A 288,358-nucleotide genomic window follows, 5' to 3' on the forward strand; every position below is an offset into this window, starting at 1 on the left:
ACTTACAATTTTGTAACTATTATATTTTGATTATTCAATTCTGACACTCTACAAGTGTTAGTGTTCATTAGTCCGTTTTAGAGCTTCACTTTTATGGATGTTGTCATCCTTGTTTCAAAGTTACCTGGGTGTCCCAAAATATTTAATAATTCTTTGTATGGAATAAACCATTTGGTGAAAAAATGATATTAAATTTCAATCTTATTTTTGTAGCCATAATATCTTCGTTTGTCTGTCTGTAAACATATGATTTTCTCAGCTACTATTGGAGATATGTAGATGACTTACAACTCTTAATTTTTACATTTGCAAACCTATGTATATCTGTTTGTGTGTCTTTCTTTCTGTCTGTTTGTCCATCTTTCTGTCTGTATGTCAGTCTATATGTCTGTATGTCAGTGTGTATGTCTGTCTGTATGTCTGTCTGTATTTCTATCTGTATGTCTGTCTGTCTGCATATCTATCTGTATGTCTGTCTATCTGTATGTCTGTATGTCTGCATATCTATCTGTATGTCTGTATGTCTGCATATCTATCTGTATGTCTGTATGTCTGCATATCTATCTGTATGTCTGTATGTCTGCATATCTATCTGTATGCCTGTATGTCTGCATATCTATCTGTATGTCTGTATGTCTGCATATCTATCTGTCTGTCTGTATGTCTGTATATCTATCTGTATGTCTGTATGTCTGCATATCTATCTGTATGTCTGTATGTCTGCATATCTATCTGTCTGTCTGTATGTCTGTATATCTATCTGTATGTCTGTATGTCTGCATATCTATCTGTATGTCTGTATGTCTGCATATCTATCTGTATGTCTGCATGTCTGCATATCTATCTGTATGTCTGTATGTCTGCATATCTATCTGTATGTCTGTATGTCTGCATATCTATCTGTATGTCTGTATGTCTGCATATCTATCTGTATGTCTGCATGTCTGCATATCTATCTGTATGTCTGTATGTCTGCATATCTATCTGTATGTCTGTATGTCTGCATATCTATCTGTATGTCTGTATGTCTGCATATCTATCTGTATGCCTGTATGTCTGTATATCTATCTGTATGTCTGTATGTCTGCATATCTATCTGTATGTCTGTATGTCTGCATATCTATCTGTATGTCTGTATGTCTGCATATCTATCTGTATGCCTGTATGTCTGCATATCTATCTGTATGTCTGCATATCTATCTGTATGTCTGTATGTCTGCATATCTATCTGTATGTCTGTATGTCTGTATATCTATCTGTATGTCTGTCTGTCTGTCCTTCCCTCTGCTTGTGTAAGGGTGTAAGGAAGCAGTGCATCTTTCTTCTAGTTGGAAATTCTAAGTATGAAAAAGAACCACTTATAAGTTTTCAGAATTGTATTTGATAAAATATTTAACAAAAATCACGCAACCTTCATCAAACTAAAATCTTTAGATAAGACTAATAGGACGTTTGTCTGTCTGTCTTTTGAATGAGGAAGGTTAATGGTTCTCCCCCTTTCTTCAACCCTTTTATCTTGTATATTTATAAAGATCTTAAGGTATAAGACAATAGACGATAATAATAATAAGAACCACTCATAAGTTTTCAGAATTGTATTTGATAAAATATTTAACAAAAATCATGCAACCTTCATCAAACTAAAATCTTTATATAAGACTAATAGGACGTTTGTCTGTCTGTAGTTTGAATGAGGGAGGGTTAATGGTTCTCCCCCTTTCTTTAGCCCTTTTATCTTGTATATTTATAAAGATCTTATGGTATAAGACAATGGACAATAATAATAATGATAACAAAATTACCCCTTTTGTTATTGGTGGAATTATTTTGGTGAAAAGTTTGGACACTTCTAGTTAATAGAAATATCAATCTAGATTTACTTAAAGTACCCAAAGTTCTGACAGACAGACACATGCACAGACATCCTGTTACTTTTATATAAGGTTGCTTCACTCCTCCTAGTCTTTAGGGGAGGGTGAGGGAGGTTAGAAAAATATCCTTAAACCAATCACAAGATATTCTTAAAGCTTTCCTGAAAAGTACAACTTGTTCAGTCCAACAGTTTTAGATCTTAAGATTTCAAACAAATAGTGGCAACGCCCCTAGAGGCCAATAGAAGCACTTGAGGTGGGTAGATGGGGGAGAATTTTCAATTTTAGATTTAGAAAGAAAAGAAAAAAACGGTAATTTATCTTTGGTGGGTGGTGGTACCCTCACTTAAAATAGTTATAAACCTTCCCTTGACAATAATAGCAGTAGCAAGTTCTTTTAGTTCATAAAATATTCTAAACCAACCGCAGGACATTCAAAAAGCTTTCCTGAAAATCGCAACCTATTCCGACCAAGAGTTTCAAAGATCTTAAAGCTTAAAAAAATAGTGCCAACGCCCCTAGAGGCCTATAGAGGCACTTGAGGGGGGGGTGGAGGATTAATGTAATGGGTGGATGGTTGTACCCTCCCTTAAAATAGTTATAAACCTCCCCTGGACAATAATGGTTCAGCACTTAGCAAGCTCTTTTAATACACACAGACAGACATACACAATACACAGACATATACAAAGACTTAGAGACATCCTGTTACTTCTATATTAGTATACCTAGTATTGTTTTTTAACACATTTTTAAAAGCGAAGCTTTTCTATAATTAAGGTTGGTCTGTCTGTAATGCATAGCTTTTTCATTAATTTAGGCATGTTAGAATTGTCCCATTGATTTCAAACTTTGCTTGGTGATTTCTGTAGTAGTTAGGTATGATTTAGAAAGTGAAGCAACTCTATAATTGTGTCAAGAATGTCTGTACGTCCATTTTGAACATGATTTTTAACTTTTTTAATGTTAGTGCGATATAATGATCCGATTAATCTGAGATTTGGAATACTAATTCCTTAGACAACAAAATACAATGTTATTAGCGAAGCATCTCTATAATGAAGTTCTAAAAAAGTAATTATGTCCTTAAATACAGTGTGTTTTTTTTATGAGAACATTTTTGAAAGCAATTTTACCCCACTTATAGTTATCAGAATTTAATGATTAATGGCTTATTTTCTTCGTTTTTTAAAGCAATTAATAGAACAACAAAAAAATATTTCAGTTTTTATTTAAAAAGTACAGTAAAATCTAAAATTCAAAACTTAGGTGTCAACATCTAAAAATGGTTTTAGCGCATTTTTCTTATGCTCAAATAATCAACCTTTTGCAAGAATGGCTGCTAAACACTTCAAAGTTGAGATATAGAGCTAAAAATGTATACAGATACTATTAGGGACATGTACTAGAACATATCAAATTTTGAAGGTCATATCTCAACCAGGGAGGGAGTACTGCCCCCCCAAAGTCGATATGTTGACACCTAAGTCTTGAAATTTAGATTTTACTGTACTTTTTAAATAAAAACTGAAATATTTTTTTGTTGTTCTATTAATTGCCTTAAAAAACAAAGAAAATAAGCCATTAATCATTAAATTCTGATAACTATAAGTGGGGTAAAACTGCTTTCAAAAAAGTTCTCATAAAAAAAACACACTGTATTATACTGCATTTAAGTATTTTTTCAACAAATTTACTCACAATTTTGTTTCAAATTTTATATATATATTCAGTTCTGACACTCTACAAGTGTTAATGTTCGTTTGTCCTACTGTTTCAGAGCTTTGCTTTTATGGATGTTGTCATCCTTGTTAATTATAGAAAAATAACTCTATAATGCAAAGAACTGTATTTTAAAAACATATTTATACAGAGAACAATTAATAATTCCTAAATTACTAATTGTGGCCAAATCATTATTCTACAATCTTTATATTTATCAATTCCGGGTCGGTAAAGCATGCCTGTGGTAATATCCAAATTTTATAATTTAGGGGCTAAATTGACAAAAATCTTATAGGGAAAATTTTTTTTAACTAAAAAAACTAATTTTAAGATAACACTTGAAATTTTAAAGAAATTTTATCAAAATTTTGCTACAGGCTTGCTTTGTACAGAAATCAAATCAAAATATTTATAATAAATATTCAAATCTATTTTTAAATCTATGATTATCATGAAATTTGAAAAAAAATATTTAATTTTTTTAAAGGAATTAAAAGTAGATTTGAATACTTATCAAAAATATATATAACCTTATAATGCTAAATACTAGAGGGGGGGAAGTTTTGACACATTTGTGGAAACAGTGTGTATAGGCTTTATCTTTGAACTGAGAGGATAGGTTATTAGGGATAAAATCATTCTTATTTGATAGATTTACCCCAACTTTAAGATTTTTTTGATGGGCCTCCAGGTTCAGGAGCTGCAGGCCTCCAGGTGGTGTCTGGACAGGTAAATATAAAAATTAAATTTTTTTTGAAGAGTTAAAGGTCAACATATAAAACAAAATATGCATCTTTTTTCTTCAAGTATGTAAATAACATTGAAAAATATGCATATTTTAAGTTTTATAAGTTGACCTCTAACTCTTAATTTTTATTTTTTATTTTTGCCTGTCCAGAGACCACCTGGAGGCCTGCAGCTCATGAACCTGGAGAACTATCAAAAAAATCTCAAAATTGGGGGAAATTTATCATAAAAGAATGATTTTATCTTTAATAACCTATTCTCTCAGTCCAAAGATAAAGCCTATACACACTGTTTACCCAAATATGTCAAAACTTCCCCCCCCTCTTATATTTAAAAGTTATATGAATAAATAGCGCAGCATTAAATAGATTATCTTTTCATAAATAATGTTCTAAAATTTCAATATCTTTAATTCTTAAGTAGAGTAAATAATGTTTCCTTTTTTGAAATCCTTCAATAAGAAAGTAAGACACATTCAACGTTTTTTTTTTGGCTGTATGTTAGTTGGACAAACATGACAACATTATTGACACCCTAGCTATAGAGTTGCTGCACTTTATATCATATTAAATATCTAAAGTATGGTTTTATAGATTAGATAGTTGAAATTAAAGTTGAATTACTTTATCCAAAAAAATGTAATAAATTCTTTAAATTTGAATGTGGGTAATTTCTATAAAACAATACTATAGATATGTATTTCCATCATGGTTTAGAATTGTTTTAATCAGTGTTGTGGATCCGCATTGATTGTAGGCGGATCCGGATCCGAATCCTCCAAATTTGGTCAGTGCGGATCCAGATCCTTGCAATAAAAATAAAATCAACAAATTTTTAAAAAAAATTTTATTCTTTAATCTCGAATACAATGTGAGAGAGAAGAGTGTGGGAGTGAATCAGCTGATTTTAACAAGGTTACCAGATATTTCAAATTTATAAGTGACTATTTTATATAAATTTAGGTAGATTTTTCCATAAATTTATACCCCAGGATCCGGATCCAGATCCGCATCCTTGGACTAAAAAAAATGCGGATCTTCAACACTTGTTTGAATACAGCTCAGATCAATTAGATTCTAAGCCATGATGGAAAAAGTTTACAAACATACATATGAGACAGTATAGAACATAACTAAAGAAAATAAAAGTAATTAAATATCATGAATACCCACACCTTACCAAAATCCAATCAAGAAATTTAAACAAGAAAAAAATCTAATTTATAGTTAGTAAACTATTTCTTCCTCTAAAGTATATACATTAGATATTCAAAAAGCTACTTTTTATATAATCATAAAAAAAAATTTATTCTGAAGTTTTTCAATTTTCAGTGTGCTAGAAATATTTGATTATGGAATAAATAGGATAATATTCAGTGTTTAATCTTACTTAATCACTCTCATTGATTAGATTAAGGGAGAGTATGTTGAATATTCATGATAATTTATTCAAATTTTTGTGTATTAATCTTGGAAACGTATGCAGACACAGAGCAAAGGACTTTGGAAGATTGTGATCAGTCCTGAAATAGTATTTACTAGTTTAAACTATAAATATAGTGATATAATTCTATTTTATTAGGTAGTTAATTTTTTTGTCAGTAGCGAAGGTTCTCACTAACTTTTTTTAGCAAAGGATCTTGCTAACCGTTGAACCGATTTGGTTCTCCTTCAAAGTAAAGCTTCTTTTAGTTACTGAATTGATTTTAGGCAATTTCATTTTTATTTAAAAACTCTGGGTATGGTTTTAGGTTATATTTAAGCACTTCCCTTTGAATATATAGCCACTAGGTGCTAGGGGCACACTGCTAGTTACAGGTAATGAAACAGAATAGTAGCAAATAGAGACAAACAGAATATTTAGAAAGATACAGATGGTGCATTATTTGCCAAATGTACCACTTTTCTGCACTACCTCTCCGATTTTGTTAATACTCTATATTTTGGTCCGTTGGGTCATTCAAGGATGCTGGATGGCAAAAAAAAAGTTTCAGAGTCCCTGGATGTCTAGATATCTAGCTATCTATGAAGGTAGGTAACAAAAATGTAAAAAACACCCATTTTTTCACAATTTTAAAAATTAATTTTTTCATCAATCTTACATCCAATCTATACATTTTATACACCAAAATGATCGTTTATTCATGTAAAAAGCGCACATAATGCTATTTTGGCCAAAACTCTAATTTTACAGGGTGTCCAACAAAAAGTGTATTTTGGATATCTAGCGTAATACCCAAAATACCTGTCCGAAAAAAATCATTTTTTTTTGGCTTAAATCCTGTGTTTTATCTGTGTGCATATGTGGTATATAATGGTTCGGACCACCCGGGACTATAAGGTTGTCAAATTTCACTTTGGGACACCCTGTAAATGTGATTTTTGCGTCTGTAGAGCTAAAACTTGGTCCAAATTGGTTATTTTTTCAAATTACTCTAACATGTGTCTTAGTATGTTTGGCCATAGTGTTTTCTGACCAGATCAATAATTTCATATTTTTTGGACACCCTGTATTTTCAAAAAAAGAGAAAACAAACTTTTGTTTTTTTTTAAATTTTATTTCTATTTTTAAGTTACTTAAAACTGTCATATAGATACAGATTTTGACTAATAACAATAATATTTGCCTATTTTACAATTTTTTACACTTTTGGGACACCCTGTGCATGTTTTTGAAAAATGATGGTTTTTGCCCATTTTTGGGGGGAAGGAGTCGTTTTAGGGCCATAGACTATTTCATCATTTTTGTAGAACTTTTCAAGACACATCATTTGTTATTTATGCAAAAACCGCAAAAACCGAACCGTTTTGCCGTTATTCACTGCCAAAGGCAGAATTTTTTACGTTTTTTGCCGTTCCCGAGGTTCTAATGGGCATTTGTGGTAAGAAGACGTTGATTTATCAAGATAACTGTAAAATACTTTTATTTAGGCATTTTAATTTACTAAATTTCATGTGAAGTAAATTTTTTTGTATATCCAACCGATTTTTGTCAAAAGAAATTTCAAATGCACATGTTTTATATTTCTTTTATCACTTATGTTATAGCAATTATTTATGTTATATTCACTTAATTTTCTTGTTTTAACAATTGAAATCCATCTCGACGAAAAACGGTTAGCTGCACAAAAAATTTTACTTAATATGAAATTTAGTAAATTAAATTACCTAAATAAAAGTATTTAAGAGGGATCTTGATAAATCAACGTTTTCTTACCACAAATGCCCATTACAACCTCCGGAACGGCAAAAACGTAAAAAAATTCCGCCTTTGGCGGTGAATAACGGCAAAACGGTTCGGTTTTTGCGGTTTTTGCATAAATAACAAATGATGTGTCTTGAAAAGTTCTACAAAAATGATGAAATAGTCTATGGCCCTAAAACGACTCCTTCCCCCCAAAAATGGGCAAAAACCATCATTTTTCAAAAACATGCACAGGGTGTCCCAAAAATGTAAAAAATTGTAAAATAGGCAAATATTATTGTTATTAGTCAAAATCTGTATCTATATGACAGTTTTAAGTAACTTAAAAATAGAAATAAAATTTAAAAAAAAACAAAAATTTGTTTTCTCTTTTTTTGAAAATACAGGGTGTCCAAAAAATATGAAATTATTGATCTGGTCAGAAAACACTATGGCCAAACATACTAAGACACATATTAGAGTAATTTGAAAAAATAGCCAATTTGGACCAAGTTTTAGCTCTACAGACGCAAAAATCACATTTACAGGGTGTCCCAAAGTGAAATTCGACAACCTTATAGTCCCGGGTGGTCCGAACCGTTATATACCACATATGCACACAGATAAAACACAGGATTTAAGCCAAAAAAAATGATTTTTTTCGGACAGGTATTTTGGGTATTACGCTAGATATCCAAAATACACTTTTTGTTGGACACCCTGTAAAAATAGAGTTTTGGCCAAAATAGCATTATGTGCGCTTTTTACATGAATAAACGATCATTTTGGTGTATAAAATGTATAGATTGGATGTAAGATTGATGAAAAAATTAATTTTTAAAATTGTGAAAAAATGGGTGTTTTTTACATTTTTGCTACCTACCTTCATAGATAGCTAGATATCTAGACATCCAGGGACTCTGAAACTTTTTTTTGGCCATCCAGCATCCTTGAATGACCCAACGGACCAAAATATAGAGTATTAACAAAATCAGAGAGGTAGTGCAGAAAAGTGGTACATTTGGCAAATAATGCACCAGATACAAACTAAATATTACTAAAACTAAGTTAAAAAACTGCTGTAAAATTAAACAGTAATTTAATAGTAATCATATAAAAAAGATATGTTTAAAAAAATTATGAACTAATAACAAATAGATAAGTAGAAAGATTAGGATGTGAATAATTAGATAGCTAAGAGAGAAATATTTGATTATTGAATAAAAAAAGTATTTTTCACTATAAACCTGTCTACTATTATAGTATAAATAAGTCAAAAGAGATATATCTGACAGATAGATAGATATAAACTTTTTGATATATGCATAGATAAATATCCTACCTACCTTTATGTTGTAGATAATTATATCTCACTTCCTCTCTTGGCTCCTAAAAAATATTATATTTTTTGAAAATTCATTTGAACTAGAACATATATTGTTTATATGATACTAGAGTTTAAGAATAATGATACTAATTTTTAACCTTCAAAGAGTAATCTATAAACCTTCGTCTCCCTTACTAGATGGACAGACGTACAGCCGTTTGGACAGACAGACATCAAACTACTTTGTATTATTGATAAAAATGTTTATGCTTTTAATAGACTGTTAATTCATATAATACATATTTTGACTGTATATACTGAGCTACATAATAGAATAATATTATTGTATTTTGTTTCTTTTCTTTTTTTGTGATTGTGGTATCCGCCTTGGTTAAAGGGCAGACACCCGAGTTCAAATGACTACGGCAGTGCGAACAGACATGGACACATATATTATAGAGAAGCTATGCTTCTCTAGCAATCACTAAGTAACAAACAGAGTCTATTCAGTTGTTCCTTTATTCAGGGTCTAAGGTTTACTAAAGTTATATACAACAAACAATAAATACACAGATTGGAATAAGTAATCATAGACAGAATCAATATAATACATATACAATAATCAGTTTGGGCAATAATGATCCCCCATCCCTGGAAAGGGTGGGGGGAATTAACAATACAGCTTAACCATAATAAGGCTGTCAAAATCTATCATTAATTTTAGGCATAGGGAGGGGGTCGGCTGACCCCTTCCCCAGGACTCGGGGGAGGGCCCTCGGCCCTTCTCCGAACCCAGGTCAGGGTTGCCATAGACATGGCTCACGGTTGCTGAATACCACAACTCTCCCCTCGGAAGGCTGGGAGGGGGTTTCCCTGCCAGACTTCTGACAATAGTTGAGGCCTTCGGCCCGCTCCTTAGGGGCTAATTTATATATACAAGCGATAATGATTCAATGGAATCCTAGTGGTGATTTTCAGGGCTGATGGGCCCCCAACGTGGGATAGAAGGTAGAGGCTGGCTTTTGTTGGACACGTAGCTCGGCGCCAGCAGGTGTTAGGTTGGCATGGGGCGCAGCCGCTGCGGGACCGGTCAGTAACGGGGCATTCTGGTTGTTGTTGGCAGCGGCTGGGGCACTGGCTACCAGGTTGACCGTCTGGGCGACAGCATGGCCTCCCGAGGGGCCGCGGGGCTTTCCAGAGTGTGGCCCAGGCCTACCGGGGCGGTCATTTCCACTATCGGCTGATTGCATGGATACCATTTCCTCGGCTGCTTCCCGGCCGATAGGAATGGCATCCCAGTCTACTGAAAAGTCCCGGGACTTGGCATGGGTGAGCCTGGCTCTGGCCAAGGCCTTGCGATACAAGGTTGGGTGGTACAGAAATACTTGTGACATCGCGTTCATGGCGGCTCGTACACCTCCTTGTGCGGCTGCCAGGGAAATGATGGTTAAGTCTCCCAGCAGCTTGAGGATCAACAACAGCAGACACAGTATGGCTGCGCCATATTCCCACTCGTGAATAGCCTGTCTGAACCCAGCCCAGACATCCAGGGTTGCTTCTCCTTCCTCCGCCAGTCGGTCAATATCGTAGGACACGATCCCATGGTCTCCGGTGGCTGAACAGCTACCTTGCTGGACGCATGAGCCATACAACAGGCCGGTCAGCATGGCGGCCTTATACGCTGGGAACGCTAGTAGCTGCTGCCAGTCGTTCAGCTCGGCCTGCGAATACAATCCTCCCGAGCTGAAGTCATCCAAGGGCTCGGTCAGCAGCTGCTTGGGTGTATCCAGCAGGGGCGGCCTCTTCTTAGGTGCGGGGGTTAGCTCTATCCATCCTTCCTCAGCGTGTACAGTTAGGGGGTAGGTGGAGGAGCAGGGAATTTTGGTGGCGTGGCCGCTATACACCTTTGTCACGGCATCTACAAATCCTGTGGGCTCCACCGGCACCTTGTCCCAACATTCATTGCTCTCCCTGACCACGTACTTATTACGTTGGCAGGTAAGCTGGAGCAATACATCTCCCCTCAACACAGAGAACGTGCTCCCCTGGACGCGCACCGGATGGGCCGGGTCTAGCTGCTGGAGCTTCCAGCAATTGGCCGCTACTTCTTCTGCTGCGGCGCTTCTCATTCGAGTTTCCAGGGTAAATCCGATGTAACCTGCATGTATCTGGGCCTGCAGGGGGACATCCACGTCCCTGGCTGATACTCTGGGCAGCGCTGCCGCGGCCGGGTCGGCTGCCACGAACAATGCTGGGTGGTTGGTGGCATGGGCCTCAAAGTCGCAGTTCACTATTGAGGTGGGGGTAGTCATGTTGATGAAGAATTGGGCTTGATGGTCAACCAGGAACGCGTCCATCACCAGGCTGGGCTGGAGGCTGCGGATCAGCCTCAAGGGGCAATCTCTCCCCAGGTGGTCCCACACGTAGGTGGCCTCTCCAGTGATACAGGACAGCTCGGAATGGGGACACTCTAGGGTCAGGTGGTCAGACTGGGACTCCACCCGTCCATTCTCGACTACGTAGGTCTCCTCCTTGACCAGCAGCCATCGCTCCTGGAGCACTAATTCATTGCGGTACAGCTGGCCTTCGAAATGGACGTCCTCCCCTTCACAACCCACCCCCTCGGGGCTGTTGACCAAGGCGCCCACCATATCGAGGGTAAAGAACAGGGGGTGGTTCAGCTGAAATGTCAATGGCTGGGTCTTGCCTGGCAGAGTGTAGACTCGGTTCCTGGCCAGGTCTCGGCACGTTTCTGGGTCAATCTTGGTTGGCCGCATGAGGGTGGGGACCGAGGTCACCTTGAGGTGGCCCCAGACTCCACACCTAAATGTCCACTGGGACACTGCGAGTTGACAGCTATATCCCGTGGTCTCCCGAATCTTGACTTGCTGCAGGACATGTATCTCATGGCCAAAGGGCACTTCCTGGTGTAGCGGCTCCTTGCTACACATCTGCTCCTTGTTGTAGGCGGTGACATGGGTGGGGTTGGCGCAGTCCCACCCTACCAAGACATAGCTAGTTGTAGGCCACACAGCTGCGAGCAGTAGGCCCCACAGGACCATCCACCAGTGTGAGAATCTACCAGACAGCCATCGACCTCGCGCACACATCTGGGGATCCTCGGCTCGGGCCACAACTGCTTCTTGGGGCTGGAAACTGCTGAGCTGCTCCTGGCTAGATATAAATTTCCATTGAGCGTTATCTTTGGACGCCCGGGGCGTCCCGATACCCTCCCCAATGACAGACTGACAGGCGACTGGCGCCTGCCTGGGTGTCGGCTCCCCTAGCCCCAAGGGGTCCCTTCCCTTGTCCATGGCATGCCCAGTGGCATGGGGCTGGAGTGCGTGTGGCACAGGCTCGCCCTGTATTACATCCCTCCCCTGCCCTAGGAACTCAGGTGCATGTGGCACAGGCAAGTCCTGATAACCCCAAATCTCAATCTCCCCAGCCTCTGGTGCGGGAGGCACAGGCAAGGCTGGAGGGTTACAATACTTTGGATACAATACATTTGTCAATTTTAACTTATCCTGGCTCAGTTGAGGCGCCAATCTCCATTGGCTCCGACTCATCATATTGGGGCAACTGGGCGCTGGCCGATCCCGTGAGCCCGTCGGTGGCGTCCACTAGGCACACACCCTCCTTCAGCTGCTTGGTGATCATGGTCACGGTAAACATGGCTCGCCTCGTGTACTCAGGTACCGAGGCGATCTCATGACCCATCATAACGCGTTTCACATTAGCGTTACGAATGCTGCGATTTAATTCGTCTATCAATAACTCAAGGTCCTCGTGGCTATAGGCCTCCCTATACAGCGCACACTTTGTGGATATGTAGGCTTGTATAGGTTCTGTCGAGTGCTGCCTGTAGTCTCTGAAGGCTTGCTTCAGGGTCTGAGACTCATAGCTGGACGAAATAACATTTCACACTTGGCCTTGACTTGTTCGTACGTCAAGGCTTGGCCTGCCTCGCCAAACAGATGAGAGGCCATCTCCGCCGCTTGCCCCGCCAGGGATAGTAAGAGGGCGTTGCGGCGATTCAGTGTGTCATGGGGGGGCACACGGTAAGCCGCCCATGACATTTCTAATCTCCGGATGTGGGAATTCCAGGATTGCTTGGGCGGTCCTTGGTACTCCGGCAGGTTACTCAGCATCAGCTTGCGGTACTCGGCTGGAGCCGGCTGGGGATCGTCCTGGAGCCATCCTTGGAGCTGGTCGCCTCCTTGCGCTTGTGGCTGCTCCATCGGGTCAAAGGTTCAGCGGCGGGACACTAAGTTTTAAGTCAATACTATAAGTGGTTTACACTTATGGCTTTCTAGCCTAGCAGCCAACACTGTTTATCACTAGGTTGGTAGTTTAAACTACAAAGATCTAAAATAGGTGTACACTAGAGTACTTGTCACTAGCTTCTGAGTTGTAGAGTAGGCTGGTAGGTGTAGATAGTTGTTGAGGGTCTGAACTGCTGTCAGGAACTGATTTGGTTTTCCTTATCACACTATAGATAGGAGGGAGGAGCTTGCAAGTCCTTTTTTTCTAAAAATATCTCTGTTGTATGCTATGGAGTAGCTCCGCTCCTGTGTGTGTGTGTGTGTGTGCGTGGAATCTCCTTTCCTTGCAACGCGCCTACGCGCCGTCAGATTTGCGCACACAGGTAAAACGCGCACCTATCCCTCAATCTGCTCTCTCATTGGTCCACTTTATCTCATTCGTCCGTTGAATTTTTGTTGCGTCCCAAGCTCTGCTGCGTGACCCGTAAATGGCGCTCTGTTCTCCCAGTCGCTATCTCCGCACCGTGGACGGACTTATTCAAGCGTGGGTAGAAGGGGGAGCGCGTGAGGGGACGGGGTAAAACCGTCCGTTCCCCCCTATGGGGAGGGGGGTGCTGCAGGTTTGAAGTAACTGGGTGGTGAGGTAATTGTGCCTTTTCCTTAATCCTGAGCTTATTGTTATGTCACCTCAATTGTATTTGCTTCAATTTATGGTGGGCCCCTCCCCTTCCGTTGGGGTAAGGGGGTGTATTTGTCGTGCTGAAGGCTTGGGGTCAGATTGTTTATCAATGCATTGTTATATTACATCTAGGTTCTATTTTTGGCTTTATCACAATACACAACAAATTTGTTTACCAAGCCTTGCCCATAAATCTATTGTTCAGCTTTCACACTAGGGTGGTAATCCCTAAATCTGATATAATATCTGTTTTTCTAGATGGGTGGCTGCGCTGTAGCCTCTCAGTATACTTGGAGTTAACGTAGTTTTTCTTCTGCTTGGTACACTACACTCGTATTTTCAATCACAGCTTGTAGCTATTTGGCTTGTTTCAGCCCGTCGGCGGCAGGGAATGTCCCGTCCTGCAGCACCGTGTATCCGAATCTGGCTGGTGGCGGCAGGGAATGTCCCTTCCTACAGCGCCGCTGCTTTGGATCCTGCTATCTCTTGCAGTAAATGTTGGCCTATTTTCGGCCGTTTGCACTTATTTGGCCTGTTTCAGCCCGTCCGCAGGCCTGTTTCAGCCCTTGAGCGCTCAATCCTCCGTTAGATGTCGGCGCTTCTCGCGGTTCTCCGTCAAGTTTCGCTGCTCTCCGCAGTCTCTCGTCCGATTTCGCTACTCTCCGCAGCTCGGGTTCCGCCACACTTAGTGGTCTTTCGCTAGGTTTCGCTTCCACAACTGCCGGATACAGAGTTAGACCTTGCTATCCAGGGTGGGTAATTCAGGTTGCTTGTGTCAGTTTTGCCAGTTTCACTGCTGGGAGTACCTTAGCCTCAGCTGCGCGTCTGCTCTACACTTGTGGTTTGCCGTAATCTCACACAGCTGTCACCTAAAGTTGTGGTATCCGCCTTGGTTAAAGGGCAGACACCCGAGTTCAAATGACTACGGCAGTGCGAACAGACGTGGACACATATATTATAGAGAAGCTATGCTTCTCTAGCAATCACTAAGTAACAAACAGAGTCTATTCAGTTGTTCCTTTATTCAGGGTCTAAGGTTTACTAAAGTTATATACAACAAACAATAAATACACAGATTGGAATAAGTAATCATAGACAGAATCAATATAATACATATACAATAATCAGTTTGGGCAATAATGATCCCCCATCCCTGGAAAGGGTGGGGGGAATTAACAATACAGCTTAACCATCATAAGGCTGTCAAAATCTATCATTAATTTTAGGCATAGGGAGGGGGTCGGCTGACCCCTTCCCCAGGACTCGGGGGAGGGCCCTCGGCCCTTCTCCGAACCCAGGTCAGGGTTGCCATAGACATGGCTCACGGTTGCCGAATACCACATGATCATTTACTTACAGATCAAAATGTTTTTTTTTTTATTCTATGAAATTTTACGATTTAGATAGGCAGACACATAATACTATATAAGAATAATCAAATTATATTCATATATATTAATTAAGCTTACCAAGTCCCCTAAGTATTTCTGCTATTTTAGCTTTTCTGGTTTTCACTTCTTCAGACTGCCATGAAATTTGTTTAAGGGCAAAATCTAGAGCTGTTTTACCTAGAAATTTGATAATTTATTAGATATGTAAATGATATGACTGTAGATCAAATCTTGCATTACAAATGGGGCATTAAAGAATAAAAGTTAAGAAGATGAATATTGAATCTAAATAGTTTAAAGTCTATTTACGGCTCTCCTTTACAGGGAGCTTCTTTTCATAAAGTATAAAGAAAATACATCTCTCAGAGGTGTGCACTAGGGTTTGAAGGGGGATAATAATTAAGAATTTATTTTAGAGATTCCTAATATAAAAATTACATAAAATAAACATAAAAATGTTCTTCTAGTTCAAAAATAGGAAAATAAAGATTGTTAAATAAAAGGGTAGTGGAAAAAAATATTGACTTACTGACTTATATCATACAGGGGACATGCACATTTTTTAGGATCTGAGATATTAAGATGTCCCTACCCCCAAACCAATTAAAGGGCAGAATGCGGTCTAACCACTATTAGCCTTGGCGTTGATGTCAGCTCCATGTTCTAATAAGACCTGCACAACATCAGTACGTCCTTTTGTTGCTGCCTTCATAAGACTGGATTTTTCTAAATATAAATATATTAGATTTATTATATATTGTGTAGTTTAGAGTAGAATTATAGATACACAGAGAAATAAATATAGAAAAGTATAATTTTGTAATACATGTATAATAAGATAGATAGATAGATAGATAGATGTGATGTAAATATAGTATTATAATAATATTATGTAACTAACCCCTTTTATCCTTGGCATTGACAGAAACTCGATGTTGTACTAAGACCTGCACAACATCAGTATGTCCATTCCCTGCTGCCCACATAAGACTGGATTGTCCTAGATATAAATATATTAGATTTATCATATATTGTGTAGTTTAGAGTAGAAATATAGATACACAGATATATATATAGAATAGTATAATTTTGTAATATATGTATAGTAAGATAGATAGATATATATGATGGAAATATAGTATTATAATAATATTATGGAACTAACCAAAAATATTCTTGGCCTTGATATCAGCTCCATGTTGTATTAAGAGCTGCACAACTTCAGAGTGTCCATACAATGCTGCCAACATAAGACTTGACCATCCTAGATATAAATATATTAGATTTATTATACATTGTGTATTTTATAGTAGAGTTATAGATACATAGGGAGTTATATATAGAAGAGTATAATTTTGTAATATATGTATATTAAGATAGATAGATAGATATATGTGATGGAAATATAGTATTATAATAATATTATATACTAACCAGATACATCCTTGGCGTTGATATCAGCTCCATGTTCTAATAAGAGCCTCACAACTTCAGAGTGTCCATCCCTTGCTGCATATATAAGACTGTTCCTTCCTATATATAAATATATTAGATTTATTATATTTTGTAATTTAGAGTAGAATTATAGATACACAGAGAAATAGAAAAGTGATAAGTATATATTGGTAGATAAGTTGGGTAAATTAACTAACCATGATTATTTGTAGCTTTTATCTCAAAGTTTTCAGTTAATTTTGTTGTTACCTCAATGTACTTCAAACATTTACCCCCCCCCCCCTCTACCTACTAATATTTCAAAATTAAATTGAAAAAAAGAAGGTTAGCCATAACTCTTGTATTATATGTCTGCAGAGGATTCCTAAAACTGAAGGGCCTACAACTGTGGTGCCCTAACCATCAGGGAGTAAGGGAGGGGACAATGGGCAATTAATTCAATTTAAGAGCGTTCGCTGAAAAGCAATGAAAACCAGATTTATCAAGAAAATATTACCAAAATTGTAAAGGGATTATGGTAACCTAATTTAGAACAAAATTAGTTCTAAGAAAAAAATCATTTACTTGAAAATTAAATTATCAATACATCACAATGTAGTAAACATTCTGTAATTAATAACTTGAAAAATCTTGTTTAGAACTACCTAAACCCTTCTCATATATTTTTAACTGACACATAAAGTCAAGCGGTTCTTAGATTAATTTATACATAAATATCACAGTAGAGTTTCTATACATGAAATGACATTTTCTTGGGAAAAAATATTTGTTAAAACCAGCCATTAATAACAAATTTTTCTGTCTGCATATTCAAAACTAGCTCAGCTAGTTAGCGGGGCATTGTTGTGCAAGTACCCAAAGTCAGCCAAAATCTGCTGTATTTGTGCACATTCCCTTTAAGCCAGTTCCCAAAGTCTGAGACTCCTAAAAATTGAATATTCGATCCATTGTCCCCTCCCTTACTCCCTGCCTAACCATGCAGGGCTAACCAATACAAACTTACCAAACAGCAGACCAAAAATAAAAAAAAACTAACTCAAAACTAATTCCCTCTCTTATATTCAATTACATAAAAATGGTGGGATTAAGTGCTCAAGAGGCAGTTTAGGGAAACATCTGTAATTTAAGACAATTAAATTAATTAAAAAACAACTGCACTGAATGTTTTAATTTAAAATTAAAGAAAGAAAGTATTTACAAAGAAGTAATTCTATGTTACTTTTTAATCAATATATTTTAATATATCAATCAACTAGTTCTAGAGTATGTTCTGGCTTGTTACTTAAAGGGACTGTGAATGAGAAAGTTTCTCATCAAATTATCAAATCTTAACATCATCTCATTCATATAATCTCAAAGATAGGGCAAAACTGTCTCTTATTTCCTTAAAAACGGCTTTTTCCGCCGATTTTTATCATTTCTAAGATTGGGGAAAAAATTTCTGGACTATAAAAATGTGCAGTTAATTGTCTTTTTTTCCTTCTATAGCAACAACTAAGCTTTTTGACATAGTTCTCTATTTTTTCTAACAGTTATGCTGCCTTTTAACCTAATCCTTGCTTTAAACTAATGTATAGTTACTTAGAAATTGATAAAAGTGCAATATTTCTTAATAAACAGTCAGATGAAAATGTAAACTAATTCTCCTAAGTGGGTTATTTATTGTCCAACACAATAAAAAGGTATATCATTATTTCAAATAACCTCTGAGAATCAACCCTTTGTAGACAGTTAGGTGTTTTTTTGTCAATAATATGAATTTAAAATAGATCTTTATTACCTAATTACTATGTTATTAACCCTTACAGATCGGGGGGGGGGTCATATTGACCCCCCCCTCTAGTTTTTTCAATGTCATTTTTTTTGTAGGTGAGATAGAGAGTTGTGACTTCATGACTTTTTAGGTTTAGTAATTATACGTCGGCAAGAGTTGATTTTATTAGGATATCTGGTCTGTGTCGGTCGTGGTGTCCGGTCAAAGTCGGTTGGGTAGCACAAAAATTTAAAAAAAATTCTAAATAAATCTTAATTTCTACATTATGACTTTTGTGTATAAGGTAGAAGCCTAAATTTTTTTTGGTGAATACTGACCTTATGAGAAAAGTGGTGTTATGACCGTTTGACCGCACCCTGACCGACTTTATGACCGATTTTTGTCCGGCTTTTACTACAGACATATATCATGAATATCGTGGCTTCTATTACAGCTAGAGACCTATAATTTTTTTTGGTAAATCCTTGAGCAACAGTACACAGATAAAAATATTAATTGGTGCCGCCAACCGCCGTTTTACCGCCGTAACCGCCGAAAATGGCGGTTTCCGTTATTTGCCGTTTTTCGGCGATGATCAGAAAAAGTAATTTTTTTGTTATGAAAAATAAAAGTTCGTCCTAAAATTTTGTCATCCTAGCTGCAAAATTGGCCGCTCTACAGCTGTTTTAAAATTTAGCGGCTGGCCGCTAAAAAGCGGCTAAGGAGCGGCCTGACTGCTATGACTAGAAAAAGTAATTTTCTCTAAAAATACACATGAACCACCAGAAAAAAATTTTACGTCTTTATCTGTAACAGAAGCCGAGATAGAGGGGGGGGTCAATATGACCCCCCCCCCGATCTATTAAGGTGGGAATTGGGGCCCGATCTGTAAGGGTTAAAAAACTAATTCGCAATTTTATATCACAAAAGCCTTAACATGAAGTAAATTGTTTCAACTATACATGACAAGTTAAATATCCCTACAAACATTATGAGAAACAAAAACGTTCAGATTTTCCCTGTTTTTTCCTTTTTTCCTCCCAAAATACCATAAAGTCGAGTTATTATTCCTGCATGTTTTTGTTAATAGGACGTTTTTGGTTGATCAGTGTAGTGAAATGGGCTTAGACAATGCAATTTTAAGATTTGATAATCAGATGAAAAATTTTTATGTTCACACTCCCTTTAAATGTAAAGACTGGGTAAAACAATGATATTGATGAAGGATGATTGGACATGCAGATAAGGATTTAGAGATAAAAATTACTTACCTTCTTTATCCTTTAAATTCACATCTGCACCATTGGATATATAATACTTTACTTTCTCCAATAGTCCTGCCTTTGATGCATCAAGAAGAAGATTTCCTAGATAAATTAATCTTTTGTGAAATATAAATCTAACTATCTATAAATAAGAATGTATAAGAACATTAATAACAACATAAATTTTTTTAGAATTAAAATTAGTGAAGGGGAGTAGTAATTTTTTTATTGTTTGTTTACTCTTTAGACAAGTCAGGCAAGGATGTACTTGGTACCCTTAAATGGTCAGGATACCATATAAATTATGGATGGGATATAAAAACAAATCCTTAAACCTCCATTTATTCCTATTGTATTTCAAAAAGAATATAAATTGGATTATGATAAAAGTTCTTATCAAAAGATCTATTTTGCTAATTATCTTTCTTGCAATGTAAGCACAAATTTGTATTATATACATTATATTTATCATTTTTTCTGTTAACCTGCTTCATCTAGCTTTTTCTTGTATTCCTTATACTTCTCCTGAAATTTTATAATTAGTAGTAAATCATTCCTATCTTAATTTCAAAAGTAAATTTTATCATCAACATTAGGGCTTCATATAAATTTTTTTTCAGTAAAATAATTTCATTAAAAAATAAAGTAAATCTTACATTCATCTCATCAGTCACATTACACTCATAGGCTCTAAATTAAAAACATAAGATAAAATTATAAAAAAGAAATATGACTCAGAAAAAAATATAAATTTTTTCTTTTTTTCTTTTTCAAAAATTTCTTTTAAACTTTTTTTGCAAATACGGTGGATACAGCTAAAGATTTGACTTTTTTTATCATGGGTACAAAATTGACTATATGTCAGTAAACATGTGGGGGTCTAGAATCCCAAGCAAAACCAAGCCCCCTTTAGTCATAAGTCAGTCAAAGTTATATTTTGCTTCTTCAACCTTTTACTTAACAAACTTTGTTTCATTATAATTTTCTTATTCTTAATTGAACCTAGAACAACTTTTGCAGAATTCTTTAGGTAAATTTATAATATAAATTTCAGCAGCATCTTCTGTACTATGTAGCTGCCAGCCACTGCTGTTTCTCCAAAATTTTAAAATAAAAGTTCTTTTTGTGGCAATATTTGTTGATATTATTCCATTAGAAAAATATAATGAATATATTGACGGTTATCCCTAGATTCTATAAAGGCAGAAAAATTGTTTACATAAATCAATCAAATGATCAATTTGAAGCTACTCTAAAATTAGTAACTAAATTATCAAAATTTTAAGCTTAAAAAAAAGCTCACTGACCACTTAATAACACTTTAAAAAAATAGTCTTAAGATGTTTTATTAACAACACTTTTAAAAAATATACCTCGAAATCTCAACCACATCCACTGGAGATAATTGGCTCTGAAAATAGGCTTGTTTAAGTTTTAAACCAAATTAAGGGATATTTCACAAATAACTGTTCTTGGGTAAGATTTAACTATTATTAGACAAGTGAAAACTTCTACTTCCTGACTACAAAGGCCACGGATACTAGGGTAATTCTACAATATTTGACAAGAAAATATCTCTAGTAAAGAATCACGTACATCTTAATTTTGGAACATTTATTTTCTCTTAAAAGAATAGAATAGTTAATATTATAGGTTTTTTCTCACTTATTTTTTGTGTAGATTCGATATTTGAAGCCAGATTAAATAGAGGATTTGTAGTTTTTGAGATATTTGACCTATTAAGAAGCCCCTTAATAAAAAAAATATAAATACCAAGAAAGCCACTAAAAATAATACCAAGAATATAGGCTTGATGTAAAAATTATAAAGTTAATGTTATCAATTAAAGAAATAATAGTTATAATTTGGTTTACTTTACAATAAGCTTTTGCTACCTGATATTGGGTATAAACTTCCTCAATATCAGAATTACAGTAAAGTATAAGTCTAATAACAGTTCATCAGAACAAAACTTTTTTGAGAAACAGCATAAGTCACCCCTTTTTTCTTGAATCTCCAATATTCCTATTGATCTCCTCTCTTTCTCCTTCTACACCATATACGAAAAAATGGCACACCTTGACTATGTCTCAGTATGCAAAGGATGTTGAGGACTTTCAATGCATCATATATAGAAAAGTGGCACAACTCAAGTCTGTATTGCATCTATGAGGCATGCAAACTCACAAAATAGGAGCTTATTTTACAATTAGAGGCCGATTGTTAGGTCTAGTGTAGAAAAATAGTTGAATTTATATGAACAATACTGAGAACCCTTAAAGGATAGAAGCTTTGTCCTTTAAATACTTGGGATAACTTTAATCTTCAACATCCTTTCCATACTTAGACATAGGCAAGGTATGCCATTTTTTCGTATATGGTGTAGAAGGAGAAAGCGAGGAGATCAACAGGAATATTGGAGATTCAAGAAAAAAGGGGTGGCATATGCTGTTTCTCAAAAAGTTTTGTACTGATGAACTGTTATTAGACTTATACTTTACTGTAATTCTGATATTGAGGATGTTTAAACCCAATATCAGGTAGCAAAAGCTTATTGTAAAGTAAACCAAATTATAACTATTATTTCTTTAATTGATACCATTAACTTTATAATTTTTACATCAAGCCTATATTCTTGGTATTATTTTAAGTGGCTTTCTTGGTATTTATATTTCTTTATTAAGGGGCTTCTTAATAGGTCAAATATCTCAAAAACTACATATCCTCTATTTAATCTGGCTTCAAATATCAAATCTACACAAAAAATAAGTTAGAAAAAACCTATAATATTAACTATTCTATGCTTTTAAGAGAAAATAAATGTTCCAAAATTAAGATGTACGTGGTTCTTTATAATAAACAATAATGTTAAGATTTTCCATGTTTTTCCATTTTCCTTCTAAAAATGCCACAAATCCAGAAATAAATCATATTTTTGATAATTAGATATTTTTGGTTGATAAGTATTGCTAAAGGTTTTATAATCAGATGATAATGGCATATCAACAAAGAATATTCAGAACTAGCGGCTATTACCCACCTAGAGGCCTCTAGGGGCACTTGAAGAGGGGGGAGTTGAGTTTGATAACCCAATTTTTTTTAGATTTAAAAAGTTAAATTTAAAAAAAAGTGGGGGAGGTCGATTTTTTTTTTTTGGGGGGGGGTTGCTATCCTCTCTAAAATAGTTAAAAACCTTCCAAGGACCAATTAGAAGCTACACTGTAAAGGAGAGCCTGATCGGTTCAGCAGTTAGGAGATAATTTTGTAAAGACATACAAACGCACAGACAAACAAACATCCTGTTACTTTATTATAAGGATTAGACTCAAAATAATACTAACAGGATATTGTTTGAGCAAACCAGTGTCATTGAAGTATGTTCTAAATGGCTCCTTGACAATTATACATGCTGTCTCATTATCTTTGCAATTTCCTCCACTTTCTGGATAATGGGTGATGGAGAAGTAGTCGTATGGAGTCTAAATATATTCATACATTAATATTTCATATTTGGGTAAGGCATTATTCACTACAAAATATTAAAAAATGTATTTTAGTTATTGCTTAGACACACCCTGCCTTAACCATTTAAAGGATAGAAAAAATTTACCATCAAAACGGACAATGCAGCATTCAAATAGGACCTAGTGCCAAGTAGAATCCATTGAGCATAAAATCCTAGCTGCTCCTTCTTGGCAGAAATTTCATTTTTAAGATTGAAGGTGAAAAACACTTAATTCACCCAATATACAAGGTAATTTTACTTTTAATACAGGAAGAAAAAATGTGTTTCTGTAAATTGTGCTCAATAGGATACTTTTGTGACACAAATAAAATCTTATTAATGTGAAATCAATAAAGCAGTTGTGATTTGACTCAAATTTAGTTAACTTGTCTTTGTGTTTTAATTGTTTTTTTTTAATCTCAAACATTTGGGTATAGAGTTCTTTGCAAATTGTGTATGTGCTAAAATAGAGATAATCTAGAAACGCACTTTCTAAATCATCCAATAGGATACCTGGCGAAGAGAAATTTGGCTATTTTATTGGTTGTACAGATTTTTGCATGGAAGAGATGGAGAGTTTTCATTTTGTGTGCAAAATGTGTAAAAGAAAATATTTGCATTTCTTAGAATAAAGCTTTGAAAAGGTAAAACCCATTCTGTAAGAATTACTTTCTTTTCTTGTTTAAAGTAGAGCATATAGGTATTAAAGCGTATATAATAAGTCAACTATGAATAGTTGCATTTCAAATTGTTGAAATTTCTTTCCTGTATTACTCAAATGGATCATCCATAACCAAACTAATCACAGGTTTTTGTCTTTTAGAATTTCAACAGATTACATGACCTGTTTGACAAACTAGTTATACTTTATGTATATGGCTAAGATATGATTTAAAGGTTTATTGAATACTGTATGATAATCCACTGAGCTAATTTTCTTTTACTTTTTAAAGTACTCTTTTAAAATGAAGATAGAAACTTAAGTCTGCCTTTCTCGAACAGGGAATCTTAGGCTTTAACACAAATCACTCTAGAAGTGACTAAGAATCCAGTTTGCCTAAATGCATGTTAAAATCATCAACCAGGCTCTCATATCTTCAGATGTCAGCTGGTTTTGAGCTTAAACTAGTATTAACTACTTTCTAAAGCTTTGTTTACAATCAATGTACAGTTCAAATTTGAGTTAAACTTTGGCTTTGTCAAGTTCAGATTGTATTGAATTTCTCCCAGAAATTCATGTTTATTAATGAAATTTTTAGCTTTAAAAGGTGTACCATGATAACCTTTTGAAACAAAACGCTTAATTAAAGGGTTCTTTAACTATAAGTCTTGCCTTTGCTGTGCTGTGGCAATGTTTATCATGATTGAGATCTTCAGTATATTTGATGTAAAAGATCAACATCTCTAAATGGTACTTAACATTGAGGATAGGGAAAGAACTTCTGGATGTCTGAGGAACTAAAGCAATCAAATTTCTTTGTAATCAGACACTATCCAATAAAATTTAACTTACTTAGATCAAATATAAATCAAAAGTTGCTGTTTGATTCAACCATATCAGAAACAAGAACTTGTAGATTTTGTAGGTTGGGGCTTATTGCCATTAAACATACCAGTTTCAGGATCATTTTCCCAGCTAAAGTCTTGTGAAAATATAATATCACACACTTAGAAGAATCTATAACTCCATCTATTGGGATTTATATTAGCACTCAGCACAGACCTTAGGTTTCACCAAAGCATTAAGTTTTTATTATTAAGTGGAAAGCTTTACAGCAGTTTAATATAGAAGAGAACTTGAAAAAAGAATTAGTTACATTTCACAAAGATACCTACCTTATTAATTGGTCTTCAATTTCATTAACAAATTCATATCAGAAATTTTAATAGAAACTGATTTATTACAAATTATTACTTGGCAGTTTATTAGAATTATATAGAATATTATAGAAATATTAACCATACATGTAAGTAATCCGATAACCTGTAGAGTCATATCTTAGCACTATAATCATCTAAAATATCTCTGGTCCTATACTTTTTCAGCTTAAAAGAGAAATTCTAGCAGACAAACACCTTTGTTTATTTTTTTTTATGTATGATCCATTCCAGTAATACAGCAAAGAAATTTTTCAACAATATGATTTCTAAAAAGCTAACTTTGTCTTAAGAAATGCAAAAAAAATATCTATTTTCTGTCAAAATCTTTACACATTTCTACCAATAACTTAGCCAGATTGTTCTTCCATGGTTATTCTATTGGCTGATTAAGAGAGTATGTCTCTAAATTTTCTCTATTCTTAATAAGTAAAGAATTCTATACCTTAATGTTTGATATTAAAAAGAAAACAATTAAAACACAAAGACAAGTTAACCAAATTTGAGTCAAATCACTACTGTTTCTTTGATTTTACATTAATAAGATTTTATTTGTGTCACAAAAGTATCCTATTGAGCAAAATTTACAAAAACACCTTTGTGCTTCCTGTATTAAAAGTAGAATTACCTTGTATATTGGGTGAATTAAGTGTTTTTCACCTTCAATCTTAAAAATGAAATTTCTGCCAAGAAGGAGCAGCTAGGATTTTATGCTCAATGGATTCTACTTGGCACTAAGTCCTATTTGAACGCTGCATTATCCGTTTTGATGGTAAATTTTTTCTATCCTTTAAATGGTTAAGGCAGGGTGTGTAGAGAAGCATAAATTAAGAATTATATATTACCTCATGTGTTTCTCCATGAGTGTCATTTCTAATTTTCGTTCTGTTTTTGTATTTTTTATCCATCAATTCATGTTTTATTTCAACAAATTGATCACGGTCAGGTCTAAAATTTTATTTGGATTTTTGAGTTTTAAGAATCTATTTGAAAAGTTAAAATAAAGGTGTCTTTTTTGTTGACCAGGATCAAAAACTATTATTCATTATCATATTTATCTAATAAATTCATTTAATTGCAGAGAAGAAAAAAAATTGTCCTTCCTTAAGTCTTATACATAATATATATGATGTCCATCAGTTCATAATGCTATGTGAGAAATAAGATTTACTAAGCTGCTATTAAAGCCAAACCTATGTTTTTCTTGTAAATTTTCCCATCATCATAGGGCATATTTGAGAATATAATATCCAAGGCAGTCCAACTGCTTTTTATTTTTTTTTATTTTCACTTATCTTTGGTTGTTCTAAGGGATTTTTTTGTTCATAGACAAAAGGACGATTAGCTTAATTTATGATTTTTGATATATTTTTTATTTTTTCTGCTGCTAATGATTATAATAAATTGTAGATTTTTTTCCAAAGAGCATATGCTTGATTTACTTTATCCATTTTCCAATATATATATTTGTGCTTAGTTATGCATGGATATTGTCACCATTTTATTACCTGTGAATACTTTTCTAGTGAAAATTTTATCACATCAATTGAATCCCAAGGTTTAGAAGTAAACTGCAAAAACTTCAGCCTTTTTAATTTTAAGTTAACAAATGCATATATATGTGGAGCCTAGCCTTGTAGTGTATTATCAACTTTATTAACTACCAAACAAACCTGTTGTGTTCATGTATAAAACCAATTATATGGGCAAGCTCATGAAGTACTGTTGCTCCTGAAAATAACTTTAATTACTGAACTCAATTTGAAACATTTACTAAGAGTTTAATCAAATGTTGTTTAAAATTACAATCGACTGATTTTTTAATAACTTAGATATCAAAAAGCTAGGTGTTATATTAAAAAGCAGATAAAAACTTATGTTTCAATAGTATTTCATGAGTGTTAAAAGAATTAAAAATTGTAACTCAGGTATCAAAACCAACTTCAGGGGGGGGGGGGGAAGTGAACAAGTCACACCAGAGCTTCAGAAGCAAACATACCAATCTATTTTTTAACAATGTTGACAACATCCATGAGAAATGAAGCTCAAAAATTAAGAATGTAAAAAAAAATTACTTTAGAACAGTTTCATAAAATAAACATTAATCTTGGTAAAATAGGGAAATTACAAAACCATAAAATCACGCAACCTTTAAAAACACAAAACTTAAAAATCTAGGAATTGATCCAGCACCCCAATAAACAAGTCTTAATAAAACTTTGTGGAGTTATGTAGAATGTAAAATCAATTAACCCCTGAAAATTTCAGCCCTCTATCTTGAAATGGAGTTGAGGAATTGCAAAAATATTAAAATCTAGAAATCGATCTAGCACCCTAAATAACAGACAGCTACTTAAAATCTACAAGGATAAAATTTTTACATCACAATTTTTCTTTCAAATATAAACCAGCATAGTCCTCTGACACCAAAAATACCTCTGGAAGGGGTTTTGAACGCCTAGAACTGATTCTATGGGTAGAATACTGACACACATAAATTTATCAAGAATTGAATTTTTGAAATTTATTTGGTTCTCATCTTTAGGGGAGCCTTAGGTGCCCCTTGAGTGCCATGAGTGACAAGCAACTGTAGCCTATTTTAGAGATAACGTAAGAGGACTCATGTTTGAAAGTCAATGTTGCAGCACTCAGAACGAAGTGAGATCCAAGTGTTAAGGGTTCCTCGGGACAACTATTTTTTTAAGAACATGGCCTAGAAACAAGTTCTCTAACTTTTTGGAAATGGCAAAAGGAATTAAGGGCAGTTACCAACCCGCGACCATGGCTCAACAAGTAGCGCATCCGCTCGTCGTCGGGAAGGTAATAGGTTCGAATCTCAGGCCGACACCGTGTCATAACTAAAGACGTTAAAAATGGTTCCTACTGCTGCTATGTCAGATGCGCGACATAAATAGTTAGAGTAGGGGGAATGCCTTGACCCAAAACAGGCGCAACTCATTACCATGCACAGTTGGGACTTCTCAGACAAAGGTTGTGTATCACAGAGAGTTGGTTGTCTGTTGGATGTTACTTAACCTAATATCCTTGGGTGTTTGGACAGAGAAGGGTGTGTAACAGTCATCTCTTTATATCAAAATCAACAACTAACAATCTTTTTGTTGAAGTTTACTTTAAACCAACCAAATAATGTTGAAATTGCTTTCTACGGATAGATTTTAAATTTTCTTCTGATGGTTACAAAAATAAAGCCATATATGGAAAAGAATATCACTGATTATGGTACCTGGATTTCAATTTTTCATTTGTTTAAAACTTTATATAAATATCTACATACCTACATGGCTTTAGATATATGACATTAAAAATCATTTGAAATCAGTTATTTGCATTGTATATATATGATAAAATGTAATATAACCACTTAACAAGATACATGCAGGCAATTGATAATATTATAAATGATACATAAAACTGAGCTAATCTCAGGACCATCAATTATGTGTATTCTTTTTAAATCTCAAAAAATTCTTATCACAAAAAATACTTGTCTCTAAAAAGCAAAGCATGGTTTTATATCTAGCAATCAATAGATTGATAGGAATACATTTTGATATTATTAATATGACTCAATTATATTCACTTTGTATAAAGACATATTCATGATCTCCTTTATTGGAAACACGAATAAACAGTTGACAAATCAACCAGAAAAAAATTTTGTACAAAGATGGATGAACTTTTAAACTAAAGAGTAGCTCTTTTATTGAAACATTTTGAGATAAATTCCAAACTTATTAGCTGAGATAACAGGTTGGAGCATTCAATATCAGATTTGAGTTTCAGTTTGACTTAGGCAAGCTATAAGTGGACGTACAGTGAAACCTCAACAGTGTCCCACTTGGGCATCTATAAGTGCTGTTCTTAGCTTGCTGGCTTGATATCTGAGCTAACAAGGCGCTGAGACAACTTTTGGTGAGACCTTCTCAGTGGGTCCCCTGCAAGCTGACCAGATTATAAGGGTTAGATATCAAATGTTTTGCTGAAGTTGACCACTTTAAAGTTCTCCCTGGACATAGTTGGCTTGATAATACCATAATCCAAGACAAAACAAAATTTTATCCCCATCTGAAAAAGTTGAGAAGGAGGCAAACGAAGGATGATTTTTGAATGAAAAAAAAATTGTCTTAGAATGATGAATTAATGGTTCTAATCAAGTCTATTGATGATTGGGAGAACATTTATAATGTTTAAACTGATTGCTTACAACAAAATGTAACCATTTTACCCTTCCTAGCAGGCCTTGCTTGGTAGCCTAGTAGCTCAATTATCACGAGATCTCCTGGCACCCCTTATTTACTATCAAGGTACCCTCTATAAGATCTCATTTTGCAGATAAGTTTTATTCAGATTTTAAAATAGCAGAGATTGCAAAAAGATGTACTGATACTGCAAAATTGATTTGGCCAATGAAACAAGAAAAGATAGTTTAGATCTATTAGGGGGTATGCAAATTCCAATTATCCATAATGCACTAGAATAAATTGAAAATTTGATCTCATTTCAAATCATGCTTGCAATCTTTCCAGTTGTCTTTAACCCTAATAAATCTGAGGGGGGAGGGCATTTTCACCAACCTTTCTTATTATTATTCTATTCAACATACAGACTCAAACTTTAAACTTATAGATATATTACATATTTATGACTAATAGGTAACTTTAATCAGTCACTGTGACCACTCTAGTTGAAATTTTGATATGAAATCAATTTTCCTCAATCACAAATTAGAAAATTTAAAAGTCATTTAATCTTGAAACTGTATGGTGCCTAGAAATAAAATGAGACTGAGGGGGCCCTGATTGTTTAGGGTAGGGAGTATCAATAACATATATAACTCTAGTTAATCTAAATGTAAGTCTTTAAAAAATGCGTTTTGATGACTTTAAGCTTTAATCATATCCCAAAATATTAGGTACAGAATAATGAAAATTCTATCAAAATTATACCATTATCAGTATAGCACCACACAGGGCCAAGATTTAGTGTTGATGGAGAATATGATCCTGAAAAATTTGGATAAGTTAAATAAGTTATGTAAAATGATAAAATTTTTAATTTGTAAAAACTGAAAATTCTATTTTGAAAAATATTTTGTAGAAGGTTATTGTATTTTTTGTATGCTAATGATTTCTTTGATAAAGATTGGTTCAAGTTTCTCAAAGATAGGTCACTAACAATGCAATTCTTATAATAATTGATTTTATCAATAAATCTTTAAATCATGGAGATAATGTTGTTTGAGTGTTCCTTAATTAATGCAGTGAAAGCTTTTGATTATATTGCTCATGATATACTTTACATTAACAGTTGAAGAGGGGGGAGGGGCGTAGAATGCACCCCCTCTCATTTTCTGTGTGTGAAAGTTAGAGGTTCATAACTAAGTGACTTTACAAATGCGGGTATGGCACATAACTGAGAGTTGAAATTTTTTAATATCTTTATCATGGTGGACACAGGATGCCAGCAAACCTGGCAAGGCCATTCAGGTAAAGAGCAAAAATATTTTTTTGACTTAAACAAGGTTACCAAAATTCTAAAATATCCTAAGTAGAACTTAGGATATATGTATATTAGTATATGAAATTCAGGTGGTCAAGAGAATTTCAGAAATCCAGAAATCTCCAGACTTTTGTGATCGCAATATTTTCCTTAGAGACGTCAAATTTTAAATTTAAGCAAGCAGTGGCAGCTAGCAGCTGCCGCATCAAAATTCAGTGTTAAGATTTCTAATATAAAATTTACATAAAGATAAACATTTTATACAAAAATGCTTCTTGTAGCTTTAAAAATAAGGAAATTACAACTCTTTTAAATTTTAAGTGAAAAAGGAACTTAAAAATAAATTTTAGATAAAAGTGTTAAGGAAGTGAAATTTGACTTATGTCTCACTTTAGCTCTCTCACTCTATAAGAAGCTGAGATATAAGGGGGGGGGGGGATTAATTAAGGTGAAGCAAGGGTCCCAACCATAAAGGGTTCATAATGCTGGTATACAAGGTAAACGCAATCTGAGTGAAAGAAACCAGAAATAAGTTGAAGAATCTTGGTCTGAATTACATAACATTAATATTTCAATTTTTGGAGTAATATTGTTTACAATATTCATTGATGATTTACAGAGAGATTTTGATAAAGACAAACTGTACTGTTCTTGGTATTTTACAATAGATATAAGGAAGATGTAATTCCTCAAGATAAAAAAATTCTCAAAGTAATACCTATTGTTCCATGGCATCTATATAAATTCCATTTTGTAATGTGCAATTCTTGTCCATTAAAAAGTTCAGGATCTGGATTATCATCCAGATCAATAAATCTGATACAACCTTAATTGAATTAATAGATTAACATAGGCTACCATCCAGTTTTTGCTCATGAGAAGGGGGTGGGAAATGTGATTGATTTTTGGGATTGTTTTACAATTTAAATCAATCATGGACAAATTAGAAACATGAAACACTTCTGTTTAATAATAAAATGAAAAAAAATACCTGAAAGTTGCGCCTCCAGTAGTTGCATTTGCTTTTGGATTATTATTTTCTGAGTTTCTAAAAACCTAAATTTAACATGAATTTGAAACCAAAGAAATACTAATATCAAATAACTAAAGACACCTTGAATAATATAAAAAACTTTGACTATAGATAGCATGGAAATGTTAATCAAATTTGCCATTGCACCTGGACACCTATTAAGTTAGAAAAACCCCATGAGGAGCAAGTTTTCAAATAGTGTACTGGGACCTTAAAATGAGTTCAGAACTAGCCTCCCCTAATTTGAATTAATTCTATCAAATTTTTTAATTACTTTCGGTGAAAAATAAATATTTTTTTCTTTGTAATACCTTTAACCTAACCTCCTTCATTGTCTTATTTGTCTTTTCCAGTAGACAGATATTGGAGCTTTTCAAAATGGTCTCTAACATTTTTCTAGCTCTGATAATTTTTAGATATTTTATTTCAAACTATTTTTTTCAAATCATCTTAAAGGCAAAAAGGTGAACAATAAAATAAGATATTTTAGAGAAAAATAAAGGTATCTTCACATAAATATCTTTAATATTGCTTCAAATTGACCAAATTGGACTGCTAAAGTGCCTAAAACTATCTACATTCAATGGAAATCGAAATACAAAGCCAGTAGAATACTAAATCTAATCCAATTATAATTAAAAATTGCCTATTAATGCATTTTTAAAATTTAAAATGTTTTTAAGGTACAAAAACTCATATTTCAAAATAATTTTATATTTTTAATTTAAAACCTCAGTAATGGTTTATAATGTTGTGCTTTTAACAAAACAATGGTCTAAGATTAAATTGCTACTTTTATTACATGTGAGATCATACATTAAAATCTTTAAATTACTATTTTAATTACCAAGTCCTATTCAAATATTATTAGAAAAAAATAAACAAGAATAAGTTGTTTAAGTTTTAATCTACTTGGAAATACTTAAGATTCTTCTATTTTGTTTATAATTTTAGAATTTAAAAATGCAAATTAAACTGATTTTTTTTTAGAGATTTTGACTAGGAAATGTGGTGTTTTTATTGTAAAAATAAAATCTAATTTTCTGACAAAGATAAGGTTATAATTTTGTGTCTAGGCAACGGAATTTAATAATTTCTATTATGAGAAATGAAAATCTTTCACTGTATATACAATGTCTTTTTGAAATGCCTAGAACTTTTTTGTTATTAAAAGTTTGGGGTATTGGGTCTACTTGTGGCAGTCTTTTAGCATATAGGCTGCCTTTAACTGTATAATTTTCTTAATTGTGTGCAATATTAGTGAGATTTAATATATGAAAATACTTAAATTTTTTTCTAAAATATCTAATTTAAAGTTTCACCTTTTTGCTGTTAACAAAAATAATTTTACATCAATACTTTGAAAAAAGATATCAGAAAAAGTATTAGAGCTATAAATATATTTAGAAAGCTCCAATATCTGTCTATTCTAATTGAATAGGAGCAATTTTGCATGATAAACATGAATGACAAAATAAGACAGTAAAGAGGGTTAGGTTGAAGGTACTCCAAAGAAAAAAGTAAAATTTGATCACCAAAGGAACAAGAAAATTTTCGACTAATATGAGGAACTAATTTGATTTAGGAGAAGCTTGTCCTGACATCATCATTTCCACAGGTTTTTTTCTAACATAACACATTTTCAGGTGGGGTTCGCCATGAATTTGAAATGACATTGAATTACTGACAAAGAAAGGGAGGGACAAAATTATATAGAATGGATTGTCTAGCAATTTGCAACAGACAATAAAAAAATAGAGTGTTTATATAGGTCACCCAAATATTTACTAGGAAATTAGGCTATTTATCTGAAATAGAAGCTTGAATTTACTGTCTTAAAATTTAATTACCTTCTTTCACTATCATCATATCCTTCACCTCTTTGAATGTCAATGAATCGGTAATGGATAATGCCATCTTTCCAGCGATAACTAGCATTCCTAAAGCATTGAAAGATTAACTTTATTAATCTATATGTTGATAATATTTAGTAATGTATACATATATAAATATGAGTGATTCTAATGAGGTAAAGTAATATCCAACTGACAATTAACCCTTTAATTGCAAGTCATTAGTTTGGAACTCATAAAAGTACATGGCAATGTGCCTGTTTATTGGAAAAGGCATATCCCTTACTCTTACTATTGTAATGTGCATCAAGTTGTAGGTACTATTTTTAACATCATTTGTATACTGAAAATTGTTATATATCAGATATCAAGGTGACATGTTTTTACACTAATGCTGAGAGGTTATTACCTGATCATGCTATCTCCAGTATCATAATCAAAACTTTCATCATCTGTAACTAAATTAAATATTTTTTTTTTTCTTTAAAACAAACATTTTTTGTTTTTTTTTATATTGTTCTTGTGGCTGCTTGGTTGGATAAATCCAAAAAAAGGACCCTTACATTATTATCTATAAAATATAATTTCCCTAAAATAGTTTCTACTAAAAGTTTTGTTGTGCTTTTTTTAGCCTTATTCATTATTTGAAGCCAGATTCAATGCAGGTTTTGTTACTTGAGCATCCAAGAAATCCTAAATACTTTATCATTTAGTATATCATATTCATACCTTGTCCATTTGATGTACAATTGTAAAAAATATAAGGTTGTAATACCCAATTTTATGTCAATGTCCCTTAGTTCTTGCCCTCACAGAAAATGATATAGAAAAACTTAATTATGTTTGTGTCAGGAATTCAAAAAGCTTTTGATTAACATATTGTTATTAACCATCTCCATTAGAGACTTAACTAGAAGAAAACTATGAGAATCGATCTTGCATCCCAACCAATGTGTAAATCCTAATGAAACTTGATGGAAATATGTAGAATGTAGAATCCCTGAAAATTTCAGCCATCTATCTTCAATTTGAGTTTAAAAAATCACTAAAACTTTAAAATCTAGGAATTGATTTAGCATCCCAACCAATAAGCAAATCTTAATGAAACTTTTTGAAAATATGTAAAATGTGAACTTGTTAAATCAAAAAAATTGATAAAAATTCCTGCTGTCTATCTTCAAAAAGAAAATTACAAAAACTTGTGGGTCTTACTGTATATTGAGAAACAAAGAAAGAATTTTATGATCAGCTGTAATCCAAGTTTTTTTTTTATATTATTTTTATATTTTTTAACTGAATAGCAGCTGACAAGATATCTTAATAATGATTTAATACTTATTTTCATTTAAGGTTGCTAAGGCAAATGCAAATTGGAGTTAGAGGTATCTACCTAAAATTCCATAAAAGTGCTGGGTAAAGAATATTTCTCCAATATTTCTCAAGCAGGGTGTCAAGGGTTGGTAAATGAATTTGTTGTTCAATGTTTTTAATGTTTCATAATATTGCAATTACACAAGCATTAACTGGATGAACCACCACTGTAGGGTTTATATTGTAAAATTTTGATTGATTGTTTAATTACCTTGAGGTTTAGAACTTTTCTTACATGCAAGCACATTGGTACCTAAAATACAATATCTGTAAAATTGAGATGACACTAAATATTTGAATACATGAGATCTCAAGAGTTAGGACAACTAACAATAAATTGTGTAATTCTCCATATTATAAACAAAATTACCCCTTCTATATATTAGTATTATTAAATGAAAAGTCTATCAAATTTTTTCTGTAAGAAATTGTTGAAAAAGTTTTAAAGCCTCTGAATGAGAAACTTTGCTTTTAAAACTTTGTATACCAGAATAACTTAGAGTCTAGTGTCCCTTTCTTCCCTATTAAATCTAATTATCAATTTACACATTCTAAAAATAATAATTTAAAGCTGTTATAGAAAATAATTATTTAGTAGCAAGCTGATTTTAAAATATAAACTGTACCCCTTGCATAGAGGAACTCTGTATTTGAAGGTTGAAGAGACAGAAATATAGCATAAAAACCATATTAGGACCTCAATGAATTTTACCCAAATTAGTTCAGTGGTTACCAAGCTTAACAGACTGCTAAAAAAAAGCTACTTTATATGATAGGATTAAATCATCCTATTGTTTAAGTAATTGATTAAATTTGATTTCTTAGTAAACTAAAATAAACTATACTCAATGTTTTTTATTTGTTGTTAGAACCAAATTAAAATTTGTTAACTTTTGTTGTAATAGATGTTCCAGTCTTTGTTTCTAACATAAAACATTAAAACCTACCTTGACTTAAAATTACACAAATGATGCTTACCCACAAAGTGGATAAGTACATTTTGTTGGCTCTGAAATTAAATATATTTTTTTGATATTATAATTCATCATTATCTTTATTGTATAAATGTATAGTGCTCCAATAATCCTTAATAAACTCTCATTGACAAAAACTTTTTTTCTATTTTTTATGAAATGAATTAAATTTTTTATTTCATGTTGATATTTGAATTAGATTGGAGTATTTGATTTTTATTTTTTAAATAAACAAAATGACAACATCCATAAGTAGCAAAGCATGATAAAAATGTGGATAGATATACATACAGTATGCCCCTCCCTCTAGTTTTTTCAATGTTATTTTTTTGTAGGTAAGATAGAGAGCCGTGACCTCATGAAATTTTAAGTTTAGTAATTATATGATAGAGAGCTGCGACTTTATGACATTTTAAGTTTAGTAGTAGTAATTAGAAAAATCCTAAATAATTCTACATTTTCACTTTTATGAATAAGATAGAGACCCAAATTTTTTTGGTGAATACTTAGATATCAATGATCATCTGAGAAAAGTGGTGTTATGATCATTTGACCGCTGATTTTATGACCCATTTTTGTACAGCTTTTACTCTAGACATATATCATGAATATCATAGCTTCTATTACATCAAGAGACCTAATTTTTTTTGTGAATCCTTGAGCAATAAGGAACTTCCATGATTAGGATGGTCATGGTCAATTGACCGCTCCTTAAACAATTTTTGACCGATTTTCTAAAGAGCAATCTGACAAACATGACTAGTAATTGATATTTTTTTGTTATGAAAAATAAAAGCTTCACCTAAAATTGGTAATCATAGCTTCAAAATTGGCTGATTTTCAGCTGTTTTAATATTTATCAACTGGCTGCTAAAAAGCTGCTAGGAAGCGGTCTGACAGCCATGAAGAAAAATTTTTTTTCTATTATAATGCACAAGAACCACCAGATAAAAATTTCATGTCTCTATCCATGTCCCCCCTCTCAATCTATTAAGGTGCTAATTGGTAAACAAAATTAACTTTGATATAAACAAAATCCTAATACACACTACAAGTGCACACATACTAAGAAAGCTAGTTCTCAATAACTGAGACATAAAAACTAGAACATATAAGTAGAGAATCTTGTAATAGACATATTACTTTAGAGGGAAATATTATACTCTTGCTATCAACATAAAACTTAATGTAGGAAATATTTTTGAAACTGATAAATATCCGGTAATGTGCACTTTTTAAACTACGTTTTACCAATTAGCCTTAAAGCTCATAAAAATAAACAAATAATAGATAATTATCACCATTAACTTATTAGCAGCTATGCCCCCTAGAGGTGGGTTTGGAAGTTGGCCTCCTCTATTTCAATTTTAGCTTTAAAAAGAAAAAAAAAATTCAGGGGTAATTTTTATCTTCAGTACCCTACCTTTAAAACCTTCCTGGGATCTAGGAAATGCTACACACACCCCACCTGAAAGTGTGTTAGGTTAGAAAAAACCGCAGAAACGGTTTACACAGGATGTACTGGGACCTTATGGTGAGTTCAGAACATGCTTTCCCTAAATTGAATTAGTACCTTCCCATAGTAGAAAATTTTAAAATTACTTTTGGTGATCAAATTTTATTTTACCTTCACCTAACCTGCTTTATTGTCTTGTTTTGTCTTTTATATTTATCTTGCAAATTCGTTCACATTACAGTTGATATTGGAGCTTTCTAAAAAGGTCTCTAACATTTTTCTAGCTCTAACACTTTTTGAGATATCTTATTTCAAAGTATTGTTGTAAAATCATCTTTTACACAGCAAAAAGTTTAAATATAAAATTAGTTATTTTAGAGAAAATTCATTAAATCTCTCTAATATTGCTCCAAACACATATGTTGATAATAACTTGATTTGTAGATGTAGACTAAATTTTCTAACATAATTATGACTTATCAACAAAACTTTACTCTACAAAGATGTCCTTGAAATGAATATATTTCCTAAAAAAATAGTAAAATTTAAATTATAAAGAGAAACATAATTTTAGTCATTATTAGTAATTACCCCTGAAAGTAGTTAGATAAATTTGCAGACACAATATGGGGCCATATTTGTTGTGACCCCAATAGTTGACACTGTATACACATGATTGTTTCTTTCCTTGCTTTAAAACAAGATCCCATCCTAAATAATATATGTATAATTTGTGATACAAGAAATAATCCCAATTTTTATGCTAGATGTTTCTGCTTAATTACAATTTTCTCTCATTTATTTAAATTCCTATTTTGACCTTAAGGTAATCTTCATTCACATAGAAAATACTTTTAGTTGGTTTATCAAAGATTTCACAGTATCATAAGTATTCATATTCTTTCCAAACATTAATAATTTAACAATATACAAAGATTTTTTTTCTTTTGTTTTGTCCCTACTCCCACATATATTTCCTTCCAACAGAAATATCACAATTTCTTGTGACTGTAGATACTTGCCATGCTCTCTGTTCTCTTAACATTTACTTAACTAAAGCTTTACAAGAAAGACTATTTCAAAGTTATGAATAAGAGGGGGCATTGTTTGGCGCACTATCAATTATGAAGGATATTGCCACTGTGTGTAAGATTTCAAATCTAGCTTGAAAACATATGTGTAGCTTTTTTAGGACACATCACCCTTTGAAATAAAACAAGTTTAATGATACAGTAAACAGGAATGAAAACATTCATAATTAGCAAAGCACAAAGAAATCATAGATGGGAATACATACAAGAAGATTTAAAGAGTATTTGTTAAAATGAAGATTCAATTTATTAGAAAAAAATAATCACAAAACCTATTTTTTTTTGTATCATGACTGACAGACAGAAGGTCAAATTGAATTACATACTGGATGCTCAGAACAATTGGAAATTATTTTGATACTGTCAAAAGTTGCAATACCGGACCAAAAACACCAAAAGTAGAATGTGAAAAATATAAAATAGCCAAAACCTGCTAAAAGTCAGTCTGACCGCCATGGTTGTTTTCTATAAACGACCGGAAATTTACTCTGATATCCATAACTACAAAAAATTTAAAATTAGTTTATAAACACCAAACATATGGAAAAATTATAAAATAATTTATAATCTGCTAAAAAGCAGCCCAATCGCAATGGATGTTTTATAGTTAACTATGATCCTTAATGATGGGAATGTACAATGTTTATTTACACATATATATTGTCTGCTTGTGATAAAGTAATAAAGTACTTTCTTCCTTTCTTGCCATTTCCCCTTAACATGGCATGATGAGCATCATCACCCCCCCTTGTTTTGAAAAAAGGAAAAGGGGGCTGGGGTTAGCTTTTCATTTGTTTTTTTCTTTATGCCACGTTTGGGTAAGGTAATTTGGTACGAAGTAACCCCGCAGAGCTGTAGAGGTTAGGCATACAAAAAAACTTCCCCTTTATGACACATAACTGAGATTTTTTAAATATCTCTATCCTGGCAGGCACAGGATGCCAGCAAACCTTGCAGGGTCATCCAGGTAAAGAGTAAAAATATTTTTTTGACTTAAACAAAGTATTTTATCTTACCAAAATACTAAAATATCCTCTAATAGTACATCCCTATATAAAATACAGGTGTTCAAGTCAATTTCAGGTTTTAGGTATGATCCTGCAGGTCCTGATCCTCCAGGTCACCAGAGATCTTCCTGTGGCCGAAATTTTTGACTTAGAGACTTCAAATTTTAAACTTAAGCTTTTCTTACATGTGTACATAACGTATAAAAATTTCAAAAAGATCCGCCGCAGTTTCTCCCACTGACTGCCGACTGCGGCAACTGGCAGCTGCCAAGTACAGCTGCGGTTGCTGTAATTTATATTTTGATATTTCTAATATTAAATTGACATAAAGATAAACATTTTCTGCAACAAAAATTTGAAATTTGAAATTTTTAAGTAAAAAAGGTTTTTAAATAAAAGGGGGAAGGAAGCAAAAATTGACTTTGACTCACTTAAGGTCGGAAATTCATTACCAAACAGGACACATGCACAAAATTTTTTAGCCCTCTAGCTCTAATGGGGACTGAGATAATAGGGGGGGGCATTGAACGCTCCCCCCCCTCCCCCCGACTGATTAAGGTGCGGCAAGGGGCCTGACTGTTAAGGGTTAAAGGCAGCTGTATGGGCTAGGTATAGGTAACAAATTTTCCCCTTACCTTTAATATTGGATTTATTCTAAAATTAGGAGGGTGGGGGGTTCATTTCTCGACAGACACTTTGTGAGAAAGCATTAATTTCTCTTAGAATCTTATAAACACACTATTTTTATATTATAATTATAATTATATATTATATAATTAAAAATGTCTGTCCAGACCTCTAAAATATTTCAGAACAAAATGTGTATTTCTACACTAGTTTTTAGATAATTGATTTTTTTAATAAAGAATCTGAATAAACTAATTTAATTTGAATGAGCATAAATACTTTATGGGAAATGAATATCTGTAACGCTGAGAAATAATATGTAAATTTAATAACTTTGAATGCAGAATAGTGTGATTTCTTGTGAATATTTCTCTAACCAAAAGACTTCTACTCTATAACTAACTTTGTCTGTACATATATTAACAATTACAACTTATAATCAGTTTTAGAAAATATTTTTGGAAATAGTCCCTTTCATGGCAAGGGGCTTAAGGGGCGATTCGTCTTATTTTTGAATGGCTTTTAATAGATTTTTTTTAGGTTAGGTTAGGTTATATGGGTTAGGTGATTGCCATGCAGGGTTAGAGCCCCCTGCAGGGGCTAGAAATAGGAAAAAAGCTACTGTGAAAATATGAATAATTGCCCCTTAAGGAGTATTGACACGAAAGGGAGTATACCCGTATTCTTTTTTTTTAAATTAATGAATTAAAATGCAAGGAAGATCATTTTTCATAATTTTGAGCTCTGTTAATTATAAATATTGTCGTCCTTGTTTATTTCTGTCTCAAATTCTATTTTTTAAATTTCTCTCTTTTCAGCTTTCTCTGTGAGATAAATAGCAGAAAAAAACTACATTATGAAATTATATGTAGTTAAGAAAATCTAGAACTATTACCCCTCCTCACTTTCTTTCTCTCTCTCTTTTCAACTTTTTAAAGATAAATTACTCTAACAAAACTCTATTTAAACATATGCTTGGAAAAAAAACAAGCTTAATGATTTGTAGACACTATACACTCTTAAAATTATCTAAAGGAAAAAAGAATATACTTTTAAGAAAGTAACAGGATTTCTGTCTGTCTGTCTCGCTAATTGCTGAACATTTCCAAGGTAGCTTCTCATAGGTCATGGGAAGGTTAACAACACTTTTTGGGGGAGGGTGCCACCACCCTCCCAAGAGAAATTGCATCTAGAAAAAAAATACCCCCCTCCAAAAATTTTTTTAAAGACTAAATTGAAAATGAGGTGCAGGGTTTGTTTGCCCTACCCTCCCCCCTCCTCAAGTGCACCAAAAGGCCTCTTGGGGGGTAGCCGCTAGTGAATAATAATTAACTATTTAAAGTTTCCCCAAGCTTCTTGTCCTTTCATCTATGGAAACAAAAATACCTTGGGAGGAGGGGAAATTTAATATTGATATAGTATCTGCAAAATTTTGAAAATGATTTTGTTTGGCCCCATAGTAATATGAAGGGAAAGTGTTTAAATCTAGCTTGACAACATGTGTGGAGCTTTCTGACACATGGGATCTTAAGGGATAAGACAATAGCCGACTAATTGATGTACATTTCTAATGTTAATACACAAAATTACCCTTTCTGTAGATTTCAATTGGTGGTTCAAATGTATGGACACTCAGTTTAATAAACCAACCAATCAAAATTCATTAAAAGTCCCCAAAGTTGTTAAGCTAATGAATAAGAAAACATAATTATAAAACTTTGGGGACTTATGTAATTAACAGCCCATTATCCCCTCTTTCTCTGCATTTTAGCACTTCTTGAAAAAAAAACAAAATAAAAAAGAACAAGGATTACATTATCCATAAGTAGTGAAGCACAAAAAATATGGAGGTTTAAAGAGCATTTGATATAATTTATTGGAAAAAACATCAAACATTTCTTATGTATTTTTTATACTTTTAATATCTATATTTTGCATTATGACTGTCAATAAAACAACAGGAAATTTATTTTGATAATTCTATCCAAATATTTTAAAATTAAACCAAATGAGAAATAAATGATAAGAAAAAAACTGCTAAAAACCTATCTAAAAGCCATGGATGTTTATATATAATTATGCCCCATGTTGATGGAAATGTTGAATTTTATAGGAGCTGAAAAAATCACAGTTCCAACAAAAGTTTCAAACTGAACTATGAACAGACAGACTTACAGACATTTTGAATAATAGGGTAGCTTGCTTCGCTACTAAAATAAAACAACATCTACATATGTGTACATCAATTAACTTAATTATCACAATATGAGGCCATATTTGCTGTTAAAAGTTGACACTGAATAAAATCCTATGTAGCCTAAATAATACATCCTAACTATGCATAGTGATGGGTTGCGCCTGTTTTAGGCCAAAGCATTCCCCCCTACTCTAACTATTTATGTCACGCACCTGACATAGCAGCAGTATGAACAATTCTGATCGTCTTTAGTTATGAGGGGGTGTTAAGTCAAGATTCGAACCTATTACCACTATTTGACCAGCAGATGCATTACATGTTGAGCCATAGTCGCGAGTACATGTTAAATGTGAAAAAATGCTGCTATGCAATGTCTATACATATATTTAAATTGAAAATATTTGATCTTTGAATTCTTTAGCTATGGAAAATTACTAGATAAACATACAGGGCGTTTCAAAAAAAACTGCGTTTTCCGGTTTTGGGAAACAACCAGTAGGAGTATGAACAATTATTATAGGTCCATATTCTATGTATAAATGTACACCAGATTTGCTTATAGTGTTTTTTAATATCTCTAAAAATACGGCTTTTCTGATAGGTACATGTAGGAGAAAAATGCTTGATGTTAAATTTGATATATCAATTTGATTGAAATAACTTGTAAATTTTTGAGAAAAAAGTTTTAAAATCCCATTAATAATATGGTAAATGGTTAAATGAAAGTGCATGTTTAATTTTTTGTCATTATTTCCCTTTTTTTCTCTGAAAAACGCTTTTTAGATCCTTACAAATTGCAATATTTCTCGTTTCTCTTGGTTGAACAAACTTTAGGTGACTAACTCTTTATAGTATTTTAGATTATAACATAAAAATTAAAATACTTTTTATCTTTAAAAACAAAAAAGTTACAGCAGTTTGTTTTATTTACTTAAAAGTGCAACCTACAAATTAATAGCTTTAATGTTGATGTATGCACTTGAGATTTATGGTTTGACCGTAAATATTAAACATTTGATCCGTATTTGAAGGGGGGAGGGGTGGATTATAAATGTCCGTTAATGGAACGTTCAATTAGATGCCAAAAGTGGGCGGAGAGTTTAAAGTTTAAAGATTTTGTCTATGATAAAAAAATGCGTTTTATGTTTCAGTAAACCTGTAAATAAATTGAATAAAAATTGAAATGAAAATAAAATATGTTTGTTTATCATTTTAGACAGATAGGAATAGTATTTTTTTATAAAACAATATAAAAAGCCTTAAAAACTGACCGAAAAAATTATCATTCATGCTTTTTAGAATTAATCAACTCTAAAATGCGCCGTTGTTTTTAGAGTAATCAATAAACACCTTTTATAAAATTAAACCATATTTTTATAGAGAATAAGAATATATAATTATTTTTTTTCATACTCCTACTTGTTGTTTCCCAAAACCGGAAAACACAGTTTTTTTTGAAACGCCCTGTATGTGTAACAAATATAAGATATATTTTTCAATGGCGAAGCTTTTCTATAATCAGGGTCAGTATGTCCATAACACTTAGATCTTTTTGATAATTTAAACATATTAGAATAGTCATATTGCTTTAAAACTTTGTGTGATGATTCATATAACAGTAAGGTACAATTTTAAAAGCATTGCAACTCTATAATCATTACCAGAAAGTCTGTACGTTTATAACATGCTATATCTATAGAATGGAAAAGGTTTTAACCCCTCCATTAAGATTTTGAAGGGGCCTTTTTTTATCTATGGACTATTCCACTTTGGACATTAGTGATGTTACCTTTCTCCAAAATATTTATAAACATTCCTGAGACTTATAAGAAGCTCCAGTAAAGTAGTATCATATTGTTTCAGTGGTTGTTTCATGATCTTTCAATACACACAGACATACAGCTACACTTACACACACACATACACATGAATCTTGAATGTCATCTTCCTAGGAATTTGGAAAAAAAGAAATATTAAAATTTTAATTCTTTATATTTGGTGCATTATTTGTCAAGTGTAGCATTTTTCTGCACTACCAATTTTGTTTATACTCCATATTTTGGTTTGTTGGGTGATTCAAGGATGCTGGATAGCCAAAATAAAGTTTCAGAGTCCCTGGATGTCTAGATATCTAGCTATCTATGAAGGTAGGTAACAAAAATTTAAAAAACAACCATTTTTTCACAATTTTAAAAATTAATTTTTTCATCAATCTTATATCCAACCTAAACATTTTATACACCAAAATGATCGTTTTTTCATGGAAAAAGCGCACATAATGCTATTTTGGCCAAAACTCCAATTTAACAGGGTGTCCAACAAAAAGTGTATTTTGGATATCTAGCATAATACCCAAAATACCTGTCAAAAAAAAATCATTTTTTTGGCTTAAATCCTGTGTTTTATCTGTAGGCATATATGGTATATACTGGTTTGGAGAACCCAGGACTATAAGGTTGTCAAATTTCACTTTGGGACACCCTGTAAATGTGATTTTAGTGTCTGTAGAGCTAAAATTTGGTCCAAATTGACTATTTTTTTCAAATTACCCTAATATGTGTCTTAGTATGTTTGGCCACAGTGTTTTCTGACCAGATCAATATTTTCCTATTTTTTGGACACCCTGTATTTTCAAAAAAAGAGAAAAAAATATTGCTTTTTTAAAAAAAAATTTTCTATTGTTAAGTTACTTAAAACTGTCATATAGATACAGATTTTGACTAATAACAATAATATTTGCCTATTTTACAAATTTTTACACTTTTGGGACACCCTGTGCATGTTTTTGAAAAATGAGGGTTTTTGCCCATTTTTTGGGGGAAGGAGTCGTTTAAGGGCCATAGAATATTTCTTCATTTTTGTAGAACTTTTCAAGACACATCATTTGTTATTTATGCAAAAACCGCAAAAACCGAACCGTTTTGCCGTTATTCGCCGCCAAAGGTGGAATTTTTACGATCTTTGCTGTTCCTGAGGTTCTAATGGGCATTTTTGGTAAGAAGACGTTGATTTATCAAGATCACTCTGAAATACTTTTATTTAGGAAATTTAATGTTCTAAATTTCATATTAAGTCAATTTTTTTGTGCAGCTAACCGTTTTTCGTCGAGATGGATTTCAATTGATAAAACAAGAAAATGAAGTGAATATAATATAAATAATTGTATTAACATAAGTAATAAAAGAAACATAAATCATGTGCATTTGAAAATCCTTTTGACAAAAATCGGTTGGATATACAAAAAATTTTACTTCACATGAAATTTAGTAAATTAAAATGCCTAAATAAAAGTATTTCACAGTTATCATGATAAATCAACGTCTTCTTACCACAAATGCCCATTAGAACCTCGGGAACGGCAAAAAACGTCAAAAATTCCTCCTTTAACGGTGAATAACGGCAAAACGGTTCAGTTTTTACGGTTTTTGCATAAGTAACATAAATTATGTGTCTTGAAAAGTTCTACAAAAATGAAGAAATATTCTATGGCCCTTAAACGACTCCTTCCCCCCAAAAATGGGCAAAAACCATCATTTTTCAAAAACATGCACAGGGTGTCCCAAAAGTGTAAAAATTTGTAAAATAGGCAAATATTATTGTTATTAGTCAAAATCTCTATCTATATGACAGTTTTAAGTAACTTAAAAATAGAAAAAAAAATTTTTTAAAAGCAAAAATTTGAAAAAAATAGCCAATTTGGACCAAGTTTTAGCTCTACAGATACTAAAATCACATTTACAGGGTGTCCCAAAGTGACAACCTTATAGTCCCAAGTCCTCCAAACCATTATGTACCACATATGCCCACAGATAAAACACAGGATTTTAGCAAAAAAAAATGATTTTTTTTGGACAGGTATCTTGGGTATTTTGCTTGATATCCAAAATACACTTTTTGTTGAACACCCTGTTAAATTAAAGTTTTGGCCAAAATAGCATTATGTGCACTTTTTCCATGAATAAACGATCATTTTGGTGTATAAAATGTTTAGGTTGGATGTAAGATTGATGAAAAAATTAATTTTTAAAATTGTGAAAAAATGGTTGTTTTTTAAATTTTTGTTACCTACCTTCATAGATAGCTAGATATCTAGACATCCAGGGACTCTGAAACTTTATTTTGGCCATCCAGCATCCTTGAATCACCCAATGGACTAAAATATAGAGTATAAACAAAATCGGAGAGGTATTGCAGAAAAGTGGTACACTTGGCAAATAATGCACCATTTAGAAGTATTCTAGTACATGAATTAAAGACAGACAAAGTAAGATATTCCAAATAGAAACAACTCCTCACCTTTCCTCATTATTTTCGATTTATTATAAAATAAGGAAGTGGTTAGGGTTCAGTGCTTGACTGGAATTTTATGGGAAATCCTCAATATAAATGAGGGAGAATGGAAACTGAATTATATCTAAGTACCTGTACTGGTGCCCCAAAGTCAGGCAACCTTAACCGGTAAAAGGAGTCGTCTAATCTCAAACTACCTTTTATAAAAGATGCTCTAAATGCCCTCAAGATCATCCACACGAAGTTTGGTTTTATTATCTCTAACCGTTCTCCACTGGTAGGGCGCCAAAGTCGAGGTAGCGGAGCGAGTCTCACTTACAGTCACCTTGACTACTGTATAGCATTTGACACTTGCGCTCATAGTGGTACCTCGACTTTGGCGGCTCTACCAGGCAGCTTACAGTCAAGCTAGTTTAACCAAACTTCGTACAGGGCACCCTTAGGCATCAAAGAGCATATCATCTCGAAGTAAAGGGTCCGTTTAGTAGACTCTAGATAGCACTTAGGGCGCCCTGAAGCCTGGTCTCCCGACTTCAGGGTGCCTTAAGTGCCCTCTATACTGCCGCAAGACCCCTATAATGGTCAAGAAAGCTGTCCAGCATGGCAAGACGTCTCCGTAGACACCTTAAACTTGTTTCTAGCTTGACGGAGAGTGGAGTTATGAAGATTCTACCACACGTAACCCGTCTTAGCAGGACGAGAGCAGTAACCGCATATCTGCAAATCCAGTGCTCAAGATGGTTCCTCGTCTTTGGCAAGTCACGAAATGGGCTACAGTTGAGCTAGAAACGAGGTTAAGGTGTCTACAGAGACGTCTTGGCATGCTGAAGAGATAAAAAGTGTTCATCTCACTATGGGCGTTCAAAAATTACATTTTTCTTTTTTTTGTTGAAATAACCGGGTATTTAGAAAAAAACGGGTTTTAATGCCGGCAGAAACTGCCAAAACGGGTCTCAGTGACCGTTGGGCATTTATGGCCATGCCAAACCGGGTTTTTCGGCAACTTTCCTGTGCACACCACTAGAGCAAAACAAAAAAAATTGGAATTCCGTTTTGACCATTATAAAGCTTCCGTGAGATTTTAGCTCGATCAGCCCATAAAAGTGGCGCTCGGCACTAATGGGTTAAAGTAATCCTGCAAGAACTACACCATTCTAACTGCTGAAATTAAGATAGACCCAAGAAATCTTTTTTGCCTTTCATTCTAGTTGTGTGGAATGTAGATTTTTTTCTTTTTAAATAGCACAAATATGTTATATTGGAATATCAACCATTATCTTTTTCTAGAACTATTTTACAGATACAGCAGTTTTTGCCAACAATTGGCTGTGGCAATCTGTTGTTAATGATATTGAAATAAAAAATGTGTTCATAACTATTTTAAATATCTTTAATCTTGTTTATAGAGAAAATGAAATTTTTTACTGATTTTTACTTTTTACAGTGGGCGGTTGGTGGGAAAATAGTGTAGATGTAAATGTATTATGTAGACATGTAAATAAGCTTAAGCTTAAAATTTTAAGTAAAAAATTGCAGTTGCAGGAGGCTTTGAAGATTTCTGGAGACCTGAAATTGACCTAAACACCTATACTTTATATAAGGATTTACTATTAAAATATATTTTAGAATTTGGTAAGATAAAATGCTTTGTTTAAGGCAAAAAAATAAGTTTTGCACTTTTAATGTATGGATGGTTTGCTGGCATCCTCTGCCTGCCAGGATGGAGATATTCAAAAAATTCCAAATCTAGGTATGCCATACCCATATTTAAAAAGTCACAATATAAGCTTTTATATGATTTTTGGAAAAATGATTCCTATTACAACAATAAGAATAGTATAAGGAGAGTTTTTCTATAATAAAGTTCTAAAAATGTAAGTATGCCCTTTAGACATAATCCTGTATTTAACTGTTTTGCAACAAATTTACAAGCATAAAACATATCACCTTGTACAGTTTTCAGGTAAATCAGGAATCAGAGATTCTAAGATTTGAAAGAAATCAAATTATTATTTTTTATATTTTTGCTGAAAAATAAGACAAGTTCTTAACTTTTGTTTTCATAAATACTTTTTATATATCTAGTCAATAATGTGTTAAAAAAACTGTTTATTAGAAAATTTAATTCAAAGCAGAATAAGAAAGCTTTTAACTTAGGTTTAATTTGAACAAGTTAAAATTTCTAGTTATTAAACTAAAAACCTGTTCTGATTGGAGTTTTCTTGGAAGCAAGAACATTTCCTCCTAAATTTCATAAAGATGAGTGTATATTTAATCCTAAAGTAAAATCCTCTCCATTCCTTAACAATTCAAATTACAGCAAAAACATATGTTTTTAGATTTCTAATATAAAATTTACATAAAAGACATTTTCTGGAAATATTTTTTGAGCTTAAAAAAATAAAATAATCCTAGAGTAACTATATAGTAGGAATATTTATCAAACTTAACAACATATTTTAGCTTAGATTTGGGATAATAAAGGTGAGCATTTAAAACCCCCCCCCCCTTGACCAATTAAGGTGCAAAAGGGGTCAGACTTTCAATAGTTAAAACCTAAAAATGTTGTTATTTTTACCATTAAGATATTACACTTTCCTAATAACAGACAAAACATGACAAATGAAGTCATGAAGTAACTTTGCTACCCAAATTATACAAACCTTGGTACAAGAGTAAGCATATTATGTTAACCCAAAGTGGGTGAAACTGTTTCATATTTTTTTTTCTTCTGAAATAATAGAAAAGTTAAATATCCAAATTTCTACATTTTAATGTCAAACAGCAAGCCATCTTTAAAACGTAAAATTATTAATACCCTTTTAAAATGCAAATAATTGATTGAATATTAAAACATGATGTATATTACATACTTTTGGATAAAAGTAATATTTTGTCTATGTGTACCAAAACAGACATAATTCTCCTTTACAATGCAAAAGTACTCTCTCACCCACAAAAGAATAATCATCCCTAGAAAGCAATGCAACCCTCCCCCTCCCCCTCCAAAAAAGGCTTTTTACTGTATACTTTTGAAACTAAAATTAAAATTAGGCTCAAACCACACCTCTCTCCCCCTCCTACATTTACATCTTGGGAAAAAGATATAATTGCAAGGTTGTTCATTTATAAAATTCTGGATACAAGAAAAGTAAAATAGTACACTTTGATAATGCTTGCTTAAATTTTCTGAATAAACAAGCTTTAGATAAGTTTTTGATAGAAAAGTTGCATAATTTCACATTTAAAGGCATAAAATTTTGTAACTATCTTTCATTAAATTAAATTCAGAGGCACAAATTGTTAAGAAGGGGAGGTCATTTACCCCCCCCCCCTCTGAAATAGGGTTAAAAAAATACAGTTAACAATATCATTGTTCACACATGCTTAAAAAGCTAGTTCTCAATAACTGAGACATAAACACTAAATCATTTGAGCAGAAAATCTTGTAATAGACAAGTTACTTTAGAGATATTTTTGAAGAACTGTACAAATATATTTTTTATAGCAACTTAAAAAATTTATGTAAAAATAGTTTATCACATCATATTAAAGACAGCTTTCCACAGATATGAAAATTAAAACTTCTGAGATTAATAATTATAATAATAATAATTATATTGGTTTTAATAAATATATGATACAAAGTAGAATGATGTCTTTCTGTCTATTTGTTTGTTTGTAACAAAGGATCTTGCTAACTGCTGAACTGATTGGGTACTCCTTAACAGCGTAGCTTCTCATAAGTGCTCCTAGAGGCCTTTAGGGGCGTAGTCGCTAGTATGATATAATAAAGAACTACATGTTTAATCAAAAAAATCTTTTTGGCCTAAAATTTGTGCTTTTTTATAAGTTAAAGTTTTTAAAATTAATTACTCTAATAAATCTCTATTAAAACATATGCTTGAAAAACTAGCTTAAATATTAGTAGACACAAACACATGCACTCTTAAAATAATAACAGAAAATAATATGAACAGAAAAGAAAATCATGAATTATTTTTATAGTTTTTAATATTTACATTTTGAATGATGACTGACAGACTGACTGTCAAAGTAAATTACATATTGAATGTTACGAAAAACAGAAATTTTTATTGATATGATTATCAACAAAACTTTGAAAATTGGACCAAAATCACCCAAGAAATATGTGAAAAATCAAAAAAGTACTTGTCTTCTCATCTACAGATACAATTATCTCTTAGAATGACAGGATATATAATTTTGATACCCTTATCTATAAAAAGTTTGAAAATTATATCAAAACACCAAAGATATGGAGAAATATTTGATAGATATAAAATAGCCAAAAATAAACTGCTTTAAAGAAGTCTAACCACCATGGATGTTTTTAATTAATTTTAGTTAACTGACTGACAAAATGAATTATAGAGTAGCTTCACTACTAAAAAAACTTGATTTGTAGATGTAATTATCACAACTAAATTTCTTTATAATATCATTGCTTATCAACAAATCTTAACTCTACAAAGATGTCCTTGAAATTAATATATTTCATAAAATTTTAAAAAAATTAAATTGAGTGAAATATAAGAATTATTAAAATTTACATTATAAAAAAAAGTTTTTAGTCATTATTAGTAATTACCCCTGAAAGTAGATTAAAAGTGTAAAATTTGCTGAAACAATATGGGGCCATATATGTTATGACCCCAATAGATCACACTGTATACACATGATTGTTTTATTCCTTGCTTCAAAACAAGATCACATCCCATCCTAAATAAGACATGTTTAATTTGTGAAACAAGATAAAATTATGCTCGATTTTTCTGCATAATTCCAATTTTCCCTCATTCATATAAATTCTAATCATGAACTCTAGGTAATCTTCATGAATATAGGAAATATTTTTGGTTGGGTTTTATAAGATTTTTCAGTATTTACAATCATCCCCAATATTGATAAAATAATAATAAACAAAGACTTTTTTTTGGTAGTAGTCTCACTCTCATTGTTCAATTGACCACATATATTTCTTTCCAACAAAATTATCACAATTTCTTAACTGTAGATACTTGCCCTGTGGGGTTCTCTTAATATTTACTTAACTAAATCATCACAAGAGATAAGTTATAAATAAGAGGGTGACATTGTTTGTCCCACTATCAATTATATTGCCACTGTATGTAAAAGTATAAATCTAGCTTGGAAACATATGTGGAGCTTTATTAAAGACACATCACATAAAACAAGTTGAAAGAAATAGTAATAGATATGAATATACATTATTCTGCAAAATGTTTTCTTTTTATATAATTTTTAAGTTATATTAAACTAAAAACATACAAATGCTGAAAATTTTACTTATTACTATGCAGTTAAGTTTTTTTAAACATGTGTATATTATTGTTTTTAGAGTAACAATACAAATATACAGGGTGTTCCAAGAGAAATTAAAACTTAACCCTTAACAGTTGGGGGGGCGCCAAACCCTCTGTTTTTTTTATCTCATTTTCTGTGTGTAAAAAATAAAGAGCCCAAATAGCAAACCTGCCAGGGTAATCCAAGTAAAGAGCTAAAATATATTTTTTGACTTAAAAAAAAAACATTTTATCTTACCAAAATACTAAAATATACTATAGTAGTACTTCTTTATATGAAATACAGGTGTTCAACTCAATTTCAGGTTCCAGGTATGATCCTGCAGGTCCTGATCCTCCAGGTCTCCAGAAATCTTAAAAAGTCTCCTGTGGCCGCAATTTTTGACTTAGAGACTTCAAATTTTTAACTTAAGCCTTTCTTACATGTCTACATAACGTATTGAAATTTCATAAAGCTCGGTCACCATTTTCCTACTGACCGCTGACTGCTTCAAAAATAAAAAAATTACAGCCGGTTGAAATTTTAAGTAAAACAGTACCTAAAAACAAAGGTTGTTAAATAAAAGGGTGAAGAAGGAGAAAATTGACTTAGACTTACTTAAGGTTGGAAATTCATTATCATACAGGGGACATGTACAAAAAATCCAACTTCTTTTAAAGCCTGCTGAATGTAGGAAAATGATCTTTGATTTAATTGACCAACTCAAACACCATCATACATCTATAATACAAAGTAGCTTGATGTCTGTCCATCTGTCTGTCCGTCTGTCTGTCCGTCTGAAGCTCAAGATCTTAGTAACCACTGAACTGATTGGGCTCAATTTTTCAGGGAATATACTTAGTGATATTGTGATGGTTTTAAGCTATTTTCCTGGGGGTTGGGACACCCCCACCTCCCCAAAAAATTAAAAAAACCCAACCCCCCCAAAAAAATAATTTACATTTTTTTGTAAAATATCAGTAACTGTTGAACAAATTGGACTCTAACCTTCTGAGAATATACCTACTGGTCCTCTGGTGGTTTTAAGCTATTTTCTTGGGGTTGGAACACCCCCCCCCCCCGAAAAAAAATCCCCACTTACAAAATTTTTTATTTTTATTTTTGTAAACAAAAACCAGTAATTTGGATGGGGGAATCCCACTGCACCATGGGGCGAAGCCCCCATGAATCCCCCCCTAAAAATTTTAAATCTTTTTTTTCAAATTTTAATTTTTTGTATATGAACAACCTGGGTGTAATTTTTACTAATTAAAATGTTTTGTGTATACAGCAAACAACCTGGTTGAATTTTACGAATTGAAATTTTTGTGCAAACAGTGCACAACCTGGGTTTAACTTTACCACAGAGTAATTAAACAAAGAATAATTTATTTTTTTTATTTATATTTAGGAGGGTTGACTTACCATTATTTCATAGGGCGAAGCCCCTAGAGGCTAGAGGCGAAGCCCCTAGTATATATATATAGAGATGGAGAAATGATAAAGAGAGAAAGAGGAAAGATGGAGAGAGCGAGAATGAGGGAGAAAGAGAGGGAGAGCGAGAGATAGAGAGAGAGAAAATTGTATCGTATTATAGAAGGTTTATATATATATATATAGAAGAGAGAGAATGATATAGAGAGAGAAAGAGGAAAGATAGAGAGAGCGAGAATGAGGGAGAAAGAGAGAAAGAGAGGGAGATAGAGAGAAAAAGAGGGAGAGCGAGAGACAGAGAGAGAGAGAGAGAGAAAGAGAGAATGAGGGAAAAAGAGAGAAAGAGAGGGAGAGAGAGAGAGAGATAGATAGATAGAGAGAGAGAGAGAGAGAGAGAGAGAGAGAGAGAAAGAGAAAGAGAGAGAGAAAGAGAGAGAGAAAGAGAGAGAAAGAAAGAGAGAGAGAGAGAGAAAGAATGAGGGAGAAAGAGAGAGGGAGAGAGAGAGAAAGAAAAAAGATAGTATAGCTGATTGAACCAGTTCTAAACCAGTGGATATTAATCAGATTCCATATTTTCACACATCGTATTATAGACAGCTTTCCACTGGATATTATTCGGATAGTATGTATGAGAACTGGTTCTAATCCAGCGGATATCAATTGGATTCCACTGTTTCACACACGTGTTACTCACCCAGAATATATCATTGTATTATAGACAGCTTTCCGTGGATATCATAGTATAGATAAAAAGAGAGAGAGAGAGAGCAGAGGAGTACCAACCCTTGGTACTTTTAGTCATTTTCATTGATGTACATTACTAAGGATGGTACACAAAATAAACCCTTTTTTAAGATTACAATTAGCGGTAGAAACGTTTGGACACTCAACTTAATGAATCAAAAATCCCAAAAGTTGTTGAGCAAACCAATAAGAAAAAGTGAAAACAAAACTTCGGGGACTAGTGTAATAAACAGCCCATTGTCTCTCGAAGAATCTAGTGCATTACAGACATGCTGACAGTCTATTATAGATGCAGTGGTTATTTTCATTAATACAAATATTTCAGAAAGGTTTAGTGATTTTAAATATATAAATTACCACTACCTATCTATCTACCTACTTATCTATCTATCTATCTACTTATCTATCTATCTATCTATCTTTCCAACTATCTATTTATCTATCTAGCTATCTAATATTAATCCTAAAACTTGAGAAAGGTTTAGTGATTAAAATATTTTTTGTTAATGTATATATATATATATATGATATATTTATTTAACTAAAGTTTAAGAATTCATTTGTATCTATCTATATACATTAATTACAGACTAATGCCCCCCCCCCCCCTTATTCTCAATATAGAGATATGACAATGGATGAATGGTAAAATTATTATATATCTATCGATCTGTCTATCTATCTATCTTTCTATTTATCTATCTATCTATCTATCTATCCAACTATATATCTATCTATCTAGCTATCTAATATTAATCCTAAAACTTGAGAAAGGTTTAGTGATTAAATATTTTTTGTTAATGTTATATATATATATGATATATTTTCTAGCTAAAGTTTAATAACTCATTTGTATCTAACTATATACTTTAATTACAGTCTAATGCCCACCCCCCTCCTTCTCCCAATAGGGATATGAAAATCTACCCATCTATCAATCCATCTATCTATCTATCTATCTATCTATCCAACTATATATCTATCTATCTAGCTATCTAATATTAATCCTTAAATTTAAGAAAGATTTAGTGATTAAAATATTTTTTTTGTTAATATATATATATACAATATATTTATCTAACTAAAGATTAAGATTGTATCTATCCATCTATCCAACTATCTATCTACCCATCTATCAATCCATCTATCTATCTAACTAGCTAGCTATCTAATATCAATCCTAAAATTTGAGAAAGGTTTAGTGATTAAAATATTTTTTGTTAACCCATTAGTGCCGAGCGCCACTTTTATGGGCCGATCGAGCTGAAAGTTTCAGGGAAGCTTTATAATGGTCAAAACGGAATTCGTATTTTTTTGTTTTGCTCTAGTGGCGTGCACAGGAAAGTTGCAAAAAAACCCGGTTCGGCTCGGCTATAAATACCAACCAGGCATTATTACCCGTTTTGGGCAGTTTCCGCCGGCGTTAAAACCCGGTTTTGCTGTAAAAACCCGGTTATTTCGACCAAAAATCGAAAAATGTAATTTTTGAACACCAAAAGTGAGATGAACACTTTTTAGAACTTTGATACGATCCGAAATTGAAAACTACACAACCTCATGTAATTGTAAATAGAGCTACAAGTATAATACGAAGCGATTTATTTCAAATTTAGTGTTTCGGCTATAGGTGCCGCCGTTTTCGGGTAAAAAAACCCGTTGCTCGAAGTTTTAAAAGACACACACTACAAAAAAAGAACAAATAAAATTTGAGTGTTACATATCAGAAAACAAGCATTAAACTATTGGGTGAAACCTATAAAGATTACTAGGGTTATTAGGGTGGCTCAAACCCTTTCTAATGACGTAAACTGTTATTTTTATTGGTTGAAAAGTTAAAACCGGGTAATAAAAACCAAAACCAAGCCGGGTTTTAAAACTGTCGGGTATTTATGGCCAAGCCGAACCGGGTCATAATAGGGCGTAAAAAAACGATAAAAAAATCATATAAAAAATAATAATTTGAATAAAACGAATTCACAAATAGATGTACTTGTCAATAAACATTAGATTTCACGAAAAAAATCAGCGACTTTACTATAAAAACAAAAAAGTTAGAAGGGGTATTTTGAATTTTCATGATTTTCAAATTTTGTTGAGCTATACCAGCAAACGGAAGTAAGCTAAACTGCCTGCTCCAGGGGGAAATGAAAGCCAGGGTAGTAGAGGGGGGATTCATACTGAGAATGATGCAATTATGAAGCCGAAAACCGGTTTTTTTTCCATTTTTCGGAACCGGGTTTTAATGCCCGGTTCGGCACTAATGGGTTAATATATATATATATATGATACATTTATCTAAATAAAGTTTAAGAATTTATTTGTATCTATCTATATACATTAATTAAAGTCTAATGCCCCCTCCCCTTCTCCCTATAGGAATATGACAATGGATGAATGGTAGTATTATTATCTTTCTATCTATCTTTCTATCCATTTAATCCTTTCTATCTATGAAAAATCATATGAATTTGACAAAGGTTTGGTGATTAAAACATTTCAATCTAGTGCAGTTCACAGTAAGATGTTTCTAGATATTAGTTTTAGTAGTGGAGCTTTTCTATAATTCATGCTGTATGTCCAACATTGAACATCAGCCATTGAAAAGCAAATTTTATTTTATCTTTATTTGAATTATATATCCCTATTTTTAAATACCTATCTATTTTAATTAGATTTTATTTTACTGAACTTTACTATAGTGACTAGTGTAATAAATGGATGGATATGCCTTAAATCTATCATTAATTAAATTAAATGTGGCATAAAATATTTTATTAGAGGTTTAGTGATTTTTATTGTTAATTATTCTCAGATTTAATGTAATTACTATGTTAACTATTTTATGTAATAAAAAAGTTTGTGAATTTATAAAGGCTTTTTTGAAATATAATCCTATCATATAAAGTAGTAAGCTTTTATTGTCTGTAGCCAAGGATCTTGCTAATCACTGAACTGATATGGTTCTCCTTTCAACAAAGCTTCTTATATATCCAGAGAAGGTTTTTAGCTATTTATGGGGAGGGTGTCTACACTTTAAGTGTCCTTAGAGGCTTCTAGGTGCATTACCGCTAGTCTATAATACAAAGTAGAACAATGTTTTTCTGTCTGTTTCTTTGTACCAATGGATCTCACTAACCACTGAACCAATCGGGTTCTCCTTAATTTTTACTTATTTAAAATCTAAATAAATAGTGCTCCTAGAATCCTAGGGACAAATCCGCTTGTATAAAATAAATAGGAAGCAGAAAACTTTCTATAACATGAACAGAATAATAAAAAAGTAGACTCATTACAGACATATAAAGTTAATTTAAAAAAAAGATATTTAAAGCATTGAATGCTAATAATTTTATTGGTTATATATCAAGGTCAATTAATCCATTATAATAAATATTAATAATCAAAAAGTTTAAAGTATTCAAATCTATAATTATTTTTAAATATTGCTTTTGATTCACCTTGAATCAAAAAATCACTTTTTACAAATTTATAAGAAGAAAAATTTTTAAATATGAATTGATACAAATTAATAAAATATAAACTTACATAAACAATATGTTATAATGATTATTATATCTGTAAATAACTAGCTATTTAATGTTTGATAAAAATAATTGCAAATAAATAGGAATTTTTCAAAAGTAATACACAGGAGTCTAAAGATCTTTGGAAATAAAAGGAAAAAATATAAATATATATAAATATAAACATTTGGATAAGTTTTTTTTTACATAAAAATAGGATTATTATTAGAAAATATTTTAATGGTCAGGTTTTAATATAAAAAAATGCATTCATGTAAAAGAGAGTTGGATAGAAACTGCAATCTTAAAACTGAAGATGTTGGGCTGGTTTTGAATTTATTTGCAATACTTTTTTTAAATCAACATAAGTATATATATATAATAATATATATAAAATATAAATAAAATACAACATGATAGTGTTGAATCTATGGTATCATGGAAAGAAAATGAAGTAACAAGTTTCATCATATGTACACAGTAGCTTTAGATAGGTTATTTTAGGTTAGGTAAATGTTAATGATTGCTCTACAGGGTTAGGAAAAAGGCTCTGCAGGGTTAGAGCACCACCAGGGGCTAGAAATTGGAGAATAGTTAATGTAAAGTCACAACAACCCTAGCTACTTTGTTTTTCTTTCCATGATAAAAATTATATATTCAACAGATAATAAATCAAATGGCAGAATCTTGAAAGTATAAATTTTATTGATTTAATTCAAAGTATTTCTAATATCTTATGTTTAAATCCTGATACCTGATGTTTAAGTTTCAAATACCCAAAAATCTAGATTATTTTATTAGTAAACTGGACCAATTTATATCTTTAATATCAAATTCTTATTACTTAGTCAAAATTCATGCCAATTTGCTCCATATACCATGTTTATATAGTAGACACTCAGTCCCTTAATGTAATTAAGATATTCAACAACCATAAAAGACCAATTAGTCAGTAAACTAGATTATTATCTTCAATAAATCCTTATAATAAAGTAAAAGGATGTTTATATATTTGTTTGTTTGTCTGTGTGTCTGTCTATAAGAATATTGTAATGGTTTCTTTTAAGATATTTTGATCTTTTATTTTCTCTTAAATTGAAATAATTTGAGGACACAAAGAAAATTCCTTTTCAAAATTAAACTTGAAGTAGCAAAAATGGATCATATTCTACATTTTATAAATTGTTTATTTGATAACTCCTTTCAGATACAATTATTGTTTTTTCATCTAAAATATTAAAAATGATAACCAATGTTCAAATCATTTCTTGGATGGTGGTTTAGTTTTATCTCTATGAAAATTAATGTCAAGCAAAGTGTTATATCCCATTTGCTAAGATTATCTGCAATCATAAGATTAAAACCATTTTTTTTACGGCCCAAGATACTGAAAGCATAGAATAAGAAAACTGGTTTTAATCTTATGATTAAACATTTTATATCTGCAGAAAGCTTTTTATAATATGATGCAAGAAATAACTAGCATTACATTAAGGGAGAAGGTTTGTAACTGGATATGAATTGAGTAAATAGTAATATATATAGTTAATAAAAAAATATGGAGTCATGTGAAGGAAACAGAGGTGCGAGTTTTGTCATATTTTCACAGTAGGTTTTAAAAAGTTATTTCAAGTTAGGTTAGGTTAAATTAGATAATTATCCTTCAGGGTAAGAGCCCACCGCAGTGGCTAGATGAATCAGAAAAGCTTCTGTGAAAATATGACGAAACCTGCTACTTTGTTTACTTCACATGACCCAAAATATGTTCTGTGAAGGATCTTTATCTGCTGCCGTTTTCAATTCTGAAGTATTAACATTGAATATTATAAGAAAATAACAAATAAATCAACAACAACAAAAAAGATTTGCTGGGCTTAACTTATTCATATATAGATTTAAATATTCTACAACAGAAAATGAATAATAAAAGGATGTGGGGATTTTGTACATTAATCTTTGTTTAAACATAGTATGGAATTTCATCTCGAATGATTAAAGAGAAATTCCACCTTTTAGGTTTTACTTCTTGCATGATTGCATATGTTAAATTTATATAATTTTTCACCTACTTTTATTGTTGTTCATTTACTCAACATCACTTCCTCTCTTAGCTCCTGAAATATTGAAATATTAGCTCATATTTAAATTAGATAAAATGACGCAAAGTAGAAATTGATATCTGTATTTCTGTCAGTGGTAATTGTGACCAATTAAAGTTACCAAGGTGTCACAAAATTATTAATAGATCCTGGTACATAGGGAATATCAATTTAGTATCAAAAAAGTTTGTCAATGTCATTCTTAAATTTGTAGCCCCAATACTCTTTACTTGTTTATCTGTCTATCTGCTTGTCTGGCTCTCTAAAAATTAAGAAACCACATTATTCTTTATCTACCAGGAGCCAATTTATAGGTACAAAAGGGACCTACAGATAAGGGCTGCTTGATAATATGGGTAAGGAGACAAATCAGAACTATAAAACAGGGAACTCCACATACACATTCAGCACTCTAGCTCAACTGTAAGATGGTCAACCCTCCTTTTATCCACAGACCATTGAGAACTCATTTAGGGTTCAGTGTATTAGAGCGAAAACAGAAAATGAGAAAGAAAACATGTTTCCTTCAACAGCTGAGGCTTAAACAAGAAGGACTTACCATTTTCTCTGAGTACTTCTGCAGTTTGAGAATACCCCTCAGAAATTGCCCAGTCAAGTGCAGTTCTATCTAGACACATTAATTTCTATAATGCACATGATAGATTCACAACTAAATATTTGACCAAATATACAGAAAAGATGAAATGTAAACAGATATATACAGGGTGGATGGTAATAGTAGAAAATTATGATCACAATACAATCTGTAGCTCATTTGTTTTTGAAGATAAAAGAAATCATAGAACATCCTATTATGAAATATAGGAATTCAAGTCAATTTCAGGTTCCAGGTAAAATCCTACAGGTTCTAATTCTCCAGGTCATAGCTCCTGTGAACGCAATTTTATACTTAGTGACATTAAATTTTAAACTTTAGCATTAGTTCACATAACATTTTAAATTTCCCTGCTGACCACCAATTGCTGCAGCTGGACCTGCCAAGTACAGCTGTTGCTACCAAAATTTATGTTTAGAGAATTCTAATATGGTTCTTTTAGCTTTAAAAATAAAAAAATACAGCAATTTAAATTTTTCAAAGTTAAAAAGGACCTAAAACCCAAAAACTGCTATTCAGCCAATTAATTCCATTTGAAATTGCCAAAAGTTAGGAAAGTATTTTGTTGGCGTTAAGTTGGTGTAAAAATTGTTTTTTATCTAATGGAAGGGGAGGGGAAAAAAGGGGAGAAAAATGTGAAGGGGTTGTAGGAAAATTGTCGCTCAGAATTGTTTGTCAGAATCACATTAACTTTTCCTTGCCTAAAACCAATGGTTCTTAAATAAAAGGGCAAAGAAAGCATGCACAAAATGTTTAGCTCTGTAGCTCATAAGACTGGTACTTCCTAGATGTTCATACATTTGTCTAATATATAAGAATATTACAGAATAAAAGTATTGTGTAGCTAACAATTATTCTCCTATAAATAGTCATCAGCTCCATGTTCTAATAAATAATTAAAAGGTAGATGGATAGATATAATTACAATGAATTGTGTACTAACCATATTTATTCTGTAAATTGACATCAGCTCCATTTTCTAGGAGAGTCCTCACAATATTAGTGTATCCTCTCCATGCTGCCCATATAAGACTGGTATCTCCTAGATAAACATACATTTGTCTAATCTTTAAACATTATACACAATAAAAGTATTGTGTATCTAACAATTATTCTCCTATGAATAGTCATCAGTCCCATGTTCTAATAAATAATTAAAAGGTAGATGGATAGATATAACTAAAATAAATTGTGTAACTAACCAGTATTTTTCTTCGAATTGACATTAGCTCCATTTTCTAGAAGAATCTTCACTATATTAGTGTATCCATTTCTTGCTGCATACATAAGACTGGTACTTCCTAGATAGACATACATTTGTCTAATCTATAAACATTATATACAATTAAAGTATTGTGTAGCTAACAATAATTTTCCTATGAATATCAGCCCAATGTTCTAATAAATAATTAAAAGGTAGATGGATAGATATAACTAAAATATATTTTGTAACTAACCATATATATCCTGTTTATTGACATCAGCTTTATTTTCTAACAGAATCTTCACTATTTCAGTGTGTCCCTCCATTGCTGCAAGTATAAGACTTGTTTCTCCTAGATTAAATGCATTTGTCTAATATATAAAAATATTATACTATAAAAGTATTGTGTAGCTAACAATTATTCTCCTATGAATAGTCATCAGCCCCATGTTCTAAAAAATAATTAAAAAGTTGATGGATAGATACAACTAAAAGAAATTGTGTAACTAACCATATTTATTCTGTAAATTGACATCAGCTCCATTTTCTAGGAGAGTCTTCACAATATCAGTGTAACCATTTTCTGCTGCAGCCATAAGACTGGTTTCTCCTAGATGAACATACATTTGTCTTATATATAAAAAATATTACAGAATAAAAGTATTGTGTAGCTAACAATTATTCTCCTATGAATAGTCATTAGCCCCATGTTCTAATAAATAATTAAAAGGTAGATGGATAGATATAATTACAATGAATTGTGTAACTAACCATTATTAGCCTGTATATTGACATCAGCTCCATTTTCTAGAAGAATCTTCACGATATCAGTGTGGCCTTGAAAGCTTGCATGCATAAGACTGGTTTCTCCTGGAGGAAAATACATTTGTCATATATATAAAAATATTATTGCATAATAGTACTGTGTAGCTAAATCATCATTATCCTCTAAAGAGTCATCAGCCTTATGTTCTAATAAATAATTAAAAGGTATATGGATAGATATAACTAAAATAAATTGTGTAACTAACCATTATTATCCTGTATATTGACATCAGCTTCATTTTCTAGAAGAATCTTCATGATATCAGTGTGTCCTTGAAATGCTGCATGCATAAGACTGGTTTCTCCTAGATAAACATATATTTGTCTAATATATAAAAACTAGCAGTTTCGCCTCTAGGGGCTTTGCCCCAAGCAGTTCGATGAACCTATTTTTGTGTTATTTAAATTCAAAAATGAAAATAAAAAAAAAATAAAAATTTGGGGTGGATTTTTTTTTGGGGTGGGGGTGGGTGTTGGAGGTGTCCCACCCCCTAAAAAAATAGCTTAAAACCATCACTGGACAGACAGACGGACAGACGGACAGACAGACAAACAGACAAACAGACAGACAGATGGACAGACAGACGGATAGACAGACAGACATTGTGTTGTAAAAAGTACATTTCTCTCCCAGAGAATATATGTATATTATTAAATATAGCTCAGTCTAGTGTTGTTACTTCCTGAAGCAGGTTACTGCTCTGGGATTGACACAGACAAAAGTGTATTCAGTTTATATTGTGAACTATTAATATCTATATTATCATTTAACTTGTATTTTAATTAATATATAATCATTAGTAAAAGATCTGTTTCTCTTTGCCTTGGCTACGCTACAATTGTATTACTTTGGATTATAGATATTATTCAATAAAAGTATTGTTTAGCAAAACCATCATTATCCTAGCCCCATTTTCTAGTAAGAATAAAAGATAGTTACAATTAAAGTAAATTATTTTGTAAAATTTTGTTGACCCTTAACAGTCGGGGCCTTTGCAGCACATTAATCAGTCAGGTTCAATGCTCCCCCCCCCCCTATTACCTCAGTTCCTATTAAAGCTAGAGGGCTAAAATAATAATGTTTGATAATAAATTTCCGACCTTAAGTAAGTCAAAGTCAATTTTTGCTTCCTTCACCCTTTTATTTAACAACCTTTGTTTTTAGGTCCTTTTTTACTTAAAAATTTCAAACTGCTGTAATTTTCCTATTTTTGAAGCTAGAAGAAAATTGTTTTTGCAGAAAATGTTTATCTTTATGTAAATGGGCACAGGAGCCTTTTAAAGATTTCTGGAGACCTGGAGGATCAGAACCTACAGGATCATACCTGGAACCTGAAATTGACTTGAACATTTGTATTCAATATGAGGATGTACTCCTAGAGGATATTTTAGTATTTTGGTAAGATAAAATGCTTTGTTTAAGTCAAAAATACATCTTTGCTCTTTACCTGGATGACTCTGCCAGGTTTGCTAACATCCTGTGCCTGCCAGGATAGAGATATTCAAAAAATTCCAACTCTCAGTTATGTGTCATATCCAAACTTAAAAAGTCAAACAGTTTGGGAGCTTTATCTTTCACAGGAGTACCATATCAGTTCAGCAGTTAGTTATATCCCTCAGTACAGCAAGACAAATAGACATTACCTTATTATAAGAATTTACACAAAAAGTATTTTTTAGAATGTACAGTAGGATATATAAGTTGGAAGGAATTTTAATGTTAGGGGAAGATATGAAAACTGCATCAAAATTTAAGGATTTTTTATAAAATTCGTTTTTTGTGTAATTTTTTTTATCTAACAGCAGAAATACAATTTAAGTTAATTAATTTTGATATCTGTGATTGAAAACTCTCTGCGCTCTGATTGGAGAAACTTAAGTGTTGTACATCATTCACCCAATTAGAGTGCAGGTAGTTTCTAGTCCACCTATCCTATTAATCAAAATTAATTAACTTAAATTGTATTTCTGCTTTTAGATAAAGAACTTTACAAAAAACAAATTTTTACAATTTTTCGAGATTATATTTAAAATAACTTTTTCATTTAAATTAAGAAAACAAATGAAGTTTTCTAACAATATTTTTCTTAAATGTGAGTTATTTCATATCATTTAATAATGGATGAGAAAGTTGACATGTCCATTTATATGCAGTCACATTTTTTTTGTCAAAGTGGTCATAACAAAATAATCTTTTGATTTCCATGCAAACTATCTATAGTAAGTAGAGCGTAGAGTATGTCAAAAAAGGTTTTATTTTTAAGTAATTCTTGGAGTTGTTATTAAAGGGTTAATAAAATTTTTAAAAAGAAAATAAACTTTAAAAAAAGAAAAATATAAAATTTGCAATACTAATTATGCTATCTTAAACAAAATTTTAACATTTTTTTGCACATAAAGAAATTTAAATCTTTACCTTCATTATTATAAGCATCAACATTAACACCTCTTCTTATAAGTTCTCTGACTCTACTGATTTCACCATTTCTAGATGCTTCAACCAAATCTTAAAGTAAAAACAATAAACCAGGGTATATACCAAAATAAGAGGGCAACAAATCTTTTTATTTGAAACAAGCATGAAAAAGTGCTATAAAAATTATTCCTACTCTTAACAATTTCTTTTGTGTGACATACATATGTATGCAATTTTAGGAATAAAATATAAGTTTTATACATTAACAAATTAATTTCCTTTAATTTTATAATAAAATTTTATTTAGGTAAGAATAAACAATTACTCTTATTTAGACCATGTGCAAGTTTTTAATTGATATCTAGAATTGATTTTTGAAATAAATAAAAAAATATATATTACCTAACTCTAAATCTCTTGCTTCTAGTTCACTTATAGTTGTTTCTTCAGGAGTTGGTATACCATCAGGAGGAGGAGAAGTTGTGGAACAGGATATACTTTGATGTGCAAGGACCAACAGGAAAACCTTATAAAGAGAGAAAAAAATTTAGCATTGACTAAAAATATGATAATTTCTTTTTCATAAATTTATTTACATTCAATAACATAAATTCTAAAATACCTGAAACTAAAGTTTTAAAACATTTTAAAGAATTCTAAAGGGGCAAAAAAGTTTAAATGTAAAAATTCTGCTACAAAGGTAAACTCATCTTTAATCCTTATGCAAAGGTAAGAGTCTTTCTGCCTGTTTAAAGGGTTGCACTAACCACTGAACAAATATGGTTCTACTTCACAGTTCTTTTTTTATTTTATTGGAAACACAAACCTCTTTAAAAAAATTGCCAAAAAAAACCAGAAAAGTCCTGCTAGGCAGATCCACTGTATGACTTACTAGTTTTACCTTCCTAATAGGGTGCTGCAACTTTTTTTTTTCAAAACTAAAATTGAAAGTGAAAATCACCTTCCCCTATCCCTCCCCTCCCTCTATTGCAAGGGGCATTAATGGCCTCTAGGGGTGTAGCTGCTAGTACTACATATTTGGATACTTCATAATAAAGCAGATATTAGCCCTGCAGGTTTAGGGAACCACAAATATAGACCCAACAAGGTTACAGCCCCCAACAGGTGTTAGGTATATAACTTTTAAAAATCTACTTTTCCACCTAATAATTTAAAATTAAACCGCTTTCAAACTTTTTAAAGTTTCCAAAGGTTTATTAAAATATGATACTTATTTTCTCAGAACCATTTGTTGCAATATTACTTAATTAAAGGATACTGTTCAAGACATACTTACATTTTTAGGACTTAATTATAGAGATGCTTTGCTTATAGCATTGTACTTTGTTGTCCTAGGAATCAGTATTTCAAAAATCAATTACATCACATGAAAATTTTTTGTCAAAAAAAGTTAAAAATCAACATACTATAAATGGATGTATGGACATTCTGATAATGATTATAGAGTTGCTATGCTATTTAAATCATACCTAACTGTTGTAGGAATCATCATGCAAAGTTTGAATTGGATAGGACAATTCTAACCTGTCCAAAATAATCAAAAGAGCTAACCATTCCATGGGCTTATGGACAAACGGATGGACTGACTCTAATTATAGAAAACCTTCACTTTTGCTAAATAATTAACTTTAACATACAAAATTAAGTCTTCTCATGTTAAGAGTTGGCTGGTTCACAGATGATGTATTACTAAAACTTGTATCTAGCAATAATGCATGGTTATGCAGGGAGGAAGGGAACATTGAGCTGTTTATTACACTAGTCCCAAAAGTTTTGAAATAAAGATTTCTTATTTTAATCAAATTTTTAATGGTTGGTTCATTAAGTTGATTGTCCAAACTTTTCAACCACTAGTTGTAATCTAAAAAAACAGGTTATTTTGTTTATCATCATTGGGGATGCACATCAATTCATTGGCCATTGTCCCTTATCCCTGTAGATCCCTGATGATTATGTAACTAGAGCCTCAGCTCAATTAGAAAGAGAAAACTAGTATGGCAAGAAAATTATTTTCCAAAATGAAGACATGTATTTTATAACAAAAGATAAAGTTTATATAAAATGAACTAATTGATAAAAAATGGAAATTTTCTCTTTACTCAAGAGAGAGGGTTTCTAATATAAAACTATCAAAGTTTTACCATATCACTTCAAAACCGATTAATATCCAGTGGATTAGAACCTGTTTTCAGCCATATGTAAAATATTTAGTTTTCTATGAATATAAAAATATGAAAAATTAGAACCAATTTTTTAGCCTGTGGGTTCAGCATCTTTGGGCTAAAAAAACTTGTTTTAATCTTATAATTGTATATTTTATATCTGCGGAAAGCTGTTTATAATACAATGCAAGAAATAATTATTATAACTCAGTTATTCTTATTTTTGTCAATATCTTAAGAAACATAAAAATGAAGAAAAATTCTTTGAATATTACAATTCCATGTCCCCTGTAAATCTTGTTTTGTAAGATAAAAATTCCAACTAATGCAACGTTTTACTTGGCTCATAAAGGGCCCCAAGCAGGATTTTTTTTATTTTTGATCTGTGCAATAATGTAGGGCCCCAAATTATTCTGTATTACATTGTTTTATACTAGCAGCTTCGCCCCTAGCCTCTCATTTTTTAACACCTCCTCCCACCAAATAAATACAGAATTTTTTTTGTGAAAACAGATGATACAAAAAGACATGGATGGATTTTTTTGGAAGATTGTGGTAGTGTCCCAACCCTCAAGATAATAGCTTAAAACCACCACAGGACCATTAGGTATATTCCCTGAAGAGTAGATCTCAATCAGTTTAGTGGTTACTGAGATCTTAAGCTTCAGACAGACAGACAGACATCAAGCTACTTTGTATTATAGATATAAATCTGTGTATCCAATCTTAGTAAAAGCCGCACCCAGTTTCAGTAATGTAGCTAAATGGATGTAAAATATACATGGATATTATGACAGGAGAAAACTTGTTGTCAATTTAGCCTCCAATATTCCCTCACATTTATTGGTTGGGCCGTTTATCCAGTAAGAGGGAGGGAAGGGGTAAAAGAATTAGATGGGGGAGATTGTTATTTTGGCCCACTACAGAGTTAATTTTACTATAAAACATGAAATTCTGGTGTAATATCCAAGTTTTAATAAATCCATTTGTCCATTTATAGCTATGACATAATCATTTTTCTTTTAACTAAGCCTTTACTGTTTAATTGAGCATCACAAGCCCCCCCCCCCCCTCTCAATTAAAAATGTATCTTTCAGGGTTATATTCAACCACTAATTGGAATCTTCAGAGGGGGTAATTTTGTCTATCATTATTCGAGATGCACATCAATTTACGGCAATTGTCTTATCCCTTTAGATCCTTTTACATCATCTGATTGTATCACCAAGCCAGTTCCAATATTTGTCATGGAGGGAGAGGCCAAATGTTCTGTTTATTACAATAGTCCCCAAAGTTTTGAAATAAAGATTTCTTATTTGGTGGCTTAACAACTTTGGGGACTCAAAATATATTTCTAATTGATGGTTCATTAAGTTGAGTGTCTAAACTTTACAACCACTAATTGTAATGTAGAAAAATATTTTACCATTATAATAAAAACGAGGCTAAGCCAAATGAATTTTAATAAACAAAGCGGAGGAGAAGAAATGTTTGTTCCATGGATGAATAAATAGATTTTCCTAAATTAATGTGTTACATCATCCAATTGTATTACACAGGGCCTCAACTATATTTATTAGGGAGGGAGGGGATATTGGGCTGCTTATCACAATAGTCCCCAAAGTTTTTAAAAAAAGATTTCTTATTTGTTAGCTCAATAACTTTGGGAACTTTTTGGTAGGTTTATAAAGTTGAGTGTCCAAACGTTTCAACCACTAATTGTAATCCACAGAATGGGTTGTTTTGTGTATCATCATTGGAGATGTACATAAATTTATCGGCTATTGTCTTATCCCTTTAGATCCTTTTTATCATCTGATTGCATCACACAGGGCCCCTAGCCTGTAGAAATTTTCATGGAGGGAGGGGACATTGGGCTGTTTATTACACTAGTCCCCAAACTTAGTATTTTTTCAAAAACTTTGGGGACTTTTTGGTTTATTACTAAAAATACGTGTCCAAACGTTTCAACCACTAATTGTATTCTAAAGAATGGGTTATTTTGTCAATCATTATTTGGGATGCACATCAATTTATCAGTCATTGTCTTATCCCTTAAGATCCCTGTTCATGATCTCAATTGTCTCACTGCACTGAGCCCCAGCAAGCCAGTACAAATATCTGTCAGGGAACTAAAGGGATCAGACATTGACCAATAGATTACACCTTCAACAGATTACAATTAGTGGTTGAAACGTTTGGACACTAAACTTAATGAACTAACCAATTAATATTCAATGATAGTCCTCAAAGTTATTAAGTGAGAGAGAGAGAGAGAGAAAGAGAGAGATAGATAGAGAATAAGTGAAAGAGAGAGAGAGAGAGAAGGAGAAAAGGAGATAGAGAAAAAGAAAGAGAGAAATAGAGAGAGACTTATATGGATAGATAAAGAGAGAATGAGACCAAGAGAGAGAGAAAAAAGGAGAAAGAGAGAATGAGTACAAGAAAGAGTGAAAAAGAGATTAAGAGAAAAGAGAAGGAGAGATAGAAAGAGAGTTAAAAGAGCAAAAAGATACAAAAATTCTAAAAGCATAAAAATTGATTACAAAGAAAAAACTAGATACATATTTGGAAAATAAAAACTATTCAAGCAATGAAAATTACAAGGGATAAGACAATAGCTGATGAAATGATGTATATCCCAAATGATGATACAAAAAAATATCCCTTCTATAGATTACAATTATTTGTTGAAATGTTTTGACACTCTACTTAACCCTTAACAGTCGGGCCCCTTGCCACACCTAAATCGGTTGGGGGTGGGGGTGTTCAACGCCCCCCCCCCCTATTATCACAGTTCCTATTAGAGCTAAAGGGCTAGATTTTTGTGCAAGTCCCCTGTTTGATAATGAATTTCCGACCTTTAGTAAGTCAAAGTCAATTTTCGCTTCCTTCACCCTTTAATTTAACAACCTTTGTTTTTAGGTCCTTTTTTACTTAAAAATTTCAAACAGCTGTAATTTTCTTATTTTTCAATTTAGAAGGACAATTTTTTTGCAGAAAAAAATATTTATCTTTATGTAAATTTTATATTAAAAATATCAAAGTATTAATTTCAGCAGCCGCAGCTGTACTTGGCAGCTGTCAGCCCCCGCAGTTGGCGGTTGGCAGGAAAACAGCAGCGGATCTTTATGAAATTTTAATGCATTATTTAGACATGTATGAAAAGCTTAAGTTTTAAATTTGAAGTCTGTAAGTCAAAAATTGCGGCCACAGGAGCCTTTTAAAGATTTCTGGAGACCTGGAGGATCAGGACCTGCAGGATCATACCTGGAACCAGAAAGTGACTTGAACACCTGTATTTCATATAAGGATGTACTACTAGAGGATTTTTTAGTATTTTGGTATGATAAAATGCTTTGTTTTGGTCAAAAAAATATTTTTGCTCTTTACCTGGATGATCCTGCCAGGTTTGCTGGAATCCTGTGCCCGCCAGGATGGAGATATTCAAAAAATTCCAACTCTCAGTTATGTGTCATACCCATACTTAAAAAGTCAAGCAGTTTGGGCTCTTTATCTTTCACACACAGAAAATGAGATAGAAAAAAACGGATGGGGGGGCGTTCAACGCCCCCCCCCCCCCGACCGTTAAGGGTTAACCCACAATCAATCAAGAAAAAAGTTTATAAAAAATCTAAAAGAATCTTTGTTATCAAGCTTAACTTTAGTGTGTAACAACCCATTATGTCAAGAATGTAGATAAAATTATATTTCTTTTCAATATTGTTGGAAATCTGATAAATCAATCAAAATCTATTTGTTGAAATGTTTTTTTTAAATTTCTATTATTGCAATAATGGTGTGAGACTTGTATGCCCTAATCAATCCTTCCTATTATCATTCTTTCCTCTCTAATATGATTTTATCTATTGCTTATTATCTTTTTTCTTTTTTTTTTGTCTTATCTATATGGCCTGTATGAAAACAATGTGTGAATACACATTACTGCATACTTCCTAGTTTTTAGGAAACTGCCATTTGGGAAGAAAATTTTTTTTATAAATTAACCATATCAATAAAATTTGACTGTATATATAAATGTATATAATATTCATTTATTATTTTGTTGTTTTTTTTTCTATGTATGTACACCCAAGAATAATAAATCTAATCTAATTTATCTATCTATCTGTCTATCTATCTATCTATTTATCTATCTAATATTAATCCTAAAACTTGAGAAAGGTTTAGTGATTAAAATATTTTCTGTTAATATATGATACTATGATATATTTATCTAACTTAAGTTTAATAACTGTATATACATTAATAAAAGTCTAATGCCCCCCCCCCCCTCCCGCTTTTCTCCCTATAGGGAATTGACAATGGATGAATAGTAGAATTATTATCTATCTATCTATCTATCTGTTTATCTATCTATCTATCTATCCAACTATATCTATCTATTTAGCTATCTATTATTAATTCTAAAATTTGAGAGAGGTCTAGTGATTAAAATATTTTTTTAAAATAAATAGTATTATAATATATCTATCTAACTAAGTTTAAGAATTCATTTTTATCTATCTATCTACTTTAATTACAGTCTAATGCCCCCCCCCCCCTCTTCTCTCTATAAGGATATGACAATGGATGATTGGTAGAATTATTATCTATCTATATATCTGTCTATCTTTCTATATATCTATCTATCTATCTATCTCGTATCAATCTATCTATATATCTATCCCACTATCTCATATATGATAGGAATATGACAATGGATGAATGGTAGAATTATTATCTATCTATATATCTGTCTATCTTTCTATATATCTATCTATCTATCTATCTCATATCAATCTATCAATCTATCTATCTATCTCGTATTAATCTATCAATCTATCTATCGATCTGTCTATCTATCTATCTTTCTATTTATCTATCTATCTATCCATCTATCTATCTATTCAACTAAATATATATCTAGCTATCTATCTATCTAATATCAATCCTAAAATTTGAGAAAGGTTTAGTGATTAAATATTTTTTGTTAGTATATGATATATAATATATTTATCTAATTATCTATTTATCTAACTCTTTTGTATCTATCTATATACATTAATTACAGTCTAATGCCCACCCCCTCCCTTCTCCCTATAGGGATATGAAAATCTACCCATCTTTCTATCTATCTATCCAACTATATATCTATCTATCTAATATTAATCCAAAAACTTGATAAAGGTTTAGAGATTAAAATATTTTTTGTTAATATATATATGATATATTTATCTAACTAAAGCTTAAGAATTCATTTGTATCTATCTATCTACATTAATTAAAGTCTAATGCCCCCTCCCCTTCTCCCTATAGGGATATGACAATGGATGAATGGTAAAATTATTATCTTTCTATCTATCTATCTATCCATTTAATCCTTTCTATCTATGAAAAATCATATGAATTTGACAAAGGTTTGGTGATTAAAACATTTGGATCTAGTGCTGTTCACAGTTATATGTTTCTAGATATTAGTTTTAGTAGTGGAGCTTCTCTAGAATTCTTGCTGTATGTCCGACATTGAACATCAGCCATTGAAAAGCAAATTTATTTTCATTTTTATTTGAATTGTATATCCCTATTTTTAAATACCTATTTATTTTAATTAGATATTATATTACTGAACTTTACTATGGTGACTAGTGTAATAAATGAATGGATATGCCTTAAATCCATTAATTAAATTATGTGTGGCATAAAATATTTTTTTATTTTTAGAGGTTTAATGATTTTTATTGTCAATTTTACTCAGATTTAATTTAATGACTATGTTAGATTTTGTATGTAATAACAATATTCTTGAAATATAATCCTATTATCTCAAGTAGTAAGCTTTTTTTGTCTGAAGCCAAGGATATTGCTAACCACTGAACTGATATGGTTCTCCTTTACAATGAAGATTCTTATATATTCAGAAAAGGTTTTTAACTATTTATGGGGAGGGTGTCTCCACTTTAAGTGTCTCTAGAGGCTTCTAGGTGCATAACCGCTTGTCTGTAATACAAAGTAGAACAATGTTTGTCTGTTTGTTTCTTTGTACCAATGGATCTCACTAACCACTGAACCAATCGGGTTCTCCTAATTTTTACTTATTTTTGAAATCTAAATAAATAGTGCTCCTAGAATCCTAGGGGCAGAGCACTAGTATAGAATAAAGAGGAGGCAGAAAACTTTTTATAACATGAACAGAATAATAAAAAAGTAGACTCATTACAGACATATAAAGTTAATTTAAAAAAAGATATTTAAAGCATTGAATGCTAATAATTTTATTGATTATATATCAAGGACAATTAATCCATTATAATAAATGTTAATAATCAAAAGGTTTAAAGTATCCAAATCTATATTTTTTTTTATAAATATTGCTTTAGATTAAACTTGAATCAAAAAATCGCTCTTTACAAATTTATAAGAAAAAAATTTATAGATTTGAATTGATACAATTTAACAAAATATAAACTTACAAACTAAAGTAATAAGTTATAATGATTATTATATCTGTAAATAACTAGCTATATAATGTTTAGATAAAAAAAAATGCAAATAAATAATAGGAATATTTTAAAAAGGAATTTTTATAAAATTACACAGGAGTCTAAAGATCTTTGGAAGTAAGGGAAGTAAGGTTTTTTTATATAAAAAAATAAGATAATATTTTAATAGCCAGGTTTTAGTATAAAAAAAAGCAAATTCATGTAAAGGAGATTTGGATAGAAACAGCAAACTTAAAACTAAAGATGTTGGGCTGGTTTTAAATTCCTTTGCAATAATTTTTTTAAAATCAACATAAGTATATATAATATATATGAAATATAGTAAAATACAACATGATACTGTTGAATATATACGATACAAACTTTTTTTAATTAGTATGTACAAAAAATCTTCAAAAATATTTGTAAAAATCCTTTAAATTTAAATTTATTTTAAACTTTAGTTTTACATTGACATCTGAAGAGTGCAAACATGCACAAAACAATTTGAATAAATATTTAAAATTCATATTTTGTTTGTGAGTTAACCTCTTAAAGGATTCAGAATATATATTCAACAGATAATAAATCAAACTGGCAGAATCTTGAAAGTATAAATATTATTGATTTAATTCAAAGTATTTCTAATATCTTATGTTTAGATCCTGATACTTGATGTTTTAATTTTTAAAAATCTAGATTTTTTCATAGTTAAATTGGACCAAATTATATCTTTAATATCAAATTCTTATTACTTAGTCAAAATTCATGCCAATTTGCTCCATATACCATGTTAATATAGTAGACACTCAGTCCCTTAATGTAATTAAGATATTCAACAAGACATAAAAGACCAATTAGTCAGTAAACTAGATTATTATCTTCATTTTTCTTAATTTGAAATATTCAGACTATCCGAGAACACAAAGAAAAAATCCTTTTCAAAATCAAACTTGAAGTAGCAAAAATTGATCATATTCTACACTTTATAAAATTATTTATTTGATAACTCCTTTCAGATACAATTATTGTTTTTTCATCTAAAATATTAAAAATGATAACCAATATTCAAATCATTACTCAGATGGTTGTTTAGTTTGATCTTTATGAAAATTTATGTCAAGCAATGTATTATATCCCATTTACTAAGATTATGTACAATTATAAGATTAAAAACAGTTTTTGTATGGACTAAGATACTGAAAGCATAGAATAAAAAATCTGGTTTTAATCTTTTGATTGTACATTTTATATCTGCAGAAAGCTGTTTATAATATGATGCAAGAAATAACTATTATTACATTAAAGGAGAATGTCTGTAACTGGATTTAAATTGAGTTTTGTCATATTTTCACAGTAGGTTATCTCAGGTTAGGTCAGGTCAAATCAGATTGTCCTGCAGGGTAAGAGCCCACCGCAGGGGCTAGACAAATTGGAAAAGCTTCTGTGAAAATATGAGGAAACCTTTGTTTACTTTACATGACCCAAAATATGTTCTGTAAAGGATCTTTATCTGCTGCCGTTGTCAATTCTGAAGTTTTAACATTGAATTTTATAAGTAAATAACAAATAAATCAACAACAACAAAAAAAGATTTGCTGGGCTTAACTTATTCATAGATTTAAATATTCTACAAAAGAAAATGTATAAAAAAGGATGTGGGGTTTTGGTACATTAATCTTTTTTTAAACATAGTATGGAATTTCATCTTGAATGATTAAAGAGAATATTTTCCCTTTTAGGTTTTACTTCTTGCATGATTGCATATGTCAATTGCATAAAATTTTTTACCTATTTTTACTGTTACTCATTTATTCAACATCCTTTCCTCTATTAGCTCCTGAAATATGAATTACATATTTAAATTAATTAAAATATATTAATGAATATCTGTTTATGTTCTGTTACACACCTCACCCGAAGGCGTGTTATGTTAGAAAAAACCCCCCGCCGAAACGGTTTACACAGGATGTACTGGGACCTCATGGTGGTTTCAGAACATGCTTTCCCTAAATTGAGTTAGTAGCTTCCCATAGTAGAAAATTTTAAAATTACTTTTGGTGATCAAATTTTACTTTTAGTTCTAGACTACGTTCACCTAACCTGCTTTATTGTCTTATTTTGCCTTTCATTTTTATCATGCAAATTCGCTTACATTACAGTTGAAATGACAAATATTGGAGCTTTCTATAAAGGTCTCTAACATTTTTCTAGCTCTAATACTTTTTGAGATATCTTATTTCAAAGTATTGCTAAAAATCATCTTTTACACAGCAAAATGTTGAAATATAAAATTAGTTATTTTAGAGTAAATTACAAGTATCTTCATTTAAATTTCTCTAATATTGCTCCAAATTGACCAAATTGGACAGTTAAGGTGCCTAAAACTATCTACATTCAATGGACAATCCAAATCCACACTTTTTGAGACTTTATAAGTCAACCGGAGAATGCTAAAATGTAATATCAAAAAAACAAATTTAATTTAATTTTAATTATAAATCACTTTTAAGTCATTTTTAATAATGTAAAAGGTGTTTTAAGTTAATAGAAACTCCTAATTAATTATGATTTATGATTTTACAAATCCCAGTACTAGTTTAAAGTACCTAATAGTGTATATTAACAAAAAAAAATGTGGCCTAAGAATAAATTGTGTCTTTTATTATATATGAGATCATTTATGAAAGTCTTTTAATTACTATGTTTTCTTAGTTAAGGTGTCAAAAAATAATTTTGTTTCATAAGGTTATAAGAAATTTAAAAGGCCAATAAACTATTCTTAGAAAAAATTACTAGAATTAGTAGATTACATTTGTAAACTGCTTGGAAATGCTTAAAATTCTAACCAATTTTTGGTTTATTTTCTATGATTATGTCTATTTTTCTTACGATATGTTTCTATTTGTTCAAAATATCAGATGATCGTGTTTCATTGGCTTTCTAATTACAAAGTGACAACTCTATACACCATAACTTACCTTAAAATCCTTGCTAAAGTCGATTATATTTCAATTTATTTAAAGAAAACAGGAAATATTTTTTCCTTTAGCATTATTAAAAATCACTTCAGTATGCTCCTGTTGGCCCATATAGTCTTAAAAAGTATGTAATTGGATTTTCCATTGGATGTAGATAGTTTTAGGCACCTTAATTGTCCAATTTGGTCAATTTGGAGCAATATTAGAGAGATTTAGATGAAGATACTTGTAATTTTCTCTAAAATAACTAATATTATATTTCAACTTTTTGCTGTGTAAAAGAAGATTTTACAACAAAACTTTGAAATAAGATATATCAAAAAGTATTAGAGCTAGAAAAATGTTAGAGACCTTTTTAGAAAGCTCCAATATCTGTCATTTCAACTGTAATGTGATCGAATTTGCATGATAAAAATGAAAGGCAAAATAAGACAATAAAGCAGGTTAGGTGAAGGTAGTCTAAAAATAAAAGTAAAAATTTGATCACCAAAAGTAATTTTAAAATTTTCTACTATGGGAAGCTACTAACTCAATTTAGGGAAAGCATGTTCTGAAACCACCATGAGGTCCCAGTACATCCTGTGTAAACCGTTTCTGCGGGGGGTTTTTTCTTACCTAACACGTCTTCGGGTGGGGTGTGGTTATGTTGTGACCAATTAAGTTACAAAAGTGTCTCAAAAACATTAATAAATAGCAATTTAGTACAAAAAAAAGATTGTCAATGTCAATCCTAAATTTGTAGCCTCAACACTCTTTATTTTTTTATCTGTCTATCTGTTGGTCTGTCTCTCTAAAAATTAAGAAACCATACAAAAAAAAATTTATTCTTTATCTACCTAATTTATTCTTTAAGTACAAAAAGGACCTACAGATTAGGGCTGCTAGATAATATGGGCAAGGAGGCAAGTCAGAACTATAAAAAAGGGAACTGCACATACACATTCAGCCCTCTAGCTCATTTTAGACCTACCCCTCTCTTCCTCTACAAATGATTAGGAACTCATTAAGGATCCAGTGTATTAGGGTAAAAACAGAAAATGTGAAAGAAAAATATTTCCCCTAACTGCTAAGGCTTAAACCAAAATGGGACTTTATTAAAACTTACCATTTTCTCTTAGTACTTCTGCAGTTTCAGTATTCCCTTCACGAATTGCCCAGTCAAGTGCTGTGTAACCTAGACACATTAATTTCTATAATACACATGTTCACAACTAAATATCTAGCCAAATATAAGATGGACAGAAAAAGAGGAATTAAACATATATATACAGGGTGGGAGGATAGTAGAAAATTCTGATCACAATCCAAGCTGTCACACATTTGTTTTTGAAGATAAAAGAAAGCATAGAACATCCTATTATGAAATATATGAGTTAAAGTCAATTTCAGGTTACAGGTGCAATCCTGCAGGTCCTAATCCTACATGTCATGGCTCCTATGAACACAATTTTTGAATGGACCTGGACTAGAAAATTCCAGTCCCAATCAAAGTTGTAAAGATAAAAGGTTGTATGGACATCCCATTATCAAATATATGAATTCAAGTCAATTTCAGGTTCCAGGTAAAATCCTGCAGGTTCAAATTCTCCAGGTCATAGCTCCTGTGAACGTAATTTTTTATTTAAGGATATTGAGTTTTAAACTTTAGCCCTAGTTTACATAACATTTTAAATTTCCTTGCTGACCACTAAATGCTGCAGCTGGACCTGCCAAGTACAGCTGTTGCTACCAAAATTTTTGTTCAGAGTATTCTAATATGGTTCTTTTAGCTTCAAAAATAAAAAAAATACAGCCATTTAAATTTTTCAAAGTTAAAAAGGACCTAAAACCCAGGAACTGCTATTCAGCCAATTAATTTCATTTGAAATTGCCAAAAGTTAGGAAAGTATTTTGTTGGCGTTGAGTTGGTGTAAAAATTGTTTTTTATCTAATGGAAGGGGAGGGGAAAAAAAGGGGAGAAAAATGTGAAGGGGTTGTAGGAAAATTGTCACTCAGAATTGTTTGTCAGAATCACTTTCACTTTTCCTTGCCTAAAACCAATGGTTGTTAAATAAAAGGGCAAAGAAAGCAAAGTATTAAACATGGGGCATGCACAAAATGTTTAGCTCTGCAGCTCTAATAGGGGAAGGGTGTTGACCCTAATTCAATAATTACAACTATAGTAAATTAAGGAACTAACCATCATTTCTCTTTAAATTGACATCAGCTCCATTTTCTAGAAGAATTTTCATTATATCAGTGTGGCCCTCCAATGCTGCATATATAAGACTGGTACTTCCTAGATGAACATACATTTGTCTAATATATAAAAATATTATACAATAAAAGTATTGTGTAGCTAACCATTATTTTCCTTTAAATAGTCACCATCTTTATGTTCTCAAAAAGAATTAAAAGGTAGATGGATAGATATAACTAAAATAAATTGTGTAACTAACCCCAATTATTTTGTATATTGACATCAGCTCCATTTTCTAGAAGAATCTTCACTATTTCAGTGTGTCCTTTCCATGCTGCAACCATAAGACTGGTATATCCTAGATGAACATACATTTGTCTTATATATAAAAATATTATATAATAAAAGTATTGTGTAGCTAACCATTATTCTCCTATGAATAGTCATCATCTCCATGTTCTAAAATAAATTGTGTAAATAACCATAAATGTTCTGTATATTGACATCAGCTCCATTTTCTATTAGAATCTTCACGATATCAGTGTGTCCTTTATATGCTGCCCATATAAGACTGGTTACTCCTGGATAAACATTTGTCTAATATATAAATTCATTCTACAATAAAAGTATTGTGTAGCTAACAATAATTTTCCTATGAATAGTTATCAGCCCCATGTTCTAATAAATAATTAAAAAGTTGATAGATAGATATAACTAAAATAAATTGTGTAACTAACCCAATTTATTTTGTATATTGACATCAGCTTCATTTTCTAGAAGAATCTTCACAATATTATTGTATTCTTTCCATGCTGCAAGTATAAGACTGGTATCTCCTAGATAAACATACATTTGTCTAATCTATAAACATTATATACAATAAAAGTATTGTGTAGGTAACAATTATCTCCTATGAATAGTTATCAGCCCCATGTTCTAATAAATAATTAAAAAGTTGATGGATAGATATAACTAAAATAAATTGTGTAACTAACCATCATTATCCTGTATATTGACATCAGCTCCATTTTCTAGAAGAATCTTCACACTATCAGTGTGACCTTGAAATGCTGCATTCATAAGACTGGTTTCTCCTAGATAAAAATACATTTGTCTCCTATATATAAAAATATTTTATACTAATATACTAAATGTGTAGTCTTTTTAATTTTTGGAAACAAATCCAGTGTTGGTGGTGAGAAACCCCCAAAGCAGCATCCCCAAAAATAAAACTCTTTGTGTAGCTAAACCATGAATATTCTGGTCCCATGTTCTAATAAAGAATTAAAAGGTAGATGGATAGATACATTTAAAATAAATTGTGTAACTAACCATATATATCCATATCCATATTTATTATCTATTGATATTATACAATAATAGTATTGTGTATCTTAAGAATAATTTTCTGTCTCCTGTTCTAATAAAAAATTAAAGGTGTTGCCTTTATATGCTGCAAGTATAAGACTGGTATCTTTCAGATGAACATACATTTGTCCCAAATATAAAACTATTGTACAATAAAAGTATTGTGCAGGTAACAATTATTCTCCTATAATCAGCCCGATGTTCTAATAAAGAATTAAAAGATTGATGGACAGATATAATTACAATAAATTGTGTACTAACCATATTTATTCTGTAAATTGACATCAGCTCCATTTTCTAGAAGAATCTTTACAAAATCAGTGTGGCCTTTGTTTGCTGCAACTATAAGACTGGTATCACCTAGATAAACATACATTTGTTGTTTATATACAGTAAGACTCACAAAAAAAGTATCTTTTAGTGTGTAGAGCAATTATCTCTGTTAATAAAAAGAATTTGACAGCCTACTAATTTTAGTATTATTAATAATTGTAACTAACCCATTTCATCCTTGGCATTGAAATCAGCTCCATGTTCTAATAAGAGCTTCACAACATCCAAACGTCCGTACTTTGTAGCCTTCATAAGACTGGTCTCTCCTAGATATAAATATATTATTTATGTAATATATTGTGTAATTTAGAATATAATTATAGATGCACAGGGAGTTATAAATAGAAAAGTATAATTTTACAGTTTATGTATATTCATATACATATATTTTGTAATATATGTGTAGTAAGATATTTATGTGATGTAAATATGTAATTAACTAACCATATTTACTCTTTGCATTGATATCAGCTCCATGTTCTAATAAGAGCTTTACAACATCAGTATTTCCTCTCCATGCTGCCAACATAAGACTGGTATCTCCTAGATATAAATATATTAGATATATTATATAGTTTAGAGTAGAATTATAGATACACATATAAATATATATAGAAAAGTAAAATTTTGTAATATAAGTATAGCAAGATAGATCAAAAGATATTTATGTGATAGAAATAAATATATACTAATATAATAATAATATTTTGTAACTAACCCCATTTACTCCTTGCTTTGATGTCAGCTCCTTGCTCAACTAGGAGCTCTACAACATCAGTATGTCCATTCCTTGCTGCCCAGATAAGACTTGTAAATCCTAGATATAAATATATTAGATTTATTATATTGTGTAGTTTAGAGTAGAATTATAGATACACAGGGAAATATAAATAGTAAAGTATAATTTTGTAATACATGTATAGTAAGATAGATAGATAGATATATATGATGTAAATATATTATTATTATAATATTATGTAACTAACCCCATTTACTCCTTGCTTTGATGTCAGCTCCTTGCTCCACTAGGAGCTCTACAACATCAGTATGTCCATTCCTTGCTGCCCAGATAAGACTTGTAAATCCTAGATATAAATATATTAGATTTATCATTTATTGTGTGGTTTTGAGTAGAATTATATATATATATAGGGAGTTATATATAGAATAGTATAATTTTGTAATATATGTATAGTAAGATAGATACATATATATATATATGATGGAAATATAATGTTATAATAATATTATATACTAACCAGATACATCCTTGGCGTTGATATCAGCTTCATGTTCTAATAAGAACCTCACAACATCAGAGTGTCCATACTCTGCTGCATACATAAGACTTGTAGCTCCTAGATATAAATATATTAGATTTATTATATATTGTTTAATTTAGAGTAGAATTATAGATACACAGGGAGCTATATATATGGAATAGTATAATTTTGTAATATATGTATAGTAAGATAGATAGATAGATATATGTGATAGAAATATAGTATTATGATATTTAATATTATGTAACTAACCATCATTAGCCTTGGCGTTGATGTCAGCTCCATGTTCTAATAAGACAACCACAACATCATAATGTCCATTCCTTGCTGCATACATAAGACTTGTATTTCCTAGATATCAATATATTAGATTTAGTATATATTGAGTAGTTTAGAGTTTAGATACTTTTTTGGCCAGATACCAGATATCCGGCTGATTTTTAATGCTGGATATCTGGTTCTGGCCGGATATCTGGCCAACGTTCAATATCCAGCAAATTACCGGATATCCGGCGTCAAAAATCGGCCGGATATCATTTAACCGGATAGTTTTAATATCTGGTATCCTGACGGATATTGAAAATGACCAGATATCCGGCCAGATAACCAGCCATACCGGATATCCGGCCCAAGTAGAGTCAGAGGTACACAGGGAAATAAATATGGAAAAGTATAATTTTGTAATATATGTATATTAAGATAGATAGATAGATATATGTGATAGAAATATAGTATTATGATATATAATATTATATCATAATATAGAATATTATATATTATATATAGAATAGTATAATTTTGTAATATATGTATAGTGAGATAGATAGATAGATAGATATATTTGATGGAAATATAATGTTATAATAATATTATGTAACTAACCCTTGTTATCCTTGGCGTTGATATCAGCTCCATGTTGTATTAAGAGCTTCACAACTTCAGAGTCTCCATTCCTTGCTGCATACATAAGACTTGTCCATCCTAGATATAAATATATTAGATTTATTATGGCTTATATGGTGTTGTTTAGAGTAGAATTATAGATACTTAGGGAGCTATATATAGAAAAGTATAATTTTGTAATAAATGTATATTAAGATAGATTAATAGATATATATGATGGAAATATAGTATTATAATTATAATATGTAAATAACCATAATTATCCTTGGCATTGGTAACTTACCCCATTTATTCTTGGCATTGATGTCAGCTCCATGTTGTATTAAAAGCTCCACAACCTCAGTGTTTCCATTCCTTGCTGCCCACATAAGACTTGACCATCCTAGATATAAATATATTAGATTTATTATATATTGTGTAGTTTAGATAGATTTATAGATACACAGAGAAATAGAAAAGTAATAAGTATATATTGGTGGATAAGTTGGGTAAATTAACTAACCATGATTATTTGTAGCTTTTATCTCAAAGTTTTCAGTTAATTTTGTTGTTACCTCAATGTACTTCAAATATTTACCCCCCCCCCCCCTCTACCTACTAATATTTCAAAATTAACCCATTAGTGCCGAACCGGGCATTAAAACCCGGTGCCAGAAAATGAAAAAAAAAAACGGTTTTCGGCTTCATAATTGCAGTATGAATCCCCCCTCTAAGACCCTGGCTTTCATTTTCCCCTGGAGCAGGCAGTTTTGCTTACTTCCGTTTGCTAATATAGCTCAACAAAATTTGAAAATCATGAAAATTCAAAATACCCCATCTAACTTTTTTGTTTTTATAGTAAAGACGCTGATTTTTTTCGTTAAATCTAAAGTTTATTGACAAGTTCATCTATTTGTGAATTCGTTTTATTTAAATTATTATTTTTTATATGATTTTTTTATCATTTTTTTACGCCCTATATAAGCCCGGTTTGGCATTTCCATTTGGAGTCTGAAATTTTTATTACCTGGTTTTACTAATAGATCTTTTTTGACAACAACAACAAAACCGGGTTTTTTTACCCAAAAATGGTGGCACCTATAGCCGAAACACTAAATTTGAAATAAATCACTTCGTATATTACTTGTAGCTCTATAGATTACATGAGGTTATGTAGTTTTCAATTACGGATCGTATCAAAGTTCTAAAAAGTGTTTGGCGTTCAAAAAATACATTTTTCAATTTTTGGTTGTAATAACCGGGTTTTTATAGCAAAACCGGGTTTTAACGCCGGCAGAAACCGCCCAAAACGGGTAATAATGCCTGGTTGGTATTTATGGCCAAGCCAAACCGGGTTTTTTTGCAACTTTCCTGTGCACGCCACTAGAGCAAAACAAAAAAATACGTTTTCCGTTTTTACCATTATAAAGCTTCCCTGAGATTTTCAGCTCGATCGGCCCATAACAGTGGCGCTCGGCACTAATGGGTTAAATTGAAGGTTAGCCATAACTCTTGTATTAAATGTCTGCAGAGGATTCCTAAAACTGAAGGTCCTACAACTGTGGTGCCCTAACCATCAGGGAGTAAGGGAGGGGACAATGGGCAATTAATTCAATTTAAGAGCGTTCTCTGAAAAGCAATGAAAACCAGATTTATCAAGAAAATATTACCAAAATTTTAAAGGGATTATGGCAACCTAATTTAGAACAAAATTAATTCTAAGAAAAAAATCATTTACTTGAAAATTAAATTATCAATACATCACAATGTAGTAAACATTCTGTAATTAATCACTTGAAAAATCTTGTTTAGAACTACCTAAACCCTTCTCATATATTTTTAACTGACACATAAAGTCAAGCAGTTCTTAGATTAATTTATACATAAATATCACAGTAGAGTTTCTATACATGAAATGACATTTTCTTGGGAAAAAATATTTGTTAAAACCAGCCATTAATAACAAATTTTCTGTCTGCATATTCAAAACTAGCTCAGCTAGTTAGCGAGGCATTTATGCGCAAGTACCCAAAGTCAGCCAAAATCTGCTGTAATCGTGCACATTCCCTTTAAGCCAGTACCCAAAGTCTGAGACTCCTAAAAATTGAATATTCGATCCATTGTCCCCTCCCTTACTCCCTGCCTAACCATGCAGGGCTAACCAATACAAACTAACCAAACAGCAGACCAAAAATTAAAAAAAAAACTAATTAAAAACTAATTCCCTCTCTTATATTCAATTACATAAATATGGTGGGATTAAGTGCTCAAGAGGTAGTTTAGGGAAACATCTGAAATTTAAGACAATTAAATTAATTGCTCATAATTGCACTAACTGCTTTAATTTAAAATTTAAAAATAAAGAATTTACAAAGAAATAATTCTAAGCCACTTTGTAATTGTTAGATACATCAACTAGTTCTTGAGTAATATGTTTTGGCATTCTACTTAAATGTAAAGAGAGAGTAAAATAACAAGATTGATGAAGGATGTTATAAACAGTCAATGAACAATTGAATGATTGGACATGCAGAAATTGATATTAGATTAGAAATATAATAAGTAACTTACCTTCTTTATCCTTTGAATTCACATCAGTACCATAAGATATATAATCCTTTACTTTCTCCAATAGTCCTGCCTTTGATGCATCAAGAAGAAGATTTCCTAGATTTCCTAGATAAGTTAATCTTTTGTGAAAATTTTATCCTACATATCTAAATATGTATAAATGAGAAAAAATAAGATGCTTTTTAAAATTTCTCCTGTCAAGGTTTTTTTAAAAATAAAATTTATATATTTTTTCATTGCTAATTGCAATAATGTTAAGAAAATGTACAAGATCAAATGTTAACTGGTTTCCTCTTTATCATTGAACAAAAGCTTTTTAATTCAACCTTCCAACACAGCCTTGTGAGATGCTGGGGTGTTTCGAGTTATTAGGGAACCAAACTATTTACGCAAAAAGACATTGAGTTGTGCTGGTTTTAAGCTATAAACAGACTTATACAATTGAATATGTCAATATCTTTAAGTTATTTATAATCTATGAAATGGTACGGTTATCTTGTGCTGATATCATATTGGTTGTGCAAATGGGACGCTTGTCCAAAACTTGGTATATGGAGATCGCTCTTCTATGAGTACTACTTAAATTAGACTTTCAATGAAATACCCATAGACATTCTCAAAATCGGTGTCAGTGAAGAATGCTTGTTGTTTTACTCCCACAATTATAATATGAATTTAGTTGAACTCCAGTTGAAGTCCAATAAATACCCACGCATGGTATTATAGTGCTTTAAACTAAGAGTAAATGGTTGGTTGTGATGTTAGATCAATATAATATAAGTATATCAAGTATAAAAAGGAAGGAAAACAGGTTAAATAAGTGTATTTATATATACATGTGAATTAGCTAAGTGTGAAAGTTATAGGATAGGAGATAATAAACATAAGTAGTGTAGGACAAGAGTGTGCCTAAGTCCAAGACATCTAATTGTGCATAGTGTTAGGCCTCTAACATAAGACCTATGCACAATTCATGCCAAATACAAAGGAACCTAAATCTAAGCTATACAATGCATGATAAATTAACTAAGTCATATTACCTTTAAGCCAGGAGAGAAGAGAGGAGAACCAATAAGTTCAAGAATTTATAAATAACTGAAGATTTTAGTGATTGCAAGCTATAAAGATAACTAATTACTTGGATTTGGCAGTCTGTCTGTTCATGTCTGTATGTTAAGCGAGCGCTTAAATAGATCAGTGGCTTTAGGTATGCTTAGTTTACATAAATAGTTACATGGTTATTTTAACAATGGGTACATATTTCAATATAAACATATAACATTGGGTAATCACATATAAATTACCATAGGTTTGCCTATATTATCCATATATGGAAGTATATTGATAATAAATAGGCTTAATAATGCATAAAAACTGCCTAAGGATTGACTATTATAACAATAACTTGTCCCCTGAGGTAAGAGCTTTAATTAGAGGCATCTGTCAATCAAAATTAGGTGAATATCTCTGTTGTACATATTTATAATGAAGATTAGATAAATTAATCTAGAAGTGAAGCTTTTCTTTAAAAGTGATGTCCGTACGTTCAATTCATTTGAAACTTAGATCTCGCATCTACAATATTCAACCTTATTCCCCCTTTAAGGTGGGAATTTAGGCTTGGTCTGTAAGGGTTAAAAACATTATATTTATAACCTGCTTCATCTAGTTTTTTCTTGTATTCCTCATACCTCTCCTTAAATAATTAATTTGGTTTGTAATTATTAATAATAAATCATTCCTATTTTAATTTCATAAGTAATTTGGTGTTATCTTTTCAAAAATTTTTTCAAATTTGAAAATTTGGTACACTCCCCCCTCCAACCTCTGACAAAACTATTACTCTGGCCAAGAACACTAATTTAAAAAAAAAAAAAAATTAGATTAAGTTAGTTATAAGCTACAAGGCAAGGCAAGTGACTGCTGCTAGGCAGGCAAGGGGCACGAGCGCTACCACTAGTGAAAATCATTTCATTAAAAAAAGTATATCTTACATTCATCTCATCAGTCACATTACAATTATAGGCTCTGAAATAAAAATAAAAAAATATAATTGTATGTAAAAAAAAATTATGACTCGATAAAATTACATGAAAGATTATGATTTTTTTTTTTAATTATGTAATATTTTTTAAAAGTTTATTTTAGCAAGTTTCTTTTGGATCTTTCAATTGTGGTTCCTGTGATATGTGTTGTGGCATTTTAAATTATTTAGTCAAATTAACCCTTTAAAATTGAACCCCTTTCTGCACCTTAGTATGTTGGGAAGTAGGGGATACACCTCTAATATCCCAGCTCCTATCAGAGCTAGAGGGATAAACGATTTTTATTTTTCCAACAACATATCAGTCAGTCATATTTTACTTTCTTCACCCTTTCAACACTATCTAAAAAAATATACCTTGAAATCTCAACCACATCCACTGGAGATAATTGGCTCTGAAAATAGGCTTGTTTAAGTTTTAATCCAATTTAGGGGATATTTTATAAACAACTGGTCTTGGGTAAGAATTAACTATTAGGTAGGTGATAACTTTGACTTCCTTACTGCAATGGGCAGTGATTCTAGGGTAATCCCTTATAGAAACTTTATAAAAAACACTAATGTTAAGATTTTCGGTGTTAAGATTTTTCTTCTAAAAATGCCCCAAAATCAAGAAATAAATCCTTGACATTTTTGGTTGATCAGTATAGCCAAAGGTTTGATAATCAGATGAGAAATTTTTACATTCACCACAGTCCCATTAATTTTATATCAACTTAAGATATTCGTAACTAGCAGTTATGACCCCTAGAGGCCTCTAGGGGCACCTAAGGAAGGGGTAGTTGAGTTTGATAACCCATTATTTTTAGATTTAAAAAGTAAAATTAAAAAAAAATGGAGGGGGAGTGGTACCCTCCCCAAAATAAATAAAACCTTCCAAGGACCAATTAGAAACTACCCTGTAAAAACATACAATTACACAGACAAACAAACATCCTGTTACTTTATTATAAGGATTAGACTTAAATTATCACTCACAGGATATTGTTTGAGCAAACCAGTGTCATTGAAGTATTTTCTAAATGGATCCTTGACAATTATACATGTCTCATTATCTCTGCAATGTCCTCCACTTTCTGGATAATGGGTTATGGAGTAGTAGTCATATGGAGTCTAAATATATTCAAACATTAATATTTCATATTTTGGTAAGAAATTCTTTACAACATATTAAAAAATGTATTTTAATTATTACTTAGAGAAGCATAAATCAAAAATTATATTTTACCTCATGTGTTTCTCCATGAATGTCATTACTAATTTTCATTTTGTTTTTGTAAAATTCATCCATCAATTCATGTTTTATTTCAACAAATTGATCACGGTCAGGCCTAAAAAATTCTATTTGGATTTTGTGTTTTAATCTAATAAATTCATTTAATATTTATTAAATTGCACAGAAAAAAAAATGTCCCTCCTTAAGTCTTACACATATTATATATGACCCCCCCCCCCCCCATCAGTATGTCCATCAGTTCATAATGCTATGTCAAAATAAGATTTACTAAGCTGCTATTAAAGCCAAACCTATGTTTTTCTTGTAAATTTTCCCATCATCATAGGGCATATTTGAGAATATAATATCCAAGGCAGTCCAACTGCTTTTTATTTTTTTTTATTTTCACTTATCTTTGGTTGTTCTAAGGGATTTTTTTGTTCATAGACAAAAGGACGATTAGCTTAATTTATGATTTTTGATATATTTTTTATTTTTTCTGCTGCTAATGATTATAATAAATTGTAGATTTTTTTCCAAAGAGCATATGCTTGATTTACTTTTCCATTTTCCAATATATATATTTGTGCTTAGTTATGCATGGATATTTTATACCATTTTATTACCTGTGAATACTTTTCTAGTGAAAATTTTATCACATCAATTTAATCCCAAGGTTTAGAAGTAAACAGCAAAAACTTCAGCCTTTTCAATTTTAAGATAAACAAATGCATATATATGTGGAGCCTAGCCTTGTAGTGTATTATTAACTTGATTGACTTCCATACAAACCTGTTGTGTTCATGTATAAAACCAATTATATGGGCAAGCTCATGAAGTACTGTTGCTCCTGAAAATAATTTTAATTATTGAACTCCATTTGAAACATTTACTAAGAGTTTAATTAAATGTTGTTTAAAATTACAATCGACTGATTTTTTAATAACTTAGATATCAAAAAGCTAGGTGTTATATTAAAAAGCAGATAAAAACTAATGTTTCAATAGTATTTCATGAGTGTTAAAAGAATTAAAAATTGTAACTCAGGTATCAAAACCAACTTCAGGGGGGGGGGGGAAGTGAACAAGTCACACCAGAGCTTCAGAAGCAAACATACCAATCTATTTTTTAACAACATCCATGAGAAATGAAGCTCAAAAATTAAGAATGTAAATAAAAAAAATTACTTTAGAACAGTTTCATAAAAAAAACATTAATCTTGGTAAAATAGGGAAATTACAAAACCATAAAATCACGCAACCTTTAAAAACACAAAACTTAAAAATCTAGGAATTGATCCAGCACCCCAATAAACAAGTCTTAATAAAACTTTGTGGAGTTATGTAGAATGTAAAATCAATTAACCCCTGAAAATTTCAGCCCTCTATCTTGAAATGGAGTTGAGGAATTGCAAAAATATTAAAATCTAGGAATCGATCTAGCACCCTAAATAACAGACAGCTACTTAAAATCTACAAGGATAAAATTTTTACATCACAATTTTTCTTTCAAATATAAACCAGCATAGTCCTCTGACACCAAAAATACCTCTGGAAGTGGTTTTGAACGCCTAGAACTGATTCTATGGGTAGAATACTGACACACATAAATTTATCAAGAATTGAATTTTTGAAATTTATTTGGTTCTCATCTTTAGGGGAGCCTTAGGTGCCCCTTGAGTGCCATGAGTGACAAGCAACTGTAGCCTATTTTAGAGATAACGGAAGAGGACTCATGTTTGAAAGTCAATGTTGCAGCACTCAGAACAAAGTGAGATCCAAGTGTTAAGGGTTCCTCGGTACAACTATTTTTTAAGAACATGGCCTAGAAACAAGTTCTCTAACTTTTTGGAAATGGCAAAAGGAATTAAGGGCAGTTACCAACCCGCGACCGTGGCTCAACAAGTAGCGCATCCGCTCGTCGTCGGGAAGGTAATAGGTTCGAATCTCAGGCCGACACCGCGTCATAACTAAAGACGTTAAAAATGGTTCCTACTGCTGCTATGTCAGATGCGCGACATAAATAGTTAGAGTAGGGGGAATGCCTTGACCCAAAACAGGCGCAACTCATTACCATGCACAGTTGGGACTTCTCAGACAAAGGTTGTGCATCACAGAGAGTTGGTTGTCTGTTGGATGTTACTTAACCTAATATCCTTGGGTGTTTGGACAGAGAAGGGTGTGTAACAGTCATCTCTTTATATCAAAATCAACAACTAACAATCTTTTTGTTGAAGTTTACTTTAAACCAACCAAATAATGTTGAAATTGCTTTCTACGGATAGATTTTAAATTTTCTTCTGATGGTTACAAAAATAAAGCCATATATGGAAAAGAATATTACTGATTATGGTACCTGGATTTCAATTTTTCATTTGTTTAAAACTTTATATAAATATCTACATATCTACATGGCTTTAGATATATGACATTAAAAATCATTTGAAATCAGTTATTTGCATTGTATATATATGATAAAATGTAATATAACCACTTAACAAGATACATGCAGGCAATTGATAATATTATAAATGATACATAAAACTGAGCTAATCTCAGGACCATCAATTATGAGTAATCTTTTTAAATCTCAAAAAATTCTTATCACAGAAAATGCTTGTCTCTAAAATACATTTTAAAAAGCAAAGCATGGTTTTATATCTAGCAATCAATAGATTGATAGGAATACATTTTGATATCATTAATATGACTCAATTATATTCACTTTGTATAAAGACATATTCATGATCTCCTTTATTGGAAACACAAATAAACAGTTGACAAATCAACCAGAAAAAATTTTTGTTCAAAGATGGATGAACTTGTAAACTAAAGAGTAGCTCTTTTATTGAAACATTTTGAGATAAATTCCAAACTTATTAGCTGAGATAACAGGTTGGAGCATTCAATATCAGATTTGAGTTTCAGTTTGACTTAGGCAAGCTATAAGTGGACCTACAGTGAAACCTCAACAGTGTCCCACTTGGACATCTATAAGTGCTGTTCTTAGCTTGCTGGCTTGATATCTGAGCTAACAAGGCGTTGAGACAACTTTAGGTGAGACCTTCTCAGTGGGTCCCCTGCAATCTGACCAGATTATAAGGGTTAGATATCAACTGTTTTGCTGAAGTTGACCACTTTAAAGTTCTCCCTGAACATAGTTGGCTTGATAATACCATAATCCAAGACAAAACAAAATTTTATCCCCATCTGAAAAAGTTGAGAAGGAGGTAACGAAGGATGATTTTTGAATGAAAAAAAAGTTGTCTTAGAATGATGAATTAATGGTTCTCATCAAGTCTATTGATGATTGGGAGAACGTTTATAACGTTTAAACTGATTGCTTACAACAAAATGTAACCATTTTACCTTTCCTAGCAGGCCTTGCTTGGTAGCCTAGTAGCTCAATTATCACGAGATCTCCTGGCACCCCTTATTTACTATCAAGGTACCCCCTATAAGATCTCATTTTGCAGATAAGTTTTATTCAGATTTTAAAATAGCAGAGATTGCAAAAAGATGTACTGATACTGCAAAATTGATTTGGCCAATGAAACAAGAAATGATAGTTTAGATCTATTAGGGGGTATGCAAATTCCAATTATCCATAATGCACTAGAATAAATTGAAAATTTGATCTCATTTCAAATCATGCTTGCAATCTTTCCAGTTGTCTTTAACCCTAATAAATCTGAGGGGGGAGGGTATTTTCACCCACCTTTCTTATTATTATTCTATTCAACATACAGACTCAAACTTTAAACTTATAGATAAAGGGTGTGCAAAGAAAAATGCGGATGATTTTAAAATTGAAATTGCGCGTCTTGTGTTAATAGTAGAAAAATGTTATGCATATCGTTAGAACCGCTAAGAAGTATAGTTACGGAGCTACGTGTTAAAATGTCCCAACTGATGTAAAACTTGACTTGCGAGTAAATCATTAAAGATTAAATTAAAGGGTATGCAAATAAAAATACGTACATTTTTAAAATTCTAATTGCTCGGCTTGTGTTAATGGTAGAAAAATGTTTTGCATACCTAGGGAATCACTATAAACTCTATTTTTGGAAATATAAGAACAATTCATGTGCTACGTATAATTTATGAGCTATGTGGTAGAATCTCCCAACTGACTTAAAACTAAAAAAAAAATTTTTCCACTTTTCTCACATTTATCAATACAGCTCCTAAACTAAAAATAGCACAAAAATCATATTTATATTTCCAAAAATAGAGCTTATGACGGTTCTAACGATATACATAGCATTTTTCTACTATTCACACAAGCCGAGCAGTTTGAATTTTAAAAATGTCTGCATTTTTGCACACCCTTTTTTTATCTTTAATGATTTACTCGCAAGTCAAGTTTTAAGTCAGTTGGGACATTTTACCACATTGCTCCGTAACTATACGTAGCAGAGGAATTGTTCTTATATTTCCAAAAAAAAGACTTCCTAATGGTTCTAATGATATGCGTAACATTTTTCTACTATTACCACAAGCCGCGCAATTTGAATTTTAAAAAGGTACATATTTTTTTATATACTTTAATCTTTAATGATTTACTCGCAAGTCAAGTTTTAAGGCAGTTGGGACATTTTACCTCATCGCTCCTAAACTATATGTAACACAGGAATCTTTTTTATATTTCCAAAAAATAGACTTCCTAACAGTTCTAACGATATGCATAACATTTTTCTACTATTAACACAAGCATTGTCTGCATTTTTTTTGCACACCCTTTATATTACATATTTATGACTAATAGGTAACTTTAATCAGTCACTGTGACCACTCTAGTTGAAATTTTGATATGAAATCAATTTTCCTCAATTACAAATTAGAAAATTTAAAAGTCATTTAATCTTGGAACTGTATGGTGCCTAGAAATAAAGTGAGACTGAGGGGGCCCTGATTGTTTAGGGTAGGGAGTATCAATAACATATATAACTCTAGTTAATCTAAATGTAAGTCTTTAAAAAATGCGTTTTGATGACTTAAAGCTGCAATCATATCCCAAAATATTAGGTACAGAATAATGAAAATTCTATCAAAAGTATACCATTATCAGTATAGCACCACGCAGGGCCAAGATTTAGTCTGGATGGAGATTTTGATCCTGAAAAATTTGGATAAGTTAAATAAGTTACGTAAAATGATAAAATTTTTAATTTGTAAAAACTGAAAATTCTATTTTGAAAAATATTTTGTAGAAGGTTATTGTATTTTTTGTATGCTAATGATTTCTTTGATAAAGATTGGTTCAAGTTTCTCAAAGATAGGTCACTAACAATGCAATTCTTATAATAATTGATTTTATCAATAAATCTTCAAATCATGGAGATAATGTTGTCATAGTATTCCTTAATTAATGCAGTGAAAGCTTTTTATTATATTGCTCATGATATACTTTACATTAACAGTTAAAGAGGGGGGAGGGGCGTAGAACGCACCCCCTCTGGTTTTTTCTATCTCATTTACTGTGTGTGAAAGTTAGAGGTTCATAACTAAGTGACTTTACAAATGCGGGTATGGCACATAACTGAGAGTTGAAATTTTTTAATATCTTTATCATGGTGGACACAGGATGCCAGCAAACCTGGCAAGGACATTCAGGTAAAGAGCAAAAATATTTTTTTGACTTAAACAAGGTTACCAAAATTCTAAAATATCCTAAGTAGAACTTAGGATATATGTATATTAGTATATGAAATTCAGGTGGTCAAGAGAATTTCAGAAATCTGGAAATCTCCAGACTTTTGTGATCGCAATATTTTCCTTAGAGACGTCAAATTTTAAATTTAAGCAAGCAGTGGCAGCTAGCAGCTGCCGCATCAAAATTCAGTGTTAAGATTTCTAATATAAAATTTACATAAAGATAAACATTTTATACAAAAATGCTTCTTGTAGCTTTAAAAATAAGGAAATTACAGCTCTTTTTAATTTTAAGTGAAAAAGGAACTTAAAAATAAATTTTAGATAAAAGTGTTAAGGAAGTGAAATTTGACTTATGTCTCACGTTAGCTCTCTCACTCTATAAGAAGCTGAGATATAAGGGGGGGGATTAATTAAGGTGAAGCAAGGGTCCCAACCATAAAGGGTTCATAATGCTGGTATACAAGGTAAAAGCAATCTGAGTGAAAGAAACCAGAAATAAGTTGAAGAATCTTGGTCTGAATTACATAACATTAATATTTCAATTTTTGGAGTAATATTGTTTACAATATTCATTGATGATTTACAGAGAGATTTTGATAAAGACAAACTGTACTGTTCTTGGTATTTTACAATAGATATAAGGAAGATGTAATTCCTCAAGATAAAAAAATTCTCAAAGTAATACCTATTGTTGCATGGCATCCAGATAAATTCCATTTTGTAATGTGCAATTCTTGTCCATTAAAAAGTTCAGGATCTGGATTATCATCCAGATCAATAAATCTGATACAACCTTAATTGAATTAATAGATTAACATAGGCTACCATCCAGTTTTTGCTCATGAGAAGGGGGTGGGAAATGTGATTGATTTTTGGGATTATTTTACAATTTAAATCAATCATGGACAAATTAGAAACATGAAACACTTCTGTTTAATAATAAAATGAAAAAAAAATACCTGAAAGTTGCGCCTCCAGTAGTTGCATTTGCTTTTGGATTATTATTTTCTGAGTTTCTAAAAACCTAAATTTAATATGAATTTGAAACCAAAGAAATACTAATATCAAATAACTAAAGACACCTTGAATAATATAAAAAACTTTGACTATAGATAGCATGGAAATGTTAATCAAATTTGCCATTGCACCTGGACACCTATTAAGTTAGAAAAACCCCATGAGGAGCAAGTTTTCAAATAGTGTACTGGGACCTTAAAATGAGTTCAGAACTAGCCTCCCCTAATTTGAATTAATTCTATCAAATTTTTTAATTACTTTCGGTGAAAAATAAATATTTTTTTCTTTGTAATACCTTTAACCTAACCTCCTTCATTGTCTTATTTGTCTTTTCCAGTAGACAGATATTGGAGCTTTTCAAAATGGTCTCTAACATTTTTCTAGCTCTGATAATTTTTAGATATTTTATTTCAAACTATTTTTTCAAATCATCATAAAGGCAAAAAGGTGAACAATAAAATAAAATATTTTAGAGAAAAATAAAGGTATCTTCATATAAAAATCTTTAATATTGCTCCAAATTGACCAAATTGGACTGCTAAAGTGCCTAAAACTATCTACATTCAATGGAAATCGAAATACAAAGCCAGTAGAATACTAAATCTAATCCAATTATAATTAAAAATTTCCTATTAATGCATTTTTAAAATTTAAAATGTTTTTAAGGTACAAAAACTCATATTTCAAAATAATTTTATATTTTTAATTTAAAACCTCAGTAATGGTTTATAATGTTGTGCTTTTAACAAAACAATGGTCTAAGATTAAATTGCTACTTTTATTACATGTGAGATCATACATTAAAATCTTTAAATTACTATTTTAATTACCAAGTCCTATTCAAATATTATTAGAAAAAAATAAACAAGAATAAGTTGTTTAAGTTTTAATCTACTTGGAAATACTTAAGATTCTTCTATTTTGTTTATAATTTTAGATTGTTGTTTTATTGGCTTTTTTATTACAAAGTGACAACATTTCACAGCTTATCTGTTCTTAAAGTCCTTGCTAAAGTCACTTTAAAAAACACAAGGTATTTTTTTCTTTAGCACTTTCAAAAATCATTTCAGCATTCTCTTTTTGGCTTATAGTGTCTTTAAAAGAATATATTTGGACTGTCCATTAAATTTAGATAGTTTAAGGCACCTTTAAGGAAACCTTCAATAAATATACCAATCTAACTGCTGAAAGACTGCCACAAGTAGACCCAATACCCTCAATTTCAAATTTGAAACCTTCAGCTTTAATAACAAAAAAGGTGTAGGCATTTAAAATGTACAATGAAAATTTTAAAATATTTTCATTGCTCATATTAAAAATTGTAAAATTAAACTACTTAGCCTAGAAAAAAAATAATAAACTTATTTTAGTCATAAATTTAGGTTGCCAGTAACTAATTATATTTTTACAATAAAAATACCCATTCTTATAGTCAAATTCATTTTTAAAATTCAGTTTAACTTGCGTTGTACCTAGAGTACTGTAGTATTTTCAGCCAATCAGAAGGCTGAAACAGCTCAAGAACCAATCACATCTGATCTTGAATTAGTTTCATTTGTCTCCACTATGATTTTACGCTTAAAAACGCAAATTAAACTGATTTTTTTAGAGATTTTGACTAGGTAATGTGGTGTTTTTATAGTAAAAATAAAATCAGTTACCTAATTTTCTGACAAAGATAAGGTTATAATTTTGTGTCTAGGCAACGGAATTTAATAATTTCTATTATGAGAAATGAAAATCTTTCAAAGTTTTCACTGTACATACAATGTCATTTTGATATGCCTAGAACTTTTTTGTTATTAAAAGTTTGGGGTATTGGGTCTACTTGTGGCAGTCTTTTAGCATATATGCTGCCTTTAACTGTCTAATTTTCTTAATTGTGTGCAATATTAGTGAGATTTAATATATGAAAATACTTAAATTTTTTTCTAAAATATCTAATTCAAAGTTTCACCTTTTTGCTGTTAACAAAAATAATTTTAAATCAATACTTTGAAAAAAGATATTAGAAAAAGTATTAGAGCTATAAATATATTTAGAAAGCTCCAATATCTGTCTATTCTAATGGAATAATAGCAATTTTGCATGATAAACATGAATGACAAAATAAGACAGTAAAGAAGGTTAGGTTGAAGGTACTCCAAAGAAAAAAGTAAAATTTGATCACTAAAGGAACAAGAAAATTTTCAACTAATTTGATTTCCACAGGTTTTTTTCTAACATAACACATTTTCAGGTGGGGTTCGCCATGAATTTGAAATGACATTGAATTACTGACAAAGAAAGGGAGGGACAAAATTATATAGAATGGATTGTCTAGCAATTTGCAACAGACAATAAAAAAATAGAGTGTTTATATAGGTCACCCAAATATTTACTAGGAAATTAGGCTATTTATCTGAAATAGAAGCTTGAATTTATTGTCTTAAAATTTAATTACCTTCTTTCACTATCATCATATCCTTCACCTCTTTGAATGTCAATGAATCGGTAATGGATAATGCCATCTTTCCAGCGATAACTAGCATTCCTAAAGCATTGAAAGATTAACTTTATTAATCTATATGTTGATAATATTTTAGTAATGTATACATATATAAATATGAGTGATTCTAATGAGGTAAAGTAATATCCAACTGACAATTAACCCTTTAATTGCAAGTCATTAGTTTGGAACTCATAAAAGTACATGGCAATGTGCCTGTTTATTGGAAAAGGCATTCCCCTTACTCTTACTATTGTAATGTGCATCAAGTTGTAGGTACTATTTTTAACATCATTTGTATACTGAAAATTGTTATATATCAGATATCAAGGTGACATGTTTTTACACTAATGCTGAGAGGTTATTACCTGATCATGCTATCTCCAGTATCATAATCAAAACTTTCATCATCTGTAACTAAATTAAATATTTTTGCTTTAAAACAAACATTTTTTGTTTTTTTTTTATATTGTTCTTGTGGCTGCTTGGTTAGATAAATTCAAAAAAAGGACCCTTACATTATTATCTTTAAAATATAATTTGCCTAAAATAGTTTCTACTAAAAGTTTTGTTGTGCTTTTTTAGCCATATTCATTATTTGATTCAATGATGGTTTTGTTACTTAAGCATCCAAGAAATCCTAAATACTTTATCATTTAGTATATCATATTCATACCTTGTCCATTTGATGTACAATTGTAAAAAATATAAGGTTGTAATACCCAATTTTATGTCAATGTCCCTTAGTTCTTGCCCTCACAGAAAATGATATAGAAAAACTTAATTATGTTTGTGTCAGGAATTCAAAAAGCTTTTGATTAACATATTGTTATTAACCATCTCCATTAGAGACTTAACTAGAAGAAAACTATGAGAATCGATCTTGCATCCCAACCAATGTGTAAATCCTAATGAAACTTGATGGAAATATGTAGAATGTGGAATCCCTGAAAATTTCAGCCATCTATCTTCAATTTGAGTTTAAAAAATCACTAAAACTTTAAAATCTAGGAATTTATCTAGCATCCCAACCAATCTTAATGAAACTTTTCGAAAATATGTAGAATGTGAACTTGTTAAATCAAAAAAATTGATAAAAATTCCTGCTGTCTATCTTCAAAAAGAAAATTACAAAAACTTGTGGGTCTTACTGTATATTGATAAACAAAGAAAGAATTTTATGATCAGCTGTAATCAAAGTTTTTTTTATATTTTTTAACTGAATAGCAACTAACAAGATATCTTAATAATGATTTAATACTTATTTTCATTTAAGGTTGCTAAGGCAAATGCAAATTGGAGTTCGAGGTATCTACCTAAAATTCCATAAAAGTGCTGGGTAAAGAATATTTCTCCAATATTTCTCAAGCAGGGTGTCAAGAGTTGGTAAATGAATTTGTTGTTCAATGTTTTCAATGTTTCATAATATTGCAATTACACAAGCATTAACTGGATGAACCACCACTGTAGGGTTTATATTGTAAAATTTTGATTGATTGTTTAATTACCTTGAGGTTTAGAACTTTTCTTACATGCAAGCACATTGGTACCTAAAATACAATATCTGTAAAATTGAGATGACACTAAATATTTGAATACATGAGATCTCAAGAGTTAGGACAACTAACAATAAATTGTGTAATTCTCCATATTATAAACAAAATTACCCCTTCTATATATTAGTATTATTAAATGAAAAGTCTATCAAATTTTTTCTGTAAGAAATTGTTGAAAAAGTTTTAAAGCCTCTGAATGAGAAACTTTGCTTTTAAAACTTTGTATACCAGAATAACTTAGAGTCTAGTGTCCCTTTCTTCCCTCTAAATCTAATCAATTTACACATTCTAAAAATAATAATTTAAAGCTGTTATAGAAAATAATTATTTAGTAGCAAGCTGATTTTAAAATATAAACTGTACCCCTTGCATAGAGGAACTCTGTATTTGAAGGTTGAAGAGACAGAAATATAGCATAAAAACCATATTAGGACCTCAATGAATTTTACCCAAATTAGTTCAGTGGTTACCAAGCTTAACAGACTGCTAAAAAAAAAGCTACTTTATATGATAGGATTAAATCATCCTATTGTTTAAGTAATTGATTAAATTTGATTTCTTAGTAAACTAAAATAAACTATACTCAATGTTTTTTATTTGTTGTTAGAACCAAATTACAATTTGTTAACTTTTGTTTTGATAGATGTTCCAATCTTTGTTTCTAACATAAAAACATTAAAACCTACCTTGACTTAAAATTACACAAATGATGCTTACCCACAAAGTGGATAAGTACATTTTGTTGGCTCTGAAATTAAATATATTTTTAATATTATAATTCATCACTATAATTATTGTATAAATGTATAGTGCTCCAATAATCCTTAATAAACTCTCATTGACAAAAACTTTTTTTCTATTTTTTATGAAATGAATTAAATTTTTTATTTCATGTTGATATTTGAATTAGATTGGTGTATTTGATTTTTATTTTTTAAATAAACAAAATGACAACATCCATAAGTAGCAAAGCATGATAAAAGATGACAGTATGCCCCTCCCTCTAGTTTTTTCAATGTTATTTTTTTGTAGGTAAGATAGAGAGCCATGACCTCATGAAATTTTAAGTTTAGTAATTATATGATAGAGAGCTGTGACTTTATGACATTTTAAGTTTAGTAGTAGTAATTAGAAAAATCCTAAATAATTCTACATTTTCACTTTTATGAATAAGATAGAGACCCAAATTTTTTTGGTGAATACTTAGATATCAATGATCATCTGAGAAAAGTGGTGTTATGACCATTTGACCGCTGATTTTATGACGCATTTTTGTACAGCTTTTACTCTAGACATATATCATGAATATCATAGCTTCTATTACATCAAGAGACCTAATTTTTTAGTGAATCCTTGAGCAATAAGGAACTTCCATGATTAGGATGGTCATGGTCAATTGACCGCTCCTTAAACAATTTTTGACCAATTTTCTAAAGAGCAATCTGACAAACATGACTTGTAATTGATATTTTTTTGTTATGAAAAATAAAAGCTTCACCTAAAATTGGTAATCATAGCTTCAAAATTGGCTGATTTTCAGCTGTTTTAATATTTAGCAACTGGCTGCTAAAAAGCTGCTAGGAAGCGGTCTGACAGCCATGAAGAAAAAAATTTTTTCTATTATAATGCACAAGAACCACCAGATAAAAATTTCATGTCTCTATCTATGTCCCCCCCCTCAATCTATTAAGGTGCTAATTGCTAAACAAAATTAACTTTGATATAAACAAAATCCTAATACACACTACAAGTGCACACATACTAAGAAAGCTAGTTCTCAATAACTGAGACATAAAAACTAGAACATATAAGTAGAGAATCTTGTAATAGACATATTACTTTAGAGACCTTTTTAGGGGAAATATTATACTCTTGCTATCAACATAAAAATTAATGTAGGAAATATTTTTGAAACTGATAAATATCCGGTAATGTGCACTTTTTAAACTACGTTTTACCAATTAGCCTTAAAGCTCATAAATTTTGTAAACAAATAATAGATAATTATCACCATTAACTATTAGCAGCTATGCCCCCTAGAGGTGGGTTTGGAAGTTGGCCTCCTCTATTTCAATTTTAGCTTTAAAAAGAAAAAAAAATTTCAGGGGTAATTTTTATCTTCAGTACCCTACCTTTAAAACCTTCCTGGGATCTAGGAAATGCTACACACACCCTACCCGAAAGTGTGTTAGGTTAGAAAAAAACGCAGAAACGGTTTACACAGGATGTACTGGGACCTTATGGTGAGTTCAGAACATGCTTTCCCTAAATTGAATTAGTACCTTCCCATAGTAGAAAATTTTAAAATTACTTTTGGTGATCAAATTTTATTTTACCTTCACCTAACCTGCTTTATTGTCTTGTTTTGTCTTTTATATTTATCTTGCAAATTCGTACACATTACAGTTGATATTGGAGCTTTCTAAAAAGGTCTCTAACATTTTTCTGGCTCTAACACTTTTTGAGATATCTTATTTCAAAGTATTGTTGTAAAATCATCTTTTACACAGCAAAAAGTTTAAATATAAAATTAGTTATTTTAGAGAAAATTCATTAAATCTCTCTAATATTGCTCCAAACACATATGTTAATAATAACTTGATTTGTAGATGTAGACTAAATTTTCTAACATAATTATGACTTATCAACAAAACTTTACTCTACAAAGATGTCCTTGAAATGAATATATTTCCTAAAAAAATAGTAAAATTTAAATTATAAAGAGAAACATAATTTTAGTCATTATTAGTAATTACCCCTGAAAGTAGTTAGATAAATTTGCAGACACAATATGGGGCCATATTTGTTGTGACCCCAATAGTTGACACTGTATACACATGATTGTTTCTTTCCTTGCTTTAAAAGAAGATCCCATCCTAAATAATATATGTATAATTTGTGATACAAGAAATAATCCCAATTTTTATGCTAGATGTTTCTGCTTAATTACAATTTTCTCTCATTTATTTAAATTCCTATTTTGACCTTAAGGTAATCTTCATTCACATAGAAAATACTTTTAGTTGGTTAATCAAAGATTTCACAGTATTATAAGTATTCATATTCTTTCCAAACATTAATAATTTAACAATATACAAAGATTTTTTTTCTTCAATAAAAGGGTTTTATTAGTAGTATCACTCTCATTGTTCAATTCACCACATATATGGAGTTTATATATGGTATTTGTTTGTCGCGGTTTTGTCCCCACTCCCACATATATTTCCTTCCAACAAAAATATCACAAATTCTTGTGACTGTAGATACTTGCCCTGCTCTCTGTACTCTTAACATTTACTTAACTAAAGCATCACAAGAAAGACTATTTAAAAGTTATAAATAAGAGGGTGGCATTGTTTGCCCCACTTTCAATTATAAAGGATATTGCCACTGTGTGTAAGAGTTCAAATCTAGCTTGAAAACATATGTGTAGATTTTTTAAAACACATCACCCTTTAAAATAAAACAAGTTTAATGATACAGTAAACAGGAATGAAAACATTCATAATTAGCAAAGCACAAAGAAATCATAGATGGGAATACATACAAGAAGATTTAAATAGTATTTGTTAAAATGAAGATTCAATTTATTAGAAAAATTAATCACAAATTCTTTTTTTTTGTAACATGACAGAAGGTCAAATTGAAATACATACTGGATGCTCAGAACAATTGGAAATTATTTTGATACTATCAAAAGTTGGAATATCGGTCCAAAAACACCAAAAGTAAAATGTGAAAAATATAAAACGGCCAAAACCTGCTAAAAGTCAGTCTGACCGCCATGGTTGTTTTCTATAAACAACGGGAAATTTACTCTGATATCCATAACTACAAAAAATTTAAAATTAGACTATAAACACCAAACATATGGAAAAAATATAAAATAGCTTAAAATCTGCTAAAAAGCAGCCCAATCGCAATGGATGTTTTATAGTTAACTATGATCCTTAATGATGGGAATGTACAATGTTTATATATATATATATATATATATATTGTCTGCTTGTGATAAAGTAATAAAGTACTTTCTTCCTTTCTTGCCATTTCCCCTTAACATGGCATGATGAGCATCCCCCCCCCCTGTTTTGAAAAAAAAGGAAAAGGGGGCTGGGGTTAGCTTTTCATTTGTTTTTTTCTTTATGCCACGTTTGGGTAAGGTAATTTGGGTACTAAGTAACCCTGCAGAGCTGTATAGGTTAGGCATACAAAAAAACTTCCCCTTTATGACACATAACTGAGATTTTTTTTTAATATCTCTATCCTGGCGGGCATAGGATGCCAGCAAACCTGGCAGGGTCATCCAGGTAAAGAGTAGAAATATTTTTTTGACTTAAACAAAGTATTTTATCTTACCAAAATACTAAAATATCCTCTAATAGTACATCCCTATATAAAATACAGGTGTTCAAGTCAATTTCAGGTTTTAGGTATGATCCTGCAGGTCCTGATCCTCCAGGTCACCAGAAATCTTCCTGTGGCCGAAATTTTTGACTTAAGCTTTTCTTACATGTGTACATAACGTATAAAAATTTCATAAAGATCCGCCGCAGTTTTCCCACTGTCTGCTGACTGCGGTTGCTGTAATTCATATTTTGATATTTCTAATATTAAATTGACATAAAGATAAACATTTTCTGCAACAAAAATTTCTTCTAGCTTCATAAATAAAAAAATTAGAGCCGTTTGAAATTTTTGAGTAATAAGGACCTAAAAACAAAGGTTTTTAAATAAAAGGGGGAAGGAAGCAAAAATTGACTTTGACTCACTTAAGGTCGGAAATTCATTACCCAACAGGACACATGCACAAAACTTTTTAGCCCTCTAGCTCTAATAAGGACTGAGATAATAGGGGGGGGGGGGCGTTCAACGCCCCCCCCCCACCCCCGACTGATTAAGGTGCGGCAAGGGGCCTGACTGTTAAGGGTTAAAGGCAGCTGTATGGGCTAGGTATAGGTAACAAATTTTCCCCTTACCTTTAATATTGGATTTTTTTTAAAATTAGGAGGGTGGGGGGTTCATTTCTCGACAGACACTTTGTGAGAAAGCATCAATTTCTCTTAGAATCTTATAAACACACTATTTTTAGTAGCAAAGCTATTATATAATTAAAAATGTCTGTCCGGACCTATAAAATATTTCAGAACAAAATGTGTATTTCTACACTAGTTTTTAGATAATTGATTTTTTTAATAAAGAATCTGAATAAAATAATTTAATTTGAATGAGCATAAATACTTTATGGGAAATGAATATCTGTAACGCTGAGAAATAATATGTAAATTTAATAACTTTGAATGCAGAATAGTGTGATTTCTTGTGAATATTTCTCTAACCAAAAGACTTCTACTCTATAACTAACTTTGTCTGTACATATATCAACAATTACAACTTATAATCAGTTTTAGAAAATATTTTTGGAAATAGTCCCTTTCGTGGCAAGGGGCTTAAGGGGCGATTCGTCTTATTTTTGAATATCTTTAAATAGATTTTTTTTAGGTTAGGTTAGGTTATATGGGTTAGATGATTGCCCTGTAGGGTTAGAGCCCCCCGCAGGGGCTAGAAATAGGAGAAAAGCTACTGTGAAAATATGAATAATCGCCCCTTAAGGAGTATTGACACAAAAGGGAGTATACCCGTATTCTTTTTTTTAAAATTAATGAATTAAAATGCAAGGAAGATCATTTTTCATAATTTTGAGCTCTGTTAATTATAAATATTGTTGTCCTTGTTTATTTCTGTCTCAAATTCTATTTTTTAAATTTCTCTCTTTTCAGCTTTCTCTGTGAGATAAATAGCAGAAAAAAAACTAAATTATGAAATTATATGTAGTTAAGAAAATCTAGAACTATTACCCCTCCTCTCTTTCTTTCTCTCTCTCTTTTCAACTTTTAAAGATAAATTACTCTAACAAAACTCTATTTAAACATATGCTTGGAAAAAAAACAAGCTTTATGATTTGTAGACACTATACACTCTTAAAATTATCTGAAGGAAAAAAGAATATCCTTTTAAAAAAGTAAGGATTTTTGTCTGTCTGTCTCGCTAATTGCTGAACATTTCCAAGGTAGCTTCTCATAAGTCCTGGGAAGGTTAACAACACTTTTTGGGGGAGGGTGCCACCACCCTCCCAAGAGAAATCGCACCTAGAAAAAAAATACCCCCCTCCAAAACTTTTTTTTAAAACTAAATTTAAATATGAGTTGCAGGGTTTGTTTGCCCTCCCCTCCCCCCATCCTCAAGTGCACCAAAAGTCCTCTTGGGGAGTAGCCGCTAGTGATAATAATTAACTATTTAAAGTTTCCCCAAGCTTCTTGTCCTTTCATCTATGGAAACAAAATTACCTTGGGAGGAGGGGAAATTTAATATTGAAATTTTGAAAATGATTTTGTTTGGCCCCATCGTATTATGAAGGGAAATTGCCTCTCTATGAAAGTGTTTAAATCTAGCTTGACAACATGTGTGGAGCTTTCTGACACATGGGATCTTAAGGGATAAGACAATAGCCGACTAATTGATGTACATTTCTAATGTTAATACACAAAATTACCCTTTCTGTAGATTTCAATTGGTGGTTCAAATGTATGGACACTCAGTTTAATAAACCAACCAATCAAAATTCATTAAAAGTCCCCAAAGTTGTTAAGCTAATGAATAAGAAAACATAATTATAAAACTTTGGGGACTTATGTAATTAACAGCCCATTATCCCCTCTTTCTCTGCATTTTAGCACTTCTTGAAAAAAAAACAAAATAAAAAAGAACAAGGATTACATTATCCATAAGTAGTGAAGCACAAAAAATATGGAGGTTTAAAGAGCATTTGATATAATTTATTGGAAAAAACATCAAACATTTCTTATGTATTTTTTATACTTTTAATATCTATATTTTGCATTATGACTGTCAATAAAACAACAGGAAATTTATTTTGATAATTCTATCCAAATATTTTAAAATTAAACCAAATGAGAAATAAATGATAAGAAAAAAACTGCTAAAAACCTATCTAAAAGCCATGGATGTTTATATATAATTATGCCCCATGTTGATGGAAATGTTGAATTTTATAGGAGCTGAAAAAATCACAGTTCCAACAAAAGTTTCAAACTGAACTATGAACAGACAGACTTACAGACATTTTGAATAATAGGGTAGCTTGCTTCGCTACTAAAATAAAACAACATCTACATATGTGTACATCAATTAACTTAATTATCACAATATGAGGCCATATTTGCTGTTAAAAGTTGACACTGAATAAAATCCTATGTAGCCTAAATAATACATCCTAACTATGCATAGTGATGGGTTGCGCCTGTTTTAGGCCAAAGCATTCCCCCCTACTCTAACTATTTATGTCACGCACCTGACATAGCAGCAGTATGAACAATTCTGATCGTCTTTAGTTATGAGGGGGTGTTAAGTCAAGATTCGAACCTATTACCACTATTTGACCAGCAGATGCATTACATGTTGAGCCATAGTCGCGAGTACATGTTAAATGTGAAAAAATGCTGCTATGCAATGTCTATACATATATTTAAATTGAAAATATTTGATCTTTGAATTCTTTAGCTATGGAAAATTACTAGATAAACATACAGGGCGTTTCAAAAAAAACTGCGTTTTCCGGTTTTGGGAAACAACCAGTAGGAGTATGAACAATTATTATAGGTCCATATTCTATGTATAAATGTACACCAGATTTGCTTATAGTGTTTTTTAATATCTCTAAAAATACGGCTTTTCTGATAGGTACATGTAGGAGAAAAATGCTTGATGTTAAATTTGATATATCAATTTGATTGAAATAACTTGTAAATTTTTGAGAAAAAAGTTTTAAAATCCCATTAATAATATGGTAAATGGTTAAATGAAAGTGCATGTTTAATTTTTTGTCATTATTTCCCTTTTTTTCTCTGAAAAACGCTTTTTAGATCCTTACAAATTGCAATATTTCTCGTTTCTCTTGGTTGAACAAACTTTAGGTGACTAACTCTTTATAGTATTTTAGATTATAACATAAAAATTAAAATACTTTTTATCTTTAAAAACAAAAAAGTTACAGCAGTTTGTTTTATTTACTTAAAAGTGCAACCTACAAATTAATAGCTTTAATGTTGATGTATGCACTTGAGATTTATGGTTTGACCGTAAATATTAAACATTTGATCCGTATTTGAAGGGGGGAGGGGTGGATTATAAATGTCCGTTAATGGAACGTTCAATTAGATGCCAAAAGTGGGCGGAGAGTTTAAAGTTTAAAGATTTTGTCTATGATAAAAAAATGCGTTTTATGTTTCAGTAAACCTGTAAATAAGTTGAATAAAAATTGAAATGAAAATAAAATATGTTTGTTTATCATTTTAGACAGATAGGAATAGTATTTTTTTATAAAACAATATAAAAAGCCTTAAAAACTGACCGAAAAAATTATCATTCATGCTTTTTAGAATTAATCAACTCTAAAATGCGCCGTTGTTTTTAGAGTAATCAATAAACACCTTTTATAAAATTAAACCATATTTTTATAGAGAATAAGAATATATAATTATTTTTTTTCATACTCCTACTTGTTGTTTCCCAAAACCGGAAAACACAGTTTTTTTTGAAACGCCCTGTATGTGTAACAAATATAAGATATATTTTTCAATGGCGAAGCTTTTCTATAATCAGGGTCAGTATGTCCATAACACTTAGATCTTTTTGATAATTTAAACATATTAGAATAGTCATATTGCTTTAAAACTTTGTGTGATGATTCATATAACAGTAAGGTACAATTTTAAAAGCATTGCAACTCTATAATCATTACCAGAAAGTCTGTACGTTTATAACATGCTGTATCTATAGAATGGAAAAGGTTTTAACCCCTCCATTAAGATTTTGAAGGGGCCTTTTTTTATCTATGGACTATTCCACTTTGGACATTAGTGATGTTACCTTTCTCCAAAATATTTATAAACATTCCTGAGACTTATAAGAAGCTCCAGTAAAGTAGTATCATATTGTTTCAGTGGTTGTTTCATGATCTTTCAATACACACAGACATACAGCTACACTTACACACACACATACACATGAATCTTGAATGTCATCTTCCTAGGAATTTGGAAAAAAAGAAATATTAAAATTTTAATTCTTTATATTTGGTGCATTATTTGTCAAGTGTAGCATTTTTCTGCACTACCAATTTTGTTTATACTCCATATTTTGGTTTGTTGGGTGATTCAAGGATGCTGGATAGCCAAAATAAAGTTTCAGAGTCCCTGGATGTCTAGATATCTAGCTATCTATGAAGGTAGGTAACAAAAATTTAAAAAACAACCATTTTTTCACAATTTTAAAAATTAATTTTTTCATCAATCTTATATCCAACCTAAACATTTTATACACCAAAATGATCGTTTTTTCATGGAAAAAGCGCACATAATGCTATTTTGGCCAAAACTCCAATTTAACAGGGTGTCCAACAAAAAGTGTATTTTGGATATCTAGCATAATACCCAAAATACCTGTCAAAAAAAAATCATTTTTTTGGCTTAAATCCTGTGTTTTATCTGTAGGCATATATGGTATATACTGGTTTGGAGAACCCAGGACTATAAGGTTGTCAAATTTCACTTTGGGACACCCTGTAAATGTGATTTTAGTGTCTGTAGAGCTAAAATTTGGTCCAAATTGACTATTTTTTTCAAATTACCCTAATATGTGTCTTAGTATGTTTGGCCACAGTGTTTTCTGACCAGATCAATATTTTCCTATTTTTTGGACACCCTGTATTTTCAAAAAAAGAGAAAAAAATATTGCTTTTTTAAAAAAAAATTTTCTATTGTTAAGTTACTTAAAACTGTCATATAGATACAGATTTTGACTAATAACAATAATATTTGCCTATTTTACAAATTTTTACACTTTTGGGACACCCTGTGCATGTTTTTGAAAAATGAGGGTTTTTGCCCATTTTTTGGGGGAAGGAGTCGTTTAAGGGCCATAGAATATTTCTTCATTTTTGTAGAACTTTTCAAGACACATCATTTGTTATTTATGCAAAAACCGCAAAAACCGAACCGTTTTGCCGTTATTCGCCGCCAAAGGTGGAATTTTTACGATCTTTGCTGTTCCTGAGGTTCTAATGGGCATTTTTGGTAAGAAGACGTTGATTTATCAAGATCACTCTGAAATACTTTTATTTAGGAAATTTAATGTTCTAAATTTCATATTAAGTCAATTTTTTTGTGCAGCTAACCGTTTTTCGTCGAGATGGATTTCAATTGATAAAACAAGAAAATGAAGTGAATATAATATAAATAATTGTATTAACATAAGTAATAAAAGAAACATAAATCATGTGCATTTGAAAATCCTTTTGACAAAAATCGGTTGGATATACAAAAAATTTTACTTCACATGAAATTTAGTAAATTAAAATGCCTAAATAAAAGTATTTCACAGTTATCATGATAAATCAACGTCTTCTTACCACAAATGCCCATTAGAACCTCGGGAACGGCAAAAAACGTCAAAAATTCCTCCTTTAACGGTGAATAACGGCAAAACGGTTCAGTTTTTACGGTTTTTGCATAAGTAACATAAATTATGTGTCTTGAAAAGTTCTACAAAAATGAAGAAATATTCTATGGCCCTTAAACGACTCCTTCCCCCCAAAAATGGGCAAAAACCATCATTTTTCAAAAACATGCACAGGGTGTCCCAAAAGTGTAAAAATTTGTAAAATAGGCAAATATTATTGTTATTAGTCAAAATCTCTATCTATATGACAGTTTTAAGTAACTTAAAAATAGAAAAAAAAATTTTTTAAAAGCAAAAATTTGAAAAAAATAGCCAATTTGGACCAAGTTTTAGCTCTACAGATACTAAAATCACATTTACAGGGTGTCCCAAAGTGACAACCTTATAGTCCCAAGTCCTCCAAACCATTATGTACCACATATGCCCACAGATAAAACACAGGATTTTAGCAAAAAAAAATGATTTTTTTTGGACAGGTATCTTGGGTATTTTGCTTGATATCCAAAATACACTTTTTGTTGAACACCCTGTTAAATTAAAGTTTTGGCCAAAATAGCATTATGTGCACTTTTTCCATGAATAAACGATCATTTTGGTGTATAAAATGTTTAGGTTGGATGTAAGATTGATGAAAAAATTAATTTTTAAAATTGTGAAAAAATGGTTGTTTTTTAAATTTTTGTTACCTACCTTCATAGATAGCTAGATATCTAGACATCCAGGGACTCTGAAACTTTATTTTGGCCATCCAGCATCCTTGAATCACCCAATGGACTAAAATATAGAGTATAAACAAAATCGGAGAGGTATTGCAGAAAAGTGGTACACTTGGCAAATAATGCACCATTTAGAAGTATTCTAGTACATGAATTAAAGACAGACAAAGTAAGATATTCCAAATAGAAACAACTCCTCACCTTTCCTCATTATTTTCGATTTATTATAAAATAAGGAAGTGGTTAGGGTTCAGTGCTTGACTGGAATTTTATGGGAAATCCTCAATATAAATGAGGGAGAATGGAAACTGAATTATATCTAAGTACCTGTACTGGTGCCCCAAAGTCAGGCAACCTTAACCGGTAAAAGGAGTCGTCTAATCTCAAACTACCTTTTATAAAAGATGCTCTAAATGCCCTCAAGATCATCCACACGAAGTTTGGTTTTATTATCTCTAACCGTTCTCCACTGGTAGGGCGCCAAAGTCGAGGTAGCGGAGCGAGTCTCACTTACAGTCACCTTGACTACTGTATAGCATTTGACACTTGCGCTCATAGTGGTACCTCGACTTTGGCGGCTCTACCAGGCAGCTTACAGTCAAGCTAGTTTAACCAAACTTCGTACAGGGCACCCTTAGGCATCAAAGAGCATATCATCTCGAAGTAAAGGGTCCGTTTAGTAGACTCTAGATAGCACTTAGGGCGCCCTGAAGCCTGGTCTCCCGACTTCAGGGTGCCTTAAGTGCCCTCTATACTGCCGCAAGACCCCTATAATGGTCAAGAAAGCTGTCCAGCATGGCAAGACGTCTCCGTAGACACCTTAAACTTGTTTCTAGCTTGACGGAGAGTGGAGTTATGAAGATTCTACCACACGTAACCCGTCTTAGCAGGACGAGAGCAGTAACCGCATATCTGCAAATCCAGTGCTCAAGATGGTTCCTCGTCTTTGGCAAGTCACGAAATGGGCTACAGTTGAGCTAGAAACGAGGTTAAGGTGTCTACAGAGACGTCTTGGCATGCTGAAGAGATAAAAAGTGTTCATCTCACTATGGGCGTTCAAAAATTACATTTTTCTTTTTTTTGTTGAAATAACCGGGTATTTAGAAAAAAACGGGTTTTAATGCCGGCAGAAACTGCCAAAACGGGTCTCAGTGACCGTTGGGCATTTATGGCCATGCCAAACCGGGTTTTTCGGCAACTTTCCTGTGCACACCACTAGAGCAAAACAAAAAAAATTGGAATTCCGTTTTGACCATTATAAAGCTTCCGTGAGATTTTAGCTCGATCAGCCCATAAAAGTGGCGCTCGGCACTAATGGGTTAAAGTAATCCTGCAAGAACTACACCATTCTAACTGCTGAAATTAAGATAGACCCAAGAAATCTTTTTTGCCTTTCATTCTAGTTGTGTGGAATGTAGATTTTTTTCTTTTTAAATAGCACAAATATGTTATATTGGAATATCAACCATTATCTTTTTCTAGAACTATTTTACAGATACAGCAGTTTTTGCCAACAATTGGCTGTGGCAATCTGTTGTTAATGATATTGAAATAAAAAATGTGTTCATAACTATTTTAAATATCTTTAATCTTGTTTATAGAGAAAATGAAATTTTTTACTGATTTTTACTTTTTACAGTGGGCGGTTGGTGGGAAAATAGTGTAGATGTAAATGTATTATGTAGACATGTAAATAAGCTTAAGCTTAAAATTTTAAGTAAAAAATTGCAGTTGCAGGAGGCTTTGAAGATTTCTGGAGACCTGAAATTGACCTAAACACCTATACTTTATATAAGGATTTACTATTAAAATATATTTTAGAATTTGGTAAGATAAAATGCTTTGTTTAAGGCAAAAAAATAAGTTTTGCACTTTTAATGTATGGATGGTTTGCTGGCATCCTCTGCCTGCCAGGATGGAGATATTCAAAAAATTCCAAATCTAGGTATGCCATACCCATATTTAAAAAGTCACAATATAAGCTTTTATATGATTTTTGGAAAAATGATTCCTATTACAACAATAAGAATAGTATAAGGAGAGTTTTTCTATAATAAAGTTCTAAAAATGTAAGTATGCCCTTTAGACATAATCCTGTATTTAACTGTTTTGCAACAAATTTACAAGCATAAAACATATCACCTTGTACAGTTTTCAGGTAAATCAGGAATCAGAGATTCTAAGATTTGAAAGAAATCAAATTATTATTTTTTATATTTTTGCTGAAAAATAAGACAAGTTCTTAACTTTTGTTTTCATAAATACTTTTTATATATCTAGTCAATAATGTGTTAAAAAAACTGTTTATTAGAAAATTTAATTCAAAGCAGAATAAGAAAGCTTTTAACTTAGGTTTAATTTGAACAAGTTAAAATTTCTAGTTATTAAACTAAAAACCTGTTCTGATTGGAGTTTTCTTGGAAGCAAGAACATTTCCTCCTAAATTTCATAAAGATGAGTGTATATTTAATCCTAAAGTAAAATCCTCTCCATTCCTTAACAATTCAAATTACAGCAAAAACATATGTTTTTAGATTTCTAATATAAAATTTACATAAAAGACATTTTCTGGAAATATTTTTTGAGCTTAAAAAAATAAAATAATCCTAGAGTAACTATATAGTAGGAATATTTATCAAACTTAACAACATATTTTAGCTTAGATTTGGGATAATAAAGGTGAGCATTTAAAACCCCCCCCCCCTTGACCAATTAAGGTGCAAAAGGGGTCAGACTTTCAATAGTTAAAACCTAAAAATGTTGTTATTTTTACCATTAAGATATTACACTTTCCTAATAACAGACAAAACATGACAAATGAAGTCATGAAGTAACTTTGCTACCCAAATTATACAAACCTTGGTACAAGAGTAAGCATATTATGTTAACCCAAAGTGGGTGAAACTGTTTCATATTTTTTTTTCTTCTGAAATAATAGAAAAGTTAAATATCCAAATTTCTACATTTTAATGTCAAACAGCAAGCCATCTTTAAAACGTAAAATTATTAATACCCTTTTAAAATGCAAATAATTGATTGAATATTAAAACATGATGTATATTACATACTTTTGGATAAAAGTAATATTTTGTCTATGTGTACCAAAACAGACATAATTCTCCTTTACAATGCAAAAGTACTCTCTCACCCACAAAAGAATAATCATCCCTAGAAAGCAATGCAACCCTCCCCCTCCAAAAAAGGCTTTTTACTGTATACTTTTGAAACTAAAATTAAAATTAGGCTCAAACCACACCTCTCTCCCCCTCCTACATTTACATCTTGGGAAAAAGATATAATTGCAAGGTTGTTCATTTATAAAATTCTGGATACAAGAAAAGTAAAATAGTACACTTTGATAATGCTTGCTTAAATTTTCTGAATAAACAAGCTTTAGATAAGTTTTTGATAGAAAAGTTGCATAATTTCACATTTAAAGGCATAAAATTTTGTAACTATCTTTCATTAAATTAAATTCAGAGGCACAAATTGTTAAGAAGGGGAGGTCATTTACCCCCCCCCCCCTCTGAAATAGGGTTAAAAAAATACAGTTAACAATATCATTGTTCACACATGCTTAAAAAGCTAGTTCTCAATAACTGAGACATAAACACTAAATCATTTGAGCAGAAAATCTTGTAATAGACAAGTTACTTTAGAGATATTTTTGAAGAACTGTACAAATATATTTTTTATAGCAACTTAAAAAATTTATGTAAAAATAGTTTATCACATCATATTAAAGACAGCTTTCCACAGATATGAAAATTAAAACTTCTGAGATTAATAATTATAATAATAATAATTATATTGGTTTTAATAAATATATGATACAAAGTAGAATGATGTCTTTCTGTCTATTTGTTTGTTTGTAACAAAGGATCTTGCTAACTGCTGAACTGATTGGGTACTCCTTAACAGCGTAGCTTCTCATAAGTGCTCCTAGAGGCCTTTAGGGGCGTAGTCGCTAGTATGATATAATAAAGAACTACATGTTTAATCAAAAAAATCTTTTTGGCCTAAAATTTGTGCTTTTTTATAAGTTAAAGTTTTTAAAATTAATTACTCTAATAAATCTCTATTAAAACATATGCTTGAAAAACTAGCTTAAATATTAGTAGACACAAACACATGCACTCTTAAAATAATAACAGAAAATAATATGAACAGAAAAGAAAATCATGAATTATTTTTATAGTTTTTAATATTTACATTTTGAATGATGACTGACAGACTGACTGTCAAAGTAAATTACATATTGAATGTTACGAAAAACAGAAATTTTTATTGATATGATTATCAACAAAACTTTGAAAATTGGACCAAAATCACCCAAGAAATATGTGAAAAATCAAAAAAGTACTTGTCTTCTCATCTACAGATACAATTATCTCTTAGAATGACAGGATATATAATTTTGATACCCTTATCTATAAAAAGTTTGAAAATTATATCAAAACACCAAAGATATGGAGAAATATTTGATAGATATAAAATAGCCAAAAATAAACTGCTTTAAAGAAGTCTAACCACCATGGATGTTTTTAATTAATTTTAGTTAACTGACTGACAAAATGAATTATAGAGTAGCTTCACTACTAAAAAAACTTGATTTGTAGATGTAATTATCACAACTAAATTTCTTTATAATATCATTGCTTATCAACAAATCTTAACTCTACAAAGATGTCCTTGAAATTAATATATTTCATAAAATTTTAAAAAAATTAAATTGAGTGAAATATAAGAATTATTAAAATTTACATTATAAAAAAAAGTTTTTAGTCATTATTAGTAATTACCCCTGAAAGTAGATTAAAAGTGTAAAATTTGCTGAAACAATATGGGGCCATATATGTTATGACCCCAATAGATCACACTGTATACACATGATTGTTTTATTCCTTGCTTCAAAACAAGATCACATCCCATCCTAAATAAGACATGTTTAATTTGTGAAACAAGATAAAATTATGCTCGATTTTTCTGCATAATTCCAATTTTCCCTCATTCATATAAATTCTAATCATGAACTCTAGGTAATCTTCATGAATATAGGAAATATTTTTGGTTGGGTTTTATAAGATTTTTCAGTATTTACAATCATCCCCAATATTGATAAAATAATAATAAACAAAGACTTTTTTTTGGTAGTAGTCTCACTCTCATTGTTCAATTGACCACATATATTTCTTTCCAACAAAATTATCACAATTTCTTAACTGTAGATACTTGCCCTGTGGGGTTCTCTTAATATTTACTTAACTAAATCATCACAAGAGATAAGTTATAAATAAGAGGGTGACATTGTTTGTCCCACTATCAATTATATTGCCACTGTATGTAAAAGTATAAATCTAGCTTGGAAACATATGTGGAGCTTTATTAAAGACACATCACATAAAACAAGTTGAAAGAAATAGTAATAGATATGAATATACATTATTCTGCAAAATGTTTTCTTTTTATATAATTTTTAAGTTATATTAAACTAAAAACATACAAATGCTGAAAATTTTACTTATTACTATGCAGTTAAGTTTTTTTAAACATGTGTATATTATTGTTTTTAGAGTAACAATACAAATATACAGGGTGTTCCAAGAGAAATTAAAACTTAACCCTTAACAGTTGGGGGGGCGCCAAACCCTCTGTTTTTTTTATCTCATTTTCTGTGTGTAAAAAATAAAGAGCCCAAATAGCAAACCTGCCAGGGTAATCCAAGTAAAGAGCTAAAATATATTTTTTGACTTAAAAAAAAAACATTTTATCTTACCAAAATACTAAAATATACTATAGTAGTACTTCTTTATATGAAATACAGGTGTTCAACTCAATTTCAGGTTCCAGGTATGATCCTGCAGGTCCTGATCCTCCAGGTCTCCAGAAATCTTAAAAAGTCTCCTGTGGCCGCAATTTTTGACTTAGAGACTTCAAATTTTTAACTTAAGCCTTTCTTACATGTCTACATAACGTATTGAAATTTCATAAAGCTCGGTCACCATTTTCCTACTGACCGCTGACTGCTTCAAAAATAAAAAAATTACAGCCGGTTGAAATTTTAAGTAAAACAGTACCTAAAAACAAAGGTTGTTAAATAAAAGGGTGAAGAAGGAGAAAATTGACTTAGACTTACTTAAGGTTGGAAATTCATTATCATACAGGGGACATGTACAAAAAATCCAACTTCTTTTAAAGCCTGCTGAATGTAGGAAAATGATCTTTGATTTAATTGACCAACTCAAACACCATCATACATCTATAATACAAAGTAGCTTGATGTCTGTCCATCTGTCTGTCCGTCTGTCTGTCCGTCTGAAGCTCAAGATCTTAGTAACCACTGAACTGATTGGGCTCAATTTTTCAGGGAATATACTTAGTGATATTGTGATGGTTTTAAGCTATTTTCCTGGGGGTTGGGACACCCCCACCTCCCCAAAAAATTAAAAAAACCCAACCCCCCCAAAAAAATAATTTACATTTTTTTGTAAAATATCAGTAACTGTTGAACAAATTGGACTCTAACCTTCTGAGAATATACCTACTGGTCCTCTGGTGGTTTTAAGCTATTTTCTTGGGGTTGGAACACCCCCCCCCCCCGAAAAAAAATCCCCACTTACAAAATTTTTTATTTTTATTTTTGTAAACAAAAACCAGTAATTTGGATGGGGGAATCCCACTGCACCATGGGGCGAAGCCCCCATGAATCCCCCCCTAAAAATTTTAAATCTTTTTTTTCAAATTTTAATTTTTTGTATATGAACAACCTGGGTGTAATTTTTACTAATTAAAATGTTTTGTGTATACAGCAAACAACCTGGTTGAATTTTACGAATTGAAATTTTTGTGCAAACAGTGCACAACCTGGGTTTAACTTTACCACAGAGTAATTAAACAAAGAATAATTTATTTTTTTTATTTATATTTAGGAGGGTTGACTTACCATTATTTCATAGGGCGAAGCCCCTAGAGGCTAGAGGCGAAGCCCCTAGTATATATATATAGAGATGGAGAAATGATAAAGAGAGAAAGAGGAAAGATGGAGAGAGCGAGAATGAGGGAGAAAGAGAGGGAGAGCGAGAGATAGAGAGAGAGAAAATTGTATCGTATTATAGAAGGTTTATATATATATATATAGAAGAGAGAGAATGATATAGAGAGAGAAAGAGGAAAGATAGAGAGAGCGAGAATGAGGGAGAAAGAGAGAAAGAGAGGGAGATAGAGAGAAAAAGAGGGAGAGCGAGAGACAGAGAGAGAGAGAGAGAGAAAGAGAGAATGAGGGAAAAAGAGAGAAAGAGAGGGAGAGAGAGAGAGAGATAGATAGATAGAGAGAGAGAGAGAGAGAGAGAGAGAGAGAGAGAAAGAGAAAGAGAGAGAGAAAGAGAGAGAGAAAGAGAGAGAAAGAAAGAGAGAGAGAGAGAGAAAGAATGAGGGAGAAAGAGAGAGGGAGAGAGAGAGAAAGAAAAAAGATAGTATAGCTGATTGAACCAGTTCTAAACCAGTGGATATTAATCAGATTCCATATTTTCACACATCGTATTATAGACAGCTTTCCACTGGATATTATTCGGATAGTATGTATGAGAACTGGTTCTAATCCAGCGGATATCAATTGGATTCCACTGTTTCACACACGTGTTACTCACCCAGAATATATCATTGTATTATAGACAGCTTTCCGTGGATATCATAGTATAGATAAAAAGAGAGAGAGAGAGAGCAGAGGAGTACCAACCCTTGGTACTTTTAGTCATTTTCATTGATGTACATTACTAAGGATGGTACACAAAATAAACCCTTTTTTAAGATTACAATTAGCGGTAGAAACGTTTGGACACTCAACTTAATGAATCAAAAATCCCAAAAGTTGTTGAGCAAACCAATAAGAAAAAGTGAAAACAAAACTTCGGGGACTAGTGTAATAAACAGCCCATTGTCTCTCGAAGAATCTAGTGCATTACAGACATGCTGACAGTCTATTATAGATGCAGTGGTTATTTTCATTAATACAAATATTTCAGAAAGGTTTAGTGATTTTAAATATATAAATTACCACTACCTATCTATCTACCTACTTATCTATCTATCTATCTACTTATCTATCTATCTATCTATCTTTCCAACTATCTATTTATCTATCTAGCTATCTAATATTAATCCTAAAACTTGAGAAAGGTTTAGTGATTAAAATATTTTTTGTTAATGTATATATATATATATATGATATATTTATTTAACTAAAGTTTAAGAATTCATTTGTATCTATCTATATACATTAATTACAGACTAATGCCCCCCCCCCCCCCTTATTCTCAATATAGAGATATGACAATGGATGAATGGTAAAATTATTATATATCTATCGATCTGTCTATCTATCTATCTTTCTATTTATCTATCTATCTATCTATCTATCCAACTATATATCTATCTATCTAGCTATCTAATATTAATCCTAAAACTTGAGAAAGGTTTAGTGATTAAATATTTTTTGTTAATGTTATATATATATATGATATATTTTCTAGCTAAAGTTTAATAACTCATTTGTATCTAACTATATACTTTAATTACAGTCTAATGCCCACCCCCCTCCTTCTCCCAATAGGGATATGAAAATCTACCCATCTATCAATCCATCTATCTATCTATCTATCTATCTATCCAACTATATATCTATCTATCTAGCTATCTAATATTAATCCTTAAATTTAAGAAAGATTTAGTGATTAAAATATTTTTTTTGTTAATATATATATATACAATATATTTATCTAACTAAAGATTAAGATTGTATCTATCCATCTATCCAACTATCTATCTACCCATCTATCAATCCATCTATCTATCTAACTAGCTAGCTATCTAATATCAATCCTAAAATTTGAGAAAGGTTTAGTGATTAAAATATTTTTTGTTAACCCATTAGTGCCGAGCGCCACTTTTATGGGCCGATCGAGCTGAAAGTTTCAGGGAAGCTTTATAATGGTCAAAACGGAATTCGTATTTTTTTGTTTTGCTCTAGTGGCGTGCACAGGAAAGTTGCAAAAAAACCCGGTTCGGCTCGGCTATAAATACCAACCAGGCATTATTACCCGTTTTGGGCAGTTTCCGCCGGCGTTAAAACCCGGTTTTGCTGTAAAAACCCGGTTATTTCGACCAAAAATCGAAAAATGTAATTTTTGAACACCAAAAGTGAGATGAACACTTTTTAGAACTTTGATACGATCCGAAATTGAAAACTACACAACCTCATGTAATTGTAAATAGAGCTACAAGTATAATACGAAGCGATTTATTTCAAATTTAGTGTTTCGGCTATAGGTGCCGCCGTTTTCGGGTAAAAAAACCCGTTGCTCGAAGTTTTAAAAGACACACACTACAAAAAAAGAACAAATAAAATTTGAGTGTTACATATCAGAAAACAAGCATTAAACTATTGGGTGAAACCTATAAAGATTACTAGGGTTATTAGGGTGGCTCAAACCCTTTCTAATGACGTAAACTGTTATTTTTATTGGTTGAAAAGTTAAAACCGGGTAATAAAATCCAAAACCAAGCCGGGTTTTAAAACTGTCGGGTATTTATGGCCAAGCCGAACCGGGTCATAATAGGGCGTAAAAAAACGATAAAAAAATCATATAAAAAATAATAATTTGAATAAAACGAATTCACAAATAGATGTACTTGTCAATAAACATTAGATTTCACGAAAAAAATCAGCGACTTTACTATAAAAACAAAAAAGTTAGAAGGGGTATTTTGAATTTTCATGATTTTCAAATTTTGTTGAGCTATACCAGCAAACGGAAGTAAGCTAAACTGCCTGCTCCAGGGGGAAATGAAAGCCAGGGTAGTAGAGGGGGGATTCATACTGAGAATGATGCAATTATGAAGCCGAAAACCGGTTTTTTTTCCATTTTTCGGAACCGGGTTTTAATGCCCGGTTCGGCACTAATGGGTTAATATATATATATATATGATACATTTATCTAAATAAAGTTTAAGAATTTATTTGTATCTATCTATATACATTAATTAAAGTCTAATGCCCCCTCCCCTTCTCCCTATAGGAATATGACAATGGATGAATGGTAGTATTATTATCTTTCTATCTATCTTTCTATCCATTTAATCCTTTCTATCTATGAAAAATCATATGAATTTGACAAAGGTTTGGTGATTAAAACATTTCAATCTAGTGCAGTTCACAGTAAGATGTTTCTAGATATTAGTTTTAGTAGTGGAGCTTTTCTATAATTCATGCTGTATGTCCAACATTGAACATCAGCCATTGAAAAGCAAATTTTATTTTATCTTTATTTGAATTATATATCCCTATTTTTAAATACCTATCTATTTTAATTAGATTTTATTTTACTGAACTTTACTATAGTGACTAGTGTAATAAATGGATGGATATGCCTTAAATCTATCATTAATTAAATTAAATGTGGCATAAAATATTTTATTAGAGGTTTAGTGATTTTTATTGTTAATTATTCTCAGATTTAATGTAATTACTATGTTAACTATTTTATGTAATAAAAAAGTTTGTGAATTTATAAAGGCTTTTTTGAAATATAATCCTATCATATAAAGTAGTAAGCTTTTATTGTCTGTAGCCAAGGATCTTGCTAATCACTGAACTGATATGGTTCTCCTTTCAACAAAGCTTCTTATATATCCAGAGAAGGTTTTTAGCTATTTATGGGGAGGGTGTCTACACTTTAAGTGTCCTTAGAGGCTTCTAGGTGCATTACCGCTAGTCTATAATACAAAGTAGAACAATGTTTTTCTGTCTGTTTCTTTGTACCAATGGATCTCACTAACCACTGAACCAATCGGGTTCTCCTTAATTTTTACTTATTTAAAATCTAAATAAATAGTGCTCCTAGAATCCTAGGGACAAATCCGCTTGTATAAAATAAATAGGAAGCAGAAAACTTTCTATAACATGAACAGAATAATAAAAAAGTAGACTCATTACAGACATATAAAGTTAATTTAAAAAAAAGATATTTAAAGCATTGAATGCTAATAATTTTATTGGTTATATATCAAGGTCAATTAATCCATTATAATAAATATTAATAATCAAAAAGTTTAAAGTATTCAAATCTATAATTATTTTTAAATATTGCTTTTGATTCACCTTGAATCAAAAAATCACTTTTTACAAATTTATAAGAAGAAAAATTTTTAAATATGAATTGATACAAATTAATAAAATATAAACTTACATAAACAATATGTTATAATGATTATTATATCTGTAAATAACTAGCTATTTAATGTTTGATAAAAATAATTGCAAATAAATAGGAATTTTTCAAAAGTAATACACAGGAGTCTAAAGATCTTTGGAAATAAAAGGAAAAAATATAAATATATATAAATATAAACATTTGGATAAGTTTTTTTTTACATAAAAATAGGATTATTATTAGAAAATATTTTAATGGTCAGGTTTTAATATAAAAAAATGCATTCATGTAAAAGAGAGTTGGATAGAAACTGCAATCTTAAAACTGAAGATGTTGGGCTGGTTTTGAATTTATTTGCAATACTTTTTTTAAATCAACATAAGTATATATATATAATAATATATATAAAATATAAATAAAATACAACATGATAGTGTTGAATCTATGGTATCATGGAAAGAAAATGAAGTAACAAGTTTCATCATATGTACACAGTAGCTTTAGATAGGTTATTTTAGGTTAGGTAAATGTTAATGATTGCTCTACAGGGTTAGGAAAAAGGCTCTGCAGGGTTAGAGCACCACCAGGGGCTAGAAATTGGAGAATAGTTAATGTAAAGTCACAACAACCCTAGCTACTTTGTTTTTCTTTCCATGATAAAAATTATATATTCAACAGATAATAAATCAAATGGCAGAATCTTGAAAGTATAAATTTTATTGATTTAATTCAAAGTATTTCTAATATCTTATGTTTAAATCCTGATACCTGATGTTTAAGTTTCAAATACCCAAAAATCTAGATTATTTTATTAGTAAACTGGACCAATTTATATCTTTAATATCAAATTCTTATTACTTAGTCAAAATTCATGCCAATTTGCTCCATATACCATGTTTATATAGTAGACACTCAGTCCCTTAATGTAATTAAGATATTCAACAACCATAAAAGACCAATTAGTCAGTAAACTAGATTATTATCTTCAATAAATCCTTATAATAAAGTAAAAGGATGTTTATATATTTGTTTGTTTGTCTGTGTGTCTGTCTATAAGAATATTGTAATGGTTTCTTTTAAGATATTTTGATCTTTTATTTTCTCTTAAATTGAAATAATTTGAGGACACAAAGAAAATTCCTTTTCAAAATTAAACTTGAAGTAGCAAAAATGGATCATATTCTACATTTTATAAATTGTTTATTTGATAACTCCTTTCAGATACAATTATTGTTTTTTCATCTAAAATATTAAAAATGATAACCAATGTTCAAATCATTTCTTGGATGGTGGTTTAGTTTTATCTCTATGAAAATTAATGTCAAGCAAAGTGTTATATCCCATTTGCTAAGATTATCTGCAATCATAAGATTAAAACCATTTTTTTTACGGCCCAAGATACTGAAAGCATAGAATAAGAAAACTGGTTTTAATCTTATGATTAAACATTTTATATCTGCAGAAAGCTTTTTATAATATGATGCAAGAAATAACTAGCATTACATTAAGGGAGAAGGTTTGTAACTGGATATGAATTGAGTAAATAGTAATATATATAGTTAATAAAAAAATATGGAGTCATGTGAAGGAAACAGAGGTGCGAGTTTTGTCATATTTTCACAGTAGGTTTTAAAAAGTTATTTCAAGTTAGGTTAGGTTAAATTAGATAATTATCCTTCAGGGTAAGAGCCCACCGCAGTGGCTAGATGAATCAGAAAAGCTTCTGTGAAAATATGACGAAACCTGCTACTTTGTTTACTTCACATGACCCAAAATATGTTCTGTGAAGGATCTTTATCTGCTGCCGTTTTCAATTCTGAAGTATTAACATTGAATATTATAAGAAAATAACAAATAAATCAACAACAACAAAAAAGATTTGCTGGGCTTAACTTATTCATATATAGATTTAAATATTCTACAACAGAAAATGAATAATAAAAGGATGTGGGGATTTTGTACATTAATCTTTGTTTAAACATAGTATGGAATTTCATCTCGAATGATTAAAGAGAAATTCCACCTTTTAGGTTTTACTTCTTGCATGATTGCATATGTTAAATTTATATAATTTTTCACCTACTTTTATTGTTGTTCATTTACTCAACATCACTTCCTCTCTTAGCTCCTGAAATATTGAAATATTAGCTCATATTTAAATTAGATAAAATGACGCAAAGTAGAAATTGATATCTGTATTTCTGTCAGTGGTAATTGTGACCAATTAAAGTTACCAAGGTGTCACAAAATTATTAATAGATCCTGGTACATAGGGAATATCAATTTAGTATCAAAAAAGTTTGTCAATGTCATTCTTAAATTTGTAGCCCCAATACTCTTTACTTGTTTATCTGTCTATCTGCTTGTCTGGCTCTCTAAAAATTAAGAAACCACATTATTCTTTATCTACCAGGAGCCAATTTATAGGTACAAAAGGGACCTACAGATAAGGGCTGCTTGATAATATGGGTAAGGAGACAAATCAGAACTATAAAACAGGGAACTCCACATACACATTCAGCACTCTAGCTCAACTGTAAGATGGTCAACCCTCCTTTTATCCACAGACCATTGAGAACTCATTTAGGGTTCAGTGTATTAGAGCGAAAACAGAAAATGAGAAAGAAAACATGTTTCCTTCAACAGCTGAGGCTTAAACAAGAAGGACTTACCATTTTCTCTGAGTACTTCTGCAGTTTGAGAATACCCCTCAGAAATTGCCCAGTCAAGTGCAGTTCTATCTAGACACATTAATTTCTATAATGCACATGATAGATTCACAACTAAATATTTGACCAAATATACAGAAAAGATGAAATGTAAACAGATATATACAGGGTGGATGGTAATAGTAGAAAATTATGATCACAATACAATCTGTAGCTCATTTGTTTTTGAAGATAAAAGAAATCATAGAACATCCTATTATGAAATATAGGAATTCAAGTCAATTTCAGGTTCCAGGTAAAATCCTACAGGTTCTAATTCTCCAGCTCATAGCTCCTGTGAACGCAATTTTATACTTAGTGACATTAAATTTTAAACTTTAGCATTAGTTCACATAACATTTTAAATTTCCCTGCTGACCACCAATTGCTGCAGCTGGACCTGCCAAGTACAGCTGTTGCTACCAAAATTTATGTTTAGAGAATTCTAATATGGTTCTTTTAGCTTTAAAAATAAAAAAATACAGCAATTTAAATTTTTCAAAGTTAAAAAGGACCTAAAACCCAAAAACTGCTATTCAGCCAATTAATTCCATTTGAAATTGCCAAAAGTTAGGAAAGTATTTTGTTGGCGTTAAGTTGGTGTAAAAATTGTTTTTTATCTAATGGAAGGGGAGGGGAAAAAAGGGGAGAAAAATGTGAAGGGGTTGTAGGAAAATTGTCGCTCAGAATTGTTTGTCAGAATCACATTAACTTTTCCTTGCCTAAAACCAATGGTTCTTAAATAAAAGGGCAAAGAAAGCATGCACAAAATGTTTAGCTCTGTAGCTCATAAGACTGGTACTTCCTAGATGTTCATACATTTGTCTAATATATAAGAATATTACAGAATAAAAGTATTGTGTAGCTAACAATTATTCTCCTATAAATAGTCATCAGCTCCATGTTCTAATAAATAATTAAAAGGTAGATGGATAGATATAATTACAATGAATTGTGTACTAACCATATTTATTCTGTAAATTGACATCAGCTCCATTTTCTAGGAGAGTCCTCACAATATTAGTGTATCCTCTCCATGCTGCCCATATAAGACTGGTATCTCCTAGATAAACATACATTTGTCTAATCTTTAAACATTATACACAATAAAAGTATTGTGTATCTAACAATTATTCTCCTATGAATAGTCATCAGTCCCATGTTCTAATAAATAATTAAAAGGTAGATGGATAGATATAACTAAAATAAATTGTGTAACTAACCAGTATTTTTCTTCGAATTGACATTAGCTCCATTTTCTAGAAGAATCTTCACTATATTAGTGTATCCATTTCTTGCTGCATACATAAGACTGGTACTTCCTAGATAGACATACATTTGTCTAATCTATAAACATTATATACAATTAAAGTATTGTGTAGCTAACAATAATTTTCCTATGAATATCAGCCCAATGTTCTAATAAATAATTAAAAGGTAGATGGATAGATATAACTAAAATATATTTTGTAACTAACCATATATATCCTGTTTATTGACATCAGCTTTATTTTCTAACAGAATCTTCACTATTTCAGTGTGTCCCTCCATTGCTGCAAGTATAAGACTTGTTTCTCCTAGATTAAATGCATTTGTCTAATATATAAAAATATTATACTATAAAAGTATTGTGTAGCTAACAATTATTCTCGTATGAATAGTCATCAGCCCCATGTTCTAATAAATAATTAAAAGGTAGATGGATAGATATAACTAAAATAAATTGTGTAACTCACCATATTTTTTCTGTAAATTGACATCAGCTCCATTTTCTAGAAAAATCTTCACGATATCAGTGTGACCTTGAAATGCTGCATGCATAAGACTGGTTTCTCCTAGATAAAAATACATTTGTCTCCTATATATAAAAATATTTTATACTAATATACTAAATGTGTAGTCTTTTTAATTTTTGGAAACAAATCCAGTGTTGGTGGTGAGAAACCCCCAAAGCAGCATCCCCAAAAATAAAACTCTTTGTGTAGCTAAACCATGAATATTCTGGTCCCATGTTCTAATAAAGAATTAAAAGGTAGATGGATAGATACATTTAAAATAAATTGTGTAACTAACCATATATATCCACATCCATATATATTATCTATTATCTATTGATATTATACAATAATAGTATTGTGTATCTTAAGAATAATTTTCTGTCTCCTGTTCTAATAAAAAATTAAAGGTGTTGCCTTTATATGCTGCAAGTATAAGACTGGTATCTTTCAGATGAACATACATTTGTCTTATATATAAAACTATTGTACAATAAAAGTATTGTGCAGGTAACAATTATTCTCCTATAATCAGCCCCATGTTCTAATAAAGAATTAAAAGATTGATGGACAGATATAATTACAATAAATTGTGTACTAACCATATTTATTCTGTAAATTGACATCAGCTCCATTTTCTAGAAGAATCTTTACAAAATCAGTGTGGCCTTTGTTTGCTGCAACTTTAAGACTGGTATCACCTAGATAAACATACATTTGTTGTTTATATACAGTAAGACTCACAAAAAAAGTATCTTTTAGTGTGTAGAGCAATTATCTCAGTTAATAAAAAGAATTTGACAGCCTACTAATTTTAGTATTATTAATAATTGTAACTAACCCATTTCATCCTTGGCATTGAAATCAGCTCCATGTTCTAATAAGAGCTTCACAACATCCATACGTCTGTACTTTGTAGCCTTCATAAGACTGGTCTCTCCTAGATATAAATATATTATTTATGTAATATATTGTGTAATTTAGAATATAATTATAGATGCACAGGGAGTTAAAAATAGAAAAGTATAATTTTACAGTTTATGTATATTCATATACATATATTTTGTAATATATGTGTAGTAAGATATTTATGTGATGTAAATATGTAATTAACTAACCATATTTACTCTTTGCATTGATATCAGCTCCATGTTCTAATAAGAGCTTTACAACATCAGTATTTCCTCTCCATGCTGCCAACATAAGACTGGTATCTCCTAGATATAAATATATTAGATATATTATATAGTTTAGAGTAGAATTATAGATACACATATAAATATATATAGAAAAGTAAAATTTTGTAATATAAGTATAGCAAGATAGATCAAAAGATATTTATGTGATAGAAATAAATATATACTAATATAATAATAATATTTTGTAACTAACCCCATTTACTCCTTGCTTTGATGTCAGCTCCTTGCTCCACTAGGAGCTCTACAACATCAGTATGTCCATTCCTTGCTGCCCAGATAAGACTTGTAAATCCTAGATATAAATATATTAGATTTATTATATTGTGTAGTTTAGAGTAGAATTATAGATACACAGGGAAATATAAATAGTAAAGTATAATTTTGTAATACATGTATAGTAAGATAGATAGATAGATATATATGATGTAAATATATTATTATTATAATATTATGTAACTAACCCCATTTACTCCTTGCTTTGATGTCAGCTCCTTGCTCCACTAGGAGCTCTACAACATCAGTATGTCCATTCCTTGCTGCCCAGATAAGACTTGTAAATCCTAGATATAAATATATTAGATTTATTATATATGGTGAAGTTTAGAGTAGAGCTATAGATACACAGAGAAATACATATAGAACAGTATAATTTTGTAATATAGGTAGAGTAAGAGAGATAGAAAGATATATGTCATGGAAATATAGTATTATAATAATATTATGTAACTAACCATCATTATCCTTTGAGTTGATATCAGCTCCATGTTCTAATAGGAGCTTCACAATATCAATATGTCTATACTCTGCTGCCAATATAAGACTGGTCTCTCCTAGATATAAATATATTAGATTTATCATATATTGTTTAGTTTATAGTTGAGTAGGGAGTTATATATAGAAGAGTATAATTTTGTAATATATGCATAGTAAGATAGATAGATAGATATATCTGATGTAAATATAGTATTATAATAATATTATGTAACAAACCCCATTTATTCTTGGCGTTGATATCAGCTCCATGTTCTGATAAGACCTTCACCACATCAGAGTGTCCATTCCTTGCTGCCAATATAAGACTAGTCCATCCTAGATATAAATATATTAGATTTAGTATATATTGTAGTTTAGAGTACAATTATAGATACACAGGGAAATAAATATAGAAAAGTATAATTTTGTAATATATGTATAGTGAGATAGATAGATAGATGTATGTGATGGAAATATATTATTATAATAATATTAATGTAACTAACCATCATTATCCTTGGCTTTGATATCAGCTCCATGTTCTAATAAGAGCTTCACAACATCAGTACGCCCATTCCTTGTTGCCCAGTTAAGACTTGTCCTTCCTAGATATAAATATATTAGATTTATCATATGTTGTGTAGTTTAGAATAGATTTATAGATACACAGAGAAATATAAAAGTAATAAGTATATATTGGTGGATAAGTTAGGTAAATTAACTAACCATGATTATTTGTAGATTTTATCTCAAAGTTTAGTTAATTTTGTTGTTACCTCAATGTACTTCAAATGTTTATCCAACACCCCCCCCCTCTACCTACTATTATTTTAAAATTCAATTGAAAAAAAGAGGGTTAGACATAACTCTTGTATTATATGTCTATCTCCAGCAGAGGAGTCCTAAAACTGTAGGGCATAAAACTCACAGTGGGATCAAATGACAAATATTTACTTGGACATTAAGAGTAGACAAAAGTAAACTTCAATAAATAGACTTGTATTTGAAGAAATGGTGTAATTTCTTTTGCTTTAACCTGGAAATAACTTAAATATTGCTCCTGTTAACTTCTAATTTGCATTTGGTAAGTATGTCTGGCTTTTTTGGAGCAGCGAAGCTAACCTTTTTTTAAAAAAATCTATAAACCTTCATAACTTTAGATAGGATAGGAATATTTTAACAAAATCAATGTCTACCAAAAAATATTTTGATATGATGAACATAAATGTATTTTTTGTTGCTTTGAAAAAATTCGGTAAAAAATCTGGAAAATCATAAAAACTGACATGAAGTTTTCACTACCCTTTCCTGACTTTTGTCAAAAGATCCCAATGTACAACTGTGGTACCCTAACAATGCAGGGCTAATAAATACAAACTAACCAAAAATAAAAAAAATAATCCCCTCTCTTATATTCAATTACATAAAAATGGGGGGCATTAAGTGCTCAAGAGGCAGTTTAGGAAAACATCTGAGATTTAGGACAATTAAATTAATTGCTCATAATTGCACTAACTGCTTTAATTTAAAATTTAAAGATAAAGAAATTACAAAGAAAAAATTTGTTTGATATATAAACTATTTATTAAGTAATATGTTTTGGCATTCTACTTAAATGTAAAGAGAGAGTAAAATAACAAGATTGATGAAGGATGTTATAAATAGTCAATGAATAATTTAATGATTGGACATGCAGATATTGATATTAGAGATATAATAAGTAACTTACCTCCTTTATCCTTTGAATTCACATCAGTACCATAAGATATATAATCCTTTACTTTCTCCAATAGTCCTGCCTTTGATGCATCAAGAAGAAGATTTCCTAGATTTCCTAGATAAATTAATCTTTCGTGAAAATTTTATTCTACATATCTAAATATCTATAAATGAGAAAAAATAAGATGCTTTTTAAAATTTCTCCTGTCAAGGTTTTTTTAAAATAAAATTTATATATTTTTCTATTGCTAATTGCAATATTGTTAAGAAAATGTACAAGATCAAATGTTAACTGGTTTCCTCTTCATCATTCAACAAAAGCTTTTTAATTCAACCTTGTGAGATGCTGGGGTGTTTCGAGTTATTAGGGAACCAAACTATTTATGCATAAAGACATTGAGTTGTGCTGGTCTTAAGTTATAAACAGACTTATACAATTGAATATGTCAATATCTTTAAGTTATTTATAATCTATGAAATGGTACGATTATCTTGTGCTGATATCATATTCAACCTTATTCTCCCTTTTTAAGGTGGGAATTTGGGCCCGGTCTGTAAGGGTTAAAAACATTATATTTATAACCTGCTTCATCTAGTTTTTTCTTGTATTCCTCATACCTCTCCTTAAATAATTAATTTGGTTTGTAATAAATCATTCCTATTTTAATTTCATAAGTAATTTGGTGTTATCCTTTAAAATTTTTTTCAAATTGGAAAATTTTGGTACACTCCCCCCTCCAACCTCTGACAAAACTATGACTCTGGCCAAGAACACTATTTTTTTTTAAAAATTAGATTAAGTTAGTTATAGGCTACAAGGCTGAGTGACTGCTGCTAGGCAGGCAAGGGGCACAAGCGCTACCACTAGTGAAAATCATTTCATTAAAAAAAGTATATCTTACATTCATCTCATCAGTTACATTACAATTATAGGCCCTGAAATAAAAATAAAAAATATAATTGTATGTAAAAAAAAATTACGACTCAATATAATTACATGAAAGATTTATGTTTGTTTTTTTTGAATTATGTAATAAGTTTTTAAAAGTTTATTTTTGCAAATAAACTGTATGTTTCTTTTAGATCTTTCAATTGTGGTTCCTGTGATTTGTGTACAGAGACTGTGTTGTTGGCATTTTAAATTATTTAGTCATATTAACTCTTTAAAATTGAATCCCTCTCTGCACCTTAGTATGTTGGGAAGTAGGGGATACCCCTCTAAATCCCAGCTCCTATCAGAACTAGAGGGATAAACAATTTTTATTTTTCCAACAACATATCAGTCAGTCATATTTTGCTTTCTTCACCCTTTCAACACTAATTTAAAAAAATATACCTTGAAATCTCAATAACATCCACTGGAGATAATTGGCTCTGAAAATAGGCTTGTTTAAGTTTTAAACCAATTTAGGGGATAGTTTATAAACAACTGGTCTTGGGTAAGAATTAACTATTAGGTAAGTGATAACTTCGACTTCCTTACTGCAATGGGCAGTTATTCTAGGGTAATCCCGTATAGAAACTTTATAAAGAACACAAATGTTAAGATTTTCAGTGTTAAGATTTTTCTTCTAAAAATGCCCCAAATAAATCCTTGACATTTTTGGTTGATCAGTATAGCTAAAGGTTTGATAATCAGATGAGAAATTTTTACATTCACCACAGTCCCATTAATTTTATATCAACTTAAGATATTCGTAACTGAGTTTGATAACCAAATTTTTTTAGATTTAAAAAGTAAAATTTTTTTAAAATGGACGGGGGGTGGTACCCTGCCCAAAATAAAAAAAAAACTTCCGAGGACCAATTAAAAGCTACCCTGTAAAAACATACAATTACACAGACAAACAAACATCCTGTTACTTTATTATAAGGACTAGCGGCTATGCCCCTAGAGGCCTCTTGAGGAGGAGAGAGTCAAATTTAATAACCCAATTTCTTATTGTAAATTTTAAAAGAAAGAGTAAAAAAAATTTGGGGGGGCAAAAATTTTTTTTTGTGGGGGGGATGCCTCCCCCCTCATTTTTATTTTAATTAAAAAAATTAAATTTTTTTATTTTTTGGGGGGGGGATTTTTTATTTTTTGGGACCTATGAGAAGCTACCCTGTTAAGGAGAACCCGATCGGTTCAGCAGTTAGCGAAATCCTTTGGTACAGACACACAGATACATACACAGACAAAGAAACATCCTGTTACTTTAGTATAAGGATTAGACTTAAAATTATCACTCACAGGATATTGTTTGAGCAAACCAGTGTCATTGAAGTATTTTCTAAATGGATCCTTGACAATTATACATGTCTCATTATCTCTGCAATGTCCTCCACTTTCTGGATAATGGGTTATGGAGTAGTAGTCATATGGAGTCTAAATATATTCAAACATTAATATTTCATATTTTGGTAAGAAATTCTTTACAACATATTAAAAAATGTATTTTAATTATTACTTAGAGAAGCATAAATCAGAAATTATATTTTACCTCATGTGTTTCTCCATGAATGTCATTACTAATTTTCATTTTGTTTTTGTAAAATTCATCCATCAATTCATGTTTTATTTCAACAAATTGATCACGGTCAGGCCTAAAAAATTCTATTTGGATTTTGTGTTTTAATCTAATAAATTCATTTAATATTTATTAAATTGCACAGAAAAAAAAATGTCCCTCCTTAAGTCTTACACATATTATATATGACCCCCCCCCCCCCCATCAGTATGTCCATCAGTTCATAATGCTATGTGAAAATAAGATTTACTAAGCTGCTATTAAAGCCAAACCTATGTTTTTCTTGTAAATTTTCCCATCATCATAGGGCATATTTGAGAATATAATATCCAAGGCAGTCCAACTGCTTTTTATTTTTTTTTATTTTCACTTATCTTTGGTTGTTCTAAGGGATTTTTTTGTTCATAGACAAAAGGACGATTAGCTTAATTTATGATTTTTGATATATTTTTTATTTTTTCTGCTGCTAATGATTTTAATAAATTGTAGATTTTTTTCCAAAGAGCATATGCTTGATTTACTTTATCCATTTTCCAATATATATATTTGTGCTTAGTTATGCATGGATATTTTATACCATTTTATTACCTGTGAATACTTTTCTAGTGAAAATTTTATCACATCAATTTAATCCCAAGGTTTAGAAGTAAACAGCAAAAACTTCAGCCTTTTCAATTTTAAGATAAACAAATGCATATATATGTGGAGCCTAGCCTTGTAGTGTATTATTAACTTGATTGACTTCCATACAAACCTGTTGTGTTCATGTATAAAACCAATTATATGGGCAAGCTCATGAAGTACTGTTGCTCCTGAAAATAATTTTAATTACTGAACTCCATTTGAAACATTTACTAAGAGTTTAATCAAATGTTGTTTAAAATTACAATCGACTGATTTTTTAATAACTTAGATATCAAAAAGCTAGGTGTTATATTAAAAAGCAGATAAAAACTAATGTTTCAATAGTATTTCATGAGTGTTAAAAGAATTAAAAATTGTAACTCAGGTATCAAAACCAACTTCAGGGGGGGGGGGGAAGTGAACAAGTCACACCAGAGCTTCAGAAGCAAACATACCAATCTATTTTTTAACAATGTTGACAACATCCATGAGAAATGAAGCTCAAAAATTAAGAATGTAAAAAAAAAATTACTTTAGAAAAGTTTCATAAAATAAACATTAATCTTGGTAAAATAGGGAAATTACAAAACCATAAAATCACGCAACCTTTAAAAACACAAAACTTAAAAATCTAGGAATTGATCCAGCACCCCAATAAACAAGTCTTAATAAAACTTTGTGGAGTTATGTAGAATGTAAAATCAATTAACCCCTGAAAATTTCAGCCCTCTATCTTGAAATGGAGTTGAGGAATTGCAAAAATATTAAAATCTAGAAATCGATCTAGCACCCTAAATAACAGACAGCTACTTAAAATCTACAAGGATAAAATTTTTACATCACAATTTTTCTTTCAAATATAAACCAGCATAGTCCTCTGACACCAAAAATACCTCTGGAAGTGGTTTTGAACGCCTAGAACTGATTCTATGGGTAGAATACTGACGCACATAAATTTATCAAGAATTAAATTTTTGAAATTTATTTGGTTCTCATCTTTAGGGGAGCCTTAGGTGCCCCTTGAGTGCCATGAGTGACAAGCAACTGTAGCCTATTTTAAAGATAACATAAGAGGACTCATGTTTGAAAGTTAATGTTGCAGCACTCAGAACGAAGTGAGATCCAACTATTTTTTAAGAACATGGCCTAGAAACAAGTTCTCTAACTTTTTGGAAATGGCAAAAGGAATTAAGGGCAGTTACCAACCCGCAACCGTGGCTCAACAAGTAGCGCATCCGCTCGTCGTCGGGAAGGTAATAGGTTCAAATCTCAGGCCGACACCGCGTCATAACTAAAGATGTTAAAAATGGTTCCTACTGCTGCTATGTCAGATGCGCTACATAAATAGTTAGAGTAGGGGGAATGCCTTGACCCAGAACAGGCGCAACTCATTACCATGCACAGTTGGGACTTCTCAGACAAAGGTCGTTGTCTGTTGGATGTTACTTAACCTAATATCCTTGGGTGTTTGGACAGAGAAGGGTGTGTAACAGTCATCTCTTTATATCAAAATCAACAACTAACAATCTTTTTGTTGAAGTTTACTTTAAACCAACCAAATAATGTTGAAATTGCTTTCTACGGATAGATTTTAAATTTTCTTCCGATGGTTACAAAAATAAAGCCATATATGGAAAAGAATATCACTGATTATAGTACCTGGATTTCAATTTTTCATTTGTTTAAAACTTTATATAAATATCTACATATCTACATGGCTTTAGATATATGACATTAAAAATCGTTTGAAATCAGTTATTTGCATTGTATATATATGATAAAATTTAATATAACCACTTAACAAGATACATGCAGGCAATTGTTAATATTATAAATGATACATAAAACTGAGGTAATCTCAGGACCATCAATTATGTGTAATCTTTTTAAATCTCAAAAAATTCTTATCACAGAAAATGCTTGTCTCTAAAATACATTTTAAAAAGCAAAGCATGGTTTTATATCTAGCAATCAATCGATTGATAGGAATACATTTTGATACAGTGAAACCTCAACAGTGTCCCACTTGGGCATCTATAAGTGCTGTTCTTAGCTTGCTGGCTTGATATCTGAGCTAACAAGGCGTTGAGACAACTCTTGGTGAGACCTTCTCAGTGGGTCCCCTGCAAGCTGACCAGATTATAAGGGTTAGATATCAACTGTTTTGCTGAAGTTGACCACTTTAAAGTTCTCCCTGAACATAGTTGGCTTGATAATACCATAATCCAAGACAAAACAATATTTTATCCCCATCTGAAAAAGTTGAGAAGGAGGTAACGAAGGATGATTTTTGAATGAAAAAAAAGTTGTCTTAGAATGATGAATTAATGGTTCTAATCAAGTCTATTGATGATTAGGAGAATGTTTATAACATTTAAACTGATTGCTTACAACAAAATGTAACCATTTTACCCTTCCTAGCAGGCCTTGCTTGGTAGCCTAGTAGCTCAATTATCACGAGATCTCCTGGCACCCCTTATTTACTATCAAGGTACCCTCTATGAGATCTCATTTTGCAGATAAGTTTTATTCAGATTTTAAAATAGCAGAGATTGCAAAAAGATGTACTGATACTGCAAAATTGATTTGGCCAATGAAACAAGAAATGATAGTTTAGATCTATTAGGGGGTATGCAAATTCCAATTATCCATAATGCACTAGAATAAATTGAAAATTTGATCTCATTTCAAATCATGCTTGCAATCTTTCCAGTTGTCTTGAACCCTAATAAATCTGAGGGGGGAGGGCATTTTCACCCACCTTTCTTATTATTATTCTATTCAACATACAGACTCAAACTTTAAACTTATAGATATATTACATATTTATGACTAATAGGTAACTTTAATCAGTCACTGTGACCACTCTAGTTGAAATTTTAATATGAAATCAATTTTCCTCAATCACAAATTAGAAAATTTAAAAGTCATTTAATCTTGGAACTGTATGGTGCCTAGAAATAAAATGAGACTGAGGGGGCCCTGATTGTTTAAGGTAGGGAGTATCAATAACATATATAACTCTAGTTAGTCTAAATGTAAGTCTTTAAAAAATGCGTTTTGATGACTTTAAGCTGCAATCATATCCCAAAATATTAGGTACAGAATAATGAAAATTCTATCAAAAGTATACCATTATCAGTATAGCACCACACAGGGCCAAGATTTAGTGTTGATGGAGAATATGATCCTGAAAAATTTGGATAAGTTAAATAAGTTACATAAAATGATAAAATTTTTAATTTGTAAAAACTGAAAATTCTATTTTGAAAAATATTTTGTAGAAGGTTATTGTATTTTTTGTATGCTAATGATTTCTTTGATAAAGATTGGTTCAAGTTTCTCAAAGATAGGTCACTAACAATGCAATTCTTATAATAATTGATTTTATCAATAAATCTTTAAATCATGGAGATAATGTTGTCAGAGTGTTCCTTAATTAATGCAGTGAAAGCTTTTGATTATATTGCTCATGATATACTTTACATTAACAGTTGAAGAGGGGGGAGGGGCGTAGAATGCACCCCCTCTGTTTTTTTCTATCTCATTTTCTGTGTGTGAAAGTTAGAGGTTCATAACTAAGTGACTTTACAAATGCGGGTATGGCACATAACTGAGAGTTGAAATTTTTTAATATCTTTATCATGGTGGACACAGGATGCCAGCAAACCTGGCAAGGAAATTCAGGTAAAGAGCAAAAATATTTTTTTGACTTAAACAAGGTTACCAAAATTCTAAAATATCCTAAGTAGAACTTAGGATATATGTATATTAGTATATGAAATTCAGGTGGTCAAGAGAATTTCAGAAATCCAGAAATCTCCAGACATTTGTGATCGCAATATTTTCCTTAGAGACGTCAAATTTTAAATTTAAGCAAGCAGTGGCAGCTAGCAGCTGCCGCATCAAAATTCAGTGTTAAGATTTCTAATATAAAATTTACATAAAGATAAACATTTTATACAAAAATGCTTCTTGTAGCTTTAAAAATAAGGAAATTACAACTCTTTTAAATTTTAAGTGAAAAAGGAACTTAAAAATAAATTTTAGATAAAAGTGTTAAGGAAGTGAAATTTGACTTATGTCTCACTTTAGCTCTCTCACTCTATAAGAAGCTGAGATATAATTAAGGTGAAGCAAGGGTCCCAACTATAAAGGGTTCATAATGCTGGTATACAAGGTAAAAGCAATCTGAGTGAAAGAAACCAGAAATAAGTTGAAGAATCTTGGTCTGAATTACATAACATTAATATTTCAATTTTTGGAGTAATATTGTTTACAATATTCATTGATGATTTACAGAGAGATTTTGATAAAGACAAACTGTACTGTTCTTGGTATTTTACAATAGATATAAGGAAGATGTAATTCCTCAAGATAAAAAAATTCTCAAAGTAATACCTATTGTTGCATGGCATCCAGATAAATTCCATTTTGTAATGTGCAATTCTTGTCCATTAAAAAGTTCAGGATCTGGATTATCATCCAGATCAATAAATCTGATACAACCTTAATTGAATTAATAGATTAACATAGGCTACCATCCAGTTTTTGCTTATGAGAAGGGGGTGGGAAATGTGATTGATTTTTGGGATTATTTTACAATTTAAATCAATCATGGACAAATTAGAAACATGAAACACTTCTGTTTAATAATAAAATGAAAAAAAAATACCTGAAAGTTGCGCCTCCAGTAGTTGCATTTGCTTTTGGATTATTATTTTCTGAGTTTCTAAAAACCTAAATTTAACATGAATTTGAAACCAAAGAAATACTAATATCAAATAACTAAAGAAACCTTGAATAATATAAAAAACTTTGACTATAGATAGCATGGAAATGTTAATCAAATTTGCCATTGCACCTGGACACCTATTAAGTTAGAAAAACCCCATGAGGAGCAAGTTTTCAAATAGTGTACTGGGACCTTAAAATGAGTTCAGAACTAGCCTCCCCTAATTTGAATTAATTCTATCAAATTTTTGAATTACTTTCGGTGAAAAATAAATATTTTTTTCTTTGTAATACCTTTAACCTAACCTCCTTCATTGTCTTATTTGTCTTTTCCAGTAGACAGATATTGGAGCTTTTCAAAATGGTCTCTAACATTTTTCTAGCTCTGATAATTTTTAGATATTTTATTTCAAACTATTTTTTCAAATCATCATAAAGGCAAAAAGGTGAACAATAAAATAAGATATTTTAGAGAAAAATAAAGGTATCTTCATATAAATATCTTTAATATTGCTCCAAATTGACCAAATTGGACTGCTAAAGTGCCTAAAACTATCTACATTCAATGGAAATCAAAATACAAAGCCAGTAGAATACTAAATCTAATCCAATTATAATTAAAAATTGCCTATTAATGCATTTTTAAAATTCAAAATGTTTTTAAGGTACAAAAACTCATATTTCAAAATAATTTTATATTTTTAATTTAAAACCTCAGTAATGGTTTATAATGTTGTGCTTTTAACAAAACAATGGTCTAAGATTAAATTGCTACTTTTATTACATGTGAGATCATACATTAAAATCTTTAAATTACTATTTTAATTACCTAATATTATTAGAAAAAAATAAACAAGAATAAGTTGTTTAAGTTTTAATCTACTTGGAAATACTTAAGATTCTTCTATTTTGTTTATAATTTTAGATTGTTGTTTTATTGGCTTTTTTATTACAAAGTGACAACATTTCACAGCTTATCTGTTCTTAAAGTCCTTGCTAAAGTCAATTTAAAAAACACAAGGCATTTTTTTCTTTAGCACTTTCAAAAATCATTTCAGCATTCTCTTTTTGGCTTATAGTGTCTTTAAAAGAATATATTTGGACTGACCATTAAATTTAGATAGTTTAAGGCACCTTTAAGGAAACCTTCAATAAATATACCAATCTAACTGCTGAAAGACTGCCACAAGTAGACCCAATACCCTAAATTTCAAATTTGAAACCTTCAGCTTTAATAACAAAAAAGGTGTAGGCATTTAAAATGTACAATGAAAATTTTAAAATATTTTCATTGCTCATATTAAAAATTGTAAAATTAAACTACTTAGCCTAGAAAAAAAATAATAAACTTATTTTAGTCATAAATTTAGGTTGCCAGTAACTAATTATATTTTTACAATAAAAATACCCATTCTTATAGTCAAATTCATTTTTAAAATTCAGTTTAACTTGCGTTGTACCTAGAGTACTGTAGTATTTTCAGCCAATCAGAAGGCTGAAACAGCTCAAGAACCAATCACATCTGAGCTTGAATTAGTTTCATTTGTCTCCACTATGATTTTACGCTTAAAAACGCAAATTAAACTGATTTTTTATAGAGATTTTGACTAGGAAATGTGGTGTTTTTATAGTAAAAATAAAATCAGTTACCTAATTTTCTGACAAAGATAAGGTTATAATTTTGTGTCTAGGCAACGGAATTTAATAATTTATATTATGAGAAATGAAAATCTTTCAAAGTTTTCACTGTACATACAATGTCATTTTGAAATGCCTAGAACTTTTTTGTTATTAAAAGTTTGGGGTATTGGGTCTACTTGTGGCAGTCTTTTAGCATATAGGCTGTCTATTTTTCTTAATTGTGTGCAATATTAGTGAGATTTAATATATGAAAATACTTAAATTTTTTTCTAAAATATCTAATTCAAAGTTTCACCTTTTTGCTGTTAACAAAAATAATTTTACATCAATACTTTGAAAAAAGATATCAGAAAAAGTATTAGAGCTATAATATATATTTAGAAAGCTCCAATATCTGTCTATTCTAATGGAATAGGAGCAATTTTGCATGATAAACATGAATGACAAAATAAGACAGTAAAGAAGGTTAGGTTGAAGGTACTCCAAAGAAAAAAGTAAAATTTGATCACCAAAGGAACAAGAAAATTTTCAACTAATATGAGGAACTAATTTGATTTAGGAGAAGCTTGTCCTGACCTCATCATTTCCACAGGTTTTTTTTTCTAACATAACACATTTTCAGGTGGGGTTTGCCATGAATTTGAAATGACATTGAATTACTGACAAAGAAAGGGAGGGACAAAATTATATAGAATGGATTGTCTAGCAATTTGCAACAGACAATAAAGAAATAGAGTGTTTATATAGGTCACCCAAATATTTACTAGGAAATTAGGCTATTTATCTGAAATAGAAGCTTGAATTTATTGTCTTAAAATTTAATTACCTTCTTTCACTATCATCATATCCTTCACCTCTTTGAATGTCAATGAATCGGTAATGGATAATGCCATCTTTCCAGCGATAACTAGCATTCCTAAAGCATTGAAAGATTAACTTTATTAATCTATATGTTGATAATATTTTAGTAATGTATACATATATAAATATGAGTGATTCTAATGAGGTAAAGTAATATCCAACTGACAATTAACCCTTTAATTGCAAGTCATTAGTTTGGAACTCATAAAAGTACATGGCAATGTGCCTGTTTATTGGAAAAGGCATTCCCCTTACTCTTACTATTGTAATGTGCATCAAGTTGTAGGTACTATTTTTAACATCATTTGTATACTGAAAATTGTTATATATCAGATATCAAGGTGACATGTTTTTACACTAATGCTGAGAGGTTATTACCTGATCATGCTATCTCCAGTATCATAATCAAAACTTTCATCATCTGTAACTAAATTAAATATTTTTTTTTCTTTAAAACAAACATTTTTTGTTTTTTTTTATATTGTTCTTGTGGCTGCTTGGTTGGATAAATCCAAAAAAAGGACCCTTACATTATTATCTTTAAGATATAATTTGCCTAAAATAGTTTCTACTAAAAGTTTTGTTGTGCTTTTTTTAGCCATATTCATTATTTGAAGCCAGATTCAATGCAGGTTTTGTTACTTGAGCATCCAAGAAATCCAAATACTTCATCATTTAGTATATCATATTCATACCTTGTCCATTTGATGTACAATTGTAAAAAAATATAAGGTTGTAATACCCAATTTTATGTCAATGTCCCTTAGTTCTTGCCCTCACAGAAAATGATATAGAAAAACTTAATTATGTTTGTGTCAGGAATTCAAAAAGCTTTTGATTAACATATTGTTATTAACCATCTCCATTAGAGACTTAACTAGAAGAAAAATATGAGAATCGATCTTGCATCCCAACCAATGTGGAAATCCTAATGAAACTTGATGGAAATATGTAGAATGTAGAATCCCTGAAAATTTCAGCCATCTATCTTCAATTTGAGTTTAAAAAATCACTAAAACTTTAAAATCTAGGAATTTATCTAGCATCCCAACCAATAAGCAAATCTTAATGAAACTTTTCGAAAATATGTAGAATGTGAACTTGTTAAATCAAAAAAAATGATAAAAATTCCTGCTGTCTATCTTCAAAAAGAAAATTACAAAAACTTGTGGGTCTTACTGTATATTGATAAACAAAGAAAGAATTTTATGATCAGCTGTAATCAAAGTTTTTTTTATATTTTTTAACTGAATAGCAACTAACAAGATATCTTAATAATGATTTAATACTTATTTTCATTTAAGGTTGCTAAGGCAAATGCAAATTGGAGTTCAAGGTATCTACCTAAAATTCCATAAAAGTGCTGGGTAAAGAATATTTCTCCAATATTTCTCAAGCAGGGTGTCAAGAGTTGGTAAATGAATTTGTTGTTCAATGTTTTCAATGTTTCATAATATTGCAATTACACAAGCATTAACTGCATGAACCACCACTGTAGGGTTTATATTGTAAAATTTTGATTGATTGTTTAATTACCTTGAGGTTTAGAACTTTTCTTACATGCAAGCACATTGGTACCTAAAATACAATATCTGTAAAATTGAGATGACACTAAATATTTGAATACATGAGATCTCAAGAGTTAAGACAACTAACAATAAATTGTGTAATTCTCTATATTATAAACAAAATTACCCCTTCTATATATTAGTATTATTGAATGAAAAGTCTATCAAATTTTTTCTGTAAGAAATTGTTGAAAAAGTTTTAAAGCCTCTGAATGAGAAACTTTGCTTTTAAAACTTTGTGTCCCTTTCTTCCCTATTAAATCTAATTATCAATTTACACATTCTAAAAATAATAATTTAACCCTTTACAGTCGGGCCCCTTGCCGCACCTTAATCAGTCGGGGGGGGGGCGTTCAACGCCCCCCCCTATTATCTCAGTTCCTATTAGAGCTAGAGGGCTAAAAATTTTTGTGCAAGTCCCCTGTGTTATGATGAATTTTCGACCTTAAGTAAGTCAAGGTCAATTTTCGCTTCCTTCACCCTTTTATTTAACAACCTTTGTTTTTAGGTCCTTTTTTACTTAAAAATTTCAAACGGCTGTAATTTTTTTATTTTTGAAGCTAGAAGAAAATTTTTTTTGCAGAAAATGTTTATTTTTATGTAAATTTTATGTTTGAAATATCAAAACATAAATTTCAGCGGCCGCAGTTGTACTTGGCAGCTGCCAGCCGCCGCAGTCGGCGGTCGGCGGGAAAACGGCGGCGGATCTTTATGAAATTTTAATACATTATGTAGACATGTAAGAAAAGCTTAAGTTTAAAATTAGAAGTCTCTAAGTCAAAAATTGCGGCCACAGGAGCCTTTTAAAGATTTCTGGAGACCTGGAGGATCAGGACCTGCAGGATCATACCTGGAACCTAAAATTGACTTGAACACCTGTATTTAATATGAGGATGTACTATTAGAGGATATTTTAGTATTTTGGTAAGATAAAATGCTTTGTTTAAGTCAAAAAAATATTTTTGATCTTTACCTGGATGACCCTGCCAGGTTTGCTGGCATCCTGTGCCCGCCAGGATGGAGATATTCAAAAAATTCCAACTCTCAGTTATGTGTCATACCCAAACTTAAAAAGTCAAGCAGTTTGGGCTCTTTATCGTTCACACACAGAAAATGAGATAGAAAAAACCGGAGGGGGGGGCGTTCAACGCCCCCCCCCCAACCGTTAAGGGTTAAAGCTGTTATAGAAAATAATTATTTAGTAGCAAGCTGATTTTAAAATATAAACTGTACCCCTTGCATAGAGGAACTCTGTATTTGAAGGTTGAAGAGACAGAAATATAGCATAAAAACCATATTAGGACCTCAATGAATTTTACCCAAATTAGTTCAGTGGTTACCAAGCTTAACAGACTGCTAAAAAAAAAGCTACTTTATATGATAGGATTAAATCATCCTATTGTTTAAGTAATTGATTAAATTTGATTTCTTAGTAAACTAAAATAAACTATACTCAATGTTTTTTATTTGTTGTTAGAACCAAATTAAAATTTGTTAACTTTTGTTTTGATAGATGTTCCAATCTTTGTTTCTAACATAAAAACAATAAAACCTACCTTGACTTAAAATTACACAAATGATGCTTACCCACAAAGTGGATAAGTACATTTTGTTGGCTCTGAAATTAAATATATTTTTAATATTATAATTCATCACTATCATTATTGTATAAATGTATAGTGCTCCAATAATCCTTAATCATTGACAAAAACTTTTTAATTAAATTATTTATTTCATGTTGATATTTGAATTAGATTGGAGTATTTGATTTTTATTTTTTAAATAAACAAAATGACAACATCCATAAGTAGCAAAGCATGATAAAAATGTGGATAGATATACATACAGTATGCCCCTCCCTCTAGTTTTTTCAATGTTATTTTTTTGTAGGTAAGATAGAGAGCCGTGACCTCATGAAATTTTAAGTTTAGTAATTATATGATAGAGAGCTGTGACTTTATAACATTTTAAGTTTAGTAGTAGTAATTAGAAAAATCCTAAATAATTGTACATTATCACTTTTATGAATAAGATAGAGGCCCAAATTTTTTTGGTGAATACTTAGATATCAATGATCATCTGAGAAAAGTGGTGTTATGACCATTTGACCACTGATTTTATGACCCATTTTTGTACAGCTTTTACTCTAGACATATATCATGAATATCATGGCTTCTATTACATCAAGAGACCTAATTTTTTAGTGAATCCTTGAGCAATAATGAACTTCCATGATTAGGATGGTCATGGTCAATTGACCGCTCCTTAAACAATTTTTGACCGATTTTCTAAAGAGCAATCTGACAAACATGACTTGTAATTGATATTTTTTTGTTATGAAAAATAAAAGCTTCACCTAAAATTGGTAATCATAGCTTCAAAATTGGCTGATTTTCAGCTGTTTTAATATTTAGCAACTGGCTGCTAAAAAGCTGCTAGGAAGCGGTCGGACAGCCATGAAGAAAAAATTTTTTTCCTATTATAATGCACAAGAACCACCAGATAAAAATTTCATGTCTCTATCTATGTCCCCCCCCCCTAAATCTATTAAGGTGCTAATTGGTAAACAAAATTAACTTTGATATAAACAAAATCCTAATACACACTACAAGTGCACACATACTAAGAAAGCTAGTTCTCAGTAACTGAGACATAAAAACTAGAACATATAAGTAGAGAATCTTGTAATAGACATATTACTTTAGAGGGAAATATTATACTCTTGCTATCAACATAAAAATTAATGTAGGAAATATTTTTGAAACTGAAAAATATCCGGTAATGTGCACTTTTTAAACTACGTTGCACCATTTAGTATTAAAGCTCATAAGTTTTGTAAACAAATAAAAGATAATTATCACCATTATCTTCACTTATGCTTTATTTTAAACTAGCGGCTATGCCCCCTAGAGGTAGGTTTGGAAGTTTAGCTTAAAAAAGAAAAAAAAATATCAGGGGTAATTTTTATCTTTAATACCCTTTTTGAAACCTTCCCAGGATCTAGGAAAAATAAAGAACCATATCAGATTAGCAGTTAGCAAGATCCTTTGATAAAGACAGACATACATCCTTTAACTTTTATATAAGAATTTTAGTTAGGAATTTTTAAATAAATTCCTCTAATAAATATCTAGCCAAACACATATGTTGATAATAACTTGATTTGTAGATGTAGTTATCACAACTGAATTTTCTGACATAATTATTGCTTATCAACAAAACTTTACTCTACAAAGATGTCCTTGAAATGAATATATTTCCTAAAAAAATAGTAGAACTTAAATTATAAAGAGAAACATAATTTTAGTCATTATTAGTAATTACCCCTGAAAGTAGTTAGATAAATTTGCAGACACAATATGGGGCCATATTTGTTGTGACTCCAATAGTTCACACTGTATACACATGATTGTTTTATTCCTTGCTTCAAAACAAGATCCCATCCCATCCTAAATAATACATGTATAATTTGTGATACAAGAAAAAATTATGCTCGATGTTTGTGCATAATTCCAATTTTCTCTCATTCATATAAATTCTAATCATGAACTTTAGGTAATGTTCATGAATATAGGAAATATTTTTGGTTGGGTTTCATAAGATTTTTAGTTTTTACACTAATCCCAAATATTAATAAATTAATAATAAACAAAGACTTTTTTTAGTAGTAGTCTCACTCTCATTGTTCAATTGACAACATATATTTCTTTCCAGCAAAATTATCACAATTTCTTAACTGTAGATACTTGCCGGGTGGGATTCTCTTAATATTTACTTAACTAAAGCATCACAAGAAAGACTATTTAAAAGTTATAAATAAGAGGGTGGCATTGTTTGTCCCACTATCAATTATATTGCCACTGTATGTAAAAGTATAAATCTAGCTAGAACATATGTGGAGCTTTATTAAGACACATCACATAAAACAAGTTTAAAGAAATAGTAATAAATATGAATATACTTGTATACATTATTCTACAAAATGTTTTCTTTTCATATAATTTTTAAGTTATATTAAGCTAAAAATATACAAATGCTGAAAATTTTACTTATTACTATGCAGTTAAGTTTTTTTAAACATGTGTATATTATTGTTTTAGAGTCACAATACAAATATACAGAGAAATATTTTTAAAACTTAACCCCTAACAGTTGGGTGGGGGGGGGGGCGCCCAGTCCTCTGTTTTTTTTATCTCATTTTCTGTGTGTAAAAAATAAAGAGCCCAAACAGCAAACCTGCAATCGTAATCCAAGTAAAGAGCCAAAATATATTTTTTGACTTTAAAAAAAATATTTTATCTTACTAAAATACTAAAATATGCTATAGTAGTACTTCTTCATATGAAATACAGGTGTTCAACTCAATTTCAGGTTCAGGTATGATCCTGCAGGTCCTGATCCTCCTGTGGCCGTAATGTTTGACTTTTTTCTGATCATCGCCGATATTTTTTCTTGATATTGTGATGGTTTTAAGCTATTTTCCTGGGGGTTGGGACACCCCCACCTCCCCAAAAAATTAAAAAACCCAACCCCCCCAAAAAATTAATTTACATTTTTTGTAAAATCTCAGTAACTGCTGAACAAATTGGGTTCTACCCTTCTGGGAATATACTGGTCCTCTGGTGGTTTTAAGCTATTTTCTTGGGGTTGGAACACCCCCCCCCCCAAAAAAAAAAACAATTCCCACTTCCAAAAATTTTTTATTTTTATTTTTGTAAACAAAAACCAGTAAATCAGATGGGGGAACCCCACTGCACCATGGGGCGAAGCCCCCATGATTCCCCCCCTCCAATTTAAATCTTTTGTATATGAACAACCTGGGTGTAATTTTTACTAATTACAATTTTTTGTGTATATGGCAAACAACCTGGTTTAATTTTACGAATTGAAATTTTTGTGCATACAGTGCACAACCTGGGTTTAATTTTACCACAGAGTAATTAAACAAAGAATAATTTTTTTGAATATTTATATTTAGGAGGGTTGACTTACCATTATTTCATAGGTGGAGATGCGATCCTCAATTTTCAAATTCTTTGAACGTACATATAAGACTTTTATAGAAATGCTTCGCATCCACAACTATCTATCTATGCTTGATATAAAGTCAACACTTTATAGAGCAGATTATGAATATTTGATTGACGCGTGCCCCGCAATTATCCAGTAGCAATCAGGCGCAAGACACAATTACTTTAGCTAGGCCCAAGGCATTATTTGTATCCTTTTATGCATTCATAGGCCTATCTCTACCTATATGACACCATATATGGGTAAAGCTAGCCTATTCATGGTAATTTGTATGTGATTTGCTAATAGTATATGTTTATTAAAGACATTATGTTTATTGTTAAAGTAATCATGTAAATAATCAGTACAAATATGTATGCCTACAACCATGCCTGATTTACGTCACATATTAACACACAGACATTTAATTGTACAGACAAACACTAAGATCCTGGTCCAAAGCTAATGTTATAGCATGTACCTCTTAAATTTAGTTAGTTATTTATTGACTCTCCTACCATCAACTTCTCTTTCTGGCTTTAAAAGGTAATGACTTAGTTGTTTGGCATGCATTGTAGTTTAAATTTAGGCCCCTTAGTACTTAGCATGAATTGAGCTTAGGCCTTATGTTAGAATTCTAACACTTAGCACAATTCACTGCTTGGGACTTAGGGCACATTTCTGTCCTACTCTACTTATAATTTTAACACTTTTCCTGTAAATATTTTCATACTTAACTTATGCACTTGTAATATAAATACACTTTATAAAAACATTTTCCTTCCTTATTACTTAATATAATTCTGATCGAATATCAAAACCAACCATTTATTCTTAGATTAAAGCAACATAATACTTCGCGTGGGTCTTTTGTTGAGCTTCCACCAGCTCAACCAAATTCGTATTATACTTGTGGGAATAGAGGGTTAAGCATTCTAAACAAACGAACCGACGATGAGAATGTCTATGTGTATTGCAATAAAAGTAGGTTTTTAGTAGTACTCATAGAAGAGCGGTCTCCATACCTAAATTTGGACAAACGCCCCATTCGCACACACAATGGTGCAACTTACCGGTTGTATCTAGGAAAATTTTACTTCATAAATTTTTTTTCTTTTTTTTCCTTAACGTACCCGAACCGCCTAAGGCAGGTATTTTTACCAAAATCGAATAGTTGTAGTTATGGCAAAATCGGATTTTCCAAAACCTGTGAAACTATTTGAGAGCAAGGTTAGGACTATGAGGCGTTTGAAGAGATAGGGACTGAAAGGCACGACACAAATGCAATTGAGAGCCTCGTGTACGAGCAGTTGCACTAGCTGACACTCTAGAGGCCCTAGAGAATGCTAGCATATTTGTGGCCATTGGTCGCCGCCCTATAAGGACACTCACACTGGTTGACACTCTAGAGGCCCTAGAGAATACCAGCACACCGGCACCTCCATGTCCGCCTCTCTTTAGTAAAACACTTGAGTTGGAATAATCTATGATCGAGCTATGTGCAGAGTTTTGATTTTCGGACTTAGCCAGATTTTTGAGATTTAGGAGTTGTGCTAGGTGGCGGAGTATATATATAAATCTTCGGACTTAGTATGATTCTTACTTATTCGGAAATTCTCTAAGTGTTGAAATACTTGAATCTTTGATACTTAAACCAGAACTTATTAAGAATCAAGCATGGAGTAACTTTTCATTTATAAGCTATCAAAATACTATTTGTAAAGGACCATTTTGAACTGTCTTATTAAATGAAAACTTAGGAGCAAATCTTATAGAACACGGGAAACGCTGTTAGTTGGGATACATATTGTCTTTGGAGCCATGTTTCTGAAACAATATGCCGAAAGCAGTTAGTACTCTTGAGTCGTAGTAAAGGGCCAAAAGATTATTACAAACTTGTAGCATTTATACTCAAGTTAAATTGTACTAATACTTTGGTACCGTTAGAACCGATTTTCTGAGATTTGCACTTACTTATACATGCATAGGCCTTATATTCCTAATGTAATTCTGATTTATATGCGGATGTATCAAAATAACTATTTTCTCCAAAATTTTGAGTTAAACAAAATGTTTCAAAGTCTCAAAGATATTCTCAACATCGATCGGTTGGAATGGTATAAGTGTAAGCAAATTACTTTATGCAATCAGCAAACATTCCAAAGATTTCCTGATGCTCTGAGCAAAATATTCCACTTTTTGGACTTAGCACCGTTCTATTTCTTTTGTTACAGAGAGAATCTTGAATTTCTGGACTCCTAGTAATTTTTATGAAAATGTGAACTTGGTTGGAAATTTACCAAATTGGGACTTGTAATAATTGCAATTTTTCCAACTAGATTAACAAATTTCATTTTCCACACTTAAGAGAAAATTTTGTTTTAGAGTAATTCTGTCTTAGCCAAAATATTCCAACTATGGACTTAGAGAGATTCTATTTCTTTTGGTGAAGGATAATTCTAACACTCTAATACTTTATGACTTTAAAATCCTTAACTTAGCGAGATTTGCACTTAGTCAAAATACTCCAATAGTGGACTTAGAGTGATTCTATTTCTTTTGATTTAAGGGCAATCTCTAAAGTAGCTTTGTGAGGTGAACTGTTAGGAAATTTTATCTCGGACAAAATACTCCACGTCTGGACTTAGAGTGATTCTATTTCTTTTGTCTCAGGATAAATTCACTAATTTTGTACTTAGCATAATTTCATTGAAAAGTTTTTGGACTTAGTCAAAATTCATTAATTTTGTACTTAGCATAATTTCATTGAAAAGTTTTTGGACTTAGTCAAAATTCACTAATTTTGTACTTAGCATTATTTCATTGAAAAGTTTTTGGACTTAGTCAAAATTCTATTTGACTTTTGTACTTAGAGTAATTTCATTAGAAACTTTTTGGACTTAGTCAAAATTTTCCAACTTTGGACTTAGAGTGATTTTATTTTATTTTGACTTAGAAAGTTTTTAATTCAATTCCAACTTAGAAAATTTTTTTGCACGCTCTTCATAAACACATAAATGAATACAATAAACAGTTCACTCAACATTAAGTAGGACATGAAAACTAAATTTTTACTTGCTTTGCTAATGCTAAAATTTCTATTTCATGTGCCGCCAGAATTCAACAGACAACTTGAGAAGAGTTATAAACCATCAATCATTAGTGATAGTGAATATTAGTGATTTAAAAGTATAGTCAACAACCTAAGCCCTATATGTAATTGAAAAGCACACTTATAAGAGACAAAGTTCTAGTAACCAAACGCAGCAAAAGGTTGCAGCAGCCTATCTTGGGAGTCTTGGGACGTCTCTAAAAGAAGTAGCAAAGTAATATTGGAAGTACTTTACTGTCTTTATAAAAATCCGGATTAAAACAAAGAAAAAAAAAAAATTTTTTTATACCATTGAGAAAAAAAATTAATTTTACTTAGGATTATTAGCATAAAGACTATAACCAAGTAAAATAAAGTGTGTACATATAGTTCATAATCTTTATAAGCTAAAATTGTTACCTTTTAGATAAAATTTTGAAAAAAAAAGTGCACTAATTCAGCTAATTTGATTTTCAATAATATTTGACCAAGCAATAACACCAACCTTGTAGTCTACTTTAAAGAGTTTGATTGACAACTTCCAGCGTATAGATTGATCACCTTGCGTAGGATATCACACTTCAGTAAGACACATAGAATATTGTGTTCTCACTAATTAAGTGGAGCACATCCGGTCTATAATAACCTTGAAAACAAACTGATTATATTCATATATATATAGGACAATCTAAATTGAGTCTCAATAATATAGTTATAAGGATTGAAATCACAAGTGAAGCCCCATAATAATTCGCGAATAATACTTAGTAGGATTGGTAGGCATACCCTAATACAACTATAAGTGTTGGGTGCGAGATCTTTGATATTCAGGCAAAACTGTTGCAATACTATTAGAATATAGACGATCCTTTGGGAGTGAACCTTAGTAAGTTATATTCATAAAGCCTTACAGGAATAAGCAGATTGTAAGCTACATATCCTTAGAGTGGAGTAAGAATTCAACAAGGATTATAAATTGCTGTTTTTCTCAACAATAAGATTTGCTAGGAAAAGTCGACGCCTAAGCAAATAACAGTTAATTTGTGATAGTATATTAGCATACCCAAATTAACTTCGCTGCAAACCTTAACAATCTATTTAACTTTATAGCTAATTTGAATAGCTAAATAGCCCAAATTAGCTTTATAGGCAAATATAGAATAAATCTAAGTAGAAGTGTTTCTACAGTTGAGCTTAATTAAGGATAAGAGTGCATTAGCGCACACTCCAGAATAAGATTTAAAGCTCACTCGCAAGCATTCACGACGTAGAAACAACTGTAGGTGAAGTAGACAATACATACTCATCTATATTTAATAATTTTAAAAGAAAAATTTGTTATTGTAAACAATTTTTGATTGTTTTAACTTTAGGCGCATTGTTTAGTTTCTTCTTGTACCTTTGCTATTTAAATCCTAAAATAGTACAACATCTCATAAGCTTCTTTAAAGAACTCATAGAAAGTTTAAAAGCTTTAAGCTAGCTGTAATGCCATTATTTAATAAAAGTAAGAAAGATGACAACGCTGAAAAGGCGAACACCCCACGTCGAGGACGCTCGACGACGCCTGGAAGAAGAACTCCGTCAGCTGATGCAGCTACTGCAGGAGATGATACACGATGGGAGGAACCAATGCCCAACCAGGAGGAACCAGAACAGAATGGTGAGAGAACCAAGACTCCAGAACCAGACACGGAATCTGTAAGATCCATACCTATACGCGAGGACTCACCAGACGCATTGATCAGAGATCGATATGTTAGAGCAACACTATCAGATCCTCTGGGAAATTTCCTGTTCCCACAATTCCTGGATACCATAAGACTTTGTAACCCCAACATACGTGTGGACTCAGAAATGATGAGGAATTTCTGTACCAACTACACACAGAGTATGAGAGAATACAAAGAGGAACAAAGACGTGAAGTTGAGTTAGAAGCACAGCGTATTGTACAAGAGGAGAATGACAAACGCACTCAACGACACTTCAGTAACTTCACTAACCAAACTGGAATTAAATCACCAAGCAGCTATGCAAGCAAGAGCACCTTAAGCAACGATCAAAAGCTTAAGCTAGCCAATGGAACCTTCCCTCTCAAGCATTGCTTCAAAGGAGACGGCAAACCACCCTACATTACTGATTATCTATCAGAAATGAACACTGCTCAGGAGCTATGTAACCTCTCAAGATCAGAATTTGAGACCTTTATGCTTAGAACCACAACTGGTGAAGCCTATACTACTATCCAGCAGAGTTTCAATCTTGGACTGTCTATTGAAAGCGTCTACAATAGCTTACTGCTACAGTACGATATACTCATCAGCCCACAGGAAGCTCAAGCTAAGTTGATAGCCTTTAAGGGAACCAAAGCCATGTCATTCCCTAAGATTGTCAGTACCATTCAGAATCTTGCCAGCAGAGCCGCTGTTCATTATACGGATAAGAAGGAACGACAAAATGTATTCAACATAACTGCAGTGGAGGCACTTAAACGTAGCCTACCAACAAATAGCCGCAATATAGCATCTGAAAACCATCACAACCTCACACATGATCTTGGAAGAGCCCCTACATATCATGAGTTGACCGCTTCCATGTATCCTAGAACTGAAGACCTAGATCTGGACCTACAGCAGAATGGTGTATCAGCTAATTACAATGGAGATTTGTCACTTCATAAAAAGACAAATAACACCAACTACTCACATGACAGGGATGCAAGAATGAATAGAGACAAACAGCCTGCTAAAGTTGCCGCTACATCGAGCTACTATAAAAGACCAACAGTTAGAGAAGTTACTGCTAAACCAGCCTATCCTAAAACCTACAACAGAGAAAACAGGGATAATAGAGATAGACAACCACAGAAGAACACCAAACAAGATTATCATATCTCCTATGGAACATCCAATAAGCGCTACTGCGGTGCATGTGGTCAAAATTCCCACAAAATATCAGATGGATGCAGACTACTGTGCGATGACCAAGGAAGACAATATCAAACAGCACTAACATCCGGATACTGCCCAAGCTGTCACAAGAAGTATGGCAAAGACCTATACCACGCTCAACACCTATGTCCTGGACGACCAGCAATGATGGAACTGTACCATAGTGGTAAAGTAAAACCTGGTGGTGTGTTTAAACAGGCATATGAAGAATGGGTTGAAGCCAAATCCAATGGACAATCCAAAGAGCGTGGCAGAACAAGTAGGGTTAACGCTATTACCGTTCGAATGGATCCTAACGACCCCAAGATTTTAGCGGTAGATAGTTCGGCAGCTATCATGGATGAAAATAGGAAAATGTACCTGAACTGCTCTGGCTGTATGACAAATGGAAACTACGATGTATACATGACAGCTTTGTTTGATTCAGCAGCAGACAGAAATATCATGTCAACCAGCTATTTTGGTATGTTGTTTGGAGTACAACAACATGAGGTCAAGAATCATCTGGAAAAGAGTGACATGGTTCTTGTCAGCTATTCTGGACACAAAATCCCAGTAGCTGGAGAAATAACTCTCATGATTCGCCTCACACAGTTCTCAGGCATCTATAGACCAGTACCGTTTATGATTGTACCTGAGGAACACAAGAATGTCACACCTATGATCATCGGAATGAATGGTATTAGAGATCTCCAATTAGGGTTGACTTTCGTTGCTGACAACCACCCGCCAGCCCCATATCTATACTCTATGTTCCATCCTGGCAGAGTATTAGATAGCCTGTTCTGTTCTGATTATGAGTTACAACTCTGCACAGGGACAATTGACAAAATTGACTCTAATGAAACTCAGACTATAGAGATGAACATCAACCATTTCTTCAACTTGGCTCCTGGAACCAAAGTCATTCTTAGCGATGACCACATTGCCAATGATAGAAATGGAGGAATCAAAATTCAGCCTGGACAAACACAACTGACGGTCAACAACCGAGGACAACTCAGTGGTAGAGCAATGATAACAAATGTCACTGAACATGCAATCACTAACACTGTTATCACCGGATACTTGGAACCAAGCAACCAATTTGTAGTCAAGGAGATCACCACAGACTTTGATTTCACACAATCATTCTTACACAATGTATCTGTGACAACTGAGCTAGATGAGATTTTACAAGCTCTAGAGCAACACGCGGAGAAAGCTAACACTCCAGCCATCAATCAGATCTCACTAGACACCAGAAACAACTCAGTTCAACTCTTATAGCTACCAAAATACAGCGCCATCAATCTGGTAGAACGATCTTTTCCTTTAGCTGATGGATATATACCGAATCCCACAGCTATAAACAATGACACTCCAGTACCAGGAGTAGCCTTATCTGACTACCGTTCTAATATTGATGAAATTCTAACTACACCAGATCCTGAAAAGAATAAACTTTTTGAAAATAGTGATGACGTTATTGAACTCTGATTAAAACATATAGCTGAATCTGATAACCTCATGGACTATGTAATGGAACCTACTGGCTACAGTGTGCCTAAGGACCAGTTTGTTAAACCAGAGGATCTTGTGGTGCTGTCAGACTATCCACCAGAGGTAAGACATTATATAGAAGACATATTCCTAAAATCTTACCCCGATATCATATCTACACATTCTACTGATAGAGGTAACATGAGTAAATATCTGGGCAATTATACAATTAGATTAAAACCTGGTCAAACTTTACCCCAGCATAAGAAATTATATTATTTATCACCCGTAGAGAAAATGCAAATGCAATCTATCTTAGAGTTTTTGTTAAAGAACGGAACCATTGAAAGAGCTAATTTGGATGGGGATTCCTATAACAACTATGCAAGCCCAGCTTATCTGATTCCAAAGTCAGATCAGGGGAGCTGTCCTCGTTTAATTGTAAATTTTCAACAATTAAATCCTTGTCTGCAGTCTGAACCTGCACTGCTACCCACAGCAGAAAATTTGATTCAGTCACTAAGGGATAAATTTGTGCATAGTAGTAGTGACATGGCTAACGCTTTTCATAGTATAACGCTAGAACCTTCTTGCAGAGACCTAACATTGTTTGCAACCCCATTAGGAGCTTTTAGACACGCATCCTTACCAACTGGTATTAAGACTTCACCTGAAAGTCTATCACGCTTTATGGAAAAGATATTACACTGGGAATTAGTTTATGATGATAATGGTAATGTTGTAATGGACGGCGATTTAGCCAAAATGGTATACTCACCTATTCCAGAAGTCCAGCACATTTACGATGATTTCATTGTCTCAACTGAACTAGCTAAAACTAGATCGGAATCATTGAATATACATTTTAAGATTTTGAAGAAAGTTATGGGGAGAATACACACGCATAAAGGAAAGATTAGCTTAAAGAAATCACAACTTTTTAAAAGTAGGGTAAATTTCTTTGGATTCTTCATTTCGCATAATTATTGCTGTGTAGATCAAAGGCGAGTACAAAAACTTTTAAATATTCCCATGCCTACTGATATTACTATAATGAGATCTTTTATGGGTGTACTACAAAGTATGCATAAACATTTAAGATTTGATATTATGGCTCCTACACATATTCTAACTTCACTTACATCTACTAGATTAGGCAAAACTTTTGTCCCAACTCCAGAACAAAGACAAGCCTTCGAGGATATTAAGAAAGCTTTAGCTTCAGGACCAATTTTTAGCAAATTAGTTAACTTATCGGCACCTAAGATTATTTTGTCAGACGCAGCCGGCACTTCAACTGGCTCATATTCAGCAGTTTTAGCGCAAATAGTGACACCAAAATTACAGGCTAAAACCTTACCCCCTGGGCTAAACTTTGATGATCCTGTACACCATGTTATTTATGATAACAGATTACCAATTTTACCTCTACCTTTGCAGAATGAAGGTGAAAACATTAAGGATTATGCTAAACGTATGTCTGAAGATGGACCGCCTGAATTTGAATATTTGGCTAGTAAAACTTTGGGCTATCCTGAAGATACTGTACACAATAGTCTTGGGATATCTTTACAATTGCTTTTGGTTCTAAATAAAGTTCAAACACCTTTGACCACCATCCTGCAAAGAGCATCAAAAATCATACGTTCTACGATGTTGAGACAAAAGTATATTCAATTTGTATTTAATAATGATAGGGATAAATTCTCAGACTTTATTCATAAACTAGAGCATGGATATGTATATCTAGATCCGCAACAACTCATATTTGAAGCTCTTAGTGTAGCTATGTACCGCCCTGTGATAGTTATCACAAACATAGAGGGTGTCAAACCTGTCACTCAACACTGTTCAGACAAAACAAAACCCCCTTTTGTATTTTTACTATATGGACACAAGGAGCAACACATAGTAAGACCCGCAATGGTTTCATCAACCAATAGCTTTAATTTAAAGTCTTTAGCGTCTATGTTTGAAATTATCGCATACACCTCAAAGAAAATTACCGTTGCTGAGTCAAGATTACATATCATAGACATTAAAATCCTAGGAATTATTTATGCAGCAAACTCATTCAGAACTTTCCAAGGTCCAAGTTGTGAATGCACTTTGTTAACAGACGCAAAATGTGCTTACTATCTCTTCAATCCTAAAGCATTAACATCCGTTAATAAATTGAAAAGGTGGAATACCACTTTGTTAAATCTAATACAAAAGCTAACAATGTCTTTCTTAAGGGGAGAAGACAATTTGGCAGATTTCTTAACAAGGGCATATAAGGCTACCTTACCAAGCATCAAAAAGGTAGCCCTACCTAAATTTGTTAAATCTGGGTTTGAAGATAACTTACCCCAATATAAAGTTTGGACTATTGAGGAATGGACACAGTTCATTATGGATAACCCCGACTATTTGGGTTATGATGAACAACCTCAACAACCAAAGCAACAAAAGCCCAAAATCACCATAAATTTACTTGCCGCAGAACATAGAGTTATAGGCAAAGTACTAAGACCATTGGAAATCCTATAAGAAAGGATTAGCATAGAAAATATAATTGCAAACCAAAAGGAGGAATACTCTGATATTTACACACGTTGTTTAACCTCTAAAGCAAATACCTACACTTATAAAAGACAGAACTACGAACTTAAAGACACGATTCTGTTTACAAAGATAAAAGGAGATTTAAAGGTTTATCTCCCAACCAAACTATTACCAGTATTAGTATGCTATACTCATCTTTTGTTAGTACATAGTGGAGAAATTAAAATGCTTTTGAATATGCAAAATTTCTTCCACCCTAACCTTAAGAAATATGTTAGAAATTACACTAGATCTTGTTTAAATTGTCAGCTTCAAAATTCATCTACAAAACTAGAACAAGTAGGAACTTATAGTACAATTTCAAGACCTTTTGAATGTGTAAGTATTGACTATATACAATCCTTACCCCCCTATCGTAGTTATAATCATATCCTCACTATAGTCTGCCAACTAACAGGAATGATTCTTGCATATCCCATGAAATCACTCACATCCCGTGAATTTATAGACAAATTCATGTTTTATTTCTATCCTAACTTTTCCCCCAGACAAATATTGTGTGACAATGCAAAATCATTTCTAGAAAAGCAAAATTTGATATTCTTTGCTTCTATTGGCATCCGAGTTTTGTACTCTACCGCGTACTTTTCACCCTCTAAAGGATTGGTGGAAGCTAGCAATAAAGTAATAAAATGGCCAATCATTAAAATTTTGGCGCAAGACTCAACAACCTCATGGTTATATCTATTACCGTTAATAGTCCGACAATATAATTGCACTAAAATACCAAAAACTGGATTTTCACCCATGGAATTATTATTCGGGACACGCAGCTCCCTGTCTAAATTGTTCTTTGGAGCAATAAAACCGGACGAATATCACCCTGAAATAGCTCACACAGAAGCCTATGTGCAAGACCTCTCGGACGGTATACAAGAAAACTTGGACATTTCAGCAAAAGCTATTGAAAAGGGAAGGGAGGCAAGACTAAAGTATATTAACAAAACCCGCATACACAAACAATTTGATATAGGAGACCTTGTCTTGGTTAGAAATAACACTATTACACCTGGTGTTAACCCAAATCTTACTCCTATCTATCATATTTCACCCTATAGAGTTTTGGATGTAAGCCCTAACAGTTGCACGCTTGAAAGAATTTCTGAGAAGAAGACTGAAATATTTAAATACTCTTTCAACGAAATCAAAAAGTTCAAGCCAATTGACGAACATTTTGACACCCTCCCAGAGGAAATAAGGGGAATTATTACAAAGCCTTATAATAAACTCACAAATCAAGAGATAGCCACATTAGTTAAAAATGACACGCTTCCGCTTATATTCCCGGTCAATTCAAAGGATCCGCAACCAGGAATACGCGCACACTCACCCTTAGAAACACGAAAACAAGCGTCACAAAATAAGAAACCATTAGATTCTGATTCGGACATAGAGGACTCAAGTGCCGATGAGGACATGACACTAGACTCCGTTTTTATTACCGGAGGTTGACGACTTAGAAGAATAAATGATAGACATGTCAGATTTAGGAATGGCACAAGTTCACAACCATAATTTACATTTCCATTTACCCTGTAAACTTGTGAACAATATGATAATATGTTATTCTAATCTGATAACTAAGTCATCATATTCATGCAAATTTTCCCACTCAAGGTTATACATCCAGTGGTAAAATATACGTCTTCTCTATTAAGCGGGGGAGACCGACTATATGCAATACACGTCGACTAAAAAGTCGATCCCTTCAAAAAACGTTTACATAAAATTGCATATAGAAAGTTTTGATTCTGTATAGTCTAAACAGAGTCAAACGATTGACACAGATTGTACAAATATACGAATGTTACAAATGTTAAACACGCACCCTGATATACACACAAAAACTATTTAAAACATTTAATACAAATTGTATAAAGTGTACAAACATAGCATTACTATTAGGCAACCTATATATATATGCCTTGAATTGTGATGAGTTTGATTAGTTATTAGAAACTATAACCACTCTACATACAAAAAATATGTCAAAACTTTAATTATAACTTCGGACATGAAACGCCCACTCAGAATTTTAGTAGTAGTGAACAATAATGATAACTTAAATTTTATCCTGAAATTGAGTCAGTTCACTATAACATATCCACAAGTGAGGAAATCACCAACCTTGTGAATCACTACAGTTATCACATAACACGTAAGTTTTAACAGAATATTTTATAAAATTTATAAAATGCAAACTAGATTCCGAAAGCCTATGCCTAGATCACAACGAATACTACATGAAACCTTCGCGAACCTAGTAGAATATTGTTATAACTTACTTACGATGATTAAAGAAATGTTATCGTTTAAAATTAGTTGTGGAATCAGCCAACCCAGTCGTATTGTACAATATTTGCATTGTCGTCTGCTTAGAAATACTTATAGAGATGCATACAACCGCTTGGTTGTACGATACAGACAGCAAGAGTATAGAAGCCGGCAGGCTATAACAGACGAATTACGGGCAGTAGCACGCCAAATAGAGAACCTGAGAGACACAGTCCTCCTCATTTCTGGGCATTGCACCCTCCCCACTATCCACGAAGAGTAAACTAAATTAAAACCGATTCCTAAAACTGATTTCTAACAATGACTTACGGACGTACCCTAACGATATAAAAGTTTTGCATATGGAAAGTATAAAATCTCTTGTACATATATATTGATGTAGAATACTTATATTCTCATATATCTCTATGTAATTATCGTAAAATTTATCTTAAATAATAGCGATAAAAACGATAGGAAATTAATCGCATAAATCCTAGCTAAGATACCAAAAAGAACATAGCAGGAAGTTTTGTTATTTATGAAAGTTATCATAAATCAAGGGAATGTAAGCTAGTTTAAGCACCTTGCAAAAATAACAACTTAATTATGTATCTAACTAAATTAAGGAACAGACAGTAATACTTATAGAGTAGCTACGTAAATGGGAGTTTTACACAACATATATTAAATCAGTAAATAACAGTGTATATGTTACTTAAAATCTCTATATTTATTTTAACAAAAGTAGATAATCTATAGAAAAGGTATAAAAATTTTTGACAAATATTTCTCTTTGGTGAAAGTATAAAATTAAAACAATGTTGAAAACAGAACATAAATTTTATTTAACAGTATTTGAGAAACATTATGATAGTAAGAAGATTTCTGACAAGTTTAAAATTTTAGTTAATATAATTTTGGACATGAGCTGTATACTGGCACATAATAAAACTTCGAGATCATTAATACTATTAATTGAACGCTAAATGCCGAACTTGTATATATATAAAGGCACATAGCCTAACAACACGTCAATGTGAACCAGATTAACTCTACTTGTTGGAAATAAGACTTAGGTTTAATTTTAAAAAAGGGACATAAGAACATTTTACCTCGAAACATTAAGTTTTATGACTATTGTATTGAGATTTAAAAGGGATGTTAAGTTCTATAATTTTAAAAGGAAACGCTATTTATTCTAAGCCTTATTAATTAAATAAATCTTCCTTAATGAGATCACCCGATCAATGATATTACTTTAATTGCTCGAATATTAAAATTACAAACAGTCTTTACATGAGATCTTGAAGTACTTGAATAAGCGTATTTAAATAACTTTGTCTAACGTCAGTCTTTCAGTGTACTTAAATATTGGTTACAAAAAAAATATATATATATGCTATTTACAAGTCCTCTCTATATCACAGCACAATTAAAATTCACGATTAATGCACAGGGATGGATATAAATGAAATTTAGAGAAAAGGTACTGAGGTGCGAGTTCGATTAAATATTTATATATACATAACCCTTAAAAGCTAACAAGAATGAATAAATTGTGACATAAAACTGTAATTACAGTTGTTAATATACTATTGAGAAAAGAAAAATTAGTTTGCTTACGAAGAAAGTAATTGAGATTAAATGAAGTTTTAAGTTATGGGCATAAGAAAATACAACCTTATAATCATTTCCTTACATACTAATATCCTTACAGACTAACATGTATATACATAACATAATGGCAAAAGTGTAAATTAATATTTAGCTTTGTACAGTATAAAAAGTCATAACGTCTAATAACAAAAGTCTTTACTACATAGTGATCACTATTTGACTAGTTACATGAAAGTAAAAAATTTGTAAATTTAGTCACATGTTGTCTAAACTGGTCATTGTCTTAAAATTTGTATGTCATATCAACCAAGCTAACGGCGCCACTTTACGGCGTACGCTTAGGGAACGTAGGACCCCGACGCCGAGGGACTCCCTCAACGCCGGAATCCTCTGCCCTGTTGTCATCTGTGGAACGCGTAGCCGAATCAAAGCTATTTTCCGCAGACGTTATCTCTTCCAAAATGGCAGGAGTTGGAGTACGCATGGAGCGGTGCAGACGTTCCAAACTGAGAACTCTCAGTGGCGTAGGGTACTCGATCTCGTCACTCACCGCGTTAAATCTAATGGGCGGGAGATCAACTTCCTCAAGATCATCGACCAGTGGTACTATGCTCTCCACATCCTAAAATAAGAAGAGGGACATTAATAGACAAACATTTTTAGTAAACGTTCACGAGAAATGTATCAACACTTGTCCATATACGTTTGCGAGTCAATTTTTTCAAGATTATTAAATAATTTATCCAGAATCTTAATGCTGACCATTGGGAAGGAACTACACTATAATTAAAATAAATTATTGTCTATAAGCATAGCTAATCGCACTAAAAATCCTAGTTTAGGTTACGTAATTTTTGCAACTAAGAAAATAAGAATATTATAAGAGTTTATCAAACTTACCTCAGACAAATCAGCTGCAGATGGGGACTCAATGCGACTAAGGCACATAATAGAGCTCAACGAAGAGCTGTCGCTGGATCCCTCAGCTGTCCTCTCAGTACTGGCCCGATTACACCTCCCCATGGTTGTGTAGAACCGCGTCAGGGGGATTGAATTTGTCGCCTAAAATAGAATAAATTTTTTAGTTTAATCGCAACACTAAAACAGAATTCAGGAAAATCAGGAAATAAGAATGCCTAAAATCCTGTAAAGCTATATGATTAGGTAGCGACTCAACCCACTTTATAATAGAATTAAAATCTTAAAACGGTTCAAAAATGTTTACGCAACCATACATTTTAAGGTTAATATTCTACCAATATAAGAATTTTAGTTACAAACACTTCTAGATACGTGTACAATGATACAGCCTCTTTCTGAAAATTAATATAGAAAAGACTAAAGCATCTATACTTACATGAAGACGCTCTGATTGATCGAATATCAATGGGCGGAAGCCAGGACTTCCTGATGGGCTGTCCAATCCCGCAGGCACATTACTTCCAGTAGGTCGATCCTCGGTGGTAGAAAGGCGGTGTACAGCAAAAAGCCCAACTCTGGACCTCACCTCGGCTGGAGTTGATGGACTAACAGAGGGAGCCTAAAACAAAAGGAAAATATTAAAGTCTTGAAATAACTTCAAAACCCCCAAATGAGAAGCGTGTGGCACGAGCAGACTCTCAACCTTCCCAGAGGGAAATAATATTAGTTTGCTAATTAAGATTATAGTAAAAGTTAACTGGTATCTCAATTTGATTGCGGTAACCGAGCGGATTTCTCTGGTGACATAAAACAACGACAAGCGGTGAGCGATATATATGGAAGAGCCGAAAGTCAACGTTGAGGAAGTGAGAATAGGACAGAACAATCCTGCAACAACATGATGCTTTACTAGACAAAACGGGTGGCTATACAAAAAAAAAAGAATACAAAACAGAAAAAGTACAAAAGAAGAAAAGCTCACCTGTGTATCTGACAGAATATCATCCATCACAGAAGACGCGGCTTCGTAAATGCCTGTATCCGACGGCTCCACGGTTGGCGACGCAACTCCAGATCTAGTCCTGTTACTGCAGGGAAGAAGCTCAATGGTCCGGACGCCTATATCACGGAGGCGCGTACATACATCTCTAATCCAGCAAGCCAGCGACCTGTCTGAGGTATTATCTAAACGATTGAAAGTCTCAAGCCCCACAGCGCCGAAGAAGACAACTAAGAGAGCACAAGAAAATAGACCTAAACCCAACAACATGTTGAACAAGCCATCCATGTTGAGTGCGTCCAGACTCGTCTTCTGGTCTCTCCTCGACTCGGCAGACCCAGAATCACCTCCGACAACATTGTCACCAATGTCACCGCAGGAATTCCGCATCACCAAATTGAGGAGAGACCAGATGATCTGTATCGTTCTACTAAGCATCAGTGAGAGATGCTCAGTGCCAAACATCTCCCCTTGATCCCTTTCGGACTCTGAAGCATCGAAAGTACTCCCATAGTCATCAACGTCAGCAAGGCTTGGTACCCCAGACGCGTTGCTGTACACTGAACTCTAGTCGTCTAAGGAGGTTTTGGGAAGCGAGGAATTGGCGAGAGTGGCCGCAGCCGCTCTCATCAACTCCTCGAATCTCTCCTTAATATTCTGATGCGCGTCCAGGCTGTCCGGAATATACATAATGAGCAGATGTAAATTTAAAATAAAGGACTAGTGATTCTGAAAGGCAATATAGTAAAATTTAATTTTATGAAAAAGACTGTACACACGAATTTTTTTTTATCTAGTGTTTAAAGCAACTATGGTTGAGCTACCTAAACTTTAAAACTTTGACTTATCATTTAAAAATAAACTTACTTAAGTTAAAGAATGTGTAATTAATCTTACATAATTTAACGCTTAAAAATAGCTATCGTCAAGCTATCCAAACATTAAAATTCTGATTTGTCATTTAAAAGTAGATTCAATTAGGCTAATAGAAGTGTAATTAATTTTACATAATTCAAAGCTTAAAAATAGCTATCGTTAAGCTATCAAAACATTTTCATTATGATGTATCAAGCAACTAAAACTTATGTGCTAGCTAAATCTGAATATTTTTTTAAATAATGTTTTAAAAGTACCCATAATTGAGCTACCTAGAACATACTCTTATGAACTATTTATTTAAAAGTACCTACGATGAAGCTAGCTAAATATAATTTTTATAAGCGACCATTTTAAAATAAATATGGTTGAGTTACTTGTAACATAAATAACCTATTAATTAAACGTCATTATAACTGAATTAAGTAAAACGAAAATCTTATTTTAAAATCTATAGCAAAATTGTTTTAGAAGATTTAAGTCAATATTCAATAAATTTTGATTACAAAAAGGGACGCTGTAATCAAAAGTTAAAACGAATAAAATGATGGAACATATCTGCGTCAATATAAGTTTTGCTTACGATGGGCAAATTTAACTTTTGCAGACGGAAAACGTAAACAAAACAAGGTACGTCAATTTACCTGATGACTCAGATATGTCCTATCAAAACTACAAATATTATATAAAACAAAATCATCGTAGATTGAAGATATACCCATATTGTTTCTAACCCACTTTTGATCAAAAATATAGTGATAAAGGCCTTATCGACGAAGAAAATATACTTCCTGAGTCTAAAATAGTGGCTAACGAATGCAATAATGAGCGTATCAACAATCTATAACATAAAAAAAACATTTATATAAAACAAACAAATTACTATATTTTATCAATTTTATATAAATTCTCTTGAAACTAGCGGTAAAATTAAACACTCGAACGCAAGCTCCGCTCGCAAACACAATTGTTGTTAAAATGAGCATAATTATTGGGCCGCCAGCTATTTATAACCTCGCTCAAATCCAACCCCTATCACTTTTGACCGCCCAAACATAAACAAAGGGTTGACAACTTATTGTTACGTAAATTTTAATTACGGACGTCGAACGAGATATTTCATAGACATTAAGTCTAATAGGTATATTTGACAGCGATGTAACGTAAGATATTAGTTTCAAATTGATTAAAATTTATTCATGTTAAAAATAAAATGAAATACAGCTAATACCAATAATGGTATAAACCATATGTACATATACAAACAAGGGTTACCAACTATTGTCAGTAAAACCTTATACTTATACATATATACGAGTAATTTAACCAAAGAAATTAATACGATATGTAAATATTAATTGTGCTTATAATTTTTTATATAAAATATTGTTTAAATTCAGGAGACAGTTATATTTAACAGAAATAGAGATAACTAATCAATCCATTATAGGTCTATCTGTAACGAAAAGAATTTCTAGAATATCCCAGGGATAAAATGATTAATAAAAGATTATTAAAAGTTCTTTTGTTTAGATTACCATAGCCAGGATACCCCAAGGAACCGGTTGGAGCACGCGCAATAACTCTTTTTAGGATCTACCATGGACCAGCCTGGAGATAACCTAGATGATCATGGAGTATTGGAGCCCTACCACCACCCTACCTTGGACGGATTACGGTTGTGTTCCTGTCAACACCTTGATACTATAGACGAGAACAACAACATTATCACCACACCGGAGTACGATGGATTCTCAGAGAACCTGTCCATCACCATTAGGAATTTCTTGTTAAATACAGCCCTGAATACCAGAGAAGAGAGTAGAGTGGAGACCGATAGTGACATTAGTTCCAGCAGCACACTATCCCTCTCTACCGATGACCTCAACCAACTCTACTATGACCTGGAAAATCACTCAATCACCTTGGACGAGAATGGCAACGAGGTAGCACAAGTGGACGCCCTTAGCTACATATCTACCTCACCCCCAACCTCAGTCTACACTTCGAAAGAGATTACTTCACCACCCAGCTCATCATCAGAAGAAGCTGAACTATCCAGAATAACCAAAGCAAAAACATTTATTGATGTGACAATGTTAGATAAAACTAAACCCCTCAAGAAAAGAATGTATTCTATTTGGGAGGTTTATCATCTTGTATACCCAGCCATGAAAATACGCAAAGCTTACTTTCTTAATGGAAAGCGTATTTAACTTGGAATACATACTTATAGTTTATTATATATGCCTACACTGGGACTACTAAACTTTTTCTTTTTCTCTTTTTTCTTTTTTAACAACTTACCCCCATTGGAGATGCGATCCTCAATTTTCAAATTCTTTGAACGTACATATAAGACTTTTATAGAAATGCTTCGCATCCACAACTATCTATCTATGCTTGATATAAAGTCAACACTTTATAGAGCAGATTATGAATATTTGATTGACGCGTGCCCCGCAATTATCCAGTAGCAATCAGGCGCAAGACACAATTACTTTAGCTAGGCCCAAGGCATTATTTGTATCCTTTTATGCATTCATAGGCCTATCTCTACCTATATGACACCATATATGGGTAAAGCTAGCCTATTCATGGTAATTTGTATGTGATTTGCTAATAGTATATGTTTATTAAAGACATTATGTTTATTGTTAAAGTAATCATGTAAATAATCAGTACAAATATGTATGCCTACAACCATGCCTGATTTACGTCACATATTAACACACAGACATTTAATTGTACAGACAAACACTAAGATCCTGGTCCAAAGCTAATGTTATAGCATGTACCTCTTAAATTTAGTTAGTTATTTATTGACTCTCCTACCATCAACTTCTCTTTCTGGCTTTAAAAGGTAATGACTTAGTTGTTTGGCATGCATTGTAGTTTAAATTTAGGCCCCTTAGTACTTAGCATGAATTGAGCTTAGGCCTTATGTTAGAATTCTAACACTTAGCACAATTCACTGCTTGGGACTTAGGGCACATTTCTGTCCTACTCCACCAGCTCAACCAAATTCGTATTATACTTGTGGGAATAGAGGGTTAAGCATTCTAAACAAACGAACCGACGATGAGAATGTCTATGTGTATTGCAATAAAAGTAGGTTTTTAGTAGTACTCATAGAAGAGCGGTCTCCATACCTAAATTTGGACAAACGCCCCATTCGCACACACATAGGGCAAAGTCCCTAGAGGATAGGAGCGAAGCCGCTGTCTGGCATTTTTTTTTTCAATTAGGTGTTTGATCATGAATTGCATATGGTAAACATAATTTTCTTATTTAATTGTTACCTTAAAAAGATAAAAGTTATGCTTGAAAATTGTTTAAATAGCTATTATTATATATTGCATTTTTAAAAAAAACATGAAAATTGAGATCAGAATTTGCGTAACTTTTATACTCATTTGCAGCATTTCTATTTTCTTACCCATCATCTGTGTTACAACAGCAGCTTCCCTCTTCAATTACCTATGCAACCATGTTGGAAGGTTTTAATTAAGCAAATCATGAGAAATAGCAAAATTAGTATTTTTTTGTTTCAACGGAAGTCGATAGTTTTCTAAATATGTTATAGATCATGATTTTAAATAAATTGGTAATAAGGTTTTTTTTATAATCATGGTCAGTCATTCTTATCTGTAGGCTCTTTTAACCCTTAACGGTCAGGGGGGGGCGTTGAACGCCCCCCCATCCGGTTTTTTCTATCTCATTTTCTGTGTGTGAAAGATAAAGAGCCCAAACTGCTTGACTTTTTAAGTATGGGTATGACACATAACTGGGAGTTGGAATTTTTTGAAAATCTCCATCCTGGCGGGCACAGGATGCCAGCAAACCTGGCAGGGTCATCCAGGTAAAGAACAAAAATATTTTTTTGACTTAAACAAAGCATTTTATCTTACCAAATTACTAAAATATCCTTTAGTAGTACATCCTCATCTTAAATACAGGTGTTTAAGTCAATTTCAGGTTCCAGGTATGATCCTGCAGGTCCTGATCCTCCAGGTCTCCAGAAATCTTTAAAAGGCTCCTGTGGCCGCAATTTTTGACTTAAAGACTTCAAATTTTAAACTTTTCTTACATGTCTTGATAACGTATTAAAATTTCATAAAGATCCGCCGCCGTTTTCCCGCCGACCGCCGACTGCGGCGGCTGGCAACTGCCAAATACAGCTGCGGCCGCTGAAATTTATGTTTGATATTTCAAATATAAAATTTACATAAAAATAAACATTTTCTGCAAAAAAATTGTTCTTCTAGCTTCAAAAATAAAAAAATTACAGCCGTTTGAAATTTTTAAGTAAAAAAGGACCTAAAAACAAAGGTTGTTAAATAAAAGGGTGAAGGAAGCGAAAATTGACTTAGACTTATAAAAGGTCGGAAATTCATCATTTCACAGGGGACTTGCACAAAAATTTTTAGCCCTCTAGCTCTAATAGGAACTGAGATAATATGGAAGGGCGTTGAACGCCCCCCCCCCTGACTGATTAAGGTTAAGGGTTAATTAATTTAGACATAATTGTCCTATCAATTTCAATCTCTGCATGATGATTCCTTTAACAATTAGTTATGATTTAGGAAGTGTATTAACTCTATAATCGTTACCAGAAAGGCCATCCATATCTATAATACAAAGAAGAATGATGTCTGTCCGTCTGAAGCTTAAGATCTTGGGAACCACTAAACAAATTGGATTCTACTCTTCAGGGTATATACCTATTGGTCATGTAGTGGTTTTAAGCTCTTTTCTTGGGGGTGGGACACCCCCAATCCCGTCAAAAATAAAATTTCCCCCCCCCCCAAAAAAAAAAGGTTCATATTTTTTTTCTAATATTAATGTTTTTTTTATATTTTTTTTTACTTTTTTATATTTTCTTTATATTTTTCAAACTTTTTAAATAATATAAATCAATATAAATAAATATAATAGGTTATATCTATAATACAAAGTAGCTTGATGTCTGTCCGTCTGTCCGTCTGTCTGTCCGTCTGTCTGTCTGTCCCTTAAGATCTCGGTAACCACTGAACCGATCGGATTCTACTCTTCAGGGAATATACCTACTGGTCCTGTGGTGGTTTTAGGCTATTTTCTTGGGGGGTGGGACACCCCCAACCCCCCCAAAAATAAAAAAAATCCAACCCCCAAAATTTATTTTTTTACATTTTTTGTAAAATCTCAGTAACTGCTGATCAAATTGGGCTCTACCCTTCTGGGAATATACCTACTGGTCCTCTGGTGGTTTTAAGCTATTTTCTAGGGAGGTGGGACACTCCAACCCCCCCCCCCCAAAAAAAAAACTCCCCACTTCCAAATTTTTTTTTTTTTAATTTTTTAAACAAAAACCAGTAATTGGGGTGGGGGAACCCCACTGCAACATGGGGCAAAGCCCCCATGAATCCCCCCCCCAAAAAAAATCAAAATATATTTTTTTTAATTTTAATTTTTGTGTATGCGAACAACCAAGGTCTAATTTTTACGAATTGAATTTTTTTTGTATACAGCAAACAACCTGGGTTTAATTTGTACAAATTAAAATTTTTCTGCATAAAGCGCACAACCTGGGTTTAATTTTATCACAGAGTAATTAAACAAAGAATATTTTTTTGAATATTTCTATTAAGGAGGGTTGACTTCCCAAAACTATATAGGGCGAAGCCCCTAGAGGCTAGGGGCGAAGCCGCTAGTAGAGTTATAAAATGATATAAAGAGTTATAAAATGTTAAAAAACACAGAAAATATCCAAAAAAATATAAACAAAATTTTTAAAATTCTCCCCTGAACCTTCGGAAAAACAGCCCCTGGAGGCTAGGGGTGAAGTTGCTAGTGTATATAAAGAGCACACACACACACAATTCAATAATAAATTGAAAAATTATAATAAAGGAGGTTGTTTTTTTCTCCAAACTATGCATAACCAATAAGGGTCGCCCTAACTCTGTAAGGCCTATACCTACAGTGTCCTAACCCAGCAGGGTTAAAGTACCCAAATTAACCTTTCATAATCTGACCTAAAGAAATAAACAAAAGTAACTACTACCCCCTAATTTTCTTAAAATGGATAACATTGACTTTAATCTGAAATGGTTAATCATTATTCAAGCTCTATCCAAACCACCTATTTCTGGTTCCTATAAACTGGGAAATCTTGACAAAGTGAACATCATTCATAGCAAGGACAACAATCTTCTAAATAAAATATCTGAGATTAAATGTAAATGTAGACACAGAGAAAAGTTCCTGTTCATCAATCACCTGGAAGAAGATTGAACCTTAAACTGCTTGATTCAAGAGTTTATCAAGAGTATTTGTAATTTAAATTGTCATGAAAAATCATCTAATTTTTGATTTATTGTTAGTATTAAAATGTTATTGTAACTGAAGAGTTACATTATAAAACACAGTGTATTACTTTTAACCTCTTGTTTTCATTCTATGTTAAATCATAACACTATATTTATCTAAATGAATCTTAAGCTAATTTGTAGGGGTGGGGGATTGGATGGGCAGTTTTTTCTAACTCATTTTCATCTATCTATTGATTTATCTATCTATCTATTTGTCTATTTATCTGTCTATTTATCTATGTAACTATTTATCTATCTAATATTTATCCTTAAATTTGAGAAAGATTTAGTGATTAAAATATTTTTGTTATATATGATACTATCTATCTATCTATCTTTCTCTCTATTTATCTATATATCTATCCATCTATCAATCCATCTATCTAGCTATCTAATTTAACCCATTAGTGCCGAGCGCCACTTTTATGGGCCGATCGAGCTGAAAGTTTTAGGGAAGCTTTATAATGGTCAAAATGGAATTCCAATTTTTTTGTTTTGCTCTAGTGGCGTGCATAGGAAAGTTGCAAAAAAACCCGGTTCGGCTCGGCCATAAATACCAACCAGGCATTATTACCGGTTTTTGGTGCTTTCCCCCGGCGTTAAAATCCGGTTTTCCTGTAAAAACCCGGTTATTTTGACCAAAAATCGAAAAATGTAATTTTTGAACGCCAATGAACACTTTTTGGAACTTTGATACGATCCGTAATTGAAAACTACACAACCTCATGTAATCTATAGAGCTACAAGTATAATACGAAGCGATTTATTTCAAAATTTCGTGTTTAGCCGGCGATTTCGGGTAAAAAAACCCTGTTTTGTTGTTGTTGTCAAAAAAGATCTATTAGTGAAACCGGGTAATAAAAATTTCAGACTCCAAATGGAAATGCCGAACTGGGCCTATATAGGGCGTAAAAAAACGATAAAAAAATCATATAAAAAATAATAATTTAAATAAAACGAATTCACAAATAGATTTACATGTCAATAAACTTTAGATTTAACGAAAAAAATCAGCGACTTTACTATAAAAACAAAAAAGTTAGATGGGGTATTTTGAATTTTCATGATTTTCAAACTTTGTTGATCTATACTGGCAAACAGAAGTAAGCAAAACTGCCTGCTCAAGGGGGAAATGAAAGCCAGGGTAGTAGAGGGGGGATTCATACTGAGAATGATGCAATTATGAAGCCGGAAACCGGTTTTTTTTACATTTTCCGGAACCGGGTTTTAAAACCCGGTTCGGCACTAATGGGTTAATCCTAAAACTTAAGAAAGGTTTAGTGATTAAAATATTTTTTGTTAATATATATATACAGCATGACCCTCGAAAAGCATCTGCAGCCTATATTTCTCAATAAAATATTGAAAGATTCATATGTACTTGTTCTCTAGAATTTTTACATCAAATGATATCAAAATATTTTTTTTCGTCAATTAACAGCCGAGATTTTTAAAGCCAAAGTTTGGAAAAAGTGCTTGAGAAACTGGATATTGCTAAATATTTCTTAGTTTTTAATGAGTATATCACTTTTTATCAACCAGTTAAAAAACAAATAAGAAAGAAGAGCAAGTTTACAATTGATACCTTTTTTATTGCATTAAAAAATGTTAGTTTTACATATAAAAACTTACTTTTCAAAATTTCATTAAATGCATTTTTTTCCTTATACCCATACAATATAATTCTTATCACCCCTTCTTTATAACTTGACCTTGAATGGCCCCGCCCACAATTTCAATCACTAATCTTCTATCCAATAAACATAACCAGAATCTGGTTGCATATCTCCCCTTCCCCAACCTATCCTTTAACTGCAAGTATGACCGTAAAGTGTTAAGCGTAACCTTGACCTAATAAGTTAATGCCCACTTTTACATATTACACCTTTTAAATTGTTAAATATTTAATAAAAGTTTGTAGCTGTAACTTTTTTGTTTTTTAACTTATTTTGATAAAATAAAAAGTGTTTGATTTCTGTTTATGTAAACTTTCAATTTGCTACTATTTTTTATAGGATTTCTTTCTGTAAGGGTGTTTTTGCAATTTACACTAATCTAAAAATGCCTTTTAGAACAAGTGAAAAAAGTGCTTTCAGCATGAAATAAATTTCTTGGAAACATCTTTATATAAGTTTTATAAAAAGTATTGAAATTATGAAAACATGTCATTTCACTTTAAAAAAACATTTTTCTTGAAAAGTTACTTGTTCCTCAGCCACTTTTTCAAAACTTTGGCTCTAAAAATCTCAGCTGGTAATTGATGTAAAAAAAATACTTTTATATCTACTTATGTGGAAATCTACAGAGAACAAGGACATATACATTTTTTTATAATTCATTGAGAAATATGGGCTGCAGATGCTTAAAAAAACTTTTTCGAGGGTCATGCTGTATATATATATGATATATTTATCTAACTAAAGTTTAAGAACTAATTTGTATCTATCTATATACATTAATTACTTTTCAATCCCCCCCCCCTCTCCCTAAAGGGATATGAAAATCTATCCATCTATCAATCCTCTACCTACCTATATATCTATTTGAACTGAACATCTATTTATCTTTCTAACTATCCATTTATCTATCTATCTTATAATACTATAATATATCTATCTATTTGCCCCCCCCCCCTCTTCTCCTTATAGGGATATGACAATGGATGAATGGTAGAATTATTATCTATCTATCTATCTATTAAGTTATCACTCTATCTATTATTAATCCTAAATTTGAGAAAGGTTTAGTGATTAAAATATTTTTTTAATATATATATACCATAATATGAATCTATCTATCTATCCATCCAAATATCTATCTATCTATCCAACTATCTATATATCTATCCAACTATCTATCTATCCAACTAGCTATCTATCTATCCAACTATATCTATATATATATATCTATCTATTATTATTTCTAAATTTTGAGAAAGGTTTAGTGATTGAAATATTTTTTGTTAATATATATATATATATTATATTTATCTAACTAAAGCTTCAGAACTCATTTTTATCTATCTATCTACATTAATTACAGTTCAATGCCCCCCCCCCCTCTCCCTAAAGGGATATGAAAATCTATCCATCTATCTATTTATCCAACTAAATATATATCTATCTATCTAATAGTAATCCTTAAACTTGAGAAAGGTTTAGTGATTAAAATATTGTTTGTTAATATATATATGATATATTTATCTAACTTATATTTAAGAATTAATTTGTATCTATCTATATACATTGATTACAGTCTAATAATAATAATTTATCTATCTATCAATTTATCTATCTATCTGTCTATCTATCTATCAATTTATCTATCTATCTTTCTATCTATCTATCTGTCTATTTATCTATCTATTTATCTATCTTTCTAGCTATCTAATATGAATCATAAAACTTGAGAAAGGTTTAGTGATTAAATATTTTTTGTTAGTATATGATACTATAATATATTTATCTAATTATCTATTTATCTAACTCTTTTGTATCTATCTATATACATTAATTACAGTCTAATGCCCACCCCCTCCCTTCTCCCTATAGGGATATGAAAATCTACCCATCTATCTATCTATCTATCTATCCAACTATATATCTATCTATCTAATATTAATCCAAAAACTTGATAAAGGTTTAGAGATTAAAATATTTTTTGTTAATATATATATGATATATTTATCTAACTAAAGCTTAAGAATTCATTTGTATCTATCTATATACTTTAATTAAAGTCTAATGCCCCCTCCCCTTCTCCCTATAGGGATATGACAATGGATGAATGGTAGAATTATTATCTTTCTATCTATCTATCTATCCATTTAATCCTTTCTATCTATGAAAAATCATATGAATTTGACAAAGGTTTGGTGATTAAAACATTTGGATCTAGTGCTGTTCACAGTTATACAGGGTGAGTCAGAAAAAACTGAGTTTACTGATTTTCTGATACAACCAGTAGGAATATGGAAAAACCAATTATAGGTTCTTGTTCTCTATAAAAATATACATTAAACTTAGAAAAGGTGTTTTTGAATATCTCTGAAAACAACGGCGCTTTTTAGAGCATAAAGATTTCAAAAAGTGTGTGTGATGACTTTTTTGGCATTTATTTTGTACTTTTTAGGTAGATTTATGAATAATAAAAAATGTCTACCATTCTAAAAAGATAAACAAACATATTTTTTGATTATTAAAATTTGTATTCAACATATTATAAATATTTAACATCTTAAAAATACAATTTATTTAAATTGAATTATCACATTATAAATCAAACGTTTTGTTGTAATCTATTGTTAAGATTTAATTCTTCATGACCGGAAAACCATCTCATGACCCGAAATATTTCATCTTGTTATCTAAATTCCTACCCACTTCCCCTGAATTTCCTCTATATTTGGTGCAAGACTGGATTTAATCTCCAAAATATCCGCCCCCTTTTGACAAATTATACTTGTGTGTTATAATCCATCAAAATAACTTCATTTAAATAGGGTAGGGTTTCTAAAATGCATTTTCATTTTAAAAATTCAAATCTTGATAACTTTTTTATCTTAAGAGATTTTTTTGTCAAATAAAAAGGTTTTTTCTCCTTTTTACTATAAGCTACGTTATTATAGAAGATTCTTTTAAACCACATGCATCGCATTCAAGAAATATGAAAAAATGACAAATTGCAGTATTCTAAAAATGCTTTTGTGAGGCGCCAAAAAGCATTTCACCTTTAAAACTCAATAAAGTACTTTTCTTAGAACTTTTTCTAAATAAATATTGAAATTTAAAATTTTTTTATACAAAATAGATGAGTTATTTTAATTTTTCTTGATCAACATTTTTCACACAAGGCATTTTTTGACACCATACACCTATCATAGAGGCCGCATTTTTAGAGATAATGAAAAACACCTTTTAGAAGTTTGATGTGCTTTTGTACAGAGAACAAGGATATATAATTATTTTTTCTGTATTCCTTCTGGTTGTTTCTGAAAATCGAAAAACTCAGTTTTTTCTGACTCACCCTGTATGTTTCTAGATATTAGTTTTAGTAGTGGAGCTTCTCTAGAATTCTTGCTGTATGTCCGACATTGAACATCAGCCATTGAAAAGCAAATTTATTTTCATTTTTATTTGAATTGTATATCCCTATTTTTAAATACCTATTTATTTTAATTAGATATTATATTACTGAACTTTACTATGGTGACTAGTGTAATAAATGAATGGATATGCCTTAAATCCATTAATTAAATTATGTGTGGCATAAAATATTTTTTTATTTTTAGAGGTTTAATGATTTTTATTGTCAATTTTACTCAGATTTAATTTAATGACTATGTTAGATTTTTTATGTAATAACAATATTCTTGAACTATAATCCTATTATCTCAAGTAGTAAGCTTTTTTTGTCTGAAGCCAAGGATATTGCTAACCACTGAACTGATATGGTTCTCCTTAACAACGAAGATTCTTATATATTCAGAAAAGGTTTTTAACTATTTATGGGGAGGGTGTCTCCATTTTAAGTGTCCCTAAAGGCTTCTAGGTGCATAGCCGCTAGTCTATAAAACAAAGTAGAACAATGTTTGTCTGTCTGTTTCTTTGTACCAAAGGATCTTACTAACCGCTGAACCAATCAGGTTCTCCTTAATTTTTACTTATTTCTAAAATCGAAATAAATAGTGCTTCTAAAATCCTAGGGGCAAAGCTGCAGAAAAAAGAGGAAGCAGAAAACTTTCTATAACATAAACAGAATAATAAAAAAGTAGACTCATTACAGACATACAAAGTAATAAAAAGGTTAATTAAAAACATTGAATGCTAATAATTTTATTGGTTATATATCAAGGTCAATTATTCCATTTTAATAAATGTTAATAATCAAAAAGTTTAGAGTATCCAAATATAAATTTTTTTTAGAAATATTGCTTTAGATTAAACTTGAATCAAAAAATCACTTTTTACAAATTTATAACAAGAAAAAAAAATAGGTTTGAATTGATACAAATTAACAAAATATAAACTTACTAACTAGATTAATATGTTATGATGATTATTATATCTGTAAATAACTAGCTATATAATGTTTAGATAAAAATAATTAAATAAATAATAGGAATTTTTATAAAATTTGTTTCAAAAGTAATACAAATAGACAGGAGTCTAAAGATCTTTGGAAATAAGGGGAAAAAATTTTATATCAAAAATAAGATAAGTATTAGAAAATATTTAAGAGCCAGGTTTTAGTATAAAAAAGTGCAAATGTAAAGGAGATTTGGATAGAAACAGCAATCTTAAAACAGAAGATGTTGGGCTGGTTTTAATTTTATTTGCAATAATTTCTTTAAAATCAACATAAGTATATATATATAATAATATATATGAAATATAAATAAAATACAACATGATAGTGTTGAATCTATGGTATCATGGAAAGAAAATGAAGTAACAAGTTTCATCATATTTACACAGTAGCTTTAGATAGGTTAATTTTGGTTTGGTAAATGTTAATGATTGCTCTACAGGGTTAGGAAATAGGCTCTGCAGGGTTAGAGCCCCCCCAGGGGCTAGAAATAGGAGAAAAGTTAATGTGAAGTTTGACCCCAGCTACTTTGTTTTCTTTCCATGATGCAAAATATATATTCAACAGATAATAAATCAAACTGGCAGAATCTTGAAAGTACAAACAATATTGATTTAATTGAAAGTATTTTATTTTGTTTTTAAATATCTTTGTTACTAATACCCACAAATCTAGATTATTTTATTAGTAAACCTGACCAAATTATATCTTTAATATCAATTTCTTATTACTTAATCAAAATTCATGCCAATAAGCTCCAAATACCGTGTATAATAGACACTCAGTCCCTTAATGTAATTGAGATATTCAACAAGACATAAAAGACCAATTAGTCAGTAAACTAGATTATTATCTTCAATAAATCCTTATTACATATATAAAGTAAAATGGATGTTTATATATTTGTTTGTTTGTCTGTGTGTCTGTCTATAAGAATATTGTTATGGTTTCTTTAAAGATATTTTGATCTTTTATTGTCTCTTGATTTGAGGACACAAAGAAAAATTCCTTTTCAAAATCAAACTTGAAGTAGCAAAAATGGATCATATTCTACATTTTATAAATTGTTTATTTGATAACTCCTTTCAGATACAATTATTGTTTTTTCATCTAAAATATTAAAAATGATAACTAATATTCAAATCATTTCTCGGATGGTGGTTTAGTTTGATCTTTATGAAAATTTTTGTCAAGCAATGTATTATATCCCATTTCCTAAGATTATGTACAATCATAAGATTAAAACCATTTTTTTATGGACCAAGATGCTGAAAGCATAGAATAAAAAATCTGGTTTTAATCTTATGATTGAACATTTTATATCTGCAGAAAGCTGTTTATAATATGATGCTAGAAATAACTATCATTACATTAAGGGAGAAGGTTTGTAACTGGATATAAATTGAGTAAATAGTAATATATATAGTTAATAAAAAATATTGGGTCATGTGAAGGAAACACATGTGCGAATTTCATCATATTTTCACAGTAGGTTATTTCAGGTTAGGTTAGGTTAAATCAGGTGATTTTCCTGCAGGGTAAGAGCCCACCGCAGGGGCTACAAAGAGCAGAAAAGCTTCTGTGAAAATATGACAAAACCTGCTACTTTGTTTACTTCACATGACCCAAAATATGTTTTGTGAAGGATCTTTATCTGGTGCGGTTGTCAATTCTGAAGTATTAACATTGAATATCATAAGTAGATAACAAATAAATCAACAACAACAAAAAAGATTTGCTGGGCTTAACTTATTCATAGATTTAAATACTCTACAACAGAAAATGAATAAAAAGAGGATGTGGAGATTTGATACATTAATCTTTGTTTAAACATAGTATGGAATTTCATCTTGAATGATTAAAGAGTTTAAGTTTTTTTTCTTGCTAATTGCATATGTAAAATTTATGTCATGATTTACCTACTTTTATTGTTGTTCAGTTACTCAACATCACTTCCTCTCTTAGCTCCTGAAATATTCATTACATATCTAAATTACAAAAAACGTGCGGCTAGAGCTAACTACACAGTAGGAACACACTTCTTTGTAGAAAATATATTTGCTTTATTCAAGGCTTCTCAATTCTAATTGTTTGAGAGTTTGTGTACATTAAATTAAATAAAATAACAGAATGTAGTTATTAATATCTGTATTTCTGTCAGTGGTAATTGTGACCAATTAAAGTTACCAAAGATTCACAAAATTATTAATAAATCCTGGTGTATAGAGAATAGCAATTTAGTAGAAAAAAAAGATTGTTGATGTCAGTCTTATATTTGTAGCCTCAATACTTTATTTGTTTATCTGTCTCTCTAAAAATTAAGAAACCATACAAAAAATTTGTTATTCTTTATCTACCATGAGCCAATTTATAGGTTTCTTTAACCCTTACAGATCGGGCCCCAATTCCCAACTTATCAGCTAATTTGACCCCCCCCCCCCTCTATCTTGGCTCCTGTTACAGTTAGAGACATAGAATTTCTGGTGGTTTATGTGTATTTTTAGATAAAATTACTTTTTCTAGTCATAGTGGTCAGACCGCTTCTTAGCCACTTTTTAGCGGCCAGCCGCTAAATTTTAAAACAGCTGTAGAGCGGCCAATTTTGCAGCAAGGATAACCAAAATTTAGGACGACTTTGACCAGACACCACGACCAACACAGACCAGATATCCTAATAAAATTAACTCTTGCTGACGTATAATTACTAAAATTAAAAAGTCATGAAGTCACAGCTCTCCATATTACCTACAAAAAAAGTTAAATTGAAAAAACTAGAGGGAGGGATCTTAGAGCCCACCCATCCGATCTGTAAGAGTAGAGTACAAAAAGGACCTACAGATAAAGGCTGCTAGATAATATGGGAGGCAAGTCAGAACTATAAAACAGGGAACTGCACATACACATTCAGCCCTCTAGCTCAACTGTAAGGTGGTCAACCCTTCCTTCATCCACAAACCATTGAGAACTCATTTAGGGTCCAGCGTATAAAGGTAAAAACAGAAAATGTAAAGACAAAAAATATTACCCCCAACTGCTAAAGCTTTATCAAGAATGGGACTTTATGTAAACTTACCATTTTCTCTTAGTACTTTTGCAGTTTCAGTATGCCCTCCAATTATTGCCAAGTCAAGTGCTGTGTCACCTAGACTCATTAATTTCTATAATACACATTTTAGATTCACAACTAAATATTTGACCAAAAATAGTTTGGACAGAAAAGATGAATTGTAAACAGATATGTACAGGAAGGGTAATTGTAGAAAATTCCAGTCCCAATCAAAGCTGTAGCTCCTTTGTTTTTAAGATAAAGGATATCATATACATCCCATTATCAAATTCAATTATGTTTATAGATTTCTAACATTAAATCTACATAAAAGTACAAATTTTCTAAAAACATGGTTCTTTTAGCTTCAAAAATACAAAAAATATATACTATGAATAGTAAAAAACCCCATGTTCTAATAAGGAATTAAAAGGTAAATGGATAAATACAATGGCATAAAATTAAGAAACTAACCATCATTATCCTGTAAATTGACATCAACTCCATTTTCTAGAAGAATCTTCACAATATCAGTGTGGCCTTTTTCTGCTGCCCATGTAAGACTGGTATATCCTAGATGAACATACATTTGTCTAATAAATAAGAATATTATACAATAAAAGTATTGTGTAGCTAACAATTATTCTCTTATAAATAGTTATTAGCCCCATGTTTTAATAGATAATTAAAAGGTATATGAATAGATATAACTAAAATAAATTGTGTAACTAACCATATATATCCTGTTTATTGACATCAGCTCCATTTTGTAAAAGAATCCTCACAATATTAGTGTATCCATTTCTTGCTGCATACATAAGACTGGTTTCTCCTAGATGAACATACATGTGTTTTATATATAAAACTATTGTACAATAAAAGTATTGTGCAGGTAACCATTATTCTCCTATAAATAGTCATCAGCTCCATGTTCTAATAAATAATTAAAAGGTAGATGGATAGATACATTTAAAATAAATTGTGTAACTCACCATATTTATTCTGTAAATTGACATCAGCTCCATTTTCTAGAAGAATTTTCACTATATCAGTGTGGCCTTGAATGGCTGCCCATATAAGACTGGTTGCTCCTGGATGAACATACATTTGTCTAATCTATAATCATTATATACAATAAAAGTATTGTGTAGCTAACAATTATTCTCCTATGAATAGTCATTAGCCCCATGTTCTAATAAATAATTAAAAGGTAGATGGATAGATATAATTACAATGAATTGTGTAACTAACCATTATTAGCCTGTATATTGACATCAGCTCCATTTTCTAGAAGAATCTTCACGATATCAGTGTGACCTTGAAATGCTGCATGCATAAGACTGGTTTCTCCTAGATAAAAATACATTTGTCTCCTATATATAAAAATATTTTATACTAATATACTAAATGTGTAGTCTTTTTAATTTTTGGAAACAAATCCAGTGTTGGTGGTGAGAAACCCCCAAAGCAGCATCCCCAAAAATAAAACTCTTTGTGTAGCTAAACCATGAATATTCTGGTCCCATGTTCTAATAAAGAATTAAAAGGTAGATGGATAGATACATTTAAAATAAATTGTGTAACTAACCATATATATCCATATCCATATTTATTATCTATTGATATTATACAATAATAGTATTGTGTATCTTAAGAATAATTTTCTGTCTCCTGTTCTAATAAAAAATTAAAGGTGTTGCCTTTATATGCTGCAAGTATAAGACTGGTATCTTTCAGATGAACATACATTTGTCCCAAATATAAAACTATTGTACAATAAAAGTATTGTGCAGGTAACAATTATTCTCCTATAATCAGCCCCATGTTCTAATAAAGAATTAAAAGATTGATGGACAGATATAATTACAATAAATTGTGTACTAACCATATTTATTCTGTAAATTGACATCAGCTCCATTTTCTAGAAGAATCTTTACAAAATCAGTGTGGCCTTTGTTTGCTGCAACTATAAGACTGGTATCACCTAGATAAACATACATTTGTTGTTTATATACAGTAAGACTCACAAAAAAAGTATCTTTTAGTGTGTAGAGCAATTATCTCAGTTAATAAAAAGAATTTGACAGCCTACTAATTTTAGTATTATTAATAATTGTAACTAACCCATTTCATCCTTGGCATTGAAATCAGCTCCATGTTCTAATAAGAGCTTCACAACATCCATACGTCTGTACTTTGTAGCCTTCATAAGACTGGTCTCTCCTAGATATAAATATATTATTTATGTAATATATTGTGTAATTTAGAATATAATTATAGATGCACAGGGAGTTAAAAATAGAAAAGTATAATTTTACAGTTTATGTATATTCATATACATATATTTTGTAATATATGTGTAGTAAGATATTTATGTGATGTAAATATGTAATTAACTAACCATATTTACTCTTTGCATTGATATCAGCTCCATGTTCTAATAAGAGCTTTACAACATCAGTATTTCCTCTCCATGCTGCCAACATAAGACTGGTATCTCCTAGATATGAATATATTAGATATATTATATAATTTAGAGTAGAATTATAGATACACATATACATATATATAAAAAAGTGTAATTTTGTAATTTAGGTATAGTAAGATAGATCAATAGATATTTATGTGATAGAAATAAAGTACTAATATAATAATAATATTTTGTAACTAACCCCATTTACTCTTTGCTTTGATGTCAGCTCCTTGTTTTACTAGGAGCTTTACAATATCCATTTGTCCATTCCTTGCTGCGCAGATAAGACTTGTCAATCCTAGATATAAATATATTAGATTTATTTCATATTGCATAGTTACAGGGAGAAATTTAGTTAAACCTTAAATAGTACCAAATTGAGTATTAAAGGAAGCCTGCAAGAAATAACACGCTTTAACTGCTGAAAGACTGCCACAAGTAGACCCAATACCCCAAATTTGAATCCTTCAGCTTCTATAACAAAAAAGTTCTAGCCATTTTAAAATGACATTTTATGTACAAAGAAAATTTTGAAAGAATTGCAATGCTCAAGTTGAAAACTTTAAAATTAAACTACGTGGCCTAGAAACAAAATTATAAGCTTATTTTTGTCATAAATTTAGGTTTCCAGTAACTAATTATATTTTTACAATAAAAATACCCATTTTCATAGTCAAAATCATTAAAAAAATTAGGGTTTACTTGCGTTGAACCGAATGTACTGTAGCCAATCAGAAGGCTGAATCAGCTTAACAACCAATCACAGCTAAGCTTGTATTAGTTTACCCCTTTGTTTCCGCTATAATTTTCGTTTAAAAATGCAATTTAAATCGAATTTTTTTCATAGATTTTGACTATGAAATGTGTTGTTTTTATTGTAAAAATGTAATCAGTTACAGGCAATCTAAGTTTATGACAAAGATAAGGTTATCATTTTGTGTCTAGGCGACGTAACTTAATATTGTTTTTTCTTTTATGAGCATTGGAAATCTTTCAAAAATTCCATTGTACATAAAATGCTATTTTGAAATGCCTAGAACTTTTTTGTTATTGAAGCTAAAGGCTTTAAATTTGGGGTATTGGGTCTTCTTGTGGCAGTCTTTCAGCAGTTAAAGCGTGTTATTTCTTGCAGGCGTCCTTTAATGAAAGATAGAAAGTTAGATAATAAGATATATCTATTAGAAAAATAATCAAAGGCCTTGTACATTAAGAAATACTTTAATTTTATATTGATAGATATAGATATATATATATATATAAGGATAGATAGATAATTAGATAGATAAACATAGATAGATAGATAGATATATAGATAGATAGATATATATATAGATAGATAGATAATATATAGATAGATATAGATAGATAGATACATAGATAGAAAAATAGATGGTTAGCTAGATATATAGATATATGAATATGAAAATTTAGTAATTCTTTAATAGATAAACAATAAACAAACTTACCGTCTCTATCAATATCATTAATATTTGTTCCATTGTTAATGTAATATTCTACAATCTTCAGTAGTCCTGCTTTTGATGCGTCAATAATATTGCCTTTACAAAACATTTTATTTTGATGCTAAAGAAGTGAACCAATAAATCATGCTTGGGATCTCTCAAAAATATTTTTTTGATAAGGTGTATATATGATATAATAATCTGAGGTTTTATGTTTAGTTAATTCAATTTGTTAATGTAAAAAAGTACTGAATTCTTCAAAGAATATAAAAGATATAACTAAATTCAATAAATGAAATTACCTGCATTATTTACAAAATTCTCATATTCCCTATATTTCTTCTGATAATAAAACAAATTAGATTACTAGCTTGTATGATTACTCTATAGTGATTAAACTTTATAGAAAAGAGTTTGGAAGATACTATTAATAGGAAAATTTTACACTTAAAGCTAATTCATTTTATAAAGAGAAAAATTTGAGAATAAGACTAGATTTTAAATTTATTTTGACCTCACACTGTTTAGGTTTATAATGAAATGAAAATCTTACTTTCATTTCCTCAGTCAAAGTGCAGTTATATGCTCTGTAATTAAATATTTTTTTCAAATAATGAATTATTATTAAAAATTATTTCACAATTACAAGTACCTTGATATTTCTACAACATCAACGGCAGATAACCTGTCCTAAAATTGGTCTTGTCTCATTTAAAAGTTTAATATCTAAGATCATTTTCCTCACAAGGCAATAACAAACTTTTAAATTCTTTATTGTTGAACGCCCCCTCATCCCGTTTTTTCTATCTCATTTTCTGTGTGTGAAAGATAAAGAGCCCAAACTGCGTGACTTTTTAAGTATGGGTATAACACATAACTGAGAGTTGGAATTTTTTGAATATCTCCATCCTGGCGGGCACAGGATGCCAGCAAACCTGGCAGGGTGATCCAGGTAAAGAGCAAAAATATTATTTTTACTTAAACAAAGCATTTTATCTTACTAAAATACTAGATTATCCTCTAGTAGTAAATCCTTATATAAAATACAGGTGTTCAAGTCGATTTCAGGTTCCAGGTATGATCCTGCAGGTCCTGATCCTCCAGGTCTCCAGAAATCTTTAAAATGCTCCTGTGACCGCAATTTTTGAATTAAATACTTCAAATTTTAAACTTAAGCTTTTCTTACATGTCTACATAATGTATTAAAATTTTATAAAGATCCGCCGCCGTTTTCCCGCTGACCGCCGACTGCGGCAACTTGCAGCTGCCAAGTACAGCTGCGGCCGCTGAAATTTATGTTTTGATATTTCTAATATAAAATTTATATAAAGATAAACATTTTCTGTGAAAAAATTTTCTTCTAGCTTCAAAAATAAGAAAAATACAGCCGTTTGAAATTTTTAAGGAAAACAGTAAAAGTGTCTGACTATGACATTAGAAAAAATTAAAATTAATAACAATTAACCAATGAGAGGCCGCTATATATTTTACCATTGTGAATACTGGCTTCTCATTGGTTTATTGTTAATTTTTTCTGACATCATAGTCAGACACTATTACTGTTTTCATTTTTAAATGAAAAAGGACCTAAAAACAAAGGTTGTTAGATAAAAGGGTGAAGGAAGCGAAAATTGAATTTGTTTCACTTAAGGTCGGAAATTCATTATCAAATAGGGGACTTGCACAAAATTTTTTAGCCCTCTAGCTCTAATAGGAACTGAGATAATGGGGGGGGCGTTGAACCCCCCCCCCCCCACTGTCCAAATAAGGTGCAGCAAGGGGCCCGACTGAAAGGGGTTAAAAAGTTTAATTTTGCTTACTTCTCCTTTTATTTAACAATCTTTAAAAAGTTTAAAACTCCTGTAATTTACTTATTTTTTGAAGTCAGAAGGAAATTGGAGGTTGTTTTTTAAGAAATTTGAATATGTAAGGTATACATGTTAGAAAAACTTAAGTTTAGAACTTAAAGTCTCTAAGTCAAAAATTGTGGTCACTAGAGCCTTTTAAAGAATATGGAGATCTGCAGAATCATACCTGGAAACTGAAATTTACTTGAACACCTGTATTTTATATGAGGACGTACTAGTAGAGGATATTTTAGTATTTTAGTAACATTAGATGCTTTGTTTAAGTCAAATATATTTTTGCTTTTTACCTGGATGATATTTAAAGATTCCAAATCTCAGCTATGTGTCATACCCATATTTAAAATGTTACTCAGTTATGGCTCTCTGTCTTTCAGACAAAGAAAATGAGATAGAAAAACAAGTGAGAGGGGAGCGTAAGGGTCAAAGTGAATGGTAACATTTAATGACTATTTTTCTTGTGCTTTTATTCAATATCACAACAAAACAATTCCTAACCTTCCTCCTCAAACTTAACAGATATATTAAGAATTTTGTTTACAACTAAATCTAATTTAATCAATAATAAATATATATAAATAAATGCCAATCATATAGACAAACTTATATTTTCCCAAATCCCTGATTTTTATTTCTCATTTTATTAATATTATAATTAATGTTGATTCAAACAGCCATGATCTATTCATAGAGATTATAGCGTACACACACTATTGAAGAACTTACTGCTTTACAGTAAATGATATTTATTCGCAGACCTTCTCTTTTTCTGGGAATAAATACACCCCCCCCCTCCGGCCCCCTAAATCAGCAATTTATTCTTGTAAAATAAAAGCAAGAAAGACAACATATATCCATAAATGCAGTTTGTTGTGGCTCCGGCTATGCGGAGCCACCTCTGAAAATAACGGCTTTAGTTCCGACTCTAAAATCAAGAAAAACTTAACAAACTTCATTTTTTCCAAATAATATTTTATAGGTACTTATGCAATAATAATCTGCTTATTCAGTTCTGGCACTCTACAAGTGTTAATGTTTTTTTGTCCTTCAATTTCAGAGCTTCGCTTTTATGGATGTTTATGTACTCTGATAAAGTATTACTACTTGCAGCTGGCTAAAATTACGATACTTCCTCCCCTCATTAATTTCCCTCCCTGTCTGGATGAACAAACTGATTAATAAATAAGGTCCATATTAGCAACCTAAGCTGGGAAGGGGACAAACCTTCTTAAATAGGGGAAGGGAGGAGTATATTGTCAAAGCTAAAGCCATATAGAATTTCATATTGGTCAACCCTTCTTAAATAGGGGAGGGGGGGAGTACATTGTCCAAGCTAAAGCCATATAGAATTTCCATCGTATTACAGACAGTTAAGTTTTAACATAATTCTATTTAATGTAATAAATATAACCATTTTGAAAAAGGTCTGTCAGTGCGTCAATCTGACTGATTAATAGAATGCATAAAATTTAAAGGATCAATTTAGCAAGCTTTATTATAAATATTTATTATAATGGAAGCCAAATTATAATTATTGCATCATATTATAGATAAGGGCAGGAGGTATTTCTTGAAGTACTGGGGGATATTGACGTCCCTCCCCTTACCAGTCACCCATCCTTCCAGGGATATGGAAGGTTTGCGTAGGACTAACTATCCTACCTGTAAAAATCCCCATAGTTAGCAAAAACACCCACAGAACCTCAAACACTAATGGCTTTCACACAGCCAGAGGTGTGCATGAAACAAGAACCGTTGGAACTGATGCTCAGTTTACTGAGAATATGAAAGATGATGGTGAAATCCGAAAGTAAGCTATCAACTTGATGACAGGACCAATAAGTTCTAAGCAAAGCTGTAAGATAGGAACCTGGAATGTTAGAACAATGTATGAGTCAACTAAAACAGCCCAAGTAGTTAAAGAAATGACAAGTTACAATATTGGAATACTTGGGATTGCAGAATGTAGATGGACAGGACAAGGACAAACTACAACCAAAGATGGCCACCTAATACTTTATTCTGGTCATGAAAGCCAACATATGTATGGTGTTGCTATAATTATTCAAAAACGACATGTCAATTCACTAATAGACTGGAAACCTATATCAGACAGAATAATTAAGGCTAGATTCCAATCAAGGCACTGCAAGTTGACCGTTATCCAATGCTATGCCCCAACAAATGACAAAGATGAAGAGGTAAAACAAGAGTTTTATGATCAACTGCAATCAATCAGAAACTCAGTACCCAAACATGACATGTGCCTAGTTCTTGGAGATATGAATGCTAAAGTAGGAACTGACAGGACTGGAGTGGAGAATGCAATGGGACACTTTGGCATAGGTACAAGAAATGAAAATGGAGAACTTTTACTTGAATTCTGTTTAAATAATGATATGGTTGTAGGAGGTACATTATTCCAACACAAAAACATTCACAAATATACCTGGACAACACCTGATGGACAAACAAGAAACATGATTGACCACATTATGATCAATAGAAAATGGGTCAAGTCAATGCAAGACTGTAGGAGCTATAGAGGAGCCGACATATTTAGTGACCATGAACTAGTTGTCAGTAAGATTAAAATAAAGCTGAAGCGTACTGGCCATGATAAAAAGAGTGAGATTAGTAGACAATATGATTCTTCAAGATTAAAGGACCCTGTGATAAAGAATGAATTTGTCTTAAAACTCAGAAATAGATTTCAAGTCTTAGAGGACCTAAATGACGAGACTGAGATCACATGGACTTCAATTAAAGAAAACTTTCAATCTACTGCTAAGGAAATCCTAGGACACAAGAAACCAGAGAAAAAGGACTGGATCTCTGAAGAAACATGGATCAAAATAGAAGAGAGAAAGAAGCTCAAAAACAAAATCCATAATGCTCAACATTTGGCTGACATGAGCAATTTAAAAGCTGAATATACTGCTAAAGACAAAGAAGTCAAAAAGTGCACAAGGAAAGACAAGAGAGATTACATTGACAATCTGGCTGAAAAGGCCCAGAGAGCAGCTGACTTTGGTAACATGAAAACAGTATACAACATAACCAAGCAATTAAGTGGCAAATATAGCAAAAAGAGTGGTGAAACTATCAAGGCTAAAGATGGTAAATTACTCACTACAGAAAAAGAAGTTGCTGAAAGGTGGAAATCGCATTTTGAAGAAGTGTTGAACAGACCTGAACCTGAAATTACTGCAGAACCAGAACCAGGACATGAAATAGACATAGACACAAGACCACCAACTATTCAAGAAGTTAAAGCTGCTATACATAGTCTAAAGAATGACAAAGCACCTGGACCTGACTTGATAACTGCCGAAATGCTTAAGGCAGACATAGATCTTTCTGCTAGGACTCTGACTGATCTCTTTGATAAAATTTGGAGACAAGAAAAGATACCAACTGACTGGTCTAAAGGTATAATCATAAAACTACCTAAGAAGGGAGATTTGAACAATTGTGATAATTGGAGAGGAATTATGCTGCTTTCTATCCCAAGCAAGGTCCTATGTAAAGTTATTTTAAACAGAATTGATGAGAAAATTGACAATAAACTGAGAGAAGAACAAGCTGGATTCCGTGCTGGAAGGGGCTGTGTTGACCAAATTTTCACCCTTAGGACAGTTATTGAACAATGTGTTGAATTTAACAAGCCACTTCACGTAAATTTTGTTGATTTCTCTAAGGCCTTTGACTCCATACACAGACAAACACTCTGGAAAATACTAAGAAGTTATGGTATACAAGAAAAGATGATAATTATGATAACTAAATTTTATGACAACTTCCAAGCCTGTGTTTCAGTTGGAAACAATAAGACATCTGATTTCTTTAAAATAAGCACTGGAGTTAGACAGGGATGCATTTTATCACCTATTCTTTTTATATTGGTCATTGACTGGGTGATAAAGAAAACCACAGAGGACAAAAAACGTGGTCTCCAGCTGGGCATACTAGGACACCTAGAAGACCTGGACTTTGCTGATGACCTGGCACTGATTTCAGAAACAATTAAACATCTACAAGCTAAGACAGATAGACTAGTCAAATATGCAGGACAAGTCGGGCTCTTTGTTAATGTCAAGAAGACTGAAATTATGAATATATCTACAAACCCTGATCAAACTATAACAATAAATGGTGAACAATTGAAACAAAGCAACAAATTCACCTATCTGGGGAGTGTTATCAGCAGTGAAAATGGCTCAAAAGCTGATATTAAAACCAGGATTGATAAGGCTAGGGTTGCTTTCAACAGTCTACACAACGTTTGGAATTCAAAGAAACTTGCTCTGAAAACAAAAATCAGACTTTACAACAGTAATGTGAAATCAGTTCTTCTCTATGGAGCGGAATGCTGGAGAACTGTGACAACTGAAACAAATCAACTTAATGCATTTCACAATAGCTGCCTAAGAAGAATTTGCAAAATATTCTGGCCAAACAAAATATCAAACCTTGAGCTGTATGCTAAGACCAAGTGCAATAGTATTGAAGCAGAAGTGAAATATAAAAGACTAAGGTGGCTAGGACATGTGCTCAGAATGGAACAAAATAGGTTTCCAAAAAAGTGCTTAAAATGGAACCCTACCACTGGTAAACGTAAACGAGGACAACCAAAAATGACCTGGAGGCGGAGCACTGAAAAGGACCTCTTTAATTTGAAATTAACATGGGGAGAAGCTGAGAAACTTGCCAAAGACAGCAGAAATTCATGGAGGAACAAGGTGTCCGTATTCTCTGGCCTTCACAGTCAAAAAGAGAGATGCGTCTGATGATGATTATAGATTCCTTTGTTGTTACCCCGAATATCTGCTTTATAACTAATGAACTGTCAGTAATATTTTGATATGTATGGATGTTGTCATTCTTGTTTTAAAACTTTTATTCAAGAGATAAGACAATGGTCGATAAATTGATGTAAATATAATTGTCACATCGTATTAAAGATTTCTTGTTATGAAGGTTTTGTGATTAATTTTTAAAATATATTTTAATTTTCAATTTAAAATTCTGTGAGCTTGTAAAATTTCCCCCTTCCCTCCACGTAAAGAAAAATGGCCAACTCAAGAAATTCATAAATTTGTTTATTATTTCATTACCTTTACTGACCAAAAAAATGAATATTTTTATTCCAATATTAATATTGAAAATATAAACCCTTCCTCTCTGAACAAAATTATAAATTTAGATGTTAATTAATACTTCCTTTGTGAACGAAAAATTTAATATTTAAACCCATTAAATACATTGATATTTGAGTCCAAATAAGGACTGACCACCAAATTTTTCAATTTTATTAAAACTATTGCTACCTAGGCTATCCCTGGTTTTTTTTACTTTTCATACAGGTAAAATATTATAATAATTGGTGAATTCCCGCAAAGAGTCTAGTCGAACAAAGAAACCCGCTGAAAATTTTTTAGAGAGAGAAGGGCCAATGAGCTGTTTGTTACAATAGTCCCCAAAGTTTATCATAACATTATCTTATTTGTTGACTAAATATTTTGAGAACATTATCCTGTATTTAAGCAGTTTTTTCAACAAATTTACTTACAATTTTGTAACTACTTTTATGCATTTATATTTTCATTATTCAGTTCTGACACTCTACAAGTGTTAATGTTTGCTTTGTCCTACCGTTTTAGAGCTTCGCTTTTATGGATGTTGTCATCCTTGTTTTCAAAGTTACCTGGGTGTCCCAAAAAATGCATTAAATCCTTATGCAAAAAATAGCTATTTAGAGTAAAAATTAATGATAAATAGAAATCTTTTCTCCGTCCATCTGTCTGTCTGTAAACAAGTAATTTTCTCATTTGATATATGTCTGTGTCTATTTCATTCTGTCTGCCCAACTTTCTGTTTATTTTTTTTAAGACTTACAGAAAATGTCTGTTTTTGTCTTATCTGTCTGCATGCCTTTATGTCTGTCTGTCTGTCTGCATATCTATCTGTATGTCTGTCTGTCTGTTTATTTTTTAAAAAAGACTTACAGAAAATGTCTGTTTTTTGTCTTGTTTGTCTGCATGACTGTATGTTTTGTCTGTCTGTCTGTCTGTCCTTCCCTCTGCTTGTGTAAGGGTGTAAGGAAGCTGTACATCTTTCTTCTAGTTGGAAGTTCTAAGTATAAAAAAGAACCACTCATAAGTTTTAAGAATTGTATTTGATAAATAATCTAACAAAAATCATGCAACCTTAATGAAATTAAAATATTTTCATAAGAGTTATTGGATTATGTCTGTCTGTCTTTTTTTGCACCCTTCTTTTGAATGAGGGAGGGTTAATGGTTCTCCCCCTCTCTTCAACCCTTTTATCTTGTATATTTTTAAAGCTCTTAAGGTATAAGACAATGGACAATAATAATAATATTAATTTGTTAGTGGCGGAACCTTCTAATTAAAACTTTGGGAACTGCCAGTTACTAGAAATATAAATCTAGATTTAATCAAAGAACCCAAAGTTCCAACAGACAGACACATGCACAGACTGTTACTTTTATATAAAGTTGCTCCACTCCTCCTAGTCTTTAGGGGAGGGTGAGGGAGGTTAGAAAAATATCCTTAAACCACCTCAAGACATTCATAAAGCTTTCCTGAAAATTGCAACTCGTTCAGCCAGCAGTTTTAGATCTTAAGATTTCATACAAATAGTGGCAACGCCCCTAGAGGCATATAGGCTATAGAGGTACTTAAGGGGGAGGGGGAATAATGCAAACCTTGCCCATTTTCAATTTTTGAATTAAAAAGAAAAAGAAGAAAAAAATTTTAGGGGTGATTTATTTCGGGTGGATGGTTGTACCCTCTCTTAAAATAGTTATAAACATCCCCTGGACCATAATGGTTCAGCAGTTAGTAAGCTCTTTTGGTACACACAGACAGACAGACACACATATACAAAGACTTAGAGACATCCTATTGCTTTTATATGAGTATAGTTTTGTTTTTTTGGAATATATTTTTAAAAGTGAAGCTTTTCTAAAATTAGGGCTGGTCCGTCTGTAATGCATAGCTTTTTTAGTTAATTTAGGCATCTTAGAATTGTCCTTTTGATTTCAGACTTTGCATGGTGATTCCTGTAGTACCATTTAGAAAGCGTAGCAACTCTATAATCCTTACATGAATGTCTGTAGGTCGATTTTAAACATGTTGATTTTTAACTTTTTTTACAACAAATGTTAATGATCTGATTAATCTGAGATTTGGAATACTGATTCCTTAGACAACAAAATACAATGTTATTAGCAAAGCATCTCTATAATGAAGTTCTAAAAAAGTAAGTATGTCCTTAAATATTATACTGCATTTAAGTATTTTTTCAACAAATCTACTCACAATTTTGTTTCAAATTTTATATATATATTCAATTCTGACACTCTACAAGTGTTAATGTTCATTTGACCTACTGTATCAGAGCTTTGCTTTTGTGGATGTTGTCATCCTTGTTAATTATAAAAAAAACAGCTCTATAATGCAAAGAAATGTATTTTAAAAACATATTTATACAGAGAACAATTAATAATTCCTAAATTACTAATTGTGGCCAAATCATTATTCTACAATCTTTATATCAATTAATTCCGGGTCGGTAAAGCATGCCTGAGCAGATATCCAGGTTTATTTCTAACTCAAAACCAAATTTAATAATTTAGGGGCTAAATTGACAAAAATCTTAGAGGGGAAATTTTTATAACTAAAAAAAACTAATTTTAAGATAAAACTTTGGCTACAGGCTTGCTTTGTACAGAAATCAAATCAAAATATTTATAATAAATATTCAAATCTATTTTTTAATCTATAATTATCATGAAATTTGAAAAAAAAAAATTTCATTTTTTTAAGAATTAAAAGTAGATTTGACTACTTATCAAATATATATATAACCTTACATGCTAAATACAAGAAGGGGGGAAGTTTTGACACATTTGCGGAAACTGTGTATAGGCTTTATCTTTGGACAGAGAGGATAGGTTATTAGAGATAAATCATTCTTATTTAATAGATTTACCCCAGCTGTAAGATTTTTTGGATAGGCCTTCAGGTTCAGGAGCTGCAAGCCTCCAGGTGGTGTCTGGACAGGTAAATATAAAAATTTAATTTTTTTTGAAGAGTTAAAGGTCAACTTATAAAACAAAATATGCATCTTTGTTTTCAAGTATGTAAATAACATTGAAAAATATGCATATTTTGTTTTATAAGTTGACCTCTAACTCTTAAATTTTTTTTTATTTTTGCCTGTCCAGAGACCACCTGGTGGCCTGCAGCCCCTGAATCTGGAGGCCTGCAGCTCCTAAACCTGGAGGCCTGCAGCTCGTAAACCTGAAGGCCTATAAAAAAAATCTTAAAATTGTGGGAAATTTATCATATATGAATGATTTTATCTTTAATAACCTATCCTCTCAGTCCAAAGATAAAGCCTATACACACTGCTCACGCAAATGTGTCAAAACTTTCCCCCCTCTTATATTTAAAAAGTTATATCAATAAATAGCGCATCATTAAATAGACTATCTTTTCATAAATAATGTTCTAAAATTTCAATATCTTTAATACTTAAAAGGACTCTTCACAGAAAAATCAACTTTGGATTTTTAAAAATCTAACCTGAAACTATTATTCTCTGTTCAATTTTAGGCATTTTTTGTTTTTGTGGCATCGCAATCGAAGCCCTTTGAAATTTTTGACCACCTTTAAGTGAATCCTCCCGCCATTAAATTTGTGCTGCTTTAGTGATTTTTAGCTTCTATGTTGCCGCATTCATCGCCCTTCTCCGCCGCTACTCCGCTATTCATTGCTGTATGTCGCGGTTCAATACATGCTCCCCTCTCCCTTGTTCAGAAATTAAATGGAGGCTGGGGGTGTTGTGTAGAGCGACGTAAGCAATGTATAGCGGAGTAGCAGCGGAGAAGGGCGATGAATGCGGCAACTGCGGCAAAAGATGGTTATATTTGGCGGAGGCGAACACAAAATGGAGGCGGCAGGATTGTCCAGTCAAGGAAGAGGATAAATCTTAGAGCGGCCGGTTGCAATGGAGCAAATGTTCTTTAGCGGCGAACATATATTGAGTGGAGGTAAAGTGTTGTACATAATGTTATAGTGGCAGTACAAATAGGCGGCGGACAAAATTTTCAAAGGGCTTCGATCGCGATGCCACAAGAACAAAAAATGCCTAAAATTGAACAGAGAATAATAGTTCCAGGTTAGATTTTCAAAAATCCAAAGTTGATTTTTCTGTGGAGAGTCCTTTTAAGTAGATTAAATAAGCTTTCCTTTTTTTGAAATCCTTCAATAAGAAAGTAAGACACATTCAACCTTTTTTTGGCTGTATATTAGTTGGACAAACCTGACAACATTATTGACACCCTAGCTATAGAGTTGCTGCACTTCATATCATGTTAAATATCTTAAGTATCGTTTTTATAGATTACATAGTTGAAATTAAAGTTAAATTACTTTAGCCAAAAAAATGTAATTAATCCTTTAAATTTGAATGCGGGTAATTTCTATAAAACAATACTATAGATATGTATTTCCATCATGGTTTAGAATTGTTTTAATCAGTGTTATGGATCTGCATTGATTGTATGCGGATCCGGATCCAAATCCTCCAAATTTGGTCAGTGCGGATCCAGATCCTTGACAATAAAAATAAAATCACCAATTTTAAAAAAAAATATTTATTCTTTAATCTTGAATACAATGTGAGAGAGAAGAGTGTGTGAGTGAATCAGCTGATCTTAACAAGGTTACCAGATATTTCAAAATTTGTAAGTGACTATTTTCACACCCCATCCGAAGGCGTGTTAGGTTAGAAAAAACCCCCCGCACAAACGGTTTACACAGGATGTACTGGGACCTTATGGTGAGTTCAGAACATGCTTTCCCTAAATTGAGTTAGTACCTTCCCATTGTAGAAAATTTTAAAATTACTTTTGGTGATCAAATTTTACTTTTATTTTTAGACTACCTTCACCTAACCTGCTTTATTGTCTTATTTTGTCTTTCATGTTTATCATGCAAATTCGCTCACATTACAATTGAAATGACAGATATTGGAGCTTTCTATAAAGGTCTCTAACATTTTTCTAGCTCTCATACTTTTTGAGATATCTTATTTCAAAGTATTGCTGTAAAATCTTCTTTTACACAGCAAAAAGTTGAAATATGAAATTGGTTATTTTAGAGAAAATTACAAGTATCTTCATGTAAAACTCTCTATTATTGCTCCAAATTGACCAAACTGGACAGTTTAGGTACCTAAAACTATCTACATTCAATGGACAATCCAAATACATACTTTTTAAGACTATATAAGCCAACAGGAGCATGCTGAAGTGATTTTTAAAAATGATAAAGGAAAAAATATTTCCTGTTTTTTTAAATAAATTGAAATTTACTCAACTTTAGGAAGGATTTTGAGGTAAGTTATGGTGTATAAAGTTGTCATTTTGTAATTAAAAATCCAATAAAACACAAATGTCTGATATTTTGAACCATTAAAAACATATCTTAAGAAAAATAGAAATAAACATTGAAAATAAACCAAAATTTGGTTAGAATTTTAAGCATTTCCAAGCAGTTTACAAATGTAATCTACTAATTCTAGCAATTTTTTCTAAGAATAGTTGATTAGCCTTTTAAATTTTTTATAACCTTATGAAACAAAATTAGTTTTTGCCACCTTAACTAAGAAAATATAGTAATTAAAAGACTTTCATGGATGATCTCACATATAATAAAAGAAACAATTTATTATTAGGCAACATTTTTTTTGTTAATATACACTATTAGGTACTCTAAACTAGTACTGAGATTTTTAAAAAGATTAAATCATAATTAATTCTGAGTTTCTTGTACCTTAGAACACCTTTTACATTATTAAGAATGCCTTAAAAGTGATTTTTAATTAAAATTAAATTACATTTGTTTCTTTGATATTACATGTTAGCCTTCTCCTGTTGACTTATAAAGTCTCAAAAAGTGTGGATTTGGATTGTTCATTGTATGTAGATAGTTTTAGGCACCTTAACTGTCCAATTTGGTCAATTTGGAGCAAAATTAGAAAGATTTATATGAAGATACATGTAATTTACTCTAAAATAACTAATTTTATATTTCAACTTTTTGCTGTGTAAAAGATGATTTTACAGCAATACTTTGAAATAAGATATCTCAAAAAGTATGAGAGCTAGAAAAATGTTAGAGACCTTTTTAGAAAGCTCCAATATCTGTCATTTCAACTGTAATGCGAGCGAATTTGCATGATAAACATGAAAGACAAAATAAGACAATAAAGAAGGTTAGGTGAAGGTAGTCTAAAAATAAAAGTAAAATTTGATCACCAAAAGTAATTTTAAAATTTTCTACTATGGGAAGGTACTAACTCAATTTAGGAAGAGCATGTTCTGAACTCACCATAAGGTCCCAGTACATCCTGTGTAAACCGTTTCTGCGGGGGGTTTTTTCTAACCTAACACGCCTTCAGGTGGGGTGTGTTTTATATATATTTAGGTAGATTTTTCCATAAATTTATACCCCAGGATCCGGATCCAGATCCGCATCCTTGGACTAAAAAAAATGCGGATCTTCAACACTGGTTTGAATACAGCTCAGATGAATTAGATTCTAAGCCATAATGGTAAAAGTTTACAAACATACATATAGGACAGTATAGAACATAACTAAAGAAAATAAAAGTAATTAAATATCATGAATATCCACAACTTACTAAAATTCAATCAAGAAATTTAAACAAGAAAAAAATTTAATTAGATAGTAAACTATTTCTTCCTCTAAGTGCATTAGATATTCAAAAAGCTACTTTTTTTATGATCAAAAAAAAATTTTATTCTGAAGTTTTTCAATTTACAGTGTGCTAGAAATATTTGATTATGGAATAAATAGGAAAATATTCACTGTTTAATCGTACTTAAAGGGAGTGTGAACGTAAAAATTTCTCATCTGATAATCAAATCTTAACATTTACTAAGCACATTTCACTACACTGATCAACCAAAAATGTCCTATTCACAAAAATATCCAGAAATAATGCCTTGATTTTATGGTATTTTGAGAGGGAAAAAGGAAAAAACAGGGAAAATCTGAACGTTTTTGTTTCTTATAATGTTTGTAGGGATATTTAACTTGTCATAATTAGTTGAAATAATTTACTTACTGTTAAGGATTTATTTTATGCTATAAAATTGCCAATTCGTTTTTTTATAACGTAGTAATTAGGTAATAAAGACATATTTTAAATTCGTATTATTGACAAAAAAAATACCTCACTGTCTACAAAGGGTTTAATCTCATAGGTTATATAAAATAATAATATCCTTTTTTATTGTGTTGAACAATAAATAACCCACTTTGGAGAATTAGTTAACACTTTTATCAGACTGTTTATAAAGAAATATTGCGTCTTTATTATTTACAAATTTGTAATTAAAGGTGGGCGAGAGATGGGCCATTTAAAGTTAATTGGATACTAATAAAAAACCTGTTTCTGGCTTTGTTATTGTATTTGGTTTTCAATAAAAAAATATTGCTTATTTTATCAATTTCTAAGTAACTATACATTGGATTAAAGCAAGGATTATGTTAAAAGTCAGCTTAACTGTTAGGAAAAATCTAGAACTATGTGAAAAAGTTTAATTTTAGATATAATGGGAGAAAAAAGCAATTTAATGCACATTTTATATAATACGAAAAATTTCTTCCTTTCCCCGTACCTTATAAAAATCGTCGGAAAAAGCCGTTTTTAAAGCAAACAAAAGCGCGTTTTGCTCTATCTGTGAGATATTATGAATGAGATAATGTTAAGATTTGATATTAAGATGAGAAAAATTTACGTTCCGTCCCTTTAATTACTATCATTGTCTTGATTAGATTAAGGGAGAGTATGTTGAATATTCATGATAAGTTATTCAAATTTTTGTGTATTAATCTTGGAAACGTATGCAGACACAGAGCAAAGGACTTTAGAAGATTCTGATCAGTCCTGAAATATTATTTATTTACCAGTTTAAACTATAAATATTCAAGATATAATCCTATTTTATTAGGTAGTAAGCTTTTTTTGTCAGTTAGCAAAGGATCTTGCTAACCGTTGAACCGATTTGGTTCTACTTCAAAGTAAAGCTTCTTATAGTTACTGAATTGATTTTAGGCAATTTTATTTTTATCTAAAAACTCTGGGTATGGTTTTAGGTTATATTTAAGCACTTCCCTTTGTTTAAATAACCACTAGGTGCTAGGGGCACACTGCTAGTTACAGGTAATGAAACAGAAAAGTAGCAAATAGAGACAAACAGGATATATAGAAAGATACAAATACAAACTAAAACTAAGTAAAAAAACTGCTATAAAGTTAAACAGCAATTTAATTGTAATCAAATAGAAAAGATATGTTTTTTTTTAAATTATGAACTAATAACAAATAGACAAGTAGAAAGATTAGGATGCAAAAAAATAGATAGGTAAAATCTTTTAGATAGCTAAAAAAGAAAAAATATTTTTTTAATGAATAAAAAAGATATTTTTTACTATTAACTTTAAACTATTATAGATAGATAGATATAAAATTTTTGATATATATATGCATAGATAAATATCCTACCTACCTTTATGTTGTAAATAATTATATCTCACTTCCTCTCTTGGCACCTAAAAATATTATGTTTTTTAAAAATTTATTTGAACTTTTTGTCAAAAGGAATTTTAAATTGACGTGATTTATGTTTCTTTTATTACTAATGTTATATCAATTATTAATATTATATTCACTTCATTCACTTGTTTTAACAATTGAAATCCATCTTGACGAAAAACGGTTAGATGCACAAAAATATTTACTTCACATGAAATTTAGTAAATAAAATAGCCTAAATAAAAGTATTTTAAAGTGATTTTGATAAATCAATGCCTTCTTACCAAAAATGTTACCGTTAAAACCTCGAGAACAGTAAAAAAGGTCAAAAATTCAGCCTTTGGCGGTGAATAACGGCAAAACGGTTCGCCAGAGGCGGTTGATGTATAAATAACAAATTATGTGCCTTGAAAATTGTACAAAAATGAAGAAATAGTCTCTGGCCCTAAAACGACTCCTTCCCCCAAAAAAGGGGCAAAAAGCACCATTTTTTAAAAACATGCACAGGGTGTCCCAAAAGTGTGTAAATTTGTAAAATAGGCAAATATTATTGTTATTAGTCAAAATCTGTATCTTTATGACAGTTTTAAGTAACTTAAAAAAAGAAAAAAAAAATTGAAAAAAACAAAAAAAAAATTCTCATTTTTTTGAAAATACAGGGTGTCCAAAAAATATAAAAATTGTAATCTGGTCAGAAAACACTATGGCCTAACATACTTAGATATTTTGTATGCTACTTTGAAAAAAATAATCAATTTGGACCAATTTTTAGCTCTACAGACGCAAAAATCACTTTTACAGGGTGTTTCAAAAATTTCTCAGGTGTCCAAATTTGGAGTTACCACGCCAAATTTACTTCATATGTGTTGTAAAATGGATGATATTCACTCTCAAGGCAAGAAATGGGCAAACTTCGTTTCCTGACAGTGTCAAAAGTTTAAAAAACCTGTTTTGACATTTTTCTTGGGACACCCTGTAATTCATAATTTTTGTGATTTTAAAGACAAATTCTATATTGTACCCATCTAGGTGATTAATTTGATATATAAAACATGTCTGTAAGTTGAAAATTAATGTAAAAATTTTAAACTTGAAAATCATGAAAAAATGCCTTTTTTTCATTGTGAAAACACCACAGTGAGAAAATGCGCAAAAAATCGGACTTTAAATGGATTAAAAAGGTTAAAAATCACCCAGCCCTTAGTCTTATGACCAAATGAAGGGGACTGGAAGTTTTTATCAAAATCTGAGACCTCATGCAGAAAAATGTTTTTTTTCGTAAATAATGTGCAAAGCTACAATGTAAAGGAGAACCATATTGGCTCAGCAGTTAGTAAGATAACTTGGTACAGACAGACACACAGCCACAGATCATCTTACTTTATCATAAGAACTAGTGGCTTCGCCCCTAGCCTCTAGGGGCTTTGAGCCATTAGTTAGTTTTATGAAAAAAAAAAACCCAACCACCAAGAAAATAGCTTAAAACCACCACAGGACCAATAGTTATATATACTGAAGAGTATAATCCGATTTGTTCTGTGGTTACCAAGATCTTAAGCTTCAGACGGATGGATGGATGGACGGACGGACAGATGGACAGACAGACATTAAGCTAGTTTGTATTATTAATATAAATGTTTATGCTTTTAATAGACTGTTAATTCATATAATACATATTTTGACTGTATATACTGCTACATAATAAAATAATATTATTGTATTTTGTTTCTTTTCTTTTTTTGTGATCATTTACTTACTGATCAAAATGTTTTTTTTTTATTTTCTGAAATTTAGATATACAGACACATAATACTAAATAAGAATAACAAATTATAATTATAGATTAATTAAGCTTACCATGTCCCCTAAGTATTTCTGCTACTTTAGCTTTTCCTTCCAGTAAGGCTTCATCTAGTGCTGTATTACCTAGAAATTTGGTAATTCATTAGATATTATATATAAAGAAAATATTACAATTTTAGATCAAAGCTTGTAATAAAAATGGGGCAAGAAGAATTATTGAATCTCAATAATCTAAAGTCTATTTATGGCTCTCCTTTACAGGGAGCTTCTTATAGGTTTTCATAAAGTATATATTTGAAATATATCTCTCAGAGGTGTGCACTAGGGTTTAAAAGGGGGACAATCTCTTAGAAATTTATTTTAGAGATTCCTAATATAAAAATTACATAAAATAAACATAATAAATGTTCTTTTAGCTTCAAAAAAAGGAAAATAAAGATTTTTAAATTAAAGGAAACAAAATAAGACAGACCAACTTATATCAAACAGGGGACATGCACATTTTTTTTAGGAGCTGAGGTGTTAGGAGGACCCTCCCCCCCCCCCAAACCAATTAAAGGGCAGAAAGGGGTCCAACTTTTAAGAGTTAAGTTTAAAAGGAAAAGCGCATCACAATTTGGCAAGGAAATGAATAATGTAAGTTAAAGAGATTTAGTAAATAATTTTTTACCCTGTAAAGGAGGGTTTGTGATTGTTTTATATTCATAATCATGGATGTTATTTCCACCCTCCCAAAGATATAGATAGATAGATAGATAGATAGATAGATAGATAGATAGATAGATAGATAGATAGATAGATAGATAGATAGATAGATAGATAGATAGATAGATAGATAGATAGATAGATAGATATATGTGATGGAAATATATTATTATAATAAAATTATGTAACTAACCATTATTATCCTTGGCGTTGATATCAGCTCCTTGTTCTAATAAGACCACCACAACTTCAGAGTGTCCATACCTTGCTGCACACATAAGACTTGTCCTTCCTAGATATGAATATATTAGATTTATTATATATTGTGTAGTTTAGAGTAGAGTTAGAGATACACAAGGAACTAAATATAGAAAAGTATAATTTTGTAATACATGTATAGTAAGATAGATAGATAGATAGATATATGATGGAAATATAGTATTATAATAATATTAAGTAACTAACCATAATCAGACTTGGCCTTGATATTAGCTCCATGTTCTAATAAGACAACCACAACATCATAATGTCCATTCCTTGCTGCATACATAAGACTTGTATATCCTAGATATCAATATATTAGATTTATTATATATTGTGTAGTTTATAGTAGAAATATAGATACACAGGGAAATTTATATACAAAAGTATAATTTTGTAATATATGTATAGTAAGATAGATAAAAGGATATATGTCATGGAAATATAGTATTATAATAATATTATGTAACTAACCATCATTATCCTTTGAGTTGATATCAGCTCCATGTTCTAATAGGAGCTTCACAATATCAATATGTCTATACTCTGCTGCCAATATAAGACTGGTCTCTCCTAGATATAAATATATTAGATTTATCATATATTGTTTAGTTTATAGTTGAGTAGGGAGTTATATATAGAAGAGTATAATTTTGTAATATATGCATAGTAAGATAGATAGATAGATATATCTGATGTAAATATAGTATTATAATAATATTATGTAACAAACCCCATTTATTCTTGGCGTTGATATCAGCTCCATGTTGTATCAAGAGCTTCACAACATTAGAGTGTCCTTTCCATGCTGCCAACATAAGACTTGTATATCCTAGATATAAATATATTAGATTTATTATGTATTGTGTAGTTTAGAGTTTAGATACTTTTTTGGCCAGATACCAGATATCCGGCTGATTTTTAATGCTGGATATCTGGTTCTGGCCGGATATCTGGCCAACGTTCAATATCCAGCAAATTACCGGATATCCGGCGTCAAAAATCGGCCGGATATCATTTAACCGGATAGTTTTAATATCTGGTATCCTGACGGATATTGAAAATGACCAGATATCCGGCCAGATAACCAGCCATACCGGATATCCGGCCCAAGTAGAGTCAGAGGTACACAGGGAAATAAATATGGAAAAGTATAATTTTGTAATATATGTATATTAAGATAGATAGATAGATATATGTGATAGAAATATAGTATTATGATATATAATATTATATCATAATATAGAATATTATATATTATATATAGAATATTATATATAGAATAGTATAATTTTGTAATATATGTATAGTGAGATAGATAGATAGATAGATATATTTGATGGAAATATAATGTTATAATAATATTATGTAACTAACCCTTGTTATCCTTGGCGTTGATATCAGCTCCATGTTGTAGTAAGAGCTTCACAACATCAGTATGTCCCCACAATGCTGCCTTTATAAGACTTGTCCTTCCTAGATATAAATATATTAGATTTATTATGTATTGTGTAGTTTAGAGTAGAATTATAGATACTTAGGGAGCTATATATAGAAAAGTATAATTTTGTAATAAATGTATATTAAGATAGATTAATAGATATATATGATGGAAATATAGTATTATAATTATAATATGTAAATAACCATAATTATCCTTGGCATTGGTAACTTACCCCATTTATTCTTGGCATTGATGTCAGCTCCATGTTGTATTAAAAGCTCCACAACCTCAGTGTTTCCATTCCTTGCTGCCCACATAAGACTTGACCATCCTAGATATAAATATATTAGATTTATTATATATTGTGTAGTTTAGATAGATTTATAGATACACAGAGAAATAGAAAAGTAATAAGTATATATTGGTGGATAAGTTGGGTAAATTAACTAACCATGATTATTTGTAGCTTTTATCTCAAAGTTTTCAGTTAATTTTGTTGTTACCTCAATGTACTTCAAATATTTACCCCCCCCCCCCCCCCTCTACCTACTAATATTTCAAAATTAACCCATTAGTGCCGAACCGGGCATTAAAACCTGGTTCCAGAAAATGAAAAAAAAAAAACGGTTTTCGGCTTCATAATTGCATCATTCTCAGTATGAATCCCCCCTCTAAGACCCTGGCTTTCATTTTCCCCTGGAGCAGGCAGTTTTGCTTACTTCCGTTTGCTAATATAGCTCAACAAAATTTGAAAATCATGAAAATTCAAAATACCCCATCTAACTTTTTTGTTTTTATAGTAAAGACGCTGATTTTTTTCGTTAAATCTAAAGTTTATTGACAAGTACATCTATTTGTGAATTCGTTTTATTTAAATTATTATTTTTTATATGATTTTTTTATCATTTTTTTACGCCCTATATAAGCCCGGTTTGGCATTTCCATTTGGAGTCTGAAATTTTTATTACCTGGTTTTACTAATAGATCTTTTTTGACAACAACAACAAAACCGGGTTTTTTTACCCAAAAATGGTGGCACCTATAGCCGAAACACTAAATTTGAAATAAATCGCTTCGTATATTACTTGTAGCTCTATAGATTACATGAGGTTATGTAGTTTTCAATTACGGATCGTATCAAAGTTCTAAAAAGTGTTCATCTCACTTTGGGCGTTCAAAAAATACATTTTTCAATTTTTGGTTGTAATAACCGGGTTTATATAGCAAAACCGGGTTTTAACGCCGGCAGAAACCGCCCAAAACGGGTAATAATGCCTGGTTGGTATTTATGGCCAAGCCAAACCGGGTTTTTTTGCAACTTTCCTGTGCACGCCACTAGAGCAAAACAAAAAAATACGTTTTCCGTTTTTACCATTATAAAGCTTCCCTGAGATTTTCAGCTTGATCGGACCATAACAGTGGCGCTCGGCACTAATGGGTTAAATTGAAGGTTAGCCATAACTCTTGTATTAAATGTCTGCAGAGGATTCCTAAAACTGAAGGTCCTACAACTGTGGTGCCCTAACCATCAGGGAGTAAGGGAGGGGACAATGGGCAATTAATTCAATTTAAGAGCGTTCTCTGAAAAGCAATGAAAACCAGATTTATCAAGAAAATATTACCAAAATTTTAAAGGGATTATGGCAACCTAATTTAGAACAAAATTAATTCTAAGAAAAAAATCATTTACTTGAAAATTAAATTATCAATACATCACAATGTAGTAAACATTCTGTAATTAATCACTTGAAAAATCTTGTTTAGAACTACCTAAACCCTTCTCATATATTTTTAACTGACACATAAAGTCAAGCGGTTCTTAGATTAATTTATACATAAATATCACAGTAGAGTTTCTATACATGAAATGACATTTTCTTGGGAAAAAATATTTGTTAAAACCAGCCATTAATAACAAATTTTCTGTCTGCATATTCAAAACTAGCTCAGCTAGTTAGCAAGGCATTTATGCGCAAGTACCCAAAGTCAGCCAAAATCTGCTGTAATCGTGCACATTCCCTTTAAGCCAGTACCCAAAGTCTGAGACTCCTAAAAATTGAATATTCGATCCATTGTCCCCTCCCTTACTCCCTGCCTAACCATGCAGGGCTAACCAATACAAACTAACCAAACAGCAGACCAAAAATTAAAAAAAAAACTAATTAAAAACTAATTCCCTCTCTTATATTCAATTACATAAAAATGGTGGGATTAAGTGCTCAAGAGGCAGTTTAGGGAAACATCTGAAATTTAAGACAATTAAATTAATTGCTCATAATTGCACCAACTGCTTTAATTTAAAATTTAAAAATAAAGAATTTACAAAGAAATAATTCTGAGCCACTTTGTAATTGTTAGATACATCAACTAGTTCTTGAGTAATATGTTTTGGCATTCTACTTAAATGTAAAGAGAGAGTAAAATAACAAGATTGATGAAGGATGTTATAAACAGTCAATGAACAATTGAATGATTGGACATGCAGAAATTGATATTAGATTAGAAATATAATAAGTAACTTACCTTCTTTATCCTTTGAATTCACATCAGTACCATAAGATATATAATCCTTTACTTTCTCCAATAGTCCTGCCTTTGATGCATCAAGAAGAAGATTTCCTAGATTTCCTAGATAAGTTAATCTTTTGTGAAAATTTTATCCTACATATCTAAATATGTATAAATGAGAAAAAATAAGATGCTTTTTAAAATTTCTCCTGTCAAGGTTTTTTTAAAAATAAAATTTATATATTTTTTCATTGCTAATTGCAATAATGTTAAGAAAATGTACAAGATCAAATGTTAACTGGTTTCCTCTTTATCATTGAACAAAAGCTTTTTAATTCAACCTTCCAACACAGCCTTGTGAGATGCTGGGGTGTTTCGAGTTATTAGGGAACCAAACTATTTACGCAAAAAGACATTGAGTTGTGCTGGTTTTAAGCTATAAACAGACTTATACAATTGAATATGTCAATATCTTTAAGTTATTTATAATCTATGAAATGGTACGGTTATCTTGTGCTGATATCATATTGGTTGTGCAAATGGGACGCTTGTCCAAAACTTGGTATATGGAGATCGCTCTTCTATGAGTACTACTTAAATTAGACTTTCAATGAAATACCCATAGACATTCTCAAAATCGGTGTCAGTGAAGAATGCTTGTTGTTTTACTCCCACAATTATAATATGAATTTAGTTGAACTCCAGTTGAAGTCCAATAAATACCCACGCATGGTATTATAGTGCTTTAAACTAAGAGTAAATGGTTGGTTGTGATGTTAGATCAATATAATATAAGTATATCAAGTATAAAAAGGAAGGAAAACAGGTTAAATAAGTGTATTTATATATACATGTGAATTAGCTAAGTGTGAAAGTTATAGGATAGGAGATAATAAACATAAGTAGTGTAGGACAAGAGTGTGCCTAAGTCCAAGACATCTAATTGTGCATAGTGTTAGGCCTCTAACATAAGACATATGCACAATTCATGCCAAATACAAAGGAACCTAAATCTAAACTATACAATGCATGCTAAATTAACTAAGTCATATTACCTTTAAGCCAGGAGAGAAGAGAGGAGAACCAATAAGTTCAAGAATTTATAAATAACTGAAGATTTTAGTGATTGCAAGCTATAAAGATAACTAATTACTTGGATTTGGCAGTCTGTCTGTTCATGTCTGTATGTTAAGCGAGCGCTTAAATAGATCAGTGGCTTTAGGTATGCTTAGTTTACATAAATAGTTACATGGTTATTTTAACAATGGGTACATATTTCAATATAAACATACAGGGTGCGCCACATATCTAGGGACTTTTTCTAAATTGTAAACAAATGAACATAAAATCGTCAATTTTAAAGATTTTATTAAATTTTAAAAACTGGGGAGCAAATTAGGTATATGACTATTAGATCATTGAATAAAATCGCCGCCAGCATCAATCACCGCCTCTACCCGCCTCCTCAACCGCCGGCAGGCCAAGGTCAGAATGTAACTGTCCAAGCTGGCGAAGTTCTCCTTGATAGTGGCAATGAGGGAGGTCTTTATGGTATGGGTACGTCTATTGGTGCATGCTTCAAAGTAGCCCAAGGTCCAAAAGTCCATTGAATTAAGATCAGGCTGCTGGGAGGCCCCATTTCCTTAGGAATGTGAGTAACCGCAGGATCCAAATTCACCCAACTTTTAAGCTACCCTTTGACACAGAGGCTCTTATTTGGACCACAGTTGAGATAGAACGACGTTCTATACCTTTTTGGAAATGGCAGGAAGATTCATCTAGGGATGTCAGCGCAATTCATAGTCTAAAATGAGTTTTAAGTTCCATATGGGTCTCTGACGTCGAGAAACGAGAAATTTTCACGATTTTACACGATTTTTGAAGTTTTTGACATTTCTAAATCTGCCACGTTTCACTTTGCCGGAGTACTAAAGCCAAGCTATTTTAGATAAAGAGCTGTAGTCTTTTCTAGTGTCTTACTTATGTACCTAACAGTATCACCAGCAAGTTGCATAACTCTAGTTCATCTACAGATGGGCTGAGGTCCGATTTAGTGGGCCCTAGTTGAGAATCCAGATTATACCACCGGCGCACTTCGAATCTGCCTTGTTGAACATAAGCGCGGCCAGCTCGGAGTACGAGCCCATCTTCGCCCAAAGATTTTTTTGTGCTAAAAGGTCATTACCTAAGCTTTTTATAGTGGGGTCAAACGTCCTGATTGGTCAAGTAGTTTTGACGCTATGGCCGTTTTAAAAAAGTCCCTAGATATGTGGCGCACCCTGTATAACATTGGGTAATCACATATAAATTACCATAGGTTTGCCTATATTATCCATATATGGAAGTATATTGATAATAAATAGGCTTAATAATGCATAAAAACTGCCTAAGGATTGACTATTATAACAATAACTTGTCCCCTGAGGTAAGAGCTTTAATTAGAGGCATCTGTCAATCAAAATTAGGTGAATATCTCTGTTGTACATATTTATAATGAAGATTAGATAAATTAATCTAGAAGTGAAGCTTTTCTTTAAAAGTGATGTCCGTACGTTCAATTCATTTGAAACTTAGATCTCGCATCTACAATATTCAACCTTATTCCCCCTTTAAGGTGGGAATTTAGGCTCGGTCTGTAAGGGTTAAAAACATTATATTTATAACCTGCTTCATCTAGTTTTTTCTTGTATTCCTCATACCTCACCTTAAATAAATAATTTGGTTTGTAATTATTAATAATAAATCATTCCTATTTTAATTTCATAAGTAATTTGGTGTTATCTTTTCAAATTTTTTTTCAAATTTGAAAATTTGGTACACTCCCCCCTCCAACCTCTGACAAAACTATGACTCTGGCCAAGAACACTAATTAAAAAAAAAAAAAAAAATTAGATTAAGTTAGTTATAAGCTACAAGGCTAAGTGACTGCTGCTAGGCAGGCAAGGGGCACGAGCGCTACCACTAGCCCTACTACCATTAAAAAAAGTATATCTTACATTCATCTCATCAGTCACATTACAATTATAGGCCCTGAAATAAAAATAAAAAATATAATTGTATGTAAAAAAAATTACGACTCAATATAATTACATGAAAGATTTATGATTTTTTTTTTTTGAATTATGTAATAAGTTTTTAAAAGTTTATTTTTGCAAATAAACTGTATGTTTCTTTTAGATCTTTCAATTGTGGTTCCTGTGATATGTGTACAGAGACTGTGTTGTTGGCATTTTAAATTATTTAGTCATATTAACTCTTTAAAATTGAATCCCTCTCTGCACCTTAGTATGTTGGGAAGTAGGGGATACCCCTCTAAATCCCAGCTCCTATCAGAACTAGAGGGATAAACAATTTTTATTTTTCCAACAACATATCAGTCAGTCATATTTTGCTTTCTTCACCCTTTCAACACTAATTAAAAAAAATATACCTTGAAATCTCAATAACATCCACTGGAGATAATTGGCTCTGAAAATAGGCTTGTTTAAGTTTTAAACCAATTTAGGGGATATTTTATAAACAACTGGTCTTGGGTAAGAATTAACTATTAGGTAAGTGATAACTTCGACTTCCTTACTGCAATGGGCAGTTATTCTAGGGTAATCCCGTATAGAAACTTTATAAAGAACACAAATGTTAAGATTTTCAGTGTTAAGATTTTTCTTCTAGAAATGCCCCAAATAAATCCTTGACATTTTTGGTTGATCAGTATAGCTAAAGGTTTGATAATCAGATGAGAAATTTTTACATTCACCACAGTCCCATTAATTTTATATCATCTTAAGATATTCGTAACTGAGTTTGATAACCAAATTTTTTTAGATTTAAAAAGTATAATTTTTTTTAAATGGACGGGGGGTGGTACCCTGCCCAAAATAAAAAAAAAACTTCCGAGGACCAATTAAAAGCTACCCTGTAAAAACATACAATTACACAGACAAACAAACATCCTGTTACTTTATTATAAGGACTAGTGGCTATGCCCCTAGAGGCCTCTTGAGGAGGAGAGAGTCAAATTTAATAACCCAATTTCTTATTGTAAATTTTAAAAGAAAGAGTAAAAAAAAATTTTGGGGGGCAAAAATTTTTTTTTGTGGGGGGGATGCCTCCCCCCTCATTTTTATTTTAATTAAAAAAATTTAATTTTTTTATTTTTTTGGGGGGGGATTTTTTATTTTTTGGGGGGGTTGGGGGTGTCCCACCCCCCCAAAAAAATAGTTATAAACCTTCCTGGGACCTATGAGAAGCTACCCTGTTAAGGAGAACCCGATCGGTTCAGCGGTTAGCGAGATCCTTTGGTACAGACGCACAGATACATACACAGACAAAGAAACATCCTGTTACTTTAGTATAAGGATTAGACTTAAAATTATCACTCACAGGATATTGTTTGAGCAAACCAGTGTCATTGAAGTATTTTCTAAATGGATCCTTGACAATTATACATGTCTCATTATCTCTGCAATGTCCTCCACTTTCTGGATAATGGGTTATGGAGTAGTAGTCATATGGAGTCTAAATATATTCAAACATTAATATTTCATATTTTGGTAAGAAATTCTTTACAACATATTAAAAAATGTATTTTAATTATTACTTAGAGAAGCATAAATCAAAAATTATATTTTACCTCATGTGTTTCTCCATGAATGTCATTACTAATTTTCATTTTGTTTTTGTAAAATTCATCCATCAATTCATGTTTTATTTCAACAAATTGATCACGGTCAGGCCTAAAAAATTCTATTTGGATTTTGTGTTTTAATCTAATAAATTCATTTAATATTTATTAAATTGCACAGAAAAAAAAAATGTTCCTCCTTAAGTCTTACACATATTATATATGACCCCCCCCCCCCATCAGTATGTCCATCAGTTCATAATGCTATGTGAAAATAAGATTTACTAAGCTGCTATTAAAGCCAAACCTATGTTTTTCTTGTAAATTTTCCCATCATCATAGGGCATATTTGAGAATATAATATCCAAGGCAGTCCAACTGCTTTTTATTTTTTTTTATTTTCACTTATCTTTGGTTGTTCTAAGGGATTTTTTTGTTCATAGACAAAAGGACGATTAGCTTAATTTATGATTTTTGATATATTTTTTATTTTTTCTGCTGCTAATGATTATAATAAATTGTAGATTTTTTTCCAAAGAGCATATGCTTGATTTACTTTATCCCTTTTCCAATATATATATTTGTGCTTAGTTATGCATGGATATTGTCACCATTTTATTACCTGTGAATACTTTTCTAGTGAAAATTTTATCACATCAATTGAATCCCAAGGTTTAGAAATAAACTGCAAAAACTTCAGCCTTTTTAATTTTAAGATAAACAAATGCATATATATGTGGAGCCTAGCCTTGTAGTGTATTATTAACTTGATTGACTTCCATACAAACCTGTTATGTTCATGTATAAAACCAATTATATGGGCGAGCTCATGAAGTACTGTTGCTCCTGAAAATAATTTTAATTATTGAACTCCATTTGAAATATTTACTAAGAGTTTAATCAAATATTGTTTAAAATTACAATTGACTGATTTTTAATAACTTAGATATCAAAAAGCTAGGTGTTATATTAAAAAGCAAATAAAAACTAATGTTTCAATAGTATTTCATGAGTGTTAAAAGAATTAAAAATTGTAACTCAGGTATCAAAACCAACTTCAGGGGGGGGGGGGGAAGTGAACAAGTCACACCAGAGCTTCAAAAGCAAATATACCAATCTATTTTTTAACAATGAAGACAACATGAGAAATGAAGCTCAAAAATTAAGAATGTAAATAAAAAAAAAACTACTTTAGAACAGTTTCATAAAATAAACATTAATCTTGGTAAAATAGGGAAATTACAAAACCATAAATCACGCAACCTTTAAAAACACAAAACTTAAAAATCTAGGAATTGATCCAGCACCCCAATAAACAAGTCTTAATAAAACTTCGTGGAGTTATGTAGAATGTAAAATTAATTAACCCCTGAAAATTTCAGCCCTCTATCTTGAAATGGAGTTGAGGAATTGCAAAAATATTAAAATCTAGGAATCGATCTAGCACTGAATAACAGACAGATACTTAAAATCTACAAGGATAAAATTTTTACATCACTTTTTTTCTTTCAAATATAAACCAGCATAGTCCCCTGACACCAAAAATACCTCTGGAAGTGGTTTTGAACGCCTAGAACTGATTCTATGGGTAGAATACTGACACACATAAATTTATCAAGAACTGAATTTTTGAAATTTATTTGGTTCTCATCTTTAGGGGAGCCTTAGGTGCCCCTTGAGTGCCATGAGCGACAAGCAACTGTAGCCTATTTTAGAGATACTGTAAGAGGACTCATGTTTCAGTCAATGTTGCAGCACTCAGTACAAAGTGAGATCCAAGTGTTAAGGGTGCCTCGGTACAACAATTTTTTAAGAACATGGCCTAGAAACAAGTTCTCTAACTTTTTGGAAATGGCAAAAGGAATTAAGGGCAGTTACCATTTGAACCAATAGTCTTAAGTCATTTTATAGTGCCCTTAAAGTGATCATGAAGCAGGAAAAAAAGTTATATATGTCACAGATTAATGTTTTCTTAGAGTACTATTTTGAGAATTAAGTCTTAAATACTTCCAATTTAAAAATAAATCAAACTTGTTAAAAATTTATTTATTCCCTTGAAAACATAAATGTTTTTGGTGTTTTTATCATACATCTCTTTATATCAAAATCAACAAATAACAATCTTTTTGTTGAAGTTTACTTTAAACCAACCAAATAATGTTGAAATTGCTTTCTATGGATAGATTTTAAATTTTCTTCCAATGGTTACAAAAATAAAGCCATATATGGAAAAGAATATCACTGATTATGGTTCCTGGATTTCAATTTTTCATTTGTTTAAAACTTTATATAAATATCTACATATCTACATGGCTTTAGATATATGACATTAAAAATCATTTGAAATCAGTTATTTGCATTGTATATATATGATAAAAATTAATATAACCACTTAACAAGATACATGCAGGCAATTGATAATATTATAAATGATACATAAAACTGAGCTAATCTCAGGACCATCAATTATGTGTATTCTTTTTAAATCTCAAAAAATTCTTATCACAGAAAATGCTTGTCTCTAAAAAACATTTTAAAAAACAAACCATGGTTTTATATCTAGCAATCAATAGATTGATAGGAATACATTTTGATATCATTAATATGACTCAATTATATTTGTATCGGTAGTATAATAGTATGTTACGTTTGTGAACTCGAACCTTTATCCTTTTTGTTTTCCTTATCATTATTGGCAGTTGAGAAAGCGCCTATTTTCAAAAAGTTCATAATTGAACACGGCATTCATAATAACGCTTGCGCAACCAAACATAAACAAAGCTAGCGTAGCCATCTTTATTCTTTCTTTCAAGATGTGCGTAATATCTGTGTGATAAAAACCCATGTATAGTCAAAAATGTGGTGTTATCCGTACTGAAAAATACCTTTGAATGCTTCCCGGCTTGACATGTTCAATGACCTCGGTAAGAATTCTTTCTTTAAGCATTTTAATAGTGTGGAATGATTTTTAAAAGACGGCAAATTAATTTCTTTATTTTCATTAAAATTAGATTAAATGTAAATTCGAAATCACGAAACCTTTTATAAGAAAAAGACGATTATTCCCAAATGAAAAAGATTATTTTCTTTTACAAGATTTATTTTCTTTATGATGTATTTAACATTTTAATATTTGATTATTAACCCATTAGTGCCGAGCGCCACTTTTATGGGCCGATCGAGCTGTAAGTTTCAGGGAAGCTTTATAATGGTCAAAACGGAATTCGTATTTTTTTGTTTTGCTCTAGTGGCGTGCACAGGAAAGTTGCAAAAAAACCCGGTTCGGCTTGGCCATAAATACCAACCAGGCGTTCATAGTCGTTCATAGGGATAACATCTCCTCCCTAATGTGCAATTAGATAATAATAATACTATCCTATAAAAAAGGGGCGTGGCCATAATCAATATCTCCTAAACTAGTAGCTACTATTTGTGTAATCTATATCTTTTTTTTTTTTAAAGTGGAGTGAATCAGTGCATTATCATTCTCTATTCTTCTGAGTATTTCTGTGATTATAAACATTCTCCTTGTGACATCTTTTAGCTCAAAATGGATTTAAGTGAAATTACTTTACTAAAAAAGGAGATTGTGAACCTTAAGGAGGCTTTAAACCAGCGAGAGCAGTATGTTCGTAACTGGTCAGTAAGGATCAATAACCTTACTGTGCCCAGGGAAAATGTCAAAAGGTACAAAACAGTTGGCGCTTGTATGCTGGAAGCATACAAGCGCATTATTCTACCTGTGCTGAAAAGGGCCATTCCTGATGTTCAAGATCCTGAATGGGGACCTGTCACAGTACCCCCCCTCCACCAGCTACTTGAAAATGCTCATTTCCTTGGAAAGGCCAAAAGGTGCAAGGAGAGTAATGTTTTACTGCCCAGAACTATTATTGTCCGATTCCGTTCCCGCTACTGGAGAAACCTGTTTCTGGAGCACAAAAGAGACCACATCCCCTCTCCCACAGATCAAGAAAAAGAAGACTTAAAAATCGAAAATTATTATGTTACCCCTGACCTGACCAAGATGAATCATGAATATCTCCTCAAGTTGAAGTCAGATCCAGAGGTAAAATCAGCCTGGACACTGGACTCTAAGTTTGTGTTCATACTGAAGTCACATCCCAACACAAAACACTTCATTAAGAACACCAGCACACCTGTGCAAGAAGTTATTAGAAGTGCCCTCTCCAGACAGCAGGATCCTGCCCCACCAACACCTACAACTTCCGTCGGCATATCAACACCTACACCCACACCTACACCACCCTTTTCACAGATGGGTGCCAGACCAAAAACTCGTGCTTCAACCCAGCCTCAGAAGTGTGTCTTCAAGGCTGGCAGCAGAAAATCAGCTAAGAAAAATAAGAAGAAGCAGAAGTTGAACACAGCACAAGAGTCCTTAATCGAGAGCCATGATGACGCCATCAACCAGACAACAGATCTCCTGAACAATATTCAACTTCATCAATTACCAACGGACAATGACCTTAAAAGGACTCTTTTCCAAGAGAAAAATTTTAATTAAATATGATAAGCCTAAAAATTATATTTAGTCAATTTTCAGCTTTAACTATCATTTCTCAGCAAAAGTTCTAAAAATATTTTAATACTTTTCTCTTTATCATTTGTAAGTTATCACTAAAACGAAACTAAGCTAACCACATATTTCTTTATATTCTGAAGAAAACATACCTTCTCTTGGAAAATATAAGTAGATACAGGTTGAATTTATTTAAAACAGTTCAGGTTTACTTTTTTTGCTACAAGTATGATTTATTAATAATTAGTTTGCTTCATCTAATACTGCTTGGAAAAATTTAATATAGAATAACATAATACTTTGTCATCTATTCTAAAATCTATGACTGTTCTATTTTTTCACACAATGAAAACATAATTATACATATAATTCAAAGTAACTTAAAATAGCATTAGCTACTTTATTATATGATTATGATAATCCTTTGTTTAAAGTCCACACATAAGCCGTTAAGCCTTTAATCCCCAAATTTTCGGAACCTAGACTTAATCTTTACTTATTTTCATAATACCTTCTTAAACTAGCTCCGCCCATTGTTATTCTACTTTACACATTCTCTGAGAAGCTATGAATTAGAAATTATAATCCCCTCTTCTCACACATAATATCTTCCCTCCCCCTTTTTTATTTGTAAAAGTAACTATTCTCCCACATTCTTCGAATCCAAAATTATATGAATGAAGTGTTCTGAAAAAGATACTAAATTCTATAACAATGCATAAAAAATAAGTTTGTTTTTTAATAACTTGTATATATCTCTTGTTCTTTTAAAGTCTTTGAAAAATTATATTGCAAAGTATTTCCTGTATTCTTGCAAAATGATAGCATTGTAAAATGTTTTACTTTATTTTATGACTTCATCATCTTAAAATTACTTAAAATATTTTCTACTTTATTTTTCTCTGCTGAAATTGACTTCTTAAATTTGTCCACAACCCACCTCTTTTATACGGATAGTAGTTTAATCGCACATAACTTTGGTGCTGTTATGCATCTATTATTTTATTCGTTTTGTTTGCTAACCTTTCTTACATATTTTTATATTAACCCATTCCCCCTTCCCAATCCTTTTTCTCTGTGCTTTATAAAAATGTATTTCTACATGGAAATTAATGAATTTACTTAACATTTATAATCTACAGGTTGACAAAAAATTTGACTTTGTCCATGTTTTAAATAATAATGAACAAGATGAAAATTTTTCACCTTATGAAAGCATTATAATAGACAGCAAATATTATAGTCCTGAAAGTTTTATCCAATCTTTTCAAAACTCAAAAGATCTTTCTTTACTTAATATTAATATAAATTCGATTAAGGCAAATTTTCAGGGCCTCTTAGATTTAATATTATTTCTTAGTGAAAAAAACTTTTTCTTTGATATCATTTGTGTTCAAGAAATAGGTCAAATTGTTGAAAAGTCCTTATTTATCATACCTGGATATCATCCAATCATATTTAAGCAAAGAACTAAACATTTAAGAGGGGGAATAGGTATATTTGTTAAGGCCAACTATAAATTCTCAATTATTAACAATCTTTCAATTTTTGAAGAAATGATATTTGAAAGCCTTACTTTGGAAGTTGAATTCACAAAAGATAAGAAATTTCTTATATCAAATGTATATAGACCTCCCTGTAGACACAACCAAAACTTTTCTGTAAACCAGCAGCACCAATATTTTTCTAATACACTGTTGGGATTACTGGAAAATATAAATAGCCATAACAAAAAATGTATCTTAGCTGGTGATTTTAATTATGATATTTTGTCTTGTTATCAGGACCCACATGTTGCAAATTTCATAGAGAATATGTTTGCATCAGGTTTCCTTGAAATTATTAAACACCCAACTAGGGTGGCCCAAAATATAAATTATTCTACTTCTTCATTAATAGATCATATTTGGGTAAATGAAATTAAAGAATCTTTCACAAGTGGGATTATAACTACTTACTTCAGTGATCATTTCTCCACTTTTTACATAATAAATGACAAAAAACCACCAGTAAAGTCTAAGTACATTAAAATTAGAAATTTCTCAGAAAATAATATAAACTCTTTTAGAAATGATTTAGAAAATGTTGATTTTAGTAGAATGTATGAAATGGAAAATGTACAGGAAAGCTTTGATTATTTTAATTCAATATTTTATAGCTATTTTAACCGTTACTTTAGTGAAGTAGAGGTTAAATTTGACAGGAGTAAGCATAGTATCCAAAAATGGATGACTCCTGAAATTTTAGTGGCAAGAAATAAAAAAATTGAACTCTATGAAGTGCTGTCTAGGAATCCAACAGCATATAACAGGCAGTGTTTTAATGCTTTTAAAAATCATTACAATAGACTTATTAGAAATAGAAAAAAAGAATATTATTCTGAACTTTTAACATCAAATCATGGTGATACCAAAAAATGTTGGGAAATTACTAAAGAGGCTGCTGGGCTTTCTAATACTAAGGATAAGTCTGTCACAGATAAATTACTTATTAATGATAATGAGGTCACAGGTGGAATAAATATCTGTAATACCTTTAATCAACATTTTACCTCAATAGCAAGCAAAATAAATGAAAGGATTGAACCATCTGATAGACCACCTGATTCTTACCTTGAAGAATCAGAACACATCTTTTCAATACCTGAAATTACCCCTGCTCAAATAGTTGAGGTGGTCTTAGAATGGCAAAATAAAAGAAGCTCTGATTTTAATGGTCTGTCCCCCTTTTTACTTAAAAAGATTATTGATTCTGTAAAAAATCCTCTCTGTCATATATTTAATCTTTCCATTAAAACAGGGAAAGTGCCAACACAACTGAAAGTAGCCAAAATAACGCCAGTCTTCAAGACAGGGGGTGACATGCATTGTGTGAATGACTACAGACCCATTTCATTGCTATGTATCTTCTCCAAAATTCTTGAAAAGATTATAGCCACAGCTCTGAAACAATATTTAGCTTCAAACAATATCATTGATAGCCTTCAATTTGGCTTTCAAAACCTTAACTCAACTTTTCACCCTATGATTCATTTACTTGATCATGTGGCCAAGGCAATAAACAGAAATGAATACACTATTGGTATATTTTTGGACATTAAAAAGGCATTTGATTGTGTTCCTAAACATATTCTCCTAATGAAACTGAAAAAGATAGGTATTCATGGAAATTTGTTGCAATGGTTTGAATCTTATCTATCAGAGCGCAAACAGTTTGTTAAGGTAGGAAATGCTGAATCCTCTAAATTGGATATAACCTGGGGCGTCCCCCAGGGATCAGTACTTGGCCCGATTTTATTTTTGATATTTTTTAATGATCTTCCAAACTGTACTTTACTTAAAAGTCTGCTGTTTTGTGATGACACCACATTACTAGCTTCAGGGTCTAATTTAAATCAACTTGCTAATTTTGTAAATGATGAATTGCAAAAAATTTCCACATGGTTTAGATCAAATCAGCTCTCTCTACATCCTGATAAAACTAAATTTACAGTGTTCTATTCTAACTTAGGATCAATACAATGGGATGATATTCATTTATATATCAATGAGAATAATTCTAGTGCAAGGAATCCTAATCCTGACCTTATCAAACCTATTGCTTATGTCAACAATGCATCTGAAATTCCAGCCATAAAATTTCTAGGTGTTTACTTTGACCCTAACCTTAATTTTAAGTATCATATACAGAAATTAAATGAAAAGCTCTCAAGAGCTCTCTTTATATTGAGACAATGTAAAAAAATTCTAACTAGGAGCGCACTTAAAACCTTATACTATTCTATATTTCATTGTCATTTAATCTATGGAATTTTGATTTATTCAAGCTCGTATGAAAGTAACTTAAAATCTATTGAAATCAAGCAAAAGATGGCAATCAGAGCAATTACAGACTCTCATTATATAGCCCATACTGGTCCACTATTTAAAACAATGAAAATTCTACCATTTGAATTGTTAGTGCAATACTTTAGAATTAAATTCATGTATGAATTTAAACTTAACATAGCCCCTCGCTCATTTTTTAACATGTGGAAAACACGAGGACATATGTCCCAGGGTAATATTAGACTTAGAAACCAAGAAGATTATAGCATCCCATTTGCCAGATTAAACTTGGTTATCAATCTTCCACTTTGTACTCTTCCAGCCACCTGGAATACGTTTTTCATTAACAATAGCTTTATAGTGGAGCAGGCAACTTCTAGATTTAAATTTTATAAAAAATTGAAAAGAAAGCTTTTAGACAGTATTGTAGTTGCCTGTGACAGGCTATTGTGTCCCTCCTGTGACCTTAACATTAATCTATGATTGTAAAAGTCAACCTGTAGCTTACCTTTTGATTGCATAAAATATATACATTTTTTATAATCGCACAGAGACCCTATTTTTCTCCACTTTCCTATCCCCCCCCCCCCCCCCTACTTTTCCTAAACATTCTTCCTTGCATATTGCTGTATATAGTGTACATATATTACTTATATTAAAAGACCGCTTAAAAAAAAACATTTAAATCGAAGTCTAAAATTAAAAGGCTGTCAACACCGCCCTCAGGCGTTTTTCAGTCCTTGGATACTTGTATTATATTGTGTTAAACCTATAGTATTCATTGTTTATACAAATAGTTTATTAATAAATTCTTAATGCAATGTAATTACCATTTATGAATGTTGAATATTAAATGTATATGTTGTTTGTCCCAATAAATATTTGAATTTGATTAACACCCGTTTTTGGTGCTTTCCCCCAGTTTTAAAACCCGGTTGACCTGTATAAACCCGGTTATTTTAACCAAAAATCGAAAAATGTAATTTTTGAACGCCAAAAGTGAGATGAACACTTTTTAGAACTTTGATACGATCCGTAATTGAAAACTACACAACCTCATGTAATCTAAAGAGCTACAAGTATAATACGAAGCGATTTATTTCAAATTTAGTGTTTCGGCTATAGGTGCCGCCGTTTTCGGGTAAAAAAACCCGTTGCTCGAAGTTTTAAAAGACACACACTACAAAAAAAGAACATATAAAATTTGGGTGTTACATATCAGAAAACGAGCATAAAACTATTGGGTGACACCTATAGAGATTACTAGGGTTATTAGGGTGGCTCAAACCCTTACTAATGACGTAAACTGTTATTTTTATTGGTTGAAAAGTTAAAACCGGGTAATAAAAACCGAAACCGAGCCGGGTTTTAAAATTTTCGGGTATTTATGGCCAAGCCGAACCGGGTCATAATAGGGCGTAAAAAAACGATAAAAAAATCATATAAAAAATTATAATTTGAATAAAACGAATTCACAAGTAGATGTACTTGTCAATAAACAATAGATTTCACAAAAAAAATCAGCGACTTTACTATAAAAACAAAAAAGTTAGAAGGGTGTTTTGAATTTTCATGATTTTCAAATTTTGTTGAGCTATACCAGCAAACTGAAGTAAACTGCCTGCTCCAGGGGGAAATGAAAGTCAGGGTAGTAGAGGGGGGATTCATTCTGAGAATGATGCAATTATGAAGCCGGAAACCGGTTTTTTTTCCATTTTTCGGAACCGGGTTTTGATGCCTGGTTCGGCACTAATGGGTTAATTTTGTTATTTTTATTTCAGCGTGACCGTTTTCATACAATAAATTGTATTAGTAACTACGCTGGTTTTGCTCATGTGGGAAGTAGCAGGTTTAGTACGTCTGTACTAAAAGATCTTGTACACGGCCAGGCAAATGCCATTGTACTGAAACAATGAAAACGGTATGAAGTCCAGTCAGCCAGACAAAGCCAGTGACAGTTACCGTAAGTGTTGAATGTGAATAAATTCTACACGTGACTATAATTGTAATCAGTGTTAACAAAAGTGAAAATGGCACCTAAAAAGACTAGGTATGAATTATTGTCGGACAGATTGCCTAGGGCAGTTGAGGTTATAACCGAAGAGTTAGACAGAGTGATGCAGGTAGTGACAGATACTGCTGATATCAATGTCAACCTCGGCAAGGAGTGCATCCTTGTTCATGATGCGAACTTAAATCTTGAACGTACCATGAGCGGTTTTCAACAGCTGGATGTGTTAATCCAAGATGATATTAACCTAAAGGATTTTTATAGTGACATTATCATGGCACGAAAGAATTATAGCGAGCTACAGCAGACATTAAATGCCATTGATGAGCTAAAAGCGATTAGCAATGAGGTTTTAGTTCTTGGTGATGAATTGCAGCTCATAAAAACAGTTTACAACAACGTTGTATGCAGATAGTGAAAGTTATAAAAGGTGATTACATACCTTTACCAGCTAAAATCTGCAGTGATCTGACAAAATTGATGGAGACGTTGGCGAAGGCCAAGCAAGAGCCTGTTACGCCAGTCTCGGGTGCCTCGGCAGATTCTTTGCGGCTGCCGCCATTTGGCGCTCAATCATTTTCTGCCAATCCGATGTTTTCACCTCATGGATACATGCCTCGTATCGATGAGAAACTCCTTCCCAGCTTTGACGGGCAGGAATCTTCTTACGCACAATTCAAGGAGAATTTCCAGAAGCTTACTACTGGTTACGAGCCTAGCTACCTTCAGATGGTTTTGAGTTGTGAACGAGTAATGAAGGATAAACCGTTGCGGCTGCAATTACAACAGATTGCCACACATGCAGCGCAGTGGACTTATTTGGACCAGCTGTTCAAGTCAAGAACCAGACAGATGTTGTTTATTTACAACAATTGGGACAAGAAAGGTAAATTGTCCGAGAGCGGCCAAATTGTTAGCGCGCTCGCCGAGTTCTCCGGCACCATAAACCAGCTCGAGCAGATAACCAAGGATGAGGATACAGTTTCTACAAGCCAATGACTCACGGTTTTATTGTTGGAGATGCTGTCTAAGAAGCTGCCAAAAGAGTTTCAAGACAAGCTTAACCTCGCACTGGGGTCAATGGATGTTCCCGATGTACCTAAGTTGCTGGATATATTACTGCAACAGAGGGGCGCTTTATTAATGCGCAGCAGTCATGGCTTGGACATGCCGTCCAAGAGGAAAGGTAATCCTGCCGCAGCTGCGGCCGCCGTAGGTAAACCTGGTACACCTAGCAAATCTAAGAAGAAGCAGTCTTGCCCTTCAGAAGGCTGCAGCGGCGAACATTTCTTGTATAAGTGTTCAAAGTTTACAACCATGTCTGTTCCAGAACGGAAAGATTTTGTGATGAAAATCGGCGGGTGCCTTTTGTGTCTTAACAAAGGGCACCGCGCCTCAGAGTGTCCTCGGGCTGAGAGGCTTGGAGGCTGCAGGATCAACAATTGTGGACAGAAGCATAATTCATTACTTCACGAGTCCGTCGCCCAGGTTTCAGCTGTTTATGAAGCGCCGTTTTTGGGTGAGAACAATTACATGTTGATGCTCCAGAAGCTGGACGCCCTGGATGTCTACAAGAGGAAGGTGCCTGTGTCCGGGATGTGGGACACAGGTGCCAACCTCACCATGGTTACACAGTCTATTGCCAAGAAGTTGCAGTTGCCCTCTACTGGACGTGTAGCTACTATTTCGATGGCTGATGGCAAGGTTCAGTCATGTCCAACGGTCAAGCTCTGCTTAGTTGACCGCAACAAGAACAAGCATGTTATGGAGGCAGCTGTTGTTCACACAATTGGACACACAGACGGGTTGCGCAGCATTGACCCGGCCGCCGCAGCTGCTCTGTTTGATATGAAGCCACAGGACTTTTCATTGGTGAACGGTCCACTGGACATACTCCTCGGGCACGTCACGCCCAGCGGCGGATAAACTCATCGGCGAGTCAAGATTATACCGCAGCATTTTTGGAACAGGTTTCCTTGTTGTTTCTGTCGATGGAAAGCCTGTTAGTAAGCCTGTTATTTGTAAAGTTACTAAGTTGGAAGTTGCAGCGATGGACTTCCTATCCTCGGAGTCGTTAGGAGTACAGCCGCCGCGGCTGTGCAATGGTTGCACAGGCTGCAGGCACTGCTTGGCACTGCTTGGCACTTGCGTCAGGCAAGTCAGCTGTTGATCAGAGAAAACAGGATCTAATTAAAGAAGGTTTAACATTGGATCTTGTGAAGAAGGAGTGGACGGCAGCTTACCCATATCGGCTGCCAACAAATACGCTGCCGAACAATTCGCGGCAGGCGTATAATATAGCGCTACATGATCGCTGGCGCATGATAAAAAATGGTGATTATGAAGTTTTTTGCAAAGTGTTCAAAGAAGCGGTGTCCAGAGGTGTTTACGTCAAAGCAACGCCACAAGATTTAGCCTATGAAGGTGCAGTTTATTATAATTCTTTGGTGTCGGCCTTCAAGGACAGTATTTCTACCCCGTTGAGGATCTGCGCAAATTCTAGCTTGACCTGCAATGGAACAAGTTTAAATCATATAATGATGGATGGCCCACAACCTACCTACACATTGTTTCACAATCTTATTCGGTTCAGAGGTTACAAATGTGCTTGTGTTTGTGATGTGTGTAAATTCTACAATTCTTTGGCGGCAACGTATGAAGATTCGCAGCTGAAGAGAGTGTGGTTTGCAGAGAATGAGCATGCTGACCCCGAAGTTTATTTGACCAAAAAAATTAACTTCGGGGAGAAATTGGCCGGCGATTTCGCCGTGACAGCCCTGAGACTTACAGCACAGATTTTCGGAGGGCGCAGCCGCCAAGATGTACATGATGTTTATGGATCTGAATACGTGAAGGGAGCAGAGGTAGTTGCGAAGCAAGACCTGTGGAGAAGTGAGCAACAACCTGCCGGATCCAAGTTTGTGCTTCACCAGGATGCTCCAGCTATCAAGCTGGAGCAGTGCACATATATTGACGACCATACTGGCGGCCACAATAGCAAGCCAGAAGCTGTCAAAATGGTCGAGGAGTTGAAGGAGATGATTGAACCTGGAAACTTCAGCTTTAAATCAGTTATTTATTCTGGAGCTGATATTGATCCTGTCGAGGTATTGGGTATTCAATGGGCCCCCAGAGAAGATGTTCTGACCCTACCTGCTCGGGTGAATCATGGCGCCAAGGTGAAAGGCCGCAAGTTGCTGGAGGACCTAGACCTGTTGGATTTATGGAGAGCCATGCCAGAATGTATAACGAAGAGAGAGATTTGGCGGGTCGTACAACAGTTGTACGACCCCTTGGGCCTCATGTGTCCATTGCTCCTGAAGTCGAAGCTTATTCTTCGGGAGGTCTGCATAAGTGGAGTGTCTTGGGATGAGCATGTACCTGCAAGGTGAGAGATGATTTTGTGGACAGCTTGGCAGACAGAGCTAAACTTGGAGAAGTGCCATTTCAACGTTCTTTAGTTCCTGATGAGCCATTGGGGCTCCCAACCATCATTGGTTTCTGTGACGCTTCAAGTTCAGCCTACGCAGCCATTGTCTATTTACGTTGGCCAACGGCCAGAGGCTATGAAGTGATTTTGTGTAGCGGCAAAAGTCGAGTGGCTCCTGTCAAGATTGAGTCTATCCCAAGACTAGAGTTATTGTTATGCTTAATTGTGGCAAGACTGGCGGACACAATTGTCCGTGCCCTGCCGTTTGGCATTGCAGGCAAGATGTTTTTTAGTGACAGCACCTGCGCAATATCGCAAATTGTTATTGAATCTGTAATGTTAAACATAGTCAACAGTCACCGTGTGAGTGAGATCCAACAGCTGACCCGTCCAGAAGATTGGCGCTGGCTTCCCACTGATGAGAACGTGGCAGATCTTGCCACTAGAGGCGCCTGTACAATTCAAGATGTTTTACCTGGATCCAGGTACCAGGATGGACCTGGATGGCTACGCTTAGAGCAGGACCAATGGCCTGTAAAGACAGCGGGTGAGGTAAACCATCCCATCCCTGAAGCTGAGATGAATCAACGGATGGTCAAACTTAAGTGCATGTTTATCCAGGTAGTAGATACTGATTTCTGGAGAACATTGGCACGTCGTACCTACAGGCAGGCTCGTAAAACCATGCAGGCAGTGTTCAAAGCTGCCAATCTTTTTAAATTGTTGCTTGTCAAGAAACGAGTTCCAGCCAGGCAAGAGCCGATGAATGATTCGGTTCCAGCCGGACAAGAGCAGACGGGAGTTTCAGTTCCGGCTGGACAAGAGCCGATCTGTGATTCGGTTCCGGCCGGACAAGAGCCGACGGGAGTTTCGGTTCTGGCCGGACAAGAGCCGATAGATGATTCCAAGTTTTATGACAGCCACACTTTTTCAATTACATACCTAGATATTGTATGTGATTTATTCCTGGCATCATACAACCAGGAAAAAGAGATGATTATGGAAGCTGAAGGCAGATTTGATAGTCTGCAACCGTTTTATCACGAGACAGAGGTGTACTGGCCTATCGTTGGTAATGACGGTTACTATCCTGTTCGTAAGTTTAGAGTCCTCAAGATGAAGTCCCGTGGGGACAAGGCCTTGGAGGCAACAGCTGAGGGAGAGAAGAAGTTGTTTAAGGATTCCCCTGGTCTTATTTTGATTGATCGTCACAATAATTTGGCCAGATTGTTCCTGCAGCAAGCCCACGATGAACTTGGCCATGCCAGCCACAGAAAGACTTTGGCACAAAGTCGCAGGTATGCTTGGATTTCACGTGGCCGCCTTGAAGCTATGAAGGTTGTTAAATCATGTTCCAGTTGTTGTCTAGAGTATGCACGACGTTCAGCCCCAACTATGGCAGACGTCCTACCTGACAGGTTAGAATCTTCGGTTCCCTTCTACCATGCCCACCTCGACCTGGTGGGACCGATGGAAGTTAAGAGGCCTGCAGTTCGTACCAGAAAGAATCCAGCCAAGTACAAGGTATGGTTGTTGATTACTTGTTGTCGCTTTACACAAGCAGTTTTTATTGATGTACTGATGAATTACAGTACTGAGGCTGTCATTATTGGCCTCAGAAAGCTTCAAGCATTGTACAATATGCCCAGAGTTGTTACTACAGACCGCGGCACCAACTTCCTTGGCACAAAGAGAATCCTTGATGAAGTTATGAAGAAGTCTGATGTGAGCTTTGAGTGGCACCTTGTGCCAACTGGCGCTCATTCGTACGTTGGAAGCGTTGAGCGCCAGGTTGCCATGGTCAAGCGTGTTCTTAACAAGAAGCTGAGTGGAGCAGTTGTTAATCACAATGAGTTGTTGTTGCTGACAGCTGAGACTGCTAGAATTTTAAATTCTAAACCTTTGAGTTATGCCACACAAGGGAATGATGTTAACACGTGGAGAATCATATCCCCTGCTGATCTGATTATTTTCGCGTTCCTTGTTTGACAACATGAAATATGATATATATAGATAAGAATAAGAAATGAAACACATTTAATCATTTAAAAAAATATTTTCTTTATATTACATGCACAACAAATAATTTAATATTAACTATATATTAAGATTATTTATTTTTTCATTCTGAAGATTTACCTAAAACAAAAAAGCAGTAATTTTCATGAACACAGCAGATTTACTTTGATTCGTTGATTTATTTCGATGAGTTAGCCTAATGAAACTGCTATCCAGGGTGTTCCAGCTCTGTTTCCTTGGCCGAACACCTTGGATAACAGCAAAACTAAAGCTTAAGAAATATCTGATAATTCAAGATTCTTTAGTAGTTTCTTTGATTTCTTTTATTGATGATTTTAATTTTAGAACACTTTCATTCTATTTGTTTCAGAAATGTTCGTGAATTGAGCCCTGCGCCAAGAATCCTGTTCACGGTTACACAAAAAAAAAAAGAAACAAAGATAACCATAAACATTAGTAGCATGAGAGGCATTTTTATAATTGTAGTGCGTTGGTTTGATCTGCAATCTTTCGAGGTTCAGGTTGAACTGAGGCCCCGATTACTCTTAATTTTAAAGACTGTATAAATAAGTACAAGGAAAAGCTTATTATCTATTCAGCCAAAGAGAAATTGCCAAATAAACACTTTTTGAGACTTTTCTTTTATTTTGAGCTTAATTTAAGATTCGCATATGCAAAATGCAAATTTTATTTCATTTTGATGTTTTAATTGATGAATTAATACAGTTGTTTTTTATGTTCTTAGACTTAAGGATATCTTATTTTGATGATATGTTTAGATTAAGGATAATTTTATTTTATTTGATTATTCTGTTTATCTAGAATTAAGGATTATTTTCTTGTCTATCTTTTACATAAAGATTTGATCGAAGAAAGATTTTCACGTATGCATTTTCACTTTTCTTTTAGCAAAAAAGACTTGTTTGAAAAGAATTTTTTTTTAGTAATTATTCTCTCTTTTATTAAAAGATTTGAATGAATTATTTTGATGATTTTAATGCATATTATGTTTAGCATTAAGGTTTATTCTAACATTAGAATATTATTATTATCGTTATTGATGATTAGGTACCTAATATAAAGTTTGGGTACTTATTATAAGTTATTATTATGTATCGCATTACATGGTCTAACAAATTCAAATAACTATTTTATTTATTTCGAAAATTGTGAAACCATGAGAATAAGTGTTATGAGTGAGTAGTGAATGTGTAAGCTTTCAATGAAGAATGGTTTATCTCCTATTCCTTTATTCCTACATATTTGTGGAATTGTGTCAATTTGTGTTAGTACGAGTATTCGTGAATATTTTACTAGCAAATTTGAGGCCATTAAGGCCAAAATTTAAACTCATGTAATTTATGTGGTTTTGAATTGTGACTTTTGTGGACACTGTCTGCACACAAAGTTGAAAATTGAATGGTGTTATGTTTGATTCCCCACTTACAGGCGGGTGTGTATCGGTAGTATAATAGTATGTTACGTTTGTGAACTCGAACCTTTATCCTTTTTGTTTTCCTTATCATTATTGGCAGTTGAGAAAGCGCCTATTTTCAAAAAGTTCATAATTGAACACGGCATTCATAATAACGCTTGCGCAACCAAACATAAACAAAGCTAGCGTAGCCATCTTTATTCTTTCTTTCAAGATGTGCGGAATATCTGTGTGATAAAAACCCATGTATAGTCAAAAATGTGGTGTTATCCGTACTGAAAAATACCTTTGAGTGCTTCCCGGCTTGACATGTTCAATGACCTCGGTAAGAATTCTTTCTTTAAGCATTTCAATAGTGTGGAATGATTTTTAAAAGACGGCAAATTAATTTCTTTATTTTCATTAAAATTAGACCAAGTAATTAATTTATTTTTGTACCAGAATATTTTAATAGTAGTCTATGATGATTTTATCCATGAATTACAAACTCGCATTTAGTTTTGATTTAATTTTAAGCAAAAATAACCCTAATTTCTCTTATACATTTTGAAATGTAAATTCGAAATCACGAAACCTTTTATAAGGAAAAGACGATTATTCCCAAATGAAAAAGATTATTTTCTTTTACAAGATTTATTTTCTTTATGATGTATTTAACATTTTAATATTTGATTATTAATTTTGTTATTTTTATTTCAGCGTGACCGTTTTCATACAATAAATTGTATTAGTAACTACGCTGGTTTTGCTCATGTGGGAAGTAGCAGGTTTAGTACGTCTGTACTAAAAGATCTTGTACACGGCCAGGCAAATGCCGTTGTACTGAAACAATATTCACTTTGTATAAAGACATATTCATGATCTCCTTTATTTGAAACACAAATAAACAGTTGACAAATCAACCAAAATAAATTATGTACAAAGATGGATGAACTTGTAAACTAAAGAGTAGCTCTTTTATTGAAAGTCCAAACTTATTAGCTGAGATAACAGGTCACTGTGGGCTAGAATTGAATCAAGACAAAAGTAAGTGCCGAGCCCTGGGACCTATGTATGGTGAAAATAGACATAAAACCATGATGATTCCAGGTAAAACCAAAATATTTCAGCGGGGGCTTTTTGAGAAAATTAGATTTGAAAATTTCAAGTTCAATTTTCACCCGCTAGGAGTTGCCGCATAATCATGACAAGAAAAACAAATATTATTTATTTTAAATTTTGAACAACTTTGCTTTTATGAAGTCCTTCTTAAAACCTCTCTATGTATGATTTATTTTAGGCTGAATTTTTGTGACCTTTGCAAAGCAAGTGATATAAATGGCCATTTAATAACTCCCTTCAGGAGTAGTTTTATGGAGAACTTTATAAAAGCAAAGTTGTTCAAAATTTAAAATAAATAATATTTGCTTTTCTTGTCATGATTATGCGGCATCTCCTAGGGAGTGAAAATTGAACTTGAAATTTTCAAATCTAATTTTCTCAAAAAGCCCCCGCTGAAATATTTTGGTTTTACCTGGAATCATCATAGTTTTATGTCTTTTTTCACCATACATAGGTCCCAGGGCTCGGCACTTACTTTTGTCTTGATTCAATTCTAGCCCACAGTGAGGTTGGAGCATTTAATATCAGATTTGAGTTTTAGTTTGACTTAGGCAAGCTATAAGTGGACCTACAGTTAAGATATCAAAGTGAAACCTCAACAGTGTCCCACTTAGGCATCTATAAGTGCTGTTCTTAGCATGCTGGCTTGATATCTGAACTAACAAGGCGTTGAAACAACTTTTGGTGAGACCCTCTCAGTGTGTCCCCTGCAAGCTGACCAGATTATAAGGGTTAGATATTAAATGTTTTGCTGAAGTTGACCACTTTAAACCTTATACAAGTTCTCCCTGGACATAGTTGGCTTGATAAATACCATAATCCAAGACAAAACAAAATTTTATCCCCATCTGAAAAAGTTGAGAAGGAGGTAACGAAGGATGATTTTTGAATGAAAAAAAAGTTGTCTTAGAATGATGAATTAATGGTTCTAATCAAGTCTATTGATGATGGGGAGAATGTTTATAATGTTTAAACTGATTGCTTACAACAAAATGTAACCATTTTACCCTTCCTAGCAGGCCCTGAGGGCAGGATTCCAAGTCCCAGTTCCAAGGCAATGAGGGTTTTGAGATATTGATCTGAAACTTTGCAAGGCTCCCACTAAGGCATCTGAGAGTACTACCTTGCTTGGTAGCCTAGTAGCTCAATTATCACGAGATCTCCTGGCACCTCTTATTTACTATCAAGGTACCCTCTATGAGATCTCATTTTGCAGACAAGTTTTATTCAGATTTTAAAATAGCAGAGATTGCAAAAAGACGTACTGATACTGCAAAATTGATTTGGCCAATGAAACAAGAAATGATAGTTTAGATCTATTAGGGGGTATGCAAATTCCAATTATTCATAATGCACTAGAATAAATTGAAAATTTGATCTCATTTCAAATCATGCCTGCAATCTTTCCAGTTGTCTTTAACCCTAATAAATCTAAGGGGGGGGGGGGGCATTTTCACCCACCTCTCTTATTATTATTCTATTCAACATACAGACTCAAACTTTAAACTTACAGATATATTACATATTTATGACAAATAGGTAACTTTAATCAGTCACTGTGACCACTCTAGTTAAAATTTTGATATGAAATCAATTTTCCTCAATCACAAATTAGAAAATTTAAAAGTCATTTAATCTTGGGACTGTTTGGTGCCTAGAAATAAAATGAGACTGAGGTGGCCCTGATTGTTTAGGGTAGGGAGTATCAATATCATATATAACTCTAGTTAATCTAAATGTAAGTCTTTAAAAAATGCGTTTTGATGACTTAAAGCTGCAATCATATCCCAAAATATTAGGTACAGAATAATGAAAATTCTATCAAAAGTATACCATTATCAGTATAGCACCACACAGGGCCAAGATTTAGTGTTGATGGAGATTTTGATCCTGAAAAATTTGGATAAGTTAAATAAGTTACGTAAAATGATAAAATTTTTAATTTGTAAAAACTGAAAATTCTATTTTGAAAAATATTTTGTAGAAGGTTATTGTATTTTTTGTATGCTAATGATTTCTTTGATAAAGATTGGTTCAGGTTTCTCAAAGATAGGTCACTAACAATGCAATTCTTATAATAATTGATTGATATCAATAAATCTTCAAATCATGGAGATAATGTTGTCAGAGTATTCCTTAATTAATGCAGTGAAAGCTTTTGATTATATTGCTCATGATATACTTTACATTAACAGTTGAAGAGGGGGGAGGGGCGTAGAACGCACCCCCTCTGGTTTTTTCTATCTCATTTTCTGTGTGTGAAAGTTAGAGGTTCATAACTAAGTGACTTTACAAATGCGGTATGGCACATAACTGAGAGTTGAAATTTTTGAATATCTTTATCATGGCGGACACAGGATGCCAGCAAACCTGGCAAGGACATTCAGGTAAAGAGCAAAAATATTTTTTTGACTTAAACAAGGTTACCAAAATTCTAAACTATCCTAAGTAGAACTTAGGATATATGTATATTAGTATATGAAATTCAGGTGGTCAAGAGAATTTTAGAAATCCAGAAATCTCCAGACATTTGTGACCGCAATATTTTCCTTAGAGATGTCAAATTTTAAATTTAAGCAAGCAGTGGCAGCTTTACATAAAAATAAACATTTTATACAAAAATGCTTCTTGTAGATTTAAAAATAAGGAAATTACAGCTCTTTTAAATTTTAAGTGAAAAAGGAACTTAAAATTAAATTTAAGATAAAAGTGTTAAGGAAGTGAAATTTGACTTATGTCTCACTTTAGCTCTCTCACTCTATAAGAAGCTGAGATATAAGGGGGGGGGGATTAATTAAGGTGAAGCAAGGGTCCCAACCATAAAGGGTTCATAATGCTGGTATACAAGGTAAAAGCAATCTGAGTGAAAGAAACCAGAAATAAGTTGAAGAATCTTGGTCTAAATTACATAACATTAATATTTCAATTTTGGGAGTAATATTGTTTACAATATTCATTGATGATTTACAGAGAGATTCTGATAAAGACAAACTGTACTGTTCGTGGTATTTTACAATAGATATAAGGAAGATGTAATTCCTCAAGATAAAAAAATTCTCAAAGTAATACCTATTGTTGCATGGCATCGATATAAATTCCATTTTGTAATGTGCAATTCTTGTCCATTAAAAAGTTTAGGATCTGGATTATCATCCAGATCAATAAATCTGATACAACCTTAAGTGAATTAATAGATTAACATAGGCTACCATCCAGTTTTTGCTTGATCATGAGAAGGGGGTGGGAAATGTGATTGATTTTTGGGGTTATTTTACAATTTAAATCAATCATGGACAAATTAGAAACATGAAACATTTCTGTTTAATAATAAAATGAAAAAAAAATACCTGAAAGTTGTGACTCCAGTAGTTGCATTTGCATTCGGATTATTATTTTCTGAGTTTCTAAAAACCTAAATTTAACATCAATTTGAATCCAAAGAAATACTAATATTAAATAACTAAAGACACCTTGAATAATATAAAAAATCTCTGACTATAGATAGCAGAAATGTAAATCAAATTTGCCATTGCACCTGGACACCTATTAAGTTAGAAAAACCCCATGAGGAGCAAGTTTTCAACTAGTGTACTGGGACCTTAAAATGAGTTCAGAACTAGCTTTTCCTAATTTGAATTAGTTCTATCAAATTTTTGAATTACTTTCAGTGAAAAATGAATATTTTTTTTCTTTGTAATACCTTTAACCTAACCTCCTTCATTGTTTTATTTGTCTTTTCCAGTAGAATAGACAGATATTGGAGCTTTCCAAAATGGTCTTTAACATTTTTCTAGCTCTGGTAAGTTTTAGATATTTTATTTCAAACTATTTCTTTCAAATCATCTTAAAGGCAAAAAGGTGAACAATAAAATAAGATATTTTAGAGAAAAATAAAGGTATCTTTAATATATCTTTAATATTGCTCCTAATTGACCAAATTGGACTGCTGAAGTGCCTAAAACTATCTACATTCAATGGAAATCGAAATACAAAGCCAGTAGAATGCTAAATCTAATCCAATTATAATTAAAAATTGCCTATTAATGCATTTTTAAAATTTAAAATGTTTTTAAGGTACAAAAACTCATATTTCAAAATAATTTTATATTTTTAATTTAAAACCTCAGTAATGGTTTATAATGTTGTGCTTTTAACAAAACAATGGTCTAAGATTAAATTGCTACTTTTATTACATGTCTACTTTAATTACCAAGTCCTATTCAAATATTATTAGAAAAAAATAAACAAGAATAAGTTGTTTAAGTTTTAATCTACTTGGAAATACTTAAGATTCTTCTATTTTGTTTATAATTTTAGATTGTTGTTTTATTGGCTTTTTTATTACAAAGTGACAACATTTCACAGCTTATCTGTTCTTAAAGTCCTTGCTAAAGTCAATTAAAAAACACAAGGTATTTTTTTCTTTAGCACTTTCAAAAATCATTTCAGCATGCTCTTCTTGGCTTATAGTGTCTTTAAAAGAATATATTTGGACTGTCCATTAAATTTAGATAGTTTAAGGCACCTTTAAGGAAGCCTTCAATAAATACACAGATCTAACTGCTGAAAGACTGCCACAAGTAGACCCAATACCCCAAAATTGAAACCTTCAGCTTTAATAACAAAAAAGGTGTAGGTATTTAAAATGTACAAAGAAGGTGTATTAACTTTTTTGCTTTTTATTTAAGATAGCTAGCCAGTGCTTTTAGTAAGTAGTAGATGTAAAATTTTTCATAGAATTCAGATATGTAATCGTTTTTTTTTGTAGACCTCTTATTTTTTAAGTAATTTAAGTTTTTTCAAAAAATTATTAAGTCGGTTTTAAGGTACTAAAACGCAACAAAATAAAAGAAGAAAATGGCCAGTATGAACAAAAATAGTAAGATCTTTAATTTGACACCTTACTTTTAAAATTCTGTTTAGTAATTATTGAAAAAATCTATTTTTTTAACCTCGGTTTAATAAAAACTTTAAACCTAAATATTTTCTCAAACAGACATAAAAAATATGGGTTCATATATACCTTTAGAATCAGAAAAATATTACGAATCTATTCTAAGCAAAATTGAAAAGGTTTTATAAAACTATAATAAAAAAATAAGTTTATTTTAAGAATCATAATTTTCGGCTTTAAAGGGTTGACTTGAATAAAACCTGAACAAAACCTGAACAAAACCTAAACGAATGTACATACACTGTAACAGATATTTTTTAAACACAAGAAACAATAATGCATTTTAACTGCATTGTTTTTAAGTTTATAAACAGACTGAAGCATACTTGTTCATAATATTTCATTCTTTACATGTTATGTAAGTATCACTATTTTTATTGTAGTATCTATTGTATATATTGTTTGAACATTATCCTTTTTTTTGTCAATTCTATTGGTTAAGTTTTGATTCGTCAATTTTAGAGATTTTTGATTGGCTAGTTTAATAGTTACAATTAAGTGTTGCCTGTAAAAATATCATATTTTAGGCCATTTTTAATTTTTAAGTTTTTACTTTTTTTCAATTTTGCTTAGAATGGATTCGTAATATTTTTCTGATTCTAAAGGTATATATGAACCCATGTTTTTATGTCTGTTTGAGAAAATATTAAGGTTTAAAGTTTTTATTAAACCGAGGTTAAAAAAATAGATTTTTTCAATAATTACTAAACAGAATTTTAAAAGTAAGGTGTCAAATTAAAGATCTTACTATTTTTGTTCATACTGGCCATTTTCTTCTTTTATTTTTCTTAGAATGGATTCGTAATATTTTTCTGATTCTAAAGGTATATATGAACCCATATTTTTTATGTCTGTTTGAGAAAATATTAAGGTTTAAAGTTTTTATTAAACCGAGGTTATAAAAATAGATTTTTTCAATAATTACTAAACAGAATTTTAAAAGTAAGGTGTCAAATTAAAGATCTTACTATTTATTTTGTTGCGTTTTAGTACCTTAAAACCGACTTAATTATTTTTTGAAAAAACTTAAATTAATTAAAAAATAAGAGGTCTACAAAAAAACCGATTGCATATCTGAATTCTATGAAAAATTTTACAACTACTACTTACTAAAAGCACCGGCTAGCTATCTTAAATAAAAAGCAAAAAAGTTAATACACCTTCTTTTGAAATATTTTCATTGCTCATGTTAAGAATTGTAAAATTAAACTACATAGCCTAGAAAAAAAATTATAAACTTATTTTAGTCATAAATTTAGAATGCCAGTAACTAATTATATTTTTACAATAAAAATACCCATTCTTATAGTCAAATTCATTTTTAATTTCAGTTAAACTTGCGTTGTACCTAGAGTACTGTAGTATTTTCAGCCAATCAGAAGACTGAAACAGCTCAAGAACCAATAACATCTGAGCTTGAATTAGTTTCATTTGTCTCCACCATGATTTTACGCTTAAAAACAGAAATTAAACTGATTTTTTTAGAGATTTTGACTATGAAATGTGGTGTTTTTATAGTAAAAATAAAATCAGTTACCTAATTTTTTGACAAAGATAAGGTTATAATTTTGTGTCTAGGCAATGGAATTTAATAATTTCTATTATGAGAAATGGAAATCTTTCAAAGTTTTCACTGACATAATGACAAAATGACAGTAAAGAAGGTTAGGTTGAAGGTACTCCAAAGAAAAAAGTAAAATTTGATCACCAAAGGAACAAGAAAATTTTCAACTAATATGAGGAACTAATTTGATTTAGGAGAAGCTTGTCCTGACCTCATCATTTCCACAGGTTTTTTTCTAACATAACACATTTTCAGGTGGGGTTCGCCATGAATTTGAAATGACATTGAATTACTGACAAAGAAAGTGAGGGACAAAATTATATAGAATGGATTGTCTAGCAATTTGCAACAGACAATAAAAAAATAGAGTGTCTATATAGGTCACCCAAATATTTACTAGGAAATTAGGCTATTTATATGAAATATAAGCTTGAATTTATTGTCTTAAAATTTAATTACCTTCTTTCACTATCATCATATCCTTCACCTCTTTGAATGTCAACGAATCGGTAATGGATAATGCCATCTTTCCAGCGATAACTAGCATTCCTAAAGCATTGTAAGATTAACTTTATTGATCTATATTTTGATAATATTTTAGTAATGTATATACTATACATATATAAATATGAGTGATTCTAATGAGGTAAAGTAATATTTAACTGACAATTAACCCTTTAATTTCAAGTCATTAGTTTGGAAGTTAAAAAGTACATGGCAATATGCCTGTGTATTGGAAAAGGCACCCGTACTCTTATTATTGTCACGTGCCTAACATAGCAGTAGTAGGTACTATCTTTAATATCATTTGTATAATGAAGTTTGTTATATATCAGATATCAAGGTGACATGTTTTAACACAAATGCGGAGTGATTATTACCTGATCATGCTATCTCCAGTATCATAATCAAAACTTTCATCATCTGTAGCTAAATAAATTATTTTTGCATGAAAACAAAAATATTTTGATTTTTAAATGGCTCTTGTGGCTGCTTGGTTGGATAATTCAAAAAAAAAGGACCATTACTTCATAATCTTTAAAATATAATTTGCCTAAAATAGTTACTACTAAAAGTTTTGTTGTGCTTTTTTTAGTGTAGATTCATTATTTGAAGCCAGATTCAATGCATGTTTGTTACTTAAGCATCTACATAGCTATGAAACTCTGGGGAGCTAACTTAAGCTAAAAATATACTACTTGAAAATAGTATAAAGTATACCTGTTTCTACTCCATTTTCAAAAACAGCAAAGTATTTTTCTCCATTATTGTTGATTATTTGTCCATAGCCATGAGGTTTACCATTCAGAATTTGACCAACATATACTAAGCCATCATCAAGTGTCAACCCAGGTGAAGTCTAAATATATATGTCCAGCTTGGATTTTGAACAGATTAATAATCGGTGGATAAGAACCAGTTCTCAGCCACACTGAAAAACCATGCATTCTATTCTATTATATCCAGTTTTCTAAGAATGTAAAATCACAATATTAAAACCAGTTTTTGCTCATACCTTTGTAATCTGGAGTCTAACAAAACTGGTTTTAATCTTATAATTGTACATTTTTATATCTTTGGAAAGCTGTTTATAATATGATGCAATAAATAACTATTCTACCCTCTTTATAAAGCACACGCTTATGATTTAAAAGCTGACTTCACAATAGTTTTTTTAATAATTGATCAAAAGTGGTCAAATTTTGCAATATACAGACACTTCATTCATCATACATATCTTTTACTTGCATATACATTAAGGTCTATTACAAACATGAATTATTTGCTGCTAACAAGATTGACAATATCCATAGTTAGGTAATATTAAGTAACATTTGAAGAAAACAAAATATTGACTAAACCTGCTCAAGGACAGAGATCTGTATAAAATCAAAATTCTCATCTTTCCAGCACCTAAAAAAAAGATATTTTAAATATTGGCACTGAAAGGAAGCCTGCAAGAAATACCACACTTTGACTGCTGAAAGACTGCCACAAATAGACCCAATACCCCAAATTTGAAGCCTTCAGTTTCTATAACAAAAAAGTTCTAGGCATTTTAAAATGACATTTTATATACAATGAAACTTTTGAAAGAATTTTAATGCTAAAGTTACAAATTTTGAAATTAAACTACGTGGCCTAGAAACAAAATTACAAGCTTATTTTTGGCATAAATTTAGGTTGCCAGTAACTAAGGGGGGGGGGAAGTTTTGCCACTTTCGAGTAATCCGTGATTATTAGGCTAGGTATTGATGTGAGAAAGGTTATTTGGGATAAAAGTTTACTTTTGGATAGTACTTCACGTATATTTAATCATTTTTTGGATAACCCCACCCCCTAGCCACCCAGGGCTCAAAATCCCCCTAAAAATGAACCTAACCTTAATTTTCTCAGAATCCATTTGACCAATAGGGATGATTTCTTAAACTTAAAGGGACTGTGAAAGTAAATTTTTCTCATCTTAATATCAAATCTTAACATTATCTCATTCATAATATCTCACAGATAGAGCAAAACGCGCTTTTGTTTGCTTAAAAAACGGCTTTTTCCGACGATTTTTATAAGGTACTGGGAAAGGAAGAAATTTTCCGTATTATATAAAATGTGCATTAAATTTTTCTCCCATTATAGCTAAAATTAAACTTTTTCACATAGTTCTAGATTTTTCCTAACAGTTAAGCTGACTTTTAACATAATCCTTGCTTTAATCCAATGTATAGTTACATAGAAATTGATAAAATAAGCAATATTTTTTTATTGAAAACCAAATACAATAACAAAGCCTGAAACAGGTTTTTTATTAGTATCCATTTAACTTTAAATGGCCCATCTCTCGCCCACCTTTAATTACAAATTTGTAAATAATAAAGACGCAATATTTCTTTATAAACAGTCTGATAAAAGTGTAAACTAATTCTCCAAAGTGGGTTATTTATTGTTCAACACAATAAAAAAGTATATTATTATTTTATATAACCTATGAGATTCAACCCTTTGTAGACAGTGAGGTATTTTTTTGTCAATAATACGAATTTAAAATATGTCTTTATTACCTAATTACTACGTTATAAAAAAACGAATCGGCAATTTTATAGCATAAAATAAATCCTTAACAGTAAGTAAATTGTTTCAACTATATATGACAAGTTAAATATCCCTACAAACATTATAAGAAACAAAAACGTTTAGATTTTCCCTGTTTTTTCCTTTTTCCCTCTCAAAATACCATAAAATCAAGGCATTATTTCTGGATATTTTTGTGAATAGGACATTTTCGGTTGATCAGTGTAGTGAAATGTGCTTAGTAAATGTTAAGATTTGATAATCAGATGAGAAATTTTTACGTTCACACTCCCTTTAAGCTTTTATGCATAAAAACTAACTTATAGTTTAGAAGTCATCCCCCTGCAGCCAACCCCTAGCCCTCCGGGGCTCTTTAAAACCCTAAAAATGAACCTAACCCTTATTTTCTCAGAAACCATTCTACCAAGGGAGATGATTTCTTAAACTTAGGTTTATGGTTATAAACTAACTTAAAGTTTAGAAGTCACCCCCCCCAGCCGCCAACCCCTAGCCCCCTGGGGCTGAAAAACCCCCTAAAAATGAACCTAACCTTAATTTTCTCAGAAACCATTTGAATAATAGAGATGATTTCTTAAATTTAAGCTCTTATGGTTTTAAACTAATGTTTAGTTTAGAAGTCATCCCCCTACCGCCAACCCCTAGCCCTCCAGGGCTAAAAAAAACCTAAAAATGAACCTAACCTTAATTTTCTCAGAAACCATTTGCTCCACAGAGATTATTTCTTAAACTTAAGCTTTTATGGTTATAAACTAACTTTTACTCTAGAAGTCACCCCATACCGCCAACCCCTAGCTCTCTGGGGCTCAAAAAAAACCCTAAAAATGAACCTAAACTTAATTTTCTCAGAAACCATTTTACCAATAGAGATGATTTCTTTAATTTAAGCTTTTATGCTTATAAACTTACTTCTAGTTTATAAGTCACCCCCCTGCCACCAACCTCTAGCCCTAAAAATGAACCTAACTTTAATTTTCCTAGAAACCATTTGACCAATAGATGATTTCTTAAACTTAAGCTTTTAGTTAAACTTAAACTTAAGCTATAATGCTAAAATGACCCCCCCCCCTGTTACTAACCCCTAGCCCTCCAGGGCTCAAAAAAACCTTAAAAATGAACCTATCTTTAATTTTCTCAGAAACCATTTGACCAATAGGGATGATTTCTTAAACTTATATGCTTATATACTAACTTCTAGTTTAGAAGTCACCACCCTGCTGCCAACCCCTAGCCCTCCAGGGCTGAAAAAAAACCTAAAAATGAACCTAACCTTTATTTTCTCAGAAACCATTTGACCAATAGAGATGATTTCTTAAACTTAAGCTTTTATGGTTATAAACTAACTTTTAGTTTAGAAATCACCCCCCTGCCGCCAACCCCTAGCCCCCTGGGGCTCAAAAAAAAACCTAAAAATTTAAGTACACTTTTTTTTTTTTTTTTTTAGCACAAGGTGGCTATGGGATGGGTGATTTCTAAACTAAAAGTTAGTTTATAACAATATATCTGCCAAACAAAAAATACACATATAAGCTTTAGTCCAAAATATCTGAACTTTTAATAATGTGGTTACTGGTTTACTGGTAACTTCTAAACTAAAAGTTATTTTATAAGCATAAACGCTTTAGTAATCTCTATTGATCAAATGGTTTCTGAGAAAATTAAGTTAAGGTTCATTTTTAGGTTTTTTTTGAGCCCTGGAGGGCTAGGGGTTGGCGGTAGGGGGATGACTTCTAAACTAAAAGTTAGTTTATTAGCATTACAGCTTAAGTTTAACCCTTACAGATCGGGGGGGGGGCTCAAAGAGCCCCCCCCTCTAGTTTTTTCAATCTCATTTTTTTTGTAGGTAAGATGGAGAGCTGTAACTTCATGACTTTTTAAGTTTAGTAATTATACGTCGGCAAGAGTTGATTTTATTAGGATATCTGGTCTGTGTCGGTCGTGGTGTCCGGTCAAAGTCGGTTGGGTAGCAAAAAAAATTAGAAAAAATTCTAAATAAATCTTAATTTCTACATTATGACTTTTGTGTATAAGGTAGAAACCTAAAATTTTTTTGGTGAATAATTATATATCAATGACCATCTGAGAAAAGTGGTGTTATGACCGTTTGACCGCTCCCTGACCGACTTTATGACCGTTTTTTGTCCGGCTTTTACTACAGACATATGACATGAATATCGTGGCTTCTATTACAGCTAGAGACCTACATTTTTTTTTGGTAAATCCTTGAGCAATAATAAACAGATAAAAATATTAATTTGCGCTGCCAATTGCCGTTTTACCGCTGTAACCGCCGAAAATGGCGGTTTCCGTTATTTGCCGTTTTTCGGCAATGATCAGAAAAAGTAATTTTTTTGTTATGAAAAATAAAAGTTCGTCCTAAAATTTGGTCATCCTAGCTGCAAAATTGGCCGCTCTACAGCAGTTTTAAAATTTAGCGGCTGGCCGCTAAAAAGCGGCTAAGGAGCGGTCTGACTGCTATGACTAGAAAAAGTAATTTTCTCTAAAAATACACATGAACCACCAGAAAAAAATTTTACGTCTTTATCTGTACCAGGAGCCGAGATAGAGGGGGGGGGCTCTTTGAGCCCCCCCCCCGATCTATTAAGGTGGGAATTGGGGCCCGATCTGTAAGGGTTAAGCAATCATCTCTATTGATCAAATGATTTCTGAGAAAATTAAGCTTAGGTTCATTTTTAGGTTTTTTTTAACCCCGGAAGGTTAGGGGTTGACGGCAAGGGGGTGACATTTAAACTAAAAGTTAGTTTATAACCATGAAAGATCAAGTTTAAGAAATCATCCCTATTGATCAAATTATTTCTGAGAAAATTCAGGTTAGGTTCATTTTTAGGTTTTTTTTTTAGCCCCGGAGGGCTAGGGGTTGGTGGCAGAGGGGTGACTTCTAAACTAAAAGTTAGTTTATAAGCATAAAAGCTTAAGTTTAAGAAATCATCTCCCTTGGTAGAATAGTTTCTGAAAAAATAAAGGTTAGGTTCATTGTTTAGGGTTTTTAAGAGCCCTGGAGGGCTTGGGGTTGGCGGCTGGGGGGTGACTTCTAAACTTTAAGTTAGTTTATAACCATAAACCTAAGTTTAAGAAATCATCTCCCTTGGTAGAATAGTTTCTGAGAAAATAAAGGTTAGGTTCATTGTTTAGGGTTTTTAAGAGCCCCGGAGGGCTAGGGGTTGGCTGCAGGGGGATGACTTCTAAACTAGAAGTTAGTTTATAAGCATAAAAGCTTAAGTTTAAGAAATCATCCCTATTGGTCAAATGGTTTTTGAGAAAATTAAGGTTAGGTTCATTTTTAGGAGGATTTTGAGCCCCGGGGGGCTAGGGGGTGGGGTTATCCAAAAAATGATTAAATATACGTGAAGTACTATCCAAAATTAAACTTTTATCCCTAATAACCTATAGTCTCACATCAATACCCAGCCTAATAATCACGGATTACGCAAAAGTGGCAAAACTTCCCCCCCCCCCTTATATTTTTACAAGAAAAATACCCATTTTTATAGTCAAAATCATTAAAAAAATTAAGTTTTACTTGCGTAGTACCGGGTGTACTGTAGCCAATCATAAGGTTGAATCATCTTAACAACCAATCACAGCTGAGCTTGTATTAGTTTCCCTATTTGTGTCCGCTATGATTTTAGTTTACAAATGCAATTTAAATCGAATTTTTTCATAGATTTTGACTATGAAATGTGGTGTTTTATTGTAAAAATGTAATCAGTTACCGGTAATCTAAGTTTCTGACAAAGATAAGGTTATAACTTTGTGTCTAGGCGACGTAATTTAATATTGTTTTTTCTTTTATTGGAAATCTTTCAAAATATTCATTGTACATAAAATGCTATTTTGAAATGCCTAGAACTTTTTTGTTATTGAAGCTGAAGTCTTTAAATTTGGGGTAGTGGGTCTACTTGTGGCAGTCTTTCAGCAATTAAAGTGTGGTAGTTCTTGCAGGCGCCCTTTAATCTTACCTGCAAATGAAAAGCTTGTAAAAAAATGTCTAAAAAGAATGCAACTCATAACAATGCAAAGTTATGACTTCCAGATAAAAGATGTGCAATCATAGTGTTGATTTTTAAGGATATTTGACTATGTTTTTGATTCAGAATTACACCAAAAGAAACACCATTGTGTATAAATTCAACTTTTAAAATCTTTATAGTGTCATATAAAGTTTTCTGTTTGTTAAAACAATTAACTTGTAATTTGTTCAATTGGTATTTAAAAAATCTAATAAAAATCTTCTTATGAGCAAACATAAAACAATGATGACAACATCCATAAGTAGTGAAGCACCAAAAATATCATGAATGATAAGATTACAGACATAGAGATTTAAAGAGCATTAGTTAAAAGCAATAGAAATATTTTATTATAAATTGTTTTATAAACTACAGAAATAAACATTCTTATATGGGGAAATAAGTGAAAAATATATTATGCTCTATTATGATGTGAATGTTGACAATAAGTTTTAGCTGTGTAACTTGAATAGGAGCTGAGAAAATCACAATTCCCCCATTTTGTGTTTTATGGACAGATGGAGAGAAATAAACATTCTGAAAATAACCTCAATTCCAGGCCATTGTCTTGAAGAGTGAATATGAACTGTATAACCATCAACTTCTCTGTCCCATCATCCTTCAATTCTGCTGAATATTTCCTAGGAAAATTAATCAAATCAACAAGTTGTTTTAATGTCTATTGTATCTGTGAGTCTGTCTGCTTGTATCATAGGATCTTGCTTATTTCTGAATTGATATGGCTCTCCTTCACAATGTAGCTTATTTGCTGATAATTATCTTTGGGTAGGGAGCTACATACTACTTAGAGAAATCACCCCTGAAAAAAATTACTCCCCACACTAAAGCAAATGTTTTGGGTATAGTCCTTTTTGTGTCATTGCCCCTTAAGGGGCGTTATGTCGTATATTCACAATGGCATTTGATAGTTAATTTTAGGTTAGGTTAGGTTATATTAGGGTAGACAATTGCCAGCCAGGGATAGGCAATTAGCCCTGCAGGGTTGGATCCTCCGCAGGGGCTAGAAATAGGATTAAAAGCTACTGTGAAAATACAAAGTAATGCCCCTAAGTGGTGTTTCCACGAAAGGGACTGTTCCCAATTTTTTCTCTCACTTTTAAAATTGGGAAAGGGGGGGGGGAAGGTATCTGCACCTATCAAACCTTTGATAAATAAACATAAACCCTGAACAACTTTATTATGCAATCTACATTTTTCTGGATATTATGTTTATGGTAGTCCATAAGTGTACAGCTTTACAATACATTGTTTCTATTTGGTAAAGCAACAAGTATGATAAAGGAAAAAGATTCTTTTTAGAGTAAAATGCTTGTATATCAATCAAAATCTAAATTTTAAGATTTTTTACTGAACAACTTTATTATGCAAATGAAAAGACAATTAATGGGAAAACGTTTATTTTACCCTTTTTCCTCTTTTTAAGATTGATTTTGATAAAATAACATTTTTTAAAGGGATATATGCATCAAATATTATGAAAAACAGTATAAGGTAGAAATTAATGATTTTTCTAAATAAGAAATATTTGGAAATAAAAATTTGAACCCTATCACTCAAGAGGACAGCTGCTGACCCCCAGTCTTATGGATGAAGCTAAATACAAGTTAAAGATAAAAATTACCCTGAAACGTATACAAAAACGTTTTTTGATGGGTTTAAAAAATCCATTTTAAATCTTGATTTTGAGGATGATGGCCTTTAAAATGCTCCAATGGGTAGTAATGGTGAGTTAAATGTTATCAAAGTGCATTCTCATGATGACGACTTATATATTGAAATATTGTCCAGTTTTTGCAGTCATAGCAGTCTCCAGTCAAGCAATATTTAAAAAGAAAAAAATTGCAATTTTAATTACTCCAAATCATAAGGAAAAAACTGTAGTTTTTATAAGATGGTTATATTTTGTGTCAGGAGGCACCATTAGAGGCTGCTATGACTACAAAAAATGGTACATAGTTTAATAGACAAGTTGTTGTAATGGGCATGTACTTAGATAACATTTGGCTCACCATCACACCCAAGAGGAGCATCTGAAAGGTCATCATCCTCAAAATCAAGATTTTAAAATTTATTTTTTTAATACATTAAAAAACATTTTGTATACTTTTAACGATAATTTTAATCAATAACATGTATTAAGCTACATCCATTAGACTGGAGGTCAGCAGCTGTCCTCTTAAGTGATAAGGGTTGAATTTCTTTTTTTCTAATACTTCTATTTTAGAAAATTCATTAATTTCTACCTTATACTGTTTTTCATAATATTTAATGCATAAATCCCTTAAAAAAATGTTATTTTATCAGAATCAATCTTTTAAAGAGGAGAAAAGTGCAAAATAAACGTTTTCCCATTGATTTTCTTTGGATTTGCATATTAAAGTTGTTCAGTAAAAAATCTAAAAATTTTGATTTTGATTAAAATCTAAGCATTTTACTCTAAAAAGCATCTTTTTCTTTTATCATATGTGTTGCTTTACCAAATAGAAACAATGTATTGTAAAGCTGTACACTTATGAACTACCATAGACAAAATATTCAGGAAAATGTTTGTTGCTTGACAGAATGACAAACCTAGAATTCATAAGTACAGATAATCATTACAAAAATAGAATTATGAATAGACATTTTCTAGAGACAGACAAACTGACATTGTGAATTATAGACTAGACCTTCAACTGAGTAAAATATTTGTTTGTGATTACCTATCTCCAAGAGTCCAGTAATGATTTCCATCAGTATTATCAACTATACATTCAAATGTGTTGATTTCACCTAAACATGTCAATTCTCTAAATGAATGAACCTTTGTGTTTACAAAATAGGTTTCTTAACTTTTTTTCTTTTTCTTTTAAATAGCTAGTCATTGTTTTTAATAAGTAGTAGATGTAAAATTTTCCATAGAATTTAGATATGCAATCGGTTTTTTTTTTGTAGACCTCTCATTTTTAAAGTAATTTAAGTTTTTTTTAAAATTAAGTCAGTTTTAAGGTACTAAAACCCAACAAAAAAAAAAAATTGCCATAATGAACAAAAATAGTATGATCTTTAATTTGGCAGCTTACTTTTGAATTCTGTTTGCTAATTATTGAAAAAATCAACTTTTTAAACCTTGGTTTAATCAAAACTTTGAACTTAAATATATTCTAATTCAGACATGAAAAATGTATGTTTATATATACCTTTAGAATGAGAAAAATATTACGAAACCATTCTAAGCAAAATTGAAATAAAAAGTTTACAAAATAGGAACCTAGTAATAGTGTCTAACTTTTTATCTTTGTGACGTAACACAAATCGAAGGATGTGAGGGGAGGTGGGAAAGGAAACCCCTAAAAAAGAGATGTATTTTTGTTATGTCACAAAGATAAAAAGTTAGACACTATTACTAGGTTCCAAAATAGTAATTGAACTACAATAAACTTTTTTCATTTTTATTTTAAATAGCTAGTCGGTGTTTTTAGTAAGTAGTAGATGTAAAATATTCCATAGAATTTAGATATGCAATTGTTTATTTTGTAGACCTCTCAATTTTTTTAAAAATTAAGTCAGTTTTAGACTACTAAAACCCTACAAAAAAAGAAGAAAATTGCCATTATGAACAAAAATGGTAAGATTATTATCTTTAATTTAACATCTTACTTTAAAATTCTGTCAGGTAATGAAAAAATCGATTGGTTTAATCAAAACTTTGAACTTAAATATATCCTAATACAGACTAAAAATGTATGTTTATATATACCTTTAGAATGAGAAAAATATTACAAATCTATTCCAAGTAAAATTGAAATAAAGTTTACAAAATAGTAAATGAACTACAATAAAAGAAATTATATGAAATAATATATTATACAGGCAACCTTTACTCACCCTCCTGTTCCCTTTTACCATCTTAAATCCTTGTTTTGTTTTGTTAGGCCATTTAAAAAAAATTTATTTTACTTTTTTTCAATTTTGCTTACAATGGATTCGCAATATTTTGCTGTTTCTAAAGGTATATATGAACCCATATTTTTTATGCCTGTGTTAGGATATATTTATATTCAAAGTTTTGATTAAACCAAGGTTTAAAAAATCGAATTTTTCATTACCTGACAGAATTTAAAAAGATAAAGGAATGAATAATACCTGCTTTTACTGTAACTGTTCCATAATAATGCAGATACTCTTGACAGGACACTTATTATTATCATAGGTCAAAATGTTAGTAGGATTTTCTGTATGAAAAATGGAAACTACACATAGATCTATTTCTTTTTTTTGTGTAAAAAGGCCTAGAGATGAAGGTTGTTAAATAATAGGGATAGAGACCAAAAAATCAGCTCAACTTTTTTATAGTCATAACTGTATATACAAAACTAGAAGATGCAAATAGGACATTTTCACCCCATCACCCCCCATTTACTCATCAAGGGTCTTTTTAGGGTCAACTGTTTTTTTCTTATTTAGTTGTAGTTTAAAAACTGATTGTTGGTACTAAAAACCTGTACAGTGTATACATCAGACAAAACAACAAATGTAATCATAAAGTAACATTGCTACTAAAATGAAAGAAACCTTGGTATAAAAGTAAGCATATTATGTTAACCCAAAGTGGGTCGAACTGTTTCATTGTTCAATTCTTCTGAAATATATCACAGGTATAGGAAATATATCACAGGTATAGGAAATATATCACAGGTATAGGAAATATATCACAGGTATAGGAAATATATCACAGGTATAGGAAATATATCACAGGTATAGGAAATATATCACAGGTATAGGAAATATTTCACAGGTATAGGAAATATATCACAGGTATAGGAAATATATTACAGGTATAGGAAATATATCACAGGTGTAGGAAATATATCACAGGTATAGGAAATATATCACAGGTATAGGAAATATATCACAGGTATAGGAAAATAACTGGTGAAATATCCAGGGATCTAAAGGGATAAGACAATAAATGATATAATGTACATCCTCAATAATAATACACAAAATTACCCCTTCTGTAGATTACAATTATTGGTTGAAAATTCAATGTAAACTTATATTTAATATGTAATAGCGGAGAAGTAAGATTTATTGTCTGAAGCTTAAGATCTCAATAAGTACTGAACCGATTGGATTCTCTTAATTTGTCCTGTGTTGTTTTTATGCTATTTCATTTTCAGATTTAAGACTTGGGATGGTTTTGGGCTATTTTTCTTGCCCTTCTCTATCCCTTTCAAAAAAGCTGTTAGTACCTATTATAAAGTAGATGTGCTTCTATTAATTTGATAGTGGAATATTCTTACTGATATCATCATTACTTAACCCTTAACTGTTGGGAGGGGGGGCGTTGAACGCACCCCCATCCGGTTTTTTCTATCTCATTTTCTGTGTGTGAAAGATAAGAGCCCAAACTGCGTGACTTTTTAAGTATAGGTATAACACATAACTTAGAGTTGGAATTTTTTGAATACCTCCATCCTGGCGGGCACAGGATGCCAGCAAATCTGGCAGGGTGATCCAGATAAAGAGCAAAAATATTTTTTGACTTAAACAAAGCATTTTATCTTACTAAAATACTAAATTATCCTCTAGTAGTAAATCCTTATATAAATTACAGGTGTTCAAGTCAATTTCAGGTTCCAGGTATCATCCTGCAGGTCCTGATCCTCCAGGTCTCCAGAAATCTTTAAAAGGCTCCTGTGACCGCAATTTTTGACTTAGAGACTTCAAATTTTAAGCTTTTCTTACATGTCTACTTAACGTATTAAAATTTCATAAAAATCCGCCGCCGTTTTCCCGCCGACTACGGCGGCTGGCAGCTGCCAAGTACAGCTGCGGCCGCTGAAATTTATGTTTTGATATTTCTAATATAAAATTTACATAAAGATAAACATTTTCTGTGAAAAAATTGTTCTTCTATCTTCAAAAATTAGAAAATTACAGCCTTTTGAAATTTTTAAGTTAAAAAGGACCTAAAAATAAAGGTTATTAAATAAAAGGGTGAAGGAAGCGAAAATTGACTTTGTTTCACTTAAGGGCGGAAATTCATTATCCAATAGGGGACCTGCACAAAAAATTTTAGCCCACTAGCTCTAATAGAAACTGAGATAATAGAGGGGGGGCGTTGAACGCCCCCCCCCCCCCCTCCTAACCGATTAAGGTGCGGCAAGGGGCCCGACTGTAAGGTGTTAAAATCATTTTATCTAATTTAAATGTATGTAAAATGTATTCTTTCCTATAATAGGGCTAGGCATCCTGTAAACCTCAGGAAAACCTTCTACAATTTTAAATATCAACTGAAAGTTTGAATCCAAGTATGACAATCCCTCTTATAAAAAATTTGTTAAAGCATCAAAATTGGTTTAAATTTACGGCTTATGTTATATTACATAAGCCATAACCTGTTTGTGAAAGGTTTTAATTTTTAGATGAAATAAGCTTTTGTTGGCAATTGTGATTGGTAAAGTTAAAATATCCCCAAAACAGCCAAAAAAAACACTCTGCCCCCCCTCCAAAAAAGGCTTTCTACTTTACTTTATATTTATGAAACAATTGGGCTCAACTCACACCCCCCCCCCCCACCCTCCTACATTCATATCTTGGAAAATAGACAGTACAATTTGATATTTATTGCTTAAATTTTCTAAATTAACAAGCTTTATACTAGTTCTTCAAGAAAAATGCATATTTTCACATTTAATGTCAGAAAATTTTATAACTCCATCTTTCATAAAATTGAATTCAGAGGCAAAAACATTAAGGGTGGGGGGTTTATTGTACAACACCCCTCCCCCTGAAATATAGTTGAACAAGACTGTTAACAAAATCCTAGTTCACACATGCTAAAAAAGCTAGTTTTCAATAACTGAGACATAAACACAAAAACATATGAGCAGAGAATCTTGGAATAGACAACATCCATAAGTAGCGAAGCTCTAAAGTTGTGGATGTACATCTGGAAAAAAATCAACTATAAATCAGTGTCATAAAAATAAACATTAAACTAAAATAAATCACAAAACCTTAACAAATTTAAAAATCTATTAATCGATTGATAGCAAATTTAACCCATTAGTGCCGAGCGCCACTTTTATGGGCCGATCGAGCTGTAAGTTTCAGGGAAGCTTTATAATGGTCAAAACGGAATTCGTATTTTTTTGTTTTGCTCTAGTGGCGTGCACAGGAAAGTTGCAAAAAAACCCGGTTCGGCTTGGCCATAAATACCAACCAGGCATTAACACCCGTTTTTGGTGCTTTCCCCCAGTTTTAAAACCCGGTTGACCTGTATAAACCCGGTTATTTTAACCAAAAATCGAAAAATGTAATTTTTGAACGCCAAAAGTGAGATGAACACTTTTTAGAACTTTGATACGATCCATAATTGAAAACTACACAACCTCATGTAATCTAAAGAGCTACAAGTATAATACGAAGCGATTTATTTCAAATTTAGTGTTTCGGCTATAGGTGCCGCCGTTTTCGGGTAAAAAAACCCGTTGCTCGAAGTTTTAAAAGACACACACTACAAAAAAAGAACATATAAAATTTGGGTGTTACATATCAGAAAACGAGCATAAAACTATTGGGTGACACCTATAGAGATTACTAGGGTTATTAGGGTGGCTCAAACCCTTACTAATGACGTAAACTGTTATTTTTATTGGTTGAAAAGTTAAAACCGGGTAATAAAAACCGAAACCGAGCCGGGTTTTAAAATTTTCGGGTATTTATGGCCAAGCCGAACCGGGTCATAATAGGGCGTAAAAAAACGATAAAAAAATCATAAAAAAAATTATTATTTGAATAAAACGAATTCACAAATAGATGTACTTGTCAATAAACATTAGATTTCACAAAAAAAATCAGCGACTTTACTATAAAAACAAAAAAGTTAGAAGGGGTATTTTGAATTTTCATGATTTTCAAATTTTGTTGAGCTATACCAGCAAACGGAAGTAAGCTAAACTGCCTGCTCCAGGGGGAAATGAAAGTCAGGGTAGTATAGGGGGGATTCATTCTGAGAATGATGCAATTATGAAGCCGGAAACCGGTTTTTTCTCCATTTTTCGGAACCGGGTTTTGATGCCCGGTTCGGCACTAATGGGTTAATGAAACTGTGGAAATATGTAAAATGTGACCTTATTTAATACCTAAAAAATTAAGGTGACTATCTTAAAAAATCATGTTTCTCCAAAAACGTTTCAGTTATAGTAAATTATAGAGTAGCTTCGCTACTAAAAATAAGAGTTAATTCACTATTTTCAAAGAAGTAGTTCTCCGTAACTGAGACATAAACACAAAAACATATGAGCAGAGCATCATGTTATAGACGCATTATTTTAGAGATATTCTGGGAGGGAACTAAACTCTTATACTTTTCTTATCAATATAAAAACTAATATAGGAATAGTTATATATAGCATCATATCATAGACAGCTTTTTGCAGAAATAAAAAGGAAAAATTATAATGTTAAAACTAGTTTCGTTGGCCCCGAGGAGCCAAAGGCCCTGGCTAACAAAACTGGTATTAATATTAAGATTATTGTTTTAATATTTATAGAAAACTGGCTGTAATACAGTACAGTATAGAGGAACAAAGTGACTCAAAACTTAGCCATGTGACGTCATAAAAATGAAGGATTATCCTACTCCTTTTTAGGTGATTCCTATCCTACTTCTTCTCTTGTCCTCCTCATTTTTATGACGTAACATTGCTATTTTTTAGACACTTTGTCCCTCTATGGTAAAATATATGCTTTTTTAGTATGGCTGAGAACTGGTTCTAATAAATAAGATATAATTAAGAACAGTAAGTACTAAATATTAAATCCAAAATATGTTTTGTCCTAAAGTTACTGAAATATTATACAACTAGTGGCGTCGCCCCTAGCCTCTAGGTATAAGAGGTATAATTACATCTTTTATTACCTACCCAGCAGAAAAAAATGTGAATTTACAAAATTCGTAAAAATTCTTTTGAAAAAAAATTGGGGGGGGGGGGTGTCTAACCTCCCAAGAAAATAGCCTAAAACCACCACCAGGACCAGTAGGTATATACCCTGAAGAGTAGAATCCAATTGGTTCAGGTGTTACTGAGATCTTAAGGGACGGACTGACAGACGGACGGACATCAAGCTACTTTCTATTATAGATTAAATCAACTTCTCTAACAAATCTCTATTTAAACATATGATTGAAAAAAAACTAGCTTAAAGACTAGTAGACACACACACATACAAACACACACACACACACACATACTCATACACACAAAAGTGCATTTTCCCTTATCCATTTGTTAATTCGTTTTATTCAAATTATTATTTTTTATATGATTTTTTTATCGTTTTTTTACACCCTTTTTTTGTGTATGTCGGGTTTTAAAACTTCGACAAACAGGCTTTTTTACCCGAAACGGCCGAAATAACCAGGTTTTTACTACAAAACCGGGTTTTAATGCCGGCGGAAACCGCCCAAATAATGCCTGGTTGGTATTTATGGCCAGGCCGAACCGGTTTTTTTTGCAACTTTCCTGTGCACGCCACTAGAGCAAAACAAAAAAATTGGAATTCCGTTTTTACCATTATAAAGCTTCCCTGAGATTTTCAGCTCGATTGGCCCATAAAAGTGGCGCTCGGCACTAATGGGTTAAATAACCTATGAGATTCAACCCTTTGTAAACAGTGAGGTATTTTTTGTCAATAATACAAATTTAAAATAGGTCTTTATTACCTAATTACTACATTATAAAAAAACTAATTGGCAATTTTATAGCATAAAATAAATCCTTAACAGTAAGTAAATTGTTTCAACTATATATGACAAGTTAAATATCCCTATAAACATTATAAGAAACAAAAACGTTCAGATTTTCCCTGTATTTTCCATTTTCCCTTCCAAAATACCATAAAATCAAGGCATTATTCCTGGATATTTTTGTTAATAGGACGTTTTTGGTTGATCAGTGTAGTGAAATGTGCTTAGAAAATGTTAAGATTTGATAATCAGATGAGAAATTTTTACGTTCACACTCCCTTTAAGTTTAAGAAATCATCTCTATTGATCAAATGGTTTCTGAGAAAATTAAGGTTTGGTTCATTTTAAGGGTTAATTTGAGCCCTGGTGTGCTAGAATGGTAACTTTGAAACTATTAGTAAGTTAATAAGCATAAAAACTTAAGTTTAAGAAATCAACTCTATTGATCAAATGGTTTCTGAGAAAATTAAGGTTAGGTTCATTTTTAGAGGTTTTTTGAGCCCCGTAGGGGTTGGTGGCAGAAGGGTGAAATCTAAACTGGAAGTCAGTTTATAACCATAAAAACTTAAGTTTAAGAAATCATCTCAATTGATCAAATGGTTTCTGAGAAAATAAAGGTTAGGTTCATTTTTAAGGTTAATTTGTGTAACCTTGAGCAAATCAAAGTGTTTGATAGAAATTTTGTATTTTTTTAACAATTTCCAGGTATGGTTGTCCTTAAAAAAAATTTTTTTTTCCCTATTGTTCTATTCAATAGGGAATACATATATTTAGAGCACATTATTGTTCTACTACTATTTTTAAGCCTTAGAACACACACTTTTACGGAATTTACCAGAAATTTACGTCCCCCTTTGTGAAATTTCAATTAAAGATTTCATATATTAAATTATCTTAAAATTAAAAATTTTTATAGTTTTTTTATAAAAAAAATTTAATCGACGAAAATTTTCCTTTTTCTGCCATAAAATATATATAATGCTCCGAACAATGCTAGAAACGATTAATAACTCCAAATGTTTGTTCTGAAGTTGATATCCAAACCACTTCTCATCTTATTTTATACATTTCTCTCTTTCCCCTCCAACCCATTCTTTCTCTTTCTCCCTCTCAAACTTACACTTATTTGATGGTAGAAGTTGGTAATCATAACTATTTTAGGATATCTTCAAACTTGATTCATATTTTTGGCGTAATTCTTGAGTCTACAGGTGTTTATTCAAATGTGCCAATTTAATTTTTTTTTTTAAATGACATCTGTTTAATTTAGGTACAGGGAAGGTTTTTAACTATTTTGGGAGAGCGTATCTCCACCCTCCCAATTTAAAATCCCCCCCCCCAAATTTTTTTCTCTCAATATTTCTTATTAAAATTAAAATTAAAAAGTAGAAGGACCCCCTCCCACCTTAAGAACACCTAGAGGCTTCTAGGGGGCTTCGTTGCCCCTAGTCTTTCTTAAAATAAAAACTATGTCTTGCATTTTTTTTCAACTAGGTGTGTGATCAAGAATTGCATATGGTAAAAATATTTTTCTTATTTAATTGTTATACTAATAAGATGAAAGTTATGCTTGAAAATTGTTTTAATAGCTATTATTATATGTTGCATTTTTAGATAAATGTGAGAATTGTGATCAGAATTTGCGTATCATTTGCGTCATTTCTATTTTCGGATATTTATTACCTGTCACCACTTATTCTCCAACTTTCCCCTCCACCCCTTCTTTCTCTTTCTCCCTCTTAAACTCTTACACTTATTCCCCCAACTTTCCCCCTTTTCTATTCTCTCTCTGTCTGTCTCTCTCTCTCTCTCTCTCTCTCTCTCTCTCTCAATGCACTTATACATATCTAATCAGCTGACTGGCTGATTTAATAAACTAGCAGACTGATGGGGAGCACAAGAGAAAAGGGGGGGGGGAGTAGATGTACCACATGTATTTTTATTATGACAAATAACCTTTTTCTAACCATGTTTTTTTTTATTTTTATGATAAATTAATAACAAAAATAAGAAATGAAATTATGAAAAAGTTATTGATATTAATATTATTTTTAAATGGTTTTATTATGGCAACTCTGTTTAGAGTGGGAGAGAAAACATAGGAAGAAAACAAGGGAAGGGGTGGTTAAAGTAATGAGACGAAATTTCTTAATATCTCAGAACACATGTAATAATTAGTTTTGCTACTTGTCATGAAGAGCAGTTTTGATCAAAACATATCTATAGCTTTTTTTCCATAATGTGGAAACTTGTCAATATGTGTCGATTAAATTTTTGGTTTAAAAAAAACATAGAAATAATTCTTTTTTTTTAAATCACCACTCTCACCCGCAAGCCAGCCCGCTCTTAACCTCTCACCCACAGTTAGACTACAGTCGACTCGACTTTCAGCCCACACGGTAACTTCGGCAGGCTGATGTCTGGTTGCCTACTGTAGCCTTCAAACTTGGTCTCTTGAAGTCAAAGCTTGCCCTTAAGCTCTAAACGGGAACCTCTTGAGTGGGACAGTCTAAAGTCTCCTTGGTTATGGTTCTCCCGCCCTTCTAACCTTAGGCTTGGTGTCTACTTCACCACGGTTGAAGGTGCCCTTCCTTCTACCCAGGTCTATAACACACTTCCTTTGACTTGGTGTCTACCTCACCACAGTCTCCTTCCTTTGACTGGTGTCACCTTCACCAGCTTGACTTAAGATAGCGGGCGCTCTATCTTAGTCTACCTTCTCACTCAACCAGGCTTCCCTTACTAAGGGTGCCCTCCTTTGACTGTGGTGTCCACCTCACCACAGTCTCCTTCCTTTGACTGGTGTCACCTTCACCAGCTTGACTTAAGATAGCGGGCGCTCTATCTTAGTCTACCTTCTCACTCAACCAGGCTTCCCTTACTAAAGGTGCCTTCCTTTGACTGTGGTGTCCACTTCACCACAGTCTCCTTCCTTTGACTGGTGTCACCTTCACCAGCTTGACTTAAGATAGCGGGCGCTCTATCTTAGTCTACCTTCTCACTCAACCAGGCTTCCCTTACTAAAGGTGCCTTCCTTTGACTGTGGTGTCCACTTCACCACAGTCTCCTTCCTTTGACTGGTGTCACCTTCACCAGCTTGACTTAAGATAGCGGGCGCTCTATCTTAGTCTACCTTCTCACTCAACCAGGCTTCCCTTACTAAAGGTGCCTTCCTTTGACTGTGGTGTCCACTTCACCACAGTCTCCTTCCTTTGACTGGTGTCACCTTCACCAGCTTGACTTAAGATAGCGGGCGCTCTATCTTAGTCTACCTTCTCACTCAACCAGGCTTCCCTTACTAAAGGTGCCTTCCTTTGACTGTGGTGTCCACCTCACCACAGTCTCCTTCCTTTGACTGGTGTCACCTTCACCGTCTTACTTAACCAGGCTTCTCCCTTAACAAGGGTGCCTAGAGATAGCCAGCATCTATCTCTCCCGACTTTCTTTGACTTGGTGTTCGCCTCACCACAGTCTCCTTCCTTTGACTGGTGTCACCTTCACCGTCTTACTTAACCAGGCTTCTCCCTTAACAAGGGTGCCTAGAGATAGCGGGCGTCTATCTCTTCTCTTCCCCTACCTTTACCTCATAAGGTAGGGTGCCGGTTCATCTAACATCAAGCTCCCGTAAGCCGCTAGCGCTTGACAAGGGCATGGATGGTGTCCATGGTGTCCTTTGCCTCGCGCGCGCGGGTCCCTCTTACGAAAAAATATGTTATCCCCTATATACTTTTGAAAATCCGCTTATGGGAGCACTAGTTGAAAATTTCTGAAAATTTTTACCTTATTAAAAAATAAAATTTTTGAAAAAAAATACCCTATATTATTATAGTATAAAACGCCTAATAATTTTTTTTGAAAACGTCTCCCCCCCTGTTCACCGGTATCTGCAGAGTTTTTGGGCGCCCAGCGGCGCCCATTGGGCCCCATCCAGTAGTAGTAATCCTTAAGCCTACCCTGGAGTGAATCTTGAATTCGCATAATGACTGATTCTACGCGGATAGCTTAGTAGTACTCTACTTTAGAACATCTATACTACTGTATCGATGATCCTTGTAGTCACTAAGCGTCCTCTCGAAGCATAGTCAAGAGTTTTCAATCGATGTCACACCATGTCGGTTACCAAACAGGCAAAGTCCTATCCAGGGGAGTCGGAGCACTCTATCTTGGTTCTTTACCAGGGCACCCACAGCGCCCGCCCGCTTCCCTTATGGTTGCTACCCTAGTCGACGGAGGGCGCATCACCAGTCCAGTAGGCGACCTTTCCCAAGAATAGCATTCTACCGAGTCCATGTTCCCAGTTCGATGTCCCTTTATCCAACAAGTGATATGAAGGAGGAACCAAGTTAAGGACCAAGATCACTTACACTACTGATAGACTCTTACTCCGAGTTTAAAGACTGGACTAAGGGGGCAGCCTTGTGAATACTTCGCCACGTTAACTACCGCCCCCAACCAGTACTGTTGAGGTGGAGATGAAGAGATCTAATACGACCCGCACTCCTACTCAGGGTAGCTTAAGTGCACGACGTAGATGAGGCAACTCATGTCACCCGTACGCTCCTTAAGGAAGGTTAACGTCTCGGGAAGCTTGACCCTGAAACTTGTAGATGTTTAAAGTCCAGTAGACTAAAATTGCTAAAGTCAAAGCAAGGTCATAGTCTTCCAGTCAGGCAGAACACCTGACCTTAGTACTATAACCGACCGCACTAGTATACCAAAGGAGGCGCCTACCCAGGTTAACTCTTGACACTTGGTATGGTACTTATGTCGAACCCCGGTTTAAGTAAAGGACAAGAGGAAACATGAATGCCCCCCAGCACCACGTCTTAATCTCCAGAGGGAGGCGACGTGTCTTGTGTTACCATGCTTGGTGCGGTTCTGCTCGTATAGAACTCCCCCTCTGGTTCCTTGCTCTAAGGGCAGCTAAACCGTCCAATCTAGGTTCTCCCAATCACCCTCGTCCAGCATTCCTTACCCTGCATAGCGGCCTCAACCCATACCCAGGTCAAATACTCAAGCAAGAGTGCAGTACTAAGGGAGCTATGCCGCAAGCAAGCAAGCGGAACAATTCCTACCTTGAACCAAGGATATGTTAGACTACAGTCGACTCGACTTTCAGCCCACACAGTACTTCGGCAGGCAGCGTCTGGTTGTCTACTATAGCCCTCAACCCTTGGCGCACTGTCACCCTATACTATAAGCGCCAACCCAAGTCAGGTATTTTGACTCACCGAAGGGGTCCACCTACTTAGAGGGAGTCAAGTGTCAAGCAACCCGCACACTACACTTACTTAAGGTGACGCCTTAAGTATACAGCTTAATCTCCCGACGGAGGCGCTGCACCTTCTTCCACGAGTCTACTTCCCGACTAAGTTACTAAGGTTTCAGTCACTACGGCGGACCGCTGGCGTTCTCGGCCTACTACCCGTTCTACTTAGTGAAGGACTCTCCGCACTTGCCACCTTAAGTATAAGGGTTGAGGGCTGTAGGCACGGAAACTTAGACCGCTTATCTCATCTCTCACCCCAAGCAAGCATCGCCCTACTACACTTGCGGGCCTGTTGAGAGAGTATCCTTCAGAGTGCTACCCAGGTGCACTCTATCTAAGGGTGTTACACCGTGCCTCATCCTTACGGTTACAGTGCCTTTCTCAACCCTTAAGCCAGGCCTTATCAACCTTCTTTGGTACACTCGCTATGCGAACCTGACTTGTAATACCAATCTGTAGGCAACCTTGGTGACCTTAGCTTGCCTTCTACTAAGTGTCTACCTTGTTACCATCCTTCAGGCTTCCTTCGCTCCTCCACTCTAGTGGTTCTCAACCAAGCCTCACCAGGGCACCTTCTACCAAGGTCTTAGGCGGCCCTATACGTTGTCTATACGTTGTAGCTTTCCTTAAGGGCAGATGCGCTTTGACAGCCAAGCCAACCACCGTGACTCCACTGTCCCTTAAGGGAGTTGCCTTAGACCTTGGTTTAGGGTGCCCAAGATACCAGTCTGTTGAACCAGTAGAGTGGGACCACCTACTTCGGTTAGTGCACTAACCCGCAAACGCTAAAGTTAGAAGGCAGCCTACAGATATCTCCTTAACTGCCGCCCGAAGTGACCCTTAAGGCATTCAAGCAACTGTCTACTGTCGCTTGACACTCCTACTACTGGTTGGATGGTTAAGAGTGAACCAAGGTGTTCCGTCTTAGGGTAGTCTTCCTACCCAACTCCAAGAGATGTGCACCCAAGCGACATTCTCGGGTTACCTTAAGGAAGGTTACCCTTACTGGCGAGAACCTGCCCTTGGATATTGGAACACTATAACCAACCACCTACCAAGATTCATTCCAGACCTTTCGGCTACCAGTAGTCTACTTGCGGGATTGATTACCCCCGCAAGCAGCTTGGGTGTGACTCTATAAGGTCAGTCACCCAAGTATTAGGGCTATGATCCATGCCGCCGTCAACTCTACACTGTGCTCCTGACACAAGGTATCCTTGAAGAAGGATGCCTAAAGCAGGAGACTTGCGCTAAGCGCTAAGCTTAGGCTCCCTAAAGCTGCCCTCTAAGTGGTAACGTCCTTAGAAGGCACCTTGTCAGGAGACTTGCCGCCTTGCTCAAGTATTGGTACCTTGAATACCCAGGTGTATTCAAGCAACTGTCCAATGTCACTACCAATACTCTACTACTGGTTGGATGGTTAAGAGTGAACCAAGATGTTCCGTCTTAGGGTATTGGGCAGCCCGTCATTCTCGCGCTGCCTACCCGACTCCAAGCGATGTGCACCCAAGCGACATTCTCGGGTTACCTTAAGGAAGGTTACCCTTACTGGCGAGAACCTGCCCTTGGATATTGGAACACTATAACCAACCACCTACCAAGATCCATTCCAGACCTTTCGGCTACCAGTAGTCTACTTGCGGGATTGTTATGACCCCCGCAAGTAGCTTGGGTGTGACTCTAACAGGTCAGTCACCCAAGTATTGAGCGCTCCTTCAACCTCCTCTATACTAAGACCGTTACCCAATCTTAGGCTCCCGACACAAGGTTTCCTTAGAGGGACACTAAGGGCGCCTTAAGCAGAAGACTTGCCGCCTAATCCTACTATAAGGACACTCAATCTCAGTCAGGAGTACTGTCTTCATCGATAGAGTGACCCGTGTTGCGTTCTTGAAGCGCTATCTATAAGGGTTCCCAAGATAGAGCGCCTTCGGTAAAGGATTCGAACCATTTCCCAACTATAGGTCAAAGCTCTATCTATACGGGTTCCCAAGATAGGCACCTCGTTGTGCGTTAGCGCTTGGTATAGAGTAAGGTAAGGGCAGACATCCAAGATTGATGCCTAGTCTACCCTACTCTACCTTAAGGGCGCCTGTCTCAGTCAGTAGTACTGTCTTCATCGACGTAAGCTCGCCCGCTGTGCGTTAACCCGACCGTATATGCGTTATAGTGACCCTAACCTTCGGTGTCTACCTTCAGTAAGGGTCCAAGAAACCGTATCTAGATTTTCGTTCAAATCCGTCAAGCGGTTTCTATGATAGCGGGCGCTAACCGCTAGTGGTCGGGTCGGGGAGGTAGGGAGAACGACATACCATGCTCTCCCTAAACCTTCGTACTCGAATTCTTCGGCGCAGAAATTCTTTGGCGCATGCCACTTGTACGAAGGTAAGATTATAACCAACCTTCCTCCCCTATATACTTTTAAAATTCCGCTTATGGGAACACTAGTTGAAAAAAAAAATTTTAATTTTACCTTATTAAAAAATTTTTTTTTTGAAGTGGAAAGTGAAAATCTCGGCAACCAAGGTCACTTTGGATAGCTGTAACTTTGGCTAGGATTGAGCTACAGAGGACTTTAAGTACTCAAATTAAACATCTTGGCAAGCCTAACAACTTTTATTAAAGGCTTTGGACAAGATTTTGACTTTTAAGGGGGGTTATGGGGACCCAAACTTTGCCAATTTTGGATTTCCATGCATGCAAGTCCAAAGTTGAAAAATGAGAAAATGAAAATATCGCAAACCTAGGTCACTTTGGATAGCTGTAACTTTGGCTAGGATTGAGCTACATAAGACTTTAAGTACTCAAATTAAACATCTTGGCAAGCCTAACAACTTTTATTAAAGGTTTTGGACAAGATTTTGACTTTTAAGGGGGGTTATGACGACCGCAAGTTGCCTGATTTTGGATTTCCATGCATTTGACTGCAAAAATGTAAAATTTGATCAAAATTTTAGCTAAGACAAGGGTGCCCTCCAAAATGAAAATCTCGGAAACCAAGGTCACTTTGGATAGCTGTAACTTTGGCTAGGATTGAGCTACAGAGGACTTTAAGTACTCAAATTAAACATCTTGGCAAGCCTAACAACTTTTATTAAAGGTTTTGGACAAGATTTTGACTTTTAAGGGGGGTTATGGGGACCCAAACTTTGCCAATTTTGGATTTCCATGCATTTGACTGCAAAAATTAGGGGATCTCAGACCGGCAAGGGGGCAAGGCAAGGCAAGGTGACTCGTTGTCGTTCTCGTTTTGGGTTGACGTTGACGTAAGCTGTCCTACCTTCGAAGCGGGTGGAGATAGCGCTTTGCCTATACTAAGACATCGAACCAGGTCTACCTTACAGGTTACCATGCCGCTTCACCTGCCCTCTCTCCCAAGCAAGGTAGCCAGGCAGCAAGGCAAGGTGACTCGTTGTCGTTCTCGTTCTCGTTCTTGGGTTGACGTTGACGTAAGCTGGACTAGGCGCCCTATACCGTGTCTTAGGCTCCCTATACCGTGTCTTAGGCGACCGTAAGCTGGACTAGGCGCCCTATACCGTGTCTTAGGCTCCCTATACCGTGTCTTAAGCGACCGTAAGCTGGACTAGGCGCCCTATACCGTGTCTTAGGCTCCCTATACCGTGTCTTAGGCGACCGTAAGCTGGACTAGGCGCCCTATACCGTGTCTTAGGCTCCCTATACCGTGTCTTAAGCGACCGTAAGCTGGACTAGGCGCCCTATACCGTGTCTTAGGCTCCCTATACCGTGTCTTAGGCGACCGTAAGCTGGACTATGCACCATGCCGCTTCACCTGCCCTCTCTCCCAAGCAAGGTAGCCAGGCAGCAAGGCAAGGTGACTCGTTGTCGTTCTCGTTTTGGGTTGACGTTGACGTAAGCTGGCTTACCTTCCAAGCGGGTAGAGATACCGCTTTGCTTATACTAAGGATTCGAACCAAAAGCTAATCTAGCGTCCAGCTTCCTAACCTTCAGGTGTCCGTATCTCGAGAACGGGTGGTCTGAGAGCGCTGTCCTTCCGTTTTTGAGATTGGGACCCCTATATATATACGTATACCAGTCGATGTCAACTTGACCTTAGGACACCTACTACCCTCCCTACCCAGGGAAGCCACGCCACGATTTGTATCGAGAGAATATTCTCTCGATACAAATGATGGCGTGGGTCTATTTTCTCCCTTACAAGTCATGGCGTGGGTCTAATTTTTTGACCCACGCCACGATTTGTATCGAGAGAATATTTTACCTTACAAATGATGGCGTGGGTCAGTCTCCCTTACAAGTCGTGGCGTGGGTCTACTTTTCTCCCTTACAAGTCATGGCGTGGGTCTCATTTTTTGACCCACGCCACGATTTGTATCGAGAGAATATTTTACCTTACAAATGATGGCGTGGGTCTATTTTCTCCCTTACAAGTCATGGCGTGGGTCTAATTTTTTGACCCACGCCACGATTTGTATCGAGAGAATATTTTACCTTACAAATGATGGCGTGGGTCAGTCTCCCTTACAAGTCGTGGCGTGGGTCTACTTTTCTCCCTTACAAGTCATGGCGTGGGTCTAATTTTTTGACCCACGCCACGATTTGTATCGAGAGAATATTTTACCTTACAAATGATGGCGTGGGTCTATTTTCTCCCTTACAAGTCATGGCGTGGGTCTAATTTTTTGACCCACGCCACGATTTGTATCGAGAGAATATTTTACCTTACAAATGATGGCGTGGGTCAGTCTCCCTTACAAGTCGTGGCGTGGGTCTACTTTTCTCCCTTACAAGTCATGGCGTGGGTCTAATTTTTTGACCCACGCCACGATTTGTATCGAGAGAATATTTTACCTTACAAATGATGGCGTGGGTCTATTTTCTCCCTTACAAGTCATGGCGTGGGTCTAATTTTTTGACCCACGCCACGATTTGTATCGAGAGAATATTTTACCTTACAAATGATGGCGTGGGTCAGTCTCCCTTACAAGTCGTGGCGTGGGTCTACTTTTCTCCCTTACAAGTCATGGCGTGGGTCTAATTTTTTGACCCACGCCACGATTTGTATCGAGAGAATATTTTACCTTACAAATGATGGCGTGGGTCTATTTTCTCCCTTACAAGTCATGGCGTGGGTCTAATTTTTTGACCCACGCCACGATTTGTATCGAGAGAATATTTTACCTTACAAATGATGGCGTGGGTCTATTTTCTCCCTTACAAGTCATGGCGTGGGTCTAATTTTTTGACCCACGCCACGATTTGTATCGAGAGAATATTCTCCCTTACAAATGATGGCGTGGGTCTACTTTTCTCCCTTACAAGTCATGGCGTAGCTCATTCTCCCTTACAAGTTGTGGCGTGGGTCTATCTTACGGGTGTCCTAGTGTCTTCAAGCTGGAGTAGGGTTCCCTTAGACGAGTCTACGTGCCCTCTACCTTGGTATACCGTGCCTTGAAGCGGGATAGAGTGAGGTACCAACACGAGCTTGAGTGTCAAACACCATTCCTTAGTCAAGGTGCCCTTAAGTCCCGCTAGAGAAGGAAAAGTGTAGGCGAGGGTTGACAACGGAGGTCTAGACTGGGCCACAGATGAGCTACAAGAATCGTTTTGGTGTCTATAGAGAGCTTATACGATCCAACAGTTACCATTTCAACCCATAGTCTAAAGTCAGTCTAAGTATACGTGCGGGTGCCCTAAAGTCAGGCAACCTTAACCCGTATAAGGAGTTGTCCAATCTCAAACTGTCTTTAATAAAAGATGCTCTAAATGCCCTCAAGATCATACACACGAAGTTTCATTCCATTATCTCTAACCGTTCTCCGCTTGTAGGGCGCCAAAGTCGAGTAACCGGAGAGAGCAGTCTCCCAACCCATCCACCCGTATACGCAACCCCCTATACTGACTCGCTCCGGTACCTCGACTTTGGCGCACTACCAACGGAGAACGGTTAGAGATAATGGAATGAAACTTAGTGTGGACATTCTTGACACCATTATGAGCATCTTTTATTAAAGGAAGTTTGAGATTGGGGCACTCTAAGACCCAGTTAAGGTGCCCTAAAGTCAGGCTACCTTAACCCGTATAAGGAGTCGTCCAATCTCAAACTGTCTTTAATAAAAGATGCTCTAAATGCCCTCAAGATCATACACACAAAGTTTCATTCCATTATCTCTACCCATTCTCCGCTGGTAGTGCGCCAAAGTCGAGGTACCGGAGCGAGTCAGTATAGGGGGTTGCGTATACGGGTGGATGGGTTGGGAGACTGCTCTCTCCGGTTACTCGACTTTGGCGCACTACCAACGGAGAACGGTTAGAGATAATGGAATGAAACTTAGTGTGGACATTCTTGACACCATTATGAGCATCTTTTATTAAAGGAAGTTTGAGATTGGGGCACTCTAAGACCCAGTTAAGGTGCCCTAAAGTCAGGCTACCTTAACCCGTATAAGGAGTCGTCCAATCTCAAACTGTCTTTAATAAAAGATGCTCTAAATGCCCTCAAGATCATACACACGAAGTTTCATTCCATTATCTCTAACCGTTCTCCGTTGGTAGTGCGCCAAAGTCGAGGTACCGGAGCGAGTCTCACTTACAGTCACCTTGACTACTGAATAGCGTTTGACACTAGCGCTCGTATTGATACCTCGACTTTGCCGCTCTACCAGTCTGCCTACAGTCAAGCTAGCTTAACCAAACTTCGTACAGGGCACCATTAGGCATCAGAGAGCATATCATCTCGAAGTAAAGGGTCCGTTTAGACGACTCTAGAGGGCACTTAAGGCGCCCTGAAGCCTGGTCACCCGAAACTTGGATTCGGGTCTCCCGACTTCAGGGCGCCTTAAGTGCCCTCTATACTGCCCCAAGACCCCTATAATGGTCGTAAAAGATGTCCAGCATGTCAAGACGAGTCCATAGACACCTTAAACTCGTTTCTACGTTGACGGAGAGTGGAGTTATGAAGATTCTACCATACGCAACCCGTCTTAGCAGGACGAGAGCGCTAACCGCAGATCTGCAAATCCAGTGCTCAACACGGTTCCTCGTCTTTGGCAAGTCACCAAATGGGCTACAGTTGAGCTAGGAACGAGGTTAAGGTGTCTACAGAGACGTCTTGGCATGCTGAAGAGATAACTCTACACATTAGCTAGTCTAAAGTCACTCTAGAGGGCACTTAGGGCGCCCTGAAGCAACCCAGGTCAAATCTGAAGGCTGCCGCCAGCTTAGCGCTAAATCCAAGTTTTGACTTTGGCACTCCACCAGTCAGGCTACAGTTGAGATATCGACCTCTAGTCTTTTCTATAGTGTCCAGTAGGCATCTGACTATCATATCCTAGCTTGACAAGGTCATATCTCAACTTTCAAGGCGCTGAGGGCACTCAGAGTGACCCTATACCGTCAAAATCTGAAAATACGCGATGTTGCAAAAATCAAAAAAAGTCGATTTTTTATGCAAAAATGAGCTATTTGAGCGGCCCAAAGGCATTCAATCTTAGTTTGGGGTCCATTGGGATGATTTAGGATGGTTTTTGGGTCAATCAAAATTTTGACCAAAATCGATGATTTTTCCATGCTATACCCTTAGCGTTTTTGCCAAAAATGGCCATTTTCGAGGGTTTTGGTAGAAGTGCTGTAAAATGCTTCAAAGTTGAGATAATGACTTCAAATTGAGTACAGATACTCTTGGGCATGTGTCTGACCACATACTAGCTTGGGAAGGCATTTGGACAACTTTCAAGGGGAGGGTGCCCCCCCAAAGACGAGGACTCAAAATCTCAAAATCTGGGTTTTGGGTCAAAATTTTGACATCGCGATTTTTTGATCTAATATGAACCAGCATAGTCCCCTGACACCAAAAACACCTTTGAAAGTGATTTTGGATGCCTAGAACTGATTCTATGGGCAAAAACGTGCAAAAAAAATCTTACGCAAACTCAAATCTTGAAATTTTTTCGGTTCTCGTCTTTGGCGCCCCCTAACCCCCCCAGGAAGTCAAAATCTTGTCCAAAACCTTTAATAAAAGTTGTTAGGCTTGCCAAGATGTTTAATTTGAGTACTTAAAGTCTTATGTAGCTCAATCCTAGCCAAAGTTACAGCTATCCAAAGTGAACCCAGGTTCAAAGGTCGATGTTTCCACTCATGCGGTTACGGTTTTGGCGCACTCAACCTACGGGTAGGACACCCTAAATTTTCATAACTCAGGCCACAGATGAGCTAGAAAGGAGTTTAAGGTGTCTATGGATTCGTCTTGGCAAATAAAAGTCAGTTACCATTTCAACCTATAGTCTAAAGTCACTCTAGAGGGCACTTATGACCCCCTGAAGGCGGTAGAGTGAAACCAAGATTTTTCAAGATTTCAGCCTAGCGACCTTCAGGGTGCCCTAAGTGCCCTCTAGAGTCGTCTAAACGGACCCCTTACTTCGAGATGATATGCTCTCTGATGCCTAATGGTGCCCTGTATGAAGTTTGGTTAAGCTAGCTTGACTGTAGGCAGACTGGTAGAGCGGCAAAGTCAGGCTAGCGCAAAATGTGGGACACCTGTAACGAGAATGGTACCCAGGGGGGGTATGAAGTGAAAATTTTGGTGAAGGAGATCACTTTAAACCTTATAAACGTTGTCCCTATACCCAATAGACTTGATTAGAACCATTAAAACCAGAATCCAAGACACAAAATTTTTTGACTCGATTTTCAAAATCACGCCAGGGGGGTGCGGAGGATGAAAAATTGAAAAAAAAAAAAGTTGTCTCCAAATGTGCTTTTAATGGTCCTAATCAAGTCTATAGGGTATAGGGAGAACGTTTATAAGGTTTAAAGTGATCGCTTTCACCAAAATGGACCCAGGTTACCCCCCCTGGGCAGTACTGTGAAATCTCAAAAATCGATGTCCTGACAGGGGGTAGGGTTGGTCCATTTTGGTGAAGGTGATCACTTTAAACCTTATAAACGTTCTCCCTATACCCAATAGACTTGATTAGAACCATTAAAACCACATTTGGAGACAACTTTTTTTTTTTTCAATTTTTCATCCTCCGCACCCCCCTGGCGTGATTTTCAAAATCGAGTCAAAAAATTTTGTGTCTTGGATTTTGGTTTTAATGCTTCTAATCAAGTCTATTGGGTATAGGGACAACGTTTATAAGGTTTAAAGTGATCGCCTTCACCAAAAAGTACCCAGGTATACCCCCCCTGGGGTCATTCCACTTACAGGTGTCCCACATTTTTCGCTCGTCTGACTTTGCCGCTTAACCAGTCTGCCTACAGTCAAGCTAGCTTAACCAAACTTCGTACAGGGCACCATTAGGCATCAGAGAGCATATCATCTCAAAGTAAAGGGTCAGTTTAGACGACTCTAGAGGGCACTTAGGGCGCCCTGAAGCCTGGTACCCCAAAACTTGGATTCGGGTCTCCCGACTTCAGGGCGCCTTAAGTGCCCTCTATATTGGCGCAAGACCCCTATAATGGTCGTAAAAGATGTCCAGCATGTCAAGACCAATCCATAGACACCTTAAACTCGTTTCTACGTTGACGGAGTGTGGAGTTAGGATGATTCTACCACACGCAACCCGTCTCAGCAGGACGAGAGCAGTAACCGCAGATCTGCAAAACCAGTGCTCAACACGGTTCCTCGTCTTTGGCAAGTCACCAAATGGGCTACAGTTGAGCTAGGAACGAGGTTAAGGTGTCTACAGAGACGTCTTGGCATGCTGAAGAGATAACTCTACACATTAGCTAGTCTAAAGTCACTCTAGAGGGCACTTAGGGCGCCCTGAAGACACCCAGGTCAAATCTGCTGCTCAAATCCGGCTTAGCGCTAGATCCAAGTTTTGACTTTGCCACTCCACCAGTCAGGCTACAGTTGAGATATCGACCTCTAGTCTTTTCTATAGTGTCCAGTAGGCATCTGACTATCATATCCTAGCTTGACAAGGTCATATCTCAACTTTCAAGGCGCTGAGGGCACCCAGAGTGACCCTATACCGTCAAAATCTGAAAATACGCGATGTTGCAAAAATCAAAAAAAGTCGATTTTTTATGCAAAAATTAGCTATTTGAGCGGCCCAAAGGCATTCAATCTTAGTTTGGGGTCCATTGGGATGATTTAGGATGGTTTTTGGGTCAATCAAAATTTTGACCAAAATCGATGATTTTTCCATGCTATACCCTTAGCGTTTTTGCCAAAAATGGCCATTTTCGAGGGTTTTGGTAGAAGTGCTGTAAAATGCTTCAAAGTTGAGATAATGACTTCAAATTGAGTACAGATACTCTTGGGCATGTGTCTGACCACATACTAGCTTGGGAAGGCATTTGGACAACTTTCAAGGGGAGGGTGCCCCCCCAAAGACGAGGACTCAAAATCTCAAAATCTGGGTTTTGGGTCAAAATTTTGACATCGCGATTTTTTGATCTAATACGAACCAGCATAGTCCCCTGACACCAAAAACACCTTTGAAAGTGATTTTGGATGCCTAGAACTGATTCTATGGGCAAAAACGTGCAAAAAAAATCTTACGCAAACTCAAATCTTGAAATTTTTTCGGTTCTCGTCTTTGGCGCCCCCTAACCCCCCCAGGAAGTCAAAATCTTGTCCAAAACCTTTAATAAAAGTTGTTAGGCTTGCCAAGATGTTTAATTTGAGTACTTAAAGTCTTATGTAGCTCAATCCTAGCCAAAGTTACAGCTATCCAAAGTGAACCCAGGTTCAAAGGTCGATGTTTCCACTCATGCGGTTACGGTTTTGGCGCACTCAACCTACCGAAAGGGCACCCTAAATTTTCATAACTCAGGCCACAGATGAGCTAGAAAGGAGTTTAAGGTGTCTATGGATTCGTCTTGGCAAATAAAAGTCAGTTACCATTTCAACCTATAGTCTAAAGTCACTCTAGAGGGCACTTATGACCCCCTGAAGGCGGTAGAGTGAAACCAAGATTTTTCAAGATTTCACCCTACCCTCCTTCAGGGCGCCCTAAGTGCCCTCTAGAGTCGTCTAAACGGACCCCTTACTTCGAGATGATATGCTCTTTGATGCCAGAGGGTGCCCTGTACAAAGTTTGGTTAAGCTGGCTTGACTGTAGGCAGCCTGGTAGAGCGGCAAAGTCGAGGTACCAATACGAGCGCTAGTGTCAAACGCTATTCAGTAGTCAAGGTGACTGTAAGTCAGACTCGCTCCGGTACCTCAACTTTGGCGCACTACCAACGGAGAACGGTTAGAGATAATGGAATGAAACTTAGTGTGGATGATCTTGACACCATTATGAGCATCTTTTATTAAAGGAAGTTTGAGATTGGGGCACTCCAATACCCAGGTAAGGTGCCCTGAAGTCAGGCTACCTTAACCCGTATAAGGAGTCGTCCGATCTCAAACTGTCTTTAATAAAAGATGCTCTAAATGCCCTCAAGATCATACACACAAAGTTTCATTCCATTATCTCTACCCATTCTCCGCTGGTAGTGCGCCAAAGTCGAGTAACCGGAGAGAGCAGTCTCCCAACCCATCCACCCGTATACGCAACCCCCTATACTGACTCGCTCCGGTACCTCGACTTTGGCGCACTACCAACGGAGAACGGTTAGAGATAATGGAATGAAACTTAGTGTGGACATTCTTGACACCATTATGAGCATCTTTTATTAAAGGAAGTTTGAGATTGGGGCACTCTAAGATCGGGTTACGGTGCCCTAAAGTCAGGCTACCTTAACCCGTATAAGGAGTCGTCCAATCTCAAACTGTCTTTAATAAAAGATGCTCTAAATGCCCTCAAGATCATACACACGAAGTTTCATTCCATTATCTCTAACCGTTCTCCGTTGGTAGTGCGCCAAAGACGAGTAACCGGAGAGAGCAGTCTCCCAACCCATCCACCCGCTTATACTCCCCCTATACGCAAACTCGCTCTGGTACCTCGACTTTGGCGCACTACCATCGGAGAACGGTTAGAGATAATGGAATGAAACTTAGTGTGGACATTCTTGACACCATTATGAGCATCTTTTATTAAAGGAAGTTTGAGATTGGGGCACTCTAAGACCCAGTTAAGGTGCCCTAAAGTCAGGCTACCTTAACCCGTATAAGGAGTCGTCCAATCTCAAACTGTCTTTTATAAAAGATGCTCTAAATGCCCTCAAGATCATACACACGAAGTTTCATTCCATTATCTCTAACCGTTCTCCGTTGGTAGTGCGCCAAAGTCGAGGTACCGGAGCGAGTCAGTATAGGGGGTTGCGTATACGGGTGGATGGGTTGGGAGACTGCTCTCTCCGGTTACTCGACTTTGGCGCCCTATAAGCGGAGAACGGTTAGAGATAATGGAATGAAACTTTGTGTGTATGATCTTGAGGGCATTTAGAGCATCTTTTATTAAAGACAGTTTGAGATCGGACGAATGGGATCACTTTAAACCTTATAAACGTTGTCCCTATACCCAATAGACTTGATTAGAACCATTAAAACCAGAATCCAAGACACAAAATTTTTTGACTCGATTTTCAAAATCACGCCAGGGGGGTGCGGAGGATGAAAAATTGAAAAAAAAAAAAGTTGTCTCCAAATGTGCTTTTAATGGTCCTAATCAAGTCTATAGGGTATAGGGAGAACGTTTATAAGGTTTAAAGTGATCGCTTTCACCAAAATGGACCCAGGTTACCCCCCCTGGGCAGTACTGTGAAATCTCAAAAATCGATGTCCTGACAGGGGGTAGGGTCGGTCCATTTTGGTGAAGGTGATCACTTTAAACCTTATAAACGTTCTCCCTATACCCAATAGACTTGATTAGAACCATTAAAACCACATTTGGAGACAACTTTTTTTTTTTTCAATTTTTCATCCTCCGCACCCCCCTGGCGTGATTTTCAAAATCGAGTCAAAAAATTTTGTGTCTTGGATTTTGGTTTTAATGCTTCTAATCAAGTCTATTGGGTATAGGGACAACGTTTATAAGGTTTAAAGTGATCGCCTTCACCAAAAAGTACCCAGGTATACCCCCCCTGGGGTCATTCCACTTACAGGTGTCCCACATTTTTCGCTCGTCTGACTTTGCCGCTTAACCAGTCTGCCTACAGTCAAGCTAGCTTAACCAAACTTCGTACAGGGCACCATTAGGCATCAGAGAGCATATCATCTCAAAGTAAAGGGTCAGTTTAGACGACTCTAGAGGGCACTTAGGGCGCCCTGAAGCCTGGTACCCCAAAACTTGGATTCGGGTCTCCCGACTTCAGGGCGCCTTAAGTGCCCTCTATATTGGCGCAAGACCCCTATAATGGTCGTAAAAGATGTCCAGCATGTCAAGACCAATCCATAGACACCTTAAACTCGTTTCTACGTTGACGGAGAGTGGAGTTAGGATGATTCTACCACACGCAACCCGTCTCAGCAGGACGAGAGCAGTAACCGCAGATCTGCAAAACCAGTGCTCAACACGGTTCCTCGTCTTTGGCAAGTCACCAAATGGGCTACAGTTGAGCTAGGAACGAGGTTAAGGTGTCTACAGAGACGTCTTGGCATGCTGAAGAGATAACTCTACACATTAGCTAGTCTAAAGTCACTCTAGAGGGCACTTAGGGCGCCCTGAAGACACCCAGGTCAAATCTGCAGCTCAAATCCGGCTTAGCGCTAGATCCAAGTTTTGACTTTGCCACTCCACCAGTCAGGCTACAGTTGAGATATCGACCTCTAGTCTTTTCTATAGTGTCCAGTAGGCATCTGACTATCATATCCTAGCTTGACAAGGTCATATCTCAACTTTCAAGGCGCTGAGGGCACCCAGAGTGACCCTATACCGTCAAAATCTGAAAATACGCGATGTTGCAAAAATCAAAAAAAGTCGATTTTTTATGCAAAAATTAGCTATTTGAGCGGCCCAAAGGCATTCAATCTTAGTTTGGGGTCCATTGGGATGATTTAGGATGGTTTTTGGGTCAATCAAAATTTTGACCAAAATCGATGATTTTTCCATGCTATACCCTTAGCGTTTTTGCCAAAAATGGCCATTTTCGAGGGTTTTGGTAGAAGTGCTGTAAAATGCTTCAAAGTTGAGATAATGACTTCAAATTGAGTACAGATACTCTTGGGCATGTGTCTGACCACATACTAGCTTGGGAAGGCATTTGGACAACTTTCAAGGGGAGGGTGCCCCCCCAAAGACGAGGACTCAAAATCTCAAAATCTGGGTTTTGGGTCAAAATTTTGACATCGCGATTTTTTGATCTAATATGAACCAGCATAGTCCCCTGACACCAAAAACACCTTTGAAAGTGATTTTGGATGCCTAGAACTGATTCTATGGGCAAAAACGTGCAAAAAAAATCTTACGCAAACTCAAATCTTGAAATTTTTTCGGTTCTCGTCTTTGGCGCCCCCTAACCCCCCCAGGAAGTCAAAATCTTGTCCAAAACCTTTAATAAAAGTTGTTAGGCTTGCCAAGATGTTTAATTTGAGTACTTAAAGTCTTATGTAGCTCAATCCTAGCCAAAGTTACAGCTATCCAAAGTGAACCCAGGTTCAAAGGTCGATGTTTCCACTCATGCGGTTACGGTTTTGGCGCACTCAACCTACCGAAAGGGCACCCTAAATTTTCATAACTCAGGCCACAGATGAGCTAGAAAGGAGTTTAAGGTGTCTATGGATTCGTCTTGGCAAATAAAAGTCAGTTACCATTTCAACCTATAGTCTAAAGTCACTCTAGAGGGCACTTATGACCCCCTGAAGGCGGTAGAGTGAAACCAAGATTTTTCAAGATTTCACCCTACCCTCCTTCAGGGCGCCCTAAGTGCCCTCTAGAGTCGTCTAAACGGACCCCTTACTTCAAGATGATATGCTCTTTGATGCCAGAGGGTGCCCTGTACAAAGTTTGGTTAAGCTGGCTTGACTGTAGGCAGCCTGGTAGAGCGGCAAAGTCGAGGTACCAATACGAGCGCTAGTGTCAAACGCTATTCAGTAGTCAAGGTGACTGTAAGTCAGACTCGCTCCGGTACCTCAACTTTGGCGCACTACCAACGGAGAACGGTTAGAGATAATGGAATGAAACTTAGTGTGGATGATCTTGACACCATTATGAGCATCTTTTATTAAAGGAAGTTTGAGATTGGGGCACTCCAATACCCAGGTAAGGTGCCCTGAAGTCAGGCTACCTTAACCCGTATAAGGAGTCGTCCGATCTCAAACTGTCTTTAATAAAAGATGCTCTAAATGCCCTCAAGATCATACACACAAAGTTTCATTCCATTATCTCTACCCATTCTCCGCTGGTAGTGCGCCAAAGTCGAGTAACCGGAGAGAGCAGTCTCCCAACCCATCCACCCGTATACGCAACCCCCTATACTGACTCGCTCCGGTACCTCGACTTTGGCGCACTACCAACGGAGAACGGTTAAAGATAATGGAATGAAACTTAGTGTGGACATTCTTGACACCATTATGAGCATCTTTTATTAAAGGAAGTTTGAGATTGGGGCACTCTAAGATCGGGTTACGGTGCCCTAAAGTCAGGCTACCTTAACCCGTATAAGGAGTCGTCCAATCTCAAACTGTCTTTTATAAAAGATGCTCTAAATGCCCTCAAGATCATACACACGAAGTTTCATTCCATTATCTCTAACCGTTCTCCGTTGGTAGTGCGCCAAAGACGAGTAACCGGAGAGAGCAGTCTCCCATCCCATCCACCCGCTTATACTCCCCCTATACGCAAACTCGCTCTGGTACCTCAACTTTGGCGCACTACCATCGGAGAACGGTTAGAGATAATGGAATGAAACTTAGTGTGGACATTCTTGACACCATTATGAGCATCTTTTATTAAAGGAAGTTTGAGATTGGGGCACTCTAAGACCCAGTTAAGGTGCCCTAAAGTCAGGCTACCTTAACCCGTATAAGGAGTCGTCCAATCTCAAACTGTCTTTTATAAAAGATGCTCTAAATGCCCTCAAGATCATACACACGAAGTTTCATTCCATTATCTCTAACCGTTCTCCGTTGGTAGTGCGCCAAAGTCGAGGTACCGGAGCGAGTCAGTATAGGGGGTTGCGTATACGGGTGGATGGGTTGGGAGACTGCTCTCTCCGGTTACTCGACTTTGGCGCCCTATAAGCGGAGAACGGTTAGAGATAATGGAATGAAACTTCGTGTGTATGATCTTGAGGGCATTTAGAGCATCTTTTATTAAAGACAGTTTGAGATTGGACGACTCCTTATACGGGTTAAGGTTGCCTGACTTTAGGGCACCCGCACGTATACTTAGACTGACTTTAGACTATGGGTTGAAATGGTAACTGATAGTTGGATCGTATAAGCTCTCTATAGACACCAAAACGATTCTTGTAGCTCATCTGTGGCCCAGTCTAGAACTCCGTTGTCAACCCTCGCCTACACTTTTCCTTCTCTAGCGGGACTTAAGGGCACCTTGACTAAGGAATGGTGTTTGACACTCAAGCTCGTGTTGATACCTCGCTCTACGGGCGCCTACTCCCGCTTAAGGGCGCCTAGAGTAAGGGTAGACAAGCCTAAGACACGGTATAGGGAGCCTAAGACACGGTATAGGGCGCCTAGTCCAGCTTACGGTCGCCTAAGACACGGTATAGGGAGCCTAAGACACGGTATAGGGCGCCTAGTCCAGCTTACGGTCGCTTAAGACACGGTATAGGGAGCCTAAGACACGGTATAGGGCGCCTAGTCCAGCTTACGGTTGCCTAAGACACGGTATAGGGAGCCTAAGACACGGTATAGGGCGCCTAGTCTAGCTTACGGGCGCCTACAGTAAGGGTAGACAAGCCTAAGACACGGTATAGGGAGCCTAAGACACGGTATAGGATGCCTAGTCCAGCTTACGGTCGCCTAAGACACGGTATAGGGAGCCTAAGACACGGTATAGGGCGCCTAGTCCAGCTTACGGTCGCCTAAGACACGGTATAGGGAGCCTAAGACACGGTATAGGATGCCTAGTCTAGCTTACGGGCGCCTACAGTAAGGGTAGACAAGCCTAAGACACGGTATAGGGAGCCTAAGACACGGTATAGGATGCCTAGTCCAGCTTACGGTTGCCTATAGTAAGGGTAGACAAGCCTAAGACACGGTATAGGGAGCCTAAGACCCACGCCATGACTTGTAAGTATACCCACGCCACGATCTGTATAGCTACGCCACAACTTGTAAGGGAGACAAGTAGACCCACGCCACGATTTGTATCGAGAGAATATTCTTCCTTACAAATGATGGCGTGGGTCTACTTTTCTCCCTTACAAGTCATGGCGTGGGTCTAATTTTTTGACCCACGCCACGATTTGTATCGAGAGAATATTCTCCCTTACAAATGATGGCGTGGGTCTATTTTCTCCCTTACAAGTCATGGCGTGGGTCTAATTTTTTGACCCACGCCACGATTTGTATCGATAGAATATTCTCCCTTACAAATGATGGCGTGGGTCTATTTTCTCCCTTACAAGTCATGGCGTGGGTCTAATTTTTTGACCCACGCCACGATTTGTATCGAGAGAATATTTTACCTTACAAATGATGGCGTGGGTCAGTCTCCCTTACAAGTCGTGGCGTGGGTCTACTTTTCTCCCTTACAAGTCATGGCGTGGGTCTAATTTTTTGACCCACGCCACGATTTGTATCGAGAGAATATTTTACCTTACAAATGATGGCGTGGGTCTATTTTCTCCCTTACAAGTCATGGCGTGGGTCTAATTTTTTGACCCACGCCACGATTTGTATCGAGAGAATATTTTACCTTACAAATGATGGCGTGGGTCAGTCTCCCTTACAAGTCGTGGCGTGGGTCTACTTTTCTCCCTTACAAGTCATGGCGTGGGTCTAATTTTTTGACCCACGCCACGATTTGTATCGAGAGAATATTTTACCTTACAAATGATGGCGTGGGTCTATTTTCTCCCTTACAAGTCATGGCGTGGGTCTAATTTTTTGACCCACGCCACGATTTGTATCGAGAGAATATTTTACCTTACAAATGATGGCGTGGGTCAGTCTCCCTTACAAGTCGTGGCGTGGGTCTACTTTTCTCCCTTACAAGTCATGGCGTGGGTCTAATTTTTTGACCCACGCCACGATTTGTATCGAGAGAATATTTTACCTTACAAATGATGGCGTGGGTCTATTTTCTCCCTTACAAGTCATGGCGTGGGTCTAATTTTTTGACCCACGCCACGATTTGTATCGAGAGAATATTTTACCTTACAAATGATGGCGTGGGTCAGTCTCCCTTTCAAGTCGTGGCGTGGGTCTACTTTTCTCCCTTACAAGTCATGGCGTGGGTCTAATTTTTTGACCCACGCCACGATTTGTATCGAGAGAATATTTTACCTTACAAATGATGGCGTGGGTCAGTCTCCCTTACAAGTCGTGGCGTGGGTCTACTTTTCTCCCTTACAAGTCATGGCGTGGGTCTAATTTTTTGACCCACGCCACGATTTGTATCGAGAGAATATTTTACCTTACAAATGATGGCGTGGGTCTATTTTCTCCCTTACAAGTCATGGCGTGGGTCTAATTTTTTGACCCACGCCACGATTTGTATCGAGAGAATATTTTACCTTACAAATGATGGCGTGGGTCAGTCTCCCTTACAAGTCGTGGCGTGGGTCTACTTTTCTCCCTTACAAGTCATGGCGTGGGTCTAATTTTTTGACTACTAAGGGAGGTTAGGTTAGGTTAGGTTAGGTTAGGTTAGGTTAGGTTAGGTTAGGTTAGGTTAGGTTAGGTTAGGTTAGGTTAGGTTAGGTTAGGTTAGGTTAGGTTAGGTTAGGTTAGGTTAGGTTAGGTTAGGTTAGGTTAGGTTAGGTTAGGTTAGGTTAGGTTAGGTTAGGTTAGGTTAGGTTAGGTTATGCTAGGTGACATAACTCCAAAAATGGTGAGGTTTATCTACCAGAAATAAGCCCTAATCGGGTGTTTCAAGTTAGTTTCCCATGAGATCTTGGGCCAAGGAATCCGAATCTGCAATCGGATTCCGAAAATTCCGACGGGAACCCGGTTAATAACCTCACCGAAAATTCCGATTTTCAACTCAACTCCAAATTTGAGTTGAAACCTCAAACTGAGTTGACAAGGTTAAGTGGGTGAAGGAGTCGTTTTTTTGACTTCCGTCAGAGTAACGACCCCCCCAAAATCGGCCATTTTAGGGGGGGTCGTTACTCTGAGAGATTTTGATCAGATGCCTCTAGAGGCATGTTTTGACGAAACCCTAAAAACCTAACTTTGTCTCAAAAAAATGGAGTGAACATATAAAGTTCAAATGTAAGTATGTTTTGGTATGAGGTTAAGTTTTGTTCTAAAATCTTTAGTTTTCAACGGATTTTAACATTTTAAGCCTCTAAGAGCATCTACTCTTCAAGGAGAAGCCGATGGTGTTATCGGCTGACCGATTTTCGCCGATTAAAGGCCGATTTTGGCCGATTAAATGTTACGTAAGTTGACAAAAATTGTACTTAAGTTTAAAAATCTTGTCATTTCTCTATTTATTAATGGATTTTAACGTTTTAAGTGTCTAAAAGCATCTACTAATCAAGGAGAAGCCGATGGTGTTATCGGCTGACCGATTTTCGCCGAATAAAGGCCGATTTTGGCCGATTTAAAGTTAGGTAAGTTGACAAAAATCGAACTTAAGTTTAAAAATCCTGTCATTTCTCTATTTATTAATGGATTTTAACGTTTTAAGCCTCTAGAAGCATCTACTCATCAAGGAGAAGCCGATGGTGTTATCGGCTGACCGATTTTCGCCGATTAAAGGCCGATTTTGGCCGATTAAGAGGTCTTAGGTTAAGTTAGAGTTAATTCTTTCTAAAATCTTTAGTTTTCAACGGATTTTAACGTTTTAAGCCTCTAGAAGCATCTACTCATCAAGAGGTAGCCGATGGTATTATCGGCCGACCGATTTTCGCCGATTAAAGGCCGATTTTCGCCGATTAAAGACTGCTCGCTTTGGTTACTCAACTTTGGCGCCCTACCAACAGAGTACGGTTTGAGCTAGCTTAACAAGATTTGGTGTGGACATTATTGACACCAATTTGAGCATCTTTTATAAAAGGAAGTTTGAGATTGGGGCACTCTAAGATCAAGCTACGGTGCCCTAAAGTCAGGCAACCTAAACCAGTAGAAGAAGTCGTCTAATCTCAAACTGTCTTTTATAAAAGATGCTCAAAATGCCCTCAAGATCCTACACACTAAGTTTGGTTTCATTATCTTTACCCGTTCTCCGCTGGTAGTGCGCCAAAGTCGAGGTACCGGGGATCGAACCCATTCCCTAAAGTTAGGCTAGAGTTAATTCTTTCTAAAATCTTTAGTTTTCAACGGATTTTAACGTTTTAAGCCTCTAGAAGCATCTACTCATCAAGGGGAAGCCGATGGTATTATCGGCCGACCGATTTTCGCCGATTTTAGCCGATTTTCGCCGATTAAAGACTGCTCGCTTTGGTTACTCAATTTTGGCGCCCTACCAACAGAGTACGGTTTGAGCTAGCTTAACAAGATTTGGTGTGGACATTATTGACATCATTATGAGCATCTTTTATTAAAGGAAGTTTGAGATTGGGGCACTCTAAGATCAAGCTTTACAACAAGAAGTCATATTCACGATGACAAAATACGACGAGATCAATGACAAAAACAGCTATGGAATTAAACTCTGGAGAATTATCAGAGGAATGATGGAGAGATTACACCATTTCTATGCCTATAAGGTAGGTTTAGCTTTTGTTCACCTTAAAAAATATATATAAAAAGTTGATATAACTAGAAATGTAAAAAAAGAGACTTTTTGGGGGAGGGGGGGGCCTCTTGTGATTGCTGATCACAAATGTGAAAGAATTTTTGAAATCGGTCCATAAATGAAGAAAATAGAAGAAAAAATTACATTTTTTTTAATTTTAAAAGTCATATTTCGTGATTTATTGACATAAATGCATGTTTAAAAAAAAAAAAAATATAAAAACATAATTTTTTTTAGGGGGGGGGTGGGGGGTCCCTCCCCCCCGCCGAGACTCTCCCACCCCCAATCCTACGGGATGTTGAAAGAATTTTTAAAATCGGTCCATACACAAAGAAGTTAGGTTTTTGGGGGGGTCTGGTCACCCCTATGTCCCTGACAAAAAAAAATAAAAAAAAAAAATTTGGAAGGGGTCACCCCCATGTCCCTGACAAAAAAAATAAAAAAAAAATAAAAATTTTAAAATTTTTTTTTGGGGGGGGGTGGGGGGGTTTTCTCTCCCCCCCCGCCGAGACTCCCCCACCCCCAACCCTAAGGAATGTTGAAAGAATTTTTAAAATTGGTCCATAAACAAAGAAGTTAGGTTTTTGGGGGGGTGTTGTCACCCCGATGTCCCTGACCAAAAAAATTTTTAAAAAAAAATTTGGAGGGGGCAGCCCCATGTCCCTGACAAAAAAAATAAAAAAAAATAAAAATTTAAAAAAAAAAATTTTTGGGGGTGGGGTGGGGGGGTCCCTCCCCCCCGCCGAGACTCCCCCACCCCCAACCCTAAGGGATGTTGAAAGAATTTTCAAAATCGGTCAATAAACAAAGAAGTTAGACAAGTAACCAAACCTAACCTAACCCCCCCCTCCCCCACAGCCTCCCCACCCCCAACTCTGGTGTTTAGTGAAAGAATGATGAAAATCGGTCAATAAACAAAGAAGTTAGACAAGTAACCCAACCTAACCTAAGTATTAGTTATCTTATATGACCTAACTCCAGATTTGAACTCAGTTATCTTATATGACCTAACTGAGTTGAAAAAAAAAAACTGAGTTCAAACTCAGAATTTACGTTACCTAGTTTAAGTTAGGTTAGGTTAGGTTAGGTTAGGTTAGGTTAGGTTAGGTTAGGTTAGGTTAGGTTAGGTTAGGTTAGGTTAGGTTAGGTTAGGTTAGGTTAGGTTAGGTTAGGTTAGGTTAGGTTAGGTTAGGTTAGGTTAGGTTAGGTTAGGTTAGGTTAGGTTAGGTTAGGTTAGGTTAGGTTAGGTTAGGTTAGGTTAGGTTAGGTTAGGTTAGGTTAGGTTAGGTTAGGTTAGGTTAGGTTAGGTTAGGTTAGGTTAGGTTAGGTTAGGTTAGGTTAGGTTAGGTTAGGTTAGGTTAGGTTAGGTTAGGTTAGGTTAGGTTAGGTTAGGTTAGGTTAGGTTAGGTTAGGTTAGGTTAGGTTAGGTTACTATAAGCCCCGAATCTTCAAGTTTGGGTCCCAGATTCAAGGGTTTCAAAAATGGAGGTACCTAACGGCGGGGGGTTAGGATGCCCCTAGAGACCCACCGATAGTTGCGTTGAATCAGAAAAAAGGTTAGGTTAGGTTATATGGCCTCATGTTAGGTCAATTCGGCCTCCTTGACCTCGAGGTTAGGTCCTCCATTTTTGCACCTAGGGAAACCCAACCTAACTTTGGGTCCCGGGCCCAAAACGAAAATGTGGGGCCCAAACATGTTTAGAGGCCTCTAGGAGCAATCTTGAAGAGTAACGACCCCCCCAAAACCGGCCAAAATAATAGGACCTCTTACTCTTCAGGATTTTGATTAGAGCAGGTTTTAGGCTACTTTTACCTATTTTTTCGTTTTGGTAACTTATGTTGGAAAAAGTTGAGGTTACTTACATATTACAAATGTATGTCCTAAATTGAACCATGTTAGTTTATTGTCTAAAATCATTATTTATTGATGGATTTTCAAGTTTGAGGTGGCAAATCATATGTACTCGTCGAGACAAAGCCATTCCTGTTATCGGCCGGCCGAATTTCGGCCAAAAAAGCCGGAATTCGGCCGTTTTTAGGTTGTCGGTCAAAATCTTTATTTTAGGTTAGGTAAAACTTCATCATAAAATGGTGATTCCTTGTCCGATTTGGACTTCCAAGGTGCCTAAAAATATCAGCGGAACGTGGGAAAGTCGAATCCGTTGACCAATCTCAATTCGGTCCAGTGGTTTCCGTGTAATTTGAAAATAAAGTCAGCGGTTAATGTTTTTGAAAATTTTTAAAATTTATTTTTATTATTAATTGATCAAAAATTAAGCAATTTTAATATTTTTTTTTCCTAAAATCATTGTCTTGTTATTATATTTTGATTCATAAAAAGATCTAACCACTGGACCCAATTTTGAACCATTTTTTTAAAAATTATTTATTTCGGCTTTAAATGGATTTTGCTTACTATAAAAAGTTTTGAATTTTGCGGTTTTTTTTACATGCACTGATAAATATGGACTGCCCCTTGACTATGCAGAAGATTTGAACCCAAACGGTTCAGTGGTTTTTTATTTATAATGAAAAAAGTGTTTTTAAATTTTACAAATTTGTCTAACTTTGAGAAGGTGTAAAATGATGATTCCTTGGACGATTTTTTAGTTTAAGGTCAATTTTTGCACCTACTTTTTGAGATGAGTTCAACCACGTTGATTTTGAACCAATCCGTCCAGTGGTTACCGAGTAATAATCGATTGAAAATTACGTTTTTTTTTAAATTTTAAAAGTCATATTTCGTGATTTATTGACATAAATGCATGTTTTTTGTGGCTAATCATATCTACACACTCCAATATTTCCAAATCTGTTGCCCATTTGAATCTGCATTGAATATTACTTGGTAACTTAATAATAAATGTCTCACCTATTATGGCCGCGGGTTCGAATCCGTCTACTTTGTCCCTCTACCAGGGAATCTACAGTTAAGTTAGCTAAACAAAACTTTGTGGAGAGTGTCTTAAGGCAATTTAGAACAAATCATCTTGATGTAAACTGGCCTCTAGGAGCACTCTAAGTGCCCATAAACCACGGCCATAAATCACCTATTATAGCCGCGGGTTCGAATCCTTCCTTGTTATTCAGTGATTTATTAACATAAATGCATTTTTTTGTGGCCAATAATATCTACGCACTCCAATATTTCCAAATCTGTTGCCCATTTGAATCTGCATTGAATATTATTTGGTAACTTATTAATAAATGTCTCACCTATTATTGCCGCGGGTTCGAATCCATCTACTTTGTCCCTCTACCAGGGAATCTACAGTTAAGTTAGCTAAACAAAACTTTGTGGAGAGTGTCTTAAGGCAATTTAGAACAAATCATCTTGATATAACTGGCCTCTAGGAGCACTCTAAGTGCCCATAAACTGTGGACATAAATCACCTATTATAGCCGCGGGTTCGAATCCTTCCTTGTTATTCAGTGATTTATTAACATAAATGCATGTTTTTTGTGACTAATCATATCTACACACTCCAATATTTCCAAATCTGTTGCCCATTTGAATCTGCATTGAACATTACTTTGTTTATCAAGTTAAAACAAGTCAGGATCGAACCCATTCCCAAAACCATCCATCTATGTATCCATCTATCTATCCATCTGTCTTTCCATCTATCTATCCATCTATCTAACCATATATCTATCCATCTATTTATCCATTTACATATCCATCTATGAATCTGCATGGAATATTCCTTTGTTTATTGTGTTTAAACAAGTAGAGATCGAACCCATTCCCTAAACCATCCTATGAATCTGCATGGAATATTCCTTTGTTTATTGTGTTAAAACAAGTAGGGATCGAACCCATTCCCGGATCGAACCCATTCCCTAAACCATCCTTTGAATCTGCATGGAATATTAATTTGTTTATTGTGTTAAAACAAGTAGGGATCGAACCCATTCCCGGATCGAACCCATTCCCTAAACCATTCTATGAATCTGCATGGAATATTACTTTGTTTATTGTGTTAAAACAAGTAGGGATCGAACCCATTCCCGGATCGAACCCATTCCCTAAACCATCCTATGAACATGCATGGAATATTACTTTGTTTATTGTGTTAAAACAAGTGGGGATCGAACCCATTCCCTAAACCATCCTATGAATCTACATGGAATATTACTTTGTTTATTGTGTTAAAACAAGTAGGGATAGAACCCATTCCCTAAACCGTCCTATGAATCTGCATGGAATATTACTTTGTTTATTGTGTTAAAACAAGTAGGGATCGAACCCATTCCCAGATCGAACCCATTCCCTAAACCATCCTATGAACATGCATGGAATATTACTTTGTTTATTGTGTTAAAACAAGTGGGGATCGAACCCATTCCCTAAACCATCCTATGAATCTACATGGAATATTACTTTGTTTATTGTGTTAAAACAAGTAGGGATCGAACCCATTCCCGGATTAAACCCATTCCCTAAACCATCCTTTGAATCTGCATGGAATATTACTTTGTTTATTGTGTTAAAACAAGTAGGGATCGAACCCATTCCCGGATCGAACCCATTCCCTAAACCATCCTATGAACATGCATGGAATATTACTTTGTTTATTGTGTTAAAACAAGTGGGGATCGAACCCATTCCCTAAACCATCCTATGAATCTACATGGAATATTACTTTGTTTATTGTGTTAAAACAAGTAGGGATCGAACCCATTCCCGGATCGAACCCATTCCCTAAACCATCCTATGAACATGCATGGAATATTACTTTGTTTATTGTGTTAAAACAAGTGGGGATCGAACCCATTCCCTAAACCATCCTATGAATCTGCATGGAATATTACTTTGTTTATTGTGTTAAAACAAGTAGGGATCGAACCCATTCCCTAAACCGTCCTATGAATCTGCATGGAATATTACTTTGTTTATTGTGTTAAAACAAGTAGGGATCGAACCCATTCCCGGATCGAACCCATTCCCTAAACCATCCTATGAACATGCATGGAATATTACTTTGTTTATTGTGTTAAAACAAGTGGGGATCGAACCCATTCCCTAAACCATCCTATGAATCTACATGGAATATTACTTTGTTTATTGTGTTAAAACAAGTAGGGATCGAACCCATTCCCGGATCGAACCCATTCCCTAAACCATCCTATGAACATGCATGGAATATTACTTTGTTTATTGTGTTAAAACAAGTGGGGATCGAACCCATTCCCTAAACCATCCTATGAATCTACATGGAATATTACTTTGTTTATTGTGTTAAAACAAGTAGGGATCGAACCCATTCCCGGATCGAACCCATTCCCTAAACCATCCTTTGAATCTGCATGGAATATTAATTTGTTTATTGTGTTAAAACAAGTAGGGATCGAACCCATTCCCGGATCGAACCCATTCCCTAAACCATTCTATGAATCTGCATGGAATATTACTTTGTTTATTGTGTTAAAACAAGTGGGGATCGAACCCATTCCCTAAACCATCCTATGAATCTACATGGAATAATACTTTGTTTATTGTGTTAAAACAAGTAGGGATCGAACCCATTCCCTAAACCATCCTTTGAATCTGCATGGAATATTACTTTGTTTATTGTGTTAAAACAAGTAGGGATCGAACCCATTCCCGGATCGAACCCATTCCCTAAACCATCCTATGAACATGCATGGAATATTACTTTGTTTATTGTGTTAAAACAAGTGGGGATCGAACCCATTCCCTAAACCATCCTATGAATCTACATGGAATATTACTTTGTTTATTGTGTTAAAACAAGTAGGGATCGAACCCATTCCCGGATCGAACCCATTCCCTAAACCATCCTATGAACATGCATGGAATATTACTTTGTTTATTGTGTTAAAACAAGTGGGGATCGAACCCATTCCCTAAACCATCCTATGAATCTACATGGAATATTACTTTGTTTATTGTGTTAAAACAAGTAGGGATCGAACCCATTCCCGGATCGAACCCATTCCCTAAACCATCCTATGAACATGCATGGAATATTACTTTGTTTATTGTGTTAAAACAAGTGGGGATCGAACCCATTCCCTAAACCATCCTATGAATCTACATGGAATATTACTTTGTTTATTGTGTTAAAACAAGTAGGGATCGAACCCATTCCCGGATCGAACCCATTCACTAAACCATCCTATGAACATGCATGGAATATTACTTTGTTTATTGTGTTAAAACAAGTGGGGATCGAACCCATTCCCTAAACCATCCTATGAATCTACATGGAATATTACTTTGTTTATTGTGTTAAAACAAGTAGGGATCGAACCCATTCCCGGATCGAACCCATTCCCTAAACCATCCTTTGAATCTGCATGGAATATTACTTTGTTTATTGTGTTAAAACAAGTAGGGATCGAACCCATTCCCGGATCGAACCAATTCCCTAAACCATCCTATGAACATGCATGGAATATTACTTTGTTTATTGTGTTAAAACAAGTGGGGATCGAACCCATTCCCTAAACCATCCTATGAATCTACATGGAATATTACTTTGTTTATTGTGTTAAAACAAGTAGGAATCGAACCCATTCCCTAAACCATCCTTTGAATCTGCATGGAATATTACTTTGTTTATTGTGTTAAAACAAGTAGGGATCGAACCCATTCCCGGATCGAACCCATTCCCTAAACCATCCTTTGAATCTGCATGGAATATTACTTTGTTTATTGTGTTAAAACAAGTAGGGATCGAACCCATTCCCGGATCGAACCCATTCCCTAAACCATCCTATGAATATACATGGAATATTACTTTGTTTATTGTGTTAAAACAAGTAGGGATCGAACCCATTCCTGGATCGAACCTATTCCCTAAACCATCCTTTGAATCTGCATGGAATATTACTTTGTTTATTGTGTTAAAACAAGTAGGGATCGAACCCATTCCCGGATCGAACCCATTCCCTAAACCATTCTATGAATCTGCATGGAATATTACTTTGTTTATTGTGTTAAAACAAGTGGGGATCGAACCCATTCCCAGATCGAACCCATTCCATAAACCATCCTATGAACATGCATGGAATATTACTTTGTTTATTGTGTTAAAACAAGTGGGGATCGAACCCATTCCCGGATCGAACCCATTCCCTAAACCATCCTATGAATATACATGGAATATTACTTTGTTTATTGTGTTAAAACAAGTAGGGATCGAACCCATTCCCGGATCGAACCCATTCCCTAAACCATCCTTTGAATCTGCATGGAATATTAATTTGTTTATTGTGTTAAAACAAGTAGGGATCGAACCCATTCCCGGATCGAACCCATTCCCTAAACCATCCTATGAATCTGCATGGAATATTACTTTGTTTATTGTGTTAAAACAAGTGGGGATCAAACCCATTCCCTAAACCATCCTATGAATCTGCATGGAATATTCCTTTGTTTATTGTGTTAAAACAAGTAGGGATCGAACCCATTCCCTAAACCATCCTATGCATCTGCATGGAATATTCCTTTGTTTATTGTGTTAAAACAAGTAGGGATCGAACCCATTCCCTAATCCATCCTTTGAATGTGCATGGAATATTACTTTGTTTATTGTGTTAAAACAAGTAGGGATCGAACCCATTCCCGGATCGAACCCATTCCCTAAACCATCCTTTGAATCTGCATGGAAGATTACTTTGTTTATTGTGTTAAAACAAGTAGGGATCAAACCCATTCCCTAAACCATCCTATGAATCTGCATGGAATATTACTTTGTTTATTGTGTTAAAACAAGTGGGGATCGAACCCATTCCCGGTTCGAACCCATTCCATAAACCATCCTATGAACATGCATGGAATATTACTTTGTTTCTTGTGGTAAAAGATGTGAGGATCGAACCCATTCCCTAAAATCGGTCCATAAACAAAGAATTTAGGTTTTTGGGGGAGTGTGGTTACCCCCATGTCCCTGACAAAATTTTTTTACATTTTTTAGCCTTAAACATCAATTTAAAAAAAAAATGAACAAAAAAAAATTTTAAAAATTTAAAAAAAAAAATTTTTTTTGGGGGGGGGTGAGGGGGTTCCCCCCCACCGAGACTCCCCCACCCCTAACTCTAAGGGATATTGAAAGAATTTTTAAAATCGGTTCATAAACAAGTAAGTTATGGGAATTTAGGTTTTGGGGGAAAGAAGGAGTCGTAGATTATTGGTAGAAAAATTACTCCCCTATATACGCCAAGCTGATGACATCACAAACCTAACCTAACTTGCAAGTTAAGTTAACCTATCTTGCAAGTTAAGTTAATCTAACTTGCTAACCTAACTTGCAAACCTAACTTGCAAGTTAACCTAACTGCAAAAATGTCTAAAATCAATATTTATTGACGGATTTTAACGTTTAAGGTGGCAAATGATATGTACTCAATGAGACAAAGCCGTTTCTGCCATCGTTTGGCCGGAATTCGGCCGAATAAGCCGGAATTCGGCCGTTATTTGGGTGATTTTTGACCTAAAAAACTTTGACTAAATTTTGCTCCAAGAAGGAGGCTTCTGCTGAAGGTAGTTATAAGGGACACTTTTGTAGGGCAAAACGAGATCTCTTTAGGGCATATTTCAGATTTTCTGTAACATTATTAGAACCCGAGATAAAAAGAAAAACGTCTGTAAATTATAGAAGCTATTACTCCTTTTCTATAAGCCTATAGTTCGAATCTTTCAAATTGGTTGTGTAATATGTCAGTAGACATGTTTGTATTGATTTTAGTGATTTTTTTTACAATAAAAAATTTTCAGGAACTCAAAATAACCAAAAAACACACAAGTTACCCTAAGTTAGGTTTTTGGGGGGGTGTGGTCACCCCCATGGCCCTGACAAAAAAAAAATTGCAAGTATACCTAACTTGAAAAAAAAAAAAAAAAAAAAATTAAAAAAAAATTTTTTTTGGGGGGTGGGGGGGTCCCCCCCCCCCGAGACTTGAAAAAAAAAAAAAAAAAAAAAATTAAAAAAAATTTATTTTTGGGGGGGTGAGGGGGTCCTTCCCCCCCGAGACTTGAAAAAAAAAAAAAAAAAAAAATTAAAAAAAAATTTTTTTTGGGGGGGTGGGGGGGTCCCCCCCCCCCCGAGACTTGAAAAAAAAAAAAAAAAAAAAAATTTAAAAAAAATTTTTTTGGGGGGGGTGGGGGGGTCCTCCCCCCCCCAGACTTGAAAAAAAAAAAAATTTAAAAAAAATTTTTTTTTTGGGGGGGGTGGGGGGGTCCCCCCCCCCCGAGACTTGAAAAAAAAAAAAAAAAAAAAAATTTAAAAAAAAATTTTTTTGGGGGGGTGGGGGGGTCCCCCCCCCCCGAGACTTGAAAAAAAAAAAAAAAAAAAAAATTTAAAAAAAATTTTTTGGGGGGGGTTGGGGGGTCCCCCCCCCCCGAGACTTGAAAAAAAAAAAAAAAAAAAAATTTTGAAAAAAATTTTTGGGGGGGGGTGAGGGGGTACCCCCCCCCCCATCACCGAGACTTCCCCACCCCTAACTTGAAAAAAAAAAAAAAAAAAAAAAATTTTTTTAAAGTTTTTTGGGGGGGGTTGGGGGGGGTCCCCCCCCCCGCCGAGACTCCCCCACTTTGAACTCTAAGGGATGTTGAAAGAATTTTTAAAATCGGTCCATAAACAAAGAAGTTAGGTTTTTTGGGGGGTGTGGTCACCCCCCTGGCCCTGACAAAAAAAAATTTGCAAGTTAACCTAAATTGCTAACCTAACTTGAAAAAAAAAAAAAAAAAAAAAAAATTTTTAAAATTTTTTTTGGGGGGGGGTGGGGGGGGGTCCCCCCCCCCCGCCGAGACTCCCTCACCCCGAACTCTAAGGGATGTTGAAAGAATTTTTAAAATCGGTCCATAAACAAAGAAGTTAGGTTTTTGGGGGGGTGTGGTCACCCCCATGGCCCTGACAAAAAAAAAAATTTTCAAGTTAACCTAACTTACTAACCTAACTTGCAAGTTAACCTAACTTGCTAACCTAACTTGAAAAAAAAAAAAAAAATTTTAAAAAATTTTTTTGGGGGGGGTGGGGGGGTCCCCCCCCCCGCCGAGACTCCCCCACCCTGAACTCTAAGGGATGTTGAAAGAATTTTTAAAATCGGTCCATAAACAAAGAAGTTAGGTTTTTGGGGGGGTGTGGTCACCCCCATGGCCCTGACAAAAAAAAAAATTTTCAAGTTAACCTAACTTACTAACCTAACTTGCAAGTTAACCTAACTTGCTAACCTAACTTGAAAAAAAAAAAAAAATTTTTTAAAAATTTTTTGGGGGGGGTGGGGGGGTCCCCCCCCCCGCCGAGACTCCCCCACCCCGAACTCTAAGGGATGTTGAAAGAATTTTTAAAATCGGTCCATAAACAAAGAAGTTAGGTTTTTGGGGGGGTGTGGTCACCCCCATGGCCCTGACAAAAAAAAAAAATTTTCAAGTTAACTTAACTTACTAACCTAACTTGCAAATTAACCTAACTTGCTAACCTAACTTGAAAAAAAAAAAAAAAAATTTAAAAAAAATTTTGGGGGGGGTGGGGGGGTCCCCCCCCGCTGAGACTCCCCCACCCCGAACTCTAAGGGATGTTGAAAGAATTTTTAAAATCGGTCCATAAACAAAGAAGTTATGGGAATTTAGGTTTTGGGGGAAAGAAGGAGTCGTAGAAGAATTACCCCCTATATACGCCAATTTGATGACATCACAAACCTAACCTAGAAGAATTACCCCCTATATACGCCAAGTTGATGACATCACAAACCTAACCTATATGCAAAGCCAAGTTAATTTAAGTTTGGGTCCCATATTGAAACCCTTGAATAATTTTAAGTTTGGGCCCCAAGTTAGGCGGACCCGGACCCAAAAAATCCAAGCTTTTACTAAGTTAGGTTAGGTTAGGTTAGGTTAGGTTAGGTTAGGTTAGGTTAGGTTAGGTTAGGTTAGGTTAGGTTAGGTTAGGTTAGGTTAGGTTAGGTTAGGTTAGGTTAGGTTAGGTTAGGTTAGGTTAGGTTAGGTTAGGTTAGGTTAGGTTAGGTTAGGTTAGGTTAGGTTAGGTTAGGTTAGGTTAGGTTAGGTTAGGTTAGGTTAGGTTAGGTTAGGTTAGGTTAGGTTAGGTTAG

At 33.1% G+C, this 288,358-nt stretch overlaps 5 protein-coding genes and 2 long non-coding RNA genes across 9 annotated transcripts in view; 1 reads left to right on the plus strand and 6 right to left on the minus strand.

Moving 5' to 3' along the window:
* Positions 1-4,530: 4,530 nt before the first annotated feature.
* Positions 4,531-15,366, minus strand: LOC145307477 (uncharacterized). Its single transcript, XR_013875490.1, has 3 exons — positions 15,267-15,366; positions 8,873-8,915; positions 4,531-5,865 (listed from the first exon to the last, which is right to left on the minus strand). It is a non-coding gene; the product is annotated as an uncharacterized LOC145307477 (long non-coding RNA).
* Positions 15,367-33,443: 18,077 nt separating this feature from the next.
* On the minus strand, positions 33,444-35,826 carry LOC145307478 (uncharacterized). The gene is made up of 4 exons (XR_013875491.1): positions 35,769-35,826; positions 35,033-35,074; positions 33,860-33,908; positions 33,444-33,537 (listed from the first exon to the last, which is right to left on the minus strand). It is a non-coding gene; the product is annotated as an uncharacterized LOC145307478 (long non-coding RNA).
* A 21,476-nt stretch (positions 35,827-57,302) lies between these two features.
* On the minus strand, positions 57,303-66,638 carry LOC145307479 (uncharacterized). Of its 3 annotated transcripts, none has more exons than XM_080149932.1 (12): positions 66,199-66,638; positions 65,056-65,179; positions 64,654-64,743; positions 62,444-62,542; positions 62,184-62,282; positions 61,924-62,022; positions 61,666-61,764; positions 61,411-61,509; positions 61,152-61,250; positions 60,152-60,220; positions 59,563-59,607; positions 57,303-59,295 (listed from the first exon to the last, which is right to left on the minus strand). In XM_080149932.1, the coding sequence occupies exons 1-11, from the start codon at positions 66,226-66,228 to the stop codon at positions 59,579-59,581; spliced, it is 936 nt and encodes a 311-aa protein (XP_080006058.1). In that variant the 5' UTR covers positions 66,229-66,638; the 3' UTR covers positions 57,303-59,295; positions 59,563-59,578. The 3 variants fall into 3 exon arrangements, with proteins under 3 accessions (XP_080006058.1, XP_080006056.1, XP_080006057.1); XM_080149930.1 differs by having other exon boundaries at positions 66,312-66,634; XM_080149931.1 differs by having other exon boundaries at positions 59,559-59,607; positions 66,312-66,634.
* Positions 66,639-74,804: 8,166 nt separating this feature from the next.
* Positions 74,805-179,352, minus strand: LOC145307557 (uncharacterized). The gene is made up of 4 exons (XM_080150012.1): positions 179,238-179,352; positions 178,791-178,859; positions 177,641-177,685; positions 74,805-74,849 (listed from the first exon to the last, which is right to left on the minus strand). Exons 1-3 carry the CDS (start codon positions 179,350-179,352, stop codon positions 177,657-177,659), a joined length of 213 nt encoding a protein of 70 aa, XP_080006138.1. The 3' UTR covers positions 74,805-74,849; positions 177,641-177,656.
* On the minus strand, positions 121,603-125,632 carry LOC145307481 (uncharacterized). The gene is made up of 6 exons (XM_080149933.1): positions 125,539-125,632; positions 125,284-125,382; positions 125,025-125,123; positions 124,025-124,093; positions 123,436-123,480; positions 121,603-123,168 (listed from the first exon to the last, which is right to left on the minus strand). The coding sequence occupies exons 1-5, from the start codon at positions 125,609-125,611 to the stop codon at positions 123,452-123,454; spliced, it is 369 nt and encodes a 122-aa protein (XP_080006059.1). The 5' UTR covers positions 125,612-125,632; the 3' UTR covers positions 121,603-123,168; positions 123,436-123,451.
* Positions 179,353-200,066: 20,714 nt separating the features above from the next.
* Positions 200,067-288,358, minus strand: part of LOC145307558 (uncharacterized) — a 125,374-nt gene continuing 37,082 nt past the window's right edge. Inside the window, exons 2-23 of the mRNA XM_080150013.1 lie at positions 246,137-246,200; positions 245,708-245,758; positions 244,285-244,354; positions 242,110-242,202; positions 236,309-236,360; positions 235,668-235,806; positions 235,328-235,376; positions 234,906-234,995; positions 231,276-231,340; positions 230,998-231,105; positions 229,762-229,818; positions 210,188-210,411; positions 209,289-209,459; positions 207,609-207,648; positions 204,960-205,064; positions 202,669-202,767; positions 202,370-202,468; positions 201,726-201,824; positions 201,467-201,565; positions 201,197-201,295; positions 200,925-201,023; positions 200,067-200,149 (exon numbers count right to left, since the gene is read on the minus strand). Of these exons, the coding sequence (XP_080006139.1) occupies positions 200,067-200,149; positions 200,925-201,023; positions 201,197-201,295; positions 201,467-201,565; positions 201,726-201,824; positions 202,370-202,468; positions 202,669-202,767; positions 204,960-205,064; positions 207,609-207,648; positions 209,289-209,459; positions 210,188-210,411; positions 229,762-229,818; positions 230,998-231,105; positions 231,276-231,340; positions 234,906-234,995; positions 235,328-235,376; positions 235,668-235,806; positions 236,309-236,360; positions 242,110-242,202; positions 244,285-244,354; positions 245,708-245,758; positions 246,137-246,191 (2,046 nt within the window). The 5' untranslated portion in view covers positions 246,192-246,200. The remainder of the gene's footprint in view (positions 200,150-200,924; positions 201,024-201,196; positions 201,296-201,466; positions 201,566-201,725; positions 201,825-202,369; positions 202,469-202,668; positions 202,768-204,959; positions 205,065-207,608; positions 207,649-209,288; positions 209,460-210,187; positions 210,412-229,761; positions 229,819-230,997; positions 231,106-231,275; positions 231,341-234,905; positions 234,996-235,327; positions 235,377-235,667; positions 235,807-236,308; positions 236,361-242,109; positions 242,203-244,284; positions 244,355-245,707; positions 245,759-246,136; positions 246,201-288,358) is intronic.
* Positions 277,147-288,358, plus strand: part of LOC145307559 (ATP-binding cassette sub-family C member 2-like) — a 24,335-nt gene continuing 13,123 nt past the window's right edge. Inside the window, exon 1 of the mRNA XM_080150014.1 lies at positions 277,147-277,251. Within this exon, the coding sequence (XP_080006140.1) occupies positions 277,147-277,251 (105 nt within the window). The remainder of the gene's footprint in view (positions 277,252-288,358) is intronic.

The sequence above is a fragment of the Acartia tonsa genome, chromosome 15 (genome assembly GCF_053477335.1).
Source record: "Acartia tonsa isolate MP-2025a chromosome 15, ASM5347733v1, whole genome shotgun sequence".
Taxonomy (NCBI): domain Eukaryota; kingdom Metazoa; phylum Arthropoda; class Copepoda; order Calanoida; family Acartiidae; genus Acartia; species Acartia tonsa.

Excerpts from the sequence above, each read along its gene's own strand:
- LOC145307479 (XM_080149930.1), bottom strand. The coding sequence starts at position 66,416 with ATGTTCCCTTCCTCCCTGCATAACCATGCATTATTGCTAGATACAAGT. Across the intron at positions 62,023-62,183 it reads CAATATACAGGCTAATAATG|GAGAAACCAGTCTTATGGCT; the intron begins GTTAGTTACACA and ends ATGTTCATCTAG. Across the intron at positions 59,608-60,151 it reads AGAAGTACTCAGAGAAAATG|GAGCTAAGAGAGGAAGTGAT; the intron begins GTAAGTCCTTCT and ends TCAATATTTCAG.
- LOC145307481 (XM_080149933.1), bottom strand. The coding sequence starts at position 125,611 with ATGGAGGGACACACTGAAATAGTGAAGATTCTGTTAGAAAATAAAGCT. Across the intron at positions 124,094-125,024 it reads CAATTTACAGAATAAATATG|ATAGAACTGCACTTGACTGG; the intron begins GTTAGTACACAA and ends TAATGTGTCTAG. Across the intron at positions 123,481-124,024 it reads AGAAGTACTCAGAGAAAATG|GAGCTAAGAGAGGAAGTGAT; the intron begins GTAAGTCCTTCT and ends TCAATATTTCAG.
- LOC145307557 (XM_080150012.1), bottom strand. The coding sequence starts at position 179,352 with ATGTATGTTCATCTAGGATATACCAGTCTTACATGGGCAGCAGAAAAA. Across the intron at positions 178,860-179,237 it reads CAATTTACAGGATAATGATG|GTGACACAGCACTTGACTTG; the intron begins GTTAGTTTCTTA and ends TAATGAGTCTAG. Across the intron at positions 177,686-178,790 it reads AAAAGTACTAAGAGAAAATG|GAGCTAAGAGAGGAAGTGAT; the intron begins GTAAGTTTACAT and ends TGAATATTTCAG.